At 49.9% G+C, this 278,047-nt stretch overlaps 12 protein-coding genes, 1 long non-coding RNA gene and 1 pseudogene across 26 annotated transcripts in view; 6 read left to right on the top strand and 8 right to left on the bottom strand.

The window, feature by feature from the left end:
* Window positions 1-39,198: 39,198 nt before the first annotated feature.
* On the bottom strand, window positions 39,199-50,917 carry Rhbg (Rh family B glycoprotein). The gene is made up of 10 exons (XM_052178680.1): window positions 50,674-50,917; window positions 44,388-44,574; window positions 43,782-43,932; window positions 43,527-43,674; window positions 41,746-41,912; window positions 41,368-41,505; window positions 41,066-41,199; window positions 40,514-40,635; window positions 39,673-39,746; window positions 39,199-39,522 (listed from the first exon to the last, which is right to left on the bottom strand). The coding sequence occupies exons 1-10, from the start codon at window positions 50,849-50,851 to the stop codon at window positions 39,454-39,456; spliced, it is 1,368 nt and encodes a 455-aa protein (XP_052034640.1). The 5' UTR covers window positions 50,852-50,917; the 3' UTR covers window positions 39,199-39,453.
* Window positions 50,918-86,548: 35,631 nt separating this feature from the next.
* Window positions 86,549-95,918, bottom strand: Tsacc (TSSK6 activating cochaperone). The gene is made up of 3 exons (XM_052178679.1): window positions 95,882-95,918; window positions 89,634-89,753; window positions 86,549-86,778 (listed from the first exon to the last, which is right to left on the bottom strand). The coding sequence occupies exons 1-3, from the start codon at window positions 95,916-95,918 to the stop codon at window positions 86,549-86,551; spliced, it is 387 nt and encodes a 128-aa protein (XP_052034639.1).
* A 1,685-nt stretch (window positions 95,919-97,603) lies between these two features.
* On the top strand, window positions 97,604-122,265 carry Cct3 (chaperonin containing TCP1 subunit 3). The gene is made up of 14 exons (XM_052180148.1): window positions 97,604-97,751; window positions 100,059-100,120; window positions 101,341-101,391; window positions 101,470-101,532; window positions 102,896-102,992; window positions 106,364-106,481; window positions 109,643-109,829; window positions 111,927-112,076; window positions 114,314-114,446; window positions 114,621-114,702; window positions 118,823-119,003; window positions 120,906-121,151; window positions 121,510-121,641; window positions 121,945-122,265. The coding sequence occupies exons 1-14, from the start codon at window positions 97,721-97,723 to the stop codon at window positions 122,047-122,049; spliced, it is 1,638 nt and encodes a 545-aa protein (XP_052036108.1). The 5' UTR covers window positions 97,604-97,720; the 3' UTR covers window positions 122,050-122,265.
* A 2,122-nt stretch (window positions 122,266-124,387) lies between these two features.
* On the top strand, window positions 124,388-125,247 carry LOC127682300 (DNA-directed RNA polymerase II subunit RPB3-like; annotated as a pseudogene).
* A 1,768-nt stretch (window positions 125,248-127,015) lies between these two features.
* On the top strand, window positions 127,016-130,326 carry Glmp (glycosylated lysosomal membrane protein). 2 transcript variants are annotated; one of them, XM_052180145.1, is made up of 6 exons: window positions 127,019-127,186; window positions 127,641-127,895; window positions 128,077-128,274; window positions 128,376-128,594; window positions 129,493-129,749; window positions 129,844-130,326. In XM_052180145.1, exons 1-6 carry the CDS (start codon window positions 127,067-127,069, stop codon window positions 130,007-130,009), a joined length of 1,215 nt encoding a protein of 404 aa, XP_052036105.1. In that variant the 5' UTR covers window positions 127,019-127,066; the 3' UTR covers window positions 130,010-130,326. The 2 variants fall into 2 exon arrangements, with proteins under 2 accessions (XP_052036106.1, XP_052036105.1); XM_052180146.1 differs by lacking the exon at window positions 129,493-129,749 and having other exon boundaries at window positions 127,016-127,186.
* A 407-nt stretch (window positions 130,327-130,733) lies between these two features.
* Window positions 130,734-136,648, bottom strand: Tmem79 (transmembrane protein 79). Its single transcript, XM_052180147.1, has 3 exons — window positions 133,567-136,648; window positions 133,156-133,369; window positions 130,734-131,604 (listed from the first exon to the last, which is right to left on the bottom strand). The coding sequence occupies exons 1-3, from the start codon at window positions 134,315-134,317 to the stop codon at window positions 131,391-131,393; spliced, it is 1,179 nt and encodes a 392-aa protein (XP_052036107.1). The 5' UTR covers window positions 134,318-136,648; the 3' UTR covers window positions 130,734-131,390.
* A 94-nt stretch (window positions 136,649-136,742) lies between these two features.
* Window positions 136,743-163,666, top strand: Smg5 (SMG5 nonsense mediated mRNA decay factor). Of its 2 annotated transcripts, none has more exons than XM_052180144.1 (22): window positions 136,743-136,948; window positions 143,215-143,313; window positions 143,799-143,880; window positions 144,224-144,380; window positions 146,863-146,952; window positions 147,977-148,066; window positions 149,234-149,312; window positions 150,724-150,849; window positions 150,962-151,030; window positions 151,703-151,911; window positions 152,426-152,563; window positions 152,719-153,321; window positions 154,511-154,686; window positions 155,420-155,495; window positions 156,081-156,256; window positions 157,122-157,280; window positions 160,136-160,195; window positions 160,515-160,674; window positions 161,000-161,090; window positions 161,713-161,787; window positions 162,105-162,243; window positions 162,381-163,666. In XM_052180144.1, the coding sequence occupies exons 1-22, from the start codon at window positions 136,875-136,877 to the stop codon at window positions 162,462-162,464; spliced, it is 3,012 nt and encodes a 1,003-aa protein (XP_052036104.1). In that variant the 5' UTR covers window positions 136,743-136,874; the 3' UTR covers window positions 162,465-163,666. The 2 variants fall into 2 exon arrangements, with proteins under 2 accessions (XP_052036104.1, XP_052036103.1); XM_052180143.1 differs by having other exon boundaries at window positions 143,799-143,922.
* A 2,218-nt stretch (window positions 163,667-165,884) lies between these two features.
* Window positions 165,885-169,921, top strand: Paqr6 (progestin and adipoQ receptor family member 6). 3 transcript variants are annotated; one of them, XM_052180131.1, is made up of 8 exons: window positions 165,885-165,936; window positions 166,340-166,415; window positions 166,998-167,125; window positions 167,218-167,420; window positions 167,495-167,621; window positions 168,204-168,300; window positions 168,520-168,670; window positions 168,946-169,921. In XM_052180131.1, the coding sequence occupies exons 2-8, from the start codon at window positions 166,365-166,367 to the stop codon at window positions 169,218-169,220; spliced, it is 1,032 nt and encodes a 343-aa protein (XP_052036091.1). In that variant the 5' UTR covers window positions 165,885-165,936; window positions 166,340-166,364; the 3' UTR covers window positions 169,221-169,921. The 3 variants fall into 3 exon arrangements, with proteins under 3 accessions (XP_052036091.1, XP_052036089.1, XP_052036090.1); XM_052180129.1 differs by having other exon boundaries at window positions 165,897-165,936; window positions 166,300-166,415; XM_052180130.1 differs by lacking the exons at window positions 167,218-167,420; window positions 167,495-167,621 and having other exon boundaries at window positions 165,897-165,936; window positions 166,300-166,415; window positions 168,946-169,906.
* Window positions 169,922-169,953: 32 nt separating this feature from the next.
* Window positions 169,954-173,215, bottom strand: Bglap (bone gamma-carboxyglutamate protein). Its single transcript, XM_052180142.1, has 4 exons — window positions 170,695-173,215; window positions 170,519-170,551; window positions 170,315-170,375; window positions 169,954-170,100 (listed from the first exon to the last, which is right to left on the bottom strand). The coding sequence occupies exons 1-4, from the start codon at window positions 170,756-170,758 to the stop codon at window positions 169,968-169,970; spliced, it is 291 nt and encodes a 96-aa protein (XP_052036102.1). The 5' UTR covers window positions 170,759-173,215; the 3' UTR covers window positions 169,954-169,967.
* Window positions 170,022-178,183, top strand: LOC127683148 (uncharacterized). The gene is made up of 3 exons (XR_007977482.1): window positions 170,022-170,400; window positions 173,446-173,536; window positions 177,911-178,183. It is a non-coding gene; the product is annotated as an uncharacterized LOC127683148 (long non-coding RNA).
* Window positions 178,184-178,477: 294 nt separating this feature from the next.
* Pmf1 (polyamine modulated factor 1) lies at window positions 178,478-198,970 on the bottom strand. 3 transcript variants are annotated; one of them, XM_052180139.1, is made up of 5 exons: window positions 198,748-198,965; window positions 183,880-183,985; window positions 183,318-183,418; window positions 179,602-179,797; window positions 178,788-178,924 (listed from the first exon to the last, which is right to left on the bottom strand). In XM_052180139.1, exons 1-5 carry the CDS (start codon window positions 198,897-198,899, stop codon window positions 178,871-178,873), a joined length of 609 nt encoding a protein of 202 aa, XP_052036099.1. In that variant the 5' UTR covers window positions 198,900-198,965; the 3' UTR covers window positions 178,788-178,870. The 3 variants fall into 3 exon arrangements, with proteins under 3 accessions (XP_052036098.1, XP_052036099.1, XP_052036100.1); XM_052180140.1 differs by having other exon boundaries at window positions 178,803-178,924; window positions 179,602-179,736; window positions 198,748-198,968; XM_052180138.1 differs by lacking the exon at window positions 183,318-183,418 and having other exon boundaries at window positions 178,478-178,924; window positions 198,748-198,970.
* Window positions 198,971-199,085: 115 nt separating this feature from the next.
* On the bottom strand, window positions 199,086-213,575 carry Slc25a44 (solute carrier family 25 member 44). 5 transcript variants are annotated; one of them, XM_052180133.1, is made up of 4 exons: window positions 213,064-213,575; window positions 208,915-209,552; window positions 204,420-204,547; window positions 199,086-201,479 (listed from the first exon to the last, which is right to left on the bottom strand). In XM_052180133.1, the coding sequence occupies exons 1-4, from the start codon at window positions 213,117-213,119 to the stop codon at window positions 201,288-201,290; spliced, it is 1,014 nt and encodes a 337-aa protein (XP_052036093.1). In that variant the 5' UTR covers window positions 213,120-213,575; the 3' UTR covers window positions 199,086-201,287. The 5 variants fall into 5 exon arrangements, with proteins under 5 accessions (XP_052036093.1, XP_052036095.1, XP_052036094.1 ...); XM_052180135.1 differs by having other exon boundaries at window positions 213,182-213,575; XM_052180134.1 differs by having other exon boundaries at window positions 213,321-213,575.
* Window positions 213,576-225,486: 11,911 nt separating this feature from the next.
* Window positions 225,487-246,680, bottom strand: Sema4a (semaphorin 4A). 4 transcript variants are annotated; one of them, XM_052180124.1, is made up of 17 exons: window positions 245,529-246,680; window positions 244,957-245,201; window positions 244,506-244,618; window positions 244,140-244,292; window positions 242,396-242,556; window positions 241,472-241,534; window positions 241,094-241,192; window positions 240,770-240,875; window positions 239,966-240,082; window positions 239,438-239,562; window positions 239,168-239,331; window positions 237,492-237,642; window positions 230,707-230,887; window positions 227,985-228,103; window positions 227,725-227,882; window positions 227,314-227,411; window positions 225,487-226,789 (listed from the first exon to the last, which is right to left on the bottom strand). In XM_052180124.1, exons 4-17 carry the CDS (start codon window positions 244,261-244,263, stop codon window positions 226,197-226,199), a joined length of 2,259 nt encoding a protein of 752 aa, XP_052036084.1. In that variant the 5' UTR covers window positions 244,264-244,292; window positions 244,506-244,618; window positions 244,957-245,201; window positions 245,529-246,680; the 3' UTR covers window positions 225,487-226,196. The 4 variants fall into 4 exon arrangements, with proteins under 4 accessions (XP_052036084.1, XP_052036085.1, XP_052036087.1 ...); XM_052180125.1 differs by lacking the exon at window positions 244,506-244,618; XM_052180127.1 differs by lacking the exons at window positions 244,506-244,618; window positions 244,957-245,201 and having other exon boundaries at window positions 245,262-246,680.
* A 28,907-nt stretch (window positions 246,681-275,587) lies between these two features.
* The window catches only part of Lmna (lamin A/C), a 21,887-nt gene continuing 19,427 nt past the window's right edge, over window positions 275,588-278,047 (bottom strand). Inside the window, exons 10-12 of the mRNA XM_052180123.1 lie at window positions 277,713-277,808; window positions 276,748-277,014; window positions 275,588-276,507 (exon numbers count right to left, since the gene is read on the bottom strand). Coding sequence (XP_052036083.1) covers window positions 276,481-276,507; window positions 276,748-277,014; window positions 277,713-277,808 — 390 coding nt within the window. The 3' untranslated portion in view covers window positions 275,588-276,480. The remainder of the gene's footprint in view (window positions 276,508-276,747; window positions 277,015-277,712; window positions 277,809-278,047) is intronic.

Genomic DNA, 278,047 nt, shown 5'->3' with positions numbered 1-278,047 from the left:
ACTTACTAGGGGGTAGAAGGGGAGAAGCTTTGATGAGGGTCTGCGGTAGGTGTGGGGTGTACCCCTCAGCTCAGCCTAGATCCACAGATCTTCCTCTTCTCCCCAAATCAGGGCTCTCTGGACTTGGTTCCTCACTCCTAGGAACCACTTTGTCTGTCTTTGCCTCCCACTGTCTCTCCCTGGCACCTTACCCCTTTGTTTATTCAGTCTCTACGCTGATCCTCCCCCTACTCTTCCAGAATAAAGTGAGTAAAACCTTCCTGGCTTTCATCATTTTCTGCTCCCCCTCCATCTTCCACACCTCAACCCCCTCCTCCAAGGCTACAGCCCCTCATAATGGCAGACAATTGGTGGTGTGCAGCTACAAGAGGAACTAGAGCTTATACCAGGGAAGGAGAAAGGAAAGAGAATAAATAATAATTTGTCTCCATTCAGTGTATATAGGTTGCCTGATTTGCATATATGCTAATGATGCTACAATTACCCTGCTGTTCTGGCCTAAGCTCAAGTTCTATAAATACATATGATAGCAGAGATAGGCCTGGCAACTCCACCCCCAAATGATCAGGCATACATATGTATTCCTGTGCCTGCGCTCTAGCTAGCCTGGTAGCCCTCTTTGTTATCACAGGCTCTCTTCCGGCTCTCAGCTGTCCCTTCTGGTCCTTTAAGGCAAGTCCAAGCAAGGAAGAAGGAGAAAAGATTCCGGCTTATAGTCCGTTCTTAGTGTCAATGCCAATGCCGTTGTTGATATGATGGCTACTTTCAGGAAAAGCTAAGATTTCTCCACAGGACTAGTTACTCTCTCCCATCTGAAAATCTCCACCTCCCACAGATACACCTTTGAAGTACAGGTTATATCAGGAACAGGAAGGCCTAACACGATTTTCCAGAAAGCGCCATCCGAAGGAGGAAGTGGAATGCCCGTCCTGCGCCTGTCTCCCCGCCTGTCTCCCCCAGCATGAGCCCCACTCCAGCAGGACCGAGGGCCGGGATGCACAGGGGGCCCATTTCTGGGTGATGGGAGAAAAGGGGCGGGGGCTTGGGGCGACATAAAAGCCAGCATCCACAGCTGTCTGCGTTTAATTATAATTATCCCTTTGCTTCCTTTCTGGCTAATGAGGGGGGATTTAAATTTTTCCCCCTTTCTCTTCTTCTTTCCCTGGAATTGAGGGTGGGGTGAGTCCAGGGTCCTCCTCCCCTTCCTTCCCTGTCCCCTGGTTGCTGGGGGAAAGGCAGGCTCCAGAGGATGGCGACAACTATGAAGGGATTGGAGGAACAAAAGGACAGGTTTGGATTGCTGGGCACGTCCTCCTGGGGTTGGAGAGACACCCCCATTCCATTGGCACCCCCTCCTATCAACCCCCCAGCTCCCTAGACAAGGAACTCAATGTCCTCCAGCCGGTGAGAAAGGGGCTAAGGGAGCCCGAGCTAGAGGAAAGGGGAGGGGAGAGGTGGGGGTGCAAAATTAGTCTCAAAGGATCTTTATTTCTGAGCTAGTGAGGCAGATGTAATCAGGGAGAGTGAAATAATCATAATGGGAGGGGGAGGGGCAGTTGGACTGGAACGGGGAGACTGGGTCCAGACAGGGCTGGGAGTTGGGGGATAGGGAACTTGGAAGGGGGGCAGCGTTCTACTCTGGAATGGGGAAGGGTTTCGTCGGAGACTCTGACACTTCAGTCCGCAGACTCCCTCCTTGGGGCTTAGGGAACGCCTGGGCCAGAAGGTGCCTGGGAAGGCTCGAGAAGAAAGCACTCCCCGTTTGAGGAAAGTAGTGAGGAGAAGAGGGACTGAAAGCAGTGGGGGAGGGGGAGAGAGGGGAGCCAGCCAGCAGAGACTCAAGTGGCCTCCAGATCTGTGGGACAAAAGTTGGAGGGAGATTTGTGTGTGAGAGAGAAGGGAAGGGGGCCATGGGGAGGGGGGGCTTTGACAATGAACTTGAGACAAACTTCATTAGCATGCAGGCCTGCTGTCTGTCACTTTGAGCTCAGACAGAGTTCCCATGCAGGCCAGGAAGAGTGGGAGGGAGAGAAGGGGAGGGGCTGTGAGTGGGGGAGAAAGACCAGAGGTCCCCCCCACGCCCCCACTCCCACCATTGTACCACTGCTCACTGCAGCCTCACCTTCCCCCAAATATCAAACCCTAGCCCTGGAAACCAACCTCCAAATCATTCTCTAAGAACAAGATAATTTATCTCCCAGTTTGAGCCTGTGGCCCCACCCCTCCTGTCTAGACATGCAAGAGCTGGTGGCCCCTGTCCCTAGTCCAGGTCTCAGACTTCCTCTCCCGGTGGCTGGCCACTTATTCCTTCACAACCAAGATCGAATTTTGTGATGAATCCAGCGGTTGGGCTAGGTGGCCTGGAGGAGCTTTGGGGAAGGAGGGACTGAACACCTGAACCTCAAATGGCCAAGGGAGTCCTCACAGCCAGCTCCGCTCTCCACACATCCCACACACATTCAGTCACAGCCTCAAGTTCAAAAGTGAATTAAAACTCAAAGAAGCCTGGGGACAGGGACAAGGGTACTTCTGTCATTCATTCTCTTCCCCTGCTTCCTTGGGGACAAGGGTGGCCTGGAGGAACAATAGTGTCCCCTGGCCCCTTCTTCCTGCATTGGGTTAGAAAAGGCAACAGAAAGCAGTGGGGATGACAAAGACACACACACACACACACACACACACACACACACACACGAGGCTTGAGAAGGGAGGAGGAGGAGGCTCTGGCGGGACTGTTATTTTGGTGGTGGGCATGGTCCAGATAGGGGCAGCGTCCCCTTTTCCCCTGGCTTTCCAGAGAGAACAGCAAGAGAAAGAAAGAAGCAAACGAAATTCCTGAATGGATAAGAGATGCTACGTCAGCGGCACTGAAGCCGCATCCTCCACTCCACAAGAAGAGAAGAGCCAGGAGAGACCAGCGGGCGGGCGGGCGGGCGGGCGGGCGGCAGCCGCGGCCAGTGGCCTCTCCGCCAGCCGCACAGAGGCAAGGTAAGTAGGCACCGGAGGCCAGGGAGGGACCTAGCCCTGGCAGGCATCTGGGCTGGGGCTGGACGGTGATACTCTAGAAAAGGAGTCAAGACATTCAAACCTAGCCTTCCTCCTGGCTAATGGAGGCTAGTACCACAGAAAGGAAAGCTGGTAAAGACTGGGGGGAGGGGTGTCAATAAAAAGGAAGCAGGAGCGGAGGAGGCGAGTGTGGGATTGGCCTCTTGCCCACCGGGTTCCACTCCTGCCTCCCGGGCATCCAGGGCATCCATCGGGAGCTGGAAGCAAGGGCTCTGCCCCAGGCCAGAGGCCCCTGATCCCTCTCCCTTACCCAGCCCCTGCCAGCCCAGAGCTCAGTAAATTAGTCAATGAGATTGGGGGTGGGAGGGTGGGGAGGGTCACAGTGCTACTGATCCTATTAATCGCCCCTCCCTTCGCTCCCCCAGACATGGCCAACATCTTAATGCAGCAGAGGGAGGCTGGAGAGAGCGGAGAGCAGACACCGGGGAAGAGGGAAATGGCTCTGGACTCTGGACTCCGGGGCCTCTCCCCTATTCTGCCTTATTCCTCTCTGTCCCAGAGACTGGGTTTTAGGGGAAGAACAAGTCTGGGGGGACTTTGGGGTGAGGGGAAAGATCCCAGGTTTCTAGGAAGGTGGAAACCAGAATTGGGGGGGGGGTGACCATTTTACAGAATTTATATTAATTTCATTCTTCTTCACCCCGTTCCCATGAGTGGTATGGGAGTGAGGGCGGACTCGGGCTGGGGAACTCCGATTCAGCTTTCTTCACATTTACCCTAACATGGTTATTCTGTCCTGGAGTGGATTTTGTTTTTTGTTTTAATTTTTTAAAGAGTACCAGGATGCAAGGGGAAAAAAAAACCATCACTCTCCTTTCCTAAATCCCCACCTACACTGTAATTTTGGCACACAGTCTGGAATTAGGTGGAATTAGGTTCCTAGGAAGGGCTGAAGCAGTCAGCGGCCATGGTCATGCATGTGCACACACATGCCCTGTGTACACTGTGTTGGCTTCTTACAGTTGCCCTGGGCACTGTGAGCCTGGGATATCTGGGCAGCAATAGGGACCCCTGAGTTCTCTTTGAATCAGGTCAAAGAAGTGGGAGGCTCCCACCTGCTATGGCACCTGCCTTCTCTTGGTCGGTGGATGGGAGAGGAGGGCCCTCTTTGATAATAGCTTCCGACTGGGACCTCCCTCACCCACCCCGGGGAATGGGTAGTGTAGTGGGCTGCGCAGCAGAGCTGGGTCAGTGGAGCACCCCTGAGTGTGGGAAGTAGGGAGGAGGTTTGCAGGACACTCACAGAAAGCCAGCATGGGTGCAAGGCTCATTCCTGCTCCTCAGATCCTCTCTCCCCCTTTTTTTCTGCCTTCCCAAAATTCTTCTGCATGTTGGTTCCTTCCTGACTTAAATAATAAAACAATTAATATGGAATTTCATTGGAGTGTGTTTAGGAGTTACCTATGTTGTTCCCCAAACCCTAAATGTAATCTGAATATAAAGAACTAGAAAAACACTGTGAGATGTGCATGGAGCCCTCACTGAACACTAAATAATATGCCGTGCTTTGTATTCACGCCTTTTGTGTACATGAAAAGAACACTGATATCCGTTGCATGTCTTTTTTTGGATCCTGAAAGATACAAGGACTTAAAGACGGGAACGAATGGGCAGGAAAAGGAATGGAGGAAATATGATTGCAGAGATCATATTATCCATCACTATTGATTTGTAAGATGAGGTATTGAAGTTTTTGATCCTCTTGCCTCAGTTTATGGGATGCTGGCATTGCAGGTGTATTCCACCAGGCCTAACCATGACTGAGAATCTGTGATGCACACAGCACTTAACAGTTTATATGGCAGACAGAAATACAGCCCTGTCCCAGGTTCTTCATGCCACCAGATGTATGCCCTGTGATAGCCCAGGAAATCTGTGAGGAGAGGGTGGTAGGCATTAGCTTGCTGTGAGAGAGCTCCTCCAGGTCAGCTAGCCTCAAGCACGGGCCTGGAGGATTGGGTGGAGGTACACAGTGGTGAGGTCCCTACAGTGAGACCAGAGTCGCTGCTGTCCAGAACTGGCTGAGACCTGGCAGGGTATCTGGCCAGTCTTTTGTTGAGCTAGCTGGGCAAACTTGAGACCCGGGGATTGAACTGGGGAGAGAAGGGAGAATTCTGGGAAGACCACTGATGGAGGGAAGAGGACCAAGCCCTAACCTCTGCATTCTCCTCATCCACAGAAGCAGCCAGCCATCCAGAAGCAGCCTCCTTGTTCGGTTTGTTCGGATGTCATCATAGGTGGCCGGCATCTCTGGCTTTTGGGTATTTATTTCCTTCCTTGCTTTAATGGTGGTGGGGGTGGGGGAGGGAAAAAAGGAAGCTAGTTCTGTTTCTCCCCAGCTCTCCACCCTACTCGCTGTCTCTTCTAGTCTCCAGCCTTTGATTTTGGTCCATTTTATAGTTAAGACCTGCATTGTCAAAGCTAAGAAGCAATGCAAACAACATAGCCTGGGGACAAAAGGCCACCCTGTGTCTGGTTCTGTGCAGAGAGGAACGCACCCTCTCTCTTCTTCCACAGCTTCCTGAAGAAGAGCTGGAGGTCTTTGACTCTGGGGAAGCGGTTGGTTTGAGAAAGGGACAGAGATAGCTAAGGAGCTAAGGGGTGACAGGTGAGCTAGGAGAGCAGTATAGATTGGAAAGGATGGGGTTGGGGGCTGAGATCCTTAAGTCGCTGAGTGGGCACCTTTAAGCATTGGGAGATATTACTGCTTGGTTTGTCCATGAAGTCGCCACTGAATTTGTCTGAGTTTATGGGTGAGAGTGTGCATGCCAGTGACCGAGTGTGGGCGTCACACTTAACGCTTTTGACCATAGAGATCTTATGGGAAATATGGGTGACTAAGTTGACCCCCTGCCATCTTAGTCACCGTGTCTCTTTTCCCTGGCACTACAGGACTGGGGTAATAGGCATTCGAGTCTGTGGGGTTCATCTCTGTGAGCAGACCAGGAGTTGCTGGGAAAGCTGTGTTTCCAGAGGTTGGAAATGCTCCCACTCCCAGAAAGGGTGTGTCCTAGGAACCACCTCCTCTAAATCGAGTCTCCAGCCATCCTAACTTCATCAGTGCATTTCTAACTGCTAACTGTTACTTTTATTTGTCCCAATGCCATAGACATTGCAGACATTCAATAACAGAATACTGTTTAATAGTAGCTGCAGTAATTAGCTTCTGTTGCAGAGATAAGTACACCCTCAGATGAAATTCTGATTGTATCTTTAAGGGAAATCCACCTTGCAAACAGGGGGAAACTGTTTTTATTATACTCTCTAAGCATAAGTCCTTTTTGCACTACCTTACTATTTCAAGAAAGTGCTTTACTGCCAAAGTTTAGATAGGGACTCAAAAGGTCTGTCCAGACAGCATAACTGAGCATGTGCTTCTGTTTCTGTAGGCCCTTCAGACGCAGAGACAATAGATGGGCAGCTGTATTGATAGGGGACATGGGCTTCGGTTGTAGCTGCGGCTCAATGCTTGGGTGCTTGCATAGTATGTATTGAATCTTGGGTTTGATCCCAGGGACCCCCAAAGGATGAAGGCTCCTGGAACACCCACAGACTCCTATTAGCACAAAGAGTTGAAATATTCTCTGAAGAAGTAGTCCCAGTGAGACACACAGGCCACCAGAGAGTAGACTGCTTTGTGCTGGAGGAAACAGAGGGGGCTCTGCTCCTTAGGAGTCTGAGGCTGGTGAGCCAGAGCTCTGCAACTATTGCACAGAGCTGTGAGTCCTGCAGACTTGCTGCACCCAGTGCTGTTCTCTGTTGTCTCCTCTGACACAAGTGTGTTTCTCAGAGACTCTGTGTGAACCTTATCTACTTTTTTTTTTTTTTTTTTTTTTGGTTTGTGGATGAAGAATACATCAGGGGAAAAAAAAACATCTTGCCATTGAGGGCTACTTTTGAAGGGTTTCTTGGTTAAAACTGAAAGAAGGTGATTTATACTCAGTCTGATCCCAGTTAAAAGGAGCAGAAGGTCCTCTGCTTCTCTCTGTGCATAGCTCAAAGCAAGGTCCCATTTATGCTGGGGAGAAGGTGCCATTCAATGCACCCCAAAAGGATCAATGGGATGCCAGCTTGTCCTGTGAATCCAGACAAAAATGGCTTCCTCTGCAACTGGGCAAAGGAGGGCAGCCAACGTGCAGGGGGCCATTTCGGGGCTTATCTTCTCTTTAACTTGGATGCTGTTAGGCTGAACTGCCCCTAAAAGCTCAAAGCCCACATAGAAGGTGGCAGGACTTCATGCTGTATCCGCTGTGTGGGGAACATTTTTTAGAACCCAGCAAAGTGTGCTCATTTCTTCCTTAAGGTTAAGACAGAATCTGGCCATTAAGAATAGGGTGGGAGCGGGCGCGGGCACCGGGCAAGGGAACCTCTGTGTACTCTCCCCTTCCCAACTGAAGTACAGCAGTGCCCAAGAGGAAAAGTTTGACTGGTCAGGCGGAGGCAGCCTCCCACTTGAGGCTTGCAGGACTTCAGGGCAGGGGGTCCCTGCAGAGGGCAAGGAAGGGTAAAACTCAGTGAGAAGGAAGGCAAACATCTAACTAGCAGGTAGGGCTCTCTTCTCCAAGGCTGGCCCTGACACCAAACTTTTTGGTGTTGGGATGGGAGGGAGAGGAGAGAAAGGTATTTCAGGGGTCTGAAAGCAGTTTTGTGGGAAGAGCAAACCAATGCTCTTAAGAAGCTAGGCTAGCATGTGGAGAGGAGTTTAGTGTGCTTGTGGCTTGTGTGTCAGGGATTCTGTGAAAGGGCATGAGGTGGCATGCAGAGAAATGTTCACGGTTCACAGGCTTGTGGGCACAGTGGAGAAACCTAGTAAGGGGCTTTACTTGCATAGGTTTAGAGACTGTAGTCAGCACCACACCCAGAGGAAAGGCTACCTAGAGGATATTTGGGGGAAGAGCTTCCTTTTTTCTGCAGGTGTTCTAGAACTCCAGGAGCCCCCAAATCCTGCAGGCACAGGCACACCATTCTGAGCTGTAAGGGGGTGAAGGAAACAGTGTAGGGTGGGCCCTTTCCTCTGCTCTGTCCTTCCAGCCCCACCATCAGACAGGGCTTAGTTCTGGAGAGGCAAAGCATCCAAGATGTCAAAGCTGCTAGACCACCTCTCCCCCAGCTGGGTTTTTGGTGGTGCATACAGACTTGTAATCTCAACACTTGGGAGGCTGAGGCAAGACGATCAAAATTTCAAAGCTGGTTTGTACTAAAGTAAGTTCAAGGCTAGCTGCTTAGGGAGGCTCTGTCACAGAATAAAAAGTAAAGGCGGTCTGGGGGATAGAAGGGTTTGCCTGGCTCCTGAGGAGCCTTGGGCTTCACCTTCAGGACTTAAAGAATTAACGAATCTCTCTCAGAAAAGAGCCTTCAGACAACATAGAGGTTTCACCAAAAAAAAGGGGGGGAAAAGAAAATAAAAAAAAGAAAGAAAAATATTTTAAAAAATCTGGCTAAACCTAGTCCTGAGAACAAAGCTAAAAACATGGCGAGTTTTGACTATTTGTGTCAGTTTGCTGCCATCCTTCTGGTAGGGAAACAGCTTGTGGGTTTTCTCTTATCTCAAGCTGGCCTTGCCCACAGTCATGCAGCCATCATTAATAGCAATGAACATTCGGACAGTCTCCTGTTTGGGGGAGAAGCACTAAGTTAAACCTATTAGCGACCACCTTCCATCTCAGCAAGGCAAGCAGGACACAGGTCTGGCTTTGTCTGGGGTTACTCACGGACTTGCAGATAGACAGACCCCATGGTTAAAATGATGGTCCCCTGACGGGACTGCAGGTGACCCAGTGTTTAAGGGTCCCTGGTTACAGAAACTGGCTGGGTTAATCTGACCCTCGGGCTTTAGGTATCTCAGCCAGTTTTGTCGAAGGGACCTGGCAGAGGGTGAGTAGGAGGATAAAGGGACTGCTCACTGGCCACTGGTGTGCACTGCACACACAGCACCTCCTGGGGCCCATGGCTTGCTCTGAGAACTTCGATGTAGCTAGAATTCGGATGTTGCCCAACAGTAACTGGCCACTCCCCGGTGCTTTTCTGCTTCTGCTTCTTGGGTGGAGAGAAGGACCTCTGACTGGACTAGATTGAGAGCCAGGTGGAGATCGGGGAGGACAGGGACAGAGCTTTGCTGCTTTGCTGGAGAGGTATCTTCCTTGGGGAACCCAGCTCCAGAGCTGGCACTGTGGTGTCTTGCAGCCTGGAGGAACATGGGTAGAGGGAGAGACCTATTAGAGGTCTCCAGGATTTGGCCGAATTCTGAGTCTCAAAAGCAGCTAGGATTCTCAGCTGTGGCTATCTTGGTGCTGCAGATAGGTTCAAGAAACATTCTCCTGAATGCAGAAAAGAATGCTCGCCCCATTGTCTCCTAGCAGGAGACTCAAACTGCACAATCTTCTGTTCAGCGTTTTCAGTTGAAAACGTTGAACAAAAGAGACCCTTGCCTCTCTTAAATATTAGGATCACAGTTTGGGACTCAAAAAGACTCTCCCGGTGGGTGGGAGGGGTCAGGGATAGATAGAGTCTCCAATCCATATCCCTGCCTCGACCTCCCCGTGCTGAGATTACAGATCACTTCTCTTTGAGGGAATTTTGCCCGATTGATTGTCTATCTTTGCGCGCTGGTCCTGGTGCAATGGACCGTAGAGCCCAAATGGAAAATGTAAGATCTGCAAGAAGAGCGAGGGTGGCCATCAGAACCGCAACTGGCAATGGGTTACAGACGTGGCAGGCCTGTGGTAGATGAGGCAGCAAAAGGCTGAGGATTCGCATGAAGACATTGGATCCCATTCTCTGGGGGAGGGGCACCCCAATTACACGCCTTGGACTGGCCTGGGGAGGGAGAGGGACGAGCATGGAAAGGCTGGGGCGGGGGTGGGGTGGGGAGAGAAACGAGGCAGTGACGTCAGACCAGGTATAGCCAATCAGGGGCTGGCCTGAGGAAGGAGTGGAAGGGATGAATGAAAAGTCCGGAGCCTGAGAGCGCCCCCGCCAGAGCAGCGGCCAAGACTGAGGAGGGAGCTGGGACTCGAGACCCTGCTCCACCCTGCCGGCTCCCTCTCGGCCCCATTACCTGGCGAGCCCCGGCAACCTCGACCCACGTCCGTGGCGCTGCCTGGGTAGGAACGATCCTGGAGACCCGCGCAGGACACCACCACTGGGCATCCTGGGCTTGATGTAAGTGGCCTGACCCGCGTGGGGCACGAGGTGGGGAAAGCGCCTCAGAGTCCAGCGCGCGCGTCTGCCACCTGCGACCACGGAGCTCCACACCCTCTGCAAGGTCTCTGGCCCTCCTTCCAGTGGGTTCTGTCCAGATCGCCCCCTTGAGCTACTGAGGGCATCTCTCGTTCAGACCCCTCAGCATTTTCCACATCTCTGGGTGATTTCGCCTGCTTTTTGTACAAACCCGGCTCCCGCGCGGTTCTATAGGTCCAGGGCTTGGCGCACCTGCCTGGCCGCCCTCTGCCCTAACCCGCAGCCCCACGTCCTGACTGCTCGCCCATCTCTCCCTGGGTGGGGTCTTTGCCCTTGGAGGAGTCGCCAGGGATCCCCCTCCACCTCGCCGCCAGCCACAGGCTTCCCTCTGGGCCTCGGGGTTCCCCAGTGCTGGGGTATCCGTCCCGGGCTTCGCGGCCGCTCCCCTGCAGTCGGTAGCTCGCAGCAGCTCTGCGAGCTCGGCTCTGCCGCACCCACACGGTGCTCACACTCGACCTTCCAGAGAAGGGTGTGGACACCGTGGGAGGTTGGGGAGGCCCTGACTTCGGCTCCTGCGGTCTTCCCGGGTGGCACGAACCGCGGAACCCTCTGCCCGGAGGAGGAGGGAGTGGGAAATGGGCGGTCAGGCTTGGGGCTGCTTGGATCCAGCCTAGATTCCCCACCTCAGAACCATCGGCGTAGCATCCTTCCCTCGCCTTTTTGAGGTCTCGTCGTGCTAGTGCGTGAGGTCCAGGATCCCATCTCTTCGCCTCCACACCAAGCGCGTCCCCCATCCGCCGTCGAGCGATTCAGAGACTGCGGAGGTCCAGGCGGCGGCCGGGAGGCTGCGTGGAAGAGGAGGCGGCGGCCAGGAGGCGGGGTTGGTTGTTATCTTTGGTTATCTAGCTGTATGAGTGGTGTGGAGTCTTCATAAAGCTAGATAACCGAAAGTAAAAATAACCCCATACACTGCGCAGAGGGCCTGGAAAGAGGTGGTGGCAAAGCGCTCGCTGCAGGAGGGAGAGCCGCCAGGCGTCCCTCGAGGCTGGGGGGCTGGGGGAGGGGGAGTCGTCGCCTTCGAAGGTTGCTAAGCCCGAGCCACCTCGCGATCCCCACCCGCGACCTGCTCACCTGGGAAGAAATCAAGAAGCTGATTTGGGGTTGCCTCTGGAGGCCTGGTCAAAATGGAGCAGGCCGGACCTTAGTCCGGGGCAGCTGCTCCCGGGAGGGACAGAGCCCTTGGAATCAGGTTGAAGGGTTGGGGGATCGGGCGGGGGGCGTGCAAGCACCCCTCCCCCGGCCTCGACGCGTCCGGGGAGCAGCGGCGGGTCTTCGAAGCGACTAGTGGAGTTCGAGGTTCGTAGGCTGTCTCTAGGAAGCTGGCCTTTGCTTGGGTGGTTTCCCCCAAGCCCTTCAGCTTTACTGGGAGTCAAGATTGTCCAGGTGGGAACAGGTCTAGGAGTGCGGAAGGCTTAAAACTAAACACACACATCGAGAGGGAGTGCCACTGAGGGAAGGCGGCGACGCAGAAACGAAATAACGCTCGCTCGAGGGCAAGGGCCGGAGCGGCCAGAGACCCTTTTACCCCACGGGAATTCTGGGACCCTGGGGCGCAGATTCTTTGCTTTCAGTTCGGCCTCCAGGACCACAGCCGACTCTCCTGGGACTCTCTAACGGACTGCTTTGTCGTTAAAGGCTAAAAGTGTAGAGTCGGAGTGCAGGGGTGGGGGTGGGGGGGCTTTAGAGCATCCCACCTTCCGGTCCTAACCTTACTCTTGGAAATCATGTCCCAAAAGAACAAGCGGCCTCAAGGAGCTCAAACACAAAGGAATGTGTAGCTGTGCTGCCCAGAGAAAGCAAGGAATTAGAGAGATTAATTGGGGCTCCTGTAAAAAGAATCTATTTATCTTGCCTGACCTAAATATTTTGGTGAACGAGGGTTTCTACAGCCAAGAAGATGGTCTAACAAACATGGCCGGGGCGAGGAATCCCCTTCTGCTCTCCTGGCTCTGGGCCGAACTTGACCACCTGGCACTTGGAGACCAGGGCTGTACCGACTAATAAATAAGAGGCAGAAAACCAGGCAAAATGTCATCATCCAGACTCCTGTGGTTCTTATAAATTTAAAATTTCCTCCCAGGACCTGATTTTATAGTTAGAAGATAATGATTCAATTTTGTATTACACGGAGGAAATATTGGAGAATCCGATTTCAAATTCTGGGATGTCGGGGAACCTATTGCCCTTGCCTGTCTCCTTTAGCTGTTGGGGGGAGGGGAGGCAGAGTGGCCTCTTAAAGTCCAGAAGCTGGGAATTTGTTTCGTTTGGTCGGGGGTGGGGTGGGGTGGGGATGGAGCTGGGTCTAGGATGGGATTACTGTTCTTACCCCACAGCCTTTTTCTGTTTTCGTCATCTAACGCTGCCAGAGAGAAGCCATGTTATCCCACGTTACACAGAGACAAGTGAGCAGCTGGTGTTCCTCACTGGCTCGACACCCAAAGCCCCTTCCATTTGCTCTGTCTTGGAGAAAGTGACCCCCACCCCAGCCGCCAAGGGAGCCAACTGGGAAAGTAGGAAGAAGAGAAAGAAGCCTTGCTGTTATTGGGAGGGGTATCAATAAAATAAGCTTCCTTATCATTACCGTCTTTAATGTTTCCTGTACGGTGTTGGAAATGTGTGCTCCAGTCCTAATTGTAAATTCCAGGACAGCCAGGCAATCCTCTACCACAGCCCAGGCTTATAACCTGAGCACAAATAGAAGGATCAGGAAGTCAAGGCCATCCTTATCTATACAGCAAGTTCTTGGGCATCCTAGAGTCTCTCTCTCTCTCTCTCTCTCTCTCTCTCTCTCTCTCTCACACACACACACACACACACACACACACAGCTCATTCCCAGAAACACTTAGAGCCTCAGTTGCTAACTACAATGGTTCATATCATTGTTCCCCATGAGCACATTGGATCACAGACTCTTCGAAAGCGAACAGGCTTTAGTAAAAGGAGGAACAGAGGCTAGAAGGTTAGACTGCTAAGGGTCTGTGTCTTCTTTAGGTGCACACTGGCTGCGTATGTGTGCAGTTCTCAGCAGGGCATCAGGTGCCCTTTGTGAAGTCCATGTGCCTGAGGGTGAGGATAGGCAAACAGCCTGTGTGGATTGGTATGAGGCTGTGTGTGTGGTGTGAGGCTAGGAAACTCAGCTAGGACACTGGGGGTGCTAGGATATGGCTAAGCAAAACCACAGAAAAGCTGGAGTTTATTAAATGCAGACATCATGGTGGGTGATACCAAAGTCTCCTCCTCCTCTCCTTTGTTTTATTTTTTTTATTTTTTTTAATTTTTTTTTATTTAGTGTCTGTAGTCATACATTTGTAGGTCAGAGGACAATTTGTGAGAGCATGGGTTCAGGAGATAGAAATTAAGAGTCAGGTTTGGTGGCAACCACTTTTATCCAGAGATATCTCCGTGGATCTCTCCCCGCCCCCTCCTTTTGAGACAAATTGTACCCCGGGGTTCTGTGGAACTAATGACAATTCTCCTGCCTCAGCCTTCCGAATGCTGAACTTCCCCTCATTATATCACATAGCACCCTCCCTACCCAATTAAACTGTGTAGGAGAATGGATTTGGTCACATTTTACCTCATTGAGAAGCCTCCTTTGTTTAAGAACTGCCCTTTGTATTATTCAGTTTGCTACATCCACCAGACTTACTGGAAATCAAATTCACATCTGGTTTCTTTTCTTTAAAAGTTTTTGAAAAAGATATTTGTCTCTGTGTGTTTTGCCTATGTATGTCTATGCACCACATATGTAATGCCCTCAAAGGCAAGAAGAGGGTGCTGGATAGCCCTGGAACTGAGGTTACAGATGTTTGTGAGTTGTCTTTGTGGATGTTGAGAACTGAAAACTGGGTCAGTGCAGCTAGTGTCCTAACCACTGAGAACCCCAGCCCCTCAGCTGCTTTCCTGACCCACTTTTCTTCAAGCTCTTGCCCTATGTCCTTTTGCAGAGCCCTCAGTCCAGGCAGCTGAAAGCAACTTTCCTATAAATAATTGACTCGAGTTTTGCATGAATCCAACCCAGAGAAAATACCCCCATTCCTTCTAGGCTTCTGAAAGGTCTTATTGAGCCAGGCATGGTGGATTGGTACATGCCTTTAATCCTAGCACTTTTGAGGCAGAGGCAGGTGGCTCTCTGTGAGTTTCAGGACAGCAAGAGCTACACAGTGAGACCCTTTCTAAATGGAGGGTCTCCTAAGAAGGAGAAGGAGAAGGAGAAGAGGAAGAGGAAGAAAAAGAGGAAGAAGAGAGAAAGAAAGAAAGAAAGAAAGAAAGAAAGAAAGAAAGAAAGAAAAGAAAGACAAGGGAAGAAAAAAGAAAAGAAAAATCAAAGAAAAGGAACTTGGTTGGAATCCTGGTCTCAGGTATGTCACTTACATATTACATCCAAGTCTCCCATGTTGTTCTGTGTAGCAGAGGATTCTCTATATTTTATGTGGTAACATCCACAGGCTGTTTCCTTCACTGCAGAGGACTGAAGGCTATAGCTTGGAAAGGTCCCTTTGGGGTGTTCGTAACCAAGGAACTGTAAACCTTTAAAGGAGGGCCGAGGACAGTCCCTTTGGTAAGCCTGCCAGGGGAAGAGCTGGGGTCTGCACGTCACTATTCACAGCCATCCTGCACCCACAACTCTCATCATCAGATTTTTGGGGCACAGTTTCACTTTTAACTCAGATTGGTCTAGAACCCTCAAAGTAGCCAGGGTTGGCCTCTAACTGATAGTGATCCCCCTGCCTTAACTGTTCAGTGCTTGCAGGCATGCCTGGTTTTGTGTTCTTTCTTCTAAGAACATGTGTAGGTGGTTACATGGTGTGTAAGTGACAATTACAACCCTCTGCTATTAAATATCTAGATTCTAGAGTTTCTAAAAGCAGGGGCTGGCTTAGTGGGTCATGCCTATGACCTCAATACTCAGGAGGCTGAGGCAGGAGGGTCCAGAATTCAAGGTCAGCTTGTTCACACTGAGATCTTGCCTAAGAAAATAATTTTTAAAAGACTCCACAAAAGAGGAGATGGGAATATTGTACCAATAGGCAAGATGGGCCAACTCCCCCAGGAGGCGAGCGAATTTAGGTTAACGGTGGTTTCAAATGGCTGCAGGGGAAGAGGAGACAAACGGAGAGAACAGACATTTGGGATTTGAGGAGAAGGGGGAATCGGGTTATGGAAGGAATGATGGGTGTGTTTTTAACCAAAGAGAGAGGTGAGAAAAAAGGGAGTCTCTTTGCCACCCAGGCTTTGCCAAGCCTAGAATGACACCCCTCCTCCTGCCCTAATCCCCCATTAAGGCAGCTCTGAGCTTGTTGTGACAGGGCTGGAGGCGGCTGAATTGCTGTTTGCTGTGTGTACTAATTGGGCTGAAGGGCTGGAGGCTGGACACTGAAAGGGACCATTGTTGCTGTTTACCTTCCACAGCTGCCACCCTGGGACCCTCTGGTTGAGGGAGTCGCAGACCCTCAGGTTGTGGCACCCATTCCCTGTGTCTATGCAAGGGTACCCTGTAGAGACACTGCAGCACATCATTGTCCTGTCTGGCGTGAGTTTCCACAGCCCAGAGGAGGCAGGCCTGATACCCGACTGAGCCTCTTCCCTGTCCTTGCCTTCGTCCTGCAGCTCGGGCACCTCTTCCTAGCCACATCCTTCCGAGCCAGTGCTTCTGGACTTGGTTACACACCAAAGCTGCCCTGCACCCCCAGACAGATGTTTGGGCTTGGCACAGCCCAAAGAAACCTCAGAGAGGAAATGAAGCTTTGTAGTCTGCAACACAGATGCACCCTCCTCTCTGTGGCCAGGACACAATCTCACCTTCCCAAGCCCCTGCTGTATCTATAATGCTCTTGTTTATCTTTATTACTAAATTACTTGAAGAGCCCTTAGTATTTAGGACAGAATTTAAAGGTCCGTCTTTGACCTCAGTCTTGCTCTTCCCTAAAGCCAAAAGCACTGGCTCGGGCTTACAAAGCACTGGCTCTGGCTTACAGGAGCCTGTGGATTTTCCAAATGGATCCAGTGGAGAGCTGAGCTCATCTGAGGCTCCTGAAGACTCTAAGATGAAGGGTGGAAGTGCAGGATTCATAGACTCCAGCACCCTCCGTTCCCTTAGCAGGAGACTTCCTTCAAAATGGTCTTTTCTCTTTCCTTGCTGTATCCAAATGTTTCTGCTTCTCCTCCCTTCAGCTTCTCCCCTGGGCGGGTGGATGCTCTCTGAGCACACGAGGACCATGGTATCCAGCACCACGGACAGCTCTCAGCGGTGAGTGAGCCTCGAGCCTCCTGCTGACCCTTTAGGAAAATGGTGGTTTGTCTATTCCAGGCAGACATCCTGCACTACACTGCAGATCTGATGAGGCATGGCTGTCCCGGGAACACCGAATGGTTGCAGTGGTAGGAGGATCCCATATAAGTCATGTAAGACGTAGAATGTTCAGATCAACTGAAGCTAGAACAAGCCTTTGTCATCATATGTAGCCCAGAGAGGGGAAGAAGTGAGACACGGGTTATCCAGATGGCCAGGAAAGCCTGAAGATTCAGGCTCCTGAATCCGGCCTAGGCTGCTCTGCATCTGATTACCCCGCTATGAAGCTCCTTGCCTAATTCTGGCAGGAGTTTCACATGGGATGTTACACACAAAGGGCAGGATACATGTCTGGGAATGAGAAGTATCTGTGAGAACCAGGGAAAGATAGAACTGACTGTTCTCACTGTCTGAGAAGGCTTTGAAGGGAAAGCCCTGTAGAAGGCATGGGGAAGGCTTACCTAGCAGAAGAGGCAAGGGGGCCACCATCTGCCAGGGTATAGAGGCCAGTGGATGGCCCCCGGGAGTCTCTGGAGGCCAGCAGGAGGCATGCAAACTGGACCAGGGCCTGGGAAAGGCCCTTCTGTGTGCCCACGATTGCTCCCCCAATTCCATGAGCCTAGAGACAAAGGGACCACTCTCTCACATTTGACACTGCCATCTCCGGCTGGCAGTGCCAGGTGGCAGGGGCATCAGGGGGTGTCAATCCATTATCCACTCCCAGCCCCTAAGTCCTCTGGGGCTGAATGTTGGGGAGGTGGGTGTTCTACGCTACGTTGCCATAGTAACCACCCCAACCCCCAACCTCAAAGCACACAAAAAGATAGCTCTCACCCCCACCTCTAGGAGAAACCTGGGTCTGCCTGGGAACCTTCCCTTGAGAATCCGCCTCTCTAATGCACAGCCTTGCCATTCTTGTGCCTGCACCACCCTCGGTGCCCAGAGCCAAAGGCCCATAGGGCAGTGAGGCTGGGCCGTTCAGAATCCAGGCATGTAGAGGGGCCTATACCTTCTACTTAACCCCTCTCCTCAAGCTCTCGTGTCCTTCGCTATAGCCAAAGCCATCCTAGGACTCCCCGACTGAAACAGTGGGCTATGGGCTATGTTGGGACCCTGGCCTTCTGCTTTTCCCCAGAAATAGACACCTGCTACCTTTAGCAAACCTCCAGGCTGTGGGAACTGCAAGGAGGAGGGAGCCATTCCTGACACCCTCCATCTGTACCCTCGCCATTGCTCATTAGGCATTCTGCCCCCTCCTTCCGCTCGTTAAGCCTTATTTGCATATATTTGCATAATACAGTTCATTTGCATTGCAGGAGGCTCTTGGTAGAAGCCAGGAAAAAAAAAAGAGGTGGGGGGGTGGAGAAGAGAAAAAGGGAGAGATTTTGTTTTCATCAAAGTGTGGGGGGAGAGCTGGGGGGGGGGAGGCAGGAAGAGGATAGAAATAAAAACTCATACTACTTTCTTTCTTCCCTTCGCCCTCCCTCCTGAGCTGGACTCAAATGCCAGAGAAAGATGCCAAGGGTCTGCCTTTTCTGTCCTTTTTTTGCCTTGCTTCCTCTGGCCTTGGCTCTTCAGTCAGGGGGGTTCCCCACCTTGTTGAAATCAGGCTTCAGAAAGAAAGCTGGGTAGGATGTGAGGCTGTGAGAATGGAAACATTGGAAGCGAGGAGCCGCCATCTTAGGTAGCTAGCGTTTATAAAATGGCTGCTTCTGAGAGATGTGGGCTGAGTGCCAGCCTGGGTGGTGCGCACGGAGGAGAATGACAGCCTAGGAAGGGTTTCCCGGTTGACCAAGAATGGCCCTGAATAGCACTCAGTGGAGTTAGAAAGGGAGATGGAAGGAGGGAGAGGGGTGCTCCCAGAAGAGTTATGGGATCATCTACGGGCTGGAGGTCTCAGGACTGCGGAGAGCCACTGTGTACTAGCAGTATATTCTCTGGCCCAGCTGGCCACTGCTATCTTCATAACGCCTATAAAACTGTGCCTTTTCTAAGGCCATTCACAGCCTCGCAGCTGGGCCAGCCTCCGTTGCCCTCTGTGCATAACTTCATGCTTATTTGATCTCCCCGACCTCTGCACTGGCCTTGCTTCCTGTGCTCTATCCTAAACACCGTGTTCCTGATGTCATCCACTCAGTCCTCTGGATCAGCCAGCTGACAGAACTCTTGAGGTCCCCTCTTAGTCACTTTTGTAACTCCAGCCTCTGCTAAAGGTAGACACTCACTCTATAGATCAGGCCTTGAGCTCAAGAGATCCACCTACCCCTGCCCTACCACCCTCAGTGCTGGGACCAAAGGTGTGTGCTTCCCCCCACCCCCCACCGCCCAGCTCAGTTTTCCTTTTCTTTTCTTTTTTTTAATTTGGTTTTTCCAGACAGGGTTTCTCTGTGTAGCCCTGGCTGTCCTAGAACTCACTCTGTAGACCAGACTGGCCTTGAACTCAGAAATCCGCCTGCCTCTGCCTCCCAAGTGCTGGGATTACAGGTGTGCGCCACCACAGCCCGGCTCACTTGTTTTCTTTATATTGACCTATTCATAATTAGAGTGACAAAGCAGCAGTGGTGCACAATTTTAATCCCAGAACTCAGGAGGCAGAGGCAGGTGGAGCTCTGTGAGCTCGAGGCCAGCCTGGTCTGAGAAGTGAGTTCCAGGACAGCCAGGGTGACACAGAAAAAACCCTACCTCAAAAAGAAAATCAAACAAAACCCCACAGAGTTATACCTTATCCATTGCCCAATGTCCTGTCGTTGGCTCCCACATCAGAGCCTAGAACCTGAATTAGTGAGATCCTCAGGCTCCATTGCAAAGGACAGTGAGAAGGCGCCTGTCCTTCTGGCCCCTGGGTGGCAAAGCTCAGGAGGGCATCCTTCAGGAACCAAGATGCTCCCTGGTGTGAGCCCTGCGCACTCTGGCTTTCTTTCCTCTAAGCTTATGGGCCTCAGGTTCAAGTTTTTCATTTTTAGGTTTTTTGATTTATGTATATGAGTGCTTTTGTGTGTACATGTGGACCGCATGTATGCCTGGTGCCCGTGGAAATTAGGAGAAGAAAGCATTAAATCCCCTCAACAAGCATTCTTAACCCCCGAGCCATCATCTCTCTAGCCCCAGGTTCAAATCCTGAGCACTGTCTGGATTCTCGTCCTGTATCCAAGTCAGCATCATCAAACCCTGTCCTTCCCTCCTTGTGTCAGCTCATGTACCTAAGCTTTTCCTTACATCTGTATGTTGATGCTTAGCAGGTTCTTTGAATGCTTAGCTCATGTGCATGGCTGGAGGGACTCCCATGGCCTTGCAGAGGGAGTGCACTGGTGGGAAAGCAGACACGACCCGCCCTAGGCCTGTGGCTTCCCGTGGCTTGGCTTTCTGGAGGAAAGCAGTGATTCAAGGTATTCAGGACTTTGGGTGGGGGTAGGTGGTGGGAAATACCAAGGAAGTAAGAAAGAGCATGGTATATGTGGGGACTTGACGGACCTTCAAAGGAAGTGGAGTCATAGATGCTGGAACAGAGAAACTGGCTTTATGGCCTGGGGTTTAAGGAAGTCAGCATGATCTCGGAGATGCCAGGGTATGGCACCTGGCTGGGTGGTGCTGCATAATGTCTAGGAGGGCCACGCGTATGCAACCTACTGGTGTCCGAGCACTCGCATTAAAAGCAAAAAGGTTTGAAGAAGTCAGGTACTGCAAGGCCAACTGGTACTAGAATGGAGACAAGGAGGAAGTTCTACTTACAAAACTTCCTGGGAGAAGGAAGGGAATCATGAGAGGGGGGAGAGGGATCCAGGGCTTAGTCTGAGGGGATTCTGTGAGAGCAACTGAGGTAGGGAGAAGAGGCCTTGCTGCTGGTCCCGAGGCTGCAATATAAGCAGCACGCATGCACGCACACGCCAGGCTTCACACAAAGGCTTCTCTGTACATGGCCTTGGCAGTGACTGTCAGGTGAGGGGACTTAGCTCCTAAGGCCTTCAGGGCACTGGGGGTAGGGCTGGAGGTGGCTTCAGACTTCCAGCAGGTCCACATCAAAAGAAAGAATCTAGGCTTGGCTAGAGCCTCCCACAGAGGCTGTGTAGAGCTGTTCCCAGGCCAGGCTCCTGTCCACTGCCCAGTCAGGCCCCCAGGTCTAGGCCCAGCCTCTGCCCACCTCTTGTTCTTCCACCTGTGCCTCCTGAGCCATCTAGATTCTGCTTTTCCAGCCCACACATGCCCTCCCAGGCTGCGGGTCTGGTCTCACTGGGCCTGCAGGAGTACCACAGGGAACCTTTTACCCTGAGGACTGTATCCGGAAGGAGGGAAACAGCACTGACCAGAGGCCAAAAGGTGTCTGGGGGTGGGGGGAAGGGGTCACTGTTTCAACCACTCCATTCTCCATCTTCTCCAGCACAAGTTCTTGCCCGACCTCACTTCAGGGTCTCTTCCTGCTGATCAGCAGTGGACAGAGACCACCTCCTCATCACCAGGCCCTTGCTGCCTACCTGGTCCTTCCAACTGCGCTTTGGGTTTGGAACGCTTTAAACAGGAGACTGACTGTCGAGGGCTCAGTCTACGAGAAGGACAACAGAAGACAGGTCAGCACTGGACAGACTGGACAGGGTAAGATTCTGGCTCCCCTCACTTGCTAGTTGGAGGAGTGGGGAGGCGAGTTATTAGTGCCTTTGGACCCTGACCTTTATTTACAGCCCTTCGTCGGGTGGTGTGCAAATGTCCAGTGTTCAGTGCTGAATGCTGAGGACCCAGTAAGAGGAGGTGGGTAGAACTGGGGGGACAGTTTCCCAGAAGCCTGGGCTTTGAGATGCCAGCCGGGGAGAGCAAAGCCACTGTAGGCTCTTGTCTAGTGACTGGAGCTGCCTGGGTCTCAGGTCTGAGGTCTGAAGGTGGCATCGAGTTGGTATTGGTGCTGCATTCTGCTGAGGCTCTCCTAGACTGCCTACAGCTGACCCGTTCCTTCCCTCAGCTCTCTCCTTTTTCTTCAGAGCAGCATAAGCCAGGCACCATGGGATGTTCTGTGAAATGCTTGACGACCCACACAGCCTGCCCCACAGTCTTCCCGCCCCCGACTCTCCGGCCTCTGCACGGTCAGCAGTAAGCTACTCTTGGATCTGTTGGGATCCCTGAGCCGGTGGCCCAGGGAGACTGAACAGGGAGGTCTTTTGTCACAACATGGTTGTCCCTTGTTGTGCAAGCAAGAGTCAGGGGAGAAATGACATCGGCTTTAGCCCCCTGCCTGCAGCACCAGAGCCTCCAGGACTGGAGGGAAGGACCAGGCTGGGGCTGGCATATGGAGCGGAGCATGATCGCGCTGGAGTCTCACCTGCTAAGGCTGCCTTCTGTTGGGCTGTCCAGCTGGCACCAGCTGGCATACACGGTCTGCCCTCACAGTCAACCAGACTCCTTCTGCTGTTGCTATGACAACTGGCTGCCATCTTGGTACTCAGGGCACTACCACCAGCTCTCTGACTTTTCCTGTGGGGCCCCTGAAGGACAGAAAACAGATCCTCAAAATGTCATATTAAGCCAGGCAGTGGTGGCACACACCTTTAATCCCAGCATTTAGGAAGCAGAGGCAGGTGGGTCTCTGTGAGTTTGAGGCTAGCCTGGTCTGTAAAGTAAGTTCCAGGACAGCCAGGACTATCTATCTATATCTATCTGTCTATCTATCTATCTATCTATCTATCTACTTATCTATCTATCACCACTGTCTAAAAAAAAAAAAAAATCCAGGCAAGCCAAGCAGGATGACTTGTACCTGGAATCCTAGCACCTGGAAGTCTGGCCAGAAGAGTGGTGAGTTCGAGGCCAGCCTGGGACAGAGAGTAAAGCCCTGGTCTCAAAAACAACCCAAAATTTTGGGTATATTGACCTATTCCTTTATTCCAAGCAAGACATTGAAAGACAGAGGCAGGAGGATCTCTATGAGTTCAATACCAGCCTGGTCCACCTAGCAAGTTTCAGATCAGTTAGAGCTACATATCGAGACCCCATCTCAAACAAAATAAAGCCACATGAATTAATTACCACGGCTAGCTCAGCGGTAGAGTGCTGGTCTCATGTGCACAAGGCCCTGGGTTCCACCCCTAGTACCACACAGACTGGATTTTGTGGCCTGTACTTGTAATCCCATCACTTGGGAGGCTGAGGCAGATGAACCACTACAATTTTGAGACCTGCCTGGCCTATATTATGAGTTCCAGGACAACCTGGGCTCTAACTCCAAGAAACGTGAAATAGCAACTCAGCCAGAATAGGCCACCAGGTGCAGCCCGTGCCGTGCTCCCTCTTCTCTGTGCAGCCGGTGCCGTGCTCCTCTTCTCTGTGCAGTCCGTGCCGTGCTCCCTCTTCTCTGTGCAGCCGGTGCCGTGCTCCTCTTCTTTGTGCAGCCGGTGCCGTGCTCCTCTTCTCTGTGCAGTCCGTGCCGTGCTCCCTCTTCTCTGTGCAGTCCGTGCCGTGCTCCCTCTTCTCTGTGCTCCCTCTTCTCCATGCAGCCTGTGCCATCTAAGACAGAATCAGTGAGATAGAGCTGCAGAAGTTCAGATTCTGTTTCTGGGTTGGCACTGTAGCTCGGGGCTAGGGTGGGGGGATGGGAGAGCTGATCCTGTTTCCTGCTTCTGACAGACTTCTCCTCACTCCTGCTCAGGAAGTCCCACTGTTTCTCTCATTCCTGTCTTGAGAGCCTTCCCCAATCATGTAGTGAAGATGGACGGAGCTGTCACACCAGCTGTCTCTGTGTGGTGGCTGAGGTGAGAGGCTTGGTGAGGAGGGAGTGTCACACAGTTTTAATCATTTTAAAGCAGTTCCTGATCCTAGGAGAAGGGAGATGGACTCCACCGAGACTCAGTTGACTTGGTATGAAGTTTAAATGCCCCTTAAAGACTTGGGGGTTGAGGGCAGTGAGATGGCTCAGTGGGTAGACTCACTTGCCTCTAAGCCTGACAACCTAAGTAATAACCTCCACCCACATATGGAAGGAAAGAATGGATTTCCAAAAGTTGTCCTCTGACCTCCACACATATACCATGGACTGTACACCACCCTAAAAAATGTGATATATATTTTAAAAAGACATGGGGAGCTGGGCAGTGGCGGCTCACACCTTTAATCCCAGCACTTGGGAGGCAGAAGCAGGCTGATTTCTGAGTTCGAGGCCAGCCTGGTCTACAGAGTGCATTCCAGGACAGCCAGGGTTACACAGAGAAACCCTGTCTCGGAAAACTAAAAAAAAAGTACATGGGGACTTCCATTCAATGTCTCCCAGTGTTTTGGGATTTCCATTCCTTCTCCCTATCAGCACCCTAGAGGAGGCAGAGCGAGTCTAACTACAGACAGGCCATTCTCCATTCTCTAGGCTGGCTGGTGGAACCCTAAGGACTCCTGGGAAGGCTCCAACTGGTCCCTGGGAGTTCCAGCTTCTTCTATCACACAACAGAAGGTGGGGAATGGCTGCCGGGGCTGGAAGAGTGCATTGGTGCTAAGGGGCAGCTGGTTGAGAAGCAGGTGGAGAGGGAAAGGAGCCTGCTTAAGAGGGGGCTGTGTGGGAAGGCTGGGTAATTTATGATATCATTGTTCCCGCCCCTCATCCCAGCCCCCTGCCACTTTACTGTTGCTAGGAGATCCTGGCTGGCCCTGTCATCTGGAAAACTCCTCCCCAGCCAGGGTAGGCCTTACCCTGAGTCACATCAGACCCTGACACACACCGGTGTCTCCTGTGGATCCATCCCTTCAGGTTCAGCCAGCCTGGGAGTGGGACTGGGACTGCCTGAAAGAGAAAGTGTGTGTGTGTGTGTGTGTGTGTGTGTGTGTGTGTTGGATATGGAGGGAGCTAGGCAATAGACTTTGGGGGTGGAGGCACACTCTGAGGGCCTGCAGTGGCCCTGGGAACCAAACTCAAGGAACCCAAGTTTGTAAATACAATCCTTATCTTAGAGGAAGGGGGCTTTCAGCAGACAGCTCTAACCCACAGACTTCTTAGTCCACCCCCTCCAGTCAAGGTTAAGGCCTGGCAAAGGTGGGGGAAGGGAAGAGAAACAGGAGAAAAAGGCTGAGGAAAGTCCAGGCACAGGAAGGTGACTGTGAGAAGAGGTCACAGGTCAGAGGAAGGTGACCGTGAGAAGAGCTGGGTTGTACAGGGATGTGGCCTAGATCCATTCTCCTTTCCGGAGTTCTCTTAGACAGTAAAAGAAGAGAAGGTTGGTACAGGAACTCCAAAGGTTTCTCAAGCTGCAGGCCGTGGCCACCTGTGCTTTTAACACTGGCCTTGGCTTGGCTACCACTGGCTTGTATCTCAGTTTATCTGCCCCAGCTGAAACCCAAACGATCCTGTCCCCAGCTCCATAAGAGCAATCAGAGGTCCCCAGAATCCCTGTCTGCTCCCCAGAGTCACAGGCTGCCTGTTCTGGGCTCCACACAGGGCTCCCTCCCTCCCAGTGCTGATTTCCTGTGGACCAGATTCCAGCACAGTGGAAGGCCAGAGCTCAGAGAACAGGCCCAGCAGCACAGGAAGTCTCAAGGGAAGCCCTACCAGTTTCCAGGGGCTAAAGGCTGGACTAGAGGAGGGGCTAACCAGGCTGCAGAAGGCAGACGCTCCCAGACTGCTGTCTAGCACGCACCTGCCTTTGTAAGCAGATTTCCTGGGCTCCAGCCACAGATCTAAGTCTCATCCTGACATCCTGCCCGCTGTGCTCTGGGATGGCCCAGGGGAGATGCTTAGCTTGGCTCCTTGTCTGCTGGTGGAGGGGACAGACACCTTTTCTGGACCACAGGTAGCTTTTCTTCTGTCTACTCCTAACAGGTCTCCATTCAAAGAGTACTTTTATTCATGAGTATGTGTTGAGCCTAAGTGTGTATATGTGTTTGAGTGTGTATCTTGTGAGTGTAAGTATGCATACATGTTTGAGTTTGTATCTGAGAGATCGTGTGTGAGTGTGTGTGTGTGTGTGTGTGTGTGTGTGTGTGTGTGTGTGTGTTGATACAGGGTCCTGTTGTGTGGTTCAGGCTAGCCTTGAACTCAGAGCAATTCTCTTGCATTTGGTTCTCCTATGTTGGGATAACAGGCCTTTTCCCCACTCTTGATAATTTCTTTTTATAGACCAAAAGGAAGACCTGACCTCACCCTGCCACGCAGTGTGTTCCCAGACTGCCATCGGGCTAGCTTCAGCAAGCAGATATGGACAGAGGTGGTGGTTCAGCCTGGCAGCTTCTCCCCAAAGCCATGAAGAGAGAGCCTGACCCCCCTGGTCACTAACAGCAAGTTGTCCAGCCTGAGCCATCTATTTCCCCTGCTGCCTCTCAGCTGGGTCCCTGAGACCTGCCGCATCTCCAATAAAGAACATTGCATACAGAGCATCAGTGTTGTCTATGGGTGTGCTGGGTGGGGGTGGGGCAGGCTGGGCTCTCTGCACCAGAACAATGCCACTTAACAGTATCTCCACACCTGGCAGGGTACCTGAAGCCTGCCTGTGTGGCCAGGATGGTATGAGGACAGTGCGCCTCCCCCCCCACTTTCTGCCAGCCTCCAGCTTCATGGGAACTCCACCAATTGTGGGATTCCAAGATCATCAGAGCAATAGGCTCACCTCATAACCAGGGCTTCCTGGTCTGACAGTCCATTGATGAGGAACACCCCTGTCCTGCAGGCTACACAAGCCCATTCTCAGTGACAGAGAAGGAAAGGAATAGGGCTAGCAAGTCAGACAATAGGCAAGACTTGTCAGCCGTAAGACCTGACACAGAGCTCCAGGGAGCACGGAGGAGCAACAGCAGCACTGTGCTCTTGACCTCATTTGCCCTGTAACAACACCCACATCCAACGAGCTTCGGAAAACATTGTTGGGAGCATGAACAGAGCCCAGACTTCACCCTCTGAGCACTCGTGCCCCTACCCAGAATTCTTCCTGTCTGAACACCTCCTTGAAACTTCAGTTTGAATCTCAGAATTTGTCTTAACACAGAAAATATACTAGCACACATGGCATGATTGTAACAACACAAAAAGCAAAAGGGGGTATCCTCAACCATCGACCCTCCGTCCCGAGAGACAGCCATTAGCTCCAAGCCCTCCAGGGACAATCTGCATGCATCTGTGCATCCACACCCAAAACTGCAGTGCTGCTCCACAGCATTCCTGCACAGACACACACCTGACACGGACCTCCCCTCATCCTGCTTGGGATGAGGATGGGGGAGTGAAGAGTCCGCCTTGCACGCCCTGGCCTTGCATGGTTCAGCAAAACAAAAAGTGCCCTCGTTCTCCAGAGGAACTGAGGCTGTGGAGAGGATGGACTGGCTGCAGGGTCCTCAGAGTCATCAGGGTCATCAGGAAAGCACCATGAGCCTTAGGATTCCCCATAAAGACAGAGCCTGGGGCCTGACCAGGGCTGTGGATGCTGCTGCTTTGTCTAAGGAGCTCGCCAGGCTAGAAGAGTGCTTGTGGGTGGCCTAGTGCTTATTTCAGGGCCTCCCTCCAAGGCCAGCCTTGCCAGCACCCACTGTGGCCCCAAGGGCAGGTCTCTGTGTGAGAAAGTGAAAGCTGCCCTCCCCTCCCCCTACCAGGCTGGAGCAAGAGTCTTCAGGGACATAGGGGTGGGAAGTGGTGGTCAATCCTGAGCCAATCCTGAGCCTGCACTAGCAGCTCCCCAGGAAGCTCATGGGGTCTGTAGAGGCTCTGGTGGGTGTGCTTGCTGGTCTCTGCCCAACCAGCAAAGGGTTCAGCATGGCAGGAAGCAGAGGCAGGAGGTGGACTGACTGCCTTTTAGCGACTGAAAGACCTAGCCAGACCCAGCTGGGGTCAGGAGGGCAAGAGGGTTGGGAGGAGTTCCTCCCTAAACAGGGATTCCACGACTGACTGGCTGCTGTGGGAGGAACCAGGCAGCCGCTCACTTAAGGATGTGCTCTCAGAGTCCCACTGAGCATATGCAGATGAGTCTGTCTGTATGCAGATGAGTCTGTCTATATGCAGATGAGGAGAGGAGGCATTCTCTTCTCAGGGTTACCATAGAGCCTGCCACCCCTCCCTTTCCCCTTGGGGGTCCAGCTGCAGGGTAGCTTGGGAAAAAGGCCAGCCCCTAGAGAGGGGCAACTTACAATAAAAGGTTAGACTTCAGGAAGGACTGACTGAAGAAAAAGACTGTTCAGTCTGGGAAAGAACTAGAGATGGAAGGGAATATAGCGAGGTTCCTGGAAAGGTGAGGCCAAGCCATGCCCCACGGTACAGTGGGAGAACAACCCAGGCTCTAGGTTCACAGACCGGCAGAAAGTTTGTGGACACATAGGCCAGCAGAGAAAGGACCCCAGAGAGCAGCTGTGCTGGCCAGGTGTCACTGTGGTCCTTCACAGGTCATTGGATCCTGATGATGACCTCAGACCCTTCGCAGACAGGCCTGGGGCTCCTGCAGGCCACATAGACCCCAAGTAGCAAGTCACTGGCCACTGATTCGCAACAACTTAGATTGTAGCAGGCAGGGTGGAATGACTGTTCCTGCACAGACCCTAGAACTTCTGTCAGGGGATGGGGCAGAGACACCAAGAAGGGAGAGAACCTCTTGGGGCTGGGGAAACTGAGACCCAGAAACTCTAAGGAAGTTGTCCCTTCTTTCAGAGATCTAAGCCAAGTTGGGCCTGAGCCCAGGCTTCTCCTAGGAGTGTAGAGGCCTTTGGAAAAACCTCACTCTTCCTCGGGTGGCCCGAGTTCCCGTTTCCACCCTCCTCCCATTCAACGGTGTAGCCAAGGCCTTTGTGGCGAGGCCCTGGGGAAGAGAGGGCCCTTGTCATCCATTCATCTTGCAGGAGGCTTGGCCCATGCCAGACCCGCTGGACTCTCCTTCCTGGGAGGTGCCAGGCAACCCCCGCCTCCCCTCATGGCTGCTCCCCAGTTCCATCATTTCCTGGAGCCTCAGGGGTTTGGCTGTGATCCCAGCCAAAAGATGGTGGGGAGTCCCACCTCCCACACTTCCTCATTCACACACTGGCACCAGACCTGTGGGAACGCCGGACAGCAGCTGGGCATTGGTGCCGGGCTCTCCACTCAGTCCACCGACCTTAGACAAGGCGTGAGGAACAGGGCGCTCCCCGGGTGCTGGAAGTCCTCAGCACTGATTGGGAATCTGGGTACAAACAAGGCCTGCTAACTGGATAGTAACAGACCTTTCCCAGGAAACCTTCTGAGAGGCATATATTCTGGGTCACCTTGACCCTCCCCATAATTCTGCTCTGTTCGCAGCTCCAAGGACAAATAAAAACCCTTGAGCTTCTCCTGACCTCTCTGTGGCTGAAGGCCCTAGGGCCCGCACCCCCCTCCCCCAGAACAGGGAATCAACTCAGGGCTACCACTAGGAGTTATCTGTCCAATCAGGGCTCCAGCCTAGGCTTCACTGGGACAGGTCTCGGTGGCTTCTGGCCCAGGCAGTGTGGATGAGAGGGAAGAAAAATAGAAGCCATTATGAAGGGGCCAAGGGAAGAGTTCCGGAGAACTCCAAGAAACTGGGTCAAGAAGAGACAAGGGAAGGAGCGATTGTAGACATCCTAGCCATTGTCCCCGGGCCAGGGGCTCGCGGATGGCAGCTTCCTCTGTGGAAAGACTCCTAGATGGAATAAAATGGTTCCTGGGAGTCACTTCAGGACCAGGGACAGCCCAGCATCTTATTTCTTGTAGGCGGGGAGGCCTTTAGCTGAGATAGGCTCTCTGTGAAAGAGAAGGGCTCCTAATTGGGGGAAGAAAGGGAGAGAAAGAGAGGAGAGGCACTCTGCAAGGCGAAAACCCAGAGCCAGCCTGCCATGGAGGGAGGGAGATTAAGGGATTAGAGTTAAAACAAAGTGGTGAGGCTGGAGCAGGTGGGTTGGGGCCTTGCTCACGATCTAATTGCTGTGCTGCCCCTAGCAGGGTGTGAGCCTGAGCCGGGGGCCTGGTTGTGGATCTCTAATGAGTTGGGGTGTTATTCAAGGGGGGTAAGTGAGAAGGTGCAGAAATGAGGGGCCAGTCAGGAATGTCTTTTTCCTCTCTTGAAGAATTCAAACTCCTGTGCTCAAGTACACAAACTCAAGTTCATGTGCTCTGGCCCTGCCTGTGCCTACCCAGGGCAACCACGGAAGAAGAGAGAGCCCAGTGGAAATCAAGGCTGTACAAGACGATGCCGAGGTCCCCACCACGGAGGCGGGGGAGAGCTCATTCTCCTGCAGCATTAGCTGGGCACACACTCTGTTGCTTAACCTTTATCAGTGTATCAACTCTCCCAAACACACAGTAAAGATAGAGGGAATCCTTGTCCCAAACCAGCCCAGTCCTCGAGCCAAGTGCCAGGGTCCTTCTGATCAGGACTGGCTCCTTTCCTAGGAAGGGACAGTCCTCGAGCCTTCTCAGTAGACAGACTGCGTCCCACAGGCCCGGGCTTGGACAGTCTGCCTGCTTCCTCCTTGTTCTCTTCCAAGAGGATGGCACAGTCCTGGAGACACAGTGTCCCTGCCCCACGCCTGTGCACACAGCGTGCCCTCTCTTTAGACAGTCATTTCTGCCCACTAACAGTCTTGTGACACCCACTCCTGTGAGTCACGGAGAGTCTTCTCTTTGCCTGCTGGGTTCCCCTGAGAGTTGCGTGTCAGTGGCTGCTTCCCACACACTCGTGTCATGTGTCATGGGTGGCCTGGCCACAGGAGACTGTTTACCTGGGAGCAGGAGCCCTGAGCGCCCTATGGGAGGCAGGTGTGGGGCGTCTTCTGGTCCGTGTGAAATGAGTGTTTATTCAGAAATAGTTTTTTCCTCATCCTGGGGATGGAACCCAGTGCCTTATTTATGTGTGTCTAGTGTTCTACCTGTGAGCTACATTTCAGTCCCAGTTTAATTTAAAATATTGTTTTTATTTTATTTATTTGGTTTTTGTGAGACAAGGTTTCTCTGTCTCTCTGTAAACCAGGCTGGCCTCGAACTCACAGAGATCCAGCTTCCTCTGACTTCCGAGTGCTGGGATTGAAAGTGTGTGCCACCACACCCAGTAGATTTTTATTTTTAAAATTAAGGAAGGTGCCCTGGAATTGGTTACACGTGCCTTTAATCCGGGAAGTCAGAAAGCAGAGGCGGGCAGAGCTCTGTGAGTTTGATGTCTGGTTTCCTTAGAGAGGCCCAGGCCAGCAAGGCTGCAGAGTTGAGACCCTGACTCTCAAGATGAGTAAACAAAAATATTAAAAAAAAAAAAAAAAAAAAAAAAAGCAGGGGAAGATAGTGTCTAGCTGTGAAAGTCAGGATATCAGATCTGAAAGGAACCAGAGAGGTCCAGTCAGATGCTCTTTTCTTGGAGGCCTTCCCACGCTCAGTTCCTACTCACTTTTCTTAATACATTTACACTTGTTCAAAAAAAATAAAAAAAGGGAGGAGGAGAGGGGAGGGAGGGGGGAGGAAGGCTCCTTATTGTTCTGGAGGAGGAGGAGGGTGTTTCTAGCCCTTCTTTCCCCCGCCCCTCCCCCTCCTTCATCATCTGCACCTGTCTCACAGGCCTTCCCTGGTCACAGGCCTTCCCATATCATCCTGTGAGCTTTCAGGATCGTCCCCATGACAGCCTCTCTAGTTGGCACTGTGGGAGGGCATCTAGGTTCTCTCTCTAAAGAACCAATCTGTACCTGCTGGAGGGGTAGGCAGTGGGGGTCACTCTGCTGCTACTAGAAGGGTGTGTGAGCCCCTGCCTCGGGAGCCTGCTGCCAGCTACATCCATTCAAGACACACTGCACTCCTCCCTTCCTCTCCCTACACAACTGAGCTGAAGACAGAGGCTCTTGGGAGGCCACCTTACCTTTTTCTCTTCTGAAAAGTAAGAACAGAAACAGTAGCTATTTCTCAGAGCCCCTAGGGAACAGACTGAGCTCATGTCTGTGAACGACTTGGTTCAGTGCAGGATGTGAATTGGGGATTCACAACTGCTGGCTCTTAGGATTGATACTAAACAGGAGCGACCCTGCAGAGTGGGCTGATCTAGGGTAGGAACTCACCTGCCACCATTAGTCTTGCTGGGAATAAAGAGGTCTTGTGGTAACAGCCCTCGCTCCCAGCCGCCCAGCCCCACCCCCGACAGGACAGTGTGGCTGTGGCTGCTTGACAAAGTTAGAAGTGGTGCAGAATGGACACTTAGGGCTTAGCCCAGGCGGAACCACGGGGAAGGACGCTCCAGCCACGGCCCAAGGGCTTACGGAGCCCACAGGCCAAGAATGTGAAAGACAGCCCCTTCCCTGTTCTGAAGTAATTGTACTGGCCCTAATCCCCTGGAGTGGCAGGTAGGGGGCTAGTGGCTGGTCCAGGATTGTGCCACCAGAACCCATGACCTCTGACCTTTGGGGGAGGCTGATGAGGATCAAAATGACATAGGCAGAAAACACCCATGAAAATGGTACAGGGGAGGGGAGGGGAGGGGAAAGGAGGGGAGGGCAGAGAGGGCAGGGGAGGAGAGGGCAGGGGAGGAGAGGGCAGGGAGGGCAGGGGAGCTGCAGTTTAAAGTAAAGTACATAAAGAAAATTGGATTTCACCTAACTTTTTCTTGAGAAAAATTTTGGCGAGACACAAGGAAAACAATATAGTGGGGAGCCTCCATGTACCCACTTTCCCACTGGTTAGCATCCACAGCTGCCAGCCTGGCCGCCTTTGGACCCGTCCTCCTCCCTCTGGTGTTTCTAAGCACATCCTGAGGTCTGTCTCCTTTCCGAGGGGTGTGATGACAGCCAGGCCCAAAGGATCCCAGGACGGGGGACTTTGTAGTCATCTGGAGAAGGGTGAAAGGCACTGTAAATGACTCGCCTGTGTTTGGAGGTTCAGACCCACACAAGGTCTCCTAACTGCTGGGGAGATGGAGCTGGTGCCGTATCCCACAGGGTGGGGGTGGGGCCCACTAAAGCAGAGCAGGTGCCAGAGTCAGGGTCACGCCACTGCCAGGGAGGGCTGAGCCCTGGGGGGCGATGACTGAAGAGGTCAGACAAGGCCCTTCGGTACCCAAGGTAAGGTGGTAGTTGGGAAGGAGGTCTCTCCTCCAAAGAAGGCCACAGTGAAGGGGAGGGGCCTGAGCCCAGATCTTCGCCATGTCTGCTACTTCTGAACCCTAACATGAGGAGACTCTGAATCCTAGACTGCTGGAGACAAGGGCCAAAGCCCTGAATGGCCAACTGTTCTCTAAGGAAGGCTTAAGGACACTCACCACCATCCCCTCCCTCCCAGGGGGATCACAGGGAAGAGAGGACACAAAGCGACCCTCCTCACCACACCAGGGCGATTACCGGGAGAAGGACACAAAAGGCCTCAACTCCCATCCTCGGCCTGGATAACGGGCCATTCACACTGAGAGAACCCCAGTCCCACACCTGGCTCTCTTGGGCAGACCCCAACTGCCTCATTGTCCTAAGACTGCCACTGTGCCTTGTACGCGGGTGTCAGCCATGGGAAGCCTAACCCCCCAGCTGGGGCGGCCCTGGCCCCTCCCCCCTCTTCAGCCACTTGGAGGCTCAGAGCTGATTTGGGGGGGGGGTACCATTCATTCCGCCCTCCTCACTCCAAATTTTTCTCTGCTCAAAAAGTCCTCAGAGAGAAGTCCTCACAGCTATGGGAAAATAGGAGAGAATAATTAGGAAAGCCATTAGCGTCTCAAGGCCCATCTGAGGGATTAAAGGATTAAAGGCCTTCTAACAGGTCTCTCCTCCTCGAAGATTTTTGCTAGAGCTTGTTTTCAAGACTTTTCCCTGGGTTGGGGGAGACAGAGGGACTGAGACCCACGGTGGATCCTCTTTTAAGCTGCAGGGAATCAAGACCCCTCGTTATGTTCAGTTGGCAGAAGAGTGGGGCAAGCAGGTGTGGGCTGGCAGCCCCCTCAGGCTCTCCTGCACTGCCGGGCACCTCCACCCGGGGGGGGGGGCAAGGGGGCAGAGGTCAACGGGTCCCTTGTGGAAGCCCAGACAGGCTCCCTGGGAGCCCGTGCTCTGCACCCCTCCAAAAGACCCCGAGGGCTCAGCCTCTCCCACGCCCTCGCCCTCGGGTTCCAGCTGAGGGCCGGCAGTCTCTCTGCCCCTACTCGAGGGAAACTGAGCCACAGGACTCCACTCTTTCCCAGATAGCCAGAGGTTGTGGGGGGTGTGTGTCAAGGAAGGGCTTCTCAGGAAGAACCACTGTCTGTTGTCACTGAGTGGTGGTCACGGCCTTGCAGAGCACAGTGCAGTGTTCAAGCCACTTCGTGTGACCGTGACCAGGGGGATATGCAAATGCGGATGAGGAGGCACGCAGAGCGGTCAGGCCTCATCCTTTCTCAAGAGAGGAGGGACAGACAGTCCCTTGGAAGAGATGACCAATGGTACATTTCTGAGTCTCCCTACTACACCCCTCTGGCAGACCAGAGGCTTGCTGGTTATCAGGTAACTGTTGCAATCAACTGTGTCACCCAATCCTGTTACAATCTATACTGCTGTCCCACCGACACCTCAGTGCCCTCCCTAGGCCAAGGACTGAAAGCCCACGGTTGACATTCAAGCATGTATCTGCCCGAGGAGAAATGGAGCTGAGGACTCCAGACTGGACACTGGACGGCACAGCGAGTTACAGTTGCTAAGAGCAGAGGGAGACAATAGGACACCCCTCCAAGCCCCAGTCTCCACATACAGCATCTTGACCATGGCCTACGCTAGAGAAGAAAGACCCTAGCTAGCATGAGGCCGCTCACATCCGCACGCAGGCCTCCCTGGATTGGGGTGGGAATGGAGCTTCTGGAAATGCAGCTTGCCCCTTCCACTTCTAAGGCAAGCTCACTAAATGCCTTCCAAGCCTCTGTACCTGTCAACCTTCAGCTAGCGAGTCCGGGAGAGGGCAGCGGTTCTCAAGATGCAGGCACGCACACCCCTTATTCAGTTTGCCAAGGGGCAGGTAACGGGGTGTGTGTGCACTAGCAGTTCGGCACCACCGAGGCCCACGATTTGTGGTTCTGGTTAGCGACTGCCAACGAGGCTCTGCTTGGACTGGTGTGCGCAGGAAGGCAAGGACAGGAGATGGATGGCCTGTAGCCTGGGTCATAACATAGGCAGACATCACCATAGTGCTGGGTGTCTGCATAGAGCTGGGGTCTGGGGGACCCTGCCCCACCCCAGGGTTCCTTGACCCTCCATGATACAGCCTCCTCCTCCTCCGGCGTTGGGGAGAAATAAAGCGTGAGGAATTGTGGGGAGGAGGGGCCTCTGTCTGCGTCTTTAGAACCAAAACCCAGACAGCAGCCATGGGACGGGACGGAGGCCAGTTTGTAAAAGCTCGGGTGAAATGAGCTAGAAGGGGATCGGGAACAAGTCCTGCAGTGTCCTGAGGCACATTCCTTGCTCTGGGGAGACGGAGATGGGTGGTGCCGAGCTGGGAAGGAGGGGTGCTGGGGCGGGGCTGGGAGGGGGCTTCTCCTGCTGAGTGCTCTCCTGCCAAGAGCCGGGTGGGAAAGTGGAGCTCCAGGACCCAGGAAACGGCTGCACAACAAAGGCTGCGTCCCCTCAGCCTCGGAGCCAAGAGGGTCCCCGAGGGTCCGCCCAGAAAGCCCTGGAGATGCAGGCCATAGGGCATTAGAAAGACCCTGGCCCCTGGGGCTGTGCAAGCAAGCAGGGCACCTGTGGGGTAGGGCCCTGGGGGGACCGTGTGCTCTGTGCTTCTGAGCCTCTTCCCGAGGTAGCTGGTGGCTGGCGAGGGCTCCAGAGCAGCCCCTACAAGGGAGGCAACACTGGACATGTTTGAGATGGGTCAGAGATCTGGACAGAGGGACTGGTTTCCACGGTGCTAGAGAAGCGGGTTCTGCCTTCTTCCTTGGCACCAGGAACTGCCACCGCCTCTACCCTGTTCCCCTGGTCAGAACTTCCCACCCATTCTGGAGTGTCTCAGATGCTACCCCAGAAACAGGCAAGACAGGAAGGAACAGCCTAGGCTCCAGTACCGGGGCTGCTTCCCCCTCCAAAGACTTCCTGGGAGACCAGTGCCTTCCCCTGCTTCTCCCCAGCAGCCACAGCCGGTCCACTCACTGCTATGGAAATCCTAGATGCTTTTCTTTTTTATTTGACAGAATCTCCTATCCCAGGTTGTCCTGAAACATGCTTTGTAATCCAGACTGGGCTAGCCTCAACCCGCCAGGTCCTGAGATTACAGGTGTATGCCACATCTTTGTTTCTCTCTTCTTTTCTTTGTTTCTTCTTCTTCTTCTTCTTCTTCTTCTTCTTCTTCTTCTTCTTCTTCTTCTTCTTCTTCTTCTTCTTCTTCTTCTTCTTCTTCTTCGGTTTTTTTTTTTTTTTTCCGAGACAGGGTTTCTCTGTGTAGCCCTGGCTGTCCTGGAGCTGACTCTGTAGACCAGGCTGTCCTCGAACTCAGAAATCTGCCTGCCTCTGCCTCCCAAGTTCTGGGATTACAGGTGTGCGCCACCACACCCGGATCTTTTCTCTTTTTTTTCTTTTTCTTTTCTTTTTTCTTTCTTTTTCCTTTCTTCCTTCCTTCCTTCCTTTCTTCCTCCCCCCCCCTCCTTTCTTTCTTTCTTTTTGAGACAGGTTTCTCTCTGTAGCCCTAGCTGTCTAGCTGTCCTGGAACTCACTATGTGGACTAGGCTAGCCCAGAACTCACAGAGACCCACCTGCCTTTACCTCCTAAAAGCTGGGCTTAACGGTTTGATGCCCCAGCAGCGTCTACCAGGCTCCGCTGGATCGACGTGCTGGGAGGGCCGACGGGCAGGAGGGTGGCGAGCATCTTTTTTCACTTTGTGATTATTCGCATTTTGCCTGAAACTACTAACAAGTCCCACGCTATCAGTGCTGCAGACCCTAAGACTCCCCAAAGTGTCCCTTAGCTGAGTGGCTCTCTGGCCCTGCCTGCATCAGGAATCTTAAAAGCCGGCGCTGGGGACCTGGAGTTAGGGCTGAGCCCCTCCCCTCCCCGCAGCGGCCACTCTGGGACACTCACTGCCACAACCCTATTTGGCCAACGACTGCCTTGATTAGAGGGCCTCAGGCTCCCTTCTCCCACCCCAGTGTCACTGGATTTTATCTGTTTTGCCTTTGCTAATCTTTATTTTAATAAAGATGGCCTGCTAAACAGAAGACCCAACAGGGCATCTTGCCTTGTAACTTGCTCTGTTTTAGGGACACCTTGAGTACTTTGCTCTGTGCTCTGGAAGAGAATCGGCCCCAGAAGCATCTACCAGACTGCCTGGGACCAGTGTGATGTGGGGAAGGGCGGGCAGGAGGGCAGAGCTGCGTCGGGAGCGGGGCTGAGGGGTCAGTGCGTGCCTACTCGGTCTGACCCCAAAGCCGAAGCTCCCCGAAGATGGCGTAGGTCTTCTCGCCATGGACGGCACAGACAATGGTGCTCTATCCCAGGAGCACGGCCGCCCCCTGCCCGGCCGACCCTTTCAGGCTGGAAGCCGGCGGCGGGACGCTGGCCGCCTGGAGCATTTGCATACGGCCCGGGGACAGTAGCCTGCTTTGTTGGCTGCGCACGGGGGCGCCGGGCGGTGGGCGCAGCTCGCCAGACAAAGCGGCCGGGGGAGGGAGGGCGACGGCGGCCACTGGGCCGCACCTCGGATGCCGCGCCGTGTCTAATTCCTCCAAGGAGCGGCCCGCGCCGTGACGCGAATCCCAATGCTCTCGGCCCGTCGAAGGTTCCTCCCAGCCAGGTAGCCTCCCACCCAGACCAAAGATGACAGCTGCCGGCGAGCGCGCATCCTGAGGCCCTGGCCTCCTGCTCGGTGTCCGGGGACACGTACTTTCTGTAGTCCATCCACGGGGCGCCAATCCAGAGTAGGGCACTCCCGAGGGGACTTTCAGCCTCAATCTAGTTTGCAGAAGCAGGCAGGAGGTGAGGATCCATCAGCATTCCCAGGGCTCAGGCACTGGGGCTGACAGAGCTCAAGAGCTCACCACCAGCGAGCAGGCGAGGATGCCCTTGTTCTTCACTGAGAGCGATCGCATGCTGATCAGAGGGGCTGGGCCTGAGAGCAAGAGACCTCATTGTCCTGAGGGATGACATGCCCCTGTCCTTGGCTTCCTCCTGACCTGCTCATTGTCACCCTGTTGACCCAAAATCGTCACTGGAACCCACAATGGATGAAATGGAATACCCTGCTGGGCCCATCATGAGCCCCTGCACTGAAGGCAAATGGGGAAAAGAAAACACACACAGAGCAAAACCAGAGCCAGGGTGCCAGGGCCAGTGGCGGAGTCCTCCATGCCACCGTGCACGTGGGGGTTTTACGGTGGTGGGGAAGCTGAGAATTCACTGGTGACAAGATACACAGGGCACAGGGCACAAACATCCTCACCTTGCCCCTCTTCTCAGGGACCTATTGGCAGGCCAGGCTGGGACCAGCAGCCTTTTGCCCACTTGACGCTGGCTGACTGAGCAATCACCCTATCCGAAAAAGTTCAAGTGCCCCTTCTCCAGGAAGCCTCCCTGGATTGAGATGGCGTCTCCCAGTGTTGGAGAGCCCATTTTTTTTCAGGCCTGAAGAAGAGGCCTGGTAGCAGTTCAGAAGGAACCAGCAGCAGAGAGGGCCAGACTGGAAATCTTGATACCAGGAGTGAAGGAATGTTCACAGATTCCTTCACCAGAACGGCCTGGACAGTCACTGGGGACAGGACAGGACTGTCCACCACCCATCCAGAGCTGGGCCCCAACTCTCCCAACTGCTTCTCCACAGTGACTGGGAGCCTTGTGCTTCAATCCCGGGATCCTCCAGCCTACACAGCCCATGGGGTCAGCAATGGGGGAAGAGGGCTGGGGGAACAAGTGGGTAGCTCCCTAAATTGTCTCTCCATCTCCTCCATCTGCACGGGGGGAACCCTGGAAAATACTGGGCAACTGGAGCCCAGGATGTGTCCTTACTTTTTGGGTTCTTCCCAAAACTGAGGGGCCTTAGTTTGGAGGCAGAGGAGTCTGTAGTTATGGTCAGCTCTTGCCAGGAGGGGCTCCTGCCTGCCAAAGGGATGAAGTCGCCCCGAGTGGGATGAGATAGGAAGTTTCTGGTTATCACCTGACGGGTAGAAGGGGCGGAGCTCAGGAAAGGCTTTGGCTTGGCTGCCTGAGGCAGAGGCGGCTAGGACGGTTAGGAGGCTGCAAGGACCTGGGGGGGGGGGGGGGGGAGGTTGCGAGGTGGCATCGTCTGTTGGTTTAGAGCGCCCTCTGGTGGTCAAATAAGTCAGACCACCAAGCGCCCCCTGCCTTCCTCATCCACAGCCCCAGAACCACAAGGCCCTTCCTATTTTCTGCTTCACATGGTCAGGACCAGGCCATGAACCGGCATCGGGTGATGACTGCCTCCGCCTGCTGAGGTTTTAGGGCAGATCACCGTTTGACGCTCCTCTTGGACTTCTTCCTATTCTGCTCAGCAGTGGAAAGCCAGTTGAGGGTCAGGGCAGCAACAGTTAGGTAAGGACCAGGAAGGATCTGAGGACAGCAGCAAAAAGAGACACAGACATTCTGGGCACTAATGCCTCCCCTGGAGAGGATGGAGCTAGCTGGGATAGATACAGTAGAATCTAGTATCTTGGAGTTCTGTGGACCCAAGAAGGGTTTGTCAACACTAAGGTCTTTGATTGCCACAAGATTTTGGCCTCAGCAATGAACGGGAGAGGCACAAACAGGTGTCAGCGACCTTGGTGGCAGATTGTTTATCACCAAGCTTCCCACCCAGAGTGGACCTGGCTTGGGTGTCTCTGGAACAGGGTAACACTGATCAATGGGGTGGCAGTCACCTAGGGCTGGCCTGGGCCTTTTCTGGCCACAGGTGCAGGCTAAGGGGGATCTGCCTGGGGGTGGCAGGCTTCCTGGCACAACAGTGACAAAGGCAGAGAAGGCTCTCTTGGCGGGAGCCATTGTCTTCCCTGAGGACAGTGGCATGCTGACAGCAATTAGGCCTGGACATCTTGCTCCTCAGCCCGCAGAGGCCTCTGGGTCTCAGCCTCCGGCTCCTCAGGTACCTGCAAAGCAGGGAGGGGTGAAGGAACATTCCAGGGGGCCTTGAGAAGGAGCCCACAAACAAGGAAGGAGGCAAGCGGTAGCCCAAGGTAAGGCAGGGTAGTAGAGAGGGGGCCGTTCGGGGGACAAACGCCAAACAGTGGGTATCTTACCTCCCAGTAAACCTGGTCCTCGAAGCACTGGGAGTCTGGAGGGGCGTCCAGGAAGGGAAGCCTCAGCAGGAGCCCTAGTGGACACAAGGAAGGATGTATAAGGGTCCTCCATCCCTGCCCAGGGGAGAGGCTGCCACCCAGGGCCACAGGTTGGTAAACTTGAAGACAACGTGGTGGACCCAAGCCTGTGCCAAGGGCTGTTGAGTCCACCTTTCTGAGAAGGTACAGCCCTGCAAGGTGGCTCCACTGTCAAATTACCCACAAGGAGACCAGTCGGTAGAACTGAGAGACTTTCTTCATGGCTGCGGCTGGCTGCATCGTGATTCTAGTGTGAAACATAGTGGCTCACCTTTCTGTGGCCTTCCGCATGGGAGGGCCCAGGGGACAGTTATCGCATGAAGCACGACCAGGGGACTAGACCATAGGGAGTTCAGCATGAGGGTGGGTGCCAGTGGGTAGGGATGTGACGCATCAGGTTTTGTTCTTAAGGCCAGATTATCAGGAGGGGATGTCTGGTCCAGGACCAGTGAGCAGACAGCCTCTGTGGAAGGCTTAGAACCAGGGTGAGCTAGGCCCCCTTCCTGCTAGTGGCACAAGAGAGCAACACAAGAAAGTCAGCACACAAGCCAGAGAGGAGCCTTCCTTCCCTCTGGAGGGTGTGGTCTGACACCAGCATCCTCTCACTCAGAGGCCATGCTGCCCCCTCACGTCACAGGCAGGGGTTCTGAGAGGGTCTTGGTGGAAGTGAGCCTACAGGAAGGACAAGCAGCCCTTGCCCTTCCTCCTGGGCACCCCTCCTGGGGGCTCTGACCTGACACCCTGCCCAGCTAAAGCTGCTCACCTCCAAGGCTGCCACCCACAGCGGCAAACACCAGTGTGACAAACATTCCGAAGAGCTGATACACGGCCTGAGACGTGGCACTGCGCTGACCCTTGGCTATGAGCGGAAACACACTCTTCAGGCTGAAGGGAGACCAGACAGGGAAAGATGGATGCGGAACAGGCAGCCAGGGCTGGTCATGTGACACTCATGCCTGCGGGCAGTCAGAGGGTGTCCAGGGACCCCCGGGCCTTTGCCCAGTCAGGCCCACTTCAAGCGCCCTCCTCTCCTAAGCCAGACAACTCCACACACCTCTCAGAACCCAGTCAAGGGTCTCTTTTGCCTGCCCTACTTCTCCCTCACATTGTGAGATGTGGACTCCCAAGGCTATCCTCTCTTCCTGGACCTGACGGGAAGATTGTTTACCTAATGGCCATGCATGGCTCTGACCAGGAGGTCAGGCCAGGCCGGCCCTGGGCTCTCACCGCACTGGTGGGTGGGGCCAAATGGGTGGCTGAGAACAGGCGGGAATCTTTTCCCCCTTGGCTCTCACTTCGGAGAGGAGGAACTCACCCATCTCCATAAGCTTCATGGGTGGCCAGCGCGGCCACCACGACTCCAAGGATGGCTCCCAGAAGCCCTGGCATCCCGTGGAGGTTGTGAACACCGCAGGTGTCTTGCAGTTTAAATCTGGATTCAAGGACAGGCTGGAGGATAGGGGGATAGTCAGGCTTGGATAAACAGGGTGGATAATCAATCTATCTATCAGTATCCAGGACCTGGTGGGGAAGTAGCAGAAGGTCTGGGAATCCTGTGTCACTGATCCAGGTTCCTTCCCTCCCACATTTAGTCCCTGTCCTGAGAAGCAACCATACCGTAAAGAACTTATACCCCAGCGTGGAGACCGTCCCAGCCAGGAAGCCAGCTGCCAGAGCCCCGAAGGGTGTCAACATCATCTCACTTGATGTCCCCACCACAACACCTCCGGCCAGCGCTGCATTCTGGATGTGGACCTTAAAGGACAAAACCGCCAAGGTATCTTAATAGACGGTCATGCCCACACATCGCAGCCGCCCGCCCTCATTACATCTTCCTTCACCTAGATACCACCTCGCCAGCTTTCATATACTCCCCCCACCCCGGATCTAATCCCACTCCCCTGCTTGCAGACGGAGGTTCAATGCTTGCCCCTGGGGACGTCCATGCTTAACTATCTCTTCCCTTTGTCGAGCTGTCCACCCACTTCCCCATACCATGTCCAGTCGTCCATCCCCACTGACAAGGGCCGACAAGGCGAAAGTACTGAGGGTGCTTGCGGTGAGGGAATAGTACGTGTTGACCACGGTCCGGTGCTGCCCATCCCCCAGCGCCGTCGGCGCAGAGTTGAAGCTGGGCCAGAAAACCCACAGGAAGATGGTCCCTAAACAAGCGGGTAGCCACGGTGAGCATCTGGTAGCGAGCGGCCCTGCCACCAGGGGGCGCTGCACTACAGGTCAGTGATTACTAAGCCGCCTGTTTGCGCGCCAGTTCCTGGAACTGATAAAAACACCATCTTCCTAAAGTGAGCGTTGGGAGAGCAAGGCCCCTAAATGTCTGCTTCACGGCCCAGCAGGCCTAACCGCTCAAGAAGGACCTGGTCTGAGCTCAACAGGCCAGCTTGCCTGCCCAGCACATGCCGCACTCTGGCTTCCATCCCCAGCACACCACCTCTCTTAAGAACCAGAAAAGGGTGGGGCAGTGGGAGCACTTAGGAGGCAGAGGCTAGCAGATGGCCAGCCTGGTCTACAGAGTGAGTTCTAGGACAGCCAGGGACACAGGGAAACCAAACCAAACCAAAAGAACCAGAAAAGGAAGGGAAGGAGCCAGGTAGAGGCTGTTAACAGACAGCAGCTGTGGGCACTCATATATAGGGGGATGGGGGATGGGAGTAGGGGGTGGGGGTGAGGGTGGGGGGTGGGGGTGAGGGTGGGGTGGCTGTACCAACTCAGCTACCTTCTAGAGAAGGTGGCCCCTACAGGCTTCAGGGGTCTGGGCCAGGATGCTGGGGGTACCGGCTCGGCACTGGGGCAAAAAGCAGGTCTTGAACAGGCTGCTTCAAGTCTCTCTCTCTCTCTCTCTCTCTCTCTCTCTCTCTCTCTCTGTGTGTGTGTGTGTGTGTGTGTGTGTGTGTGTTTTGTTTTGTTTTCCTTTTCTTTCTTTCTTCCTTGGTTTGTTGTTGTTGATGTTTGTTTTTTGACACAGGATTTCTCTGTGTAGCCCCGGCTGTCCTGGAACTCCCTCTGTAGACCAGGCTGGCCTTGAACGCAGAGATCTGCCTGCCTCTGCCTCCCAAGTGCTGGTAGTTCTCAGGCTTCAGGCGACTTGACCCCTCCATCCCCTCCCCACCCCTTTACCCGGAAGCTTCTCGTGGGAAGGAAGGAAGGGTTGCCCAGAGCAACGCGGGCTCAGCTGTCTCACAGTGCGCCAGAAGAGGGCAAGGAGATCAAGCCAGCCCTGCCTATGCGAGAGCGGGAACCGACGGCCATATTCAACACCCCAAGGAAACATGAGTTCCAGATGGCGGGCTGGGAGGGCAGAGAGGGCAGAGAGGACAGAGGCCGAGGTGGGAACCTGGAGGAAACAGGCCCTACTGTGCCCTGGGGGATCCGGGGCCCCGACTTCCTGCCTGACAGTGCGGGTTTCTGGGGCTGTGAGGAGAAGGGGTTCTTAGAGGAAGCAAACTCAAGCACAGGTGGCCCGGGCTGGCAGGGCCACGGGGGAGGAAGAACTTCGCAGGGGGTTGGGATGGCTCCACACGTGGGCCGCGTAGGCCAGGAAAGTTTCACGCAGGACTGAGGTGGACTTGGGAAGACCCCAGGGCCTGGTATGGACATATGTGTACCCAGTACTGGGTCATAAGTTAGGGGTAGTGATGAGCACAGATCGCAGGCCCCTCGCGAGCCGGTAGGAAGGACCCAAAGCAAGGCAGGGCCGGAAGACCTTCCTAAGGCGAGGTGCTCTGCAGGCCCCGCCCCTTTTCTCAGCAGGGCCTCACCAATCATGGCAAAGAGGTCAGAGTTGTAGACAGAGCTCTGGCGGTGCTTGCTCTTCTCCAGCTGGGATCTGTAGAGGACCCGTGAGAGGAACAGCCCAAAGTAGGCCCCAAAGGTGTGAATGGTCATAGACCCTCCGGCGTCCCTCACCTGGGGAGAAGGGTGGAGGTAGTGAGGCAGCCCCTGCCCTCCATCCACCTCTCCGATCCCAGAGCTGGACGGACACCCAGGTCTCACCCCCTCCTGGCCAGACTTACCCCCAGGAGACTGAGCAGTATGAACTCATTGACGCTAAACAGCACTGCCTCCAGGAGGGCCATTAGCAGCAGCTGGGCTGGCCCGGTCTTGCCCAGAACAGCCCCGAAGGAGATGAGCACAGCGCCCGCACAGAAGTCGGCGTTGATCAAGCTGCAGTCGCGGAGGGTGGAAGGAAAGTGGTTCCAAAGTGGCTCCCGGCCCCATCGGGCAGAGGGGCACGGCGCGGCGCGGGCGTGCAGGGCGCGGCGAGGAGGGTCAGTGCTGGGACGCCTCTCCCTGGGTAGCCCAGGAGGACCACCCACCCTTGGAGAGGAGGGAGAAGCCCTTGTGAAGTGATGGGCTAAGCCCACTCTAGGTTGAAGCAGCAGCAGGTAGGAGGAGCCATGCCTCACTGGCTGCCTGTCCTCCTAGGAGATCCGGTGACAGAGGACTAAAGAGAGGGGTGTGTGAGTGTGTGGGGACACAGGGCAGACAGTGAGGGCAGAATGTGGCCTGGAGAAGGTGGTTCTGGGGGCAGCGCAGGAGTCAGCGAGCAGACCCGAAGGTCAGGGCTCGTCCTTTGGGGAGTGGGGTCTTTGGGGGAGCCAGGGGCTTACTATGCCCACCTCTCGACGCCAATGTGGATGTGGCCACCATGGAAAGAGTGGAGGAAGCCTTGGAGCAGTGTGGCCCACTGCAGGGTGAAGGTGGCCACTAGGAACGTAAAGGCCACGCTGCTGAATCCGTACCGCTGTAGAAAGACCATGAGGAAGCCAAAGCCCACGAAGACCATGACATGCACATCCTGGAAGCCTGGGGGTGGGCAGGGCAGGGGAAGGAGAGGCAGCGGAGGGGGTGTCATGAGGCCTCCTCTGGTCTGGTCACACCCACCAACCAACGGAAGCCATTCCAGTGCCGGGCTCCTGTGGGCAGGACGAATTCCCCAGGCATAACTGCCTCCCCCATGAGCGCCGGAACAAAGCCTTCAGCCCGCGGTGGCAGCGGGGCAGGCTGCCCTTGCTATTCCCTGCTCAGAGAAGGAGCTAGAACATCCTGCTCCAGCAGCCACTCACCTACCTGGCCCCAACAGAGATATGTCAGTTCTCCCTGCTGCTGTGGCCCTGCTGCGGCCATGTCTCCTCTACACACAAGATTCTCCTTCCTCCTTCTGGAAAGTCCCCCTCTCCCTGTGTCCAGGGTGTCGGTTTTCTCATGTGTACAGGTGAGTGCACACAGGTGTGTGTGTGTGTGTGTAGAGGTAGATGCGTTTCCTCTGCCTCATACGCAGGGCTCCTCAGTGAACCTGCAACTCGCCAACACGACCAGAGGAGACAGCCAGCAAGCCCTGGCACCTGCCCCCCTCTGCCCTCTGTGCTGACATCATGAATGAGCCTTGCTATGTCTGACTTGTGTGCCGAGGGAGCTGAACTCAGATCCTAATGCTCGCCCAGCAAGCTCTTCACCTCCTACACACATCTCCCTGGCCCCAAGGAAGTCCTTCGTGATATCTAACTTTCATCTCTCATTTTTCAAAGTCTATACCTCCCTATTTTGAGATTCAAAATAAAAATTATTTAGGAAATGGCTTTGAATTGTTAACAGGGATTGAGAACCCCTCCCCCAAAGGAATCGATGGGGGCAGGGCCACTGTATTGTACAGCTCAGTGTAGTGACCCCCCAGACTCCTGCAATGATCTGTGCGTCATGCAGACATCCTCAGGAGAAGACTGCCTTTTTATTTGTTTCTTTTTTTAAGATTCTTTTTTTAAAGGAATTATTTATTTTATGTATATAAATACATTGCAGCTGTCTTCAGACACAGCAGAAGAGGGCATCATATCCTTTACAGATGGTTGTGAGCCACCATGTGGATGCTGGGATTTGAACTCGGGACCTCTGGAAGAACAGTCAGTGTTCCTAACCGCTGAGCCATCTCTCCAGCCCCCATTTGTTTCTTTCTATATGTTGAACTTTTTATGTTATACATCCCACTTGCTCTGTTGAGACAGGGTCACACCGTGACATCCAGCTGACCTCAGATGCTGGATGTCCTGCCTCAAACTCCTAAGTGTTGAGCTCACAGCCCGGGGACCACACGTGGCCAGTTCTGAGCTGTTGGGCAGTTCAGTGGGGCTTCTGTACAGGAAGATGTGGGGCCTTTTCTGTTTGCTTTCTGCATAAAACACCAGTATGAATAGTACAATTATACTAAAAATAAGATTTATACAGATAATTTGTTGAGCAATTAGTTCTACAGAACCAGCATGAAGGGAGATGAAGATTGAGAGCAGGCAAAGGCTTTATGTGGCAAAGCCTTGGCCACCAAGCCAGTCTGACGATCACAGAACCCACGTGAAAGATGGGATATGGGGCTGGAGAGATGGCTCAGTGGTTAGGAGCACTGATTGCCTTCCAGAGGTCCTGAGTTCAATTCCCAGCAGCCACATGGTGGCTCACAACCATCTGTAATGGGATCTGACACCCTCTCCTGGTATGTCTGAAGACAGCTACAGTGTACTTAGATAAATAAAATAAATCTTTAAAAAATAAAATCATGAACAAGGCCAGGTGTGGTGGTGCACATCTTTTCTAATCCTAGCACTTGGGAGTCAGAAATGGGCTGATCCTTCTCTGAGCTTAAGTCCAGCCTGGTTTACATAGTGGGTCAGTTTCAGGACATGAAACTATGGCTATGTAATGAGGCTGTCTCAAAAAACAAACCCACCAACCAACAAACAGAAATAAGCAAAGACAAAACCCACCAGTAGAACGCCTGTGGGAGGGCCCTTTCTGCAAAAGTCTGGGGACAAGGGGACAGCGCCTTCACACTCCCCAGACGCCCTCCTTTCATTCTCTACCTGAGAATTTCTCTTCTCTGGGGCTGAGAAATGTCACTTGGCTGAGAATGTCTGTTTCCCACCTGCAAGCAACAGATGTGTAGAGCATCTGTGGACAGGGCTCCGGAGTATAGCTGCCACCCAGGAAGTCAGTTCCTGCTCCCGAGGGTGGAGTGACCCTGGAGAATCAGAGCCTCACAGGGGGACTGCTGGCTCTGATGAGAACCTCCCTTCACGTTGACCTTTTTCGTTAGCACTGGGAGCTGGGAGCTGTGGTAGCGCTTCAGCGGCATGCGTGCGTGCGTGCGTGCGTGTGTGCGTGTGTGCATGCACACTCCTGAGACTCCCCCTTCAGATGTCTAGCTTCGTTTCCCTGCTTGTCTTTCCTCGTGCAAGTTCACTATCCAAACTGGTAACCCCAAATGCTCCAAAGTCACAAAGTTTTGAAGCATCAGCATGATGCGGTAGTGGAAAATCCCAAACCCACCCACCCACCCAGGGCCTCATCTAATGGGCTTTACTCAAAGCGCAGGCTCACTTCACAGGCTGCAGGAAATCACCTTCAGGCTATTTGTATATGTGGTGTATGTTGGGTATTGGTGGAATGCTTGTCTAGACATGAGTTCCATCAAGACATTTCATTATGTATACATATACACGCCCCAAAACAAAACACGTCTGGCTCCAAGAATTTTCATAATGAAATTCAGCTTGTATTCGCTGTTATCATGGATGACCCTGAATTTCTCACAGGAAGAGACCGATTGTCAAGCCTGTGTTTTGTGTTATTTGATCTTGAGATACACAGCAAGCTGAAAGCTGCCGCTGAACTTTGGGGTGCAAATAGGAATCCCTGAGAGAAGCTAAAGCTTTTGCTGTTTTGGAGCTGAGAACAGGACCAGAGAATCTAGTGGTGCCTGGCTCATTCCTGCAACCCAGGTCTGCAGCCCCTCGGGCTTCAGCGAGTGTGGTCTGGAGGCCTCTGGCACTCCACAATGGGCGGCCACCCCAGTGCCTGTTCCTCGGGGTCCCCCACATCATATACACAACAGAAAGGAGAAAAACAGCTTTTTTGTTTTTCTTCTTTCTGTGTTTGTTTGTTTGCTTGCTTGCTTTTGTTTTAGACAGGGTCTCACTATGTGGCTCTAGCTGTCCTGGAACTCATCATGTAGACCAGGCTAGCCTAGAACTCAGAGATCCCTAGTACTGAGATTAAAGGTGTGTGCTACCACACGGGGATAGCTTGCACTCTTTTGGGACTCTGTCCTTTTCCTTTGTTCAAACATGGAAGAGAAACTCTTTCTGTTCTTGTCCAAGGACAGGCAGAGACCAAAGGGGGCTGGGCGGCCAGCCTCAGAGACCATTCATGCAGGAACTTCTCTCAACTGCTCTGAGCTTGTTTAAAATGCTTCTGTTTGCACTGAAAACTCAATCCCGGCCAGGCATGGTGGCACACACTTGTATTCTGCCACGCAAACCGGGGGAGGCAGGAGGATGAGAAGGTCAATGCCGGACTGGCCTACATAATGAGTCTGAGGCCAGCCTGCGCTTATGATACCAGGGATACCGGGTCTCGGACGGAACAAATAAAGCCCTCTGGGGCCACCGCTGCACCTCCCTTCTCCAGCTTCCTCCTGACCCCCCAAAACTCTGGCAAAATGCGGGCTGCTATTTCAGCATCTACACACACCTGACCCTGTGACCTTGGACATGTGACCTGAGGTCTCTCTAAGCCTTTAGGGCTTCCTCTGGAAAGGGCAGCTATAAAGCATGAAGAGGAGGAGGCTGGGGGCTGCCACTTCAGAGCCTCTTCTATCCCAGCTTCCAGAAAACAGGCTGAATCCTCCCAGGGCAGGCCACGGCCACAGCCTCCACAGCCACAGCCTCCACAGCCACAGCCTTGCACCATGGCCGCCACGGCTCCTGAGACCTGCTTCTATCCTGGTCAAGCCCCTGCTGTGAGTCAGGCCTCCCCTGAGGGCCTCCTGAGGTGTTCAGAGCCCTTTCTGTGCCGGGCAGTTCTCTGGCTCTTGCCCGGTTTGAATCACTAGCTTTGCAGAGTAAGAGTAGCTTTGTAGAGTAGGCAGGGTACAGTGGGTTCAAGCCCGGATTCTCCAGTACTTGGGAAACTGAGGTAGGAAGATGCTAAGTCTGAAGACTGGCCTGGCTTACATTGTGAGACCCTGCCTAAAAGATAAGGTGAACCGGGGTAACCTGAACATGGCAGGGGCTTCCAGAAAGAGAACCAAGAGGCCTGGCTCTTGTTCCACTCTTTGTGTGATCTTGGGTAGGTGAGTGACCTTCCTGGCTCTCTGTCCACATCTGATCTGAGAGAGGTGGACAGAATCTAAGGGTCCATCCTGTCCTATCTTTTTGGGGGAGACACTGGCCATCTCCTGACAGCCCTTAGGGTAGCCATGCCTGCGGCCTTGGCCAGTCAATACTCGCCAAAGACTCCTTTCATCTTCTGAATCAAAGGGTGGCCTCTACCCGCCCTCTGGCCTTGACCCTTTCCTCTGGACACAGGGACAGGTGAGGACCCGGCTCATCAAAGCCACAGGCTTTAGGAACCTCACATCTCCCTCCTGCCTAGCTTTCCCCAAACAGTGGGCTCAAAGTCCACAGAGATCAACCCTGGGGCAGGAGGCAGCAACTCTGCCATGGTCCTTGCTGCCCTCTTGGGAAGGCAAGCCAGAGCTACCTCCGCTGTGAAAGGCAGGATTCTGCCTTGGGAACAAACAGGGCTGGAGGATCTAAATTCCTGACCCTCTTAGACAACCAGCACTCTCCTCCCCTGGTCTGCCTCATTTCCTCTCAACCCCCAGCATCTGTGGACAGTGAGTGTCCAGCAGTCTAAGGCCAGCTTTTGGGCTTTGGTTTGATCCTAGCTTCTGAGGCCTGAATGTTGCCAATCCCTGCCACAACTAGGAATGAAATGTGGAGGAGGCGGTGCTGTGGTTGGTTGGGGTCTGGTGCTTCCTGCCAGTCCAAAGTCTCCCTCAGCCTTCTATGTTCCTATTGCTGGGACCAGGGCAGGGTGGGGTGGGGACAGCCTGCCACCAGCTCAGCTGTAGAAAGTGGATGCTAATAACTTTGTTTCTTTATTTGCATTTTCCCTTACTCTTTTTTTGGTGTTTGCTTGTTTGTTCAAGGCAGGGTCTTGTTACCTCAATCTGATCTCAGATTCACAGTGTGGCTGAGGCTGGCTTTGAACTCCAGATCCTCCTGCCTCCCCCACGGGAGTGCTGGGATTACAAGCACAAGCCACCACACGAAGCTTCTTCCTGTCACTTGGACGGGGAACTGGAATTAGAGAAAACTGACCTGAGCATTAAAGGGAGGGGCAGTTTGCTTGGTCCCAGATGTCCAGTGCCTCAGTTACATACAACCCTGAAGGAGATGCTCTGTCTCCATCTGGGGGTTAACTCCCCGTCCAGAACCTTATCAGTAAGCAAACGGTCAGCAGTCAAGTTTATGGTGTGTAAGCTCTGTTCTAGCAGTGTGACCCCGTGGTGGGCACACCGTAGCCACCCTAAACTGTGAAATAAGTGAGGTGATAATGCCCTGCCCAGCACTACCCTAGCCCACTTCACGCTGGCCTTGAATCTGGCAAACTGGTCCTGTGTCTTTTCACTCTCAAACCTGGAACGCCTGTCCGAAACCAGTCTTCGACGCCTGTGCGTGTGGGAATCTCACACCTAATTCTTGGTCGTCTCCTCTAGCACCCTACCTGGCCGTCCCACCAAGATTCTCTTTCCTGAGGTCAAGCTGGACTCCATCGACAAAGCCACATTAGCCAGTGGAAGGTGAGACAGTGGATAGCACTGGACCTACTTACAACTGGATCGAAACCCCAGCTCCCCTCACCGTGAGACCCTGACTGAGTCTTACCTTTCCTCAGCCTGAGATAGAGCACGTGCCATCCCCAGCAGTGCCTGGAACAAGAGGGACACTAGAGAAAGGGGACTATTTTAAAGCCCTGGCAGTCATCTGGTGGGAGGAGTACCCACCAACGCCCTTCCCTACACACCCGGGGCTTGGAGGCTCGGTGTCCCACGCCCTTGCCCTCACTCACTTGGGTAGCGAAAGTAAAACTCGTTGTCCGCGTTACTGTGGTTGCCCCAGTGCCACAGGGCAGCGTCGGTTTCGTGGTTGTAGCGGACAAAGATCGCAAAGAGGAGGGCGGTGGCGCCTTGGAAGAGCAGGCACAGCAGCGGCAGGACCAGGCGCCGGTGGCGGGGAACGCGGGCCATGAACGCGGCTGTGCTCTCCCGAGCTCCAGCGCGGCTGTGCTGGCCAAGCGGACTCCTGCCACCGCAAAGGTGAGGCCCCGCCCCTCGGAGGCCGTGCTGCTCCTAGGGGAGCCCCACCCCTCAGCTCGAGGTTGGCGAGGACTAGCCCTGCAGGTCAGGTCCTGTTTCCCATGGCCCTGCTGAGGCACAGGTGAGATGTGAGCTTCCCCAATTCTGCCCCAGCTGCCAGGAAGTTGGTGAGAAAGGAAAAGGTGCTCGCCCCTTCGCCCCTTCACACCTGGTGTGAGAGAGTGGCATCCAAGAAGCTACTAGCCCTTAAAGGTCCTACCGGGTTTCCCTTGGCTAACAGGAAGGAAATCACATTAATATTGGATCTTCCTTTGCCTGTAGAGGTAAACCAGATGGCCCCTCTCAGAAGTCGCTGCCTCTACCATATTTTTTTAAAAAGATTTATTTATTTATTTTATGTAAGTACACTGCCATTCTTTGCAGACACACCAGTAAAGGGCATCAGATCCCATTACAGATGGTTGTAAGCCACCATATGGTTACTGGGATTTGAACTCAGGGCCTCTGGAAAAGCAGTGAGTGCTCTTAACTGCTGAGCCATCTCTCCAGCCCCAGCCTCTGCCACCTTTGGTTGAGCTCCAACAGCCATGGTCCCTGAAGGACTGTAGCAGGCAGAGACACTGGCACTCTGAGTTCTGAAACGCACAGCCCACAGGGGCATTGTCCTTTCTTAGAAATGGGCAGAGACGGTAGGAGAGCTTGCTGCCCTCTGCTCCTTGCCCTTGTGTGGACTTGGGAGGGCACCTGGATTCTAGGTGTCAGTTTCCTGTGCCAAGGGTCCGGCCAGGCACATGAACGACCAGAGATCAGCCTCTGGCGGCCCAGCTTCTGCTGGACCATTCGGGCCCTGTCCAGAAACTCTCCATCACTCCTCAGTCAGTAGAAAGGTGAAGCGAAAAGACTCCGCATCTATGGGACCCCTGGGGGGGGGGGCATCTCCTGTCCCAGGTGCGTCTCCTGAGCCCCCCTTGGGGTCAGCAGCTGTTTGGGTTGTTCCAGAGGGTCTAGACAGGCTCTGGGCGGGAACAGCCTTTTAAGCCTCCAGAACTAGAGAAAGGGGAAGAGCTCTGGTCTGATTGTAACCTCCTATCTCCTGGACGCTTCATCTACCACTCCTCCAGGGCCCGACTTCGCCCTTTCCTCTTCTTCATTCATTCAATAGATACTCGTGGAGTGTCTACCCTGGGCTAGGTCCTAGGGTTGGGATCAGACATTCTAGTACTAGGATGTAACAGCTCAGGCCCTGGAGGCCCCCAGCCCAGCAGATGTTAGCTTTTCAGTCGCTGTGTCAGGGGAGGGCGTCAGAAGTTCTTTGGAAAGGCAGGAGAGCAGGGCCAGCATATGGGACATTCACTCCCTCATAACGCGTAACCTTGAGGTGTTAATACTATGTGACAGACACCAGCCGGCATTCTTTCTGGTCCAATACAGCGAGACCCTAAAAACCTTCTCTAAGGCTCCCCTGCCTGCCTGCTTCCGGGGAAGACTCTCTAACCCACCACCCATCAAGCAATCTTCTTGGCTCTTTTGATGGCCTGCTGAGCGCTGGCCCTTGGTCCCCCCTCCTATGATCCTGTGAAGGAATGGGCTTCAGGCCCCACTCCTTTCTCAACTGCAGGCCTCTGAGGGACATCCGTATCACCAGTCTCCATCGGGGTAGTCTTGAGGTCTGCCCAATCTTTGACTTTACATCTCTGGCTTCCAGTCATGACCAGCCAAGCATTTAAAGCCAAGGGGAGTCGGTGTCTCCTGCTTGCCCTGGCCCGGCCTGTGCAGGTTGTCCCTGGAGAATTGAGTGTCTGAGGTTACTGAGTAACTCAGTTTTGCTCCAGGATGCTCTCCGCCAAGGCCACCTGCTTCCTCTCCTTGCCGCCTTGGTTTGGGGTTCTAGGAGCTGTTGTCCCTGTTAGTCTAACCACGGTAGGTTTAGGGGGCAAACACAGAACCAGCAAAGCTACAACCATACAGACACCCGACATCCCTCCCCCTCCTCTCTCCCCTCCTTCCCTCCTTCTCTTCCTTCCTTCCTCCCTCATATCTATGCTGTATGACCTCAAGCAGATTATTGAGTGTCCTTTGGGCCCCAGTTTCCTTGTCTGTGAGTGAGAATAAAAGCATTTCCCATAAGGACTCCAAATAATTCCTAGAGATGGCTGGCGTTTTGGCGAGCATTCCACAGCTGTGGAGATTACTTTCATCTGATTGGCTGAGCAAGGGCAGGAAATGGGTCACTAGCTTCAACACTCTGAGGCTCAGGAAAAGCAGCAGAAGCCGGGCAGATGCTGACCCCATGCAAAGAGCAGGAGCTGGGAGCCTTGGGGTGGGGGGGTAGGGCAGGCATACCCTCCTGTTCCCATGATTTTTTTCTTTGGGGACAAGGTCTTAAGTAGCTCAGGCTGGCTTTGGATTTAGGATCCACCTGCCTCCTGCTTCCCAAGACTAGGATCCCAGGCATAAGATAGCACATCATTGCATTTGTTTTGTTTTGTTTTGAGACAATCTCACTAGGTAGTCCAAGCTGGCTTCAAACTGAAGGCAATCCTCCTGCCTCAGTCTTCTAAGTGCTGGTATTAAAGGTATGTGGTAACATCCCAGGTACACCCAGTTCTTAAGCAGTGTAGGCAAAGGAAGAACTTTCTTTTGTCCAACAAATGCATATTGAGTACTTACTGTGTGCTAGCCACTGCATTAGACCATGGGGATGTAACAGAACAATGTCTAGGTGGTGCCCTGGGCAGGGTGTATCAGGGGAGGCGAGCAGACAAATCACAGTCCAAAGTGCTTTGATGGAGGCACTCCTGACCTGGGACTCTGGTGAGAGGAAGCGATAGCTGTGGGAAGACCTGAAGGACAGTTCCTTTATACCCCAGCCCTCTCCTGTGAGAACAACGGAAAGGCTATGCCAGAGAGCTCGTCTCTTCCCATGTTCTAGTTAGATGAACCCCAGGCTTCAATCTTGTCCAAACCAAAAGCCACTATGCCACTGTAAACAGAATACTGTCACATGTGTGTATTACATATCAAAGCAAGGCAGGACAAAAATTAAATGCCTATTTCTCTCTAGAGGATTTCCATGTTAGCCTCTGTTTAGTTTACCGTGGGGCTTCAGGGAAATGGCTCAGGCAGTGAAAGTGCTTGTGTAGGTCCCGGGAGAAGCCTGATGTGGGAGGTGGGCAGCTTTAAAGTCAGCATTCTGTAGCAGATGAGGGATGGAGACAGGAAAAGCATCCAGAGACTCACAGACCAGAGATCGTGGACTGTGCGGAAACAGTAAGAGACAGCCAGGCTCCGCAGAGTGGAAGGGGACACTAGACCCGAGTTGTCCCTGGGATCCACGAGCGCTCACCCTCACACAGAAATACAGGCTTTTGAGAAAGTTTGTCAGGTCAGATTACTCACTGTGCTGTGCTTACCTGGAGAAAAAGAACTTTTCGCCCATCTCTTCATTTAATAGTTTTCATATCTTGTTTATTTCTTCTTTCCCTTTCCATTCATTTCTTCATGTAATATAATCCATTTCTATTACTGCCGCATGTTGGGCGTTGGCCTCAGGTCCTGGAGATTGTCTCCACAATCAACGGGATAAACACAACACGTTCGCTGAGTTTTCGGGACGAAGCTGGACAAGAGGAGATGGAGCTTCTGAGGCCCATGGCGGCCCTGATGCTGTGGCTTCAAATGATGGCAAAGGGGTCACCGAGATGGCCCAGGAGGTGAAGGCGTGCTGCGAAGCCTGGCGGATGGCCTGAGTTCAATCCTGTGGAGCCACATGGGGAACGGAGAGAACCGACTCTCCCAACTGTCCCCTGCTATACACAAATGCATTGCGTGTACAATAAGTAAATGTAATTCTTTAATTAAAAAAATAGCCCCAGCCGGGCGGTGGTGGTGCATGCCTGTAATCCCAGCACTCTGGGAGGCAGAGGCAGGCGGATTTCTGAGTTCGAGGCCAGCCTGGTCTACAGAGTGAGTTGCAGGACAGCCAGGACCACACAGAGAAACCCTGTCTCGAAGAAACCAAATCCAAAAAAACAAAAAAACAAAAAAACAAAAAAAAAAAAACAAAAAAACAAAAACCAAAAAAAAAAAAAAAGCCTCAATTAATCCAAAAACTAAAGGTACATTAAACACAAGAGCTTTGTGTTTCTGCTGGGGGTGGTGTGGTTGACCCCTGCGGCTGCCACCAGAACCAGCATAGCCTGAGATGGCAGGGAGAAAGACTGGACCCGGGTCTGAATAAAACACCAGGCACTTTGCTGACTATGGTTTGAGCCTCAGTCTCCTTGTGCTCTCTAAGGACAGACTGACAGGTTCAAGTTCACAGACCTTGTCAATGGGCTGTGACCAAAGCCTGGCCGTGGTCTGGCCATAGCGACGACTACGCATGCTATTGAAGAAAGTCAGATGGCTGATTCGTTTTATTTCTCCTGTTGTTAGCTTGCCGGGACGTGGACAACTGCGCCTCAGTTTGGTTTTGGAGACTGGGTCTTCCTACGCAGCTTCAGCTGGCCTGGAGGTCACTATTTAGATCTGGCTGACCTTGGATTCAGAGACTGCCTGCCTCTGTCTCCCGAATACCAGTTTCATGGGGTTGGTTTTGTTTGTTTGTTTGTTTGTTTGTTTTGCTTTCTGTTTGCTTTATTTTTTCTTTCTTTTCTTTTCTTTCTTTCTTTTTTTCTTTTCTTTTTTTTTTTTTTTTTTTTTGAGACAGCATTTCTCTGGATAGCTCTAGTCATCCTGGAACTCACTCTGTAGACCAGGCTGGCCTCAAACTCCGAGATCTGCCTGCCTTTGCACCTTTCCACGTGCTGGGAATAAAGGCGTGTGTCACCACTGCCCTGCTCTTTTGTCTTTCTTTAAGGGTAGGAAAGAGGGGCTGGGAGCCTTTCTCTATAACTGAATCCTAAAGATTTATATAACTCTTACAAATGCCTGCTATTGTTGGGGCATAGGTTATGTCCAGCCAGCTATTAGTTTTGGACGTCAGCAATAGCTGACCCCAGGTTCTCTGGTTCTTTCAGGGATTAGTTGCCACCAAACCCACGGAATTCTCCCTACTCTGAGCACATGAGGAGAGCAATAGCCCATCTCACCCCTCTCCTCTGCCAGGCACTTTTATACCCGGCATCCTTTGCTCTCTCTCTCCTAGGCCAGCCTTTCCCTAAACTTAAGTAGCAGCAATGCTTTTGGGGTTTTTTGTTTGTTTGTTTTTGTTTTGTTTGTTTGCTTTTGTTTTGAGATTGGGTCTCATACAGCTCAGGCTAGACCATTAGCCATTAGCCTTGAATTCTTTTGCTTTTTAAACTGCCCTTCATGGGCAGGAGAGATGGCTCAGCGCTTAAGAGCACTGACTGCTCATCTGAAGGTCCTGAGTTCAAATCCCAGCAACCACAAGATGGCTCACAACCATCAGTACAGCTACAGTGTACTCATATACATAAAATAAATAAATAGATCTTTAAAAAATAAAGATAGAGTGGCCTTCACTCTTATGTGTTTTCTTTAAATGTGTGAGTGCTCTGTCTGCATGTACACCTGCACACCAGAAGAGGGCATCAGATCCCTTTACAGATGGTTGTGAACCATCTCATTAACCAATGTTCTTAATCCCTGAGCTATTGCACCAGCTAGACCTTGAATTCTGAATCAATTCTGAATACTCAATGCAACAATGGGCAGGCTGGGCGGTGGTGGCGCACGCCTGTAATCCCAGCACTTGGGAAGCAGAGGCAGGCAGATTTCTGAGTTCGAGTTCGAGGCCAGCCTGATCTACAGAGTGAGTTCCAGGACAGCCAGGGCTGTACAGAGAAACCCTGCCTCGAAAAACCAACTAATCAAACCAACCAACCAACCAACCAACCAACCAACCAACAAACAAACAAACAAAACAAAAACAAACAAAAGACCCAAAACAAACAAACAAAAACAATGGGCAGAAGCCTCAAGCTCTGTGAGAGTGGCGGTCTTGTAATGAACACCTCTCTCCTCTGGGAAAGGGAAGATCAAGCAGAAACACCCCTTATATATGGTCTGGAGCAGGAAGATTGTGATGCTCTTTAGTCTCTACTCAAGGCCCACCAAGGGGCGTGGAGGCAGGAGGATGTGTGATGCAGGAGCTGAGGTGTGGCCAGAGCTGCTGGCTCTGAGCAGCTGGTGGCCACCTAGCATGAGAACTGAGCTTGGCCTCTGTGGTACACGTCCAGTGCCACAATGGGACTTTCTTCGGGCAGCCTGGCCCCGCACGGAGGACACCAAGATGCAATGGCCTATGAGATCTGTGTCTCAGTTTCTGTTGTCTGAGACAGCCTGACAGATGACTAGGGAAGTGGGTCCCAGCAGGGGCACAGCACTGCCCCTGAGCTGGATGTGTATATGGATCCACCAGAGTCTCTGAGGTCCGTCTTACAGATCTGCCACCTGGAGGCAGCCACCTCACCATCCTAGGCCTGCAGTTGCAGTTCCACCCACCCAAGGCCAGATAGCATCCAGCCCAAAGGCCAAAGGAGAAGAAAGTGCACCTCCTGTCCTCAGTGGGGCCATGTTTTCTCTGTCTCTAATGTGTTATTTATTTTTATTTTATTTCCATTGGTGTTTTGCTTTGCGTGTGTGTGTGTGTGTGTGTGTGTGTGTGTGTGTGTGTGTGTGTTCCTCTATAACTGGACTTAGATAGTTGTGAGCTGCCATGTGGATGCTGTGAATTGAACCGAGGTCCTCTGGAAGATCTGGCTTTTAACCACTGAGCCATTGCTTCAGCCCCATAGACTATATACTCTTTGTTGTTGTTGTTGTTGTTGTTTTTGTTTTTCTAGACATGGTTTCTCTGTATGGTCCTTGTTGTCCTGCAACTCACTCTGTAGACCAGGCTGGCCTCAAACTCAGAAATCCACCGGCCTCTGGCTCCCAAGGGCTGGGACTAAAGGCGTGCGCCACCACTGCCTGGCCCAACTATATGCTTTTTTTTGGGGGGGGGGGGTGTTCTCTGTATAGCCCTGGCTGTCCTGTAACTCACTCTGTAGACCAGGCTGGCCTCGAACTCAGAAATCTGCCTGCCTCTGCCTCCCCAGAGTGCTGGGATTACAGGCATGCGCCACCACCGCCCGGCCAACTATATACTCTTAGTGACTATTTCATTACCTTCTTTTTCCATTTGTTTGTTTGTTTCAGTTTGAGACAGAATCTCACTCAGCAGTCCAGGCTGGCTGCTTCCATACCTGTATCTCCAGCTCCAGGGAATTGGATGCTCTCTTTTGTCTGGCATACAATGTACACACACACACACACACACAAATAAAACTTAAAGGCCAGGTGTGATTTCAAGACCAGTGTAGTCTACACAGGGAGTTCCATGACATCCAGGACTACATAGAAAGACCCTGTCTCAAAACAAACAAGAAAAGCCCTGTACAGAGCCATATTGGGGCAGTCTTGCACTTGGTCAGAGTTTGACTTTGGTCAAGGTTAACTTCTCCCAGTTAGCCAGGATTCTGCTCCACTTAGGGTGGAGCGCACGTAGTAAAGGTTAAGTTCATTGTTCTTCCTGGTATAGGGATTCCTGAATTAAACAGGTGACCCACCCAGCTGCCGGAGCAGTCAAGACGAAGACCTCCAAGAGAAGCTAGACAACTTCCACCGGAACTCAGCCTGGAGTCTGGGGGGAGGGTTTGCCCAAACTGTTAAAAGGTCCGGCGCCATTAAAGTTTACGGCTTCGATCAGTGAACATTGACCTAGCCGTACTTTCTTTTCGCCGCTCTTCCCTATGACCCCAAAATTCTCTCAACAGGTAACCCAGTTTACATGTAGCTGCTGGCGGCTACATAGTGGCGCTGAACGTGGGAAGACCTGGCACGAGAGAATTTCTTGAGGTAGCCCTATCCAGCGAAGCTTCGTGGAAAAGGTGAAAATTAATAGTGTCCGCACGGTAAGCAACATAGAGGGCAAAACTAGCGCTAGTGAATTCGTGTCTATGGTTGTGAGTGCAGGAATGGATACAGTTTTTCAAGCATACTGCGTGGACCCAGCGCAGAGACTGCTTGGGTTGATAAGATAGGGAAATATGGGGAAGGAATTTGGTAGGCATTTGCCCAAAGCTCGTAAGAGCTGATTTCGGCGAAAAGAAAGGGGTTTTTAAAAATAGGCATATGTCCACAGCTTCTAAGAGCTGTTTAAAGAGGAAAATGGATGCAATTGCTTAACAAGCACGCTTAACTTTCTGTGTATCTTTCCGTGTTTGTCCCGGTGCACCGACTGTCTATGTGTATGTTTATGTCCTCTCTGTGTCTTTGTGTGAATGACTGTTTCATGTTAAAAAGAAAAAATTGGTAAAGATTACATCTGCTGGTAACCTTTTGAGCTAGCCACAGTTTGTGTGGGGATTGATTCAAAGCCACGCTGCAGCAGCGTAGCTCACTCACCCAAGACAGAAACGTGGCTGGGGAAAAAGCCGCTCTTAAAAGCCCAGAAACCTCGAGATTTGGGAAGACTTTGGTTTGGCTTGTGAAATTCATGTAGTCGCTTTATACTTGTTTCTAATTGGTTTTAATGATATAAGGCTTTACATTTCTTGACTAAAGAGTTATAAATTAATTGGTTATTATGTAAAAGGTATAGTGTTATTAAGAAAAGGTTAGTTTAAAACTGGTGATTCAGTGTTAGAGCTATCTTAACTAACTACACGTGGCCTAACGCCACTCATGCTTTGTTCTTGTTTATAATTGGATTTAAAGGTATATTTTGCATGTCTTGACTATAGAGTATTGGCTTAAGTCACTGCACATGATTTAAAAGGTATAATGTTATTAACAAAAGTCAGGTTAAGGCTGGTAGTTTAGGGTAGTCGCCATTTTGAACACGTGGCATGATGGTTAAGGCTGGTAGTTTAGGGTAGTCGCCATTTTGAACACGTGGCATGACGATTAAGGCTGGTAGTTTAGGGTAGTCGCCATTTTGAACACCACATGGCATGACGCAATCCAGGAAATACAGGCCTTTAAGACGCTCCTAAATTGGCATGGTGTTTTGTGTGAATCTTGGCCTGGAGATTGGATTTTAAGATTTAAAATAATGTCTCTTTAATAAGTTACACTGGCAGACAAACCTTGTGCTGTAAAAATGTGTTTGCCATTGATTTTAAAGAAAATAGATTGTTTAAAATTGGGATTTGCTTCCAAAATTGCAATTGTGCTCTAATATTGCAAGAAAACATTGAGTTACAATAAAAATCAGTGTGTCATTGGCTACAGTTTTCAGTTTGCAGGCTCGTAATTGTTAACATTTTGTAATTAAGATAATTTTAAGAGTGATACAGCTGTCTCCAAGATTAAAAAGGAGATCTCAGTGGAAATGTATTTGATATCAAGTAGGTTCCTTTGACCATGGAATTACAGGTTTCTTTTGTTTAATCCTTAAATTGTCCTTGTAGGTTTGGGTCTGGTCTTAGTTAAAAGGCTCAGATTAGAAGATATTTACATTTGAGGAATCTCATACAATGTCCTTGCCAAGGACTCAAGGTGGATCCTAGGGCAGATAAAAAAAATTTACATTTGAGTTAATGCAAAGCTTAGAGCTGCCTCAGGGGAAGCTAGTGAGGAAGTTTTGAGAAATTGTTTCTGCCTTACAGGCCCCACCTAGGGAGTGTTTGGCTTAAAAAAAAAAAAAAAAAAAAAAAAAAAAAGGTTTTTGACTTATCCAGGTGTGGGTTAAAATGCAGTTCAAATCTATGAAAGGTCAAGGAGGCTATAAAAGCATTAACATTTGGCCTGTCTACTCCCTATAAAATTATTGTAAATTTAAAGGGTTGGTTTTTTGCTTTACATTCTGATAATTATAAAAGCATTTGCTTCTAATTTTAAAGAGACAACAAAACAATTTCATTAGAAAGTTTTGCCTCAAGGAATGGCTAACAGCCTTATGTCTTGTGAGAAAAAGTGTTTTGTCTCTGTTTCAATACTAGAAGTTAAGATCTTAAAATTTTCAGTGTATAATGTTCATAGAATGTTTGTTACAGGCCCTTGCTCCTATAGACTTTTAGAATTTTTAGGTAAATGGCTTTCAAAGGTTGTTAAGATATATTAATTGGCTTTATCTTATTTACCTCATTTTAAGCTTGCCACAGAAGGTCTTAAACCTCTGTTTTCAAGGTAGGAAACGTTTGTTCCTTGCTTCAAGCAACAATCAAATTTATTATTAATGGTTGGTCTATTACATGGCAAGCATTTTTAGGCAAAATTAATAATTGTTATCCAAAAGATAATTTGTACTATCAGATCACATGTTTATTCCTTTAAGTTTCTCCCTGCTTCAACACAGATACCTGAATTGGGTGCTATAGCAGCTATTTTTAAGATGTTAAAGGTCAAGCTTTTAATAATAGTAGATATACATAGCTCATGGTTTATAATTGCTTAAAATTGGTCCATTTTTAATACTGCTAATTCTTAATTTCTACAGTTTATACAAATGTGATTCAAATTTCTAAGAACAAAGGATATATTCTCTAAATGACTGTCCTTTAGGTATTTGAAATAATTTTATATTTTGTGCACATCAAATTATAAAGATTTGTTCTTGATGTCCTCAATTTCTACCTCTACCACGTAATGGTGTAAATTCTAGAGGACTTAGTTATTACAGATAAATGATATTCATATTTCTAATTTAGAAGATTAAAAAATATGTACATGTGACTAATGATTCATTTTTAGGCTGTCTAGTTGCAACTGCTCTAACAGAAAAAGCAACTATATTTTATATAATTACATAGTTATTGCCTATGTTATGGTTTATACTTTGTGTTCCAACTTAAATTAATAAAACAATATCTTCTTGGAAGAAAGAAGAGAGGGGAAATCGTGTCCCTGTACATATAATTTAAATTATGCTTACATGTTTTTAAGAAAATTTTAAAATTTTAAAATTTAGATGCCAAGAAACTCCTTGCTAAATGTATATGACATCTTGTAATTAGACATATTGATGTCTAGGTGGAATGAAGAAATTCACTTATTAACATATGCCATGATCCTGATTTAATATTGGGGGAGAAGGCATGTCCTCTGTTTTTTCCACAGAATGCTGCAGAAGATATGCTGACTGTGCTTGCTGAATGCCCAGACCATGGTAACATAAGAGCTATATTGGATATATGTTCTTGACTTACCTCAATTGTTAAATGTCCCAGGTTAGATAAATTGCCTAGCTTCAAGCTTTTAGACTTTGTGGGACAGAACATGGAGACTGTTATGCTAGCTTAGGAAAAATTAATCTAAGAAGAGTTAAAATGACTCTTCTCCTTATTGTGTTCAGCTGACTTAACCATAGACTAGTCTAGAAATAATCCCAATATTGAAGATTCCAATTTTGAAGATGGCTAACAATCTTCAGCCAGCTGTGTTAATTTAACATATAGTCTCCACTTTTCCTGAGAAGTAACAGCTTAATTCTTGATTCACAAGGCTACCTCTCCCACCTCAGAGGCCAAGCCTTGGGTCCTTAAAGTTGTTAATTTACAACTGAATTGGATACTTCTGGGACAAGTTAATCCTATTCCACCTTTAACTCTTGACCTTGTCTGTTAAGCAGACTGGCTGTCTCCACCCAGGCTCACCTGGATGGAGAGATTACATGTCTGTTAAAGACACTTGCAGACCCCCCTGGCTTCAAAACTTACACAAGTGGATCTCCAAAGAGGGAGCCACATAGAACTCAGATCTATGTGTGTTTGTTTATGAACAAACATGGGTACCAGCGAGACGTGCGAGGCAAAGCACTGCATGGGGAGGTGAATTTCTGCTTCTGAGTCCCCAGGAAGTACACCTAATTGCATAGGGGTTAACGTCGAGAGGCTGTCCTTAAAATAATAAGGGAGCCTATTACCCCTCCTCTGAAAAAGACGTTATACAATATTTAAGAGGAATTACGGTCAATGCTTCCCCTCCTGGTTAAGGCCCGCCTTCTTATGAAGGATATTTATCCACTTGTTTTCTACCTCCTCGTGTTCAAATTAATAAAAAAAGGGAGGACATGTACAGAGCCATATTGGGGCAGTCTTGCACTTGGTCAGAGTTTGACTTTGGTCAAGGTTAACTTCTCCCAGTTAGCCAGGATTCTGCTCCACTTAGGGTGGAGCGCACGTAGTAAAGGTTAAGTTCATTGTTCTTCCTGGTATAGGGATTCCTGAATTAAACAGGTGACCCACCCAGCTGCCGGAGCAGTCAAGACGAAGACCTCCAAGAGAAGCTAGACAACTTCCACCGGAACTCAGCCTGGAGTCTGGGGGGAGGGTTTGCCCAAACTGTTAAAAGGTCCGGCGCCATTAAAGTTTACGGCTTCGATCAGTGAACATTGACCTAGCCGTACTTTCTTTTCGCCGCTCTTCCCTATGACCCCAAAATTCTCTCAACAGGTAACCCAGTTTACATGTAGCTGCTGGCGGCTACAAAGCCCCTTATGCAATTTGTCTGTCTTCGCCTCCTGAGAGGGAGAATGTTTGCTGGGACTGCAGTACTGTTCCACTTCACTTTTTCTCCCTCAAAGTTATATGCAGCGTTATCTTTCTCATCCTCAGAAACAGGGAAAAACCCTGCCACTGTGGGGTGGTGCATACCTGTGACCCAACCAATACTTCCAGATTAGGCATTGGAAGCCAGTGTGGGCTACACAGTGAGACACTGTCTCAAAACAAAACAAAACAAAACAAAACACCAAACCCCAGCTTTTCACTAATGTAAACTTTAATCATTAAAACAATAATTATGCTGGGCATGGTGGTCCATGTCCTTAGTTGTAGCACTCGAGAGGCAGAAGCGGGAGCATCTTCTGAGTTCCAAGTAGCCTGGTCTGCATAATGGGTTCCAGGACAGGAAGAACCCACACAGTGAGACCCTGTCTCGAGAAACAAAAGGCAGTTGGAGCTTGGGATGTCGTGCAGTTGGGAGAATGTCTGCCCCAAAGGCTTCACCTGCAGTGACGAATGAAGCCAGTCTCACACCTGCAAAGCCAGCCCTCGGGAAGTAGAACCTGGTGGATCGGGGAGTTCAGGGTCATTTCCAGCCACAAAATGAGGTCAAGGTCAGCATGTGCTACAAGCATTCCTATCTCAGTAAAAACAATTGTACCATTTAAAAATGCAATCACTATTTGAAACTGGTGCTCTGACTTTTTGCAAGACTGACTCCTACCAAGTAGTTTGCAAATGTCAGATGATGGAAAATTCCAGAAGAGCCTGTCCTCAGAAGGGAAAAGACAGGCTGGGCCAAGGAAGAGACAGACAGAAGCCCCTTGGAACTTGCAGAAGAAACTTCCAGAATCCTGAATCTTTCCACTTGTATTAATCAGGGTTCTCTAGAGTCACAGAACTTATGGGTAGTCTCTATATAGTAAGGGAATTGATAACTTATAGTCTGTAGTCCAGCTCCCCAACTATGGTCAGCAGCACCTCTGAATGGAAGTCCAAGGATCTAGCAGTTTCTCAGTCCCACGAGGCAAGCAGGCGAAGAAGAGTGAGTCTTCCTTCTTCGAATGTCCTTGTGTAGGTCTCCAGCAGAAGATGTGGCCCAGATTAAAGGAGTGAGTCACAACACCTGGATCTGGGACTTGCTTTGTTCCAAATGATCTTGAACTCAGAGATCTCTCTGTCTTAATCTTCTGGGATTCATAGCCACTATGCCTCAAGATCTCCATGCCAAGATCCAGGTCAGAAACCTGTATCTCCCAACCACCAGATTAGGATCACAGGTGAGCCTTCCAATTCTGGTTTGTGGTTCATTCCAGATATAGTCATGTTGACAACTAGGAATAGCCACTATAATACCTAATTCCCTTCCAAGCTCTGGATCCAGTTAACCACACATCCGAGATGGCAATGGGTGAGGAGCTAGACTACGGTGTAGACAGCTGGAGAGTATAGAGAAACTGGTGTGGTCAAGTATAGATGGGAGGCCTAGACTGGGAAAGACGCCACTCACTAAGAGCTTGAAGAAAGGTGGTGAGGATCAGACCTGGGCCCTGCTGCGGGAAGAGCCTCCTGGGACAGGCCTGCTGCTGGACCTGTGAGTAAGAGCATCTTGAACAGGGAGGTGTCATGATCACTGCTCTATTGCCGTGTGAAGAGATACCACGATGGAGGCAACTCTTGTAAAGGAAAGCACTTGATTGGGAGCTTGCTTTGCAGTAGAGGGTGAGCTCACCATCATCATGGTAGACAGCAAGGTGGCAGAAAGGCAGAAAGGCAGGCATGGTGTTGGAAAAGTAGCTGAGAGCTATATCTGGATCCATGGGCCACAGGAGAGAGAGAGAGAGAGAGAGAGAGAGAGAGAGAGAGAGAGAGAGAGAGAGAGAGAGAGACTGGGCCTGGCTTGGGCTTTTGAAACTTCAGAGCCCGCTCACTCCCAGTGATTCAGCTCCTCCAAGAGCACAGGCACTTGTGTGCTCATGAGAGCACAAGTATGCAGTGCCCTGTGCAAAGACTAAGGCCACGCCCCTTCATCATTCCCCACAGTCCACCAACTGAGAGACAAGCATGGGTCTACAGGGGCCATTTTCATCCAAACCACCACAAGGATGGAGTCTAGAACTCCTACCCAATGCCAGGACATTGTTGAGATGACCCACAGACGACGGGCACAGCATGGTTCGTGGCACCTGAGTTCCCAAGTGCACCACCCTGACCTGGGGGTTCTGATTGGCACCCTAAACCCGGGTGTACATGAGAACCGCTTGTGCCAGGGGAACTTGGGAAAATGCCAGGTTTGGACCCCATCATGTGAGTTTTCAGCGAGGAGGTTTGAGGGCAGTCCAGGACGACCCCAACAACTTCAGTGTGCAATCAGAGTTACACAGCCTCACTCTGGGCCAGACCCAGAGGTCTGCAGAAGAGTTCTTGCTCCAGTCTCGGTGAATCAAAATCCCTGGTGTCTCTGCCAGCATCAGACCTGGAGGAGGACCACGTTTTCAGGGGAACCCCATCCTGTCTCTCTTGAAGCCCCGGAATCTGTGGGAAACAAAGAGCCAAACTCTTCCAGTCTCTTAAGCAAGAAGCCTGTTTATGCCCTGCCCTCCTACAGGACAAACCAGTCAAACCTGTGAGAACAAGCTTTATCTGTGTTGCCGCCACACATCATAAAAACACAAAACAGCCAGGTGTGAGAGCGCAAGCACTTGAGGTGGAGGCAGAGGGATTGGTGTGAGTTCAAGGCCTTCCCTCCCTTTTAAAAAGTACTTTTTTACATTTATTTATTTGTGTGTGTGTGTGTGTGTGTGTGTGTGTGTGCTCACAGGAGCACAGGCATGCCATGACCTGTATGTGGAGGATACATGGCTCCTTTTAGGAGTTACTTCTCTTTCTACCATGAGGGTCCCAGGGATTAAACTCAGGTCATCCGGCTTGGTCACAAAGTGATGAGTCACTTGCCAGTCCTCCCCTCCTTTTTGGAGACTGGGCATGGATATGTCGTCCAAGTTAGCTTTAAAATCAAGCTTTCTGTTTCCTAAGTGTTGAGAGTGCACGGATGCACTATCACTGTAGAGTAAAATGTCTGAGCTGAATTCTGGGTTTTGGAAACCCACCAATCCCTGAACTCAGGACTTGAAATCCCACCAATCCCCACTCTGAAACTCCTCACTAGAAAGCTCCTCCCTGAAGAAACCCTATAGAAAGCCCGCCTTCCGCTCAGTTTTTGCTGCTTCTTACCTGGGTAGAGGCAGCTACTCCCTTGTGTTTTCCCAGTTAGTCGCTTGTGTGAGGTTTGCAGTGCAGTGTGGCTTTGTGGTATTCCTTGGCTTCTGACTGTCAGGGCACCTTGCCCCTCAGAGCTGTTAGCACTTGTATAGGGGAAACCTTTCCCTCAGAGTTGCAGGACTTACAACCGTGCCTCACTTCTTTTTATTCTGTCATGGAGAACTGCATTTGTGATGCTTTGTTTATGCTTGGCCCAGGGAGTGGCAGGATTAGAGGTGTGGCCTTGTTGGAGTGGGTGTGTCACTGGGTTTGGGTTTAACACCCTCACCTAGTCTTAGGTGCCCGGAAGCCAGTATTCTGCTAGCACTTTCAGATGAAGCTGTAGAACTCTCAGCTCCTCCTGCACCGTGCCTGCCTGGATGCTGCCATGTTCCCGCCTTGATGACAGTGGACTGAACCTCTGAACCTGTCAGCAGCCTCAATTAAATGTTGCCTTGGTCATGGTGTCTCTTCACAACAGTAAAACCCTAAGACAGTTTCAACACAAAGAGAGAAGGACTTGCCCTTGAAGAGAATCAATCCACGTCCTAGCCAGTGTTCTATTGCTGTGAAGAGAAGAGACACCATGACCACAGGAACTCTTATAAAGGAAAGCGTTTAATCAGGGCTGCCTTACACTTCCACAGGATTAGTCCTTTACCATCCTAGCAGGAAGCATGATGGCATGCAGGTAGACATGGTGAGGAGGTAGCTGAGAGTTCTACATCCGGATCTGTAGGCAGCAAGGAGAGGCTTGAGCTGGTCTGAGGCCTTGCAACCTCAAAGCCCACTACCAGTGACACACTTCCTCCAGCAGACCACACCTACCTCAACAAGACCAAACATCCTAGTTCCTGTGAAGCAGCAGGACTCCCTAAAGACCGAGCATTTAAATATATAAGCCTATGGAGACCATTTCTATTCAAACCACCACAACAACTTACCCGGAGAAGAAAATGGCGGTCAAGTGGGCTGAGTTTGGCCTATGCCAGCCATATTGGGATAGAAAAACTCAACCCCCGTGTCAGAAATCCCAGCCAAACATGAGGGCGCCTGCCTGTCGTCGCAGAACTCTGGGTGGCGATGCAGAAGGATTATGGGTGCAAGGTTACCCTGTGTGACATAGGGGACCTTGTCTCTTAAAACCAAGAGCTGGGACTGTTAATCTAGGGGTACAACACTTGGCCTGATATGTGTGTGCAAGGCCCTAGGTCGGCCCAAGCCCCAGCACTAAAACAAAGAAAGAAACCAACCAACCAAAACAACAAAACAAAACAGATTGTAGGCACAGCCAACAGGCAGGACTTTGGGTGGGGGTTGGGGTACGGCAGTAGCTAGGATCAGGGCTCTGGCTGTGAGGACCTCAGCAGGTCCAGGTCCAGCCATCAGTTCCAGGAGACACAGAGCAGGAGACACATAGGCTCCTCTCAGTGTTTCTTTAGGCTTCCTCCTCCTCCTCCTCCTCCTCCTCCTCCTCCTCCTCCTCCTCCTCCTCCTCTTCTTCTTTTCTCCTCCTCCTCCTCCTCCTCTTCCTCCTCCTCCTCCTTCTTCTCCACAGCAATAAAAATCCACCAGAACTAGAAAAGGGGCCAAAACTTGGAGAGGCAGAATGAAGAGACAGGGGAGGGAAGCTCGCAGGACCCAGGAGCTTAAGACATGGACGCGCACAGCGCTCACTCTGGACTCCCAGAGCATCACAGGATTCCCCTCTGTGAGGCGCCAGGATCAGCGAACCTAGGGGAGGAGAGAATCTTCTGGGTCCTGTCTGCACATGACTCGGGGCAGGGAACACCCTGACAGTCTGAAATGTTAAGGACCTAAACCAAGGAACCTCAGAGGATTCTGCCTGGCATGGTGATAATGTCAGTCTTACTCTTTCATCTCACGACACCTTGACCCACATCTGTCTAACTCTGCCAGCCATGCCAAGTGGAGTGTTTTAGTGCTATAGCTGCCCAAGAGTCACCCGTGCTTCTGTACGTAGCCCCACCATATTAATGGATTCACTGTTGCAATTAGGTTACTGTTGCTGTGATAAACATCATGACAAAAGGCCACTCAGAGGAGAGGGGGTGAAGAGAGTCTATGTCGCCTTACTGGGTATACTCCATCATCGTGGGAAGCCAGGGCAGGAGCTCAAGGCAGAAACATGGGCGCAGAACTGAACCAGAGGAATGCTGCCTAATGGCTTGCTCCCTGTGGCTTGTGGAGTTCCCTTTCTTACACAACCCAGGCTGACCTGTCCAGGGACGGCACCACCCACAGGGGCCTGAGCCCTCCTACATCCATCAGCAATCAAGAAAATGTCCATAGCAAGTGCCTCTGAGACATGGGCATGAGGGTGTCACATCAGGAACCATCAGGTAGGTATTTCAAACAATCCCACCCCTCCCACCTCCAGCATCCCAGGGTTCCAAGAAAATGAGCACACAAGCCACCACCGTATTTCAGCAAGGCCTGCAGAGAGTGTTACTTGAGACAGGCAAGCAGGCAGGCACACGCACAAGCGGGGCTCCCGTTTTTTTATTCCTAACCCAAAGGGGTCTGAGAAGGCGGAGCTCGGCTTCACACTCTTACAGGACTGGCTACTTTAAAGGGACGTGGTTGACACGCGGAGTGTGACCTTGAGCACGGCTGAAACCCTGAGCACAGGCTGTGATGTCAGGGGTGCTGACCCTGGAGGAATTCCAATTTCTGCCAAGTGACTTCTTCACAATTTTTTTAAATTGTTTTATCTTATTTTAACCCTTCAATAGGAAAAGACAGGATGTTTCCCACAATTCCATGCTCTTTACATTTTTAACTCTTCAAATTCAATCACCATTGTCTTAATATTTTCTGTTCTGTGGTACTCTGCGGTAATATGTGATTGTAAGATGTAGGGATTTGGCCAGGTGGTGGTGCACGCCTGTAATCCCAGCACTCTGGGAGGCAGAGGCAGGCGGATTTCTGAGTTCGGGGCCAGCCTGGTCTACAGAGTGAGTTCCAAGACAGCTAGGGCTATACAGAGAAACCTTGTGTTGGGGGAAAAAAAAAGATGCAGGGATTTGGGCACTTAACCACTGCAGGGACTGATATTAGCATAAGATACCTCAAGACCAAGTTCTCAGCACAAAGGACATTAATATGTCCTAGAGGGTCAAAGGGCAGGGAATAAGAGACTAAGGCAGGAGACAGAAGACAAGGGAGAAGGGAAAAGAACAAGGGATGGGGAACGGATATTTGTCACTGGACAGAGAGGAGACAGACATGGCCCATATACAAATGACAATTTATAAAGGTTGAGGGAAACCCCCATTAGGATGAGGTGTTTAATTTTGATTGGACATGTTAATTAGGGCAGCCAAGGGGGACTTTTGTTGTTGGACTTTAACTGACAGCTGTGACCTTGGAAGCCAGCCTCAGGAGGAGGAAGTGGCCAAATAAAGGAATAGACCTTGGTGGTTGGCTTTAGGAATGGAACCTAACGGTTTCTTAGCAAGGTAGAGAATGGGGGAGAAGGGCAAGGCCTGCCAGGGCCGAGCTCCCCACACTTCGGCTGGCTAGAGTCCCTTCAGCTGCTGTTTCAATATTACATCAGCTCTGCCTGCACCACCATGAGGGAAGCCAGCGCTGAGGTCATTAGCCTTTTTACTTTCCAAGTCATTCTTTAAGATTAGAAGTAGGCCTGGGGGTGGGGTCTGGAGAGATGGCTCAGTGGTTAAGAGCACTGACTATTTTACCTAGAGGTCCTGAGTTCAATTCCCAGAAACCACATGGTGGCTCACAACCATCTGTAATGGGATGCAATGCCCTCTTCTGGTGAGTCTGAAGACAGCTACAGTGTACTAACATATAATAAATAAATCTTTAAAAACAAATAAAGGAAAAATAAGGATTTTGTGGACATTAAAAAAAAAAAAAAGACAAGTGGGGCTGGGGGGTTGAGGGGTCAGCAGGTAAAAGTACTGACTGCTCTTCTAAAGGACTCTGGGTTCAATTCTCAGTGCTTATATGATTACTCACGAAAGTCTGTAACTCCAGTCCCAAGGGATCCAGAGCCCTCTTCTGGCCTTATTGGGCAACACACACACACACACACAGCGCACAAACGTACATGGAGGGAAACCATCCATACACGTTTTGTAAAAGTTGGAGAAAGAATGTTTAGCTGACTCGTTGGATAAAGCAGTGAGTCACAGAAGAGCCTGTGCAATTGTTCCAACAGGAAATGCATTGTGGGCAATAAAAATGCACCTCCCTCTCCTTGTGCTGCCTGCGTCATTTCAGATGTGATCCTGTCTCCCAAGCCACTCAGCTGCTGGCATCCAGTTGGCATATATTCTTGTTTGTTTTTGTTGTTGTTGTTGATACCAGAGTGTAGTTGATTTGAATCCTGTAGCTATTTGGTTTATAGTCTTAAATTCTTTGGAACACCCTCTGAAGACTCTGTTGTGTATCAGTTTTTCCTGCTACTTTGAAACATCTTGCAAGGAAGCTCTTTAAGACAGAAAGTATACAACCCAAAACAGAATGAGGAAGTCCCCAAAACTGAAAATATTCATTACGCCCCTCCCTGTCAAGAGTAAACAATAAAGATTTCTCAGAGTCATTCCTGGACAAGCCACTGAGAAACCTCTGACCAGCAACCAACAAGCTGCCTGGTAAAGGTTTAGGCCAAAAAAACCACCTGGAAGCCGGGCAGTGGTGGCGCACGCCTGTAAGTCCAGCACTCGAGAGGCAGAGGCAGGGGGATTTCTGAGTTCGAGGCCAGCCTGGTCTACAGAGTGAGTTCCAGGACAGCCAGAGCTATACAGGAAACCCTGTCTCAAAAAAGAAAAAAAAAAAGAACCACCTGGAAAAGACACCCTGCCACCTGCTGAGCTGTTGCACACTGTGCTGGGTCCCCCAGGTTCCCAAGGTTCCCAGTTTTTGTGAGCTGTCACCAATGCTGGGGTGGGCTCTGGGAATGCGCTGTCCTGGAGTCATTTCTGCTCTGATAAGTAACTCCCATAAAACTCATTGGTTTACCAAGCTGGACTTGGGTGGTATCCACTTGTACTGGCTGGTTTTGTGTGTCAACTTGACACAGGCTGGAGTTATCACAGAGAAATGAGTTTTAGTTGGGGAAGTGTCTCCATGAGAGCCAACTGTGGGACATTCAATTAGTGATCAAGGGGGGAGGGCCCCTTGTGGGTAGTGCCATCCCTGTGCTGGTAGTCTTAGGTTCTATAAGAGAGCAGGCTAAGTAAGCCAGGGGAAACAAGCCAGTAAGAAACATCCCTCCATGGCCTCTGCATCAGCTCCTGCTTCCTGACCTGCTTGTGAGTTCCAGTTCTGACTTCCTTTAGTGATGAACAGCAGCATAGAAATGTAAGCTGAATAAACCTTTTTCTCCCCAACTTATTTCTTGGTCGTGATGTATGTGCAGGAATAGAAATCCTGACTAAGACACCACTGTAGGAAAAGAATTGGCTTAAGACTCCCCAAGACCAAGTTCTCAGCACAGAGGAGATTTATTTGCCCCAGAGAGACAAGGGGGCAAGAAGAAACAAAGGCAGGAGATAGAGGTAGAGGGAGAAGGGGAAGGGAACAAAGGAGAGGGGAGAGGAGGAGAAAGGGAGAGGGGGAGGGGTATTTGTCCTTGGAGGAGTGGGGAACAAAGGATTGCCTCTGGATAGAGAGGAGACAAATAGAGAGGCCGTAGGAAAATGGGGGTTTGTAAAGGGGGAAGTCCTGTGATAAATCTTTGATTGTTTTACATTCTTGTTTTTTTTTTTTTTGTGTGGCCAGGTTATGGGATACTGCTGTAACAGACCTGACTACATGTTTGGGGTTTATTTGGAGGGATGTGAAAAACTTGAGATTTTGGAGAGAAAAGCAGTTGAATGCTGTAATCCGAGCTTAACAGGACATCCAAAAAAAGACCTTGGCCTAGTGCTGAGAGCTCGGGAGGGGTCAGAGAGCACGATCAGCAACTGCTCTACAGAATATTCTTATGACATCGTCGTGAAGTACGTGGCTGCTTTCTGCCCACATCCCAAGAGCTTGCTTGAGGCTAAATGAAAAAATAAAAATTAATTTGGTGGAGGAAATTTCCAAACAGCCTAATATTTTACTCTCTTCCATGATTATTGGTGGTTATTCTTATGCAAGTCTACAACAAAGGAGAGAGACCAGGTGGGGACAAAAAGAGATACAAAATGTAAAGTTTCGAGAGAAAAAAGAAGCACTAGGAAATGTAACGCTGAAGTGAAGGCTTGTGCTGAGAGATAAGGGAGTTAGGAGAGGCCTGCCCTGTGCTGGAATAAAGCGCGCCCTTGGGGACAGACACACACACACACACCCGCAGCTGAGCTTCCCACTTGTGCAAGGGATTTTCTACACCTAAAACGCAACAAGTAAAAGCTACTACAAATGTGATTTAAGGGGGCTAGCCAAACTTGGAAGTGTTCTGCACATGGTGCTGCCTTTAGAGTCATGAAACGACTAGTAGATGTTGGTGTAATCATCCTCCATTGTTAAGGAGACTTGCTGGGGCTAGACAAGTGGCAGGGGAGTCCCGGCATGGAGGCCCTGCCTAAAGTGGCCATCACATGAATCTGAGAGCGGAGCCTGGACTGCATTGGAGACTCCAAGATATTGGAGATGCCAGAGCTGGGGATATCAGTCAAGCAGAGTGTGAGTGCTAAAGCTATGGTTTAAGGTTACCGTGCTTAAGAGTCATAAACCCTAGCTGGGCAGTGGTGGCGCATGCCTGTGATCCCAGCACTCTGGGAGGCAGAGGCAGGTGGATTTCTGAGTTCGAGGCCAGCATGGTCTACAGAGTGAACTCCAGGACAGCCAGGGCTACACAGAGAAACCATGTCTCGAAAAAAAAAAAACAAACCCAAAATCCAAAAGAGAGAGAGAGAGAGAGAGAGAGAGAGAGAGAGAGAGAGCCCCTAACCCGTAAGCCCCACTTGTCCGAGGACAGATGACCTCCTGGAATGCTGGGGCTGTTGTTCATGGGAGATAATGAGCCACCACGGGGGTTTTTCACATCTGTAAACAAGACACGGGTGGCCCCAATTGCACCGGATGTGCTTGATCACACGTAGGTGGGAGATACACAGGCAAGAAGTATGTCAGGATGTATGTTTGCTCCTGATTGGACAAAGGTGAAGCCTCGTGGGACTGGCCTTGATAAGCCTCTGACTAATGTCATTTGTGGCCATTTCTCTGGGAACCTCAGGTGTCCATCGTCCTGGCCAATATTTAATAATATTTAATATTTAACAATATTTAATAAAACTTGCTTCAAATTTGGCTCAAAAATTATGGTGATGGTGGTCTTCTCAGCTGGCGGGAGTAACAGGGAGCAGCACACAGAGAGCAGGACCAGCCTGTACTAGCTAGGGTCACCATCGCTACAGTGAAACATCAGGACCAAAAGCAAACTGGGGAAAGAGTTTATTCCACTCCACATCCCTGTCAGGACAGGAACTCGAGCAGGCCAGGAACCTGGAGGCAGGAGCTGACACGGAACCCATGGAGGGCGCTGCTTACCGGCCTGCTCCTCTTGGCTTGCTCAGCTTGTTTTCTTAGAGAACTCAGGGCCACCCGCCCAGAGATGGCACCACCACCAACGGGCTGGGCCCTCCCGAATCATTCGCTAATTAAGTAAATGTCCCATCGGCTTACCTTCAGCCTGACCTTATTGGAGGCATTTTCTCAATTGAGGTTCCCTCCTTTCCAATGACCCTAGCTTGTGTCAGGTTGACATAAAGTTAGCCAGCCCACAGCCTCAGAGAGAAGTATGCTGCAGTCAGCAATGCTGGGAGGGTGGAGCCATCTGAGCCCCCTGTTGCTGACATGGGGTGCGCAGCAACTGGACTCAAGGTTGTCCTGCCGGGATTCAGTGTTGCTTTCGTCCAGTATTTCCACACTGCGCCTCAATCCCTCCTTTTGGAGTGCTGGTGTACATTCTGCACCCTTGTATGTTGGAAGTATGTAATTTTCTTTTTGATTTTACAGGGGGCTCACAGTTGCCTTGAGTCTGAGAGGAGATTTTAAACTTTCCCCTTTTAAGCCAGGGTTGAGACTGAAAGACTCTGGGGACGTTAGGGCAGAGCGTTCATGGAGCTACCACATGGCTCGTTCTGCACCTCTTCTGCTCCCTAATCTCTCACGTCTCATTTCCTCCCTGCACAACTCCTCTGCCCACAAGTTATGCCCTCCACTTCCTGTCCTATTGGTCATCAGACCTTTATTAGAACCAACCAGCAGTGAGACAACGCCTGATACATCTCGAGATTGCCTTTGGGGCAGGTAAGGAAAGAAGGTTTACAAAGTAAACATAGAAATAACATTTACATAGAAATGACAATACCACAATCCTGCCAGCACTTAGCTCTCTGCTAGTGCAGAACAATCAAAAATACAGAGAAGGCACACCTTCACACAAAGTTAAAAAAAAAAAAAAAGGTCACCCTAACAACTTTTGAAGTTGGACTAAATGTATTCTGCACTATGATATTGCTACAGGAATATGGGGGCCAGAGAGTGGAATGAGGTGGCTTGAATGAGAATGCGCTCCCCCCCCCCCATAGGCTCGTAAGTTTGAATGCTTGGTCCCACTTGATGGAACTGTTTGGGAAGGATTAGGAGGTGCGGCCTTGTTAGAGGAGGAGCATTACTTGGAGTGGGCTTGGAGGTTTCAGGAGACTCATGCCATCCCCAGGTAGCTCTCTCTGACTCCTGCTTGTGGTTTGAGATGTGAGCTCTCAGCTGTCCCTACCACCATGCTCACTCTGCCATCATGGACTCTAACCCTCTGGAACAGTAAGCCTGATTAAACACAGCTGCCTTGGTCATGTGTCTGTTTTCCTTTCTTTTATTTTTATTGATTATTTTATGCAGCATATTTTGATCATAATCTTTCCCCTCCTCAGTGATAGTGTTTTAGCAAAGCAACAGAAGAGTGACTAATACAAGTACAAACAATATCACCAACTGCCTCAGCCCCTGCCATTGTGACTCGCTGCTGCATCTTCATACTGTGTGGCAAAACAAATTCCTGTTTTAGAGTTTTATTGCAGTGAAGAGACACCATGACCAAGGCAACTCTTATAAATGACAACATTTAATTGGGACTGGCTTACAGGTTCAGAGATTCAGTCCATTGTCATCATGATGGGAAGAATGGCAGCTTACAGGCAGACATGGTACTGGAGGAGCAGAGGGTTCTATATCTTGATCCATGGCCAGTAGAAGGAGGCTATGTGCCTACAAGAGCATATAGAAGATCTCAAGCTGGAGAGATGGCTCAGTGGTTAAGAGCACTGTCTGCTTTTCCAAAGGTCCTGAGTTCAAGTCCCAGCAACCACATGGTTGCTCACAGTCATCTCTGTACTGGGATCCGATGCCCTCTTCTGGTGCATCTGAAGACAGCTACAGTGTACTTAGATATAACAATAAATAAATCTTTAAGCCAGAGTGAGCGGGGCTGACAGAAGCGAGCAGGTCCTGAATTCAAATTCCCAGCAACCACATGATGGCTCACAACCATCAGTACAGCTACAGTGTACTCATATACATAGAATAAGTAAATAAAAGGACCAAAGGAGCTGAAGGAGCTTGCAACCCCATAGGAGGAACAACAATATGAACCACCTAGTACCCCCAGACCTCCCAGGGACTAAACCACAAACCAAAGAGTACACATGGAGGGACCCATGGCTCCAGCTGCATATGGAGCAGAGGATGACCTTGTTGGACCTCAAGGGAGGAGAGGCCCTTGGTCCTGAGAAGGCTTGATGACCCAGTATAGGGGAGTGCCCAGACAGGGAAGCAGGAGTGGGTGGGTTAGTGAGCAGGGGGAGGGGGGATAGGATAGGATAGGGGGATTTTGGAGGGGAAACCAGGAAAGGGGATAACATTTGAAATGTAAATAAAGAAAATATTTACTAAAAAAAGAAACGTCACATTTTAAAAAAAATAAATCTTTTTTTAAAAAGAGCTCAAAGCCAGCGTCCACAGTGACACACTTCTTCCAACAAAGCCCCGCCCACTCCATCAAGGCCACACTTCTTAATAGTGCCACTCCCTAGGAGCCAAGCAATCAAACACATGAGTCTATGGGGCCATACCTATTCAAACCATCACGTTCCACTCTCTGGCCCCTATAACCATAACATAATGCAAAATGTATTTCCCCATAGTTTGTCACAGTCTCAACAATGTTTAAAAGTCCAAAGTTCAAAGTCTCTTCTGAGATTCATGCAATCTCACTTTAATCCCCTGAAAAATCAAAACAACAGATCACATACTTCCAACATATATCACAGGATATACATTACCCTCCCAAAACATAGGGAGCATAAGACCAAAGTGAAACCCAGCTGGGCAAATTCCAAACTCGGAATCTCCAACCCTTTTCAGCTCTGTTAACTGCAATACAGTCTCTCTCCAGGGCTGGCTCCACTCCGTTAGCAGATTTTCTTGGCAAGTATCCAGTGGCTCCTCTCTGGCGTTTCTCACCTCTCTGACATCTCTCACCTCTCTGGCGTCTCTCACCTCTTGGAGTCTCCAAGGCAACTCAGGCTTCACCTTCACAGCTTCACACTAGGACCTTTCCAGACCTCCATGCAGGGACACCCCTGTCACACATCTGGCCTCGGTGACTTCTCTTAGTCACCCCTTTCTTCTATTCTTGAATCTAAAGCCACAGCCATGTGACCAAAGCTGCCAAGTTCTGCTGCTTGCTGGGGCTGGAACAGTCCACGGCGGGCGCTCCAAGGACAGCTGGCAGTAAGTAGGAGCTGGTTCTCCCCTTCCACCGCATGGCTCCCGGGATCAAACTCAGGTCTTGATGTTTGGTGGCAAGTGCCCTAACATGCTGGCCCATCTTGCTAACCAAACGTAGCAATTTCTTATTTACTGTTAAGGATAACCAGAGGTCCTGAGGGATGACTTATAAGGTCTTTTTAAAAAATATTTATGTAATGTTATCTGAGTACAGTGTAACTGTCTTCAGACACACTAAAAGAGGGCATTGATCCCATTACATTGTGAGCCACCATATGGTTGCTGGGACTTGAACTCAGGACCTCTGGAAGAGCAGTTGGTGCTCTTAACCACAAAGCCATCTCTCCAGCCCTTAGAAGGTCTTAAAAGTGTCCCTCAGCCGTTAGTCTTTCCTCTCCTAGCTTCTGCAGGGACGGGTAAGGTTCTTACTGATGTCCCTTGGAAGCACTGGAGACAATTTCTTGTGCTGACCTTCCTCTTTGCACAAGGCAGACTGGTTAAGATCCAGCCTCTGGGGTCTCCGTGGCCTACCTGACTGAGAGGACAGGTGACTCATGAGATCCACAGGACCCTTTTGTAGGTGTCCTCTTATTCCCTGGTCCTTGGTCCCTGAACTTAGGGCAAGATATCAGATGTCCTTTATATGTCCCTTATCCCCACTATTTTTTGCCTCCGGGTTTGTAAGATTGGTGACACCAGTCTGGCAGAACAGAGTAGTCAGAGGGCGCATCTGGATGCTTTTTTATTTATTATTCTTTTTACACAGTCTCACTGCATAACTCTTGCTGACCTGGAAAACTCTGTAGACCAGGCTAATTTTTTTGGGGGGGGGGCGGGGTATTTTTTCGAGACAGGCTTTCTCTGTGTAGCCCTGGCTGACCTGGAACTCACTCTGTAGACCAGGCTGGCCTCGAACTCAAAAATCTGCCTGCCTCTGCCTCCCAGAGTGCTCGGATTATAGCCCGGCTAGACCAGGCTAATCTTAAACTCACCTATTTCCACCTAGCTGTCTTCCACAAACTGGAATTAAATGTGTGTGCCATCCTGCCTCTCCATCTGCTTGATTTTTGTCTTACAAAGTAGATCTAGCTAGGTGATACTGGAAGTTAAAATGCCAGTTATTGGTGGTTTTATATTTATTTATTCATTTTATTTTATTTTATTTTGTTTTTTTTATTTTTTATTTTTTTGAGACAGGGTTTCTCTGTGTAGTTCAGGCTGTCCTGGAACTCAGAAATCCACCTGCCTCTGCCTCCCAAGTGCTGGGATTAAAGGTGTGTGCCACCACCGCTGTGGTTTTATCTTTTAGGATTTATTTTTATCATTTTACAGTGTATCAGTGAGCTGGTCAGTGTTGGCAGCTTGACACAGGCCTAGACATAAGTGGAAAGAGGGAATTTAAACCGAGAAATTACCTCAATCAAATTGGCCTATGGGGACATTTAGAGGTGCCTTAGTTAGGGTCACTATTGCCATGATGACCAAAGGCAACTTGGGGAGGAAAGGGTTTATTTCATCTCAGTTCCATATAACAAACAGCTCACTACCAAAAGCAGTGAGGGCAGGAATACAAGCAGGACAGGAACCTGGAGGCTGGAGCTGATACAGAGGCTATGGAGGGTGCTGCTTACTGGTTTGTTCCCCATGACTTGCTCAGCCTGCTTTCTTGGCCAGTACCACAAGCCCAGGGATTGCAGCACCCACAACAGGCTAGGCCCTCCCCATCAATACCTAAGAAAATATCCTGCCAGGTAGTGGTGGTGCACACCTGTAATCCCAGCACTTGGGAGGCAGAGGCAGGCAGATTTCTGAGAGGCCAGCCTGGTCTACAAAGTGAGTTCCAGGACAGCCAGAGCTACACAGAGAAACCCTGTCTCAAAAAAAACAAAACAAAGAAAGAAAGAAAGAAAGAAAGAAAGAAAGAAAGAAAGAAAGAAAGAAAGAAAGAAAGAAAGAAAGAAAGAAAGATATCCTATAGGTTGCCACTGCCCAGTCTTGTAGAGACATTCTCTCAACTGAGTTTCCATCCTCTGATGACTCTAGCTTATGTCAAGCTGACAGAACTAGCCAGTACAATGGGGCATTTTCTTTCCTTTCTTTCTTCCTCTTTCACAGCTGATGTTTTATTGGTTAAAGATAAGTACACAGACACTTCCACGCATACATAATTCTTAGCACATGTACTGAACTCAAACACAAGTCCTGTGTTTCATTATTCCAGTGGAGTAGCAGCCTTAGACTTCGGGGCAGGTTTCCCTCAGGTAAACCTCATGTCACATTGTCAAACACTCAGAACCTGTACTTCCGCAGATCCACGACGTTAGCTACATACAGTTACATACTCAATTTCTATCTTTCAGGACACATGATCCAACATGTTAGCAAAAAAGAATCATTATGATGAATCCTGACTGGTCAAGATTGTAGTGGATTTATAGGAAACTAGAAACATGAGACCAAAAGTAATTTAAAATACTCCAGACACAAATGCATGACTGAGACCCCAAACTGTCGTTTAGAATGCTTTGTATTTTCATCAGATATAAAGCAAGGCCCCTCTACGAACGTTTACGGATGGTCACAGCCTCTCCTCATTCAGTATCCTGCTGGTTGTACCAAATATAAACAATCATTTTGCTTTTTTTTTTTTTTCTTTCTCTGAGACAGGGTTTCTCTGTGTAGCCCTGGCTGTCCTGGAACTTGCTCTGTAGACCAGGCTGGCCTTGAACTGAGATCCACTTGCCTCTGCCTCCTGAGTGCTGGGATTAGAGGTCTGTTCCACCACACCTGGCTCATTTCACCCTTAAAAAATTATTTACAGTAAAAGAACAGGGTGGAGGTGAAATGGGATTTTTTTCCCTTTTAAGAATGTTTCTAGAGCTACTGAAACACTTGCATTACAAAACAACTGATAGAAACATTCCTCTGGAGTTCATGGGGCAGGCGCAACATCGGCCGCGGATGGTTAGACGCTAGACGCAGCTTCTCTTCTGCTTCAGAAGATGGTCTCTCATTCTCCGGCTGTTCTTCTCAGCAGATCTTCTCAGCTTCCCTTCAGCCTGTTTTCCTTCCCGCCTCCTCTTCCCTTTTGTTAGCAGTTTTGTGCCATGGCACCTGGGCAGGGGTGGTTATGGGGCGTTTTTGATTGTTAACTGATGTGGTAGGGCCCAGCCTGCTGTGAACAGTACCATCCATCCCTGAGCTGCGGGTCCTGGGCTGTATGAGGGAGGGAAGTGAGCCAGCCAGGAGGAGCAGCCAGCAAGCTGCACTCCCCACAGCCTCTGAGTTATTGCCTTGGCTTTGGTGATAAACTAACCTGTAAGTAAGCCACATAAACCCTTTCTCCCTCCAAGCTGATTATCACCACAGAAAGCAAACTAGAGTAAGTGTTTGTCTGCATGTATGCGTGAGATGGGTGCAGTAATCATGCAGGCCAGAAGACGGCATAAGATCCTCTGAAATGACATTACAGACTGAAGCCAGGTAGGTGCTGGGAAGCAATGTCACGACCTCTGAGAGCAGCCAATGCTCTTAACTGCTAGACCATCTCCTCCATCTTGTTTTGTTGATTTTTAAACATTTTCTTAAAGTAGCTGTGGACCAAATTAACTTTTTTTCTTTCTAAAGCTTAACTTTAAGATTTCATTTGTTCCGCCGGGCGGTGGTGGCTCACGCCTGTAATCCCAGCACTCTGGGAGGCAGAGGCAGGCAGATCTCTGAGTTCAAGGCCAGCCTGGTCTACAGAGTGAGTTCCAGGACAGCCAGGGCTACACAGAGAAACCCTGTCTGGAAAAAAAACAAAAAACAAAAAACAAAAAAAAAAAATCCAAAAAAACAAAAAACAAACAAAAAAAAAACAAAAAAAAAAAAAAAGAAAAAGAGAAAAAAAAAGATTTCATTTGTTCCAATTATGTAAAATACATCTCAGAGGAAAGAAATGTGAATGGAAAGAGGCCCCAGAAGTTGCCTAGGAATCAGCAGTCGCACACACCTTTGAATTCCAGTTACACTGGTTGGTGAGATCAAGACCCCAAATCTTACTGGGAACTGGAATAACATGTTCCCCCAGTTCAGAAGATACATATTTGGCTGGGAACGTTTCCTAGCTAACAAAGGGTCAGGGCTCACAAGTTGCCTTGGCAGGAATCATGTCAGTAGGGAGCTAGACTGACCCACGATTTCCTCAGAGGCTCTGGTCAAAGGACAGAGGGAACTTTAGATCTGTGTCCCTGTCAGGGAACGGGCTTGGCAAGTCTGAGCTGATCTGGAGTCGAGGCTTCCGGGGCCCCAACTCTTCCACCTGGGCAGTGGTTCTCTGTCTGCAGGCGCTGTTTCTAAGGTAGCCTGGCTTCTTTACCAGCAGCATCTGACTCAGCTCTCTGCTGGCCTTGGTCATCTCCCTCCCTGCCATAGAGCACATACGATGCCGTCCTTCTTAATAAAGTGCGTGGCATCGGTCAGCAGCGTGCGCTGACCTCCCAGCCCAGCCGCTGCTTTTGTCCTATTTCTCATTTTCTCTGGTTTTCATCCCCAACGCTCACTCACTCAAACCCTAGCAATGGTGGTTTCAGATCCATGCCTTAACTTTTTTTTTTTTTTTAAAACATATTGTAAAGTGATGATTGTCTTTGGATGCGGCCTTAATTTTTTTTTTCTATAAAAATCTGGAATGGAGCCAGGCATAAGGGCATATGCCTTTTATCACCATACTTAGGTGACAGAGGCAGCCAGGTCTCTGTGAATTTGAGGTCAGCCTAGTCTACATTGTGAGTTCCAAGCCAGCCAGAGCTACATAGAGAAACCCTGTCTCAAAAACAAACAAACAAACAAAAAGCAAAAGAAAAAAATGAATGGGGGCCGATGGCTCAGTGGTTAACACTTGCTGCTCCTCCTAGGAACAAAGACTCCGTTCTCAGCACCTACACTGAACAGCTCACAACCATTTTTAACTCTAGCTCCAGAGGATCTGATATATCTGGCTTCTTGGGCACCTGCACTCACATGGACATGGACACACACACACACACACACACACACACACCTATATATAACTAATAATAATAATAAAGCTTAAGAAAAGAATCTGGAATGGTAAGGAGGAAACCCCAAAAGTCACTTTACTCTGGTGACAATGCTGGAGGCAGGCAGGCACACGAAGGCTTCTGCCGGACCCAACTGGCATGCTCTGTAGAACTGCCTCAGAATCAGAATGTCCCACCATGAGGTCTGGTGTTACCTCCTGCGTCTGATAGAAGGAATGTATTGAGGAGTTAGAGGGAGGCTCAGTGTTAAGAGCGCTGGTGGCTCTGCCAGGGGATCTACCTAGGCTGGGTCCCAATGCCAATATGACAGATTACAGCTGTAACACCGGTCCAGGAGGATCTAGTGCCCTCTTCTGGCCTCCTTGGGCACCAGGCTCAAGTAGACACACGCAGGAAAATCCTGCTACACCTGTATTCTGTATTCCTGACCCACCTCCAGTGTGAGGTGCATTCTTTCACCAGGACAGCAGGAAAGGACAGAGACAGAGGCTCTGGTTAGAGAGGGAATCTGTGGGATTCCAGGTGGTAAGAGGAGTTGAAATTCTTTTGTTGTTGTTACGCTAATAACAACAGTAGGAGTTGTCTGGGAGCAAAGGTGCAGGCCTGTAGTCCCAGCATTCAGGAGGCAGCATTGTTGTGAGTTCAAGGTTATAAACCAAGGTTCTGTCTCAAACCAAAAATAAAAATAGTAACCGTAAATATATTCCTGCATGTATGCATGTATATTACACCATCTATGGTAATTAGAAAAACATTCTCCTGGAAGAGATCCACATTCTAGGTTCCAGAGTATATAACTAGTTCCTGCCAGTTAAAAATTACCTAACAAAGGGGAATTAAGGTTATATTAAGGTGGCTATCTAACTAACTTAATAAAAAGAGATTATGAGAGAGGAGCCACGGTGGAGGCAGACGGACAGGAAGAAGATCCTGATCCCGAGTGGTTTTAAATAGCCATAGGCAGTTATGAATATCATATAGGGATAGAATAATTGGGATAACTTGTCTGATCTAGGTGGGCAACTTGTATCATTATCAATTGGCTCTGATTGTGTGGGCATCTTGTGAATCGAGAATTTATTGATACATAAATCTGACTTGTTAATTATTTAAAAAGAGAGAGAGGTTATGAGAGTGGGCCCAATATCATTACAAGGGTCTTAAAAGCTGAGAAGACTCGGCCAGTAGCGGCGGAATAAGCTTTTACTCGCAGAAGTCAGGAGGGAGAGGCGGGGTCAATTCCAGGCCATCCAGAGCTACACAGTGAGACCTTATCTCAAAACAGACAAACAAACAAAAAGGCAAACGCGCGTGTTTGTTTGTTTTTCAAAACAGGGCTTCTCTGTGTTGCCCCTGGCTGTCCTGAAACTGTAAACCCCTGTATTGAAAAACAAAACTAAACGTTTTAAAAACCAAAGGTTGGTGGGGGCATTGGGGCAGTTCACCCTCTTGGAGCGGGGAAGGAAGTATGGGATGAGAAACAGTCAGAGGGCAGACAGGGAGGGGGATGAAATGAAGTCTGGACTGTAAAAAAAAGATTAAATGATAATAATAATAATAATAATAATAATAATAGCCGGGAGGTGATGGTACACGCCTGTAATCCCAGCACTCTGGGAGGCAGGTGGATTTCTGAGTTCGAGGCCAGCCTGGTCTACAGAGTGAGTTCCAGGACAGCCGGGACTATACAGAGAAACCCTGTCTTGAAAAAACCAAAAATAATAATAATAATAATAATAATAATTCAATCCAATGGAGAAAGGAAAATCTTTTCAACAAATAATTCTGGAGCAACTGGGTATCACAAAGCGGGGTGGTGACCTTAGACCTTGAAAGAGTCATCAACTTAGCAATATCAAAACCTCTACTGCTCTGATACCCAGGAAGCCAGGATCCCTAAGGAAATGATTGTCGCAGGTTTTGGGAAAAATACAAGATGAGTCTGGGGCATCTTCTGTCACTAGACAGAAAGGAGCGGCTGAAGCCCTGGGAGTGCGCCAAGGAACAACTCACCACCGCAGCTCTCGCTACGCCCACGGAGAATGTGGGACTTGATCCCCAGCACCCACATGCTGGCCCACGGCATCTGTAACTCCTGGTCCAGGTCTTCTGTCCCCTGGAGGCCCCAGGCTCACATGTGATACACATAACATACATGCAGGCAAAGCATCCATCCACATGAAATAACTCTGAAAGAAAAAGAAAAAAGATAGTAAGGTTTAGGTGGCACGCACCTGTTGTCTCTGCACTTGGGAGGTGACAGCAGTTCAGGAGACAAGGGCAACTTTGGTTACAGAACAAGTCCGAGGTGAGCCTGGCCTACGTGAGACTATTAAAAAGACAATTAAAACATTTTTAAGTTTAATTTTTTATGTAATTTGGTGTTTTGCCTGCCTGCATATCTGTGTACCACATGCACACCAGCTGCCTGCAGAGTCTGGAAGAGGGCATCGGATCCCTGGAACTGGAGTTAGACAGATGTGAGCCACCATCTGAGAGATAAGATTAGAACCCAGGTCTTCTAGAATAGCAACCAGTGCTTTAACTGATGAGCTATGTTTCCAGATACCCCCCCCAAAAAAAACCTATTATGTCTTCCTTTTTTTGTTGTTTTTGTTTGTTTGTTTGTTTGTTTCGAGACAGGGTTTCCCTGTGTAGCCCTGGCTGTCCTGGAACTCACTCTGTACACCAGGCTGGCCTCGATCTCAGAAATCCGCCTGCCTCTGCCTCCCAAGTGCTAGGATTAAAGGTGTGCGCCACCACCACCCAGCTTCTATTATGTCTTCCTTAATGACTGTATTTCTAATGATATTTGTGTGTGTATAACTGCTCTGCCTCCTGGATCTTGCTCTGTAGACCATGCTGGCCTTGAACTCACAAAGATTTGCCTGCCTCTGCCTCCCAAGTGCTGGGATTAAAGGCGTGAAATACCTCTGCCTGGCCATGATTTAGTTCTTACTTCTATGTTTTTGCCTAGACTATCTGCCAAGGACCTATTTGTCCATGAGGCCCTGTTACTCCTTGTCTTCACACAGCGTCTTAAAATTAGTCTCTCCACTGTGGTCAAGATTTGTCCAGTTGTACCCCTGAACTTTCCAATGTGGCCCTCAAAGTCCATGTTCTCCTCAGAATACCTCAGTTTGCCATCGAGTTATCAGTCTCACCTGTCTTGGTAGAAGACACAAACCTGAGCTGTCTCTTCTGTCTGTGATGGTTGGTTTTAATATCAACCTGGTACAAATTAGAATCACTTGAGTAGGGAGCCCCACCAGAGAATTAGTCCTTATTACCTTAATAGACGTGGAAGTCCCACCCCAAATGTGGATGGTACCTTCTTGTAGCACCCCTGATTAAAAAAGGACACAGCAAGAAGATTGTTCAACCTTTGGTTGCTTCGCCTTTTCTCTTGAAAGGAGTTGATTTCTTTTTGCTGCTGCTGCTGCTGCTGCTGCTGCTGCTGCTGCTGCCTCCGCCACCGCCAATTCTTTCACTGACATTAGTACCAGCATCTCCAGGCTGCCATCACTGAGGACCAGAATCTCCAAGGTGCCATCACTGAGGACCAGAATCTCCAGGCCACTGTAACTAAGGACCAGCATTTCCAGACTGCCATCACAAAGGACCAGCATCTCCCTAAGAACCTTCCAGGTGTCAGACCAGGACAGCCAAGGTACCCAGCCTCAGGGAATGAGCAGCTACAGGGTTTGCAGCCTCTCAGGTGTGAAGTGGCTGATGTCACTATCTCAGTGTAAACTGGCTTAATAAATTATATACATACACATGTATATGTATGTGTATTTATATGTATACATATGTACACCTATTGGTTCTGTTCCTCTTGGCAACAGTAATATACATGGTGTTTATCCCTAAGTGCCTTATGCAATGATGTGCACTCAGTGGGCACCTATTAGAAATGCGTAAACTAATCATGTGTAGAATGTACATGCTTGGGGCTAGGAGTGTTACTCAGCGGCATGGCCTAGGTTTACCACGCAGAGGCCACTGTGTTCAGTGCCTGAGCATACACACACAGAATAGAACGCCAGCAGCTCTTGAAAGGGAGAAAAGAAAGCATACTCAGTTCCACGTCTTTGTTCCACAGCTCATTTATGGAATTGGGGCAGGTGATTTAATAACAGATTGCAACATAAGCCTGGGAGAGAACAGTTCTTGCTCTCCCTCCCAGAACCCAGCTGTGAGAGGGATGCCTGCAAGTTTTCCAAAATAGCCATCTGTCGTTGAGCAAGCTGGGTTTGGAGCTGGAGGTTGGCATACATGCAATCGAGGAGTCCTAGGCATTCCTTGGGCTTCTGACCAGCTCCTGAAGGAAGCGCTGGAGGTACAAAGGGACAAAGGAAAGAGGCTTTGTAACGCAGCGGCAGCGAGTTCGAGTTCAGAGGGACTCCATCAGAGCACTAGTCTCCCAGCTACAGCCTGAGCCAGATGCACATGTGCACAGCACTCACCTTCTCAAAGGCTTGCCTCCCGATTCTCTCTTAATTTGAAACCAGTCTCTGCAACTCGCCCCTCCCTGTCAAGCTTCTCTTGTAGTATTTACAGTCATCCAGCACACTCAGTCAAAGCTCATGTCTAAGTTCCCTGCTCGACTGAGTGTATCCTGCAGGAAGGCACGGACTTTTGTCTCATCTACTTTAGTATCTCTGACACCTAGAGAAGCCCCTGTACATAAGTATTCAAAACACATTTTAAAGAGTGGGCATGGTGGCACATGCCTCCCAGCAGCGGGAGACAGAAGCAGGTGGATCTCTGTGAATTCAAGGCGAGCCTGAGCTACATAACGAAGTAAGTTCCTGGGCCGGCAGAGCTGCACAGTGAAACTGAGTCTTAAAAAGAAAACAAGGGGGCTGGAGAGACGGCTCAGCAGGTAAGAGCACCAACTGCTCTTCCAGAGGTCCTGAGTTCAAATCCCAGCAACCACATGGTGGCTCACAACCACCATGTAATGGGATCTGATGCCCTCTTCTGCTGTGTCTGAAGACAGTTACACTATACTCATATAAATAAATAAATGGGGGAAAAAAGGAAAAAGAAAAAGAAAACAATTATAAACTTCGGGGCTGGAAAAATTCAGTGGATAAAAGCACTGCTGCTCTTGCAGAGATATCCAGGGTTCAGTTCCTAGAACCCAGATGGTGGCTCCCAGCTGCCTGCAGCAACTCCACTTACAGAGGACCTGAGGTTTTCCTCTGGCCTCCACAGACATCACATGCAAGCAGTGTACAACACTCATGTAGTGTGGGCAAAGCACTCATACACATAAAAAATATATTTAAAGCTATTATTAAAAAGAAGACAGAATAGAACCTGGGGATTGGCTATTCCAGGCTGCATCCCTTTTTAAAAATACTTTCTTTCATTTCTTTTCTTTTTTCATTTTATGTGCATTGTGTTTTGCCTGCATGTACATCTGTGTGAGGATATTGGATCCCCTGGAAGTAGAGTTATAGACAGTTGTGAGCTGCCATGTGGGTGCTGGGAATTGAACCCAGGTCCTCTGGAAGAAGAGCCAACACTCTTAACCACTGAGCCATCTCTCCAGCTGCTTTGGGAGTGAGGGTTGAGACAGTCTCAAGTAGTGACATAGCTCAAGCTGGCCTCCAATCTAAATTTTTTTGGGGGGGGGGGTTTCGAGACAGGGTTTCTCTGTGTAGCCTTGGCTGTCCTGGAACTCACTCTGTAGACCAGGCTGGCCTCGAACTCAGAAATCCACCTGCCTCTGTCTCCCAAGTGCTGGGATTATAGGCGTGCACCACCACTACCCAGCTGCGTTTTCTTTTTAAAGAGTTATTTATTTATCTTATTGATGTTTTGCCTACATACATGTCTGTGTACTATGTGCATACGGTACCTCTGGAGGCCAAAAGAGGATGTTAAATCCTCTGGAACTGGAATTACAAAATGGTTGTTGACTGCCACGTAGGGTCTAGGAATTGGACTCCTGCCTTCTCAAGCAGCCAGTGCTCTCCCCACTGAGTGTGCTCTCCATCCCCAGCTCTGAGGACAGTCTCCTCGGGCTACTCCTTCCAAGTGCCAGCCTAACAGGTGTATGTGTGGCACACTGGGCTCCAGGTTTGTTTGAATGTTTTTTTAATGTTTTGTTGTTGATCATGTTTTTATTTGTTTTCTGATTTTTTTTTCATTTTATGTGTTTGAGTGTTTTACCTGCATGTATGTCTGTCTGTATACCGTGTTCATGTCTGATGGCCGAGAAGGTCAGAAGAGGACTTTGACTCTCCTGGCACTGGAGTTACTGATGATTGTGAGCCACCTGTGGGTGCTGGGAACCTAACCCAGGTCCACTGCCAGAGCAATAAATGTTCTCTTGTTGTTTGTTTTTGTTTTCCAAACAGGGTTTCTCTGTCTTGCCCTGTCCATCCTGGACCTTGCTTTGTAGGCCAGGCTGGCCTTGGACTCAGAAATTCATCTGCCTCTGCCTCCTAAATGCTGGGACTAACGGCCTGTGCCACCACCACCCAACACTTGTTTTCCTTTTAAGACAAGGTCTCACTATGTATCTTTGGGTGCCTGGGATTCAGGGAGACCAGGCTGGGCTTGAACTTACAGACATCTACTCAAATCTTTGAAAATTTAGCCGGCATGGTGGTGCACACCTGTAATCCCAGCACTCTGAGAGGCAAAGGTAGGCAGATTTCTGAGTTTGAGGCCAGTCTGCTCTACAGAGTGAGTTCCAGGACAGCCAGGACTATACAGAGAAACCCTGTCTCAAAAAAACCAAATCCAAAAAACAAAAAAAAACAAAACAAAACAAAACAAACAAACAAACAAAACCTTTGAAAATTTGATAGAGCCAGGCATGACGCTGTACATCAGTAATCCTTGTGCTTAGAATGATGAGTCAGAAGGCAAGTCTGAGTTCCTGAGAGAGTTGTAGGCTATAGAATAACTCAAAACAACAACAACCAAATAAGAAAAAAAATGGAGTCAGGGTCTCATATAGCTCATGCTGGCCTTGAGCACTCTACATAGTTGAGGATAACCTTGAACTCTTTCTGATCCTCCTGCCTCCACATCCCAGTGTATGCTACTGAATCCTGTTTGTGCGGCTCTGGCCTTGTGCACATCAGGCAAGCACTGGACCAGCTCAGTAGACTCCCAGCCTGAAAAAAGAGGCCGGGTCTGCTTGGGAAGCCTTCCCCACAGTCTTACCTGAAGGCAGCTTGGTTTGGATGTTCAAGAGAGTAGCTGGCGGGGACTTTGCTTGAAGATTAATGTAACTGGGGGAGGGTTTTGCTCGACAAAGACACACAACGTTATCTTCCTCTTTGGCTGAAAAATCAGGTGACTACATCAAAATTCATTCTCACAAGGGTTAGCCTGCCTTCCCTATTTCTCTTGATCTTTCTCCTCTTTTCATAGTAAGTCAAGAACCCAGGCTGGCCTTGACCCTAAGATCCTTTTGCACCAACCTCTCAAATGTGGGACTGCAGGAGTAAGACTGTCTTTCAAATTAAATCACTGCAACTGGCCTATGAAAGCAGATGCCAGGACCCCACCCAAGTGTCCTATGTGTCAGGAAGATGTACATAGAAAAGATACAGAAGCCGGGCGGTGGTGGTGCATGCCTTTAATCCCAGCACTCTGGGAGGCAGAGGCAGGCGGATCTCTGAGTTCGAGGCCAGCCTGGTCTACAGAGTGAGTTCCAGGATAGCCAGGGCTACACAGAGAAACCCTGTCTCGAAAAAAACTAAATCCAAAAAAAAAAAAAAAAAAAATTACAGAAAACAGAAACCAATGTGAGTCAGAGGAAACCAGGAGGGGCAGAAGTAAAATCTAATATTCTTCCCTAATGTGTACTGCATGTTTACTACTGCACTAGACACTGAGAAATACAGGAGAGACACGTGCAACATAGTTTCTTAACTGCTCATTATCAATTTAGGGAGACAAATGAAGTCTCCTTGGTCAGATGAAACATTATCCTCAGGTACAATGGCAACATCTGTATCCCAGCACTCAGATGCTACAACAAGCCCCAGAGCAGCCTGGGGTTCATGAGACTCTCTGTGGACAACCAAAAGAACCAGGTCAGTCGGAATACCTGGATGAAGTAAGGTTTTTACTGGGTTATGGGCGAGCACACGCAGCTAAGGCCAAGTGTGTGGTAAGTGAAAGAGTGTAAAAGGGGGTAAGGGGTTAAAATGAGCAGAGTTTAGGGGAGATGCTACCATGTGGGAACATTTACCAGACTCTGAAACCCTGGAAGGCAGGAACAGAGTAGGAGAAAGGACAACAGGACAGGAACTCTGGCGACAGGGCAAGAATCAGGCTGCAGGCTGAGGAGCCCTGAGAAACTGCCAGTCAGGAAAGGAGGAGGAAGAGAAAGAGAAAGGGGAGGAGCCCATCGGCCTTGGCCTGAGGTTGGGCCACAGATGCCTGCCTCTCTTTATAACCACAGCTAGGGTTCCTAAGCTTTCTATTAACACTGCGACCTTCCACCTCTAAGGGTCAGGAAGTAGAATTGAGCTGGGATGCCAGGGCATGCCTCTACTCCTAACACCCAGGAGGCAGAGGCTCTTGCACCTCTGTGGACACTCACTCCACAGCACTCAAGCCTTTCTCACCCCTAAGAACTGGCTCATGTCACAGCCTGGTCTGCATAGCGAGTTCTAGGCTGGCCAGAGGCATACCAGGAGACCCTGACTAAAGGGGAATATGAAATATGAACTGGTTGCTAACACTTTGTATTTCAAGAGCTGGAGTCATGCTGACTCACCAGTTAAGAGAGCATGCTGCCCTTGCAGAGGACCAGAGTTTGGTGCCCACCACCTACCCCAGGCAGCTCCCAGCCACGGATAACTCCAGCTCCAGGTGATCCACATGGCAAAGGCCAGGCCAACCAAGGCTACCTAGTGAGACCCTGTCTCAAAAGTGGGGGGGATTAAAATGTCCTTTTCTTTATGTATATTAAATACAATGAGTTGCATATGGGAAAGATTTTGGTTGGGGGGGGGTTGTTCTTTTCTTTTCTTTTTATTTTCTTCTTTTCTTTTCTTAGTACTTTCTGTATAACCCATGGTAACTTTGAAATTATGACAATCCAAATTCCTCTCAAGTTTTGAGATTCTAAGGATGAGTCACGCTTGGCCTTAGAAGAGATTCTAAAATTGGTAACTGTGTTACTTTTGGCAAACAGTCAAAGCAGAAGGAAAAATGGGTTTTGAGAAGGTGGTGAGTCCATCCCAGCCGTCTGTCCTCCTACTGAGTGACTGTCCTCTGGGAGATGATCCTTCCCCAGACCCCAGGTGGACGGCTCGGACGGCACTCAAGCTTCTTAGCACTACAAAGAGGCACGTGTCCCAGCGCAGGCCAATCCTGACATCTCGCCCTCTCTGCAACTGTGCTGGCCAGCTGGGGACGCACATGGACAGTAGGTTGGGCCAGTCAAGTCGCAGGATCAGCAAATGCACAACAATGTGTGTCAAAGCTTTCTTAGCTAAACACGGTAGCATACCCGTCTATAATCCTAACACCTGCAAGTTCCAGGCTAACCTGGGCTGCATATCAAGACTGTCTCAATAAACAAGCAAAGGCAAAAACCACAAAGACAAACTGACTTTCTTTGGTTGGCTGTGCTGGGGTAACATAAAGTTGGGCCCAATGGAAGCTACTGAATTTGGCCAGTATATCATAAAAACTGGGTACAACTGGAGAGATGGCTCAGTGGTTGCTGGAGAGATGGCTCTGTGGTTAAGAGCACTGACTGTTCTTCCAAAGGTCCTGAGTTCAAATCCCAGCAGCCACATGGTGGCTCACAACCATCTGTAATGAGATCTGATGCCCTCTTCTGGGGTGTCTGAAGACAGCTACAGTGTACTTACATGTAATAAATAAATAAATCTTAAAAAACAAAACTGGGTACAAGCAAGACTAGCCACAGGGGACGAGCAGGATGGATAGACAGACAGACAGACTCCAACAGGCAGAATTCCCAGCCCCAACCCAGGTGCTTTGAGTTCTCAGAACCCAGCTGCACAGCCCCGAAGTTCCCATTTGCACTCGAGACAGTTTGAGGTGGGCCTGTGTCATCTAATCAAATGGGAGACAAGAACAAGAAGTGGTCTAAGTTTGGGTGGCAGGTCAAGCTTCTAGCCAGCCTCAGAAAGGGACTAGAAAGCTACAAAAATAAAAGCTGGACAGTGGTGGCGCAAGCCTTTAATCCCAGCACTTGGGAGGCAGAGGCAGGTAGATCTTCCTGAGTTCAAGGCCAGCCTGGTCTACATAGTGAATTCCAGGACAGCCAGGGCTACAGAGATAAATCCTGTCTTGTACACTCTGTCACCATCCCCTATAACCCCCCCCAAAAAGAAAAATGTCAGCTCCCTATAGGAGAGAGAGAGAGAGAAAGAGAGAGAGTTTGGCAGAGTAACTGCTCTAGCACCTGAAGGATGAACAGAAGTGACGGCGCAGACGGCAGAGCAATGAGCGGCAAGCCGGGACCGTGAGACAAGAGAGCCGGAGGGAAGGGCCAGATGCAGCTCACCGGCCATTTGCCCACCATGCACGCCGACATGGGTCTGATCCCCAGAACACAGAGGTAAAGAGGTAGATGCATGCAATCCCAGTGTGCGGGAGGTGGAAGCAGGAGGGTCCCGGGATCCTTGACTCCTTGGCTACATTGTCAGTTCAAGGCTATGAGGCTGTGGAAGGAAGAGGAAGAGACAGAACCTCAGCATGGCCAAGAAAGGGGCCAGCAAAACCATGATACAGGATGAGACCCTCTTTGGAAAGGAACAAGAGGGACTGGCAAGACGGCTCAGAGGGTAAACGCAACTGCAGCCAAGCCCGAGGATGTGAGTTCAATTCCCAAAGACCAAGTAAGGATGGGGCTAGGGGCAGTTCTGTGGTAGAGCATTTATCTAACTCTGTTAAGGCCTTGTGTAAGACCCTGGGTTTGATCCCCAGCACCAATCGGGGAAAGGACAGAAGAATTAATTCATTTCTACAGGTAAAAGATACCCAAGTGCCTATGTGACAATGGAACTGGGGAAAATATCCTAAGGAGTTACCTCAGACAGGGTCAAATGATAAAGAAGAACCTTTTGTTATAAAACAAGGCGGGGGGGGGGGGGCGTGCAGGGAGAGATGGCTCAGAGGTTAAATGGACTGATTGCTCTTCCAGAATTCAATTCCCAGCAACCATGCAGTGGCTCATAACCATCTATAATGAGAGAGATCTGGTGCCCCCTTCTGGCCTGCAGACATACACGCATGCAGAGTCCTGTATGCATAATAAATAAATCTAAAAAGAATAAAATAAAACAAGCCTGGGACAGAGGCGAGACAGGTGTTGCAGGAGTTCCCCGCCCCTACTTGGAGACAGGGTCTCATGTGGCTGGCCTTGTACTCCTTGACCTTCCTGTCTCCACTTCCAAAGTGCTGGAATTACACACCTGCCGAGTAAGATGCCTTGCTGTAGTCTGTTTTCAGAGATTGCAGAGATCGCAGACGACATGGCCTGTAACGTCCATTTCTCACGGGCATGTGAGGCTGGGCACTGTCTATACATCACTGAGCTTCTAAAATGGAGGTCAGTTCTCTGATCTCTGTCAGCTGCTCTTTTTGCTTTTCGAGACAGGGTTTCTCTGTTGTACTCCTGGTGGTCCTAGAACTTACTCTGTAGATGAGCCTGGCCTCACACTCACCTCTGTCTCCCAAGTCCTGGGATTAAAGGTGTGAGGCATCACTGCCTGGGGCTCTTTTTTTTTTAATCAAATCTTTATTTTTAGCCGGGTGGTGGCGCACGCCTGTAATCCCAGCACTCTGGGAGGCAGAGGCAGGTGGATTTCTGAGTTCAAGGCCAGCCTGGTCTACAGAGTGAGTTCTAGGACAGCCAGGGCTATACAGAGAAACCCTGTCTTGAAAAGAAAAAAAACCAAAAAAAAAAATCTTTATTTTTATATTTCTGAGTGTTTTGCCTGCATGTATATATGTGTTCTCCATCACACCTGGTGCCTTTAGAGGCCACAAGAAAGCACTGGATTCCCCTGGAAGTGGAGTTACAGGCCACCTGAGCCGCCATGTGGGTGCTGAGAAATGAACCCCAGTCCTCTGGAAGAGCTGTGGAACCGTCTCTCTGACCCAGGGTCTAGAGAGGCAGTCCTGGCTGGCCTGACCTCACTTGGTATCCCAGGCTGTCTTTGAACCTATGACTATCCTCTTATCTCTGCTTCATAAGTGCTGGTACTACAGGTACATATACACACATACATATTTCTTCTCTGTGTGTCTGTGTATGTGCATGTATGTGGAAGCCAGAGTGATCTACATCAGGTATTTTCCTCAACTGCTCTCCATTTATTTAACTTCATGTGTTTGGTACTCTTGGAGGCCAGATGAGGGTATCAGCATTCAGATCCTCTGAATCTGGAGTTACAGACAGTTGTGAGCTGCCATGTGGGGGCGCTGAGAATTGAACCTGCGTCCTCTGGAAGAGTAGCCAGTTCTCTTAACCATCTCTCCTGCCCCCTCCACTTTATTTTTTTACTTATTTTTGTTTGTTTTATTTGGTGAGTGGTTCGTTCCGGGTTTTCTATGTAGCCCATGATATTCTGGAATTCACCACACCCAGCCTTGCTTTATTTTTTGAGATATGAAGGATCTCTTGACAAACTTGGAACTTATCAATTCAGCTAGACTATCTCACCAATAGCTTCCAGGGATCTACCTGTCTACTCTATGTCCCTGTCTCCATAAGTACTGGACATATGTCACCACATCTGGCTTTTTATATGACTTAGAGGCGCCACACTCAGGTCCTCATGTATGCACAGCAAGGACTTTACCTCTGAGCCAGCTCCGCAGCGCCCTAACATATCTTCTACAATGGTCTTAGGTAGTAGACCAGTATTAGCAGCACTGCACTTGAGGAATCCCATGTTAATAAAATTTGGTTAGGATTCCACAACTGGCACATGGCAATGCTGGAATTAAATAAACCCGGGTCTCTAGACAGCAAAGCTGTGCTCTACTTACTGACACTTTACAAGAACTATAAAAATAACTCATCAAAGCCAGGTGTGGTAGGTAGTACATGCCTGTCAGTCAATTCAGCAGCTGGGAAGGCTGGGGCAGGACTATTTTGAGTTTGAGGCCATGTTGATCTATATAACAACTCTTTTAAAAAGAAGGAAAAAAAGAAGGAAAAAGAAGAGAAGAAAGCTGGACGCAGTAGGTCATACCTATAATCCTTGGGATGTGGCTGCTCTGGCCAGAGGGTTGTCTCACGTTTGAGGCTAGTGAGTTCCATGGCCAGTTAGACCTGTCTCCTTTACCCAAGATATCCCACAAGAATTTTCCAAGTAACCAAGTGGCAGGCAAAGCCAGTCATTTCTGCAAACACTGAGTAAATCTGAAAGGCTGGCTTCCGGGAAAGGGATGCAGGGGCTGTGACACACCTTTTTCCTTAGTAGGGTTACTAGTGTGCTGCTCCATCTCAACAGCAACAGGTATGGTGCCTGGGAAAGAATGAAGGATCACATGGTCAAACAAGTGTTTTCTTTCCTAAGCACTCCCCCAAGCCCTTAGCCGAATTGGCTGGAGCTGCTCTAATTTGGGGAGGCAGAAGTGTAACAGTGTACACTGTCTCATAGAGGTGTCTGTTTTTAAATTTAAAATTCTTAATTTTTAATTATGTGAATATGTACATGTATGAGTAGATCTGCCTCGAGTAAGAGGTGACTTTGAGCTGCCAGACATCAGTTCATGGAACGGAGCTGAAGTTCCCTGCAAGAGCAATGTACCCTCCCTTAACCCTAACCCACTGAACTTTCCCTCCGGGCTGCCTCCCTTATGTGGTCAGCAGAAACTGAAGCCATCCTCCTGACTCAGCCTCTGGAGTTCATTACAGGAGTGTGCTACCACACCAAGTAAACAACTGTTCTAAAATTGTCCATTTTTCTCCAATCCCTTTGTCAGAGTTATTTGTTAATGCCTTTTCACTGAAAAAGACAAAACATACCAAATACAAACTTTATATCGATCACAAACATGTCATGACTGACTCTTCGAGTCTTCTAAGTGTTTAATTACTAGCCTTATTTTGTTTGTTTGGTTTATCTGGCAAGAGGGTTGTCTCCAGTTTGAGACCAGCCTGGACTACACAACGAGATTCAGGCCAGCCTTGGAACTCTGGTAAAGATAATATGGTAATTTAAAAACTCTAGCTCCTTCCTTTTGTCACTAACCAGTGATCGGGCTGTGCAGTGGGGAGAAAAGGCTCAGAACGCTGCAAGAAACACAACTTAGGATATTCGGGGGGGGGGGGGGGGGGAGGGAATGTAAGCGATCCTCCTTTACTAATTATTGCCTTAGATTCAAAGTATTTTTCTAAGAAGTAAAACATTAGGACAGGAGAAATAGCTCCTATCACTTAAGAGCACTAAATGGTCCCGCAGAGACCACAGGTTCACTTCCCAGCACCCACGTGGCAGTTCACAATCAACTCCAGTTTCAGAGGATCAGACTCCCTCTTGATCTCCTCTCACAAGTGGTGCACCTACATACGCATAGGCAAAACAATAAAAAAAAAAAAAAAGGTACATCTAAAAATCAAGTGTTTTCTCTTTTTTTTCTAAAGAAAACCAGCGAATCTAGAGGAGTAAACCACAACTCCCAGCATGCTCGGGGGCGTGGGGCAGCCGTTGCCACCCCGCCCCTTAGGACAACTTCCACTTCTACATTGCCTCAATCTTTCTAGCCACGACTGGTATTTCCGGCTACTCTACTGCTAAAGCTGGAATAAAGAGTGGAGAACTATCATGCCTTTCTTGGCCTTCACAGTCGGACGAGAACCGATGGAAAAAACAGAGCTTCATGATCTCACCTACAGCATTAATCCAAAGCCTCAACCCCAGCACCCACCCTCTAGTGGGCACTCATGCGCTGTAGCGAGCCAGCTAACCGCCCGTGCCTTGGCGCTTGCGCAGACATTCTGTCCGCACGCGGCCGGGAGCGGCCACGCTAGTGCGCAAGCGCTTGCGTTTCCCAGTCCTCCACATCATGCCCTCTCTATCAAACTTGCCTTGCCTTTCTTGCGTAGAGGGCGGGGCTAATACTGACGATTGGTCTATGTTTATGCCAATCAATGAGATGAGTTTAGTGATTGGCGGCACTTCAGAGGTTAGCAGGTTTCTGTGTCAGTCCTAAGGAGGCAGCGTTTTCTTCGCTGCTCTTCTCTCCAGAAGGTTCTGCCGATTCCCCCCGGCTCTGGATACTCGGCTCTGCATCGTGCCGCCATGATGGGCCACCGTCCAGTGCTCGTGCTCAGTGAGTTCAGGGAAGCGATGGCTCCCTCCGCCCCTCTCTCCCCAAGCTGGCCAGTGCTGCCCAGCTCCGTCCCGCCATGACTCGGCCCTCGTGCTTTCCAGTGGTCTTTTCGCCTTGGAAGCGCCTTCTCCACTTTTCTTCTCCTGCCTCTCCTGTCGCCTTCTTTTGACAAAATGACTTTCCATTCTCGGAGTCGCTAGTCTTTACGTGCGCTTCATCCCATTCGTGTTTGGTTCTTTAGTCGCCACCCTCCACGCCCCCGTGTCCTTAGAGCATGATTTCCGTGTAGATAGTAATAATGGTTCTTAACGGTAGGCCTTGCTTCGTATCCTCGGTCCATCCCTTAGTAGAGGCGTGACTCACGGCAGCTCGCCTGATTTATGCTTTAACATCAGTATTTAGCAGACTGTAGTAGTTCTTTAAAGAATTGTTAGTTAAGTTGGTAAGTATAGCTTCCTTGACCGGCAGATCGGAAGTGGCATCTTTTCAGTAGCGGTCATTCAGCAACCCTTGTTCTAAAATGACATTCCTTGCGTTCCTGATCATGGATGTGATCTTTCCCACCATCCAGTTAAGTTCTCCCAGATTCCCCTCCTGGTTTTCTTCTTTCCTCCTTAGGGAACGCCACTCATCTCAGTGAAGAAGTAAAGAGTACCAGTTCCTTGTCAGTTACCTGAGCTATTGAGAATAACTCAGTAAGCCAGGTTCAAAGTTAAACGTAGTAAAGAGGAAAACAGATTAGTATGGCCACACTGGGAGGAGAGACAAAGGAGCTCAGTGACACTACATAGACGGGTCCGTGAGGTTTTAAGCAGCAGGCCAGGGCTGGAGAGATGGCTCAGTGGTTAAGAGCACTGACGGCTCTTCTAGAGGTTCTGAGTTCACATGGTGTGACTCACAACCATCTGTAATGAGATCTGATACCCTCAGCTGGTATGTCTGAAGACAACTACAGTGTACTCATATTCATTTAATTAATTAATTAAATAGAAGTATCAAAAAAAAAAACAGGCCAGAGGTGTAAGAAGTCATTTTCTGCTTTAGTTTTCTGAGACAAGTTTACCTACGGGCTGGCTCTCAGGTTTTAGTCTTTTTCCTATTCTCTGATGAGATTCCTTGGAAGTTATCATCTGGGCCCACTGTGATTGATATTTTTTTGGTTTTGTCAATGTGTGTGGGTGTTTTACCTGAATGTATGTCTGTACACCTATGGAGGCCAGAAGAGGGCATCAACATCCCCTGGAACTGGAGTTAACAGGCAGTTGTGAGCCACCATGGGGGCTGGGAATTGAAGCTGAACCTTCCTTCCAGCCTCACAAGCAGACTTTCTTGGTCACTAATCTTTGAGACTCTGTGGCTCCTCTTCCCAGGGAGGTTGTAAGGAATATGCGCTCTTGAGAAAAATCAGTCCTACTGATGCCCATTCAAGGATCTCAAGATATGAATTGATGGAAATATGTAAGCATGCATACAAGAAAAGTACTGGTCAAGATTATGAGGTTGAAGCATTTTAGGTTCTCTCTTAATGTACCTGGTCTGTGTATTTTGCCTGCCTGTATGTCTGTGCCTGCATCAGATCTGGAACTGTAGTTATAGATTGTGAGCTGCCATGTTGGTGCTGGAAATAGAATCTGTTCTCTGCAAGAGCTTCCAAAGTTTTTTAACTACTGGACCATCTCTCCAGCCCCTAAAAGTACTTTTTGAGACTGGATTTCATTCTGTAGCGCTGGCTGGCCTGGAACTCACTTTATAGACCAAGTTGGTCTTCAGTTCACAGAAATCCATCTGCATCATCAGTGCTTAGATTAAAGGCATATGCTACCCATGCTCAGTCTTAAACAGTTGTAACTGACTTCTGGTTATGCACTGAAAACTTTGTACTTTTATTTTCAAAACTTGATAAATGGGGTTGGTAGTAGGATGGCTCAGCAGGTATAAATAAAAAAAAAACCTGCCACTAAGCCTAATACAGGAGGTCTTTTTGTTGTTGTTTTGTTTTGTATGTTTCATTTGAAGCAGGTTATCTATATAGACCAGGCTGGCTTTCAGGTCACAGAGATCCTCCAGATTCTGCTTTCTAAGTGATGGGGTCAAAGGCATACGCCACCATACCTGACTTGGATAACCAAGTTTAATCCCTGGCACCCATGTGATAGAAAATTAACTCCTGAAAGTTGTTTTCTGACCTCCTTGGTTGTGCCAAGCATTTGTACACCTGATTTATACATAAAAATGTAAACATTTTCAAGTTAGGAAATAAACTGACCGTGTCCACTGGGCTGCTGACATGTGTTTTGTCTCTTTTAGGTCAGAACACAAAGCGTGAGTCTGGAAGAAAAGTTCAATCTGGAAATATCAATGCTGCAAAGGTAGCACTTGTTTTAAGAGATAATAGCAGCTTGTTCTGACTGACTCCCCTAATACTTCTTTATTTGTAATAACAAACGTCTGTGGTTCTATACCTCATACAATTGGGCAAAGGAAAACTTGCTTTTCCAAGGCATTTACCTGATGGTGGTATAGGAAGGGAGTTTTTTGGTTTTAGAGTGTTTTGCCTCCATGCATGCATGTGTGTACCATGTGCATGCCTGGTGTACGAAAAGCCTAGAAGAGGTCAGATCCCCTGAAACTGGAGTTCCAGGACAGGCCGTGGTGGAAGTTACCCTGTGAGGGAAAGGACTTTAATCTAGGTCCATTTGTCTGGGTAGCCTAGAATTTGCTGTGTACACCGGGTCGTCCTTGAACTCAGGGATCTACTTTGCCTTTGTCTCCCAAGTCCTGGGACTAAAATCATGTGTCACCACTCTGAGGTCAGTAAATATATTTTTGAGTGAATGATTAGAAGACTTGATTTCATGTGGCCTAGAGGCCACTGTCAGTAAAAATATTAAAGCTGAACTCTTAGGACACTAAAACTGAATTAGACTCAGTGAACCTTTATTTGTTGTGTCTGAAATAGTTACCATTCTTGTTGTTAGGTGCCATTGTTAAACACTGGCTCTGCCTGGAGAGATGGCTCAACAGTTAACACTTGCTACTCTAATTCACTTGTTTTATGTGAGTACACTGTCACTGGCACTCTTCAGACACACCAGGAGAGGACATCTGATCCCATTACAGATGGTTGTGAGCCACCATGTGGTTGCTGGGAATTGAACTCAGGACCTCTAGAGCAGTAAGTGCTCTTAATTGCTGAGCCACCTCTACAGTACCAAGTACTTGCTACATTTGCAGAAGACATAGATTTGATTCCCTAACCTAGGTGGTAGCTCACAACCTCCTGTAACTCCACTTCCGGGGTCTCCAATGTGCTCTTCAGGCCTCTTTAGTCACCAGGCATGCATCTGGAGCACAAGCATGTATTCAAGCAAAACACTCATATCCATAAAAATGAATCTCTAAAACACTGGCTATGCACTGGGCATGGCAGAGCATGCCTCTAATGCTATCACTGAGAATTAGAAGCAGGGCTCCCCGAGTTCGAGGCCAGTCAGAGTTACCTAGGTAAACCGTTTAAAGCAAAAGTGGTTCTTTGAAACATTCACATTAGTCTTTGACTACTTCCTGTTTTGTGTTTCCTTACCAACAGACAATTGCAGACATCATCCGGACCTGCTTGGGACCTAAATCTATGATGAAGGTTGGACTATGTTTTATTGGAACTCAAACTCCATGTCCTATTTTCTTGTTATCTGTAATATGTTTGCTTTTTTCTTAGATGCTTTTGGACCCAATGGGAGGCATCGTGATGACCAATGATGGCAATGCCATTCTTCGAGAGGTGCGTTTGGTTTTGTTGTTTGGTTTGGTTTTGTGTTCTTACCTCCTTTTCTAACAGTTGTACAAATACCTCGAGCCTTTTCAGACCTTGGCATGGTGTTCAGTATGCCTCTAATCCCGGCACTTTTGGACCAGAGGTAGAAGTAGGATCATGAGTTCAAGATCATCCTGGGCTAAATAAATAACCCTGTCTGACACCCAAGGGTTATCAAGGCCTGGTGACAGTGTGCCTCTAATCTCAGTATTTAGGAGGTAAAGGTAGGAGGGATTTGAGATTAATTTTGCAGGTTCAAGGCCTCTGAGTACTGGGATTGTAGTAGGTTCAGAACATTATACCTGGCTAGTCTGCTTAAAAACAAACTCCAGACAGTGGTATATGCTGAGTGGTATCTCAGCATTAAGGCAGAAGAGTTGAGATTAGCCAGGCATTGGTGTCTCATGCCTTTAATCCCAGCTCTTGGGAGGCAGAGGCAGGCGGATTTCGAGTTCAAGGCCAGCCTGGTCTACAGAGTGAGTTCCAGGACAGCCAGGGCTACACAGAGAAACCCTGTCTTGAAAAACAAACAAACAAATAAATAACAAAAGAGTTGAGATTAGAGAACAGTCTGAGCTGTGTAGCAATAACTTGTCTCACAAAAGGAGGCTAGAAGATATACCTCTGTGGTTTTTTTTGTTTTGTTTTTGTTTTTGTTTTTTTGTTTTTTGGATTTGGTTTTTCTCGAGACAGGGTTTCTCTCCGTCAGAGGTTTTAGGCCTTGAAGTCTGTCTTCAGAGGACATAATTCAATCACTATGGTGTTTGTAGGACTAAACTGAAGAAGCTTTAAAGGTTGAGTTCTCAGTGACAGTTTTCCCCTCAAAAGTGATCTATCTGCTTAAGACACTGGGGGGCAGGGGAAGGCACTATGAGCCAGGATGTACCTTCTAGAGGTACATTTTCTGGTGGTTGTGAGCCCTCCAATAATAATAATAATAGAGCTAGGAACTGAACTTCAGTGGGTCCTCAGAAAGCAACAAGTGCTAATAACCACTGGGACAACTCTCCAGCCCTCGGGGTTTTTTGTTTTTTGAGATGGCTTGGAACTTGCTATGGAGGACCTTGAACTAGAATTTACACAGATCTACCAGCATCTACCTGACTCTTCTGGAAATTAAAAGGCCAGGGACTGGTTTTAATTTTAATTTAATCTGAGAGATATAATAAAACAAAGGGGTTAAGAGAGTACAATAACCACAATTTGTCCTCTGTCCTTAAAGGGCATGTTGTGGCATGTATGTAATCACATACAAACAAAAGACAAGTTTGGGAACTTTTTGTTTTGTTTTTTAAAGTCTTTGAGTACTCTTGATTCATTTTTCTTTCAGATTCAAGTCCAGCATCCTGCAGCAAAGTCCATGATTGAAATTAGCAGGACACAGGATGAAGAGGTTGGAGATGGGACCACATCAGTAATTATTCTTGGTAAGAGCAAAGTGGAAGACTGAAAAAAATAAATTAGGCCGGGCGGTGGTGGAGCATGCCTGTAAATCTCAGCACTCTGGGAGGCAGAGGCAGGAGGATTTCTGAATCCAAGGCCAACCTGGTCTACAGAGTGAGTTCCAGGACAGCCAGGGCTATACAGAGAAAAAAAAACAAATCCAAAATTAATTAATTAATTAATTAGATGCTTGGGAGGCAGAGGCAAGCAGATCTCTGAATTTGAGGCCAACCTGGTGTATAGAATGAGTTCCAGGACAGCCGGGGCTATACAGAGAAATCCTGTCTCCAAAAAAAAAAGATAGATTGATAGATAGATAGATAGATAGATAGATAGATAGATAGATAGATAGATAGATAGATAGATAGATAAGGGAGAAATGTGTTAGCCTGGTTATACAGAGAAACCCTGCCGTGTGGTGGTGGTGGTGCATGCCTTTAATCCCAGCACTTGGGAGGCAGAGACAGGCGTATCACTGAGTCGAGGCCAGCCTGGTCTACAGAGTGAGTTCCAGGAAAGCCAAGGCTACACAGAGAAACCCTGCCTCAAAAAAAACCAACCTCCCCCCCCCCAAAAAAAAAAGGCCAAATAAATAAATAAGAAAGAAAGAGAGAGAGAGAAAGAGAGAAAGAGATAAATATGTTGGTGGCACACCCTTTTATTCCAGCAGTAGACAGAGAAACCCTGTCTCCCAGGGGCGGTGGTGATGCACGCCTTTAATCCCAGCACTTGGGAGGCAGAGACAGGTGGATTTCTGAGTTCGAGGCCAGCCTAGTCTACAGAGTGAGTTCCAGGATAGCCAGAGCTACACCGAGAAACCCTGTCTCAAAAAAACAAAAAAAGAGAGAAGAAAAAAAGAACCCTGTCTCGAAAAAAGCCAAACAAACAAATAAATAAATAAATAAATAAATAAATAAATAAATAAATAAGAGATAAATATGTTAGCCTGGCGTGGTAGCACACACTTTTATTCCCAGCAGTAGGGAGACCAAGGCAGGTGAGTCTCTGAGTTAAGGACCAGCCTGGTCTGCAGTGTGAATTACGGGACAGCCAGGGCTACAACAGAGAAACCCAATCTCAAAACAAAAACAAAAGGTGTGTTCTAGAAATTTAAAATGTTGCCAGGTGGTGGTGGCGCACACCTTTAATTCTAGCATTTGTGAGACAGAGGCAGGCAGATTTAAAGTGTTTTTTGTAATGGGTGATAAGATTCATTCTGTAAATTTATCATAAACAAGTAGTTAATTCCAAGCTATTACTGATAGAGGCAATACAAGGTTAATAAGTTCCTCTGATCTCAACATTTTTATCAACATATATGTTGTTGTATGTGAATTGATTTTTTTTTCCTTTTAGAGTATTTGTTTTTAAGCAAGGCTCTTTTTATATAGAACCCTTAATAGATAAGATGAATTGTTAATAATCTAGTCATCTTAATAGATAAGATGAATTGTTATTTTTATATGCATATGAGGAGTTTATCTTTGGGGTGGTTTAGGTTTTATTCTAAATTTTGTGTGTGTGTGTGTGTGTGTGTGTGTGTGTGTGTGTGTGTGTGTCTATGTGTCTATGATGGTTGTTCTCAGGAATACAAATGCCCACAGAAGTCAGGGAGGGTATTAGGCCTCTTGAAACTGAAATTACACATGATTTTGAGCCACCTAATTTGGTTGCTGGGAGTGAGTTTAGACCCTCTGTAAGAGCAGTTAAGTGCTCTTAACCTCTGAGCCATCTCCAGCCCCATTTTTTGCAGAGAGCCTGGATCTGGTTTCTCAGCACCCACTATTCACTCACTGTGTCTGGTGAGTTTTGGCTACTCCACTTTGTACTCCAGCCACCCTCCTGGCAACTCTTTGGATTTGCAAATGAAAGGCATATACATTAGCTTATTGTTGAAATGCCTTAGCTAACTCAGTGACTGGGCACTCCTAAACATTCTCCTGCTACCCCAAACCCAGTGGCCTATGCAACTCTCCCGTCCCTGTGCACATCCCCCTCCCCCCCCCCCCCCCCCCACATACACAGGGTTTCTCTGTGTAGTCCTGGCTGTTCTAGAAGTCACTCTGTAGACCAGGCTGGCCTCAAACTCAGAAATCCGCCTGCCTCTGCATCCCAAGTGCTGGGATTACAGGTGTGTGCCACCACCACCTAGCTTCCTATGCAACTCTTAAGGGTCCTGCCCCGCCCTGTCTCCCTTTGCTCAGCCATTGGCTGCTGGCATATTTATTGACCTATTAAAAACCAACTGGGTACGTGGACCTTTAGCATGTAAATGCACAGATTCCTGATTGAGTCAAAGCATTAGAACCAGTCTCCCAAGAACAAACATCTGTAACTTGTTCCTGGGGTTCCCATGTCATTATGTCACCTCCCACAGGCATCAGGCATGCACGTGGTACACATACACACATACAGATAATAAAACACACATAAATCTGTATGTGTGTGTGTATTTTAAAAATTATTTCATTTATATGAGTATACTGTAGCTGTCTTCAGGCACCAGAAGAGAGCATCAGATCCCATTACAGATGGTTGTGAGCCACCATGTGGTTGCTGGGAATTGAACTCAGGACCACTGGAAGAGCAGTCAGTGCTCTTAACCACTGAGCCTTCTCTCCAGCCCCACATACATAAATCTAAAAAAAGGAAAAAAAAAAGATATATAGGTTAAATAAAGAGCTGAGTAAGATAAATAAGTTAGTATCTGTTGAGAACCAGCAGCCAAACAGTATCTCCAGGCTGGCCTTGAGTTCCTGTTCCTCCTGCCTCTGCCTCCTAGTGCTGGGGTTAGAGTGAGCTCTTTTCCTCTGTTTTGTTTTTAGTGACAGCAGTTTGGCTGTATCCTAATGTATTGTTTTATTTAATCTGTGTTTCCCCTTCATATTTTTTCTTTCTTGGGGAAATTATTTTCATTTTTCTTGGTTTTTGTTTTGTTTTTCAAGACAGGGTTTCTCTGTGTAGCCCTGGCTGTCCTGGAACTCACTCTGTAGACCAAGCTGGTCTCAAACTTAGAAATCCGCCTGCCTCTGCCTCTCAAGTGCTGGGATTAAAGGCGTCCACCACCACTGCCTGGCTTTCTTGGGAAATTAAAGTAGATGTTTAGTTAGAAAGTTAAAAAGAAAAGGGTATAAACCCTTAAGGTCAATCTTAAAATAGAATGTATCTAGTAAAGATGTTTTCTTTATGAATTGTTTATAGAAGTTGTAAAATGTCAATATTTACAGTCAAATACATGTCTTTAGTGAGATCAGTTTTAGGAAAAGATATTTTTTAGAAGCACAGGGAAATAAAGTTACTTTCATATCCTGGTACTTTGAAATGCATTGCTATAGTGCTTGTATCCTTTCTGCAGCGGGAGAAATGCTGTCTGTGGCTGAGCACTTCCTAGAGCAGCAGATGCACCCAACGGTGGTGATCAGCGCTTACCGCATGGCACTGGATGACATGGTCAGCACGCTGAAGAAAATCAGGTATGGGGCAGGACTGGACATGGGAAATGTGGAGGCTCAGATCGATCAACTGGACTGTTCTGAAGAAAAGAAAGGCAAGGGCATGGGTTGGTAGCCATTAGGGAGATTCCCAGCATCCACCTCTGCGTCCACCACACACCTGTGCACGCACATGCACAAGGTGCTTTCAATTCTGGCTTAATTTAGTGAGGAGAAAAGAGATCCAAGTAGAGGAGAGAGTCAAGACATTCTCATTTTAAAAAATAATTCACTGGGCGGTGGTGGTGCATGCCTGTAATCTCAGCACTTGGGAGGCAGAGGCAGGCGAATTTCTGAGTTCAAGGCCAGCCTGGTCTTACAGAGTGGGTTCCAGGATAGCCAGGGCTACACAGAGAAACCCTGTCTCGGGAAAAAAAAAAACAAAAAATAAAAAATAAATAAATCAATGTATCTAAATGTTAATAGGCATACCAATGACCTGAGTTCAAATACTTGGAACCTATGTAAAGGTAGGACTCCATAAGGTGTCCTCTGACCTTCCATGGGTGCTCTATGCACATACATAGCATACACACATACACTGATGTAGAGGGGGGAAAAGAGAGTCACCAAACATGTGCCTGTGATGTTTGGGAAGGTGGAAGCAGGAGGGTTCCTAGGGCTTGCTGGCTTTCTGTTGGAACTGGCAAACTGTAGGTTCATTGAGAACAAAATCTTTAAACGGTAATGTGGAGATACCCGATGTTGACCTGTGTGTGTCCTTTACTTACACAGCACATGCCCATTCCAAGAAAACTAATTTTGCTTTTGAGCTGTCTGCAAGTTTTCATCTTGGGTACTGCCGTAGAAAATGTATATAAGTGAGATACGTCTGTGTTCTTTGCATGAACGTAAGGTGTGAGATGGAGACAGGCAGTCATGTATGAGTATAGCTAATTCAGTGCTCTGTGCTGTGAGGGGGGGCACCCAGCAGGTTTCCATGCTGCTTGGATGTAGAGAACTGCTGATTCATTTATATTTACCTGGTGCTAATAATGCATAAAAGTGTATAAAAAGAGTATAAAAGTGGCCTTTAATCCCAGCGCTTGAAAGGCAGAGGCAGGCGGATTTCTGAGTTCGAGGCCAGCCTGGTCTTCGGAGTGAGTTCCAGGACAGCCAGGGCTACACAGAGAAACCCTGTCTTGAAAAAACTGGGGGGGGGGGGGGGAATATAAAAGTGCATGCCTTTAATCCCAGCAGTTAGGATGCAAAGAAAGACCCTGCATCAAAAAACAGAAAAGCCGGGTGTGGTGTTGCATGAAAGGCAGAGGCAGGTGGGTCTCTGAGTCTAAAGCCAGACTATGTAGTTCCAGGACAGCCAGAACTGCTTAGTGCAACCATGTCTCAAAACAGCAAAGAACAAATTCCATGGTGGGATTAAAAGCATATGCCACACTATCCCAGACCTACCCTCAAAATAATCACTTAAACTGTTTTTTAAGTTGCCCGTCCCCAGCAGGTCTAGAATAGCTTTATGTAGATTGAACAAAAAAAAAAACATATGCCTCCTGAATGCTAAAATCCTAACTTTTTTTTCCAAATGACCTGATTCCAGTTAGTGTTGCCCATATGGTTGCAGGGCCGGCAGCAGAAATGAACGATCCACCAGTGGTTACAACCCTAAAGAAAGTGACCCACCCTCCTCCTGCAGCAACTCCCAATAGCTCCTCAGCCAAGTGTTGGGTCATGCTGGGATTTTGACAGGCTTGATTTGAGGGAACCACAGCTGCTGTGAGTCATGAGTGCAGTGGCACTGTCTTGTCCACAGACAGCATTTCACATCCACCAGCGATTGCATTCTGACTGCCACCTGTTCTGAGACGTCCACAAGCCTTGGGTGGAGATCGATACAGATGACCAGTCTCTGTCTTGGGATAAAAAGACGCTTCTCTAACCAAGACTGAGCGTTAGACAAGGTCTGGACATAATCCATATCCTGCAATAGGGGTGTGCAGTGTCTTCAGTAATAGGTTATCCAGTTATGATAGACGATCAAGAACAGTGGCCATGGCTTCTGGTTTAGTGTCCTTCGGACTGTCCCTGATCCATAACTCATTGGGAATTACCCTGTGCCTGGTACAGATGTTTTCATATATTGGCTGTGTCAAGCAGCGTTGTTCACCCATGCAGGGTGCCCTCAAAAACACACCTCCCTTTTAAAGACTCTTTTTTTTTTTCTGTGAAGCCCTAACTCTTCTGGGACTTACTCTGTAGACCAGGCTGGCCTCAGAGATCCTCTGAGATCTCAGAGATCCTGCCTCTGCCTCCTGAGAGCTGGAATTAAAGATCTAAAGATGTATGCCACCATGCCCTGACCATCCATGCGTTCTCTTTGTTAGTCCGCCCATCGCTGCCTTCTCTGCCCCTCCCTCAACTCTCATCCACACTGAACTCTTAACTCCCCGTATTATTTCCTTTTACCTCATCCAGGACATTATGCGTGTTAGCCAAGCACTGTGCCACCAGGTTGCACCTCCAGTCCCAGAAGCTGTCCTTTTGAGAATGGGCTCATGCAGTACAGGTTGACCTGGAACTTACTGTGTAGCACTGAAGACAACCTTGAACTTTTTAGCCTCCCAAGAATTAGGCATTTAACACACCTGATGCTTTGGGGTTGAACCTGGGACTATTTTTTTTCCAAAATTGGGATCAGATCCATAATTCTCAGGCTGAAACTCCTGAGTCTCTTGTATCCCTGGCTACTTTTTTTTTTTTTAATCAAGCAGTAACTGCCTATCTAGAACACTTACCTTAAAGATTGATTGATTGATTGATTGATTTTATGTGAGTACATGGCAACTGTCTTCAGAAACACTAGAAGAGGGCATTAGATCCCATTACAGATGTGGTTGCTGGGAATTGGACTCAGGACCTCTGGAAGAGCAGTCAGTGCTCTTAATTGCTGAGCCATCTCTCCAGCCCCCTAGAACATTTTAGATGATGCTTTTGGAAGCTGTTGCCTCTTCCCTAAAATCTGTTTGGCCTTGTAAAGTATTTTAGGAATTTTAGCAGTATTTGAAACTTTAGCAGGATGTCATCTCACTTTAACCACCTCATTCTGCCTCTTGGCATGCTCGGAGGGTTGAATGAGTTATTGTGTCAAAATGTTTAATGTTCACTGCTATCTGGGTTTCTTTTTCCAGTACCCCTGTTGATGTGAACAACCGTGATATGATGTTGAACATCATCAATAGCTCTATTACTACAAAAGTCATCAGTCGGTGGTCCTCTTTGGCATGCAACATTGCACTAGATGCTGTTAAGACTGTGCAGTTTGAAGAGAATGGCAGAAAGGAAATTGACATCAAGAAGTATGCAAGGGTGGAAAAGGTAAGCTAGTCAGTCCGGTGTGTGCTTGAGCGTTAAGTATCTGGCATGGTCATTCCAATTCAGAGCAGGGTGTCCTTACTTAGGTAGAACTAGAAAGAACTGCACTAGAAACAAAAACCTAGGCATTTTTTTTGTTGTTGTTGTTGCCTTTACTACCTTCCATACACAGTGCTTACAAGGGTAAGGAAAGACATTGGTACGTCCATATCTATGCCTGTGGGTGTTAATTAGCCACTGGTGAGGATATTAATTTTACAGGTGCTGAGGTTGATAAAATGGCAGCTAAGAGCACTTACTGTTCATGTAGAGGGCTCAGCACCCACCTGGTGTCTCACAGCCATCCATAACTCCCATTCCAGAAAACCTGATTCCCTCTTGACCACTGAGGTCACCAGGTACACGTGTATTACACATACGTGCAGGCAAACCAGTTTGTTAGGGTTCTCTAGAGATCATAACTGATGAACATTAAAGAGAGGCTTTATTAGAGTGACTACTCCAAAAGTGGCTGTCACCTGCCAGAAAAATAAGATTCAGGTAGGGACTGGAGAGAATCAGGTTTTCTGTAAGAGTGCTGACTGCTCTTCTAGAGGTTCTGAGTTCAATTCCCAGCAACCACATAGTGGCTCACGGCCATCTATAATGGGATCTGATAGATTTTTTTTTTTTTTAAGATTCTGGTAGTCCTTCAGTACTCTAGGGTGGTTGTCTGAGCTGGTCTTCAATCTGCTTGGAATCCCAAAGAAGTAGACTCTGATGCCTCAGCAGCAGACCAGATGAGTTTGCCAGGGAGCAGGCAAGCAGCAAAGATCCTCGCCCTGTGTCCTTCTATGAGGGCTGCCACCAGAAGGTGTGGCCCAAATTTAGAGTGGGTCACTTTCTGACCTCAAATGATCCCATCAAGAAACTTCTTTCACATGTGTGCTATTTGCTTAGGGTTTAGTTAATTCCAGGGGTCAGTTAACAACCAAGATTGGCCATCACATACTCACTATAATAAAATTTGCTTGGGCAGTGATGGCACACCTTTAATTGTCAGGCTGAGGCAGGCGGGGTCTCTCTGAGTTTGATGTCACCCTGGTCTAACAAAGTGAGTTCCAGGACACCCAGGGCTGTACAAAGGCTTTCCTATTTTTACTAAATTAAAGATCAGGGTGTAGTAGTAGCTAGTGTAATATCTTAGAGTCAGCAGATGGAGCCCAACTCTAAAAATCTGTGGGAATAGCCTAATGATGGAAGTCTTTTTTTTAAAAAGACATTTATTATATGTATATGAATACACCATTGTTATCTTCAGACACACCAGTAGAGGGCATCTAGGTTCCATTACAGATGGCTGTGAGCCACCAAGTGATTGCTGGAATTGAACTCAGGACCTTGGGAAGAGCAGCCAGTGCTCTTAACCACTGAGCCATCTCTCTAGTCCCCCAAGTAGATCCTTTCAAATCTTTGTCAAGACAGTGATTTGTTTGTTTTTTTGAGACAGGGTTTTTCTGTGTAGCCCTGGCTGTCCTGGAGCTCACTCTGTAGACCAGGCTGGCCTCGAACTCAGAAATCCACCTGCCTCTGCCTCCCAAGTGCTGGGATTACAGGTGTGTGCAGCCACTGCCCGGCCCCTGGATCTCATCCTTCAGGTTGAGGGTCCTGGCCCAAGATTGGCCTAAGGAGCCAAAGGTTTGCAGCCCAGCTTGATGGTGAACAGCTCCTTTAATCCCAGTGTTTGGTAGATGCTCTTAGGTGGATCTTTGTGAGATGGAGGTTAGCCACAAGTGTGTAGAGAGAGTATGTCCCAGCACAGGAACAACAACATATTTGCAGCCTTCGTTTTGGTTCTCACTGTATTCCTAAAGGACCTGAGCTCACTGATGCTCAGGCTGCCCTAGAACTGATAGACAGCTCGTTACTTGTCTATTTAATTAGTTTGTCTTGAGCTTCGTGGAAGAGAGATACCTTGGACTTCTGGGAAAGAGGTGTATATGGGGACCGCCTTGAGGTGGGTTTGGCTTGTAGGCAGGGGAGCAGCAAGTGCTGTCTGATGGACCATCGGTCACGGTTATTAAGTCTCGGTTATTATTAAAGTATATTTTCCTTGCTCAGATACCTGGGGGCATCATTGAAGACTCATGCGTCTTACGTGGAGTTATGATCAATAAGGACGTGACCCATCCAAGAATGCGCCGCTATATTAAGAATCCTCGAATTGTGCTACTGGATTCTTCTCTGGAGTACAAGAAAGGAGAAAGCCAGGTAAGGTCCCTAGACTGGTTGGTTTTTTTTTTTTTTTCTTTTTCTTTGAGGCAGGTTCTCTTTACATAGCCCTGGCTGTTCTGGAACTAACTCACTATGCAGACTGGATTGGCCTCAGACTTATAACAAAGGTCCACCTGCCTCTGCTTACCAAGTGCTGGGATTGAAACGCATGTGCTGCCACCCCTGGCCTCCCAGCCTTTTTTTTTTTTGAAGTGGACTCTTGACTGCTAATATGAACAAGTGGCAGTAAAGTCACTTGTGTGCTGCCATTTACTGTTCTTTCTTTCTTGAACATAGTTTGATGTTACTTTGTTTTCCAAGTAAGGAGTCTGAAACCCAGGACTGAGGAAAAAGTGACAAAAATGAAGTAAATCTGTCCTGCATCTTTGAGACGTGCATATATAGATGCGTCCTGTCTCTGTGGGTGGATGAACGAGGCAGGAAGACCGGTTGGGTCAGAGCTAATCCAAACAAGGTTAATTCACTTTTTTCAATGTTTGACTTTGTCATATTTCAAACCGAGTTCCTTTGACTTCAGTTTGAAGATCTTATTTTTACAGGTTAGTCTAGGAAAGTTTGGACAGTGTTCCTGTGTAGCCTAGGTGGTCTCCAGCTCAGCTATGTCCAGACTAGCAATCTGCCTGCCTCTGCCTCCTGAGTGCTGGAATTACAGCATGACCACCTTTCTAATGCAGCAGCACCTGCAGTCTCTCAGTTCCTTTAACTTTACTGTTGACAGGACTTTACAGAGTGTAAGGACTTCCATGTTCTAAGCCAATGGATCCTATTAAAAATGTTTGGGAACCAGAATTCAGGTAGAAACGGTTGCTTACACCTGTAATCCCAACACTTATGAGGCTGAAAACGAGATCAGCCTGGGTTGAGTAAGACCCTATCCTAAAAATGCCAAAGTAGAAAGAAATTAAGATCTAAATTACTCATCCACACTAACTAATAAGACAAAAGGTCCAGCTCAGTGTAAAACACGTGAAGTTTTGACATTCAGATTCACATTTTCTGGAGTACACGAGAGGGCTGGGTAGAGGGAGCACAGTAACTGGGTGACATGTGACTCCTCATCAGCCTAGGGTTTTTTTGTTTTGTTTTGTTTTTTTGTTTTTTTCGAGACAGGGATTCTCTGTGTGGCCCTGGCTGTCCTGGAACTCACTCTGTAGACCAGGCTGGCCTCGAACTCAGAAATCAGCCTGCCTCTGCCTCCCAAGTGCTGAGATTAAAGGCATGCGCCACCATTGCCTGGCTTTTATTTTCATTTTTAAGTTAGGTTGTTGAGTGTGTGCCTAGACGTGCATGTGAAGGTCTGTGGGGAACTGCCGTATGTGTCTGTGGGTGCGGGTTAGTTGGATCCCCTGGAGCTGGAATTCCAGGCAGCTGTGAGTGCTGCTCCTGACTGCTGAGCTGCCATGGACCACCCCAGCCGGGGATGGGGGTCCCTGGGATGGGGGTCCTCGAGGTAAGGATTCAGCAGTGACAAACAGAAACAGAGGCAGTTTGAACCTGAGTATATTCTGCAGCTCTCAAGTAGGGGATTTTATGCATAGAGAAACAGGTGTTACAACACTGAAAAGCTGTGTTCCATGAAGCAGTACAGTAGAACGGACATTGCAATAATCATTTGGCACAGCAAAGTACAAAATCATTCAAGTATTACAACTTCAAAAAGATGTATTCAATGAAGCAGCCAGGTAGAATGGATATTATTATGATCATTTGATACATCAAAATACAAAAATCATCTAAAACTAGTGGCAAATTTAAAAAAAATTTTATGATCAGTTACTATTTAACTTCTAGTTCCTGCTCTTCTATAACTCTTCAAAGCATAAATTTATAAACTGTTTTAATTCTTTTATATTTGAGGCCTTCTTAACCAATATACCAAAACCTTCCGGTGGCACACGTGCAGCCATTTATTATTGTTGGGAAAGTGTTACCGATATTATCTTATACATGACTTATAAAGTAAAGCGCTGGTTCTCCTGGAGGTGAAGTCATAAATTAGAAAAGGAATAGGAAACTTAAGACAGATAAGTTGCCAAGAGAACTATGGCTCAATAATTTTTCTCCGGCGAAGAGTTCCATAGCTAGTTCCAGGAGTCCTCCCTCTGTTGAGCTCTATCGCCTCAGTCTGTGGAACTTGTCATACAGATCCGACTGGAGGTGGTGTGGCCATGAGCCATCTCTACAGCTTCAGTCGGCCTTTTCTTCATTTACAGACTGACATTGAGATTACACGAGAGGAGGATTTCACCCGCATCCTGCAAATGGAAGAAGAGTACATCCAACAGTTGTGTGAGGATATTATCCAACTGAAACCTGACGTGGTCATCACAGAAAAGGGAATCTCAGGTAGGGCCCCGTTTGTTTTTCAAGTCTTTGAGGTAGACAAGGGTGAGTGGTGGGGTTTGGTTTGACCCTGGGGTTAGCAAAGACAGCTGTGTGTTTTAAATACTTTGAGGATAGAACCAGTTCAGAGGCCAGTAGTTCGGGTGTCTAGCTGACACGTCTACTCTTGAATTTCAGATTTAGCTCAGCACTACCTCATGCGGGCCAATGTCACAGCCATCCGCAGAGTCCGGAAAACAGACAATAACCGCATTGCTAGGTACGTAAGCCACTTAAAGGTAGTTTTTCATTTTATTTTAGCTTTGCAGTATATTCATTACCTGAAATAGTGCAGAATGCAGTAACTACTTATCAAAAAGTTCTGTTCTCTCAGAACTTTTGATTCGGTGGTAAAAATAATCTGTTTGTTTTCTGGTTTGGTTTGGTTTGTTTTTTTGAGAAAAACTCTTGCTCTGTATCCGTCAGTGACCTGCATCACTGCAGACCAGGCCGACCTGGGTTTGCAGCGGTCCTCCCGCCTCTCCAGTCCTAGGCTTTCAGGTAGTAGAGCACTCAGGGCTGGTGACCTGGACTGACTGGCTCAGCATGTAGCAGAAGCGTGGTGTCTCTGACAGTGGCTCCTCTGTCCATTTCAGTGCGCTGATGTCTACCTTCAGGGCATCTGTTTCTAGTGCTAGTTTATTATGGCCTATAACTCCAACACTAGGGCCATAAAGGTAGGAGAATCAGTTCACAAGGGATCCTTAGAGGCCAGTTGGGCTATGTGAGACCTTGTCTTAAAATTTGTCTATGAGTGCAAGTGACCAAGGCTGCCAAAAGAGGGCATCTGTCTGTTAACAGGTATTTGTGAAACAAATAATGTAGGTGCTGGGAATTAGCTACTGTCCTCCAAAAGAGTACTCTTGACAATTGAGTTATCTTTTCGGTCAGTCCCCCATCTTTTTACAGCTGGCAGAAGTAATTGTACCTTTGGAGGCAAAAATGAGCTATTTGAATTTAAGGGCAGCCTGATCTACATAGTTAGTTCTAGAGCAGAAACTGTCAAAAAATACCAACAAAACTTTTATTAAAACAGAAAAGGCTTGGGGCTGGAGAGGTAGATGGCTAACAACCATCTGTAATGAGATCTGACGCCCTCTTTTGGTGTGTCTAATGATAGCTACAGTGTACTTACATATAATAATAAATAAATCTTTAGGGGAAAGAAAGAGCACTGACTGCTTTTCAGGTGAAGTCCTGAGTTCAATTCCCAGCACATGGTGGCTCATAGCCATTTGTAATGGGATCTGATGTCCTCTTCTGGCCTGCAGGTGTACATACAGACAGCACTTATACATTAAAAAACACACAAGTAAATTTTATTTAAAAAGAAAAATTGACCCTGGATGTGGTGGCATGTACCTTTGATCCCAGCCCTAAGGAGGTAAAGGCAGACTGATTTCTTGAGTTTGAGACCAGCCTAGTCTATAGAGCAAGTTCCAAGATAGCCAGGGCTGTTTAAAAAAAAAAAATCCTGTCTCAAAAACCCAAAAAGTAAAACTTGAGGATGGGAGTAGTTGAAATGTCTCAGGGTATAGAGACATTTGCCTCCAAGCTCAACCACCTAAATTCAATCCCTGGGATTAATGTCAGTAGAGAACCCCCAACTCAACGTGTGTGCCCCACAACTAAACATAATGAGTTACGACTAAATGAGGGACTGTGTTGCACTCACCAGTTTTGCAGAGGCTCAGTGAGAAAGCAGTGTGATGGTGTGCACATAACCTCCTGCCTCGGAGGGCTAAGACAGGAGGGTCTTCGTGAGCTTGAGGACAGCTTCTGTTGTGTAGTAAGCTAAAGGCAGCCTGAAATAAAGGTTAAAACCATGGTGGGCCAGGCAGTCCCAGGGTGACTCCTGTAAAGACAGGCACTGCCAACTTGCCATAAAAGCCTGAGGAACTGAATTTGATCCCCAGATCCTTGTAAAGGTAGAGGGAGAGAACAGAGTCCACAAAACTAGCCTCTGCTTCCCATGTGTGCACCCTGATCGTCGTGTGTGTCTGTAGTGTGTGTGTGTTTCTTTCCTTGAGCTGGCTTAGCAGTGCCCACCTGTCACCCCATCACTGGGTACACCAAAGCAAGAGGCTGTCAAGAGCCGAAGGCCATTTTCAGTTACACAGGGAGTTTCCAGATAGCCTGAGCTACATGGGGCATCCCAAAACAAAACAACCACTCAGGACGCAGTCTTAGCACTGTAGAAGACTAAGGGAAGAGGATTAATTACCTTAAGTAATCTTGAAGTCAACCTTGGCGAATTACTTCCAGGCCATCTTTTAGAACTGAAAGAGACTGTCTCCAAAAAGGGAGGTGGGGAGTCTAATGGTTCTGACACCTGAGTTTGATCCCTGGGACCCGACCCACAAGGTGAATAGAACTGCCTCTCACAAGTTGTCTTCTGTGCACATGCACGCGTGCACACACAAAGTAAATGCAGTTTTAAAAAGCCAACCTTTTGGGTTACTTCTCATCGCTAAACAAATATTTGAAAAAAAAGTTCATTTTGGCTCACAGTTGGGAAAGATTCCAGTCTTTTGTTGGTTGATTTTGATCCTGAAAACCTTTCTATTGGTCCAAAGTCATAAAGACTTTATCACTCCAGTAGAACTGCCAAAGGGAACAAGACATTGGAATGTGGGGCGCTTTGGGAGGTGGTTGATATCCCAGCTCTATCACCTACCAGGCACATAGCTCAGTTCAAGTGAGTTCTGTGTCTGCTTGCTCCAGAATGGTTCTAGGCATGCATATGTATACTTAGTTTTTGTCCTTGTTCCCATAAGTTTACATGAAGGATGACATGATATCCATGTAGGCTGGGCCTAGGGAGTACTAGGGAGACAAAGAAGGGGGACTTTCTTGAGTTTAAGGTCGACCTGCCACACAAAGTGAGTTTCAGAGTAGCCAAGGCTACATAGAAACCCTGTCTCCAAAGACCAAAAAAAAAAAAGAAAAAGAAATGCTATCCTGAGCTAGGTGTAGTGCCTTAGGCCTTTAATTCTAGCACAGACAGGCGGATGGATCTCTGAGCCTAGGGTACCATCTACATAGTAGCTCCAGGATAGCCAAGCCTACATAGAGGGATTCTGTCTCAATAAGCAAGAAATGGAAGGAGGAGGGAATAAAACCTGCTTGGTACTAGTAGACATATGTGATCTTTGCACTTGGAAGGAAGAGTCAACAGGATGAGACGTTAGAAACCAAACTGGAGCTGGGCAGTGGTGGCGCACATCTTTAATCCTAGCACTTGGGAGGCAGAGGCAGGTGGATTTCTGAGGCCAGCTTGGTCTACAGAGTGAGTTCCAGGACAGCCAGAGCTACACAGAAAAACCCTGTCTCCAAAAAAGAAAAAGAAAAAAGGAAAAAGAAAGAAAAAAAACAAACTGGATTGAGACTATCCCAAAAGAAAACTTTTAACATTTGTCATTGGATCATGTTTATAATCTGGACTGTCAGGAATTCAAAGCTGTACTTAAATCCACAATCCTCCTGCCTCGGCCTCCTAAGCTAGAATAGTAGATGTGTACCCCAAGTTTTTCTCAGGCTTCCTTGATTTTGGAATCTTTTAGTATAGTGTTTTTTTTATTACACTTACAAGGGATACATGCATGTGCCACACTGCACACCAGAGGTTAGACGATGACTTTCTGGAGTGTTCTGGTGCCTTTTCTTTGGTTCTGGGTTGTCTGGTTAGGGTTTTATTCCTGTGAAGAGATACCATGACCAAGATAACTTATAAAGGACAACATTTAATTGGGGGTGGCTCAAAATTTTAGAGGTTCTGTTCATTATCACCACGGTGGGAGAATTGCAGTCTTGGCAGACTCGGTGCTCTAGAAGTTGCTGAGGGTTCCGAAGGTAGTGAGCTCACCCCACAGTGACACACTTCTTCCACAGGAATATAGCTATTTTGACAAGGACACACTTCCTAATACTGTCACTCCCTTTGGGCTTAGGATTCAAATATATGAGTATGGGGGCCAGACCTGTTCACTACACTACATGGGTATGGAACTCGGCCTCAGGCTCGTGTGGCAAGCATGGCCCCTGCTGAGCCACCCCATGGCCCTCTTATAATTCTACTTATTGGCATTCAGACTCAATTGAGTTATGTGTGGGAATTCATTGTCCAGATTTTATTATCTAAGAATTACACTTGAATCCAGCTATGATTGGTTGCCGTGTGTATATATAATTTTATTACTAAAGCCAAATTTAAGAAGCTTGGCCTGTATGCATTTAAAGCCTTCCTGCCAGTCAGTTCAGACTTCTGACCACAGAGTGTAGACCACTAGATGGGTAAAAACATCTGAAGTCACAACCTCTCCATCTTCTCCTTCCAATAGAGCCTGTGGGGCACGGATAGTCAGCCGACCCGAGGAACTGAGAGAAGAGGATGTTGGTACAGGGGCAGGCTTACTGGAGATCAAGAAGATTGGAGATGAGTACTTTACATTCATCACTGACTGCAAAGACCCAAAGGCCTGCACCATTCTTCTTAGAGGAGCCAGCAAAGAGATACTCTCGGTGAGTGAGCCTTGGCAGTGTGACCAAGTGTGACGTTACTCCACCCTGGAATTGTCAGCTTTTCAGCACAGTAACAAATTTAATGTGTCGACTTTAAAAGAAAAAGATGTATTTTAGCAGCTTTTCTTTTCAGTCCATGCTACATTGGCCTGTGGCTACATGTCTACATAGATGTCTCCATAGATGTGTGAAGGAGCAGAATCACTCACATGATGGTGAAGAGGATAATGGGAGCACTGAGTGCCGGGTTCTGCCCACATAGGCGTGGCAGTGAATCAGAAAGATGGATTGTTCTGCATACAGAGTCTGGGGCCACACTCAGCTTAAAGGAGAGAGGAATTGAAGATGGGCTCCATGTAGAAATAGCTGTGTGTTGGTAGCCTAGTATGGCAGCTGAGGCAGAAAGGTCATACAAGTTTGAAAGTGTGGAGGTACAGGGGCAGGCTTATTGGAAATCAATAAGCCTGTCTTTAAAAAGTAAAATCACAAGCCGGGCTGTCGTGGTGATGTCTTTGGTCTCAGCACTGGGAGGCGGCAGGGAGTGGGGAAAGCAGAGACAGGCAGACCTCTTTGAGGCCCAGGCCAGCCAGAACTATATAGCAGTATCCTGTCTCAGAACTACCACAAGGGCTGGAGAGATGGCTCAGAGTTTAAGAGCACTGCCTGCTCTTCCAAAGGTTCTGAGTTCACTTCCCAGCAACCACATGGTGGCTCACAACCATCTGTAATGGGGTCTGATGTTCTCTCTGGTGTCTGAAGATAAGAGACAGTGTACTCACATACATAAAATAATATATATTTTATATATAACATAAAATAATAAATACAAAAAATAAATAATTTTTTAAAAAGATTCCAAACATAAAAACAGGCCAGAAAATTGTAGTGAATGCCTCTAATCCCAGCATTCTGGAGACAGAGTCAGGCAGCTCTCTGAATTTAAAGCAAGCCTGCTCTACCAAGAGTTGTGGCCAGCAGAGGATATATCGGGAGACCTTGTCTCAAAACAAAATGGAAACAGTTGGAATGGGAGAGAGAGGCTCAGTGGTGAGATCACTTGTTGATCTTCCAGGGAATCCTGTTCTCCACAGGGACCAAACACACACATGGTTCTCATAAACTCATGGGGACACAAACAAAATAAGTATATCTTTAGAAAATAAGAAGAGAATAAGCAATGACAAAGGCTGTCTGTGGTGTTACTACTCCTTTAATCTCAACACTCAGGAAGTAGAAACAGGTGGATCTTTGTGGATTTGTTCCAGGCCAGCAAGGGTGTGTGTGTGTGTTACAGGATCTCACTTTGGTGGCTCAGTGTGACTTCATATGGGTGGCAGCCCATATGTACTCATTGTGGCTCCCGTTAAACCATAGACCCCAGCATTACTGCTCCTCCCTTTGTCTGTTCTCCCTCTACTATCCGAGTCCTAGGAATTGGTCATAGGTGATCCGGCTTGTTCGCAAGAGCCTTGAACAGCTAAGCCAATGCCGAAGCAGCCCATTTAACTTGAAACTATAACCCTATCCCTACTCCCAATGGGAGTGATTTTTTTTCTTTCCAGGATACGTAGCTGGTAAGCAAAGGACAGTTTGCAATACACCTACAGTCTGGTGGATGGCACTAGGAAGGGAGGGAGAAATGCAGTTTGTTTCTTGATGGTACAGTACATAAAGACCGAACCTCATGGTTGAGTGTAACATCCCCTGACCCTCCTACCGGGCCCCTCCGGTGCTCACATTCCTGGGTTAGAATGTGACTATCACTCTGCCACTCACAGAGGGCTCCCAGGTGCCCTCTTTTTGTGGTTTGCTAAAAGCTTGACAGTCAGAAAATCCTTTGCCTCTGATGTCTCAGCTCTCTGAATCACTGAGCTGACGGTGCCATGTCTCTGTTTCCCCAAGGAAGTTGAACGCAACCTCCAGGATGCCATGCAAGTGTGCCGCAACGTTCTGCTGGACCCTCAGCTGGTGCCTGGTGGTGGCGCCTCTGAGATGGCTGTGGCCCATGCCTTGACAGAAAAATCTAAGGCCATGACTGGTGTGGAACAGTGGCCATATAGAGCTGTGGCCCAGGCCTTAGAAGTCATCCCTCGGACCCTGATCCAGAACTGTGGGGCCAGCACCATTCGTCTGCTGACCTCCCTCCGGGTGAGTTCTTGTCTACGCTCATGCTTTGCCTAGGTAGGGCAAGCTGTTTTTACAAAACCTAAGGTGAAAAAAAATGGTTTTTTGACTGTCCGTGTTCACACTCATAAGTGCACATACACTTATGTTTGTGCACACATTTGCATAGGTGTGGTTGTGTGTGTAGACCAGAAGTCCACCTTCTGTGTCCTTCCTCAGCAGACGTCAGCCTTGACTTTGCCATGAGCTTTTCTTTTAGCTCATTTCTCAGAATCTGTAGTCGTCCTTGTTAGCTATCAGGTTTCAGTGGTTTGGTTTTGTCTGTTCTCTGACAGAGTGTGCTTTATTGTACTCTCCCTACTTGTGTCTATCCTACCTGCAGGCCAAGCACACACAGGAGGGCTGTGAGACCTGGGGTGTGAATGGCGAGACTGGCACCTTGGTGGACATGAAAGAGCTGGGTATTTGGGAGCCATTGGCTGTGAAGCTACAAACATACAAAACAGCCGTGGAGGTAAGACACCATATGTTGTTTCCGTCCAGATAACCAGCCTCGCCTCTGTTCCGTGTCTAAAAGGAAGGGCCACGTATTCCCCAAAGATCTCCCAAGGAATTCCTTTCCCTACTGACATTTAGCTTCCACAGCACAGTGTAACCAGGGACTAGTTATAGTCCTTGCTTAGGTAGAACTTCTTTGTTCCTTTGAGACTCTGAAAAGGAAGATTCCAGATAAAATGGTAATTCTGTGGGAGGAGCTGGGAGAAAGCTAAAAGGAAACAGTGTCTTTCCCTCCTCTGCTGACCTGTTTTTCTCTCAGACTGCAGTTCTGCTTCTGCGGATTGATGACATTGTCTCTGGCCACAAGAAGAAGGGTGATGACCAGAACCGGCAGAGCAGTGCTCCAGATGCTGGCCAGGAGTGAGTGCTGGCAAGGTGACTTCGATGCACAGAACCAGCAGTCTCCCTCTCCTGAGCCAGAGCTCCAGGAGCACTGTGGACATCTTTGTTTGCAAGGGATCAGGTTGAGGGCAGCCCCCAGTCTGTCCCATCTCGGTTTGCAAAACGCACTGACACGTATCTCTTCTATTGTAAGCTTTCCATTTAGTTTGCTTCCAATGATTAAATCTAAGTCATTTGAGACCGTTGTCATGTGTTTTTCAACCTTGGGTCACATCTCTACCTCCTAGCAATGCAAGAGGAGGTGGAAAACCTTACTAGGAACAAAGGAGACAAGTGAAGTTACTATTTGCTCACGCAAGCACACATGCTTTTTTTTTTCTTTCTTTTTTTAAGGCAAGGTCTCACTTGTGTAGACCTGGGTGTGGTTCTGCTGCCTGCCTCTGCCTCCAGGGTGCTCTGAATGCTCCACCACACCTGGCTTGGGCTGGTTTTTTAATCAAGCTAATCCACACACTCCCTCCTGCTTATTCTGTCTACACTAACCGTCACAGCCAGTAGGAGGCTAGCCTGTGCTGCATTTGTCTCAAAGACAAAATATATACAGAGCCGGTGGGGTTGTTCAGTGGGCAGAAGTGCTTGCAATTAAAGCAAAGACATTCATTCAGTCCTCAGTTCCTATAGTGGATGGAAAAGGCAAAGAGGTTCCCAAAAGTTGTCCACATTGACCTCAGTAGCCCCAGTGGGGCATGTGCACCTACGTTCACAGACATCACACTAAAGCCTGGGAGCAAGGGATCCCAGCTTTCAGGAAGCTGAGGTGGGGTTCTCCTGGGTCAAAGGCCAGACTGGACTACAAAGAAGTGTGCTGTCTCAGTGCAGAAGAGCTTTTGCTCTCCCAGACAAGCAAGTTCAATTCCTAGCATCTGCATTTGGTAGCTCATTGTTAACTCCAGCTCCAGGGAATCCATATCCCTCTTTAGCCTTCTTAGTTACCCCACATGTGTCGCATACACACATAAATGCCTGGTCTGTATAGCCTGGTCCAGGCTAGCCACAGCTACTTTTTTTCCCTCCATAGGGACCAGTGATCCCAGTTTGGTAATTGCAAAAGATATGGAAATAATTCTCAAACAGGTGAATATAAATTGATAAATCTTAGAGGTAGATATGGTCTAGCATCTAAGAGCCAGGCATGTGGTGCACACCTTTAATCCCAGCACTTGGCTAAATACAGAGTGAGTTCCAGGGCTACACAAACCCAGTCTCCAAGTGTCTTGTGTGTGTGTGTAGCAGCAGGGTGTTGCAGAGATGACTCAGTGCTCTTCCAAAGGACTCAGATCCAGTTCCCAACACCCAGTAGCTTACAGTTCCGTGGAATCTGTTACCCTCTTCTGCTTTCTTTAGGTACCCAATCATGTGCTCATATCCAGACACATAAACGTTTTCAAAGTTTAATACACATACTGGTTGCTCCTCCCTCGATTCCCACTTACTTGGCTGCTCACAACCTTTTATAATTTGTAATCCCAGCAATTAGGAGGCTGAGTATATAGTAAATTCCTCTTTTTTTTTTTTTCTTTAAGATAGGGTTTCTCTTTGTAGCCCTGGCTGTCCTGGAACTCACTCTGTAGACCAGGCTGGCCTTGAACTCAGAAATCTGCCTGCCTCTGCCTCCCAAGTGCTGGGATTAAAGACCACAGTCGCCAAATCCTATATGGTAAATCCAAAGACAGCCAGAGTCACACATAAAACCTGGTTTCAAAAACTTGCCTAGGTGATGTCATATGCATTTAATCCCAGCATTCATTCCAGGCAGCAGCAGGCAGATCTCTGTTCAAGGACAGCCAGGTCTACTGAAAAAGTTGCAGGATAGTCGGGCTGGACCTTGCAGAGAAACCTGTCTCTAGGTTGGGGGTATAAGCTCTGTCAAAGCACTTCCTTAACAATCTCATGTAAGTAATCCTGATTTTTTTTTTTTTAAAAAAAAAGGTCTTCTATGTGACCCTGGTTAGCTAGGATTAAAGGCTTATGCCAGGACACCTGGTTCAAAGCTGTACTGTGTATTAGTCTAACAAATTTAACTTGGAGCTGGAGAAATGTTCAGTAATTAAGAGTTCTTCCAGAGGACCCAAGGTTTGATTACCATCATCTACACAGTAGCTCACAGCCGTCTGTAACTTCAGCCTCAGAGGATCTGAAATCCTCTTCTTGTCCCTGAGGGCACCAGGCACAGACATACATGCAAACAAGACACCTTAAGGTAAGAATTAAGATTTTTAGGAAAAACTGGCTGGTTGTGGTACTCATGCCTGTAATTCCAGCCCACAGGACGTAGAGGCAGGCAGGTGGATCTTTGGTAGTTCAAGGCCAGTCTGGTATGTATAAAGAGTTCCAGGGGCTGGAGGCCACACTACAGCACACTAACCAGCCAACTGTGCAGATCACGGAACTCACCGAGAGAACACGGACCTAGCGGTAGCCAATTCCATTTGAAGGGTCTTCATTTGCAGTGGTGCCCATAATAGCCATCCACTGGGTTCAGATTGATGCCAGCTGCTCAGTCCTTCATGATGAATTCATGGCACACAGGCTTGGTTTAACCCCTCACTAGTGATGACATTGTGGACAAGCTGCAGTATTCCTGGGACAGCGCATGTGAAGAGCTCTGCCCTGAGTGTCCTGTGGAGTTCACTCTCATGTGAGGTGCAATGAAGATCAGACGTGCCACCTCCCGAGATCTCTGACAACCCCCTGGGTTAACCTGTGACTTCCTGGAACCGGGATAACAACCCTAATGACCACTTGGAGCAGGATATCCTGACTGTCAAGCTGAGGAAGGGGCAGGAGCTGAGACTTTGAGCCTGGGCCAAGAAGGGCTTTGGCAAGGAACCTGCCAAGTGGAACCCCACTGCAGGAGTAGCTCTTGAAATGATCCGGACAACGCACTCAGTAACCCAAGTGTATTCCAGGCCTGAGGAAGGGCCGAAGAGTGAGTATTCCTAGCTAGATGAGGATGAGTTGCAGGCTCCCTGTGACCACCATGGCAACGGTGAACGAGTCCTGTGGCTCCCCATAAAGTAGCCAGAGCTTGCCTGCTGCAAAAGACTAGCTTCAAGGTGCCTGGATTTCAGGCCTTGGGAGCCCTTCTGGCTTCCGGGCTGTGGTCTGCACTTGCTCACTCTGCCTCCTGGAAGGTCATCAGAGAGGTTGCCAGGAGTTCCACTGGTGTTAGACAAGGCGGTTTTTATTAGGCGTTTACCGTCCCTGGCCCTGCTCTAGTGGTTTTCGGGCAGCCTGGGGGGAAGCACACACCAGCACAGAAAAGGAATATTTATTGGTCAACAGTAATTGCCTTTTTAAAAGTTTTTATTTTTGGCAATAAAGAACATAACAGGAAAAAGGGGGGGGGGTGGCTGATGAGATGGCTCAGTGGGTAATAGCACTGACTGCTCTTCCAGAGGTCCAGAGTTCAAATCCCAGCAACCACATAATGGCTCACACTATCTGAAATGAGATTTGACACCCTTTTCAGGTGTGTCTGAAGACAGCTACAGTGTACTCATCATATATGTAAAAATCTTTTTTAAAAAAAAGTTCCAGGACAGCTAGGGTTACATAATGAGACCCTGCCTGCCTACTTGGTAATCCAATAAATGCTACATCATCAAAAAGAACCCCTTGGGGTGTTCTCATTTTGTATGGTTGTATGTGTGTGGCGGGGGTGGGCACACGTGTTCTTTCTTCACCATGTGGGCATGTGGGTCCTTGGGGCTGAGTTCAGGTCAGCAGACCTGCTTGTGAAGTGCATTTACCTGCTGCTCAGCCTCTCACATTCCCAGACCTTGATTTTTTTTTTTTTTTTTTGGATTTGGTTTTTTCCAGATAGGGTTTCTCTGTATAGCCCTGGCTGTCCACCCGGCCAGACCTTGACTTTCTGACCCCCCTGCTCCCATCCTGGCTAGGATCAGGGTGACTTGGCCCCATACCTGGTGTTATATGGTGCCGTGCTGAAGACTGAACTCCAGATGTCATGTATGCTAAGCACGCTCCCCACCAGCTGAGCTACATCTCTAGCCCTTTGGGGTTTTATTTTTTTAAAGGCAGTTTTTCCTTCTAGCTGGAGTTGGATCTGTAATCCAGGTCAGTCTCAAACTCATGGTGTTCCTATTTCCTCCCTTTCAAAAACTGATATTGCAGAAGTAAGCCTCCATTCCTGTTTTCTGAGATCACCATGCCTGAGCACTGATTTTTTGTTTTGTTTTGTTTTGTTTTGAGAAGTTGACTGGTAGCTGGGCGGTGGTGGTGCACGCCTTTAATCCCAGCACTTGGGAGGCAGAGGCAAGTGGATTTCTGAGTTCGAGGCCATCCTGGTCTTCAGAGTGAGTTCCAGGACAGCCAGGGCTACACTGAGAAACCCTGGCTCAAACCCCCACCCCCACCCCCCCAAAAAAAAGAAAAAAAAAAGAAAAGAAAAAAAGAAGTTGACTGGTGTGTGTGTGTGTGTTTAAGATTTTATGTATTTTATATATATGAGTACACTAGCTATCTTCAGACACTCCAGAAGAGGGCATTGAATCTCATTACTGATGGTTGTGAGCCACCATGTGGTTGCTGGGAATTGAACTCAGGACCTCAGGAAGAGTCAGTGCTCTTAACCACTTAACTGTGGAGTCATCTCTCCAGCCCTCTTGGATTTTTTTTTTTTTTTTTTTTTTTTTTTTTTTTGGTTTTTTGGTTTTTTGGTTTTTTGGTTTTTTGGATTTGGTTTTCTCGAGTGGGTGGGACTGGCAGGGTGTCTGAGGAGAGGCAGGAGTATGCTTGCACAGCCAGTCTAGAATGCCTGGCAGACCAACCTGTAATGATAGATAAAATACTTATCCACCTTGAGCTTTGCTGATGCCATTCCAATTGTGCTGAGAGCTGGGTTAATGGAAGCGGTCCCTTTAAGAACTTTGGTGGCCCGCCCTCTAAAGGGATCAGCAGGAAGGGAGTCATGTGATTCTGAGACTCTTCCGCCGAGTTTAACTAGCTGTGGCTGTATGTCCCGCTGTTGGGGTCCTCCCTGGGGCTGGGTCCCCTGTGCCCCAACCTCATGGATCCTTCTGAGTCTGCTCGTGTGGACAGCGCCATTCGGCCTGCAGGGAGAGGAGACTCGCCAGGTAAGGGCTCTGGAACTGAAGCAATAGATGTTTCCGGAAACCCTACCTGTCTAGGATGACCAGAATCTGGGACAACAGAGGGGTGGAAGGTGGATGCAAGGGAGAGGTGACAACCCAGACAGCCCAATGTGGAGCCGTGAGTGATTGGGGCGATTGTGGAGGGGGCCCAGCATGGCTGTTTTCTGCTTTCTGACCATGTCTGAACTGTGTGGCTCAGACATTGAAGCCCAAGAACAGGCAAGTTTGGGGACTTAAAAAGCCTTGTTAGCCCTGAGCCCTCTGAGTAATCCTGGATCCATCCTATCTTCTCAACCCTACATCTGCCCCTGATTCCAAGTTCCCCACAATGTCTGTCTACACTGCCCTCTGGCCTGGGTCTGGCGTCGCCAAGCTGCTGCTTGGCCTGTGAGCGCACCTGATCTCGCTCCTTCCGTCCCACTACCCCATGTTCCAGGTATTTATGGAGGTCATTTCCGGCTGGCCAAATCCCCAGAATCTGCTCCATATCCGGGCAGTGGGCAGCAACTCCACCCTGCACTACGTGTGGAGCAGCCTGGGGCCTCCAGCTGTGGTGCTGGTGGCCACCAACACCACTCAGAGCGTCCTGAGCGTCAACTGGAGTCTCCTGCTGTCCCCCAATCCTGCCGGGGCCCTGATGGTGCTCCCCAAGAACAGCATCCAGTTTTCCTCCGCTCTTGTCTTCACCAGGGTGAGGGTCTGAAGGAGCTCAGAGAGGAGCACAAGAAGGGAGTCCGTCCTACCCCACGGGCGAGGGAAGGGTCTAGCACAGGGTGGGTTACGTGAATGCAGTTTTGAGTGGGGTGACTGGGAGGAATATTCAAGAGAAAGGCAGAAGGAGGCAAGCCTCTTCCACTCTACCCTGTCCCCAGCTGCTGGAGTTTGACAGCACCAAGGCGTCAGAGGGGGCACAGCCCCCAGGAAAACCATACCCTCCCTACTCTTTGGCCAAGTTCTCCTGGAACAATATCACCAAGTCGTTGGATCTTGCCACCCTGAGCACCATTTTTCAAGGCCACCCTGTAGATGACCCTACAGGAGCATTCGCCAATGGCAGCCTGACCTTCAAGGTGCGGATATGGGGAAGGAACTGGAAATTGGAATTGATGAGGATGGGAGTATCTATCCCACGAGCTCCATCCTCCCCACATAGCTTCCTTCTCCTTCCTAGGTCCAGGCCTTTTCTAGATCTGGACGGCCCGCTCAGCCCCCTCGCCTCCTGCACACAGCAGATGTCTGCCAGTTAGAAGTGACCCTGGTTGGAGCGGCTCCTCGGGGAAACCACTCCCTGTTTGGTCTAGAGGTGGCCACCTTGCGACAGGACCCTGACTGCCCCTCGATGAACGAACGGAGCTCCATCGATGATGAGTACGCACCAGCCGTCTTCCAGGTCAGGTCTCCGGTGCGAGGTAGATGGGTGGGGATGTAAAGTGGGATCCCGCTAGCAGCCCAGAAAATCCACCAACCACTAATTATTTTTAAAAAAGACTTGTGTTCGTTTGGGTTTTTGAAGGATTTATTTATTTTTATTTGATGTGCATGTACGTCTGTGAAGGTGCCAGATGCCCTAGAAGTAGAACTACAGTTGGTTGTGAGTTACCATGTGGGTGCTGGGAATTGAACCCAGGTCCTCTGGAAGCACAGCCAGTGCTCATAATTGCTGAGCCATCTCTCCAGCCCCAAAAGATTTGTTTTTTATGTGTGTATATGTGGGTGCATGTGCACATAGGTTCCTATGGAGGCAAGAAGAGGGTGTCAGATACCCTGGATCTGGAATTACAAATGGTTGTAAGCCTCCTGACATGGGTGCTGGGAGCTGAATTTGGGTTGTCTGCAAGCACAGCAAGTTCTCAGCACTGAGACATCTCTAAAGCTGCCCCACCACACCATGTTTTGTTGTTTGCTGAGACAGGCTCTCCCTATGTATCCCTGGCTGGCTCACCTAGAACTCTTGCTATGTAGACCAGGCTGTCCTTGAACTCAGAAAGGTTCATCTGCTTCTGCCTCCTGAGAGCTGGGATTAAGGCCATGTGCCGACGCTTGAGGTCCCGGTTTCTTATTTAACAACACTTTCTCCTTTTAGTGTAGGGTTGCTCTAGTCTATTACCTGCCATCTCTGCTGTCCAAGGAAGCAGACAAAACCAGTGCTTCAGAGATCTTCAGCTGGGATTCTCCTTAACCTGGGGCCCAGAGGGAGCGAGCCCTGAGTGGCTGCAGCTCTGTTCATTTCAGTTCCTCTCTGGAGAGGCTGGTCCACCTCACCCTGCCTCCTTTGCTTGTCTCTCCAGCTGAACCATTTGCTGTGGGGCTCTTCACCGTCTGGCTTCATGCAGTGGCGACCAGTGGCTTTCTCTGCGGAGGAGCGGGCCCGAGAGTCTGCCCTCCCCTGCCAGGCTTCCCCTCTTTGTCACACCGCGGCATATTCTCTCCCTCATTCTCCAATCGTTCAAGCCTTCTTTGGGTCCCAGAACAACTTCTGTGCCTTCAATCTGACCTTTGGGGCTCCCACAGGCCCTGGCTACTGGGACCAATACTACCTTAGCTGGTAAGAACCGAGGCTTTGGTCAAAGCGGAGGAAGGCTGAGCCGCTCCGCCTGCCCTCCTAAGCTCGCTTACCTTTCTTTTTAAACCATCTCTAGGTCAATGCTTCTGGGCGTGGGCTTCCCTCCCGTGGATGCTTTCTCTCCACTAGTCCTCGGGATCATGGCAGTGGCCCTGGGAGCTCCAGGACTCATGTTCCTGGGGGGAGGCCTATTTCTGCTACTGCGCCACAAGCAGCATTCCGAGTACCAGTCCATAAATTGAAACCCACTCTCCAGAGGGAAGGACAGAACCACATCTGCCTTGCTGTGCCTCAGACTGTCGGAGGGAGGAGGGTCAGTCTGCAGAACCTCAGAAGCCGCCCTCAACCTACTGGGGGACTCCCAGGAAGTCGTCCTTGCAAACCCACGGAGAGGGCTTCGATCACTGGTCCCCACACGCCCTCCCGCTTCCTGTGGATGAAACTTGAAGGCCTACAAGAGTGACTGTTGGCCGCCCTAAGGGGCCTGGAATAGACCTTTCCTGTCACACAAGATTCCAGCCTCTCTTATTTTTAAATTAGATGAATGTATTTTGTTATATACTTGGGAGTCATTTGTTGGTATGGATGTGTAGTGTGGGGTTGAAGAGGTGCCTGCAGAGGTCAGGAGGGGGCGCCAGATCCCATGGAACTGGAAACCACGTGGGTACCGGGAATTGAACCAGAGTCCTTCGCAAGAGCAGCGAGTGCTCGTACTGGCTGAGCCATCTCTCTCTAGCCTAGATCTCTTACTGTGTGAGTGCTGTTGGGCTTGTCTGGACCGGTTTCAACAAATGGGAAGACGGAGAGAGAGGTTTGGAAGGAGGTTAGTTAGTTTCTCTTTGAGGGCCCGTTTTCTCCCCAGTCCGCGTGGCCTCCCCGCCCCCAGGCTCCTGTCAGCCACCCTGCACCCCTTGATGCTAGGAGTTGACTTGTACCTGGGGGTGGGGGAGAAAGAAGAGCCGCTCGCAGGAGTCTGGCAGTGATTTATTACATGTTCTCTGAAATACGCTGGGCTGGCAGCCCTCTGCCTTCCTCACCCCCATGGAGTTCATACACGGTTGGTTCTGTTGTAGGTTTTATCTCTATGCCCTTCCCCCTGACAGGGGGACTTCTCGGAAGTTTGAAAAATAGAAGGTTACAGGGACCCATGTAAAGGGAGCGGGAAGACAACAGCTATATAGAACAGTCCTGGCTGAGGCCAAAGAGTCCTGAGGCCAGTGGTAGCGGGTCCTGAACCCAGGCCCCCAGAAAGGTTTTCCCCAACTCCTGGTAAGACATCAGCTTCCCCCCCTGGGCGTTGGCAGGTTTTCCTTCTCCTAGACTCTCACCTAGACCGCTGGCACAGGCGGTTCGGGTTGGGCTGTGGCTCTGCGCCCCTGACTCACCCACCGGAAGCTAGGGAGGGAGAGAACCATGCAGCTGTCGCTCCTGGGCTACGGTGGGAAGCTGCCCAAGAAGGAAGTGTGCTTCTCCAGTCTCTCCCTCCGGCCCACGGGCTCTGGGGTAGAGCAGCATCTAGGAGAAACAGGGGTACGGGACCCCAATGGGGAAGTAGCAAGGTTCCTCGCATCAAAGGTCCATTGCCCCGGCAAAAGCCAGGCATGTGACTGCTGCGCAGCTAGCTCAGCCCCACGAGCGGGGCCTGTAGTCGGAAACAGACCGGACATGGTCAGGGTAGTCCAAGCGGCTCTCGGAGGCAGTGAGCATGCGCTCTGGCTCCACCACGAACATGTAATAGAGGTTCCACATCAGCATGGCCAAGAGTGGCAGGAAAGTCAGGCCGTAGCCAAAGCCTCGGAAGGAGCGGCCCACAGCAAAGGTCAACCAGTAAATCAGCCTGTGGAAACAGAATGAGGGCCCAGCCGATTTGTCAAGAGTGGACGGTGGGAGACCAGAGGGGAGGGGTCGCCAGGGCCGATACTACTTCAGACCGCTCGTGCTGTCTATGCTAGGCGTGGATGGGCTCTAGTAACTGAGCAACTTACCTAACCCCGTGTCTCCCCTTGCTCCCAATTGTTTGCTTGTTGCTCTTTGGTTAGTATTAGAGTCAGGATCTCATTATGTCGCCCTGTATGGCCTCACTGTGTGCCGGTTCTCCTGCCTGAGCACAGTACTACCTGGGACCACAGGCCGCACACCAGGCCCGCACACCAGGCCCGCACACCAGGCCCCACTCTCATCTGTAGCCCCAGTGTGTTCTATATTTACCCTTTGCAGATAAAGAAACCAAGAACCTGCTGGGTGTGGTGGTGCAAACTTTCAATCCTAGCACTCAGGAGTGAAAGGCAGGCAAATCTGTGAGTGAGACCGGCCTGGTCTACACGGTGCATTCCGGTATAGCCACAAAAATAAAAACAAAAACTCAATTTCAATATTCAGCCTGATTTACATATTTTCAGGCCGGTGTGGGTTACATATTGAGATCCTGCCTCAATGAAATAAAATAAAATCCACTGATGACTCCAAATCAAAGGGAAAAGACCTCCAGGCGGATGAACTGGCCTCTGGGTGAAGAGGTCGGTGCTCTAAACCAAGGCTCTGCTCACTGACTAGCAGGTTGCCACCCAGACAGCAAAGGGATCAGAGCCATTCAACCACTAGAGGGCGCTGTTTAAGTGCAGGAACTGGTCGGTGTAATGCGTGTCTACACTTGTTTCTTCTTTTGAGACAAGGTCATGGTTGTGTAGTGCTGGCTGGCCTGGGGCTCACTGCAGCACAGGCTGACATGAACTCTTGGCAGCCTCCCTGCCTCAGCTTCCCAAATGCTGGGATCACAGGCCTGAGCAAGGCACTCCACCAGCTTTAGGGCAGTTTCTAGCACTAAGGAAGAACTTCCTAGCCATTAGGATTCTTAAACTGGAAAGGGGTGTAGTGGGGATCCCAGCACTTGAGAGGCTGAGGCAGGAGGATTGCCAAGAGTTTGTGTCCAGGCTATATGAGATGGTGACTATCTCAAACAAAGTAAAACAGAAGATGCTCCACATTTTGTGTTCAGCTAAAGGCTAATTCTTAAAGCTATTTTGATGGAGAGTTAGCCTGGAGTAGCTTCAGTGGACACACTAAATGACAAACGAGGTTAGAGTATGCAGGGCTGTACTTAGCTGCACAAGGCAATGGAGTCAACACTGTACTAAAATACCTAAGTCAAAAGCTCCCCACTGGCAAGGCTCTGAGACCACTTCTAAAAGGGAGGGAGGAGCTGAGCGGGAGGAGCTGAGCGCCAGCTCTCAGCAGAGCTCAACAGACAGCAGGCTCAACACTGCACGGCACACATCCAGAAACACCGCACCCGACTCCCATCCCCGACCTCAGGTCTGCAGACCTTCAGCCTCCTGGAGGATCTAGGATCGTGACTCCCTCATGCCGTCCCACCCCAGCCTCCACTCACCGAGATATGGCAAACAGACCGGTGAGCAGGGGAAGCAGCTTGAGTGTGTCCTGGGGCAGATAGGTGGACAGCACAGCCAGGTTGAAGAAGTAGAGAATGAAGAGCTGGACGGACTGGGCCACGTACTGCCGGTGGATCTCCACTTCCCGCCTCGGCTCGCCGAAGGGCCGCAGGGCCGAAAAGCACAATAGGCTCAGCCCGTACACAAGGAGCCCTGGCAAGAGAGGGAGGCCTGGGGGTCAGGAAAGGCAGGAGGGCTGGGACACAGAGTGCACACAAGAGCTCCCGGAGGAGAGGGGACAGAGAGTGGCAGGTTCGGGATGTCCTGGGTGGTTCCAGGTAGCGAGAAACCCCCAACCCAAACCCCCAAGCCCACTTCCCAGGTCGCCCTTCTCCACGGCCCGGACTCACCGAGCACGATGGGGAAGGTGGCAAAGACCCCACAGCGGAGGGTGTAGACCAAGCGGGAGCTCATGGTGGGCAGCCTCGGAGCGTCGAAAGGCAGGAAGGCGTACGCTCCGTACAGCAGGCAGGGGAAGAAGATGAGGGCAGCCACCACCGAGGCCACAGCTCTCAGGGCCTCACGGCCTCCGCAGCTTCCACAACCCCCGCAGGACCGGCCAGGGGGTCTCACGACGGCCTCGGCCCACTTGCGCTCCGGGGGCTCCGGGTGGCAGAGTCGGGGCGGCAGGAAATTCCTGAGCTCGCCTGGTGCAGCCTCCCGATGATGTACGATGCGCTCCTCCTGCGGCTTCCGCTCGATGCACTGTAGGTCAATGGGCACGAAGGCCCTAACTGTCTTCTCGGGGAGCAGGCTGGCATCCTCTTTGAGGGGTTCCTCCGACTTAGCAGGTGCCTCAGCCTCTAGGGGCTCTGGTTCGATATCTCGCCAGCCCGGGGGATCCGGAAGTGCGGCGCTGAGATGGGGGTCAGTTCCCCAGGGTAAAGTGGCAGCCTCACTTATTGTGCTGTCTGGAACATCCTCAGGCCCCTCTCTCACCATGGGAGACCCTACTGAAGACGCCACTCTGAGGGACTCAGCTCCAGGGGACTCAGTCCCACCTTCTTCCTCTGGCTGCTGTCCTAACGCCTGCAGTGGGCTCTTGTCTGGAGTCTCGGTTTCCTTCAGGTCCAGCAGGGCCAGTGTCTCCGGTTCTGTCATTGTGAGGCTTCAGAGCTGAGGTCTACCACAAGGCAGTGTCATCCCATAGGGAGTGGGAGAAGTTTGAACACCTCGTCTTCTGGCCCCAGACAGTTTCTCAGACCTAGAACTTCCCAGAGCAGCCGGCCTCATGGGACTGTGGGGAGAAGGTGTTGAAACAGAGAGGCGGGCAGAAGAGGAGTGAAATGGTGGATCGGATCGCTTTCAAAATAAATGCCGTCCGGCAGGACAAGGGTGGGTCAGGGGACACAAGCAGAGGCAGCTGTGGCCTGTCTCTACCCACACCTGCTTTCTACCCTCTCCACCAAAACTCCTGGGTTCGTGGCCACCCTACCTTTGGAACGGGAGGCTGAGGTGTCTAGGACTGGGCTGAGTTTCTTTACAACCAAGGATCATCCTATAGAAAGAGAAACTGGCCCTCCGTCCTTCCTTCCACCTGCCCTTTGCCCTGTAGATCCTCCTGGAACTCCTGGCAACGACGCCAGTTGCCAGATCCTCAGTTCCTTAGTCCCTATTCCAAGAGCACAGTCATTTCCCAACCTCTCCCCTTGCCAGTCTCACCCGATTCAGCCGGGCTGGGCTCCACTCAGAGTCAGGCTCTAGTGTGGCTGGTCCCAAGTCTTCCTCTCCTGCCACCCTCCAGCTCACTGCTTCTGGACAGGGATCTCTTCATTCACCTCTAGGGCCCCTCCTACCCCTGCCCTTTGGACCCGTGATACCCTCTTACTTTACATCTGCAGAGAGGCGGAGGATCTCCCGGAAAGGAACTGCTCAGCTCCTGGCTGGCTCTGCAAGTATTTCCCAGGCTGCCTCCCTTGCCTGTGTCTCCAAACCTGTCTGACCAGAGCAGGTGGGGCCCGGATTAAAGGCGCAGGCCCTGCCCTACAGACTCTGCCTACTGCAAGGGCTCTACCGGAGGACGTCATCCCTTTTGAAAGCAAGGGTGCAGCTGGGCACAGAGGTGTGGACTCGAGGTATCCTGAGATGTGTAAGAGCTCCCAGCTCAGGGAAGCATCAGGGTATAAAAGTGGCTTTGTGCATCAGAGGGTGCTTAGAGTAAATCGGGGAAAAGATAACACTGCCCGTTTGTTCATCCAGTAAATGTTTATTGAGTACTTATTATTAATAATGCACTGTTTCTGTGGTGGTACAAGCCTTTAATCCCAGCACATGGGGCAGAGGCAAGCAGATCTCTGTGAGTCTGAAACCAGGCTGGTTCAGTAGCCAGAGTTATGTAGAAAGACTCTGTCTCAAACAAACAAACAAACAAACAAACACACAAACACACAGGACCCCAAAGATCCCTCTAACTTACTTAGGTTTATGGGTTAAGAAAGCAGCACTAGGGCTGACAGACAAGACGGCTCATCAAGCCTGACTGAGTCTGATCCCTCAGAGAACCACACTTCAGAAGAAAACTGACTCTCCCAAGTTCTCTGTCCACATGCATGTTGTAGAACACATGCACCCACAAACAAATGTTGCGTCATCTGGAGAGGAATTCCTTTAAAAAACAACAAGCAAAAACTGCCTCTGCCCCAGCAGCCACCAGCTTGCAGGGTCAGCCAGGGGTTGGGAGCCTTTATGAGCCTCCCCGATGCGCGCTGGGATTTTGGCTGCTGACATGACCTCGTGCATGGCATCACAGGTCACATCCTGTGTGTGACAGCACTGTGTCTGCCAAGTACTGTTTCGATGTAGATCTCCACTACCTCCGGATCTAAGATCTTTTCGCTGCCCCTCTCCCAACGGTTTCTGACTCGATGATAGCCGGCCCACTCATTTTATTATTATGCACGTCTGTATGAGGGGTTCGGATCCCCTGGAGCTGGAGTCACACGTGGCTGTGAGCTGCCACGTGGGTAGTCACCTCCCCAGCCCCTAGCTGTCCCACGTAGGGCTTTGCACTCTGCGGTCTCTTTTCTTCTCCCCTGGAAACTAGTCTTTTTAAAAATTCACTTTATTTCCGGGGCAGCGAGCGTGCCACGGAGCTCGCGTGTGCAGTTCAGGACAACTTGCAGGAGTCGTTTCACCTCACACCGTGTGGGATCCGGGGGTCGAGCTCAGGTGGCGGCAAGCGCCTTCATCCGCTGAGTCACCTCGCCAGCGCGCTTTTTTAAACGCACTGCTTGAGACAGGGTCTCTGTCAAGTGGCCGGGCTGGGAACTCGCTGCAGGCTGCGCGGCTTCTGAAGAGCCAGGAGGACAAGCCTGCGCCACAAAGCCCGGCGTCTCTACATCTTTGACAATAGAGCTTTCCGCAAGGACCCAAGCCCAGCAGAAGCCGGGCCACCCTGCGCGGTTCCGGTAACTTCCCGGAGAGAGGACAATTTTTCGCGAGACTTGGTGGGTGGGTCGCTGGTCCGCGGCTCGGCGGCAGCTATCGCGAGATTTGATGGGTGGAGGAGGAGCCATCTCAGGCAGCCGCCTCACAGCGATGGCGGCCGAGCAGGGCCGGCGGCAGTGGCGGCTGCGGGTACAGCTGGAGACGGCAGTGGAGGCGCCAGTGGTGGGTGGCGGGGGCCTGTGACCAGGAGGTGCCCCCGGGCCCAGGCACCATGAGCCAAGGCCCTCCTCCAGTGGAGAGCAGCGAACCCGAAGCAAAGGTCCTCCACACCAAGCGGCTTTACCGGTGAGAGGGCCGGGGTGTGTGTGCAGCCGCGGCGGGGAAGCGGGGCCGGCGAGGGGCGGGGCCTGCGGCGGGCGGGCCGGGCGAGGGCGGGGGTGCAGGGGGGTGCAGCGGGGTGCGGGCGGGCGGCCGTACCGGGAGGAGCTGGGAGAATTGGCTGGGTAGGGGGTCGGAAGCGTGCGCGAAAACCCTTGCCTCCGTGAGCGTGGCGTGCCGCGGGGCTTTGCGGAATTGGAGAGATCGGGTGGGAATGGGAGGCTGGAAGGGTTGGGGAGGTGAAGACGGGGGTCACAGGTGGAAAAACCCCGAAAGGAACTAGTGCTCAGAACCCCGCAGAGCCAGGGGTTTACTGGAAACAGCCTTGGCCGGAATCCACCCAAACTGGTTCAGGTCCTTGATTTGCCCCTTTCGCTATGTGACCTTGAGCCTCAGTTTCTTCTTCCTTAAAAGGAAGGATTTGCCGGGCGGTGTTGGTGCCGCACGCCTTTAATCCCAGCACTTGGGAGGCAGAGGCAGGCGGATCTCTAAGTTCTAGGACAGCCAGGACTACACAGGAAACCCTGTTTCCAAAAAACAAACCAAAAAAAAAAAAAAAAAAAAAAAAAAAAAGAAGAAGAAGAAGAGAGAAAGAAAGAAAGGAAGGATTTGAGGCTGGAGTGATAGCTTAACCCTGGCTGCTTTTCCAGAGGTTCCTGGTTCAATTCCCAGCACCCACATGGCAGCTCATTAACTGTAACTCTATGAGATCTGACACTCGAACAGACATACATGCAGGCAAAACACCAGAGCACAAACATTAAAAATAAATCTTTTTTTAAAAGAAATCTCAACTTATATTTTTAAAAAGGTTTGATTTGAATACACTGTGAAATTCGTTATGACTTACATTTTTTTGTGGGCCCTGAGTGCAAATAAAGGCTAGAAAAGGCTAGTTATGTTGGCCTGGAAGGAGGATTTTGGGTCCATAGTTCCAGGCACCCGGTGACTCAGTTCCTCCTTATAATCTTATGTCCACAGTCTCTTGTGTAGGTAGAACATAGATCCCAGAGCTGAGTCACAGTAAGAGGAAGATGGAGACCAAGCTGAGTTTTCTCAGCTTCCCATTTACCTCAGGCCTCAGGTACTTTTCACTGCCCCTGAAAAAGCCAAGAGCTGCTTAATTCATGTGCCATGCCTCTTCTGGCCTTGTAAGCTAGAATGTGAAAGGGGGTGCAGGCTCACTGGGAAATAGGAAGGTGATGCCCTGGCTTTCTACCAAGGGGCCCCAAGCAGTAGTCCCTAGGCTGAGGAGTTCTCTGGAGATGGCTTGTGTAACTAGTAATGCTGCTAAGTGCTGAGCTGCCTGTCAGACAGCGTGGGCAGAGTGCGATATTCCTTACTTGTCTCCAGCCTGGGGGATGGCTCTGGGCAATCTGATTGTGTCAGGCCAGCTTTCTCAGTTTCTCAAGCTTTTCTTTCACAGGACCTACAGGTTGAGCTGGTGTGTTTGCTTGCGGTATATGGCTTGTATGTATTTGTGTGTATTGGTTATCTGTGATTGTGTTGGTTTTGAGGAGGGTAACTGATTGAGGCTGCCAGTTTTGTTAGGTTTTGTTTGGGGTGTGTGTGTGTGTGTGTGTGTGTGTGTGTGTGTATGTGTGTCTGTGTGTGTCTAAGGTACTGGTGATGACACTCAGGCTTTTTTAAGATTTATTTATTATTTGTAGGTACAGTGTAGCTGTCTTCAGACACACCAGAAGAGGGCATCAGATTTCATTACAGATGGTTGTGAGGCATCCTGTGGTTGCTGGGATTTGAACTCAGGACCTTTGGAAGAGCATTTCAGTGCTCTTAACCCCTAAGCCATCTCACCAGCCCCAACATTCTGACTTCTAATAAATATGTTAGACTGTGGAGCTGTCATTGAGCTTCAGAAAATTGGAAAAACTCCTGAAGCTACTTATCTACAAATAGAGCATTTTGATTTCTTTTAAGGCTATCTGAAGAAAAAAAGGAAGAAAGGGGTTGCTGGGGAATCTAAACACCAATTAATTTATTAGGTTAATTAACTCTACTTGTTTTAGAAATATTTGTACAACATTGATTTGAGTCAAGACTAATTTTTGTGGTTTTTCAAAGGGAGATTATAGATTTGTTTGTTTGTTTCTTGAGCCCTGGAGGTCTCTCTATAGACCAGACTGGGCTCGAACTAACTCAAAGATAAGCCTGCTTCTGCTTCCTGAGTGCTGAGACTAAAGGCGTGTGCCCTGGTGAGATTATAGTTTCTAGAATTCCCAGATTCTCTTTGGAGCTTTCTAGAATACTAGGCATTTTTCTTTTCTTTCTTTCTTTTTCTTTTTCTTTTTTTAAGAGACAGGGTTTCTCTCTGTGTAGCCCTGGCTGTCCTGGAACTCACTCTGTAGACCAGGCTGGCCTCCACCTGCCTCTGCCTCACAAGTGCTGAGATTAAAGGTGTGCACCACCACTGCCCGGCCAGACCTATACTCTTATTAAATCTGCCTGTGGCACTGAAGCCCCCTTTGGGCTCAGGATATGTAGACAGGACAACCACTTGAATTTGAACTCAAGAGTCTGAAAACAGCAAGATCCTGTCCCCAACAAATAAACTCACCCTTGCCAAGGGACTAAGCTGCTGCCTCTGGCATTGAGGTCCAGCTTGGCGGAAGGGCTTGGCTCTCACTTGTAGGTAGCCTGAAAGGTGACTGAATTCCAGAATACTGAGTTCTCAAGCTTGTCTGCCAGAATGCTTGGATTTCCAGCCTACCAGTCAGCTGGGTGCTGTCAGTCATTTGGCCCTGTGTAGGGTAGCTTTTAGTAGTGTGCTTGCTGCTGGGTCATACAGAGCCCAAGCCTGCTGTGGTCCACTTTCTCTGGCCTAAGAGCACATCTTGGTTTGTTCCGGTGCCATCAGTCTGTGTTTGGATGGCCTTTGTGTTCACAGCAGAGCTTAATTTGCCTGCTTCCATAGCTACTACCTGCCAGCCTCTTGTGTTTACCCTTCTAGTGAAGAGCCTGCTTTGGGGATCTCTGGGCATCTTATTGTACAGTTTCTGTGGCTGTCTTTGCTGTGGTGGCTCACTTGCCTCTTATCTTTGGAATCAAACACCTCAAAATAAATAGAGATGAAATTAGAACCCATGAAGTCTAATTCCAAGCCTACAACCTTTTTGGATGTTGTTGGGGTGTTTGCTTGCTTAGGTTTGGTTTTGGATTTTTCAGGGGAGGGGGTTTCTCCATGTAGCCTTGGTTGTTCTGAAAATTGCTCTCTAGACCAGGCTGGCTTTGGGACTCAAAGATATGCCTGCCTCCACCTCCAGAGTGCTAGGATTGAAGGCATGCACAACCACCCACCTGTGTGTGTTTGTTTGTTTTTTAGACTTAAAGATTTATTTATTTATTTATTTCATGTATGTGAGAACACTGTTGCTGTCTTCAGACACACCAGAAGAGGGCATCAGATCTCATTACAGATGGTTGTGAGCCACCATGTGGTTGGCTGGGAATTGAACTCAGGACCTCTAGAAGAGCAGTTGGTGCTCTTAACCACTGAACCATCTCTCCAGCCCGCCTGTGTTTGTTTTGACACAGGGTCTCACTATTCCCTGGCTGGCCTGGAATTTAATATGTAGACATGGCCCTGATACAGCTCCCCCACCTCCTTCCTGCATGCTGGGATTGAGGGTGTTATCACTGTGACTGGCCAAGCCGGAAGTCTTTGACATGTGGTCTTGCTATATAGCTTGGTTTGGCCCAGAACTTGCTGTATAGCTCAGGCTGCTCTGGAATTGAGAGAATACAGTTGTAGTGCTGGGGTCCCAGGTGCCACACTCATTCTGAAGCACTCTTTTGTCTTTTTAGTCAGGGTTTCTCTGTGTAGCCCTGGCTGTCCTGGAACTCACTCTGTAGACCAGGCTGGCCTTGAACTCAGAAATCCACCTGTCGCCGCCTCCCAAGTGCTGGGATTAAAGGCGTGTGCTACCATTGCCCAGCTTGAAGTGTTTTTTTAAAATGTTCTGTTCATCCATTTTGTATGTCCATATGTGTGTGGGTGGGCATGCTTGTGCCATTAAGGGCAGAGCCTGTGTGGTGGTTAGAGGACAACTTCTGGGAGTCAGTTTCCCTCCCTCTACTGTGTAGGTCTCAGGGATAGAATTGAGGTCATCAGACCTTATCCAAATGACTTAACCCTTAATTGAGCCACATTTATTTATTTGTGTATATGCACACACAGCATACTTCACATTGAATTTGTATATCACTCAAAAAAATCTCAGGACAGAATTCAAACTTAAAAAACACCCTTATATTTCATAAGTTACATGTACTCCGTCTTTCCTCATCCCTTTATATTTAGCTCTTATTCTCTTTTATACTATACCCATGGCACATTTGTTTATGTGTACACACAGCCACATACATACGTGTATATACACGAGATTTTGAATATGAGAAATGTGTTTTTTTTCCTGAGGCCTCTGATTCTTTGTGATAATGAGTAAAGATTAATAAGTGCGCGCGCACGCGAGCGCGCGCGCGTGTGTGCGTGTGTGTGTGTGTGTGTGTGTGTGTGTGTGTGTGTGTGTGTGTGTCTTTGCTTCCAGAAGATCTGGATTCCAGAGTTGAATCTTAAAACCAGTCGTTCACAATAACCTCTCACTCTAACCCCAGAGAATATGTCACCCTCTTCTGGCCTCCGTGTGGGTATATGTGTGTGCGCACCTCCAGCCATGACACTCACCTGGAGTCCCAACAACTTGTGGGAGTTGTTCTCTCTTTTCACTGTGTGGGCTCCAGAGTCAGACACAGGTAGGTTATCAGGCTTGATGGCAAGTGTTGCTGGCCATGGTGCCTGGGTTTGTGAAGGATGTTTACAAAGTATAGACATTGACATGTGGGGGTTGTGCCTGTGTGAGTCGGTCACAGCCATGTCCACTTTATTTGCGTGCTTACATTCAGACTCAGATCCTCACATTTGCACAGTAATTGTTCTCACCATTGAGCCATCCTCCCAGCCCAAGAACACCTTTCTTTTATGTCAGAGGTAATAAATGCTTATATAAGAATCCACTCTTCTGTATTGAATGTTTACTCAATGCTAAAGCTGTAAGTGGATCATTACATTTAAATCTTATAATACCAGCCGGACAGTGGTGGCTGGCGCATGCCTTTAATTCCAGCATTTGGGAGGCAGAAGCAGGCGGATTTCTGAGTTCGAGGCCAGCCTGGTCTACAGAGTGAGTTCCAGGACAGCCAGGGCTATACAGAGAAACCCTGTCTTGAACACCCCCCCCCCAAAAAAAAATCTTATAATACCTGTATTACCTGTATTATGTGACTTTATTTTATTTGGAATTTGGTTTTTTGAGACAGGGTTTCTCTGTATAGCCCTGGCTGTCCTGGAACTCACTCTGTATACCAGGCTGGCTTTGAACTCAGAAATCTGCCTACCTTTACCTCCCAGAGTGCTGGGATTACAGGCATGTGCCATCACCGCCCGACTGTGACTCATTTTGTTAAAAACCTTTAAGAGGCTAGGTAATTTGCCAGGGTTAGAGCCTTAGATCTTCTGTGTCTGGAAGTCTGTACTCTTTGAATTGTGAGAGTTTTGCACCTTAATACTGTTGACATCATGAGTAGGGTAATTTTCTTAAACTGGGCCTTGCTACATTGCCCAGGCTGTTTTTGAAGTCGTCATTGTAAATAATTTTGCCTTAGCCATTGAAGTTATGGTTACAGATATATACCACCATGACTCCCAGAGGGTAGTAGAGGTAATTGTGGTAGGCTCTTCTGTGTATCAGAAAATTTTTAGCAGAATCCGAACTAAATGCTAATAGCACCTCCCTCAGGCAGGAAGACAGATAGTGTCCTTTTTATTTTTTTATTTATTTTTATTTTTTATTTTTTTTTTTGGTTTTTTGGATTTGGTGTTTTCAAGACAGGGTTTTCTGTATAGTCCTGGCTGTCCTGGAACTCACTCTGTAGACCAGGCTGGCCTCGAACTCAGAAATCCGCCTGCCTCTGCCTTCCAGAGTGCTGGGATTACAGGCGTGCGCCACCACTGCCCCGCTCAGATAGTGTCTTCTTTATTGCCACATCCCTTGAGTGGGGCTGCTGTATCAGATTGAAGCCTGCCTCTTCATTTCCCTAACCCTCAGTCTTCCCTTCCATTTTTCTCCCTTCCCTCTCCTCCCCATTTCTTTAGAATCTGTACTCTGGCACCCAAAGTGAACTGTGCATAAGACTCAAGGGCTCTTTGTTCCCCACAGGGCTGTGGTGGAGGCTGTGCATCGGCTAGACCTCATCCTTTGCAACAAAGCTGCGTATCAGGAAGTGTTCAAACCAGAGAACGTTAGCCTGAGGAACAAGTAAGCTGGAGACTGGGGCTGTAGCGTGTGACTGCTTCCCTGCCTGTCTCTGAGTAACTCTGCTGGATATAAATTAATGTACATTACCTTTAACATCCTGACCTCATAGTACACTAATGAACCATGAACTCTGGCTTCCCTGAGAGAACAGATGAGAATCCTTCATTCTGTCTGCAGCTTGTACATCCACTAGGCTGGGGCCATAAAAATGGCATTTGAATTGCAGGGGATCGGTCGTCATGTGAAGGGAAAAAGGAAATTAGACCAAGAAGAGACTGGAGAATGAAGAGTGTTGAACTTCTTACTATTTCCTGTTTCCATTGCTGTCTCTTGGAGACTCCTTGCCTTCCTAGGCAAGAGTCATTACACTAACATCTCTTGGGAGGCCGAGATCTGTTGGTGTTAGTAATAGCCATGCCTTGCCCTGGCCTCTGTGGGTTCTTCATCAAGGGATGACAGTGCCACATGCTCCCTTATCCCCCCAGGCTGCGTGAGCTCTGTGTGAAGCTTATGTTCCTGCATCCAGTAGACTACGGGAGGAAGGCCGAGGAGCTGCTGTGGAGAAAGGTATACTATGAAGTTATCCAACTTATCAAGACTAACAAAAAGGTAAGGGCCTAGGGTGCGGGTGAAGCTTGTTTAAATGGTGAAGCTGAAGAGGTGGAGAGCTAGGAAAGTGGGGCAGTGCATGCTTGGAGGGGTCACACAAAACCAAAACTGGAGAAAGAAGGGATCTTGTAACGTGAGAGGTCCAGTAACGCAGCTCTAAGGCTGTGGGGTAACTTGTGTGGGAAGAGAGGTGTGCTTGAGATTTTAGAGCCAAGAAGGAAAGAGAGATTTCCTCAGATGAACAGGTTGCAGCAGAGGGAGTGGCACTCTGAGCTTATTTCTTTACTTTCCTGGTCCCCAGCACATCCACAGTCGGAGCACCTTGGAATGTGCCTACAGGACTCATCTGGTCGCTGGCATTGGCTTCTACCAGCATCTCCTTCTCTACATCCAGTCCCACTACCAGCTGGAGCTGCAGTGCTGCATTGACTGGACCCATGTCACTGATCCTCTCATAGGTCAGTGACATGCTGAGGAGTGGACTCTTGTCCTGCATTGTCCTCGGGGTTTGACTAACTAGTAACCAGCGAGGCAAGTGGGGCACCGTCAGATATAGGAGTAGATTTCTGTAAGAGTAGATTTCTCCAAAAGGGCATGAGTTATTTACAGTGACTCTCTTAAAGAGCAGAGGCCCGGGGCTATGAACTGATGTGGAGGCAGAAGGGGGATCAGTGTCTAGTGTAGCTCTGCCAGTGTAGTTCTGCCAGTGCTGTAGCTTTTTATTTATTTATTTATTTTTGTTTTTCCGAGACAGGGTTTCTCTGTAGCCCTGGTTGTCCTGGAACTCACTCTAAAGACCAAGCTGGCCTCGAACTCAGAAATACGCCTGCCTCTGCCTCCCAAGTGCGGGGATTAAAGGTGTGCGCCACCACCACTCAGCCCCGCTATAGCTTTTAACTTTGGGGGTTGTTTTGAATATTTTGTTGAAGTTTTGGAATCTTTAGAAATGTTGGGAAAATGCTGACAGTCTTTGCAGAAGAGCAGCTGCTGAGATCCTAGCAGCTGTGCCTTACTTTCTTTGTCGTTCTTGTCCTCCCTTTAGCTCAGTTACCCTTAGAGGCCGGCCCTTCCTCCATCTCTCCTTGGTCTCTTCCCTCCCTCCTCCAGAGTCTTGACCCACCTTTCATTAAGAGGTAGACTTTTACCTACTATCTGACAATGTTCTCGTCAGAAGCACAGCATCTGTGCTTTGTTTACTTAAAATATAATTTAAAAACAGAGGAGCTGAGTAAAGTGCTTGCTGCAGAAGCTCACAGACCTGAAATGGGGTCCCCAGCACCCATATGAAAACCCAGGTTGGAGGTTGCAGGTTTGTAATCACAGCTCTAGGAAGGCAGAGACAGGAAGACCCCTAAGGTTTGCCTGCAGCCAGTCTAGCTGACTTGGTAAATGGGCTAGTGTGAGGGCTTAGTGAGTTGAGACATTTGCTGCCAAACCTGCTCTCCTGAGTTCCTTCCTACATGACAGAAGGAAAGAATCAGTTCCCAGAGGTGGTCCTCTGGTTTCCACATGTCGTATGCCATGCGTGCCTCCACTCGCATATCATACACACGTAAGGTATGTAAATAATAAACAATAGTAAGGGAAGGTGGGGCACACATGAGGAAGGCACTCAGCCTCTGCATCTGCCCCTCTACATGCCGTTCTCACAGACATGCATGTGTACACACAGGGCTGAGGGACTGCAACTCAGTGCTACAGTGCTTTTCTGACCATGGGAGGCCCTAGATTACAGCCCTCATACCACAAAACCACCACAAGATTAATGTGCAGTTAGTATATATGTGCTTAACCAGAAAGCCAAAGGGTTCACAGCCTCAGAATTTACTTGAGATGGTCAGGTCCCAGAACACTGCCTATTTCTTTTTGGTGTTTTCTTCATTCAGCCAAGTAGAGAGTCCACAGGAACATCAGGAAAAGTTTTTCAGAGTGGGTCTTTGCAGGGGACTTGCAGAGTCACAGGGCTTGAAGGTCTGGTTTCCAGAGCCAGGCTGCTCTTCAAATCATCTTTGTTTTGTTTTGAGTCAGGGTCTCATTATTTATCTCTGGCTGTCGTGAACCTCATTCTGTGGACCAAGCTAATCTCAAACTCCAGAGATACACCTGCTTCTGCCTTTCAAGTGCTAAAATTAAAGGCGTGCACCACTCTACCTAACTATGTGTCAGACAGAGGACCCCTGAGTGAAGAAACCCTCAATCTACCATGTCTCTTTGAATCTTTTTGTTAATTTGTTTTAAGACAGAGTTTTTCTGTGTAGCCCTGGCTGTCTGGAATTCACTCTGTAGACCACCCTGATGTCCACTTGCCTCTGCCTCAAAGTCTTGGGATTAAAGGTGTACACCTCCATTGCCCTGCTCTATCTTTGACTCTTAGAGCACACGGCACACGTTCTACCTTGACATAGGTAGCTTTTTTTTTTTTTTTTTAGATTTATTTATTTATGTCTTCAGACACCCCAGAAGAGGGCATCAGATCTCATTTCGGCTGGTTGTGAGCCACCATGTCGTTGCTGGGATTTGAACTCAGGACCTTTGGAAGAGCAGTCAGTGCTCTTAACCACTGAGCCATCTCACCAGCCTGACATAGGTAGCTTTGACACAGCTCTTCCCTTGCCTCTGTCACTAGAGCCTCACCTCTTCTTTCTGGTAGACATCCTAGGTTGACTTTTCAGAGGACCTTCCTCTTTGAGGGACTTCTTTCCTTTGTGCCTCTGAGTGTCTACCTGCCTCCTGAATATGTGTACTCAGTTCTGTAAGACAGTTCCAAGGCTGGACCTCCTGAATATGTGTACTCAGTTCTGTAAGACAGTTCCAAGGCTGGACCAGCATCTCCTCCTCTTTTCTTCTCTTAAATGACATTTCCCCTAGGTGTGTGTGAGGGGGCTGGAGGAATGGGCTCATAAATTAATATCTGTCTATCCCCCCACGCTCCTCTTTCAGGATCCAAGAAGCCAGTGTCTGCTTCAGGAAAGGAGATGGATTGGGCACAGATGGCATGCCACCGATGTCTGGTGTACCTAGGGGATCTGTGTAAGAATCTTTACCTTTCATTTTTTTCTGCTTTGGGCTATAGCAAAAGTCCAGGCTGCTTCAGTTGATGGTATCATCTTTAAATATATATATATTTTAAAGATTTAGAATAGATATATATTCTAAAGATATTTAAGATTTATTTTATGTATGTGAGTACACTATTGCTGTTTTCAGACACCAGAAGAGGGCATTAGATCCCATTACAGATTGTTGTTAGCCACCATGTGGTTGCTGGGAATTGAACTCAGGACCTCTGGAAGAGCAGTCAGTGCTCTTAACCGCTGAGCCATCTCTCCAGCCCGATCTTTTATATATTAAATATCTGAGGAAACAGTTGGTAACAGTGTTCTATCTTTCACTGCCTGCCAGTCAGTTCTCTGTGGAGAGCTAGGAATGGGGAAATAACTTTGATATTTGAAGTAGTCATTATTACTATTTCAGTAGGTCAGGAAAATTGTAACTTGGGTCCTTCCCCTCTTTGGAGGCTTTCTGTTATGTCTCTGGTCCCTAGGTGAGTTAGAAATTGAGCATCAAGAAGCTCAGAGAGCACTCACTGCATGCTACTGAGACTGGAAAGGTGCTCTCTTGCTTTATAGCCCTGAGTTTCTAGTCTTTGTAGACATCCATTCCTTATTGAGCTGCAGTTGTGGACTTGCTGGGAACATTATATGTCACTGACCTGAAGCACCCTTGGCTCTTCCCTGCCACACTCCTGGTCTGTTCACGGTCACTAGTGTGCACAGAGTCTACTGTTTCACATTAGGTGGACCAGAATCTTCTTGTAGAATTAACCAGTTACATTCCAGAACCAAATACCAGAGATCTTTGCAAGCAATTATACTTTGAATCTATCAGTAAGGAAGAGTCAAGCCAGACTTGGACTATGTCAAAGATCCTACAGCCTGGGTCTTAGTTTTTATCTCTCTTCCCCAGGCTCCTTATAGCTTTTAGGGTAGACTCTGATGTGGGAGAGGGCTTTCTACAAACACAGTGCTTTTCTCTTCCTTTCTCTCTCATGTAGCGCGCTATCAGAATGAATTGGCTGGTGTGGACACCGAGCTGCTAGCTGAGAGATTCTACTATCAAGCCCTGTCAGTAGCTCCCCAGATCGGTGAGTCTCCTTTTCCAATGTACTAACCAGAGCATCGTGAAGAGGTGGGCAGTTCTCTTGGTCAGAGAGGCATTGTGCTCGTTTCTCCAGGTCCTTGATTCTCCTGCTTTTATATCTCATGGGTGTAAGTCTTCCCCTGTGTGACACACAGAAGATGGAGGAAAGGGAAGAGAAAGGGATAAGTTTTAGAGAAGAAGGGGGTAATGGCTCCTGTCTATGAGTTCTGTAGAAAGAAGAAATCAAGTATCAGCTTGCCCCATGGAAGGTGTAGTAAGACAAGGGATAGGATTCTACACAGGGCCTGGGGCTGTAGCGGAGTTGGGAGAGTGCTTGCCAGGCATGCACAAAGGCCCTGTGAGTGATCTCTGGCACTGCAGAGGCCAGGCCCAGGAAATAGCAATGCTTGAGAGGTATGATTTGGAAGATCATAAGTTTAAGGTTTTACTTGACTGTATACCAAGTTTGAGATCAGCCTGAGGTATGAGATCCTATCTTTCTCTATTTTAAAGATACCATTATAGACAGAAATGGGGATTCACATGTAGGGTGTAGTTAGGAGCTCAGACATTAAACTGAGCTAGAAGAAAGGAGAGGGCTCTGTTGTGGATAGCCCTGGGCTTGTATTTTGATGCCAATTCCACTCCTCAGAGGGGCTGCAGATGAGGAGTTGCCTTGTGAACCCTCTCCCTACCTTAACTTTTCAATAAAGTTAATGATTGAGTCAATGATTGGGCAGGAGGAAGTGGGAGGGGCTGAGAGTCTAGGGGAGGAGCTACTGGAGATCAGCTGGGGGCCTGGAGAAACCCTCAAGTTATATGGGATGATAATAGATGGAAATAGAGTAGTGTAGTGGGAGATGTGCCCAATCTAGGCTTGTAGCTTGTTTGTTAACTGTTTGAGTTGAGCTTTCTTTTACTGGGGAATTGGGTTGGAAACAAAGTAGCAACAGGGCTCTATTAAAGAGCTGCAGTGTTACTGAATGGGTACAGCCCAGGGTTCAGGTAGTCCTGGAAACCAAAATGGAATGATAGCAAGAAAGGCTAGTGACCTCTTAGAGGAGCGAGACTGGTGCTGGCCATCTGATGTTCCAGCTCTGCTGGCGCTGGCCCGAATTTTACTGCTGGAATCTCTGACAACCTTGACTGATTGAATTTTCTTTGTTTCCAGGAATGCCCTTCAACCAGCTGGGCACCCTCGCAGGCAGCAAGTATTACAACGTGGAAGCCATGTATTGCTACTTGCGCTGGTAAGTGTTTTCTGGCTCTTCCCCAAGCCCTGCAGTCCTGTGTCCGTCTCTGCTTTCTCACATCTCTATTTCTGTTTCTCCATCTTTCTCACCAGTGTCTGGCTATAGTAGGGCCATGCTAGATTGAGGGTCTCTTCATTCAAGGGAACCCTGACATAGCCCTCAAGCGTTTTACAGAGCCACATGGATTTATGGGCCCTTGAGATGTTAAGATAAGACTCTTGTGGTAAATATAAAGTTTTTCTTTTGTTGTTCCCATGTTGGTTGGTTTGTGAGGTAGGATCTTGCTGTGTACCTGAGGCTGTCTTAGATTTCACTGTGTAGTCAAAGCTGACCTCACACTGGCAGTGATCTCCCTCCTTCCCTCCATCTCCAGAATGCTGGGGTTTAACTATGTCTACCATAGTAGCCAGGACTGCTGACTTTCTGTAGAAGGAAATTTGCCTTGTTTTCTTTTTTAAATCATTTAAATTTGGTTTTGTTTAATTTTCCATACTTTATATGTACAAGTATTTTACCTATATGTATGTATGTTTTTACCTTTCAATTATACCTGGTGTCCAAGGAGATCAGAAGAGGGCATCAGATCCCTGAAACTCGAGTGGGAAATGGTTGTAAGCAACCTTGTGAGTGCTAGGAATCGGAAGTACAAGGATCAGGAGTTTGAGGCTAACCTTAGCTACGAGGGACCCTTTTTTTTGTTTTGTTTTGTTTTGTTTTTTTGGTTTGGTTTTTGGTTTTTTGGATTTGGTTTTTTCGAGACAGGGTTTCTCTGTATAGCCCTGGCTGTCCTGGAACTCACTCTGTAGACCAGGCTGGCCTCGAACTCAGAAATTCACCTGCCTCTGCCTCCCAGAGTGCTGGGATTACAGGCGTGGGCCACCACCGCCCGGCCAAGAGACCCTTTCTTAAGAAAACACTACCAAGACAAATATGTCACATAGTGCCAAAGTCATTGGTTTTGTAATGAGATAGGTTTTCATTGAGGATTCAGTACTACTGTGTGCCAGCTGTATAACCTTGGATGGTTTGTTCTTGCAGGCTCTTTTTAAAGAAATCTTTATCTGTAGATAGTGTTAGGGTGCATTGTGCACCCTGCCCAGGCTAAGTGTTGAAGCACTAACAAATTCTGCAGGTGAATACACTAGCCTGCTGCTAAACTGAGAGAGTAGGAATGTTACCATTTTTACTTGAATCAGTCTCTCTCTCTCTCTCTGGCTGTCTATCTGTCTTTATGTGTGTGTATCCGTCCATCCCTGTCTCCTCAGGAAAGATGACTGAGTTTGCATAAAGAAATCTGAAATGCCCTTTATTTGCTGGTAATGGTTTCTTAAAGCCCCAACAGGTGACCTTTCCCATTTCCTCCTATCCCCTGTCCAGATGCAGTAGCTTACCCCTGTTTCTCCTTCAGCATCCAGTCAGAAGTGTCCTTTGAGGGAGCCTATGGGAATCTCAAGAGACTATATGACAAGGCAGCCAAAATGTACCACCAGTTGAAGAAGTCTGAGACCAGGAAGCTCTCCCCTAGCAAAAAGCGGTAAGTGGGGCCTATGGGGAGGAGGAGAGGGGGCTCTTTTTGCAGTGGCTGTGGTGGGACTGCAGGGACTCTGCAAACCTTCCACATGTGCCCTGGCTTCCTCTCATTTCAGATGCAAAGACATTAAGAGGTTGTTGGTGAACTTCATGTACCTACAAAGCCTGTTACAGCCCAAAAGTAGGTGAGTGGAAGTGAGCGTGAACGGGAATGGCATCACCGCTCCTAACCACGATCAGGAAGGAACATTTGTGACTGTGCTTCCTGTGGGAACGGCTCAGCCTTGGTGCTCTTTGGCCATCTGGCTTACTAGATGCTAGGGGAGTGACCAAGTGACTGAATCGACACCCATATTCATTTGCATTTTAAGGGCTGTGCTCATACTAGGAAACATCAATTTCGTCTTCTTTTAACATCAGCTCCCCCAGACCCCCAATCCCCACAGTGTCTACTCCAGTCAGTCTTACATGTGACCCTTGGTGGCCTGAAACTTGCTATGTAGCTATGTGGATCAGGCTAGCCTTGAATTCACAGAGATCTGCCTGCCTCTTCCCCACAAGTGCTGGGATTAAAGGCATGTGCCAGGGAGGCAGAGGCAGGTGGATTTCTGAGTTCGAAGCCAGCCTGGTCTACAAAGTGAGTTCCAGTGATCGATCCTTCGATTCATTGACTGGTTCGCTGGCTGGCTGGCTGGCTGGCTGGCTGGCTGGCTGGCTGGCTGGTTGATTTGATGTACTGGAGATTGAACCATGGCTGTATGCATGCGTGGCTAACACTTTACCCTTGAACTACATTTGAAGTTCTTTACCAGCCCCACCTATCACTGACATCCCTTGTTCCTCCTGCTGTTCCATAGCTCCGTGGACTCAGAACTGACCTCACTTTGCCAGTCAGTCCTAGAGGATTTCAACCTCTGCCTCTTCTACCTGCCCTCCTCACCCAGCCTTGGTCTGACCAACGAGGATGAGGAGGAGTGTGAAAGCGGATATGCGTTCCTCCCCGACCTGCTCATCTTTCAGATGGCCATCATCTGCCTCATGGGTGTGCACAGTTTAAAGAGAGCAGGTACCCCTTACCATGTCCCTTTGCTTGCCACTGTCCTGTTGGCAGTGTAGTCACAAGACTTCCTTCTTGCCTGGTGTGTGGAGTCAGGGCCAGGGAAGCCTATTGATAGGACCTGCTATGAAGGAACAGGCAGCTCCACTCCCCTAAACCCCTCCATAGTCAGGCCTAGTCTTCAGGGTCCAGGCCTTGTTACTGGAGCACTTAGACAGTCCAGAACCCTTTTTGGCAGAGGTAGTAGGAGAGGCAGCGCTAGTAACCCAAGGTTCTTGTTCTTGTGGGAACAGTCCTAAGGCCAAGGGAGAAGAGCTAGATAAGAGAGAGGGTGCACCTACATGAAAGGTGTGCATGAGCTGGGACGTGCTGCATTGTGGGAAGGTGGATGCTGTTCCAGAGACTTGAGAAACCTTGTTTACTGTAGAACCAGCTTTGAAGAGTAGCTGGGTCATTGGTTGAGTTGACAGCAGGCAGGACAGGTTGGAATTGATGGTGTTTACTCCTGCTCTCCTGGTTTTAGGATCCAAACATTATAGTGCAGCCATTGCATTCACCCTGGCCCTCTTCTCCCACCTCATTAATCATGTCAACATACGGCTGCAAGCGGAGCTGGAAGAGGGCGAGAACCCCGTCTCAGCTTTTCAGAGTGATGGCACAGGTTCGAGGCTGGGGAAGCGGTGCCTGGGAAGTTTACCTGGGACTTGGGGGAGTCAGGAGGGAACTGCATACTCAGTGGGGGGCGGGGAGAGAGGGAAGCATGTTCCAGCTTAGGTTGTTTTCTGTTCCTCTCCCCTGATTTTCCTCTTTACACAGATGAACCAGAGGTAAAAGAAGCTCTAGAAAAAGAGGAGCCAGAGCCTGAGCCTCCCACCGCGGTGCCCCAAGCTGATGAGGGTAGAAAGAGCCGTAAGCACTCCCGACTCTCTTGTCTTCGTCGTCGCCGCCGCCACCATCCTCCTAAAGCTGGTGATGACAGTGACCTGAGTGAGGGTTTCGAATCAGACTCTAGCCATGACTCTGCCCAGGCCAGTGATGGCTCAGACAGTGGCTCTGACAAGAGCCTGGAAGGCAGGGGCACTGCTTTTGATGCAGAGACAGACTCAGAAATGAACAGCCAGGAGTCCCGGTCAGACCTGGAAGATATGGAGGATGAAGAGGGGACACGGTCTCCAGCCCAGGATCCCCCTCAGGCCAGATCAGAGGTTCCAGATTCCCTCAATGGCCCCCTGGGCCCCAGTGAGGCAAGCATTGCCAGCAACTTACAAGCCATGTCCACCCAGATGTTCCAGACCAAGCGCTGTTTCCGGCTGGCTCCCACCTTCAGCAACCTGCTCCTGCAGCCCACCACGGAACCGAACAGTGTAGCCAGTCACAGGCCTTGTGTCAACGGGGATGTGGACAAGCCTTTAGAACCAGGTGCCTGGGTCTGTCTGTCTCCTGCTTGAGGCCTTGTCTTGAACTCACCCTTGGGCTTTGCTGTCACTCAGGAGTCCTTGTCCTGTGCACAGACTCATTTCCAGCCTCCTACACGTTTGCTGTCTTGCTGCCTTCCACTGCAGATTGCTCTGTGGCTTTCCTCTCTTCTCTCCTCATCCCGGAGATTGTGCTTCCCTCCCTCACGGCATCCAGCTCCCTCCAGGCTCCCAGACGCTGGACATAATGTTCCTTTCACAGTAGTATATTTGAGTGACACTAGGTGTTACCATTGTGTAGCCTATCTCTGTGGGGCACTAGGCTCGGCTGCTTTGGAGTGCTGTCTTCTTTTCTTTGCTCCTGCCCGGGAAGCCGCCCTAGAAACGCATGCATGCCGGCCGGTGTTACACCACTGAGCTGCTCTCCAGTGGCCAGGGTGCTGTCTTGCCTGCAGTTTAGCAATCTGTAGTGGAAGAGCTGCCATCCCTGTTCTCAATGCTGTCTTTGTTTAGGATGCCTCCTTTGTCTGCGGCATGTTAGAACATGTTCCTTCTTGTCTTTTTTATTTGTTTTATTTGCTTTTTTATTTGTTTGTTTGGTTTTGTTTTGTATTTTGAGACAAGTCCAGACAAGTCGGGACTGTGTATCCCTGGCTGTCCTGGAACTCACCTGTAAACTGGGCCTCAAACTCAGAGATCTGCCTGCCTCTGCCTCCTATGTGCTGGGATTAAATGCATGCACCACCTTGCTTGGCCACATAAATCTTTAGAAAGAATAATGAGTGCGCGTGGGATTGGCTTGAGGCCAATGAGGTCTGCTCCTTGTAGGTTACCTTTGCCGTCTGTCCCGCTGCAGCCACCACTGCTGCTGTCCGCTGCGACCTTACTGCGTACCTGTCTTGAGACTAGACTGAACTTTAGGAGAGCTAACTGACACATCTTCTGTTTGTATTCCTAGTGCCTGATATGGGGGTGGAACTTTTGAGATTTAAGAAATTTTAAGTGAAGTCAGATATCATGCTACATGCTTTTAGTCCCAGCAGGAAGCTCTTGGTTTAAATGTTAGTGGGCCTGGAGTAATGGGGCACGGATTTGACCATGACTGGCTGTAATGTGAGGGTAATGTTCTCTGAAATGTTGGAACCTGTTGCCAAATGCTGTTACCCTGTTTTTTTCTCCTTTGCCCAACCCAGCCTCTGAGGATGGCTCGGAGTCAGAGGGGAGCGAGTCCAGCAGCCGCTCCTGTCGCAATGAGCGCAGCCTTCAGGAGAAACTGCAGGCCCTGATGGCAGAGGGCCTCCTTCCTGCTGTGAAGGTCTTCCTGGACTGGCTGCGGACCAACCCTGACCTCATCATCGTGTGTGCGCAGGTGTTTCCCCCTCATCCTAATCTTAGGTCCTGAAAGGTTGGCAGGGTGATGAGATAGGAGGGGTCTAGGCAGCTGTGGTGATCTGCTAAGAACCTGACTGGCCCGGCAACAGTAGGCATGATCATGTCCCTCACAGAGTATGGCCAGGGGACAGAGAGGAAGCCACTCATTCTGCTTTATTCTCCCAGAGCTGGCATAATAACTGGCATTGTGGGTAATTCGGGGGACCAGACTCAGTGACCATGAAAGAATACAGAGGAAAGAGAGATAGTAAAGCAGAAGGCAGCAACAGAGATGGGAACTTGGAGCAGATTTGCGGCTTTCCAGCAAAGATGGAGACTTAAGAGATCAACTCTTAGGACAGTGCTGTCAGGCCTGCTGCCATAGGGGCCGCCTGGGGCCCGCGCCACCTTGGGACCAGAGGCTCGGCCGTGAGCTTCTTGTTTCGGGCTTGTGCTCAATAGTAGAGTCTAGTTCTATAAAGGTCCTGCTCCCTTCCCGTGAGCTTCCATTAGGTCGAAGCTAGCTCCTGGCTCTCACTTTCACAGTCCAGAAAGCAGCTCCTGGGGCAGCCCTACGGTCCCATTTCCCAGTCATCCACGAACTCTTGTGTTGGTAACCTGCCTGTCAAGTCCCTGTGGGCCTAGTAACACAAGGCCTCGGGCATGATGCATGCCCTCTTACTGCTGTTCTGCATTGTCAGTGGCTGCAGAGTCCTCCTTTTCCTCCCCAGAGCTCTCAAAGTTTGTGGAATCGCCTGTCTGTGTTGTTGAATCTGTTGCCAGCATCTGGTGAACTCCAGGATTCTGGTGAGTGGGGCCCTAAGAGTATTCTTCCCTCTCACTGGCCCCATCCAAGCTGGTGGGGCCCCATCCTGTAACTTAGCTTTAGGGATAAGTGCCTCCCTCTCACATAGCAGTCAGCATGTGGTCCAGGCCTCTCCAGTTTCCACACCACTGCTCCTAGTGAGCTGGTGGTCTCGTGTGTGAAGAAGTGTGCCTGGGGAAGGCGTGGAATGGGTAAGAACAGAGAGGAGTCTGGGAGCCAGGGTTGTCACAGTCCTCTCCGTGCTGCGTGCAGGCATTGAGGAGTGCCATCAGAGTTAATGAGGTCATCCCTTTCCTGCTCCCCAGTAGAACTGTGACTGGCCCGAGCCTGCTGCTCTTCTGGAGCCCTTCTCTCCTTCCCATCAAGGGTCTCCTGGGCTGGCTGTCCTTGTTCACCTGTCCTACTTTCTCCTCCATCTTTCCAGCTTTGATGTCTGTCCTTCCCCTTCCAACCATCTGTCTGTCCTAGGGCCTGTCCTGTCTCAACCTGGTAATTCCTGCAGGAGGTTTGTACCTCCTGTGTGGTCATTCCCCAGGGCACTGCTCTGATGCTCTCCTTCTGCCTAGGCCTGGCTCTGTGTTCTGAAGTCCAAGGTCTCCTTGAAGGCTGCGAACTGCCTGACCTCCCTGCTAGCCTGCTGCTCCCAGAGGACATGGCACTGCGTAACCTCCCTCCTCTGCGGGCTGCTCACAGACGCTTTAACTTCGATGCAGACCGGCCCCTGCTCAGTGCTTTAGAGGAGGTAAGGGACTTGCTTCATGCCACAAGACCCGGGCTTTTGTCACACAGGGCAGCACAGCAGGATTGTCAAGGCGACAGGTTTATCTTGACAGGTGTCTCTTTTCCATTCTCCTCCTTCTACTGAGGGCAAAGCAAGTTAATCAGGACTTGGAATCTTCAGCCTCTCTTGGCCAGCCCAGAACTGGGCCTCAGTCTGACCAGCAGAACCAGAAAGAACATCCTTTGGTCAGCAGCTTTTTCCCTGGAGTCTCTTACCGCACAGGCCATCTGGGGGCAGCAAAGGGAAGGCCAGCCAGCCAGGCAGGCAGGCTACTGAGTTTTCTTGGCCCCCTCCTGGCTGCTTCTTCCACAGCCAGAGAAGCCTGGCTGTACTTGGTTTTATATTTTAGGATTCTGGGTCAGATTCATATCTTGCAGGGAGGAGGCAGAGTTTTACTGACCAAAAAAATTGAGAAGTGTGATCCTAGTTAGTAAGTTTCTCTTGCTTACATTTGCGAAGCTAAGAGCCTGAGGAGAGGTGACATTAGAACCCAAGTCCTGAGACCTCACTCCTTGACCAGTCTTTTTTTTTTTTTTTTTTTGGTCGTTGGTTTGCTGTACTGGGTATCCAATGGCTCCACACCTGCCGGGCACATGCTGGGCTGCTCAGCCCTCTTCGGAGACTCTGGGCCCTGCTAGCCTCTTCCTTTGCTGCAGATAGTAGTTAGTGGTCTGCCTTCCCCACTCTCCAGACCACCTGCCTTTCCAAGGAGCCCTTCTGCTGGGAGGGTGACAGGGTGGCAGGCAAGTGAGAGCAAAGGTTGTGGCAGGGGCTGCTGAGAGCCTGCTCAGATCTCAGACGGGCTGGGTCTCCCTTCTCCCCACAGTCGGTGGTGCGCATTTGCTATATCCGCAGCTTCGGGCACTTTGTTGCTCGCCTACAAGGCAGCATCCTGCAGTTCAATCCAGAGGTCGGCATCTTCGTCAGCATTGCTCAGTCTGAGCAGGAGAGCCTGCTGCAGCAGGCCCAGGCCCAGTTTCGTATGGTAAGTCAGCCTTCCCTTCCCTGGAAATTCTTTCCATTGGGTTTCCTGAAGAACCAGAGTAAGGGGCTGAGCCACACTGGTGAGTCTCATTTGAAGGAGGCCACTTTGGAGGCCCAGCAAGGCCTAAGAAGTGTGGCTCCTGACCTCTCTTCAGTAAGTCTTGAGGCCATGTCTGTCACCACTGAGTCTGTGAAATAGACAAGTCAATGAAACTTGCTTAACTAGCTTCCTATCACGCACAAGTGCAGGAATACCTAGACTGAGCTCTGGGTGGGGAGGATGGGATGACGGTGCTTGCTCGCGCTGTCCTGGGCGAGGTCCGGTCAGCAGTGTTCCCATGCTCTTTCAGCAGAGGTTAACACTGGGGAATGGGACAGAATGTGGGGCTCAGATATGCTCTCATCCAAAGAGCGCCCTGCGTTGCCTGGCACAAGCCCTGAGCATTCACTCTTTCATGCTGGTCAGCGTTTGACGCAGGGCTTCGGGAATAAATGTGGCAGTCTCTTCACGTGTCCATGTACACCCTCGCGACCCTGGCAGTGCTGTCCTTCCTGAGCCCATTAGCACTAGTTCTTTGGTAGTGTTGGTGTCTGGCATGGGAATTATGTCCCTCGTGTGTCAGCCAGCCTTGGGGCGCTTCGCCAGGAGCCAGGAGCTTCAAGATCTCTTGTCTCATTGCAAAAGACATCTTGACAGCATGTCAAGGGGACGAGTTCTCCAGAAGCTCCCTTCCTTGCTTTAAGAACAAGCACATTTTTTACAAACAAAGCTTTTGTGTTAAGGCTTTTATTGGTGTCCTGAACAGGAAGTCGCGAGGGTGGAGCTACTGAAATAGTGGTGGGGAAGTTACACAGCTGCAAAGAAAACTTGGAGGATTTTTGCAGGCATTTTATTTAATAGCTCCCAAAGAGGTAGGGACAGTCAGTGTACCCTCTCACGTGGAGCTGGACGCTGTAGGCCGCACTCCTTCTTGCTCTGCCTAGGTCACAGACTTACCCCGAGGAGCTCGCCTCCTCCAGCCATCTCCCGCCATGCACCGAGCACTCTGCAGGCGCCCTGTCTTTTCACCCACGGCCTCCCCGTGTCAGGGTGCCTGGGTCCTCATTTTATGTCTGAGAAAACAAAGGAAAGGTCCAAGGCACCAAGTGCAGCTGGGTATAGGGCTCTGATGTCGTGGGCAGAGCCATAGTTCTTTGATTTGCCTCAGTTTTAGTCTCTTTTAACCATATTAGGGTTTTGGTCGTTATACCACCGTGCCTGGCACCAAACCTGACCACTCATCCTGACTGTTCCATGCTTAATTTCTGTGTGGTCCGTGTGCTTACCAGGATCTGTTGTCCCACTACTAAGTGTCTCTGGGCTTAGGAAATCTCTTGCAGGCCCTTCTGGAAAAGGCTTTCTCTTTCTGAGGCCAGGAGACCCACACTTGTCTGAGCTGCTGGCCTAGTGGCACCCTAAACTTCAGTTGATATGGCTCTTCCCTTCCTGCATTCAGGTGGATTCACGTACTTGCTCCGATTTCTGAGAGGATTACTCAGAGGCCTTGATTCCCTTTCCAGATCTTGGAATGCCACAGTGACAATTTAGCATAAAAAGTCAGGGGCTTGGGCTCCATTTCTGCATTAAAGAGGAGGGGACTTAGCTGGGCAATGGTTAATCCCAACACTTGGGAGGCAGAGGCAGGCGGATTTCTGAGTTCGAGGCCAGGATGGTCTACAGAGTGAGTTCCAGGTCAGCCAGGGCTACACAGAGAAACCCTGTCTCGACAAAACCAAAAAAAAAAAAAAAAAAAAAGAGGAGGAGGAGGAGGGGACTTTGTCCTTTTTGTACTCTCTGTTTCTGTGTCCTGGCCACCCTGTAAGGGTTTGGCCTCCATCAACTCTGCCTTCCTGGTCTTTCCTCTACCAGAGCTCTCCAGGGGCGTGGTTGGCTTTCAAGGCAGGGCAGTTCTTAACTGCAGGAGTCTGCAGTGTTGGAGTGGGTCTCACATAACCCTGGGATTATTATTAAGCCAAGCAACTGGGTTTGTAGAGTTGTCTGGTTTGGACTCATTAAAATGACATCTGAGGAACTTGGCTCACCTGAGAGCCACCAGGGTGCCAGTTACCTCCCAGGACAAGTGCGAAGGGTGCGGAACTTCATTTCTAAACTGAAAGAATTCCAGATAAGGTGATAATAATGGTCATTGGACATTTAGGGAAACTTGTGGCAGTGCTTAGAGAAACAGGGATGAATTGGGACCAGGGCGGAATGGCTTAGAGCATCCTAAAAGGGTTGTTCTTGGGCTGAGCCTCCCTGCTGGGAAAGGGGAGGATGTTGGTGTGCTGGGCAGAGGGGTCACTTGACAAGGCTGGCCTGCTGACAGCGTGTGTGCTAAGAGGGGAGACAAAACCTCTGAGCATTCTGCCTTCAGCAGTTCACTTACCAAAGAAGGAAGGCTGGGAGAAGGAAGGAGTGGGTGGGGCTGCTGGGCAGGCAGGAGCACAGCTGCAGGAAGGGGCACGGCTGCATGGTGGGCAGGTCTCTACTTGGGAAAACACTGGCAGGTCAGGAGCAGGCCAGGGTGCATGTGCTTGGTATCTCCTGAGGGGGACTGGCTAGGAAGAACAGAGGTCAGGGTCCATAACAACAGGTCGTGTCTTACATGCTAAAAATGTCCAGCCGTCTCCTCTACCAGGACTGACCTACCATGGGTCAGTCACAGGGGTTGTAGAGTGAATCAGAAAAGTTTCATTTTCCATGCCTCCCTTCCCTCCTGTAGGAGAGTCAAGGGACCTGACACGAACCAAGCCTAGTCCTCTGAGTGCAGAGGACGGACCATAGCCCTGCTTCTCCTAACTGTAGTTTCCTTGTAGGCAGAGGAGGAGGCTCGGCGGAACAGGCTCATGAGAGACATGGCTCAGCTACGCTTACAGGTGGGCAGTGTGCACGTCCTCCTGTCTTTGGTCTGGCTTTTGCTTCAGCCCATCCACAGATTTCCCTGCTGTGGCTCTGGCCCACTCCTCAGAGCTCCTTCCTGACCTGCAGACTGTTCTTCAGCCTCCTGCTCCTCGCCCGCTCTCTCTACCCCAAGCTCTGTGTCATGCACTTCCCCAAGGTCACTGTTGAAGAGACTCCTGTCTGCACAGCGGTAGATAGCAGGAGCTCTGTAAGCGCTTCCATGGTGCTGGCTGCCTAGTGTGTTCTCGACGCAGACCACTGGGCAGCTTCAACCACTCTGCCTTTTCTTACCAGCTCGAGGTCTCCCAGCTGGAAGGGAGCCTGCAGCAGCCCAAAGCCCAGTCAGCCATGTCTCCCTACCTCATCCCTGATACCCAGGCTCTCTGCCACCACCTCCCTCTTATCCGCCAGCTCGCCACCAGCGGCCGCTTCATCATCATCATTCCAAGGACAGGTGAGCTTACAGGGAGGCTGGCTGCAGACAGAAACCAAATAGGGACTGAGAGCCCCTCATGTCATGTGCTATGGTCACACCCGACCACTTGTGGAGTGCAGCCTCGGCATCTGTGTAAGCACTGCCGCAGAAGGCATAGGGATGGGCAAGGATGGAAATAGAAGTTGCTCAGCACATTGCTGGTCACTCTTTCAAAGAGCTCCTGGGACCCTGTGGTCATCACAGTCCCGCACATCTCCCCTCCCATACTGTGAGATTTCCTTCAGAGTGGTCTGCAGTGTGAGCTTACTGTCCTCTCCTTACCCACTCCTGCTCTGCCCACCAGTGATTGATGGCCTGGATTTGCTGAAGAAAGAACAGCCAGGGGCCAGGGATGGGATCCGGTACCTGGAGGCAGAGTTTAAAAAGGGAAACAGGTGAGGGGGAGTTCCCGTGTAGCTGGGGCCTTGGGCAGCCTGCTTCCATCATCTCTGCCCCACGCCTTGCTCCATGACTCGCATGCCGCTTTGGGAGGTCTCAGAATAGAGCCCTAGGGAGCCTGAGCCGCTGCCCTGTGTTTCTGAGGCAGACTCTGGACAGCACCTGCTGCGAGAAGTAACAGTTAGGGCCTGCTCCTGGCCCCGGTGCCTTTGAAGGCAGAGACACAGGGAAAAGCAGGAGCTCAGCCTAGGCCCCACCCTTCTTAGCTTTGGGACCGAGGGAGCAAGAGCAGAGAGCGCTCTCCTCCACCCTGTGCCTGGCCAGGAAACTGTACAAGGCCTGCTTGTTTGGAGGTCACCTCCAGGAGCTCTGGTTTGAAAGCATCCACTTCTGCTGCTTTCTGGCCCCTCCCCTGGGAAAAATCAGAAACTTGATGTTATCAGTAGAGAAAGCCAGCCCAGAGTCCAGAAAGCCACTTTAAAATGGCTCAAACAGCCTGTTGGGAGGGACACAGCTGCCCTGTCTCCCTGAGCTGACAGGCCCTGCCCAGCTACAATGGCCTGCTTTGTGTGAGGCGCCCTCTCTATCCCTGCCCTACCTTTGTGATCTCCTTTGCAGATACATTCGTTGCCAGAAGGAGGTGGGAAAGAGCTTTGAGCGGCATAAACTGAAGCGGCAGGACGCTGATGCCTGGTAACGTGTCAGCCCTTCTCCTTAGAACCTGTCAGGAGCTGCCTTGCTAGCCCCTCTCAACTCCCCTACCCTTGGAGTGGAATAGGTCAGAGCCTCATGGTTGCAAAGTTGCTTTAGCTCAGAACCCTTCCCTCTTGAGCAGAGATCCTTAGCTACACCGGCTAGCACGAACACCAAGCCAGCTCCTGTGACCCACCGCCACCTGTTCTCTCTTCTCTCTTAGCACTCTCCCAGTCTCTAGCTTGCTCTGTCTCCTGGAGAGTCAGGTTCAAATTATGGCAATGCCTGACCTTGTTCCCTTTACCCCACATTCCCAGGACTCTCTATAAGATCCTGGACAGCTGCAGACAGCTAACTCTGGCCCAGGGGGCAGGGGAGGAGGACCCAAGTGGCATGGTGACCATCATCACAGGCCTTCATTTGGATAACCCCAGTGCACTCTCTGGGCCCATGCAGGTGAGTCACGCGGGGGCTTGGGGGCTTGGTCATCTTCAGACCCTCCAGACAAACTGTCCTTTTTCTGCCATTTCCCTCTCCTGGCCCACTATTTAGTTCAGGTTAGCCCTCATAGTTCTTCCTCTGCCATTCCACAGGCTGCCCTGCAAGCTGCTGCACATGCCAGTGTGGACGTCAGAAATGTTCTAGACTTCTACAGGCAGTGGAAGGAGATTGGTTGAGACTGGCCTCCAGGCCCTGCCGTGGGGCTGACTCCAGATTTCTCCTGTTCTCCCTGGCGACCAGGACCACCACCTGTAGTCACCCCACCACATGCAGACTCAAGCAGGCAAACAGGAAGGAAGGCCAGCTGCACTGAGGCTGCAGGGAGGGCCCAGGAGCCAGCGGGGAGGATGGGGGCCCTGTTGCCAAGGCGAGATCAGGAAAGTGAGGGGAGTGCTTGGAGGAGGAGTGGCGGTGGACCCCTGGCCAGCCTTCCACCTTCTCCCTGCAGGCCCCAGGGCAGGGCAGGGCAGGCATGGGTGTCTGCATTTCATTGGAGTAGTTCCTGGACTTCTGAGAGGGAAGGACGACCTAAGGGCCCTGTCCTCACCCAAGATATAGGGTGGGTGGGGCTGGGAGTTTTGACCCCCTAGCTCTCAGGGAAGAGTTGGGAGATACTGAGTGTCTGCATGGTTCTCTGCAGACCCCACCCATCCTCAAGGACCCCTCATCCCTTGTCTCTCATGGGGAACAGGGCAGCTCTGGCGCCAGCTGTGGGGGCTCTGAGGGAAGCAGGGCCTGCACACTTGGAGGCCCCACTTCTCTGCTGCTGCCCAGCTTCCAGGCGCACTTAGGGTGCGGGCTGCACGCCAGCAGTCATCCCTTCCCTCCAGCTCAGTCACTGTGCTTTGTGCTGGGATGAGGGGTGCCAATGAGGGAGTGGAGGCCAAGGCCACCCCTGTCACCATTCGGGGAGGGCCGGAGGGAGGGTGGCCGAGGCGAGATCCCTGGAAGCCGGGTAGTCGGGACCTCCTCCATCCTGGACTGCCCTCTGTTTGCTCGTCCCCAGGACCAGAGCCCTGGAAGGCTAAGCGCAGGCTGGCTTTTGGCGTGTCAAATGACACAGGTGCAGAGATCATGAATAGCTCAGGGGCAGAATAGCACCCTGAGAGCAGAGCTGTAGGGGAGGCTCTGGCCAGGGCCACCCCAGTTCTACCCCTTAGGCTGGAAGCAGAGCATAGCTGGGGCTGGGTTCTTTTTTGCCTCCCCCGCCTTGTCCCAACTGGCCTAGCTGCTTTGGCTGTGCTTAGAGGAGCTGGCTTCCTGCCTTCCATAAGAAAGAAGGTCTGGGAAAACCAGGGAACAGTTGGGGTTACCACATTTCCAATTCTGGCAGACTTGAGACTCAAGCATCACTTAATAAAGACCCCCTTCCCAAGTCCATGCTGCCTACTGTGTCTTCTGTACAGGAGCTTTGCTGGGGCTGGATTTGATGTGCTAGGCAAGTGCTACACTGTTTGAGAAATAATACACCTCCTTAGTGAAATTCACTCTTCATACTTAGAAAAGAGAGCGGGCCAACTGAGGCCAAGGCCCAAACAAGAGTCAGCCTTGATGGGGCTGGAGAGATGACTTAGTGGTGGAAAGCACCTAAGCTCTTGCAGAGGACAGATTTTAATTCCTAGCGCCTACATGGTGGCTCACAGTCCCATGTCTAGGGAATCTGCTGCCATGTCCCACTTCCATTTGCACCAGACATACATGGTCAGGATTTATCCAGGCAAAACACAAGCACAGGTTGACCTTGAACTGAAGATTTTACTAACATTTTGTTTATGCATGCCACATTGTTGTCCTTAAGTTCCTTTCAGGTCCTGACCCCAGGTTACACTTAAACAGAAACAGACTGTGACCATTTAGGCAGAAGGGGAATTTACACATCAAAAATAATACAGATTGCCAGGATTGCACCCAAGTTTTTGATTTGGTTTGGTTTTTGTTTTGTCTGGGTTTGTTTTGGGTTTTTTGTTTTTTCCAGACATAGCTGTCCTGGAATTCACTCTAGACCCCAAACTAAGAGATCTGCCTATATCTGACTCTTGAGTGTTGAGACTAAAGGCATGTGCGCTGCCGGTGATATATTTTTGAATATTACCCAGGGTCTTGCCTAATGATGCTTGTGACCCTACATTGCCCCCTCTGAGATGCCTGTAAGAGGTTTGCCTTTGATTGGCAGTGAGTCACTGTCTCCTTTGTCATGAGAATCAGAGCCTTGCCCATGTTGCTGAGTAAACGTTTACATCCTCGCCTCCACTCACACAGTCCTGGCTGGGATTCTGCCGACCTCTGGGGTGTTTTGGAAGCAGTGCTCCCCTAGCTAAATTCCACTAGTGTGATCTATTAGTCCTTTATAATCGGCTCTATCATTTGAGTTCCACATCACTACCACTGAACTGTATCACCAGCACACACAGTTGAGTTCCAGGAAACTCAAGGAGGCTTCCAAAGTGCTCTATAGCCAACCCAGTCTTGGACTTCAGTGGTTCCTTCCATCTCTCCAAGGTTGAGATTACAGGAAGCACCGCACATTTTGCCGAAGTGTTTGGTGAATATACTGCCTGGAACTGGTTTGGTGTTCCCAGCTGGGTGATGTCCTCCAGAAGGAATAAGGGGTGAGGCTCGAAATCAAGGTTCTTTATTCCTACCATCCTGGGTGGGCAACTCAGATCGTGGCAAGGTAAATTAGATCGGTGCATCCTTCCTTGCTTCCTAGGTGGGCCAACATTCCCCAAGGGCAAAACCGGGATTGCTTTTGAGATGCAGCTGCAATTAGTTTTGGAGCTTCCTGCCTTGCAACCTCAGATCCTGGGAGATACAGGCCAGGTGTCCTGGTCAGAGATTGGATCCCAGCTTGGGCTCCTAGCCGGATCTAGACAGCACAGTGGGTCCAGACACACCCTGAAGGGCTGGCTGTGTGCAGGAGGCCAAGTGAGCTGCCTGCTAATGGGGCTGGGCCACCCCGTGCTGCCCCATGACGGGCAGACAAGGCTAAGATTGTTCCCCAGCTTCGCCCTGTCTCCATTCTGCCAGGCCTGGCCCACATCCTCAGCCACTATTTTTTTTCCCTGTCAGTCTGAGTGGCAGGAACCAGACTCTGCCTGTGGAGTCCAGTCAGCCTTGCTGGGATCGTGGTCAGTCTCTAGGGTAATGCAGCTCACATCTGAGGAAATGGAGGTGAAGCTCCTGCCCAGCCTCGCACTCCTCACTGCAGCAGAGATGTCCAGACCCTATCGCTGAGGGCAAAGGGACCTCTCCCGGTTCATCTCAGCCTTTCCCGGGGCAGCTGGGCGGAGCACTCAGCACAGGCATCTCCCCTACACGTCCTCTTCACTTGGGATGAAGGGTCTGGGGACCAGGTTTGTGTTGTTGAGCTGGGGAAGATCCTTAACACAGATCTCAAGAGGACAAACTGAAGCCCCCTAGATCCCAGAAAGACTCCAGAATGGGCGGGGCTAGAGGCAGGAAGAGAGGGTGGAGTTGCTGGGAAGTTTTAGTCTGAGACAGGGGAAAGGGTCCTATCGGTCCTGATCAGTGGCCCCGCCCACTTCATTCGCCCCGCCCCTCCGCCGGTGCCAAGGAATGTGCTGGTCCAGGCGGCAGAGAGGCGGGCGGGGCAGGCGGAGCCGAGGCCACCCTGGACGCGGCAAACAGGTCTGGGCTGAGGGGCAAGGGACCCAGGAGGGGCAGGGGCTCCGAGTACCCCCAAGGGCACAGTGGTATCCTTCTAGAAGAGGGGGACACGCCCTAATTCCTTGCCCTTCTTAAGCAGTTTCCTCGAGGGCACCAATTTTGTGTGTGGAGGTCTTGGTCTCTACGTGGGGCCTCCTGGAGTCAGGATTCTGGCCGAGGCGCAAATGGGGTTACTAACAGAAGGCAGCCTCGCTGCTGCGGAGCCCTTCGCTGCAGATCCGCAGAGACTGAGGACCTCTGAAGCAGGACTGGATGCCCCAGGCTAGGGCCAGGAGGGGAAAGGGGCCACCCTCGTGGCTGACTCTAGTCTGAATCTGGTCATAGGAAGCTGGATGGGTGCCAATCCCTGACCTCCTGTCTCCAGGTCAACGTGGAGGTATCCGGCCACCATGCTCAGTCTCAAGCTGCCTCAGCTCCTTCGAGTCCATCAGGTCCCCCGGGTGAGGGGCCCCAACCCATCAACCTTGCCGTCCTCAGAGGACTCACTGGGGCAGAGATTTTTCTCATATTCGCTATTAGGGAGTTCCTCTGGCTAACTTCCTTACCTTTACATTTCAGTATAGAACCTGTTACCTATATCACTGCGCTTACCATCCCTCCCCCTAGAATCCCCTTCTGCAGAACACTGTGTGTGTGTGTGTGTGTGTGTGTGTGTGTGTGTGTGTTCCCCCACCGCACCCCCACCCCCACCCCTGTCCTATCTGATCCCATTCCGGTTCTGTTGTTTGCCCTGTGAGTTTGGAAGGCTGGTAAGAAAGGGGTTGGGTTGTGCTTGGCTTGGGACCACTGCGATCTCTAGTGCATCTTCTATCGTGTTTCCAGACACTTATTTTGGTTGGTTGGTTGGTTGGTTGGTTTGTTTGTTTCTTGAGACAGGGTTTCTCTGTGTAGCCCTGGCTGTCCTCGAACTCACAGGGATCCACCTGCCTATGTCTCCCAAGTGCTGGGATTAAAAGCTACCAGACACTGTTGGGGAGGGGGGGAGGCCGGCATATGGTGGCTCATCTGCTCCCCGCCCCCAGGTGTTTAGGGAAGAAGGCATCTTGTCTGGCTACCGATGCCCCACAAGCTCTGCCTTAGACTGTGTCCTCAGCTCCTTCCAGATGACCAATGAGACGGTCAACATCTGGACTCACTTCCTGCCCACCTGGTGAGCGAAGGCTTGGCCTTAGGTTCAGACGGGTGCCAGGTGGGCGGGTGCGCTGCGCTGCGCCCCAGAGCCTGAGCAGGTGCCTGGCGCAGGTACTTCCTGTGGCGCCTCCTGGCGCTGGGCAGCCCGGGCTTCCGCGCGGAGCCGTACCACCTGCCGCTGCTGGTCTTCCTGCTGCCCGCCTGCCTCTATCCCTTCGCATCCTGCTGCGCGCACACCTTTAGCTCCATGTCGCCCCGTGCTCGTCATATCTGCTACTTCCTGGACTACGGGGCGCTCAGCCTCTACAGCCTGGGTGAGCTGAGGGCAGTGGGGTGGGGGTGGGTGCAGAGAGTGAGCCCGCAAGCCTCAGCTCGCACCTCGCCACAGGCTGCGCCTTCCCCTATGCCGCCTACTCCATGCCGGCCTCCTGGCTGCACAGCCGCCTACACCAGCTCTTCGTGCCCGCTGCTGCGCTCAACTCCTTCCTGTGCACCGGCCTTTCCTGCTACTCGCGGTGGGTTCTGGGCATCCCCATTGTTGGAAAGGGTAGGCAGGGCTCACCCCACTGTTATTGAGTCACCCCAGTACCATATCCAGTACGAGGGAGGCCTTGCTGCTGGCCAGTATGCTATCCCTTATGGCCAACTTATGCTATGTCTTTATGGGCACTTAACAGATGTGACGTTTACATGGGGCAGGGATCCTGCATACTGAGGGCCTTCTCTTATTTTATCCTTTTTAATACATGTAAACATATATGTATTGTGTAGGTACCATACCTGATGAGCTATCCCATCAGCCCGTATCCCTTCTTCTTTTTTTTTTTTTTCTGAGTTCTCTGTGTAGCCCTGTAGACCAGGCTGGCCTCAGACTCAGAGTCGGCCGGCCTCTGCATCCAAAGTGCTGGAACTAAAGGAGGGCTGAGACGGAGCCCTGAGCCTGATCTTCCTGTCTCTACCTCGCAGTGGGGTCACAGGCATGCCTCAACACACCTGCCTTCTGAATGCGGCCCTTCGCCCTTTTTGGCCCCAGATACCCTCTTCTTGACCTATACTCACCCCGGAGTGGAGACCGACCTGCTTTTCTTGCCCCTCAGGTTCCCAGAGCTGGAAAAGCCCGGATTCAGCAAGGCTGTCCGCACAGCCGCCTTTGCCTGCCCCTTCTTGTTTGACAACCTCCCACTGTTCTACAGGGTAAGGGTCCCCGGGCTCTCCTCAGATCCTGCTCTACCTACCACCTTGACGTCAGGGTGGCCCTCGGACTCTAACCTCAGCTCTCTGCCTGCCCTCCAGGCACAGGCGCCTGAAGCCCGCCCCCTCAGCATCCCTTTCCCCACCGGATCCTAGATGTAGCCCTTGTTCCTTCTCCCAAGGCCACTGCCCGACAGACAGACAGCTCTTTTCTTTTCCCAGCTGTGGCTGTGTTGGGGCGGGGCCCACAGCTGTGGGCGGGACGCACTGAGCTCCAGCCACGCCTACCACCTCCTCTGCGCGCTGCTCGCCGGCTTCCTCTTTGCAGCCCGGCTACCGGAGCGCCTGGCACCTGGGCGCTTCGACTATATTGGTGAGCACTGGTCTGGGAGAGAAGGGAGACTGCTTCCCGACGTGCAGAGTGAGCTGGGAACATGGGGTATCCTAGCCAGAGGGTGGATGATAAGCCAAAGGGATGTCCCAGCCCCTCCCCTGGCTCAGCAAAGAGAATTTATGCAGCCCGGTCCAGTTCCTCTTCCAGAACCTCTAGGAGGGGCCGGGTTTTCTCCTTCTCAAGCCCAAGGGACACGAGTGAATCTCTTCGAAGGTGGGCTGGGTCTTTACCTAACCAGCCTATCTGCCCTTCAGGCCACAGCCACCAGCTGTTCCACATCTGTGCAGTGCTGGGCACCCACTTCCAGCTGGAGGCAGTGCTGGCTGATATGGGAGCCCGCAGAGCCTGGCTGGCCACGCAGGAACCCACGCTGGGTCTGGAGGCCACCGTAGCCACCTTGAGCCTGGCAGTGATCGGGAACCTGCTCATCATCGCCGCTTTCACGGCCTCCTTGCTGCGGACCCCCGGAACCTGCCCCCGGCTGCAGGGTAGCCTGCTCCAAGGGGGACTCCAAGCTAAACAACAGTGAGGCCCATTGGCATGAAGGGAGGCCAGGCCTCATCGCTGTGGAGGAGCCCTGACATGGGTCTGAGAAGGTGGTTGCCACTCTGATCCTGAAAGGGGTAGCTGAGGAGAAGAGTCTCTCTAGGGACGGGTAGGAGGACGGAGGACCCAAGAGGCAGGTGGTGGAGGCCTGTGAGCGGGCACAGGAACCAGGCGGGAGCAGAGTGGACACTGGGAGGCCTCTCACGGGGCTTCCGCCCTGCTACCCTGGACCCTGCTCACCTCAGGTCACCCTGAGAGCTTGTTCCATCGGGGCCACATACCCACCCTGTCCCAGGGCCAGACTGTGCTACCTGTCAGCCGCTCTGTATCTACATAGGAGCTGCCTGTCCTGCTCACCACTGTGGCCAGGCCTTTGCTGATTTGTATGTTTGGATGTGTCCCGGGTGAGGTCATGGTTGTGGAGGGGGCTGCTGTGGGGAGGCGGGCTGCGGGACTTGAGGAGGCCACCTCGGGCGCTATCCATCCCAGAGCAGTATAATAAAGAAGCAAACCAGCTGGACTGCAGCTCTCTGGGCTGGGCGCGAAGCCTTCCCCGACCCCTACCACCACCACAATGGACAGACTCAAGGCCAATGGTTCCTCAGCTGGACTTTATTTTGGGGCAGCTGTGCCGTCCATACTTGCAGGGCAGAGAGAGGAGACGGGGAGGTGGAGGGCTGGAGAGTAGCCAGGGCCGGGGCTGCCGTTTGCCTTTAGGGCGACACACACCCTAAATAGTGGTCCCGTACATTTGCTTGTAGGCGTTCTGGAGGCCAATTTGGTCCGCTAGCTCGTCACAAGAGGGGTCGAGCTCACACACCTCCCTGCTGGGCTCCAGGGGATCTGGGTAGGGGGCTGGGGCTCTGAGAAGCATCAACCGACACAGTGGGATTAACCAACACGGGGTATATACAGCCTCTTCCCACTGTACGAGAGGCTCCAGGACCCTGGGCATGGGGATTGACCTGCACTGTAGAGCGAGCCCTCAGCAGTTCAGAGAGACTGTCCCAGGACAACTCCTCCCTACCAACACAAGGCAAAGGGCACTGGCCAGCGCCTCACCTCCTCCCCACTTACCCAAGCGCATAGCGCCGGACTCTGTTCACTACCTCACTGCCCTCCTGCTTGGACACGAAAGCTGTGGAGCAGAGGCACAAGATCAGGTAATTCTGGATTTGGGAGGAAAAGTGGGGACACCCAGGCAGAAGGCAAGGGGACCTGGGGGCTTAGGGGACAGGGTGAGGGCCAAGGCTGAGGCCCTGCCAGGCTCTCCGCCAGTACCTTTGTCAGACTCAGAGCTGCTGGGCTTTGCATCTGTAAAGAAAACACTACAGTTAGTTGTGTTCCCTCCCTGCTGTCCCATGGTGTGTTGTCCCTTTCCCTCCGCTATCCCAAAGCAGATCCTGAGACCTTCAGGAGGATAGTTACCCAAAGAAATGAGCCAGGAGAACACATACCTGCCAGGTCGGAGAGACAGAACGCAGCCAGGGCCAGCACAGTGAGCAGAGAGAGGGTCCTCATGATGTCTGCTAGGTCTGCACCGACTTGCTGTGTGGGACTTGTCTGTTCTTCACCCTTCAGCCCTCAGTACCATTTATATCCGCTGTCTGAGCCCTGGTGTAAGCAGGAGGGGCGGGGCATGCTGCCAGGACTAATTGGGGGTCCTGTGCTCAGTAGGTCAAACCCAAAGGATGCTGTGGTTGGTGATTGTGGCTGACTGGGCAAGGCCCTGGCAGTGGGGGATCGGCCACAATCAGAGACTGCCAGGCTCTGACATGGTCCAGGACCTCTTCCCTGAGGGGCTGCTCCACCACCCCTACTGTGGGCTATCTCTCTCAGCCTCAGCAGGAACACTGGCTAGCCCCTAGAGACAGTACCCTAGAGCATACCCTAGAGATGGTGCAGAGATAGAAAATCGGTTTGGGACAAACTGGGATCCAAATCTCATAGCCTGTGATTTTCAGTGTCTGCTCTGAGAGCAGGAGCCAAACCTCAGGGAGGGAGCGGTCAGTAATGGCCTCATTTCCCCGCTCATCCAGCGGGGAGACGGGTGGGGAAGTGTCCTGGTCAGCTTTATGTCAACTTGAAAGGAGAAAGCCTCAATTGAGAAAACGCCTCCATAAGATCCGGTGAGAGGGCACTTCTTATTTAGTGGTTGATGGGGGAGGGCCCAGCCCATGGTGGGTGCTGCCATCCCTGGGCCTTGGTCTTGGGTTCTATAAGATGGCAGGCGGAGCCAGCCATGATGAGCAAGCCAGTCCGCAGCACCCCTCCATGGCTTCAGTATCAGCTTCTGAGACACCCCCCCCCCACGTTAAGCTCAAGATGCCTGGGACCCCTGATGACAAGGAAGAAAACCTGCCAGGGGCACCATGTACTCTGAAAACCTTCAGAGCCCGAGGCCATGGCCTCCTCTGGGCCCCCAGGATGAGCACCAAGAGGCCCAAGGCCTGCTGCTTTGGCACAAGCACCCCCTGGTGTCATTCCTGCAGTTATCCTTACTACTTATCATTCTTTTATCTATTTACTGTTCCTTTTCTTTCTTCTTTCCTTGATTAAACCGGTATTTGGTGATCTGGAAATTTCTAGTAGGAGCCTGCTTGATATCCAGAAATGAGATATTACCAATAATAATAAAGTGAAGGCTAAGTCGGGCAGTGGTGGCGCACGCCTGTCATCCCAGCACTTGGGAGGCAGAGGCAGGAGGATTTCTGAGTTCGAGGCCAGCCTGGTTTACAGAGTGAGTTCCAGGACAGCCAGGGCTACACAGACAAACCCTGTCTTGAGAAAACCAAATCCAAACCAACCAAACAAACAAACAAACAAAAAAGTGAAGACTGATTGTGACTTCGATAGAAATGTAGTCACTCACTCTAGATAGAAAGGAATGCAGCCTAGAGTCGCAGGTGGAGATGAGTGATTCACAGCTGTTCCCCCAGGTGGAGACAGTGATTCTACAGCTGTTCCCCCAGGTGCAGACAGTGATTCTACAGCTGCTCCCCCAGGTGGAGACAGTGATTCTACAGCTGTTCCCCCAGGTGGAGACAGTGATTCTACAGCTGTTCCCCCAGGTGGAGACAGTGATTCTACAGCTGTTCCCCCAGGTGGAGATGAGTGATTCTACAGCTGTTCCCCCAGGTGGAGACAGTGATTCTACAGCTGCTCCCCCAGGTGGAGATGAGTGATTCACAGCTGTTCCCCCAGGTGGAGACAGTGATTCTACAGCTGTTCCCCCAGGTGCAGACAGTGATTCTACAGCTGCTCCCCCAGGTGGAGACAGTGATTCTACAGCTGTTCCCCCAGGTGGAGACAGTGATTCTACAGCTGTTCCCCCAGGTGGAGATGAGTGATTCTACAGCTGTTCCCCCAGGTGGAGATGAGTGATTCTACAGCTGTTCCCCCAGGTGGAGACAGTGATTCTACAGCTGCTCCCCCAGGTGGAGACAGTGATTCTACAGCTGTTCCCCCAGGTGGAGACAGTGATTCTACAGCTGCTCCCCCAGGCTTGGTCTCAATTCTGTATAATAAAAATGGGTTATTCTTATCGAAACATTGAGGATGGAATAATATACAGATATCTCCTAGAAAGTTAGCAATGGGTTCCTTGGGTTCAGGGACAATGGTGGTGGCCTCCTGGGAATTCTCCATATAGGTCAGGTGAGGATGTTTTTGTAGACAGATAGTGTCCAAAAATTATAAAGACCGCAGGGTCAGCAGTATCACTTCATTTTGCCCTTTTACGAAATCATATTGTCTCACAATATGTCACATATTGTTTCTTTTTTTTTTTTTTTTGGTTCTAAACCTGTATTACTCTGTGTCACAAGAAAATATTGGCACAGGAAAATAGAGAAGTATTTACCTACTCCCCTACCATGAATTTTGTAACCCAACGTCCTATTATGATTTCAATAAAATATTGGGGCTGAGTCAACTCTAGGTGAGCATCCTGACGGCCAAGTTCAACGACAACAACAAAGCCTGTCAGTATTCTCTTCCTCTCTTCCTCTCTCTCCTTCCCTCTCCCTCCCTCCCTCCCTCCCCCACCTTTCTCTCTCATGGTTTTCTGAGACAGGGTTTCTCTGTGTAGCCCTGGCTGTCCTAGAACTCACTCTGTAGACCAGGCTGGCCTTGAACTCAGAGATCCGCCTGCATGCGCCCAGCTCAGTACTGTATCTCAATTGTGTGTTTTCTTATTTGCCTACAAGGTATCCCTAGTCCTTGGCGACCCCCCAACTCTTGTTGAGGCTGGATCCTGGCATAAATGGTGCCCACATGTAGGACTCTTGGACCTTTAGGGTAAGTAGAAGGTTTGATTCAACCTGGTAAGGACTCACTCGGGGAGTCCCATGGACCCCCAGTCAAAGATTAAGGCTGAGAAGGAAGGAGTGTGTAGTGTTTCCTTTTCCCTGACTCATAATGGGCCAGAGCAAATCTCCCTAGAGAGCGATGGATGTATAAAAAGATATTAAAGAAATTATCATTTAAAAGGGTATTCATTTTGAGCAACAACATTTAAAGGAATTCATGCAGTTTGTTAAAAAGACTAGTCCTTGGCTTCCCGAGAAAGGCATATTATGTGAGGAACCTGGAGAAAGGTAGAGGAAGACATTAACCAATGGGTTCCTGGACGTCCAGATGTCCCAGAAAATGTGGCTAGCTATTGGTTTGTGGTTAAGCAGGCTTTTGATCGTGCATAGGTCGCATGCATAAGTCACTGAATTACCGAACTCACCTTCTGGTTCCATGCTGGAGTGCGGCGGGAGAATGTACACCTTTAATTTCAAAACCTAAGAAACGTCAGTCTAGTCCCTCTCCTGTAAAAAATTACGTGGTGGGATTGGTGGGTACTTCCTCCTTTCAGGAGGCCGATTTCTGTTGTGGAAATTTAGATATGACAATGAAATTAGAGAGCTTCTGTAGTCTACAGGGATGAAACCCCAAGAATAGGATAAAGGCTTCCCTCTTTATGCAGGTCTGGGAAAATGGGCCACGTTGGACGCTCAAATTGGCTGTTCTTTTGGGGGGGGGCGTGTTTTTGGGAGGTTTTGTTTTGTTTTGTTTGAGACAGGGTTTCTCTGTATAGCCCTGGCTGTCCTGGAACTCACTGTGTAGACCAGGCTGGCCTCAAACTCAGAAATCTCCTGCCTCTGCCTCCCAGAGTGCCAGGATTACAGGTGTGCGCAACCACCGCCCAGGCTTATACCAGCTGTTCTTAAAGAAATCCCTGCTAGTGATGTCTGAGATTGTTCCCAGGGCTGAGGCTAAACAAGGGAGATGAGGAACCTTATGCAGATTTTGTGGCTGGATTAATGGAAGTGGTAGAAAAGACTATCCCTGAGGGACCTGCAACTGATGTAGTAATTAAACAATTGGCCCACGAAAATGCTAATAAAAATTGTCAGGCTTTACCAAAAGGCAAAAGAAAAGGATCCACTCTTAGAGATTTTGTTCACTATTGTGCTGAATTTTCCCCTGCTGTGGTACAAGGTATGGCAAAGCCAGGAATGGGCCCAGGACAGCACCTGTTCAATAAACAAAAAAGGGGAAGTCCTGGTTCTAGGGCATGTTTTTCTTGTGGTCAGCAGGGGCATTTTAGATGAGACTGTCCTCTGAAAAGCAGAAGTCAGTTTCCTGCTCCTGCAAAGTTGGTTTCAGGGCCTTCAGGAACGTTTCTGTTATTCTTTGTTCTCGTTGCCAAAAAGGATTTCATTGGCAACACAAGTGCAGGTTGCGTTTTCACAGAGATGGGCAGCCCCTCAGCAGGGAAACCAATGGCTGCCAGTCCCGGGCCCCTCAAACAATAGGGACCTCCTGCTTCAACAATCCGGACAGGTGAACAATTGACACCTTGTTCCGTGCCACCCCAGGGAGTGCAGTATTGTACTTCAGTGCCACATCTGATTACATATTAACTGAAGACTCTCCCCTCCCCACCCCGCCACCCGATTAATATCTAGGGAGCCTATGGACCCTTGTCACATGACTCTATGGGTCTTGTTTTGGGTCTGAGTTTCACATCTCTTCAGGGAACCCATGTGATTCCTGGGGTTATTGATGCTGACTGGCTGACTGTACTGGTGAAATTCAGGTTATGGTAGCGTCCCTGTCCCCTGTCACAATCTACAAATTCCTTTGGGACAAAGAGTTGCTCAATTGCTTCTCCTCCCGTTGATTAGGAAAGGAAATCCTATTACTGCTCTAGACCTCTAGAAGGAGGAGATGCTGCCTTTGGGTCTAGTACCGTGGTATTTTGGGTATAAGAAATTACTAAGACAAGACCACTTAAAACTTCATTGGTTCAGGGAGCACCGATGAAAGGATTGCTAGCCGCAGAAGCTGATGTTTATGTATTTCAGGAAAGGATTGCCCAGTGCCTGGCCAACTCAGATAACTGCATCCAGTTTAGCTAGAGTCCGCATGGTCTCTAATGTGGCTCCCAGCTCAGAGATCCTTCACCGGAAGGATGGTGAACATGCAGGGGCCTCCCAGCCTCTTACCATTCCCCAGTTGCCCTTTACACTCCGGGGAAGAGATGTGTTGGGTCAGATGGGTACCTTTTTGATTTCCTCCAAGGGTCAGTGTTGTTGCAAATGCAAAAATGGGTTTTGAACCTGGAAAGGGTCTAGGAAAAAAATTTTAGGGACAGGTTCAGCCAGTACTGCCCAGACAGAAACAGAATAGACGTGGCTTGGGGTACTCTTTTTTTAGGGGTTGCTGATGTTACAGCTGATAAAATTTCTTGGCTTTCTGATCGGCCGGTCTGAGTTGATCAGTGGCCCCTTTACGGAGAAAAGATTCAGGCGGCCTCTGCATTAGTGGAACAACAGTCACAGCAGGGACATAGAGGACTCAACTAGGCCATGGAATACTCCTAGTTCTGTAATTGAAATCAGGAAAATGAGCCGGGTGGTGGCGCACGCCTTTAATCCCAGCACTCTGGGAGACAGAGGCAGGTGGATTTCTGAGTTCGAGGCCAGCCTGGTCTACAGAGTGAGTTCCAGGACAGGCAAGGCTATACAGAAAAATCCTGTCTTGCAAGAGCGGTTTTTGTTGTTGTTGTTGCTTGTTTTTTTGTTTTTTATGTTTTTTTTTTAATACTATTCCTCTTTATCCTGATGATAGGAAGCAGTCAATGCTCTAAACCACTGAGCCATCTCTCCAGCCCAAAATGTGTAGTTCAGGCTGACCTCGAAGTCATGATCCTCCTGCCTCTGCCTCCTTCAGCAAATCCTACAGGCGTGCACCACCACAGCCAGGGTTGTCAAAAGTTTAACATAGGACATTTTACTGGAATTTCTCCCCAGGGTCAGGCTATTATTGAAAGGTCAGGGCTAGAGAGATGGCTCAGCAGTTAAGAGCACTGATTGCTCTTCCAGAGGTCCTGAGTTCAAATCCCAGTAACTACATGGTGGCTCACAGCCATCAACCATCTGTGCTGAGATCTGACGCCCTCTTCTGGAGTGTCTGAAGACAGCTACAGTGTACTTATATATAATAAATAAATAAATCTTTTTTAAAAAAAGAAAGGTCAAATCAGGTCCTTAAGCTGCAAATTACTAAAGCTGCAGCAAGGAGATTATAAATACCTATCTCATTAGATTTTTGTCTCATTGACTTTTTGTATTAAATTATTTAAATAAAATAAAAATAATAAGGGTCATTCATGAACCCAAAGAAACTGGAACTCTTGTTCGTCCTGTATATCCCTTGGTAAAATGGAAGGCCATGTTGACCTCCACATGGAAAGGTCCAGGTGTACTTTTGTCATCCGGCAGAGGCTATGCTTGTATCTTCCCATAGGATGCAGACCCTAATTTGGATCCCAGACAGGCTTATCAGACCCTATTCGCCTCCCGATAACAAGGGGAAGAACTCCGCCCAGACAAGGAAGACTGCGCATAAGCACGATGAGACCTTCCTGCCCCTCCAGCTGAGAGGGATTGTGCTTTTGCTAGGCCGGCCCTGGGGGGCAAAGCCACTACTGCTGAACAGGAGGTTCGTCCCCAACTGTGGCTCAACTCCTTCTCCTTTCCTCTCAAGCCATTCAGTGGTACAGGAAGCCAGAGTGATTTTACCCCTGGTAATCTTCCTGCCGTGCTTCCGGTTGACGCTGCAGGCAATGTTCATCCATTTTTGTTATGCTGATAATTTTTATTGGACTTATTTGCCTGATCCGCCACATTTTCATCCTACTACATGGATCCATGGCCCTGTCAAAGTTATTATTACTAATACTAATATTTGAGAAGAGAGTAATTCATATTATTTTAAAGAAAAGTGTGTTGCTAATTTTAATTATTCAGGTATTGTGTGATTCTATGCCAATGTTTATGGTTGTTTTATGGTTAATAAGGATATTTTGGGATGTTTTCCATTGGATAGGAGAGAATTTATATCTGACTCCCCAAGTCCTGCCACTCATATCGGGGTGGTAATGCAGAAGGAAAAAAAGGACATTTGGATGCCGGGCGTGGTGGCGCACGCCTGTAATCCCAGCACTTGGGAGGCAGAGGCAGGCGGTTTTTGAGGCCAGCCTGGTCTACTGAGTTCAGGACAGCCAGGGCTACACAGAGAAACCCTGTCTGGGGGGGGGGGGGGGGAAGGACATTTGGTTTTTGAATTTCCTTGTGCCAAGGCGATCAGAATTTGATTATACCCTTGTTTTCCCAGCCGACCCCGACCTGTCTTTGGTAACACACCCACCAACCTGAATTCAAATGACACTGGCCAAGCAGGCAGGAGGCAGAGCACCCAGAGGATGAACCCTGGAGCTTTCCAAGAGCAGCGGGAAGACGGCCCAGGCTGTGTGCGGAGACTGGCAGGGGACAGACCACTGTGGTGTTTTTTCTGTCCTTAGGGTCTCGCAGACAGAGCTAACGGAGCGGCCCCTGGTTAAGGTAAGGCTTCAGGCAGGAGAGGGGAGTGTCTGTCCCACCCTAGGAAGGACTGGGCCCCCACTGGTGGGGGGAGGGGGAGAGAATGGGGTGGGAGAGACTAGGTTAGTCCTCGAGCTCATCTACCCTGCAGGCCTCATGCTTTCTGTGCCCAAGAGAGCAGCACAGGGCAGCGCTCGCTCTGGTGACAGCTCACCCTGACCTCGGGGAGCCCTGGGTCCTGGCGCGGGGTGACATCAGAACAAGCCACTTTGGGCTGCAGGCTTCCAGAGCCCTCAGACAGAGTTCAGATGCCCAGAAGTGGTCTTGACCCCAGACGCCTGGCAAGGAAGCACCTCACAGATTACAGTGTGGAGGAAGTTTATTTACGGATGCGGGCAGGACATGGCAGGGCCCCTGGGCTAGCCAGCAAGGCAGCAATCAGTAGGGAGAGCATGGCAGGGGCCGAGAGCTGGTCAGCACGGCGGCAGTCAGTGAACACTGAGACACTACCCAGATCCCATCCACGGAGGGATCAGGAGGGCACGGGGCAGAGCTGCAACTCCAGAAGACCAAGCCCAGTGTCTGACGCTAGGGTGGGAGCCCCAGTCTTGCAGGCAGAAGATGGCGGCAGGAATCTGCAGGTAGTGTGGTGTGACCCCACCAGAACCTAAGCGGGGGAGGAGGCCGCCATACCTCCAGTGTGGAACTGGCTCCCCACACTCCACAGGGCTGGGCTCCGGGGCCCAGTGGCCGCTCACTCCGGCGCACTCAGCACCGACAGCAGCTCCTTCTGCTCTCTGTGTAGAGCCTGGAACCAAGGAAGAGGACAGCCGTGTGGGGCCAGACAAGCACACCCCGTGTGGTGTGCCAAGCCCCGCTCCAGCCCAGGAACCTCTAGGACCTGGTAGTAACCCTGTCACTCAGGCCCTTCTGAGACCCTTGGAACTGCATCTGGAGCCACTAGGAAGTCCCCTCACCACCCCAGTCAACCCGCCACCTGCACCATCAGCTCCACTGCCTTAAAAGTCCCTTGAGACCAGCTTCAGAAGTCGGCTTTACCCCAAGGGACACGTGCTTGCTGCCACCTGGCTCCACGTGCCAGAGGCCACCGAAGATGACCGATCCCTTGGAACCGGAGTTGGGACCGTTGTGAGCCACCGTGCGAGGGCTAGGGATGCACGCTGTTTACAGACTCTGGCAGTGCCCGCACGCAGCAGGCTGCACCCGCACGGAGGGTGGGCTCCACGTGGACAGAGGTCCAGGCTCTTGTCCGTTCTGCCCACACCCACAGCTGACGGGAACATGTGCCCTGACGGGACTTCAGCACAGGCACTGAGGAGCCAACCTCACAGGTCCCCGCAAAGGTGCTGCGTGACCGCTGCTGTGGGCACAGCCCACCCCCAGTGGGATCCCATAGGCTGGGAGAGAGGAAGCCACCAACCCAGGGAGGCCGAGACAAGAGAAACCCACTGAGCAAACACTCGCCTGCCACGTTTGCTGGCGGGCCCGAACCTGCTGCTGCAGCTCCTCCACCTGCCTGCGCCCGGCCAGGACAGTGGCCGCCAACTCCCGGTTCTTGGCTTCCTGTTTCTGCACTTGACGGCACAGGGTCTCCTGTTGCTTCAGGAAGTAGGGTGCCATGACGCTGCACAGGTCTTTCTCTGGGATTCCACTGGGTCGCCTGAGGGGCAGAGCACATGGGTCCCAGGAGACAGGGAGGAAGCTAAGCATACAGGCGGCTTCTCTCTAAACGTCATCGACGGTCCTGCTTTGAGTCTTGTGCTAGGCTAGGACTCTTCTGGGGTCCCTTTACCTCCCAAGCCTGCTCCTGATGGAAACTCGGCTCCCTGCCCCTCGGCCTCCCTCCCTAAAGGCAGTCTGCTCCCACACACTCGCCCATCCCCAGCACTCCAGAACTCTCCAGACTGCTTCTGTCCTTATGACCATGTGTCCAGGCCGGTACGTCAGCCCAACAGACTAGATGAGACAGGGAGATCAGGGTGGAGGCAGAGTGACCTTTCCCAGATGGGCGGCTCCTCAAGAGATACCCAACCTCTCAGAGACCCTGTAAGAGCTAGTAGGTGTAGTGAGAATTTTCTTTTCTTTTCTGCTTTTTTTCGAGACAGGGTTTCTCTGTATAGCCCTGGCTGTCCTGGAACTCACTCTGTAGACCAGGCTGGCCTCGAACTCAGAAATCCGCCTGCCTCTGCCTCCCAAGTGCTGGGATTACAGGCGTGCGCCACCACCACCTGACCACCTGGCTTTCTTTCTTTCTTTCTTTCTTTCTTTCTTTCTTTCTTTCTTTCTTTCTTTCTTTCTTTCTTTCTCTCTCTCTCTCTCTCTCTCTCTCTCTCTCTCTCTCTCTCTCTCTCTCTCTCTCTCTCTCTTTCTTTCTTTCTTTAGAACAGAAGTATTATAAAAATGTTTTTGCTTTAATACCAGGTGTGGGACATAGGGCTGCTTCACAGCAAATGACTAGGATTTGCCTCATGCTCTAGCAGGGTTGTGGCCTTGCCAGCTGGTAGATCTGCAAGTTTCTGTGAGAGTATGACTTTTAGAATTCTGCAGGCTTTTCAGAGGATATATGAACGAACGCTAGAGCCCCAAGAGCAAACACGGCTCTATGTTCTATAAATTCCTTTTCAGTTGTAAAACTTCAGCTCCCCTCTGACCCTACACATGTTCTCTGGGACACACCCAAGAATTGCATCGAGGATCCTGAGCTTGGGGCTGTTGTTCTGGCTACTTGAGGGTCTCTGGATGAGTGAGCCAAAGGACCTCACACAAGCAGAGAGCTACCTATGTGGATAGTGGCCCCTCTGCTGATAGCGTCACAGGGAGGAGAGCCGTGGGCACTCTAGTCCCAGGTCACCTGCTGGTCCCAGCCTCCACTGTCCACTCGCCTGTAAGCTGCAGCCTGTGGGGTCCAGCCTGAGTCATGCCATTATCATTTTTTTTTTTAGTTTTTTTTTTCTCTGTATAGCCCTGGATATCTAGAACTTACTATGTAGGCTAGGATGCCCTCAAACTCAAAAAGATCTGCCTGCCTCTGCCTCCTGAGTACTCGAATTAAAGGTATATGCAGAGACAAGAATTAAAAAGATCTCCAGGCTGGGTCCTGTGGTCCCCAGTAATCCACAGTACCTGAGAGGCGATGGCAGAAGGGTCAAGGTTCACAGCCTACAGATCAGGCCTACTGGTGCCCACTTTGACCCCAGGTAAACCTTTGCGATTTCTCATCTACACAGCAAGTTCCAGGCTAGCCAGGGCTACATAATAAGGCCCTGCCTAAAAAAGTCCAAACCAGCAACAATAAAAAAACTTCATAGGTTATGGCTGGAGAGATGGCTCAGAGATTAAGAGCCCTGGCTATTCTTCCAGAGGCCCTGAGTTTGATTCTCAGCAACCACAGGGAGGTTCACAACTGTTGGTAACTCCAGTTCCAACTCTGCTGCCCTCTCCTGATACTCCAAGCAACAGTGTAGGGAAAACATTCATATTTGAAAAAGAGATCAGTCTTTAAAAAAAAAAAAAGCAAAGCCGGGCAGTGGTGGTGGACGCCTATAATCCCAGCACTCTGGGAGGCAGAGGCAGGTGGATTTCTGAGTTCGAGGCCAGCCTAGTTTACAGAGTGAGTTCCAGGACAGCCAGGATACACAGAGAAACCCTATCTTGACACCTCCTGCCCCTGCGCTCAAAAAGAAATAAGAATAATTTTTATTAGCCAGGAGGTGGTGGTCCATACCTTTAGACTTGAGAGACAGAGACAATGGCAGGAGAATCTCCCTGAGCTGGAGGCCAGGCTTGTCTACAGAATATGAGTTCCTTTTTTTTTTAAGTATCTTTTTTTTTTTTTTTTTTTTTGGATTTGGTTTTTTTCAAGACAGGGTTTCTCTGTATAGCCCTGGCTGTCCTGGAACTCACTCTGTAGACCAGGCTGGCCTCGAACTCAGAAATCCGCCTGCCTCTACCTCCCAGAGTGCTGGGATTACAGGCGTGCGCCACCACCGCCCGGCTCTTTTTTTTTTTTTTTTTTAATTTTAAAACACCTTTTTAAAAAAAAAAGATTTATTTATTTATTATTGTATGTAAGTATGCTACAGCTGTTTTCAGACACACCAGAAGAGGGTGTCAGATCTCATTACAGATGGTTGTGAGCCACCATGTGGTTGCTGGGATTTAAACTCAGGACCTTCAGAAGAGCAGTCAGTGCCCTTAGCCACTGAGCCATCTCTCCAGCCCCAGAATGAGTTCTGAGACAGCCAGGGATACACAAAAAAAATCCTATCTCAAAATTAATTAATTAATTAATTTAATTAAATAAATTTTATTTTATGTGCATAGTGTTTTGCCTGCATGTGTGTATGTGTACCACATGAATATCTGGTGCTGGTGGAACCAGAAGAGGGCTTTGGATTCCCTAAATTGGAATCAAGAATGGTTATAAACAGCTACATGGGTGCTAGGAACCAAATTCTGGTTTGTAAGAATAACAGGCAATATTCTTGCCCACTGAGCCAGCTCTACAGGTCCCAGCAGAGGGAACTAGGTGAGACCAGTACCGTAATCCAACGTAGAAAGAGGGCTAAGGATCCAGCCTAGCAGGAGAACCCTGCCCCAGCATGCCCTATGCTCGGTGCTGGTCCTACAGAGAGAAAAAGGCATATGGAACTCCAGCCTGGGAGCTGTCAGGATGGGCCGGAAGACGGCTCCTGGAGGCCCCCTGCCCACCACGCCTCACCCTGGTCACCTCTCTTTCCTGCACAAGGCACACCAGATGGCCAAGTGCAGACAGCAGCTACAGAGGGCAGCCTGTCCATTACTGATCTCTGGCCTCTTCAACCACACTGAGCGGACAGTACATACTTCCTAATCATTTCTTGAATAAACAATCAGAGCCATGTGTCTGGTCATCTAATCTGTCCATGGAACCAAACCTCACCATCGGCCCTGGCCCCCGGCCCCAGCCTCGGCCCCCAGCACCCCCCCATCCCCCGGCGCCTAGCTCCAGCCCCCGGCCCCCAGCTCCAGCCCCTGGCCCCCAACCCGGCCTTCTGCTTGCTCCTAAGGCCCCAAGGTCCCAGGAAAGCCTCAAACAGTCCTCTTTCGGAGGCCAGGCGTCCAGGAACTCAGATATGGGTGAGAGTTAGTCTCCTCCCAGACACTGAGGCCGCCTGTGACAAACCTCACCCTGTTCTCACCAGGCTGGCTCTCCGTGGTCTTTGCCTTCTTCTACGATCTTATCCAGTGAGTTGAGCACAGCTTCTAGGTTCCCCTCCTCTTTGATTTCTGAGATCTCCTCCTGAGCAGAGAGGAAGACAGACCTCATGCATGCCCTCAGTGGAAGCATGATAAACTGCTAACTGCACTTAGAAGATTTACGTTAATTTTGATCAACCTCCTGAATAGTCCAATTTCTCTACAATGTGTGGTTTTTAGAACTAAGAACAAAATCTAAAATAGCAAAATGTGTTAAACTAGCTTACTATTATTCCTAGTTTACTCCTCAGGTTGTTAAAGGTCTCTTGAGAAGCTGGGGTGCCTGGTTGAGCACACGCTGCCTCGGCTGGCAGTGAGAACAGGGGCATTTAGGGTCCACGTTGTTTGGAGGACCTTACCAACGTGGGTTGTTACCTGGAGTTACCTGGAGCTACAGCCGCTACACTGGATGGCAGTTCTAGGAGCTGAGCAGACACAGACAGCTCATCGGCTGCCATCTTTAAGGACCGAATGAAAACAGGCCTTCTGGCCACTGCCACTCACCCGGATGGATGTCTGCAACTGAGCCACAAACTTGTCATAGATCCACTGCGTCATCTCAGGGTTCAGCTGGTGGAAGGGTTTGTAACAGGTGGTGAATCTCTCGTAGCTGGCAGGAAGGAGACAGGCAAAGTCAGGGTTATCAGCACTCAGTCAGTCACCTCTGTGTTTTAACACAAGAATCAGTTTTGTACTGGGGGGGTAATGGTCATGGATGCAGATCTGTCCTCAAGTCATGGGTAGGCCACCTCTACTCCCAACTAAGGCACTAGCAATTTTTACAAGTAGGTTATGGGGCTGGAGATGTAGAGTGCTTGCAGATAACATGCATGAAGCTGCTGTTTGATTCCCTGCTGGTTGGGATCAGGAGTTCAAGCTAAACAGTTAAGTTCAAGCCCAGCCTATGTTACAGGAGACCCTGTTGAAATAAACACAATAAAAATAAGAACAGGTCATTGTGGTGGCTTGAATGATGTCTTTGTTAGTGTTTTATTGTTGTGAAGAGACACCATGACCAAGGCAAGTCTTATAAAAGGATTTAATTTGGTGATCCTGGTTCCAGTGGGTGGTATAGAGTCTATGACCATCACTGTGGGAAGCAGATGGGCATAGCACTGGGACAGTAGCTGACTCAAAGGCAAGGGGCGGGGGGGGGGGGGGGGACCTGGTGTGGGCTTTTGAAATCTCAAAGCCGAGCTGGAGAGATGGCTCAGTGGTTAAGAGCACTGACTCTTCTTCTGGAGGTCATGAGTTCAAATCCCAGCAACCACATGGTGGCTCACAACCATCTATAATGGGTTCTGACACCCTTTTCTGGTGTGTCTGAAGACAGCTGCAATGTGCTTACATATAACAATAAATAAATCTTAAAAAAAAAAAAAAGAAAGAAATCTCAAAGCCCACGCCCAGTGACACACCTTCCCCATCCAGGCCACACCTCCTAATCCTTCCCAAATAGTTCCACTAACTGGGCCCAAACATTTAAACACAGGAGCCCATGGGGGCCGTTCTCACTCAAACCTCCACAAATGAACATGGCCCCACAGGCTCCTATGTTTGGATACTTGGTCCCTAGTTTGTTCAACTGTTTGAGAAGGATTAGGAGGCCGGGCCTTGTGGTAGAAGGTCACTGAGGGTGGGCTCCGAGGTTTTAGAAGCTATCCCATCCTCAGTGTCTCCTCCTTGTTTCTTGTTTGCGGGTTAGAATGTAAGCTACAGTTACGGCCACATGCCTAATTGCTTGCATGGTCATGGACTCTAACTAGCCCTCTTGAACATGAGCCCCAAAGTAAGCTCTTTATCAGTTCTTTGGCCATGATGCTTTGTCACAGCAACAGCAAAGTCACTAAAATATCATTCAAATCACAATGACCTGCTTTTATTAGTTTTATTGTGTTTATTGATTTTTTTTCTTTTCTTTTCTCTTTTTTTCCTTTTGGTTTTTTGAGACAGGGTTTTTCCGTGCAGCCTTGGCTGTCCTGGAACTCACTCTGTAGACCAGGCTGGCCTCGAACTCAGAAATATACCTGTCTCTGCCTCCCAAGTGCTAGGATTAAAGGCGTGCGCCATCACCACCCGGCGTGTTTGTTGATTTCAACAGGATCTGTGTAGCTTTGGCTGGTCTTCCCCTGCCCACATAAGATGACTCTCTGGGTCTGGATTCCCTTACTCAGCACATTTTTGGGGTGGGGGTAGGGCGCAAATCCTCCAGGCCAGATCCCATGGCTGAACTGTTTCTTTACATGGAGTTGTAACTAAGCACCTGCCTTCGGCTCTGAGAAGCCTGGTGACTGATTGTCGTAGGCCCCTGCAGCAGTAGAGGCTGTTTGGGGAGGTTTCTCCTGTGAGGCAGGGACTTGGTACTTCAGAGGTCCATAGGGCAATCTGGGTGGTACAGATGCTGCTGTCCCACTTGACAGGAAACTGAGGCTGGTAAGAATAAAGTGGTCGCCATGAAGGCGGGACTCGGACCCAGGCAGTGACTTTACAAGCCAGCATACTTTCTCAGTACAGAGCTGGCTGATCTTCCTGAAGACAGAAGGGCCTTGGGGGGCTGGGGTGGGAAGACTCTGCACCACCCCCCAACCCCCCCAACCCACCCCCGGCAGACCTGAGGACCACAGTGGGAGGGGCAGCTAGGAGGGGAGCAGGGGAGCAGGGGAGCGGGCCTGCAGCCAGGCGGCCGGGCCATACCGCATCCTAGCTGCCTGCTTGCTTCCACACTGCTTTGTTCCCAGTACTGCTGTGGGACATCTAGGTTCCAGCATCTCTTTCCACAAGGATATTACATTGTTTATAAGAAAGTATAATTTTATGTCTGGCCAACACATGACCATGGGCGCTTCCTAAAACATCACTTTCCTTCCCTGAGTGTGGTTTTCAAGAAATCCACAAGACATCCGAGCCATCCCACCCTGGCACCAGCTGACTAAAATGCCCACCATGCGACTCTGCAGAAAGTGTCCCTTCCTGTGACATGTCCATGTGTCTGGGACCCTTCTTCACACTGTAGGATTCTCAATATAAGACCCCAGAAGAGTTCTCAAGGGGCGCCTGTGGGCGTTGTCTGCTCCCCCCTGCTGTGGGCCTGTCCACTCCTGGAGCAAGGACAGATGTGCCCGGCCTGACCCGGAGGCCTGAGGGGGCTGTGAAGGCGAACAGGATCCCTGATGTTAAAACCACAAATACCCATTTCAGTCCCAGCCCACAGGGGCAGGCATCACGTGTCCCTCCATGGCCCTCTTCAGAACCACAGACTCAGTGGCTAGGAAGAAAACAAGATGCCTTGAGCCCTGCTGTGGGCTGTGGACTGGAAGGCTTCCCAGCATCTGCCCTCTGAATTGTCCTTTTGATATCTGAGCACAGCCACCCAAGGATACAAAGGCAAAGATGTCTGCCCTCAGGTGGTGGGAGTCTGTGAGGCTGCTCAGTGCCACCTTCAAGTGAGCACCCGTGTCAGCTGCTTCCCCTCTCCCCACGGCAGCTGGAGGAGGCAGGAGGTATAACTCACAGCAAACACCAGTGAATACATACAGCTTGGAGAAAAAAAATGGCCTGAGACAGAGAGAGAAACAGAGACAGAGAGACAGAGAGAGGAAAACAGAGAAATCTGTGGATGTCGCTCAGCAGGAGACTGTGCTTAACACGCATGATTAAGGCCTTGCATGGAAAGGAAAAATAAAAAAAAAAGAAGAAGAAGAGAAAAAGAAAAATATCAAAAATATCTAGGGGAAGCAGGGTAGGGAAGAGAGGTAAGAGTTCTCTTGCCCAAGAAGCCATTGGGCACACACTGTGATCCTCTCTCTCTCTCTCTCTCTCTCTCTCTCTCTCTCTCTCTCTCTCTCTCTCTCTCTCTCTGGTATTAGGTGTCCTCTATCACTGTGTCCCCCCTTTCCCCTCTTTTTTTGAAATTTTTCTTTTCTCAAGCCTAGTATGGGTGTTTTGCCTGCATGTCTGTCTGTGTACCATGTCCGTGTCTGCTGGACAAAGCGGCCAGAAGAGGACATGGGACCCTTTGGGACTGGGGTTCAGATGGCTGGGAACTGCCGTATGGATGCTGGGGACTGGACTTGGGCTCTTTGCAAGAGCAACAAGCCATTTCTCCTGCCCTGGTTTGTTTGTTTTTTAGAGTCTCACTCTGTATCCCATTCTGGTCTCAAATGTCTGGGCTCCCGTGATCCTCTGGCCCAGCAAGAGGAGCTGGGATTCCCGGCGATGCTAAACTGGTGATTACCTGGCAAGCAGAAAGCCCAGGGTTCAGCCCCAGAACTACAGAGACCAGCTCTGGTGGTACCGGCGTGAAATCCCAGCAAGCAGGAGTTCAGGATGAGGAATCAGCCTCAGCCACAGAGGAGTTTGAGGCCAATCTGGGATAATGCCATCTGAGACACACACACACACAGAGAGAGAGAGAGAGAGAGAGAGAGAGACAGAGACAGAGACAGAGACAGAGACAGAGAAAGAAAGAAAGAAACAAATAAGCCGGGCGGTGGTGGCACATGCCTGTAATCCCAGCACTTGGGAGGCAGAGGCAGGCGGATTTCTGAGTTCGAGGCCAGCCTGGTCTACAGAGTGAGTTCCAGGACAGCCAGGGCTACACAGAGAAACCCTGTCTCGAAAAACCAAAAAAAAAAAAAAAAAAAACCACAAAAAAACAAATAGAAAAAGAGACAACGAACCAGGCATGATAGCACCCTTAAAAAGAAAAAAAAGCTAGGTGGTGCACATCTTTAATCTCAGCAAGTTGGAGGCAGACGCAGGTGGATTTCTGCACATTCAAGGCCAGCCTGGTCTTAATGAGTTCCAGGGTAGCCAGGACTGTATAGAGAGACCCTGTCTCAAAACCAAAACTAAACAAGAAAAATCTAAAACCACACACTAGGGCCAGGGCTATCTCAGTTGGGAGAGTGCTTACTGAGCACACACAGTTGGAGAGTGCTTACTGAGCACACACAGTTGGAGAGTGCTTACTGAGCACACACAGTTGGAGAGTGCTTACTGAGCACACACAGTTGGAGAGTGCTTACTGAGCACACACAGTTGGAGAGTGCTTACTGAGCACACACAGTTGGAGAGTGCTTACTGAGCACACACAGTTGGAGAGTGCTTACTGAGCACACACAAAGCCCTGTGTTTGCCCCCCCACCCCATACCACATAAAACAAAGCATGACAGCGCTTTGGCACCACCTCAGGAGGCAGAGGCAGGAAGACCATCCAGATGAGCCTGGGCTGTATGATATCCCTTCTTCAATTAAAACAGGATCATGAGTTCAAGGCCAGCCCAGGCCACAAAATGCCTCAAACACAAGACCAACAAAGAAATCCACAAACTAAGTTTTAAAACCGAGATGAGTTTCTAGGTGAGCAGGGAATGCAGGGAATGCAGGGAATGCAGGGAATGCAGGGAATGCAGGGAATGCGGAGATGGAGCCTGATGCTTCAGGGCTTCCGCAGATACTGAGCAGGGTCCTCAGTACACAATAGCTTTCTCAACTCCACTGTGGTAGATTCAGTTTTTCTATGAAAATTTCTAAATAAAAGTATCTATGGGGCTAGAGAGATGGCTCAGTGGTTAAGAGCACCGACTGCTCTTCCAAAGGTCCTGAGTTCAAATTCCAGCAACCACATGGTGGCTCATAACCATCTGTAATGAGATCTGATGCCCTCTTCTGGAGTGTCTGAAGACAGCTACAGTGTACTTACATATAATAAATAAATTAATTAATTAAAAAAAAGTATCTATGTGGGGCTGGAGAGATGGCTCAGTGGTTAATAGCACTGGCTTTTCTTCCAGAGGTCCTGGGTTCAGTTCCCAGCAATCACATGGTAGATCACAAACATCTGTAATGGGATCTGATGCCTTCTTCTGGCATGCAGGTATACATGCATGTACATAAAATAAATAAATAAATAAATCTTTTTTAAAAAGTATCTATACACAGTTCACATAGGAGGATCTGCTGAGGCTGGGAATTTGAGGGCAATACAAGCAAAACCTTTCTCTCTCTCTCTCTCTCTCTCTCTCTCTCTCTCTCTCTCTCTCTCTCTCTCTTTTTGTTGTTGGATTTGGTTTTTTTGAGACAGGGTTTCTCTGTGTAGCCCTGGCTGTCCTGGAACTCACTCTGTAGACCAGGCTGGCCTCGAACTCAGAAATCTGCTTGCCTCTGCCTCCCAGAGTACTGGGATTACAGGCGTGCGCCACCACCGCCCGGCTCAAAACCTTTCTCTTAATTTTGCTTTTTGCATGGCTGGGGGTTAAACTCCGGCCCATGTGAATGCTAAGCAAGTGCTCTTCCCTTGGGCTGTAGGTCCAGCCCCCAAAACCCTGTCTCTTAAGAGAAAGCATTTCTAGTCAATACACACAATCCCAGCACCAGACAGCTGAAGCCAGAAGATCAAGGGCTCACAGCTTCAGCTATGTAAGGAACGTGAAGGCAGCCTGTGTTACACAGAAACATACTGTTTCCACAACCAAAACAGAATTAAAAACAAGTAAATAAAAGGCTGTTTGCAGTGTATACGCCTTTAATCCCAGCATAGGCGGGCAGATCTCTGAGTTCCAGTCCAGCCAGGGCTACACAGTGAGACCCTGTCTCAATAAACAAACAAACAAAAACAAAAAGACACACACAGAAATTCCTGAGGCCAGGGCTGGAGAGATGGCTCAGTGGTTAAGAGCACTGACTGCTCTTCTGAAGGTCCTGAGTTCAAATCCCAGCAAGCCCCACATGGTGACTCATGACCATCTGTAGTGGGATCTGATACCCTCTGAAGACAGCTACAGTGTACTCACATGTAATAAATAAATAAATTTTTAAAAAAAGAAGGAAGACAGGAAGGAAAGAAGGAAGGAAGGAAAGAAAAATATCTCTGAAGTGAACACAGTGGCTGATGTCAACCCAGCATATGTTCTCAATCCGTATGTGCCATCTGACCTCACTGAAGCAGCGTCATTTTCTGCACTGCACATGCAGGAAGGACGTGTGTCACTCAGAGGTGGCACACACGCATGCAGTAGCCCCGAGAGTGACAACAAGGACTCGCCAGCCATGAGGGAGCTAAAGGCTCACTTTATAGAATTCTAACTTCCAAGGCTGGGGAGGCAGCTCGGCTGCTAACACACCTGGCATGCGCACAGAAGCGTGTTTGTTACCCAGTGCTCACGGACAAGCCAGGGCTACAGAGCTAGGCATGGTGGCAGATGCCCAGAACCCCAGCACTTCAAAAGGCAGAAGAGGCCTCTACAATTCAAGGCCAGTCTACTCCTGAGTGAGCTCCAGCCTACCCTGGGTGATATATAAAGACTGTATTTATAAAGGGCAAGAATGGGTGGGCGGGTGGGATGGCTGGCAGCAGATCTGGACTCTAGCGCGCACCCACTGTACGGAACAGAGAAAACTAGCCATCAGTCAACTGGGTTTTCATTTGTTTGGCTGTTTTGGGTTTTGTTGTTGTTGTTGTTTTGGGACAAGGTCAATGTGATCTTAGCTGTCCTTGAGCTCTCCATGTAGTCGCCCCACTACAACCTATTGTTTTACACATCCACCGTGAAAAGGTAAAAAACGGCCCAGACAACAGACAGGTAACACTCTTGGGCAGTGTCACAAGGGCAAACGTCGTGTGTGGTGGTGCACTCCTGTATCAGAATGCAGAGGCAGGGGAAATACCGTGAGTTCTAGGCCAGCACCAAGACAAATGAGAGATGTCTCAAAACCCCAAAACTTTTGCACAAAAAGCCAGGCTTGCTTTCTGCTACCATGCACAGCGGGCTTCTTGATTCAGCAGTTCTGCAGTTTGCTCACCAGAGGGCAGCAGTGACTGACGCAAATGGAGCTGGGTACAAAACACCCAGGCTGTCATTGGCACTTGCAGTTATAGCCGCCCTGATCCTTAGAAGGGACTCTCCAGCTGAAGATGTAGAGAAATTGCCTAGAATGCACCAAGCCATGGGTTGAATCCTCGGAACTGAATAAATCCAGGCACAGTGGCACATACAAGACTGTAATAATACCAGCATCTGGAAGGTGGAAGATGTGATGTAGCCAGCCTGAGCGACATAAGGCCATGTCTCAAAAACAAACAGTAGCCAACCAAACACCAACAACTTACTGAGCTCTGGCAGCATGACTCCAACTGAGGGAGAAGGTGGGAGCTGGGGAGGTGGCTCAGTCAGTACAGCATTTGCCACCTAAACATGAGCACTGAGCTTGGTACCCAGCACCCATGTAAAATCTCCAGGGCTCAGGAGACAGAGCTGGGTGGATTCTTGGGAACTGGCGACTGCCAGCCTAACCTAATAGTCAAGTCTCAGCCTAGTGAGTGACCTCGTTCAAAAGGGCTGCATGGGGAAAGGTAACTGCTGCTAAGCCTGACGACCTAAGTTTGATTCACATGGAAGAAAGATGACAGAGTTGTGAAAGTTATCCTCCGTCCTCCAGACACACATAGGGAGATATAGACCAGACTTCAAGAAAATGAGCTTGGAATGTTAAGGAGAGGAGGTGGCTGCAGACTGGGCGGGGATCCATGAGCAGCACAGGTGTACTGAGGCTCAGGTGTGACCCAAGGGCTGTGTATTGTGTACACATGTGCAAAGATGCGGTTGTCGTGGGAACAGTCGGAAGACTGGTAAACCTGGCCCTGTTCTAAGCAGGTGGATTAGCTTACCAAGTCCTTATAGGGTCCTTGTGATGACCGTCCATTACCATCATCTCCAATACTCAGATGACCAAGAACTGGTAGACAGAATCTTGTCCAAGGTCGCTCAGCTGGGATGTGATGGAGCCAGCTACAAGATCCGCTCCACCATGCAGAGAAGAAAGAGGCCTGAACCCAAGAATCTGAACTGATTCATGACAGAGGAACTATAGACGGGCCAAGGGACTGAAGCAGAGACTGAGATCTGCACAGGCTGACTCAAAAGGATGGATCTGGGAGGTATGACTAAGATGACGTAGCCTGACAAAGGCAGAAACAGTGAAGACAGAGTAAGGGAGGTCTGGACAGGCAGATCTGCACTCAGAAGTGAATTCCCACGACCAGGTCATCTGAACCTGCAGAGTGGATGGGGAGCTTCTATGGCTCATGAACAAACCCTTCGCACTATGTATGTTTTTCTTCTGGACTTCCAGGGCTGGAGGCGGAACCCCAGGCCCCTCAGCAGCTCTATCACTGAGCCCCGCCCACCACCAAGCCCCGTCCCTCACCTCCTTGCCTTTAGTTTAAAATGCTAGAAACTGAGGCACAATTGCAGCTTGCTCTTTCCTTGGGCTTAACTATATAAATCACACCATGCCCAGGACATCGCAGGCCACAACGCTGGCAGGATATCCAGCCCCTCAGCTTCGCACCACCTACCCCTCTGGGACAAGCTGCTGGCTGCACTGTGTACTTGGTGGGAGATCTGGCTTTTCTAGGAATAGTACTAACTGGCCTTCAGCCTGGCTCCACTAATAACACCAACCCAGCCACTTCCGGCAGGTTCAAATGTCACAACACAGAGAAGGAATCCCTTGCTTGCTGCAGCTAAAGAGAGACTGTTTCAGAAGGTCCAGGAGACTGGCAGGATCAAAAAACCAAAAAAAAAAAAAAAAACACAAAACAAAAACAAAACAAAACCAAAAAAAACCCAATTCACTTTTGGAGAACAAGGCAGGGGAGTGCAGCTAGCAGGGCCATGTGTGACTACATTTTTATACTGTGGAGCCTGAGATGGGCACTTCTGGCAGTTGGGCCTCAGCCAGGCCAACAGGACAAAAATCTGAGGTCCACTGCAGCCAGCATGTCCATTCTTCTTCCTCTAGTCACCGTGGGCCTCCTGCACACCCGTTCTGCTCAACCTGATAGTTTTATTAAAAATATGAGCCGGGCGGTGGTGGTGCACGCCTTTAATCCCAGCACTTGGGAGGTAGAGTCAGGCGGATTTCTGAGTTTGAGGCCAGCCTGGTCTACCGAGTGAGTTCCAGGACAGCCAGGGTTACACAGAGGAAACCCTGTCTCTAAAAACCAAATCCAAAAAACCAAAAATAAGTAAATAAATAAATAAGTAAACAAAAAAAAAAACAAAAAACAAAAAATGTGTACACGATGGGCTGGAGAGATGGCTCAGTGTTAATAAGAGCTCGCAGGACCAGCTTGACCACACGAAAGCCAGGCACAATCCACACAAACCTGCAAACCAGCAGGAGAGAGGGCTGTGGGGCCTGCTGCCTGCCAGCCAGGCTGAGAACCTGCTCAGAACCAGGGTTGAGTTATAGAGGAAGGCATGGGAGAACACCCAGAGCCCTCTGGTACCCGGGTATGCACAGACACCCATGTACACATATACCTCACACACACTTTTTTTTTTTTTTTTGGTTTTTTGGATTTGTTTTTTTCAAGACAGGGTTTCTCTGTGTAGCCCTGGCTGTCCTGGAACTCACTCTGTAGACCAGGCTGGCCTCAAACTCAGAAATCCACCTGCCTCTGCATCCCAAGTGCTGGGATTAAAGGCGTGCACCACCACCACCCAGCATTTTAATCTTTTTTAAGGAATTATTTATTTTATGTGTATGAATATATTGCAGTTGTCTTCAGACACACCAGAAGAGGGTATCAGATCCCATTACAGATGGCTGTGAGCCACCATGTGCTTGTTGGGAATTGAACTCAGGACCTCTGGAAGAGCAGCCTGTGCTCTTCACCACTGAGCCATCTCTCCAGCCTCAACAAGTAGCATTCATATTTATTTATGGGTTTTCGAGACAGGGTTTCTCTATATAGCCCTGGCTGTCCTGGAACTTACTCTGTAGACTAGGCTGGCCTCGAGCTCAGAAATCCTCCTGCCTCTGCCTCCCAAGTGCTGGGATTAAAGGCATGCGCCACCACTGCCTGGCATGAGTAGCATTTGTTAAGTCCTTTCTCTATAGAGACCAACTGAAGTGCATATTTAACCAAGGATGGGGAAAATGTTCTAGTGAGAAGAAACAGGGGGAAAGTGTCAGGTATGAGGACATCATATTTGCATGCAAGGTGTAAGCTTTGCACCCAGGCTCAGGCAAAGCAGGAGTGAGGCAACCCTAAGCCGCCAACAGAACACGCTGAGTGGAAGGATGTGACGCAACCCTGTGGCCTGGAGAGTAGAGACAAGACTGATGCTGCATCGGAAGCTAACACTGGTGGCAAGGCTGGAAGTCAGAGTAGAAAAAAGATGCAGGCAGGGCCAGTGTGAACTCCCAAACAGGGAGGTTAGACAGCGCCGGATTGTAAGGTGGTTAGGTAGCAGCTGCTCCCAACCTGGGTCCCAAAAAGGACCCAGGAGAGAAGAGAGTAACACTCGGAACCTGATTGCCCTGTGGGACACCAAATGGAGATTTCTAGTACTAAGTGTTGAAACAGGTCCGACATTCAGGAGATGACCTGGGACTCATTTATTCCAGAACCATTCCTTGAGTATCCAAATGTGTTGGCTGATGCTGTGAGCACCAGGAATGGCCACTGTAAGCCAGACCCATATACCTCTCAGAGCCCTACTGTATGTGAGGAAGGTGGACTGTCTAGTTTGCACAGCAAATGACTTCTAAAGGTCCATCCTCAAGTATGGTCTAGCCTTTGCTACTCGAAGGTGGTGGAACCTTCCTCCTCTGGGGGAAGCCTAGTGGAAGGAAGTCAGCTCACTGGGACTGGAGGCTGAGTGATCTCAGGACTCCTCTCCTCTTCCTCCTGCTGGCTGGGAAGAGCTGAGCCGCTTCCACGCTTGATACAAGCCAAAGAGACTGCGGACTGAACCCTCTAGACCAAGAGCAAGAAGAAGCCCTCCCTATTCATCCGTCTCAGGAATTTATTAGTCAGAAAGCTAACACAATCACAGCATGCGTGGAGTAACAAGACGCTGAGTCCAGGCTGCTGTGGTCCCAGGCTTCCGCGCTCTTCATGTAGGACTTTCCGACAACACACTGGTAGGCACCAGGCACCGTCTTCTTTAGAGATTCAGAAGCTTTCAGACTCGGCTAGCTCCTTTAGGCCCCCGCTGCTGAGGCACAATAGCAGCTCAGTCCATGAATCTCTTTTACAATAGCCAAGGTGAGAACACTCTGCCAACAGACTAGCACTTCTCTCCAGTTCTCCTTGGTCTATAACAGAAATGGCAGATTCAACAGCAGGTACACTCTGCTCTGGGGTCAAAGACACTTCGCTTCATGGGAAAGCCTTGTTTGTCATTCCTACCAACTGAGACCACATCACACATATGTGCGTGTATGCACACACACACCCCACATCACAGACACACCCCACATTACACATACACCCCAAATCGCACGCACGCATGCACGCACGCACACTGCCTCTGGTCCCTAAATTGCTGGGATTACAAGTGTATACCACCCTGCCAGGCTTTGCCTACTGCCCCAGTAATGATACGTAGGTCACCAACACCTTGGGGGCTGCAGTCAACAAGCAAAGACCAGAGTTTCGGATACTGGTTGGAAAGAGTGAGTGTATGACAACTTATACATAAAATGTTTACAATTATGCTTTCAAACTGCAACGGAGCTGGAGCTGGGGCAGGGGCAGCTGGGGCTGAAAGGATGGCTCAGCTGTCAAGAACACTGCTTGCTCTTGCAGAGGACCCAGGTTTGGTTCTCAGAACCACCATGGTGGGTGGTGGCTTACAATCATCTGTAACTGTAACTCCAGTTCCAGGAGATCGGAGACCCTCTTCTGGACTCTGAGGGCACCAGGCACGCACGCACGCACGCACGCGGCCAAACCACTCACATCTGTGAAAAACAAGTCTTTAAAAAATGATCAATGCAAACCTGGGCTCTAACTGAGGAAATCAGCCTCTCCTGATTCACTCTTCCTCTGAGCGCTATACTCTAGCCAAGGATACATCTACCACAAAGATCTGACCACCCCCGGCCTGCACACATATAGTTTTGTTTTTTGTTTTGTAAAAAGCTAGTTCCTTCCCATCTTTGAAATTGTAGCCTAACTGTCATCATAGAGAAGCTCCTTCCATCCACACTAGTATTCTGTACCGCATCACCTGCCCATTAACTTGGTTGGTTGTTTTTCTTTTGTTTTTTTTTGTTTGTTTGTTTTTTTAAGAATTACTTATTTTAGCCGGGCAGTAGTGGCGCACGCCTGTAATCCCAGCACTCTGGGAGGCAAAGGCAGGTGGATTTCTGAGTTCGAGGCCAGCCTGGTCTACAGAGTGAGTTCCAGGACAGCCAGGGCTACACAGAGAAACCCTGTCTGGAAAAAACAAAATCAAAAAAACCAAAATAAATAAATAAATAAATAAAAAGAATTACTTATTTTAGGCACAGAGTAAGGGGGTAGGGAGAAAGAGGGAGAAAGAGAAGGCAGGGAAAAAGACTTTAAAAAAATTATTTTATTTACAAGAACATACTGTAGCTGTCTTCAGACACTCCAGAAGAGGGCATCAGATCCTATTACACATAGTTGTGAGCCACCATGTGGTTGCTGGGATTTGAACTCAGGACCTTCAGAAGAACAGCCAGTGCTCTTAATCCCTGAGCCATCTCTCCAGCCCTTTAATTCATTTTCTTATCTGTGTTAATTATGCTACCACGCCCTCTGGTTATCTTGTTTATTATATGCTACCCACTGAATAGTCACTTGGCTACTTTATATATCCATAGCACCAAACACCGAGAAGGCAGGAAGGCCTGTGTTAGGAGGTAAGTGAGGAGCAGATCACAAGTCCATGCAGAAGGAAACACTGCAGCTGTGATGTGGGCCTGTCACCAGCCACTGGAGAAGCCGAGACACGGTTGTCAGCCTCAGGCAAGCCTACTGACAGCTTAGTGACACTCTGCCTCAAAATAAAAAGTTCAAGCCGGGCGGTGTTGGCGCACGCCAGTAATCCCAGCACTCTGGGAGGCAGAGGCAGGTGGATTTCCGAGTTCGAGGCCAGCCTGGTTTAAAGAGTTCAAAAAAACTTTTGCTGTTTTTCTTTTCTTTTCTTTCCCTTTCATTTCCTTTTCCTTTTCCCTTCCCCTTTCCTTTCTTTCTTTCTTTCTTTCTTTCTTTCTTTCTTTCTTTCTTTCTTTCTTTCTTTCTTTCTTTCTTTTCGGTTTAAAGAGTTCAAAAAAACTTTTGCTGTTTTTCTTTTCTTTCCCTTTCATTTCCTTTTCCTTTTCCCTTCCCCTTTCCTTTCTTCTTTCTTTCTTTCTTTCTTTCTTTCTTTCTTTCTTTCTTTCTTTCTTTCTTTCTTTCTTTCTTTCTTTCTTTCTTTCTTTTCTTTCCCCACTGAAAATAAAGCAAGCTTTAAAAGGAGATGCAGCTCAGTGGAGCTGTTGAGCACATAGGTGCTGGCGGCTCAATGCCCGGGAGAGAAACACCCACAACTGGAAACCAAGCTGCCCAGACTGCAAAAGGAAGGGTCTCTGTGGCATTTCACTGTTATCCAGGGTCCCTCAGCTTCTGGGGGCTGTCCTTACAGGTGGTGTCAGGCCTCGAAACCAGGAGTGTTCAGGGCTCAGTGGTAAGAGCACTTGTTGGTCTTGCAGTGCACCTGCGTGGTGGTGGTTCACACCCATCTGTAGCTCTACTTCCAGGGGATCTGACACTCTATTTTGACTCCGTGGGCATTAAGCATGTATTGGGTGCAAATACGTACATGCAGGAAAAATACCCAGGCATAAACATGACCAAATCCCGTTAACATATTAAAAAAGGAAATGTTTTTTCCTCAAATCTCTCCCCTAACCACCAGATTGAAGAATGAACCAGACTACTGCGCTGTACCCCAACCCCTTTTTAAATTCTGAGATAGGGTCTGGTTGGACAGACTGTTCTCAAACTGACGATCCTCCTGCCTCGACCTCCCGAGGAAGGGGGATTGTAATAGTGGGGCATCCGAGCCTGATGACAGACGGAAAGAGCCGAGGCCAAAGAATAGAAATCGTGGAAGACCGGTGGGGATGCAAGGATGTTTCAATATCACAGGCGCTGGCCGGGTGGGATCAGAGGCAAAACTCTCTTTAAAACTGTCCTACAGCGAAAGAGCAAAAAGCTTCTCCTAATGACTACAGATTTAGTGCTCGCAACCTCCCGCGCCTGTGCGCTCCAGCCGACAGCGCTGTGCTCACACCGACGCGTTAGGCCCTGGTAAACAGACGACCTCCAGGACAGGAGCTGCCCTAAGGCTGCCGAGGGCCCAGGCTGTCGCCTAGCGGCACGGTGGAGAAGAGAGCTGACTCCGCGCCTTTCCTCTCGTCCTCTGCTACTCGAGCGGACGGAGGACGCGGCGAAAGGCGCCCGCCGGGTCGCCGGCCCACGTGACCGAGCCAGGGGCTCTCGCGGGATTTGCGATCCCGGAGACAAACCCTGCCGCCGCCCCTTCCCATTGGTCCCCACCTACCTCCTGTCGGCGACTAGTTTCTGGAGGAAAGTGTCTACTATGGTGTCGAGGAGCTTCACCCTGGAGATGGTCGGGTCACCTGGCACAGCTTCCGGAGATGAACCCTCGGCTCCCTTTTCCGCAGCCTCATTAGCCTGGCTCACCTCAGCCATGTTGAAATTGAACCGCCAGAATGAACTGGTCCTGCGGCTCCTCCCAGCAGGACCTCCGATTGGAGGCGAGGGCACGCCCGTCACCGAGCCGGATGGGGCGGGGCAGCCGCCGGAGACCAGGAGCGCCCCGGACAGTCGGGTCCCAGCTCCCGGGAAAAACAAGACAAAACCCAAAAACCGGTGTAGGGGCTCAATAAAAACTTTTAATTACATTTCAAAGATTTCATACAGTGCAACAGTGAATATTCGCAGCTATTATCCACGAGTCCATTTCTATCCAATGCTGAATGTGCATATTCTTTCCTATGTGCCTCCATCCAGCCTTCCTGTCTTGCCGAGTTTCGAATTTGTGTTATGGACCAACGGGTCAAAATTTCTAGCTGTTTTGGTCTCCGGTTTTGGAAAAATGGCCGCCCACTGGCCCATCTTCACCAAGGGCAGTCCTAGTCCTTGGGAAAGTAGGGGTCCCAATGGGGAGGCCTTTACCTTTACATCCACAGACCTTTCAAACAGAAGGGGAGAAAAGGAAAGGGAAAAGGACAAGAAAGGGAGAGGCTTAAACACCGGACAAGAAAATCACGTCGGGAAGAAGTAACCTAAGGCATGGAAGGCAGGAACCTATGCCCACACTCTGCCCTGATAAGCGAAGACCAAAGAAGAGCGAGAGACATCCACTCACAAAGGACTTGACAGGAAAAGGAGCGGGGCCCTGGCTCCACTGTACTGACGGCTCGTATACGCTGGAGGTGAGGAGCAGAAGGATTTAAAATGATCTGTGGGCTCCACGCTTCAGATGACTATTGGGAAGATTGAAGGGCTCTCTCAATAAAGTGCAGGAAGTGGGGCGTGGCGCCATCCTGTAAACCTGGAACTCAGGAGGTGGAGCAAGATCAAGAGTTCAAGGCTATCCTCTGCTACATAGTGAATTCAAACCCAGCCTGGGATAACCACCAAAATGCTGAGACAAATAAAAGTAGAAGGCTCAGAAGGAAACAGACAGACCACCACGAGGAGTAGAAGAGGTAAGTCCGGAGGCTGGGTCGCGTCAGGATGGAAGAAAGTGGAGCAGCCGTGAGAAACCTGAAGGCTTCAGTTAGCTAGCACCTTCCAGTTTGGCACCATGGCACTTCCCAAGGCATGGCCACTGATTGGTTGAAAGCAACACCCAGGCCGAACAGCAAGCTTTGCCTGCTTTCTTTTCATTCCTCACGCTGTGCCTCTCTGCCACCAACACAGGCTCAGTGGAGGCAGGGAAGAGGCACGCTCCTGAGGAGAGCATCAACGATTTTGGCAGTAAGAGGCTGGTAACCAGGTGGACCTGGCCTTGGGCGCCTTCCTGACTGGACTTTCTTTTCTGTTGCCAGCACGGGGTACCATGACGGGGATGACATTTCACCCCCAAGGACAAGAAGAACAAGAATAGTTCATATTCTAAAGTCCTACTGTGAGACACCTGTTGCTATGTTGAGTGACAGGTATGCCTGTGACATTGCTGCCTGCCTAGGGCTCAGAACCTCCATGGCCCCTCCTGGGCGTGGCTCAGCTGGCCCGAGGAACGCACATCTTCTCTATACCAGCTCTCTCAACCTAGCCTGGGGCAATGTTCCAAGTCCAGTGTTCTCCAGTACATCTGATCCTCTTACAACGGTGCCCTCCACTGTAGTCACCTGGGCCAATGAAGGCCAACAGCTCATTCTATCTGCAGGTTCCCAGGCCTGAAGGGACAAGGAAGGGATAAAGCACTGGGACTTGTGTCACAGTTTTCCACTTCTCCAAGGAGTGGGGTCTGACGGCAAACTGAGCTATCGGGATTAGTCGGCTCACTCACAGATGTGCAGCTGCACATGAAGCCTTAGCAGGGCTCCCTCCTAGTAACTCCCAAAGATGATCGCCCTGCAGAGTGTGTGCTGCTCTGATTTGTTCCCCAAAAGCCAGAACAAAGCAGAGTAGTCCAGTGAACACATCAAGTCCCAAATTTAAAATAAGCAATCATAAAAATAAAATCACGGGCACGGGCAGCTACTTAGAGCCTTGGCCTAAAGACTCATGGGGAAGAAGCAGGGACAAGCTCTTCCCAGGCCTGAGGGAAGGACAGAGGGGCACAGTGAGGGGCTAACGGGGCCCTCCCTGTGACGGTTGATCTTCAGGTCATGACTGAGTGACCAAGTGAGGGGCCCAGATCTGCAGGAAAAATAAAATTATGGGGATCAGGGAAGGCAGGCACAGAACCTCTGCAGAACGAGCAGTCCAAAGCCTCCTCTTATCCCTGACGGGCCACCTGGAGCAGGATGGGTGTGTGGCGGTGGCATTCACAGGGGTAGTTATCCGCCCTGCTCTGCGCTGGCCCAGAGTAATGTGTGAAACCACGGCCTCTCCATCCGCTGCTCGCTACCAGTGTCTCGAGTCCACCAGCTCGGGTCGCAGGCTGAGTTTCTTGAGGCTCTCGTAGCCCACCACGATGACGATGGTGGAGGGTGTAGCCGAGATGATTCGGGCTGAGAGGCCCTTCATGAGGCCCCATGGCCCCTCTTCCGCCATCAGCTGTCTGAAGGTCAGGATGATGGAGCTCTTGCCTTCAACCTGAAAAAGTCACCACAGTGAAGAGCCACCAACTGTCTGCTGTCACCACTGCACAGCATATCCTCAAGAGCACTTCAGGCTCATAGGAAGGACTCCAAGGGGTAGCCTCTGCTCCCCGAGGGAGGCAGCACAGTGACTTCCTCCAAGCTCTGGTGACAGACTACCCGGTGGACTTAACCCTTCCTACCCCAGTTTTCTAAAATAGAAAATGGTGATAGTTCCTATGCCTGGGCTGGAGAGATGGCTTGGAGGTTAAAAGCACTGACTGCTCTTCCAGGTCCTGAGTTCAATTCCCAGCAACCACATGGTGGCTCACAACCATCTGAATGCCTTCTTCTGGTGTGTCTGAAGACAGTTACAGTGTACTCATTCATATACATTAAAAAGAGAGAGTCCCTGTGCCACAAGGTTGTTACAGTGCCAACAACAGAGCTGGGCATGGAGTGGCACATCTTTGATCCCAGCACTAGAGAGGCAGAGGCAGGTAGATCTCTATAAATTCCAGGCCAGACAGAGGTTCAAGCTGAAACCCTGTCTCAAACAATAGAGTGCCAAGCGCTCTCTGCCCAGCAAGCCGATGCTCACTAAGTGCCAGCTGCCACTGCCCTTGGGCAAGCTCTCCAGCTGTAGGTCTTTGGACCAGGTGCTTCTCTGTCTCCAGGAGGCTGCAGTCATCCCCCAGTGAGGCCCTTACGGAGCTCCACACAGCCATGGCTGGTTCCTGGTCATCTCAGGCTCACCAGGCTCAGGGTAGAAGCCCCTTGTTTTTGTTGTTGGTCTCACACACAGTAGCCAGGACAGGGTCTCTTCCCTTTTCCTCACAGTCCTACCTCCTTCCCCTACTCCCAGATCACACCGACAGAGCTCACATCGGAACACTTGTGCCAAGGCAAGGCAAAGGACTCTTCTTCAGACCCTCCTCCACACCTCTTCTTCCCCTCTGACACCTCTTCTGACCACTCTGTTTCTACACCTCCCTTAGTCCTGGCTAGGGCATGCTCAGCTTAGCCCAAGCCTCTGGCCTAGAAGCTCCTTAAAGTAGAGACTCCCAAGGGTCAGCTCCTGAGACACCCAGGGAGGGGTAAGGAAAGAATGAGGCCAACTCTGGTTCTCCATGGTAAAGACACTGGAGGGCCCAACCAGGTGCCAGAACATTGATTTTCAAATGTTGGAAAAAGCACTTTTTCCTAGGAACAAAAATACTTCTCTCTGTTGTCCCCCTCTGGATACTCTAGTGGCCCCAAACATCAACTTTACCTCAACCTGTTAAGGTTCCTTTTCTTCCTTCCTGTCTTCACCATACCCAGGAACCTTCTCTCCTCTCTCTCTCTCTCTCTTTCTCTCTCTCTCTCTCTCTCTCTCTCTCATCCATCTTTCTTCCTAAGTTACACATTAAGAGCCCCCCTTGCTGTACACCTAAGACTGCATACAGCAAAATCTACCCTTTGCATATCATGTACCATATTTAGATCCTATTTCTTGGTGCTAACTCTCTTCAGAGCTGACTTCAGATAGGACTACGATTTCTGGGCTGCACTAAGAGTTGTCAGGGTTTTGAATGAGTCTACAGAGTACAACCTGTGAAACGTATTTAGAAAGAAACTGTCAGGCCAGCTACTAGCTCAGTGTTTACCGTCAAGCCTGATAACCTGAGTTCAATGCCCTGGAACCCATACGGAAGACAGAGAGAAAGCAACTACTGCAAGTTAACCTCTGACCTCCACATGCACACTGCAGTGTACACACACAAAGACACCAACTAACACAACAGAAACAAACAAAACCCATGCAAGTTTCTTAGCTGGCATAGTGATGTGCACCTTTAACCAGTCTGAGGGTGGAGGCGGGAGAATCAAGAGTCCAAGGTCACCCTCAGCTACAAAGGAGTTTGAGGACCGCCTTGCAGAACTGAGTCTTTGTCTCAAAAACAAAAGACCAAACACCAAGCATAGTCCTGTGATTCCAGAACTCAGGAAGATCAGGAATTCCAGGCCAACATCAGCTACAACAGCAGCTTTGAGGCCAGACTGGACTACAAGACTCCCTGTCTCAAAAACAAACAAACAAAACAAACAAACAAAATCTTGGGAGCTCAGTTGGTTCAGTATTTGCTGAAAATGAACAGTTCAGTGCCTCTAAAAGCAGGCATGACCATGCATAATTCTAACCCATTTCTCTAGAGGGACGGGAGAATCAGGAGGTCAAGGCCCCCCCTCGAAGCTACTTACAAGTATTCAGCCTGGGATACATGAGAACCTGTCTTTAAGGATTGAAAAAAGCAAACAAAAGGACCAGCAAACCTAAGCCTGGTTCCCAGAGCCCACACAGTACAAGAACTCACCCACTGGCCCAAGCTTTCTCCTAGCTTCTGTTCATACCATGTCTGTCTCACGCACACAGTAAAGAAATGGAATAAAACCATGGAAAAGACATCTGTGGCTCTCTCCTTTCCCATTGTCCTCGACTGTCCCTCCTCTTCCTCCCTACTCCCAGATCAGCTCTTTAGTGACCACCTCTCAGTTCAGTCTCTCAGTCCCTATGGATTCATGGCCTGGTGGAAAAATCAAAGACTCCTGAAATTACTATGCAATCACCACAAGTGTAGTCACCACAAGCCTGCACAGTGAGGACAGGGTGGCTTAGGACCCAGGCTAACAGAGTATGGAACAGATCCCAGCTGAAGGCCAGAAGAAAGCAGCGAGAGCTGGGTATGCATGGGTGGATATGCAAGGGACAGTCAGAGCAAGAAAAACCAAGCTAGATACTTTCAAGCCCTCAGCTGGCATCTGCAGAGATAAAGACAGGGAGGGGCTTGGATGATCACTAGGCTGGCTAAACACCAGGGTCATGGCACACTGAGGTCACAGGGACACTGGAGGCCTACGGGTCTTGCTTCTGATGGCTTCTCTGAGTCAAGGGCAGGGAGGAGGCTGGTATTACCTGCACACGGGTTCTGATGACATCCATGGGATTGGTGAGGATGGAGGCAGTGGCTGCAGCCAGGGGCCCAGAGATGGCTTGAAAGACAATGTGAGGGCACTCCTGAGGACACAGGCGCGACAGCTGCTCTGCAATCCAGGGAAAGACAACGCCTCAAGATACGAGGTACCACCCATCTGCCCTCGCGGTGCCTGTACAGCCGAGACAAGCCCTCTGCCCCTTTGGACCTTCATACCTGTAACTTTCTCTTTCTGCTTCTACCTGCATCCACTAGAGATGCACGTTATATATCTCTGAAGTCATTCTTGCTATAGCCACTTATCAGGACACAGAGGTCTCTCTAGAAGGGACTGGCTGGCAGCCATGGGCAGGAAAGCTGGTGGCTGCACTCTGCAAACCTTCTCAAAGTTCTGTACTTCTAGGGGCTCGGGGGAAGACAAGGTGTCATGTAGCCCAGGCTGGCCTGGAACTCAGTATGTAGCCAAAGATGAGCCCTGACCCTCTTGTTGTCCTCAGAGTGCAGGGATCACAGACTTGTGGCACCACAGCTGGACTACACACAGCTGGACTACACACTGCTGAAGATGGCTCCCAGGGCCTCGCGTGCAGCAAGCAGGCCTCTACCAACCCGGCCGCATTCTTAGCTCTTCAAAATTCACTTGGAATTTTGGACTATGTGCATATTTTTATTTTTGTTTTAAAGATTTATTTATTATATGTAAGTACACTGTAGCTGTCTTGAGACACACCAGAAGAGGGTGTCAGATCTCAGTATGGATGGTTGTGAGCCACCATGTGGGTGCTGGGGTTTGAACTCAGGACCTTCGGAAGAACAGTCAGTGCTCTTAACTGCTGAGCCATCTCTCCAGCCCCAATATTTTTATAAATAAAAGCAACTTATATTAAAGTAGGAAGTCTTATTTTATAATGATCAAATTGTACCAAGAAAGAAAAATGGCTGGGCATGATGAAGCCTGGATTTAATTCCAGGGATGGGCGGATCCCTGGGGTCTCGGGCGAGTTCCAGGACAGCCAGGGCTACACAGAGAAACCCTGTCTCAAAAACCAAGACAAGCAAGCAATGCAGTCAGGCATGGTGAAGGGGATGGTGATGCACTTGAAAGGTGAAGGTAGGGTGGGAGTCTAAGGTCTTCAGCTACAGAGTGACTTCCAGGCCAACCTAGACTACATGAGACTCTGTCTCAAGAAAATAAAGGGGTTCAGTTAGCAAGGTGCTTAGCATACACTGGGCCCAGAAGGCATGGACAAAAAAGTCTAATATAGAAGCGCTGGGGGTACAGCTTAGTGACACGGCACCTGCTCAGTCACTAGGACAAGAGAAGACTTGGATCTCAAAGTGCCAATGACTGTGGAATTCCAAGCACCAAGGCCTGTTTTCTTACAGTGCCACTGGGCAGTGTGCACTAGGGACAGATTCTCCGCTATGCAGACACTCTGCTGTCTCCCTGCTGGCCATGTGTGGCCCTGTGGGCCCTCCCTGGGCACTAGAGAAAGAAGCTGCACAGCTGGCCCTGATTACCAGCACTAGGCTCCTTTACAGATCATGCCACGTCTCCTCCTGACGAAAGAGACAAGAGTTCATTCATGTAGGCAGCAAAGCTTCAGTGAGCCCTGGGTCCTGAGGGCCGGACAATGAATGCCGAGAGCGTGCCTCAGATCCCTGCCCTCAGGAAGCGCACATTCTAGTGAGAGAAGGGACAATAAGCAGGCACCACCGTGTCAAAGGCGCACTGGAGTGTCGGTGAAATGGGAAAGGAAGGAGGCCAGGGACACCACCAGGAGAGGGGACGCCAGCTGTGACTTTCAACAAAGCAGTCGTGGTGCTTCCTAGAAAGTGAAGTTCAGAAATGACCTGAGGGTGAACCACGTGTGCCCGGGCAAGGAGCTTCCCAAGCACAGAATAACATTTATCAAAAGCGCTGAGGCAGAAGCATGCCTGCGGGGTGCGGGGGCAGGAAGAACAGTGACTTAGAACAGAGCGGCTGGAAGGAACAGTGGGCGAAATCGGAGGTGAGTGACCGAGCGCCTGGAGGACACTACACAAACTCAGACTGCCCCCTAAGACAGGAGCAGGTCACACAGACTCATCCCTCAAAGATCTCCTCTCGTTTCCTAGTCAGTCACTGTCCTTATGAATTCTTTCTCATGTGCTTAGTTTTGGTAGTTTGAGGCTAGACAAGATGTAGGAAGAAGGTTGGCAGGGCAGAGGTCACAGACTCAAAGTCCCAGCTGACATGGAGAATTCTGTAAGCTGGAGCCACCTCTTCCCCAGTTCCTGTGTTCCTCCCCAGAGTTAAGCATGCCAACAGAAACGGGGTGCCCTGGCGTTCGCCTCGTGGGTACCCTTTTTCTCCTGAAGGAGGCATTTTGCAGTCATTAGGCTGCAGCATTGGTACCTGCACTGCCTGTTTCCTGGCCCCACTCCTGCAAGCTGCCACTTTCCTGGGGCAAAAAGGTTGATTGGTTTAGTAAAGAGCTGATTGGTAAGTAGCTGGACAGACGAGAGGAGGGCGGGACTTCCGCTCACAATGAGGGGGCCCCAGAGAGAGGGAGAAGGACCAGGAGAAGAAGGTACAGGAGACCACGTGGAGGCACCAAGACATTCGACATGAAGTCACAATGGGAGAGCAGCCATGAGGACACACCTGGACCAGAGCAAGCCAGGGCAAGACCAGAATGGCAAGGAATGGGGCATCTGTCTGGGCACTGGCAGCCTAGATGGGTTAGAAAAACTCAGAACCCGCCCAGCTTGTTAATAAAAGTGCCAGGTGTCTTTGTCTTCATTCCGAGGTTGCAATGAGCACAGAAACTTCCATCCCATAGAATGGAGAACAAAGTGGCACAGAAAACCAGGAATTACTCCACACACACGTAAACGGGGCTCTTGGGCAACAGAAGCAGGTGGATCGCAAACTGAGGGCCTGCGTGAACTACAGAACAAGTTCAAGTCCAACCTAGTAGCTTAGTGAGATGTCTCCAAAGTATAAACGGGGCCTAAGGATGGGGCTCAGTTGGCTTACCTAGCAGATCAAACTCTGGATCTGATCCCTAGCGCTGCACAAAGCAGACATGGTGCAAGTCTTTAATCACAGCGCTCGGGGGCAGAGGAGGGAGGATTAGAAATCCAACGTCAAGCAGCCTGGCCCACATATCAGGCAAGTTAGGGCTACACAATGAGTCCCTCCCTATACGAGAGAGAGAGAGAGAGAGAGAGAGAGAGAGAGAGAGAGAGAGAGAGAGAGAGAGAGGAGGGGAGATGGGGGGCACATCTTCAAGTACACAGTGAGTTGGAGGCCCAAATGGGATACACTGTGACAGACCCTGTGTCACAACAAGCTGGCCATTCTGACACATGCCTGTCACCCCAGCACTTGGAGGGAAGGAAGAGGTAGGAGATCTCTTGTCTACAGAGCAAGCTTAGGGCCAGGCTGGATCATATGAATCCTGACTCAGATAAAAATGCCCTGGGTGGTGGACGCATGGCCGTACCCCAGCACCAGGTGGGCAGAGGCAGCAGGATCAGTACTTTAGGGCCAGCCTGGGTCACCTGAGTCCCGATCTCAGAGTGTGGTAGTGTGAGGAGACAGAGGCTAGGCACCCACACTTGGAGCCTAGTACTTGAGAGGCTGAAGCAAACTGCTCAGAGTTTAAATAAGGTCAGCCTGAGCTGCAAACTGAGTTTCAGGTTAGCGAGGGCTGTAGAATAAGACCCTATTTTAAAAACAAAACCAACACAATTTTGAAACGGCTGGTGACACAGTTCAATGCTGAACAGCTGCCTATGTACACGGGTGGGTGTGTGAGGCCTTGTGCGCCATCCCTAGTGGGACGGATTGGGCCTTCTGGGACACAGAGGCCCGCAGTCAGATTGTAGGCCGAGACCTCTAGACAGGTTTGGCTAGCAACACTGCAGAATGTAGGCATAAGGGAAACTTAACTCTTTTAAGTATTCATGAGATCAAGTGAGGGCAGAGGTCAAAGGCAGTCACTTTAGTCTTCCTCAGGGTGGCTTTTCTGCAGGGCTGGGATTAACCCTCCGGCCTTGTGCATGCTGGTCAAGCTCTCCTCGACTGAGCTACACCCCCAGCCTTCCGACAAAGTGCTTGCTGAGGTAATCCCAGCGTTTATGGGGCAGGAGCATTACTGTTAGTTCTAGGTTACACTGGACTACAGTGAGTTCAAAGCCAGTCTAGGTTAAACGGAGATCTCGTTCCACAAAACCACAAGAACAAAAAAGATTCCCAAAGGGTCAGAGTGACAGTACAGGGCTTGGTTTTACCACGAAGTCGATATGAAATACTGTGCTAAGTAGAAGAAACAGGGCTAGCAAAACTAGGGTCCAGCCAGGCTTGTGGGGGTGTGCACCTGTGACCCAGTGGGGTCCCCTCTCTGTATTCATCTCCACTCTAAAATGGCCAGAAGCATTGTATCCCCGCCCCATCAGCAAGTGCCCTCCTTCCCAGTCCCTGCTTACCTGCGTAGAAGTGGTAAAAGGGCCACCACACGGCGCTGTTTGGGATATACGTTAGCAGCGAGGCCACATAGCCTCGGTAGAAGCCTCGAAGACCATCAGCCCGCAGGATCTGCCTGATGATGTCCTTAGTTTGGCCAAAGGCGATCAGCCCTTGTCCCTCTAGGTTCCCGCGCACTTGGAAGCGTCCCATTTTCTCACCCTTGCGCTGCATCATCAGGTGCTGGGAGACGACGTCGATGGGCACCGTGATGCTCTGGGCTACGAGGGAGGCTGAGCCGCCGGCTACCAGTGATTTGACCGTGTTACTCTGGCTGTAGTCAGCTACAAACTTCCGGGTAAGCTCGTAAGTGGTGACGTAGCACTGGCCAGAGATGAGTGTGAAGGTGTTGACCAGGAACCCCCGGTAGAGGCCCGCCACGCCATCGGCCCGCAGGATCTTGACGAAGGCATCGAAGGTCCCATGGTAGAGGCTCTTGCCCTTCTGGACTTGCAGGCGGGTGCGGATGAGGGTGAACGGGTACACGCTGACCCTGATCATCATCGTCATAGCTACACCAAACACGTAGAACTTCCGCTTGTCCAGGTGCTCCCACTCGATGATCGGGATGTTCCGCTTGTCCTCCATTGCGCCCAAAGACCTGGGATTCGGGCAGGCGGGAGACGTGAGGAAGGTCACAAGTTCCTTTCTTTCCTCTCCTGCCTAGACGTCGAAGTCCACCTCTCAGGCTGCCTCAGGACACTCACCTCAGCAAAGCCTTCACACTGCCTGCCTAGCTCGGTGGGCCCCCAGCCCAGAGCACTGCCGCCGCACTTCCGTCTTTGACAAGCCCTCTTGAAATCATTCCTCACCACACAGCAGTGCTGACCACCCCGCACTCCAGCCCCTACTCAGGGTGTTGGACTAACCGTTCTAAATGTTGTCTCCTCCTGGGTCTTGGCATCACCGTCCTGAATAGGGACCAGTCTCTGTCTTACTGCCTGGGCATGCTTAGAATGCTGGGGACAATTCGTCCACCCAGCATGATTCAAGGCCTATATGGACAACAGGATGTCACTATGTGCCATGGAGGAGTTCCTGGAGGCCGGAACGCTCCGGGGTCCTCTGAAGAAGCAGCCACCTTTGTCGTTCATGCTCAATGGGGGGGGGGGTTGCCTTAATAACATTTGCTACCTGCTTACTTCACTGCTGTCCCCCATGACGGCTGCTCTGACAATCCCTGAACCCCCCACAATAATTTATATTTTCTCCAGTCTACGTTAGAAGAAAGTGTCAGGACAAGTGCAGAGAGGGATTTTGTACCCATGGGGCAACCTCCCTCCCTCCCCACTCTCTAGGGAAAGGAGTCTAAAAGTCAGGAACAGGCTAAAGGTCAAAGTCCCCCTTGGCCATTAGCTAGTCCCAGAGAGAGAGAGCAGAGCCACCTGAGCGGGTTTCTCTGAAGAACCTAGAAAGCTATAGGATCTGCTCACATCTGGGCTAACCCTAGGAGTACAAACCACAAAACAACAACAAAGTACTTCTGGGAAAGGAGCAAATTGAGGACTCTAAGGGTCAGGCATAACCAGCCCCGGGCCATGCGGTCACTCAGCAGCGAAGGCAACGCTACTCCGCTTGCCTTCTGTGCCAAGTGAGCCAAACATCTCGGGGCTGTTCTCTCTGCTTAAATTAAAACTAAGTCCTCCCATGGGAGGCCGTGAAACACCCTTGAGACTGCCAGTTCTCTCAGCCTTATTCCAGAAGCTAAGACCGCCTTCCCTTTCTTAGTATTCCTGTGGAGTAACAGCTTATTGGCTGAGCAAACCTGGTGTCACCACAAGACACAAGACAAACACAGCAGGGCCCAAGCAGGGCCTCCTGCTGGGCATGCACACACTGCATGCTAGGCAGGGCAGAAGGGCAGGGCAATGGGGTACTCTGTTCTAAGACCTGGTTTCCTGGGTACCTTCTCAACCTGTCAGGATGAATCACCCACTATCCTGGGTGTAATACTGAGTCACCCACTACAGGTGCCTCTACTGAGCGATCCTGAGGTGGAACCCACTGCTCCATTTCCCCTTTCTCCATCTCTCATGTGTATCAACCTACCATAAATCCCTGGAAGGAAGCCAGGATTTCCCAAGGCCTGTAATCCTACAATGTCAGAGTAACAGGAGGAGCCACTGAAGGTCACGACCCAATCAATCAGGCACCATATTAGAAGGCTAAGAGGGCACTAGACCCTTGGAATAAGCGAAGTTTCTCCCTAAAAGTGGGGTCTCAGCTTGCTCCAGTGTTCTATATCCTCCAGACATCCTGCTGAAATATCAGTTTTTGTTTCATCTGCTGGAAAATCCTCTTTGTAGAAATACAAATACAAGCATTCCTCAGCCTTCTTTTCTCCTGGTTCAGCCAAGCCGACATCCTTGTGGCCCTTTGTCTGACCTTATCTGTGGTCCTTGACTCCAATTCTAGATTTTCTGGCATGGCATTTTAAAACCGTTCACGGGACTGGGATTGTATGCTCAGTTGACAGAGTGACTGCCTAGCATGTACTCAGCCCTAAATTTAATCCCCAGAATGGCATTAAAAAAAAAATGGTGACCCATGCTTATAGTCCTAGCATTTGAGAGGCAGATCACAAGTCTATTGTCATCTTTGACTATGCCAAGTTCAAGGCCATCCAGAGTTACAAGAAATCCTGCCTTAAAAAACAACAACAGCCAGGCAGTGGTGGCGCACGCCTGTAATCCCAGCACTTGGGAGGCAGAGGCAGGCGAATTTCTGAGTTCAAGGCCAGCCTGGTCTACAGAGTGAGTTCCAGGATAGCCAGGGCTACACAGAGAACTCCTGTCTCAAAAAAACCAAAAACAACAACAATTTAAAAAAAAACAAAAAACAAAACAACAACAATAAAAGCATTGTTTGTGAGTCGTTAAGTGCCTTCTGTGCATCCCAACAGATCACCCAGACTAGGGAGTATTTTATGCTTGAAGTTATCAAATGAAATGGAAAACAAGACTAGCCCAAATATGCCCTTGTTCTCCTTCTCACATAAACAAAACTCACAACTACTCTCTTGCTTTTCTTTGCTGTTTTGTTGTACTTTTGATGTGAGTTTCACGTGACCCAAGTTGTCCTGAACTTCCGAGGCCTCTTACTACAATCCCTAAATGCAGAGATAATAGATGTGAGCCCCGATAACTCTTGCTAGGTTTATAGCCCTGGGATGAAGCCTAGGGCTTCCTACATGCTATGCGCATCGTAACAACTGAGCTAGAACATTGGCCCTTGGAGTTAATAACTGTCAAGTATTTTGTTAAGAGTAAAGTATTTCTCTTACTGCACAAGGTTCTACTGAGCAGGAATGCTCTAAGTCCTCACCAGCCAGAGTGGTTCACAGAAGGCATAGACATTATAGTTAGTTGCCTGTACAAGAGCAGAGCCAGGTGTGGTAGCACATGTCTGTCACCCTATCACAAGGAGGCTGAGGCAAAAGAATCGGGAGTTTAAGGTCAGCCTGGTTTACAAGGTAAAACCCTGTAAACCAGGGTCAGAGGGGATTTCAGGCCATACTGTAAACCTGCTGATTGAGAAATAACACTCTAACATTTCTTGATGGTTTATATGGATTGTCAACATGTGGGAAGCATTGCTTTACTTATTCAAACTTGTCAGTTTTATAAGAATTGTACCTATTCTCAGAGTCTAACATCATTAGGGCCAGGTTAAGTAAGAGCCCTTGATTCCATCCTCGGACACGGACACAATGAGGACTAACTAACTGGTCCATTCCAATCGGCCACTCCCACCACATCCGATCACCGTGCACATTCAACTCCTGAGGGGCTGCAATTCTCAGACAGAACCAATACTTACCAGCACCCTCCTTCTTTCTGCTCTCTGACACTTCAGGCTCTGCATTCTGGAAGCTGTCACCCTCATAAACATGAAGGAAGCTGTATGATAGAACACCTGTCCTGCTAACTATTCATTGCCCTTCACTAGGTCCTGACTAGTGATCCCAATCTAAGACTGCCTCCTCCCTCCGGCTTGGTGAGGTTCCCACCTAGTCTTCATTGGTCTTCAATAGATTTCCACGTGATCCCTCATCACACACACCACATGACAATCCCCTCCACATACTCCACGTGACACCCTCCTTTATGCACCTTCTGTCTGGCTCTTGCACGGCCAATTCAGGGTCCTCGGGCATGCCCCTCGCCATGCTTCTCTAGCTGTCAGTCTCTCATGCTCCTCTGCCAGGACGAGATGCCTCGGGGGACTTGCCTTTCGTTGCCAAAAGTGCAGAGCGGCTTCCCATGGCGATGCAGCCCCGCAGAGCAGACTGACAGCCGCTGCCTCCTCGACAAGTCGATCCTTGAGTACCTCTGATCCTTCAAGGCACCCAAGCACCGTGGTCGCTTACCTTCTCAGACCCCGGCGGTTTAGCCGCGTCTGAGACTGGAACTCCTAGACCGCAGCCCCCGCATTACCCTCCAGTCCCAGAGACAGCCAGAATCGGTTCGCATCTTCCTCCATCTCGACTGGGATCCCGGTACTGCCGGAACCGGAAACTGGGATGCAGTCATTCCCTCCCACTGTAAGCAGCCGTAATTCCACCAATGGCATTATCAGCCTTTGCGCCTCCCTCTAGAAGCGCCTCTTCGGCCATCTTGGAAGAGGGAACTAGCCCCGCCTCCTTGAGCTTCTATATGCCCTCAATCCAAGCACGCATGCGTGTCGTGCTAGCGGACTTCGTAATTGGCTGACGCATAAACAGGGGAGGCAGAGGACGCTGCTCCCTCTCTCCCTTCCTTCCTCCCCTTTTCTGTCCCCTATACTTCTCTCTTTTTTTTTCGTTTTACTTTCGTTTCTTTCTGGCAAAAGTCTTGCTACGAAGCCCTGGAGGCGTTCTACTCATTAATTCCCCTGCCTCAGATTTCCAAAGTACTAAGATTGCAGACTGCTCCTCCATTCCTAGTTTCTGGGACTCTTCTTGACAATAGAGTTAAATCACCTTTTGCTTAAAGATGTGGTAGAGATGGGTAGTGGTGGCGCACGCCTTTAATCTCAGCACTTGGGAGGAAGAGGCAGGCAGATTTCTGAGTTTGAGGCCAGCCTGGTCTACAGAGTGAATTCCAGGAGAAACCCTGTCTCGAAAAACAAGACAAAACAAATAAAGTTGTAGTGGAATCTTTAATCCTAGATTTTAAGAGTTTGATTTTCTGTAGAGAGGAGGGAGAATCTAATCTTTAGTTTTACCATAGCTTTTCTCGTTTTTTGGAGGCCAAACAATAAAGATAAAGGAAGGTAAGATAAGGTAGCTAATTTTCAGGTATAGGAACTCAAATCAGAAAAACAGCGGTGACACCAGCTCTGGGGCTGGTTTTATACATATATAGATTTTTAAAAGTTGTTCGTTTATTCTATACTTTCAGTCTATGCTGGGTAGACTTCGTTGGTGGTGGTGGTGGTGATAGTGGTCGTTTGTTTGTTTGTCAGCTTGATGCTGGCTAGATTCCTCTGGGAAGAGGGAATGTAAATTGAGTAATTGCTTTCAGTGGATTGGTTTGTAAGGCAGTTTGTTAGTATTTTATTGGTTAATGACTTAATGTGGAGAGGCCCAGCCCAGTGTGGGCTGTGCTAGCCTGGCGCAAGCTGAGGGTAAGGCCAAGGAGAAAGCACTGTGTACTCTGTGTCTCTGTGTCTCTGGTCAGTCCTGCCTCAGGGCTCCTGCCTAGAACTCCTGCCCTGCCTTCCCTTTATTGTGAACTGAAGGCTAAAAGATTATGTTAATCCAGGTTGGTTGTGATTGTACAAGCCTGTAGTTCCAGAACATAGGAGGCTAGTCAGAAGGATCTCTGTGAGTTCAAAGCCAGTGTGGTCTATAGCGTGAGTTCCAGGACTGAGTGAATATATAAAGAGACTGTTTCAAAAAAGCAAAAAAGATCAAAGAAAAGATGAAATAAATCCTTTGCCAAGTTCTTGGTCGTGATGTTTACCACAACAATGCAAAGCAAACTAGGACCAGACTTTCATTTTTATTGTACTTTCTCAATTTTACTGATACATAAATTGAATGTACTAACTAATGGGTACCAGATGACTTTGTTCTGTTCTGAGACAAGGTCTCTCACATTGTAGCCCAAGCTATGTTGAAACTTACCATGGACCTAGGGTGACCTCAGATTTATACACAGTTCTACCTCATTGTGGAATAGTCTGGGATTCCAGGCTTGAGACATCGTGATGGCCTCTCAACATTCATTTCTTTCTAGGGGTTTGGGGAAAAACTCAGACTCCCTTCTAGCTTTGAGGAATGTGGAAAGCATTTGGGGTTGCCTTCTAGAAATTTGACAGGAATTTGACATTGGGCTAGGACAAGGAGATAAGCTCCAAATCTTAATCACCTGATAAGTCCCTGAACCCCACCAGACTTTGCGTATTGCTTTGTTTGATTCTTGATCTAGAATTGACCTTATTCTTTACTTGTACTTAAAATAGTATAAAACGCCGGGCAGTGGTGACCCATGCCTTTAATCCCAGCTCTTAGGAGGCAGAGGCAGGTGGATTTCTGAGTTTGAGGCCAGCCTGGTCTACAGAGTGAGCTACAGGACAGCCAAGGCTACACAGAGAAACCCTGTCTCAAAAAAACCAAAAAAAAAAAAAATATATATATATATATATATATAAAACCAGACTAGAGAAAAATAAACCCTTCAGCCTTAGCACTGGCTGGAGTCATGTTATAATATTGTCTAATTGTCTTCTTTTTCTTTTCAATCCCCCATCACTCCCTGGAGACCCTGTTGACTGACTGAGCTGGCTTGGTCAGAGGAATATACAGCATATCACTGCTATCTGTGATGACCTTCTGTACACAAATTTCTTACTCCTCACTGTAGCATTCTCTCATTAACCACACACACACACACACACACACACACACACACACACACACCTCTTTACAGTCTCCTGTAACTGTGATTCTTTTCTCAACTTTCAACTTTGCTTCCAAGCCCCCTGCATTAGTTTGGGTTCTCTAGAGTCACAGAACATATGGGCAGTCTCTATATAGTTAGGGAATTAGTCGATGACTTACAGCCTGTAGTCCAACTCCCCAACAATGGTCAGCAGCAGCTGTGGATGGACGTCTAAGGATCTAGCAGTTACCCAGTCCCACGAGGCAAGCAGGCAAGGAAAAGTGAGTGAGTCTTCCTTCTTTTTTTTTTTTTTTAAAGATTTATTTATTTATTATATGTAAGTACACTGTAGCTGTCTTCAGACACACCAGAAGAGGGCGTCAGATCTCATTGTGGGTGGTTGTGAGCCACCATGTGGTTGATGGGATTTGAACTCAGGACCTCTGGAAGAGCAGTCGGTGCTCTTACCCGCTGAGCCATCTCTCCAGCCCCGAGTCTTCCTTCTTATAATATCCTTATATAGATCTCCAGCAGAGGGTGTGGCCCAGATTAAAGGTGTGTGTCTCCATGCCTTTAATCCCAGATGATCTTCAACTCGGAGATCTCCTTGTCTTAATCTTCTGGAATTCATAGCCACTGTGCTTCAAAATCTCCATGCCAAGATCCAGGTCAGAAACTTATATCTCTGAGCCTCCAGATTAGGATCATGGTGGAGCCTTCCAATTCTAGATTGTAGTTCATTCCAGATATAGTCAAGCATCTGCCACTCCCTTGGGCCTACCCTGGAAATCCTGTTCAGCGGTGAAGCAAAGATGAACAGACAGCTGGCTTTAAAGAACTAGAGGTGAGGCTCCTTCCGGTTTGCAGTGTCACCCACTTCAGCCATTGTTCTCCACAGGCTGTCCTTCTAGCATCCCACAGCCTCCTGACACAGTGCTGCTGGGTGAGCCCGGAGCTCTGCCATCTTAGATCCATTCACTTAGTCACTGGGATCTACTGTGCAATATAACATGGCCAGCATTGTCACGTGCTGAGAACATGTCATGTGCTGAGAACATACTATTCTTGCCTCTGTGGAGCATGAAAGACAGAGAGTACACAAACAAAACAGTATCCAGTTCAGTTGGGTACGAGGACACCTCCTGCTTGAGTCCCTGAGTGACAAACATGACTTTCTCTCCTTGACACAACCATCTGAGTCACTCTCACCACCTCTGCCAATCACAAGCACCCAGCTGATTAAAATAAGACCCAGGCCCAGTACTGTTGTCAATGTGCTCATGGACTCTGTTGCCCACAGTGGTTAGAAGAGGATATCAGATGCCTCGAGCTGGGGCTACAGGGAGCTGGGAGCCAACTGATATGGGGGTGCAGTGTCAAGAGGCTGTGGGATGCTAGAAGGACAGCCTGTGGAGAACAATGGTTGAAGTGGGTGACACTGCAAACCGGAAGGACCCTCACCTCTAGTTCTTTCAAGCCAGCCAGCTGTCTGTTCATCTTTGCTTCACCACTGAACAGGATTTTCAGGGTAGGCCCAAGGGCGTAGCAGATGCTTGATGCTCTCACGGCTCAGTGGCAACAGGGCTGGAAGCGACAGCCACAGTTCCTAAGGCTCTTTTCATTGTACTCTGAATTTGATAAGAAGCTGCTTGGGCTCTGAGGCAGAATCGTGTTTAGAAAGCTCCTCTAATTCTGGCATAGATGGGAGGTGCTGTCCAGGCCCACCCCTTACCACCCCTTACTGTGGGGCTATTGGCAGTTGATAGTGAAAGAGGGGAAATCCTATGCATATTCTCTCTCTCTCTCTCTCTCTCTCTCTCTCTCTCTCTCTCTCTCTCCCTCCCTCCCTCCTCCCCTATTTAAAGCATATGTGGCCACTGGTTGACTTCATAGGCTCCAGTAGATGATCACGCAACCACAGACAGCCAGGCATGTCTAACTGGACTTATTGGGTCATCACAAAAAGGACATGAGGTTCAGAGTGGGCTGTGTTGGAAGTAATTTGGTAAAAATAGAAAAAGAATGGTTATAGATATAATTATCTTGTATGAAATTCTCAAGAATAAAGAAAAATTAACAAAAAAAGAAACCTTGCTCTGTGGTTGGTTTGAACACATTGATTAAAAGCAAAATGAAACAGAAATGCTACAATTTAAATACAGCTAAAGAAACTCCTTTCCTGCTAGGGATCCATTTTGGTGTTCACTACCCATTTGTCTCTGACTCTGGTCCCTGTAGGATGAGTTTCCAGTCACCCTGACTAAATGAGCTGCATCCCAAAATGTAGCTGGGACTATCTACTTGTTATGAGTGCTTTTTTGCTTCTGTGATTTTCTTACACAGATACCCAAAGATTGTTTCGAGCTGCCTTAAGCTCTTAACTTGGCAGAACAGACCAGTTATTGCTGTTTTCACAGATACTGAAGGTCTTTCTTGTGGTTTTCCTTCAATTCCCTTCTCGCAACAATCTTGAATTCTGCTCGGAGACTGTTCATCGGTCCACTGGCAGCTCGTCAATAACTCTTCCAATGGTAATTGGATTGAGTCTATGCCATTGACTGTATGGTCTTTTCCCAGGGGTCACAAACCCCATAATACTGCCTCTTGGTGTCTTTAATGAAGAGCAAGCCCAGATTTGTGTTCTCCACTTGTATTCCCTGTGGCTTTCATCTTTCTGTCTGTCCATTGTTCGAGTCTGTGCCTGCCTGAAAGCTGTCTTGTGAATTTGTGTCTAAGTCTGTATGAATATGTCTGTGTGTTTCTGTCCCCAGCAAAGGGCTTTGCTCTGTCTTCATGGAACATCACAAAAAGCATCCATGGGGAAGGAATGGGGCACGTTACAGAAACCTCTACCAGAGCGCTATAAGAGATTAAGTCACAGACTCCAACTGACCCAGATAACAAACTGTACTATAAACATCACTGTTTATCAGGCATTACCCAAATATTGTGTACAACATTTATGGTGAATATTCATTTTACAAGATTGCTTCCCATCTCTATTTTTGCTGTATTCTGCAAATGATTATTAGGAAACACAGACATGTTACTCTGAGTCAGGGATGTGGATGAGGACATAATTTAAGGTTACAGTTACGCATTGCCTCAGAATTTAAATCTCCATCACATAGACATCCAAGGCTAGTAAGGTTGGCTGTTACACTGTTCTCTCACAAGCAGGTCAAGTCTGCAGGTCAAGCACACAGCAGGATAGCTATGTTAAGTACTAAGTGACTCCAAGCCATGTCATTAACGCTGGTTGTGAGGTCCAGAGAAAACTCCAGTCTCTTAGAAGGTAAGGCAATTCTATCACCACATAGCTCCTCTTTCCAGGGGTAATGGTACAAATTTATAATCTTGGCTACTTGAAAGGATGAAGCAGGAGGATTACAAGTTCAAGGCCTACTTGGGCTACACAGTGATCTCAGGGACAGATTAGGCTTTTTTTTTAATCTCAAAAGTATAAAAATTGGCTGATGACATAGTTCAGAGAGAGGGCACTAGATGAATAGATTGAAAGAGAGAGACTTTGTTTTTTTTTGGTTTTTTGTTTTTGTTTTTTGTTTTTGTTTTTGTTTTTGAGACAGGGTTTCTCTGTGTAGCCCTGGCTGTCCTGGAACTTACTCTGTAGACCAGGCTGGCCTCTAAACTCAGAAATCCACCTGCCTCTGCCTCCCAAGTGCTAGGATTACAGGCATGCGCCACCACCACCCGGCAAGAGAGAGACTCTTAATAAGCACGGTAGTTCACATATGTAATCCCAGCACCTGGGACACTAATGTAATTGTCATGGTTTTGGGGACAGCCTAGGTTGCATGAGACTAAAAAATATAACAAGGCAGAAGTTTGTTACTGGTGGTTGGGGTTGGGATGTCTTTTTTTTTTTTTTTTAAGATTTATTTATTTTATTTATTTGAGTGAACAGTTGCTGTCTTCAGACACACCAGAAGAGGGCATCAGATCCCATTACAGATGGTTGTGAGCCACCAAGTGGTTGCTGGGAATTGAACTCAGGACCTCTGGAAGAGCAGCCAGGGCTATTATCTCTGAGCCAGCTCTCCAGCCCCGGTTAGAATGTCTTAGTTAGGGTTTCCTTCGCTGTGAAGAGACACCATGACCAAGGCAACTCTTATCAAGGACAGCTTTTAATTGGGGCTGGCTTCCAGGTCCAGAGGGTCAGTCCATTGTCACCATGACAGGGAAGCATGGCAGTGTCCAGGCAGCGTGGGGCTGGAGTTGTTCTACATCTTGTTCTAAAGGCAACCAGGAAAAGAATGGCTTCCAGGAAGGTAGGAGGAAGCCTCTTCTGTATTAGGCAGAGCCTGAGGCTAGGACCTCAAAGCCCACTCTCACAATGACTTTTTTTTTTTTTTTTTGAGACAGGGTTTCTCTGTGTAGCCCTGGCTGTCCTGGAACTCTCTCTGTAGACCAGGCTGGCCTCAAACTCAGAAATCCGCCTGTCTCTGCCTCCCAGAGTGCTGGGATTACAAGCTATCACTGCCCAGCGTATTTTTTGTTTAAGTTTTTACACAGTATTCTGCCTGCATATATGCCTCCATGCCAGAAGAGGGCACCAGATCTCACTACAGATGATTGTGAGCCACCATGTGGTTGCTAGGAATTGAACTCAGGACCTCTGGTAGAGCAGTCTGAGCCATCTCTCCAGTCCCACTGTCTGCTCTTTCAGAGGTTCTGAGTTCAGTTCCAGGCAACCACATGGTGACTCACAACCATCTGTAATAGGATCTGATGCCCTCTTCTGTGTGTCTGAAGACAGCGACATCGTACTCATATACTTAAAATAAATAAAGAAGGAAAAAAAAACAAGTGTTGGAAAAAAAGAATGTGACGATCTCGGAGCCTTGTTTCTTTGGAAACACTTTTGGTTTCTTTGGAAAGTCAATGATGTTAAATGACGCTTTGCTTGAGCACACAGGTGAGAGGATATTTTGCTGTAGCAGACATGTGAAAGGACCTGTGAAAGGAATATAAATATGACCCCGCAGACAGTGGGAGCTGGAGCATTGGTTCACTTTGCTCTGCCTCGCTAGCCTCTACTGACGACATGCATGTTGCAGTGGTTACACTGAGTTCCTGAGCTTCTCCTGTGGTGACTTCGTAGAGAGAAGCTGGCCAAAGAGCTTGTCGTGAGGGTCCGGAAGCTTTTGCGGACTCAGGCTGGTTGGTGAGCCGAGGTTTCTTCTGGATTGAACTGCCTTGCTGATTTGTGCATGATGTCTGCCAAGTGGACTGGGCTGCAGCACTGGTTCACGTTTGGTGTTTGCTAGTGGACTGGACTGCAGCACTGGTTCACGTTTGGTGTTTGCTAGTGGACTGGGCTGCAGCACTGGTTCACGTTTGGTGTTTGCTAGTGGACTGGGCTGCAGCACTGGTTCACGTTTGGTGTTTGCTAGTGGACTGGGCTGCAGCACTGGTTCACGTTTGGTGTTTGCTAGTGGACTGGGCTGCAGCACTGGTTCACGTTTGGTGTTTGCTAGTGGACTGGGCTGCAGCACTGGTTCATGTTTGGTGTTTGCTAGTGGACTGGGCTGCAGCACTGGTTCATGTTTGGTGTTTGCTAGTGGACTGGGCTGAAAGTAGTGAAGACTGGAGTCACCCCAATCACAATAGTGTGAGTCTTGTGACACCACAGTGCCATACAATAGTGAGTACTGCCACACAATAGTGTGTGCACTGTCACACAATAGCGTCACACAATAGTGTGAGTGAGTCTACTCAAGGCCATTGAATCTGTTGTGGGTTTTTTTTGTTTGTTTGTTTTTTGTTTTTCTTTTCTTTTTTTTTTTGTTTTTTTGTTTTTGTTTTTGTTTTTTTTCAAGACAGGGTTTCTCTGTGTAGCCCTGTCTGTCCTGGAGCTCACTCTGTAGACCAGGCTGGCCTCGAACACAGAAATCCATCTGCCTCTGCCTCCCAGAGTGCTGGGATTAAAGGCCTGTGCCACCACCGTCTGGCAAGACCATTGAATCTTATCCTAAGAACTATTTCTAAACAGGTCCGCTACTTCCCTCATATCCTAATATCTTTCTTTTCTACTACCTCTGGTGGGTGGACGGCTAGAAGGAAGGTTGAAAAAAATCTATGCCTACAATAGGTAGAGAGTATCAAGTGGTGAGGAGCCTAGGGCAGTCCTCCTGAAGAATTGCCACAGTATGACCCATTAGCTTTGTTTCTGGGTATGATCAAAAGAATTGGGAGCATTTATATTTCTGCGTTCATAGCAACAGTAGCCAGAATGTGGGAACAGGCTCAGCATCCACAGGCACTGAAGAGGAAAGCAAAGTGTATGCAGGCATCGCCATGCAGGGATAAAGGGGTGTAACAGATATGGCTCTACACAGAGGAAAAAGGGATGGATGGATGGATACATAGATGGATAGATACATACGTACATACTTACATATATACATACATACATATATACATACATACATATATACATACATATATACATACATATATATATACATACATACATACATACATTACTAGAGAAACTGGATCACATGATTATGGAAGCCGAGGAGTCCCATGACAAGTCACTTACAAGCTGGAGCCCAGGATGCAGGATTCAGTACAAGTCTGGAAACCTCAGGACCAAGTGTGGCTCTCCTCTTGAGACTAAGAAGCTGGGACATGGGTGTTAAATCCTGGAGTCTGGAAGGTTACCAGATAGTGCCGGCCATATCGAGGGTGGCTCTTACCAGCCAGCTTGCCATCTGTCCACTCTAGAAACAGCCTCACAGCGTCTCAGGAGTTTTGTGCAGCCAGCTTCCTGGGCATTCCCCAGCTTGGCCTAGTTGGCCCCTGGAATTATCTACCACAGGGAATGAGTGGTTCAAGAAGCCTCTGGGTAGGGCGCATGCAGATGACCGGAAGTGTGAGGGGCAGCTGGAGCAGGGGAGGGAGCTGGGCTCTGGGGCAGTGAGGGGGATCCGTGGTGCTGGAAAGCACGCACAGCAGGATTCTTGCTCGTCCCTTCAACCAACATCTGGAGAAATTGGTGGTCAAGCAGGAAAGGCTGCAGAAGGTCCCAAACAGCCCAGGAAGGCCCCTGGGGCCCAGGCTCAGTCCCGGCCCTCCCCAGCCTTCATGTGAGGAGCCCCGTGTTCTAAAGGTCTTCAGAGCAGCAAGACTGGGGGCGGGGGGGCGGAAAGGCCAGGGTGGAGAAGGCAGGGCCTTTTGCTCAGTGCCTTTCAGGGTGGGAGGATAAAAGGAGTCCATAGGGAGAAAAGAAAGAAAAGAAGATTTCTTCAATAAGAAATAAAAACAGCCAGTGGTGGTGGTGGTGGTGGTGGTGGCGGCGGTGGCGGTGACGGCGGTGGTAGTGATGGTGATTGTGGTGGTGATGGTGATTGTGGTGGTGGTGGTGTTGGGAACAGAGCTTTAATCCCAGCACTCTGAAAGTAGAGGCAGGAGGATCTCTGTGAATTTGAGGCCAGCTTGGTCTATAGAATAAGTTCCAGGACTATTAGGGCTACACAGACAAACAAAATAAAAACCAGCCTGGCAGTGGTGGCACACGGGCACACCCAACACCTTGCTGCACACATAAAAAAAAATTAATTGAAAATTGGAAATGGAGCTGGTAAGATGGCTCAGTGGTTAAGAGCACACTGGCTGGTCTTTTGGAGGTCCTAAGTTCAATTCCCAGCAACCACATGGTGGCTCATAATCATCTGTAAGGGGATCTGGTGCCCTCTTCTGGCCTGAGGACATATATGCAGCAGAGTCCTCATACATTAAATAAATAAAATATAAAATAGAAAGTAAGAAAAAAAAGAAAATTGGCCCGGCGGTGGTGGCGCACGCCTGTAATCCTAGCACTCTGGAGGCAGAGGCAAGTGGATTTCTGAGTTCGAGGTCAGCCTGGTCTACAGAGTGAGTTCCAGGACAGCCAGGGCTACACAGAGAAACCCTGTCTTGAAAAATCCAAAAATCCAAAAAACAAAACAAGAAAGAAAGAAAGGAAGGAAGGAAGGAAGGAAGGAAGGAAGGAAGGAAGAAAGAAAGAAAGAAAGAAAGAAAGAAAGAAAGAAAGAAAGAAAGAAAGAAAGAAAGAAAGAAAGAAAGAAAGAAAATTGGAAATGAAAAATCAGCAGCAGAGAAGTAAATGCCAAGGAAAGGGGAGTGCGAACAGCTGCCGGTTCCTGAACGTAGAGTTTCTGAGACGGAAAGGCCACAGAGCCATCGCACAACAGTGGGAGTACTGTCGCACAACAGTGTCACACAGCAGTCTGAACATTGCCACACAACAGTGTGAGCACTGTCGCACAGTAGTGTGAGTACTGTCACACAACAGTGTCTCACAATAGTGTGAGCAAGGCTTGTCAAGGCCATTGAATCTTATCCTAAAAGTGGCTGAGGGTATATTTTGTGGCATGTGGACCTCACCACAATTTAAAACAAACAAGCAAATAGACTCATCTCTATTTTGTGTGTATGTATGTTTTGCCTACATGTATGTACCTTTGGTGACTGCAGAGGCCAGAAGAGGGCTTCAGAGCCCCTAGAGCTGGAGTTACTGACTGTTGTGAATCACCATGTGGTTGCCGGGAACCCAGGTCCTCTGCAAGAGCAGGCAGTGCTCTTAATTGCTGAGCCATCTCTCCAGTTCCCATTTATGTGTGTGTGTGTGTGTAGGTACAACATCATATGTGTAGAGCTCAGATTTCAGTCCACTGTGTGGGCCCCAGGGGTTGAACTCAGGTCAAGCAGGCTTGGTGGAAGACGCCTTTGCTTGTTCAGCCATCTCACTAGCTCTAAGAACTTTTTAAAAGCTCTGTCGTAGAAGGTTGGTGAGGAAGAGGCAGCTATGATGTGGCTGAGCAGAGGTCACAGTTAAGCTGTTGTTAAAGACTTAAGGTCAATCTTAGAGAGGTCACAGAGCAGAAAGTGGGGAGAGAGACACCACAGGGGCTGAGAGAGGCCAGGGAGGGGAAAACAGGCAGCCATCGTGGACTCTGGTGTTGTTCAGTGGTAACAGGAAAGAGGAAGCACGTTTGAACTAAATAGGTATCATTATGGGGAAGTTATTGGCTTTTCGGTTTTGATGCTTTGAGACATTCTGGTAGCCCAGGTTAGCCTGTGTCTTAGTATTTGGCTGAGGCTAGTCTTCAGCTCTGGGTTCTCTTACCTCTGCCTCCTGAGCGCTGGGGTCACACATAGACGCCCGAAATCCCTGTGTTCAGTTTTACGTGGCCCTGACACCTGTAGTCAGGAGGAGGGAGCCAGCTACGTGAAGTGGGGCCCTGCTGGGAATTACGCTAGAAGACAGGCGGGCAGGCTGCCTTGTCTGGCAGAGAGAGGAAAAGGCAGCGTGGGGAAGTGTGGAGACAGACGGGCGGGCCACGGTGGGGGTGGTTGTGGAGCTCCTCCAGAAACTGCGGCTGGGGACAGAGCTGAGCTGGAGTCACGATGCGAGAGATCACGATGGGAGAGCTAGGGACAGCAGGTGTGGCCGCCAGAGCGGCTCGCAGGCACTGCCAAGGAGGTGGGAGGCGGGTCCATACAGTTCGAGCTCTGCCTGGCGCCCAGGGGAGGGCTGGCTGGGGCAGGCAGTCGCTGCAGTGTCACCCACAGACCTGATCCTCCACACAGCTATCCTGGTGGGAACTTGGCCACAAGAAAAACAGCACACCGTGCGTGAGCTTTGTTTAAAGCTTAGATCTTTTTTTAATAAAAAATAAATTGTCTGTGACAAGCAGTTTTCTGAATCACAAAACAAAGGGAGGAGGAAGGAAGAGGTCAAGGGTCAGCCACACGAGACAAGTGAACAAGGCTCAGATTATGCCCACCATTCTAGCCAGGGCAGAGACAATAACAATCTGTCCAAACTGAAGCAAGAAGGAAGGTGGTTAGACTTCAGAGATGACTTCCCAAACAGCACGGCATGATTGGTAAGAGAAAACACAAGGGGCCAACTCAGAAGAGAATCTTGGAGACCCCGGGAGGAGGGTGGACTGGTGTTCAAAGCAGCAGCTGTTTCCAGAGTGGCAGCTTTCAGAATGGAGTTTGCAGGAATAGCCCCAGTTCACTCTGATGCTTCGGTTTGTCACCACAGAACCCTAGACAGCCACACCTTTGATGGTCTCCGGGAGCAAGCTTGTTACAGGAGGGCTCTTGGGGTCGATCAAAATCAAAGAATCTCCTGTCTGTCTCTCTCTTCCTGTCGCGGCACAGGTACGGGTATGGAGACAGCCCAATGTGCTTGCAGAGGAGAGTACCACAGGGGAGGCCCTCCTGGGTGCTGTCGGTGGCACCCATTATCAGGAGAGCCTCCTACCCTGGTCAGAGTGGCGCTGTGCCTGGTCATCATGGCCGGCGGCTTGCTCTGCTCAGCTCCCGATCTGTGTCTCAGTTTAAGCCACTTCAGGGCCCAGGTGGTTGTTGTCGGCATCCACGTCACTGGCAGAGGTCCTGTGGTCCTTGGAGGGCTGGAGGTGCTGGTCCCTGCTCAGTGGGGCCTTTTCCCTGGGGGGCAGCATCCCACAGCCCTGAACCTTACCCCGAGCACGCAGTGCTCCCAGTGGGGAGGCGAGGAGGAGAATGAGCACTGCGAGGAGCACAATTGCCAGGAGGACCGTGACGATGAGGAAATGGGGCCAGTAGGACCGCTGGGCAGCCATGGAAGCCCCGCCGCCGACCCTGGTCAGCGGGACCTGCACGCGCTCCCGAGGAACCCCCGCCAGCTCAGGATCCAGCGCCAGGGGCTGGTCCTGGCTGTCCACCCAGTAGGAGACCACGGGGTATGAGTAGCCGTTCTCAGTGGCCACACACTGGTACAGGCCACCAACACCCTCCTGCGGCAGCAGCAAGAGGGAGCCGTTGTAGATCGTAGAAGAGGCTTCTGGGATTTTGGCTCTGCCGTGACTCCAGTGGTAAGAGGCCAGTGCGGACAGGTGGGGGCAGGGCAGCTCCAGGATGGAGTTGGGGACTGTCAGGACTTCTTTAACTGGAGAAGAGCACAGAGGTGACATGTTCAGTGGGGAGGGAGGAAGGAAGGTGAGGGAGCCAGTCTTATGTACATCTCACTCTGTAGCCCAGGCTGGCCTTGAACTCTCAGCAATCCAGGTGTCTGGGATTCCTGCTATGGACCACCATGCCCGTCTGTCTGTCTTCTGATTCCATTCCCACGCTAACCCCCAAACTAGCCCCGGTCCTTTCTGCATCTAACTTCTAGCCAGATCAACCCTTAGCTTCTGAAATCAGCCAAGACTGGGCCTGTTCAGAGGGTGTGGCTGTAGACAGTCCCCAGTGTTACTAATTCCAACTCAAACACCAAGCCACATCGACCTCAACCTGAACCCTAGAGTGGCCTCCAGCTCAGCGTGCCTCTCCTGTCTACAGTCCAATCACATCCTCACGACGGAACTTAGGTCTCAGCCTAGGCAGGTGCTGCAGAAGCCCTGGGACAGAAAAGCCAGCCCTGCCTGAAACTCTTCAAGCGCCTGGTCACCGCCTCCAGTCCACACTCACTGAGTTGAGGGGGGCTCTGACGCCGGGGGCTCCTGGCCATGGGCCCACGGGCGCATGCCCACTCCGGGTTGCCGCGTTCCATGTCCTGCTTCCAAGTCCTGAGAAGACAAGGCATGCAAACTCAGCTCTTAAAACAGATGGAAGGAGGAGCGGGCAGAGTAAGGGGAAGGAGGGAGGAAGGTCAGTCAGCAAGAAGAAAGCCAGGGCAGCTTCAAAGCTGACCCACGGAGGTCACCTGTGAGAACTGGACCCAGAGGGCGGGAATCTGGGAGGGAGAGTGTTGGTGCCCCTTTGAGGCAGGGTGGGGTGGAATGGGGAGTTGGGGGGCAGGAGAGACAGTAACAGAAGCTGGAAAAGGAAAGTCCAGGCAGATTGTCTTTAGCTGCCGTGCAGTGCAGGACCAGCACTCACAGGGTAAAGCCAGACAGAAGGCTGCAGACTCTTGCTTCCGGGTCCCAGGCGCAGTGAGGGTCCCTGGCAAGAACACAGTCCACACAGCTCTCGTAGACGCTGCAATTGGCCCTGGGAACTCTCCAGACGCCTCCGGAGAAGCCTGCAAACACTGCACCCTGGGAAAGAGATGGAGGGTGTCGGGAACCCTAGCACCCTGGCCCCGGGCTCCCCAGGCGCTCCCCACAGGACGACCCTGTTCGGTTCAGGTCCCTTCTCACCTGGGCCGGGGCCAGCTGCAGGTTTCGAACCGGCTCCGAGTCAGGGCTCAGCTGGATCTCCTCCACGAGATAAGCGCTGCTGTTCGGAGGCGCCACGGCCTTGTGCAGGGACCCCGTGGCTGCAGAGACGGAGACAAGGTGTAACTTCCTCCTGTCACTGCCCTCACACACCTCCTCAGCAAGACGGCCACAGGGCATGCAGGCCACCCAGTCCCTCCACGGCCCAGGGGTGGAGGGCTCTCATGGTAATCTTTCTTTCCTGGCTGTACTGTTACATACCGGTCAGGCGTGTGCGCACACGTGCTTGTGGAGGATGTAAGTCAAAGCGCGTGTTGTGTTTTACTCGGTCACTCCCCACTGACTTGGCTGAGACAAGATCACTCACTAAACTTGGAACTCCCTGGGCATCTCGACTGGCCACCTAGTCAACTGGCGCCAGAGACTCCGTCTGCCCTGCCTTCTGCCACCGCTGCTGCGTTTAGGTGGCCAGTGTGGCACCCAGCTTTTACATGGGTTCTAAGCATCTGAATTCTGGTCCCTACAACGGAGTCATCTCCCTTTTGAGACAGGGTCTTTGAAGGCCAGGCTGGACTAACATGCACTCCCTCTGACTCAGCCTCCCAAGTCACTAGGATCTCAGTTTTGCCACATCAAACCCTGCTACTGACCACCCTTTTAACAGTCGCGACTTCCCAGAAATCAGAAATCTGAGGTAGAAAGTTATGCATAGACGCCACCATGCCTCAAGCCTGGTTTTGTGTGGTGCTGGGGATGGAACTCAGGGCTTTACGCACTGCAGACAAGCACTCTGGCTGCGGGGTGTGTCCTCAGCCCTGCTATTTCTGAATAAACAGAAAAGACTAAAGATCCAGAGGGCAGGGCACTGCGAAGATGGCAAGGCAGGAGACCCTTGGCAGATGAAGCTGAGAAGGAAACAGGGGCTGGGCCGGGAGAGCCAGGGAGCTCCTAGCCCCATGCTCACTCATCCTCTAGGAAGCAGGACTGGGGGCATTAGCCAAGAAAGGGTGGGCTCTCATTAGCCAAGGGAGAGGGACAGATCTAACAGTCGCTCTGGAAAGAGGGACAGCTGGCTGGGGAGGGGTTCGATTGCCGAGCCGACCAAGGGCATGTGCTTTACTGGGAAGAAGGCACTGGGCCCATTCACATTTCTAGGGCGTGCTAAGAGATCTGTCTCTGCTGTGCCTGAGCTGAGCATACAGTAGGAAAAACAGAGACAGAAATTCCCAGGCTTGGGGAGTGGGTGGAGGCAGTCCAACACTGTTCTGAATGAGAAAACTGCATAGCGCACTGATTGCAAATTAGAAAGTCAAGTGAAGTAGAGTGAGGGTATCCTGCCCCGGGGCAGGGTGGTAGGGATGGTGGTGGGGTGGGGTGTGAGGGGATGGGGGTGGGTGTGAGGGGTGATGGTGGGGGGGTGGGGGGTTGGGGGGGATGGTGGTGATGGTGGTGGTGATGATGGTGGTGGTGGTGGTGGTGATGGTGGTTGATGGTGCTGGTTCTGGTGGTGGTGGTGGTGGTTCTGGTGATGGTGGTGGTGGTGGTTGGTGGTAGTCGTCTGCCTTTCTTAGTGACAGAGTCTTGTTCTGCTACTCAGGCTAGCTGCCAACTTTGTAAATTCTTTTATTTTTGAGTCAGGTCTCACTATGTAGCCCTTGGCTGGCCCGACACACACTAAGTAGACTAAGCTGGCCCAGTACTTACAAAAATCTGTCTGCCTCTGCCTCCCATGTGCTGGAACTAAAAACATGTACCACCATAACACGTTCCTTTATCTTATCTTTTCTTTCCTTTTCTTTTCTCTTTTTTCAAGACAGGGTCTTATTCTATAGTCCAAACACTTGGGAGTTAGAAACAGGTGGATCAGAAGCTCCGGGTCGGTGTAGCTACATGGTAAGTTGGACAGCAGCATGGGCTGCGTGAGACTGGGGGCAGGGGAGGCCTGGCTCCTACCCTTCTCCAGGTCACCCTTGGTGACACCTTCAGTCACACTTCCCTCCCCACCCACTCCTCCTGTCTCTGATTCGGCTCCTCCCAGAAGGCAGGCAGCGCTTTCTGAGACTGGAATTTAGACTGGGGTCTATATTCCCCAGCTGACTGAAAACTCAGAAAGGCTAGAGAATGGGTTCTCTTGCTATGACTGAGCCTCCTGAGTCCAGCAGGGGGCTCACACACTAAACATTTGTTAAATTATGAACTGAAGACCGGGATGGACTCAAAGGCTTCCTGCCTCAGCCTGAGTTTGTGTTCCTGCTCTGGTCATGCCAGGTATATTCTGGAAACCCATATGTGTGGATAGCCCTGGACTTGTATTTTGATGCTAATTCCGCTCTCAGAGGGGCTGCCAATGAGGAATTGCCTTGTGAACCGTCTCCCTTAACTTCACAAATAAAGGCTTGAGCCAATGATTGGGCAGGAAGAAGGGGGAGGAGCTACGAGTTTGGGGGAGGAGAAAAGGAGCGCCAGGAAGGGGGAGGAGCTACGAGGGGGAGGAGCTACGAGGTATCAGAAAGAGGCTGCAGAGAGAGAAGCTCCTGGCCTGGAGAAACCACAAGTTATATAGGATAATATAGGATGGGAATAGAGTAGTGTAGTGGGAGATCTGCCCAATCTAGGCTTGTAGCTTGTTTTGTTACTGATTGAGTTGAGACTTCTATTTACCAGGTAATTGGGTTGGAAACAAAGTAGCAACACCCATACTCACAGGTACCCAGGTACATGACCACGTGGCTGCTCCCATCAAGGCCCTGAGCTGGTTCCACAGCAAGCTGCGTGTACTCCACGCCAGACTTCACCAGCAGGGGTGTTCCTACCACGTGCTCATCCATCAGAAAATGGTCCTTCATGAAGGTCAAGGCTTTGTCGGAGGAGGGGCCCATGGAGCACTGGAGGAGGGAGAAACAGAGTATGTCAGCTCCTGAGTGGGTGCACCCTCCCTCTCCTACCCTCCTTTGCCCTCTTTCCTCAGGTGGTGGGTAAAGCTCAGATCCAGAGCTCCTAGGCTCTCTGTGAGGTTGAAATGGCCTAATACACGAAAAATAGTGGGCGTGGGGCGGGGCCAGCGCGGGGAGGGGCGGGGCCGGCACGCCCTGTGGCCTGGGTCAGCTGTTTCCACTGCCCTGCTCTACCGCAGGAAGCATGCTGAAAGCTCCTTCAGGCAAGCACCCGGCTTTACTATGTCTGTGGTCCCTGGCGAGGCAGCCGGTGGTGACAGAATGGAGGTGTGACAGAAACGGGCGGTGTTGCTGTTTTGCGTGAACATGCTGCGTGACTTGGGGGAGTTCCTCCTCCATTCTGATCCCTCTTTCTCTCACTCATACCCGAGGGTGTTAGACCAGCTGTTCCTTCCAGGCCCTGACAACTGGAGAGAGTCTTTGCTCAAGATTTAATTAACTGTCCTTTCTTTCCAAGGGCATCATCCTGAGGCCAGTCCCAACAGTCACCTATAAGCTGTGTGATGCAGTTACTGTAAGGTGTAGTAACACAAGTTACTTCATCTCTTTGAGTCACAAATACCTGTACAGCGAGGGGATATCTATAATCCTATTTTTTGTGCCTGCAAAGAATGCATGCACCTTTTTTTTTGCCTCCTCCTACAGAGACTTTTAAAAATAATTTAAAAATATTTCATTTTATTACGTTTGCTTTGTGTATATGTGTGAATGAGTGCACATCTGTGTGTGCAGGTACCTGTGGAGGCCAGAGGTATCACATCCCTTGGAGCTGCCTGACAGGGAAGCTGGGAACTGACTTCAGGTCCTTTGCAAAAACCAGTAAGCACTCTTAACCACTAAGCCACCTCTCCAGCCTCTCAAACACTTAAAAATTCCAGACATGGCCGTGGCGTATAGCCCAGGCCAGCCTTGAGCTCTCAGTCTGCCTCAGTCTCCCGAGTACTGGAACTACAGGTGTGAGCCACCACATTCTGTGTGGGTAAGCACACAGACAAGGAACACTAGATTCGTGAGTAAAACTGCAAACAAGACAAGCTGAACCACTCAGAAAGAAAAGAAACACAGACCCAAGAAGAAGCCAGGTGCGGTGGCACACGCCTTTGATCCCACGACTAGGAAGACAGACGGAGTTTGAGGCCAGCCTGGTCTACAGAACAAGTTCCAGGACAGCCAGAGCTATATAACAGAGAGGCCCATCTCCACACTCCCCTCCCCCCCCACTTTTTCTTTAAATTTAACTTTATGTATATGGGTGCTTTTCCTATATATAATGGCCTGTGTACTATGTGCATGCCTGTGCCTAGGAAGGCCAGAAGAGGGTGTTGGATCCCTTGGAACGGAGACACCTTTCCAGGCCCAGGTTTATTTATTTGTTTGTTTGTTTATAACTAGAAAGAGAGAAAAAAGAGGGGTGGGAAGAGGGAAGAAGAAGAAAAATTAAAACAAATAAACAAACAAACCCACCAAAGAGGAAACAAAAACTATTCAAAGAGAAGAAAACGTTAGAGAAAATCTTATCCTTTTCCCGAGAGGGAGAGGGAGCTAACCTGTTTGTGAACTAAGAGGAGTCCTTACATGAAGAGAACAGGCGGGAACCACACATCCCATGGGCGGAGTAGCCGACCTCAGTAAAGCAGCCAGCTCACCTTCAAGTCCAACCCGACTCTGAGCAAGTCTCTAATCTAACAAGTGTGCTTTTACGAGAATACCGACCTGGCCATGGTGACTCAAGCCTGTAAACCCAGCACTTAGGAAGCACAAGCAAGAGGATCACAAATTCAAGGTCGTCCTTAGCTGAGAGTCCCAAAACAGTGTGGGCTACATGAGACTCTGTACACACACACACACACACACACACATACACACAGAGACACACACACAAACAGAGACACACACACTCAGGCACAGACACACAGACATACAGACATAGACACACAGACACACAAACGCGCATACAAAGATACACTCACAGACACATACACAGAGACGGACAAGCACACACAGAGATACACACACTGAGACACAGACACTCACACACAGACATATAGAAACATACACACAGAAGCACACACTCAGACACATACACACAGACATACACACACCGAGACACACACACAAACACAAAGACACACAGACACACACACAAAGATACACATGCACAGACACACAGAAACACACAGATGCACAAAGATACATACACACTCACAGACATACGCCCTCTCTAGGTAAACTCCACCACAGAAACAGCACTAGAATCTACACCGAGCAACTCCGTAGGACAAGGAAGTGAATGAAAAACAAAGAGTGGTAGGGCAGGGTGGGGCTCGTTAACTGAGAACGATTTCTGGTTCTCCAGAACCAGAGCTTGGCTCCAGCACCAACTGTATGGCTTTACGGTAACTCCAGCTCCAGGGGACCCGCACCCTCTCTGGCCTCTGCAGGCTCCTTCACACTTGTGGCACACCCAGAAACACCCACATATGCACACACATAAACAAGAATAAAGAGCCTGGCTATAAAAGTAAATCTTTAAAAAAATATAGACATTACAAGAGACTTCCTAGAACACTCTATCACAATCCGAAGATCTTATTTGGATCTTGACTCAAGTAATTGAATCATATTTTTAAAATTTGGGGTCTGGGTAGCTAGATGGCCACAGCACACACTTTAATCTCAGCACTTGGTAGGCAGAGGCAGGCAGATCACTGAGTTCCAGGCCAGCCTGGTCTACAGAGTGAGTCCAGGACAGCCAGGGCTACACAGGGAAACCCTGTCTCAGGGGGAAAAAGAGGTGGGGAGGCTGGGAATGTATACACGTAAGGACCTGAGTTGGGTCACCAGCAGCCCCATAAAAGTAGGGTGCACGAGTGCCTGCACCCCCAGTGCTGGGAGGGGAGAGGACAGGCTCTCTAGGGCTTGCTGGCCAGCTGGTCTAGCCAATCGACAAACTCCAGGCTCAGTGAGAGATCGCTCTCAAAAGTAAGATGGGCGTTGTGGGTTTAGCAGTGGGAGGCAGAGGCAGGCAGATCTCTATGAAGTGAAGGTCAACCTGATCTAAATAATGAGTTCTGGGCCAGCCAGGGCAATGGAGTAAAAAGAAAGAGAGTAAAGATGGGGAAACACATGAGGAAGAAACAGAACATCAACCTCAGGCCTGTAACATGCATGTACACACGCATGCACACACATGTATACATACATACACATATGTACACACAACACACATGTATACACACATATACACACAAATATGTATATATGTACACACAGCAAACAAACCCTTTAGGACAGTGGTTCTTATCCTCCCTATTGCTGTGACTCTTTAATACAGTTCCTCATGTTGTGGTGACCCCCAACCATAAAATTATTCACTGCTATTTAATAACTGTAGTTTTGCTACTGTTATGAATCATAAAGTAGGTGTTTCCCAATCACTTTAGCTGACCCCTGTGAAAGAATCATTCAACCTCTCCCCCACAACGGGGTTGTGACCCCTAAGTCAAGAGATACTGCTTTACAGTATCTTAGGTGTTTTGAGCCGTGATTGGGGGCACAGGTCTGTCTTCACAGCACTTGAAAGGACGGATGACTCAGCACTGAAGAGTACTTAGCTGATCTTGCAGTGGACCTGCGTTTAGTGCCCAGCACCCACATGGTGGCTCACAGTATCTACAACTGCAGACCCAGGTGATCCAATGCCCATTCTGACCTCTTCCAGCAACAAGCACACACGTGCTACACGTACACACATGCAGGCAAAACACTCATATGAGATAAAAGTAAGTCAGTCTTCTCTAAGAGTAAGTTCCAGAACGGGGAAGCGTGTGTTCTGACTGACCACGCCTGCATCCTACAGACTACCACAGTAGCACATGCAAAATAAATATTTGTCAAATGAAAAGGAAACAAGGAGAAACAGCTTGAGAAACTTTTCCATTCTGAAGTTTTGGGGATGAACCCAAGGCTAGGCGGGTGCTCTACCACCAAGCTCAAAGGGGCGTGGCTCCCACAGACTTCTAGGTTTGAATGCTTGGCTCCGCCTGCCCCACACTGGTGAACTGCTTAGGACTAGGAGGTGTGACTTGACGGAGGAGGTGTGTCTCTTCCACGCCAGCCCAGCGGCTCTTTACCTCCTGCCTACAGATCAGATAGAAAGCTCTCACCTCCTGAGCCGCACTGTGCCTGCCTGCTGCCACACTTCCACCCGCGATGCGCGTGAACTCACCCTCTGAAGCTGTAGCCAGCTCCCAATTAAATGCTTTCTTTAATAAGCTGCCTTGGCCATGGTGTCTCCTCACAGCGATAGAACAGTGACTAAGACACGGAGCACAGGAAAAGTTCTTAACAATGAAAAAAGTAAATTTCCAGGCTAAAGTGGTCCACTGGGCACCCAATTCAGCACAGCGACCCTGCAAACTCAGTGGGGGATAGGTGAGCCGGGAGGACTGGCCGGGTGGTTCAGCAGGCACAGGGGTTTGCTGGCACTCTCCCCCTAATGGAAAGAGAAGTGACTCCTGTAGGCTGTTCTCTGAGCCCCTCACACAAAACAATCAAAGAAACCCGTAATTTAAACATTAAAATAGTCCAATGAAGGAAAACAAGCTATATCCAAAAGGTTAGGTGTCCAAACAGCTTAGGAAAAAAATCAGGTAACAGAGTGAACCCTGCAAAGTTTGCAGGAAATGGTTTCAGCTCTTTAACTACATATTCCCAGGCAAACCATCAACAGTAAGAGTGGGATAAAGGTGGTTTCTGCATTCAGCATCTCCAAAATGTGACCTGCCCACGTCTTTTATATCCGGACTCTATAGAGGACAGCCTCTGCTATCATGGGGTAGTTTAAGGTGAGGTAGAGTGCTGGGAACAGCTCTGTTAGCAAAATGTCTGCCCCGAGTGCAGGAGGCAAGCATAGACCCTCAGTGCATGGGCACTAGGCCTGATGGTGCATGCCTATACTTCCGGCACTCAGGACGGAGGCAGGAGGATCAGAAATTTGAGGTTACCTTCAACTCTATAGAGTTCAGGGCCACCATGTGCTACAGGAGTCCTGACTCAAGAGAGAAGGAAGGAAGGAAGGAAGGAAGGAAGGAAGGAAGGAAGGAAGGAAGGAAGGAAGGAAGGAAGGAAGATGGAAAAGGAAAGAAAGATAAAGCCAGAGAGTGTGCCAGAAACAGAAACTATGTCATTGGAGAGTGGCCAAGGGACACTCCAAGAGGAGGAGAAAGGGAAGCTGCGGACGGATGGACGACGCAGAGGTCTGCCATCTAGGCTGCAGCCTCTCTGAGGCGTTCTTGGAAAGTGAAACTGTTTAAGGAGTCAATGTTCTAACTCCAGGAGATCCAGGAAGACACGGAAAGGACTGTAAGAGCTTAGAAAAAGCAAGCAAAAAAAAAAAAAAAAAAAAAAAAAAAGATCAGACTAACAATTCACCCCAGGTAAACAAAAGGCCTATAAAAAGGAAAGGTAATCATGGTTTACTACCTGGCTCAGCTGTGAGTGAGTCATCTATATTAATCCTGCCAAAATTAGAGTGACAGGGGCTGGTGAAATGATTCTAGAGGTAATCGGACGATGGTAGAAGGGAGCCAACTCCCCAGAATTGTCTGCTCACCTTTACCTGTGCAACCACACACATTCACAGACAGTAAACAAATAATTATATCTGGAAAATTCCTAGGGGTGGGGACTGTGGCTCAGTGTCAGAGCACTTGGCTGGGCAGATGTAAGGTCCTGAGTTTGATTCCCAGAGCTCAGGAAAAAAAAAGCTACCTCTTTATGCTCACACGGAGGTTAAGTAAGCCGATTCACAGAATTTGCTAGTTTCCCAGATGCACGCTGCCTTTGAAAAGGACTCCTCTCTAAGTGTTGTGACAGTGAGCGTGAGTTTGGAGAGATGTGCCAGAGAGAGTTAGGAGAGGCGGTGCACACCTGTGATCCCACCCTTGGGACAGAGGCAGGAGGTGAGTTTGAGGCCAGCCTTGGATGGGGGTGGGGCTTCAGCGCCAGTCCTGTAGGGGACTCTGATCCTGAACTTGCCTTGAATGTGCACTGATTCCCTGTCCCTGCGTCCTCCTGAGTGCTGCGATTACGGACGGGAATCATGGAGTTCAGCCTGTTTGACTCATTTCAATTATGTGCACAGATAATTTAGATTTTTAAAAAAGTTACTGGAAAATGCACATGTGAAAAGCTGGGCATGGTGGCACATGCCTAGTGTCCAAGCATTTGGGAGGGGGAGGCAGGGTGACCAGGAGTTCAAGGCCAGCCTGGGTTCCGGGAGGTCCTGCCTGAAAAGAACGGAAATGGTGGTGAAGCTGCCCAAGGCTGTGCTTGGCACCCAGCCCGTGCTCTCCTCATTCTTTGGTGATAAAGCAAGGTATTTGGTGCTCAGTCAGCACTGGGAAAGAGGTGGCCCTGGCAACCGCTGTGGATGTAGGGTGGTATCGGACATCTGTGGCGTATGAGCGACCTGGCCGGGTGTGTGGGCATTTACCCTGCCGTGGCAGTGCTGGGAGGAGCGCGTGGTACTCACACTGCCTGGCCTCGGGTTGACCTCTGAGCCCCTGTACGTGGTCCAGCGGGAGGTTTCCTTGTTCAGCTCCTTGTACTTTCCTTTAAAGACTCGCTCAATGTCCGTGAGAGAGAAGGCGCAGACTGCCGAGCTCCTGGTCCCACCAACCTGCCTGAAGACAGCCAGGGAAGGCATTCACTGTGGTTCCCTTGGCTTCACAGCCACTGCCTCTCCAGCCCCGGCAGAGCTCGGTGGAATCCCGGCAGGCCTGGAGGGTAGGAGGCAGGCCAACCTCTGGAGGCTTCTCTTTTTCTTGTTTATGGTGATAAGGACCTGAGAGCCCCATAGAGTTCCCTGACCTAAGGCCTGGCTTGAAGCCCATCGCAGAATCTGGAATATGATTGCTCCTAATGAGGATTAATTGGGGCATAGGCCCTGGGGTGGCCCCTGCCTATCCTGCCCAGGCTGGGCTGTGCTCACAGGAGGAGTGGTAGAACAGGCTTCGTGGTCCTCAGAGAATGCGCCTCAGTTTTGTCCCTCCTGCTGGTCTGTGTTTAACCAATACATCTCCTCCTCATCACAATCTCCTTCACACACTGACTGGATTCTCAGTTCTTCATCTCACTGATGACAGACCCTGCACACCAGAAACCTTTGCTTCCTGATACATTGTTGGCAGATGTCTAAACACTGTGATGCTAGACTGTGGCTATGGGACCTTTGGACTTTTCTTAGTCTCTGAGTCTCTTAGTCTTTTTTCTCAATCATAGCAATATCCTATGGCCATTAGGAAGCTGGTGATAATTTGTGTCTAGTTTTACTTTTTTTTCTTTTCTTTTTTTAATTATTTATTTTATGCATATGAGTACACTGTAGCTGTCCTCAGACACCAGAAGAGGGCTTCAGAGTCCACTATAGATGGTTGTGAGCCACTATGTGGGTGTTGGGATTTGAACTCAGGACCTCTGGAAGAGTAGTCGGTGCTCTAACTGCTGAGCCATCTCACCAGCCCTGTGTCTAGTTTTACAATAGCATTTGATCGCTACAAACCCTCTCCCTACCTTTCTGGTAACTCTCTTTTACTTCCATTTCCTAACCTAGTTGATGAGTCTTGTTTGTTTGTCTTAAAACAGTCTCCAGTAGCCGAGGCTATCCTCAGAATGGAGCTGACAATGGCCTCCTGTCTTTTTTTCTCATGTGCCACGGTCCCTGACTTGGGAGGCACTGTGCCGGACATCAAACCCAGGGCTCTGTCCATGCCAGGCAGGTGCTCGACCACCTGAGCTGCAGCCCCAGCCCTGGTTTGTTCTTGAGACGACGTTACTCCTTGAAATCCTGCTCTTCCTTCCTCATCACCCGGTCAAGCTTTGTTTTATTGATGTTTTGTTTGAGACAAGCTCTCTGTGTGTAGCCCAGGCTGGCCTGCTATTCCTTAGCCTCTTGCCTCCACCTTCCACGTACTGAGAGCACAGGCCTGCACCACGATGCTAGGTATTTTGCTGATTTTTAGTGTCTGCCTTCTGTAAGCTTCCTTCCAGGCAGAATGAAGCTAGTCTCAGAGCTGTGTTTCTTCCCTATGCTTGAGAGACAGAGGCTTCCCGGGGTCTGGCGATGCTCACCTGCCTTCCTATGTAAAGTAGGCTCTACTGCTCCGCCTCCCTGGATACCGCCCTCCTCTTCCCTGCCGTGCTGCTCACCACTGGGAGGTGAAGACTGCATAGATGCGAGGAGACTCGGCGGGCAGCAGGACCGCGTGGCGGATGATGTTGAACGGCAGCTGTCCCGGCTGAGCGCAGAGCAGCTGGGCTTTCAGGAAGGTGGTCCATTTCTTCTGCAGCAGCTTCTCGCCGCCTACGTCGTTCTGGGGGAACCGGCGGCGTCAGGGCCCAACCCACCTCTTGCCTATTCCCATTGGCTCCCAAGCAGCCAGCCCTCCTCCAGACCCGGGGCTGGGGGCTGGGTCAGACCTTGCAGACTCTAGCCACCCTGGATGTGTACAGCTCTTCAAAGAAGTCAAACTCGCTGGCTGTCTCCTCAAAGAAGAAATAGACGACCTGGGTGGATGGGATGGCTGCCACGAAGGAGGCGTCGGCTGCGGGAGGCAGACAGACAGACAGGCTTAGGGACTGAGCATCGGGATACTCAGGGTTCCCTTGGTGACACTGTAGGGTGGATTCTGAGGACAAGGGCAGAGGTTGTCTCCCATCCCGTGGCCTGTTGAGACATATATGTACTCTTTTCCTTTCTGAGACAGGATCTTATTATAGCTCCGACTAGCCTGAAACTCACTGTGTAAACCAGACTAGCCTCCCTTTACAAAGACCCACCTGATGCTGCCTCTGCCTCCCGGATGCTGGGAGATGTGACCCACCCCAGCCAGCCAGAGTACTTTAATTCGTTTTCTTCAGAAGAGAGATGAATGAATGACAACAAAGCCCAAACCTAGGGTCAGGAAAGGGGCCCGAACTTGTGTTGACTGGGAGTCAGGGACTTACGGTGCAGCCAGCGTAGGAAGATGTCGGTCTTGAGAACAGGCTGGGATCCCAGGGTCCGCATCAGGATGGGCTCGCTGCCCAGGAAGTTGTTCATGGTGCCAGAATAAAGCATCCCATCTAAGACCGGGGAGAGGGAGGAGAAGCACGTGTCAGGGGAAGGCTGCCCGCACTCCTCCTCAGGCCGTGCAGAACCCCAAAGCAGAGCTCGAATTGTCCCCCACCACCCACCCGCCTACCTGGCACCCTTCTTAGATCCCTCTGCCCACAGGCAGCGGCCTATGTCGTCTTCCATATCAAGCCCTTCCCAGCCCTTCTCTGGTCCTTCCTCAAACACCAGTCCCAGAGAAAAGACTGTCTTGTGCTCTCACACCCTGGGCCCCTGCTTATCTTTTAAGTCTGCTCAAAAGGCAATAGGAAACCAGGGTGGGAGGTCTGTGACGGCTGGTGTCCAGGCAGAGGCACAGGACTTCTTTGTTGTAGTTGCCTCAGTCCCCAGCTCTGTGTGTAGGCCACACAGCTCTGTGTGTCACACAACCCCCCCCCCCATGCAGAGTGGTTAAACAAGTGGCTCACCTGGTGCCTTACTAGGCCATTGGGCCTTGGACCATGCACGTGGATTTCCTTGTAGCCCTTGGGGACAGTGTCAGAAGGGGTAGTGGCTGGGCTGCCTGGTTCTCCCTCTGATCCTGTCCCTGGGAGGCTCCTGCTTTGCTCTGTGTCTTCCTTAGGAAAACTATCCTATCTCGCTTTCCCCAGAGTTGCTAGGAAGGGCAAGTTTGATGGTCTGGGGAGCCGGACACTCACCGACCAAGACAGCTGTGTGCTTGTGAACAGGATCGAAGGGGCTTTGGCCCTTCCCGTCCATGACCTTGCTTGTCAAGATGGGCAACAGGAAGGAATCTTGGAGTTCCTAGAGGGGGGAAGAGGCTGGGAGCCCAGAATGCCAGGGTCGCACGTCTGGGAGAAGAACATGAGGAAGTGAAAGGGACAGAGAGGGAGACGGACCTGGGGCTAGGAATCCCACGAGGGCCCTTGGGCCAGAGATTCCCAAAGCTGCGGAGGACAGGCTGGGATGGGTGTGAAGAGAGGTGTCAGGGCCAGTGAACAAGCGGGTGTCAGACAACTCACAATGAAGGTACAGGCGGGGCTGAAGGCGAAGGTCCCACAGGCATAGAGGTGAGTGGCATTGTAAGAGACCAGGACCCGGATGAAGTTGAAACACTGTGTCTAGGGAGAAGCAGAGAAATCAGGCTGTCAGGCCAATTGCCAGCCTCCTGGGGTCTTAGAGGATGCTCCCCCACCCTCACCCCCATCCCCATCCCCATATCCCCCAGCCCCAGTGGAGATGGGGGTTGAGATCAAGAAACTTGACAGAACATGATCCACTGGATAATTCCAGGAACGGGTCCTCCTGTGCCCGCCCCTGCAGTCACCAGGGATGGACTCTGTACACAGGGTTCTGTCACCGCCCCACCTGCCTGCCTTCTGCCCCCCACCTCCGTTTACCTCACTGCTCTTCTTCTTAAAGGCACATTCGGTCTTTTTCCTCTCGCTGGCTGGCCAGGGTATCTAAAGCAGAGAGTTTAAAGGGGTAGATGAAAGGGAAGGAGCTCTTTGGTCTTTTTGTAAGCCACCACCACCACCTGTCTCCCACACACCCCAGCTCTGATGTAAAGCCTCCAGGAAGTGCTTGGTGACGGTCTGGTAGGCGGTCATAACGCCAATTTGATCAGGACTATAACTTCCATAGTATTAGGATTCATCAGGACATGGCTCTGTGGTACAACCAGAAATTTAGGCTTGGCCACCAACTGACTGTACACGCTGGCTCCATTTCACAGCCTGTTGGTGGTTACAGCCAGAAAGCATGTGTAAGGTGTAAGTGCCAGGAGTACACAGCAGTGGTTATAAACCACACATGTCCTGGGGAAGCCTGTCAGCCCCTTACAGAAGCTGCAGAGGAGGGGCGCAGACATCGGGCTTAGGCTCCCCGGCACCCTAGATGAAATACTCTGCTACTGAACGACGCTCCCGGTCCAAGACTCTGGAATTTTACCTACACCCTGCATGTGCATGCGCATGCGCAGGAGGTCAAGCGACCACACAGTGAGGAGCCAAGTGATGTGCATCCTTCCTCCCCCACCCCCTTCCCTCACATCGCTGTCATTGGGGCGACGATGGCACAAGAATCGGGGATCTCTCTCTCTCTCTCTCTCTCTCTCTCTCGTAGGTGCACATCAAATTATTTGAGTCACTGATTTGAGTCAATGTTTTAAATCTCCTATGCCAGCGATTTCCATATCAGCCATTTGAGGCCACAGCAGCAAGTCCCTTCTGTCACTGCTGACTCAGTGGCAGGTGGCTGCTCATACAAAGCAGAGCGGGTCCAGGGAAGCTGCTGTCCTGGGCCCTCGTCCCTGGCGTCCTCACCATGTTCCTCAGCCTCGGGATCCCTGGGTTCTGGATATTCAAGGCCAGGATGGCCTCTCGAGCCCCCACGTACAGAGTGCTGCCATCGTGACTCAGAAGCAACGTGTCGAAGTCTCGGAGGCCCTTCTGTTGGAAGAAGCTGAGGGCCCTGTGCCTGTCTCCTGTTGGGAGGCAGTGATAAGGAGAGGAGGAGGACTGTGAGCAGCGACTGATCCCTGAAGCAAGGGTGGGGAAGGGGTGGCGGGCCTCAGCAGCTGCCCCCCCTTCACTGGTAGCCCCCTGCACCCCCAATAGCAGGGCATCTGAACTTAGTGTGTGGAGTCCCCAGAAGTGGAAAGTGCCAAAGACAGGGCAGTGATAGTTTGGGTTCTGTTGGGATTGTGGGAAGAGCCTGCTCAAGGCACGACAGGAAACAAGGTTAGAAGATGAATTCTCAGGCCTGGTGGGGGTGTAGATGCAGTGAGGCAGGATGGGAGAGGGGAGAGCTGACAGGTAGACACAGAAAGGGGTTCTCAACCACAAGCAGCAGACATAGCTGTCATCGGCCTCAAGATTTGTCAGTTACGGATTCCTGCCACCCCCCATTTCCTCTGTTTCCTCCCCCAAACCCCACCCCAATCTGTTATAGGAATTGCCCATCACTAGCAATGCTGTGGTAGAAAAGGCTGCTTTTTCTCTGTTTCTGAGCCCCATCAGTGTGGGCATGCCTGGGTGCCACCTGGACAGGCTGAATATGTCGGTTAGTAGGGCATGTTCGCTACCTAGCATGGTGTGTGTGCGCTTACACACACGTGAATGTGTGGACTCCTGCCGCACTGGCACATCAGCAAGGAGGAAGGAACACTTCAGATCCTCTCTCCTGAGCACATTTGGACTTTTACTTTAGTCAGAGGACAACCTGGTTGCTACTGTTTTGGCCTCAGGAAATCTGGGGACCAAGAGGCATCCAAAGAGAAAAATGGAAAAGATACTGCATAGGTTGGCGCACCCTGAACTCTGAAGAGGGCTCACTGTACCTCCCCTGAGACCCAGGCTTGCTTGTGCCTGCGCTCTGTCCCACCCAGAGACGCTGCTCTTCCCACTGACTGGTACGTCTCCTTTACCATTTTGCCTCAGAAGGATACTAAGCTACATCCCTGAACAGAGCTGCCTTACTTCTGCGTGTGTGTGTGTGTGTGTGTGTGTGTGTGTGTGAGTGTGTGAGTGTGTGAGTGTGTGTGTGTGTGTGTGTGTGTGTGTGTGTGTGTGTGTGTGTGACTTCCCCTGGGGCATTTCCTGGAACTAAAGGTGTCAGGGGCCCAACAGCCTCATCAGGAAACCACTGAGTCTGAGTGAGCTGTTGGATCCCTTCTCTTGGTGCCCATTCTCCTGACCAGGCTCTGGCCTGATGTGACCTCTGCAGGTAGCCTGGGCCCTCTAGCTCCTCAGACAATCTAGCATGTGCTTTGGCTGTTAGGGCCCCTGGGGCTGTAAAAGCTGTCGGAATTCAAGGTTCCTTGCTTGGTGAAGGTGACACTCGAGGGAAAGAAAAATCACTGACTTGGCAGAGAAGGACAACAGTGACCCTTCCTTCCCTTCCAGATCAACTTGTACCACAAGTGGCCTCCCCTTCCCCCAGGCCCTCCGGAGGCTCCCTGGCATCTGTTTCCCCATGCTGTCTCATCCCCTCTGGCATCCCCTTCTTCCTCAGACCCTTCATCTCTACAGTGCCAGCCACCACGCCTCCCAGCTCCCAGACACTTACCTGCATGGTATTTGACTCTGGGCATAGGCCCCTGCCCACCAATCCCGGAAGCAGGAGGCAGTGATGGCAGTAGGAACAATTGGATGAAAAGAACACCCAGGAGACGCCAGGGATCCTGGCCCATGGTCAGCTGGAGATGATCACCAGATGGTTCTGCGGGAACAGGCATTTTCTGGGTTAGCCATGCTTACCACACCCTTCCTGAGGACCAATAGTAGAGCCCCAGGGAGCAGAAGTTCCTCTCTGGAAGGGCCCTCAGACTCTCACTTCCATCCATTCCCAGCCTCCCTCTGCCCTCTGCACCGGGTGCTGCTGCGACCCATGCTATGCCTCCTACTATTAAAAATCTACCTTGCAATTTCTCACCTGGCTCACGGGGAAATTCCTTTCCACTTTTGCCCCTTAGAATCTCCTGGCCCCGCGCTCCAGAGCTCTGATCACCTCTGGCCCTGGGCAAAGGGCTTCTAGGGAACTAGTTCCTGTACACAAAAGGTGGATTACCCAGGCTGGCCTATCACTCAGCCTTGCTGTGACATCTTGTGCCCGTTCACCCCAAGCCAGGCAGACAGCCTATCCTCTCCCCCAGCCTCCAGGGGCTCTGACTCTTGCTTAATTTGACCCATCTAGCTGTCTTCTTAGGGGTAGGGGCGCTGCCAGTTTATCTGTGGGCCAGCCTTCTGTATTTCCTGGGAGTGGCCTAGGCAGGAGACACTGGCTGACTCTCAACTTCTCCAGCCCCCTGTCTCTGTCTCCCGGGCCTCTGCATCAGCCTCCCCCATGTCCACGGAATGCAGGTCCCCTCCTCCATCTCACATACCCTTGAGCCAGCCACACTGAGAAGTCCTGTGTTCAAACCCTGAATCAGGGTGCCATCCAAGGTAAAGAAGGGGGTCCGGGTAAGACAAGCAGGCTCAGCCTGGCTGGAACGGGCGCGCGGCCCTCCAGGCACCCATCCTGCCAGAGCCAGTGTGGGTTTCAGGCCAGGGAAACCAGAATTTCTACCTCGAGTTGTGACAGATCCTGGTTGGCTTGGGCGGAAGCTGGTGGATCAGGGCGGGGAGACTGGTGGAGGAGGGAGTGGGGGTGAGGCTCGCAGGCCTTGCAGAAGACACACCTACCCACCTCCTTAGTCTATCCAGAAATTTAGAGTTCCTTCTCGGCCAGGCCAGTGATGTCCTTGTCCCTGCAGCACATCACTTCCAGTCTAACCAGCCTGAGCTGCAGACTCTTCTTGCTCAAGAGAGCTCAGTGTGACTTTGCCTCTCCTAGTCCTTTTCTCTCTGACCCCATAGTGGGGTTCCCCCACTTCCACATCCTGAGACCTCCCAACCTCCCACACCCACATTCTTGAAAGATAACACATTTAAAGCTGGGCTTGGTGGCGCATACCTTTAATCCCAGCCCTCGGAAGGCAGAGGCAGTCAGGTCTCTGAGTTCAAGGCCAGCCTGGTCTACAGAGTGAGCTCCAGGTCATCCAGGGCTACACAGAGAAACCCTGTCTCAAAACAAACAAGATAAAAAAAATCCCCTACATTTGTATTCGGATTTTTTCTAAGACTTTGCTGAGGAAGCCCTAGTAATTTAATGTCTCGGTGGGAAATCCGAGAAATTTCCCGTTTGAGCTCGTGCTTTATGGGATATACTTTGGAGCTGAGGCACCCAGCTGCAATAGTGCGTAGTTCCTCCTCCCCAAAGGTTCCAGGAAGACCTCTCGTAACGCAGAGTTAATGAGTAACCAAGGGCTCCTAGGCCAATAAAGAGTGGTTGGGCCGCTGCCCACTCACTCAGCTCAGCCTACTTCAGGTTAAAGAGCACAGCGACCCACGGCTGGCCCACCTCCAGGACATACCCTGTCTTCACCGTAAACACAAGTCTCACTGCCAGGACGGTCCCCTCTGTAGGATATCCTCCACCCTTCCAGCTACAGCTCCTGGACTGGAAGCTCTCCTCGGCAGAGCCTGCTTGGCCTTCCCTTCGTGTTTTCCCATTCTCCTCCAATGTGGCCCCCGGGAGCTGGGCTCACACGGACCCTCCTGGTGGCTATGCTACATCTGTCAAAGCTTGCTGAGACACCCCCAAACTCTCATGCTCACTGTGAGGATTCTGCCAATCTGTGTTCTGACACAGTCTTCCGAGTCTCCTTGACCTCTAGCTCAGGCTTGGGAAGCCAGCACCCCAGGGCCTCTCTTTGGAGACAGATTGGCCTATCTGGGTCACAGGGAGGAGCTGTGACAGGGAAACCAGAGGGGCAGCTCCAGTGCCATCCTCTCTACTCTCTTCCTGTCCCTGGGCCTCCTCAAGGCCAAGTGCTCTCCCAGGCCCTCCAACAATGTGAGGAGCTCACACAGGGCTTCAGGCTGCCCAGCTTTAGCAGGCAGGCTCCACTACCGTCTCCTCACAGAGAGGGGAAGTACGGACAGGAAGGCCGACAGTCTGACACCCGTCTACTGCAGACCTGTCTGAGTCAGAACTCTCCCTACACGGCTGGCTCCTTCAGTCCCATCTCCTGCCCTAGTGGATTAACTCAGCTCAGAACTGCTCAACAGAGGGCTCTCTCTCCCCTAGCCAGCAACCAATCGCTCTGGATGATCCCTGACTCAGAAAGAACAGAAATCTCCCCCAAGAGAGGATGTCAACTGATGTCAACTTCGGCCCAGGTGCTTCCGGCCCCTGGGTGCCACCTGCTCTCTCACAGTGCCTTCAGGTCAAGCTCAGAAGAGAGAAGGGGGGACAGGGAGGAAGGTACGGCCCCACCCCCTGGCCCTCACCTGTCACTCACACAGGCTCTGCCTTCAGCAGAGGCCATGCTGGGCATTCCCTCCTGTTGTTGCCTTAATGGATTTTTTTTAAAAGAGGACTACATTTTCATTCACACTGGGCCCCACAAATGGTGTAGTAGGTTCTGTTTCCAGGACACTCAGAGCCAGCAAACCATACACCCTCCCTCACCACACAAATGAGGAAACCAAGACCAGTGACCGGAAGCATCTGAGGCATGATTGGCGGCAGGCAGTAAGCAGTCTATAGCACAGCACTTCTCACCCTGGGGGATGCGATCCCCTTTATAGGGTGTGGGTAGATGGGTGGGGAATGGTTCAAATGACCCTTTCAGAGGGGTCACCTAAGACTATCAGAAAACACACATGTTTACATTATGAAGCATAACACTAGCAAAACCACAGGTATGGAATAGGAATAAAATAATTTCATGGTTGGGGTCACCACCACGTGAGGAACTGTATCAGAGGGTCATAGTGTTAGGAAGGTTGGGAATCACTGCTATAGAGAAGGAAAAAAATGCCATCTTCCCTGCCCCTGCCCTCCCAAGCCAATTCTCCTCAAGCCCTGGAGCTCAGCCTGGGGAAACCCCAGGACCATGTTAGCTTCAGGAAACCACAGCATTAAACGTAAGCTCCTCTGTCAGATTCCAGTCCACCCAAGCTCTCTCCTCAGCCCCTAGACCACAGAGGAGAGCAGCCCCTTCCTGTGGGACTTGATCACCAAGAGTAGAGGTGGGGAGGGGGTGAGGAGGGATGGGTTGTGGAGAGTCAGCTTCTCGTCCTACCCCTTCCCCCTGGCTCGCACAGACTCTTCACTGAGGAAGAATATGCCAGCACAGAAGCCACCCTGGCTTCATCGGTGACTTGGCATGTCCAGGGGTCCCAGCCTCCTTCTCTTCCTGGCCTTAGGGGCAGCCCTTAGGAGACCAGGGTGTTGGGAAACAACCTTTTCCAGTTCCCCTTTCAACCCATGGCTCTGCCCCCTTTTTAATGATTGTAGCCAGTCAAATCACCGTACATGGATTTGAATGTCTACTATGTGTGTGTGTGGGTCACTAAGGATGCCCCCAGTCTGTGTCCCTAGCACCCCCCACACATACCTCTTCCTGTCCCTGCAGGTCTCCAGCATTCTCATCACCATATGTATTCTCTCTCTCTCTCTCTCTCTCTCTCTCTCTCTCTCTCTCTCTCTCTCTCCATCAACCTAACCCCTTACCTAGTGCCTCCTGGGCTCCCTCTCCCAGTCTGGCTAGTGCTGGAAGCTGCGTTGAGCATTACACACAATGGTCTGACTTCTCTGTCTGCCCCTCCTCGGGGCAGAGTCAGCGCCAGACAATGGCCCGCCCCTCTGTTCCTCCGTCTGTCGGCTCCCCTGCCTCTTACCTGGAGCTCGGGATTCCGCTGTGCTTCCCTCCCCCTGGAATGCCAGGCGCCTGGCTTTCCGGTCTCGGAGTGCCTCCTTCCCGCCACCCTCCCACCCCCATCCTCAACCCCATCCCACCTCACTGGTCCTTAGTCACCATGGCGACTGCATCTCTAAGTGGGAGGGACTAGAATCTCCCCATATTCTTCCTCCTCCTCTCCTGTCCCACTGTGCCCCACTTCTGTGGCTCCTGAATTCTCATTTGTGGAGGCAGGACCCCAGATGTGGCAAGGGGCGGGGGATTCTCTACCCCCTGGGTGCCTACTCTGCTCCTCGCCCACCCTCAGGCAAGCACCAGTGTGCAGATATCAGGTTTAGCAGACCAGTGAGGCAAGCCCCTTTATGGCCAGTTCCTCTTATCTCTGGCTTTTCTAAGTACTGCAAATGCACAAGGAAGCTGTACCTGGATGCTAGCCAACCACCTACAACGGGAGTTTACCAATGAGGATGGATACAAACATAAATACATGTATGCAGGGGTTGCCACCAAGGTGCTTAGGAAACCATCTTCATTAATATCCTGACCCCTGGGGGAGGGGCTGCTCTTCTCAGGTTCAGGTCCTGTGTCCCCTTCCTAAGCCACCTTACCAAGAAAGTGCTATCTCCAGAAACCCTCGACAATAACCCCATACCAACTAGAAGGAAAAAAAAAATCTGTGATGTAAGAGGCAGACAGGAGGCAGACTTCAGAAAGAACTTCCCAAAAGTCTAACAGTAAATAGGAAGAGGAATTAGAAACAACCGTGACCTGGATTCTTGCTTGTTTGAGAAACAACAGAGGTAAGCAGAGGTTTGGGGAAGCTTTAGATGCCGTCTGCTCTTGACTTCTCCTGACATCAGAAGTCCTTCTGTCTCCACAGGGCCTTTCTTTAAGAAAGAGAGGAACTAGCCGGGCAGTGGTGGCACACACCTTTAATGCCAGCACTCTGGGAGACAGGCAGATTTCTGAGTTCGAGGCCAGCCTGTTCTACAGAGTGAGTTCCAGGACAGCCAGGGCTACACAGAGAAACCCTGTCTCAAAAAAACCAAAAAAGAAGAAAGAAAGAAAGAAAGAAAGAAAGAAAGAAAGAAAGAAAGAAAGAAAGAAAGAAAGAAAGAAAGAAAGAAAGAAAGAAAGAAAGAGGAACTAAGAGAGACCAACTTTAAGGGCTGGCTTTCTAGGGGTGCAGGGTTACCCACTGGGCACCTCGGGCCTAAGAAACAGGGTCTCTGGGTGCTGACCTGGTGATCTACAGCTTGCTGCATGACCCCAGGCTGGACCCTTGGTGATCTACAGCTTGCTGCGTGACCCCAGGCTGGACCCTTGGTGATCTACAGCTTGCTGTGTGACCCCAGGCTGGATCCTTGCCCTCTCTGACTCCCATAAGTAAAAGAAGGGCTCCTCAGGCCATGGCAAGCAGCCTGGCTCCTCTGCAGATTTCATGGTATTTTTAGGAAAAAGGAAGTGAGTGACCTGGAGGGGCCAGGCAGGGCAGCAGGCGCCGTAGGCCAACCCTGGTTCCCTTTTGAGCCTAGGCTGAGATGGGGCAAGCGTTTCCTTCCAGGGCGGGATGACAGGGCATGCTCTGTGCTGGCACTTTCTAGTAGAAGCCGATTCAGCAGAGCCACCTGCGAGCTCCTATTTCTGGACCTCCACTGTCACTGTCCGCGCATGCGAGGCATGGGGCTGCTCCCTCCTTGTTCTGGGTGTTCTCTCAAGCACTTGAGGAGACAGCAAGGTTGGTGCATCCCCATCCCCACCGAGGGCCATGACTCCGAAACACTATCACCCTCACTCCCACGGTAGGAGAGCCCGGTCTGTGGAGGCTTGGAAGGGACTGTCTAGCACACTGAGTCAAAGAAAGGGCCTATGTACGGCTCTCTTTGGCTCTGCGGTGTCCGGGTTCTCCCAGCTTCACCCTGGAGCTGAGTTATCCAAACAGGAGAACAGGGCTTTTAGTTCTTGAGTGACTGTGGTTGGAAGGGGACTGGTTGAGTAGCCTGACACCCAGCTCTCTTGTTCCCAACTCTCCCAGGGAGAGAAAAGAGCCATTGCCTCTGCTGCGATGAATGCTCTGGTTGCCTAGCCTCAGTTTCCCCAGCTGTGAGGAGGTGGGATAGGCAGTGCTGTTGATTGTGGGAAGGGCAGTGAGCGGCTGATGGAGTTTAGCAAATGAAGGTCTCTGGGGGAAATGAGACTGGGAGGGAGGTGAGGAGATCCAAGCAAACTGACAGAAGAATCATTCCTGGGGGGGGGGGAATGCCCTGCCCCCAGCCCCCAGCAGAGGCCACAGAGACACCCCCACCCCACCACATCATGATGTCCTGAAGCAGACACACACATACTCCATGTCCTGAAGAAGGCACACATCTCACTCACTCCCTTGCCACCCCCAGGGATAATGGGTCCCTCACCCACCATGTTCACACCTTACCCCCAGCAGCACAGACCCTAACCCAGGCGTCCGAGACTTCCAGCAGAGTCTGTACCCGGCAGGGGAGGGGCGGAGCGAGGGCAGGCATGGTAGGGGAGAGGGCCTGCCAGCCCCCTCCAGTGCCCCAGTTCCCAGGCAGCTCTTAAAGAGACCAGGGAGAATTAGCCAGGGGCAGCTTAAGAGGTGAATGTTGAGGGGAGCCACGGTGTGAGAGTTTGACCCCACCCACCTCCCCCAAAGTCCCCAGACTCCGCCTGTCCTGTCCTCACTCCATGAGGACTGCCCTGTGGTGGCCACCCAGCTCTGGCCACCCACTCCCACGTCCTGGCCTTGTTCCCCTTGGGCTCTTGGCCACTACCTCTCCTCCCCCTCCCCTCCCCCCCCCTACTCATGCGACCTCAGTCTCCAGGGAGGGGTGCCAGCTGGCACTGACTGGAACGAGGTATGGAGAACAAGCCCAAGACGTGAAAAGACCCGAGACTGAACTGTGTGTGTTGGGGGCAGGGGCATCCCCCATATTCAGACTGGACAGGCAGAGGGAATCTTCTTGGTGATTCCCCCGAGACTTCTTTGTCATCCGACTCTGGAGAGGCACAGAGAGAGAGAGAGAGAGAGAGAGAGAGAGAGAGCCCCGGACACCCTCCCTTCCTACTTCTGATGCTCATCCATGTTGTGACAAGGAAGGGAAATGTAATCCCAGCTTGGGATGTGGAGTCCAAAAGATTAGAAGGCCAAGGCAATAAGGTTAGCGTGTGATGGCCCAAACCTTCAGTTCCAGTGGACACTGGCAGATCTTTGTGTGTTCAAGGCTAGCCTGGTCTACATAGTGAGTTCCAGGCCAGCCAGAGTTGTCTGGTAAGGCCCTGTCTCAAAAGGAATACACACACAAAAAAAATACACAACAAATAAAAAAAGGATGTTCAAGGCCATCCTTGGGCTACGGGAGACCTTATCTCCAGAAGAAAACTCTGGAAGCTGGCTCAGTCGGGAAAGCAGTTGCCACACAAGCTCAAGGACCTGAGTTTGAGTCCCAAGCAGCCATGTGAAAAAATCAGGCGCAGCAATGAGCCCCATAATCCCAGTAAGGAGGAGGAGGGGAGGAGGGGGAGGAGGAGAAGGGAGAGGAGGAGGAGGAGGAGGAGGAGGAAACAGAAGATCCCTGGGTCTTGCTGGCTAGCCAATCTAGCCCAGTTGGTGAGCTCTGGGTTTAGTGAGGCATCCTATCTAGAAAAACAAGGTGGGTGATGGGGCTGGAGGTGTCCAGAGGTTAAGGGAGAGAGAGAGAGAGAGAGAGAGAGAGAGAGAGAGAGAGAGAAGGGGAGGAGGAGAAGAAGAGAGGAGAGGAGAGAAGAGAAAAGAAAGAAAAGAAACCTGGACGATGGTGACACAGGCCGTTAATCCCAGTCTCAGGGAATCTGACACTTTCTTCTGGCCTCCATGGGAACCACATATGGTACACAGACATACATGCAGGCAAAAACCTATACACCCAAAAAGGAAAATTTAATAATAAATCTAAAAGAAGGAGGAGGAGGAGGAAAGGGGAAAATAAAATAAGGAAGGAAGGAAAAAATCCTTAGTAGAATGCTTTCTTAGAATTCCTGAACCCTGGCTTTAGGATCTAGAGTGGATGATAGCTCAGTCAGTGAAGCGTCTGCCTCATAAACACTAGGGCCTGCCTTATATCCCCACAATCAACATAAACATTATAGGTGCACTGGTGCATTCTGGGAATCCCTGCATGGGAGGCAGAGACAGGAAGGCCTTTGGGCTCACTAGCCAGCAGTCTAGACTAACTGCTGAGTTCTCGGCCAATGGCGGACCTTGTCCTAAAGGAGGTGAACTGGCTTCCTAAAGATGATGCTGGGTAAGAGCACCAGCTGCTCTTCCAGAGGTCCTGAGTTCGATTCCCAGAAAAAACCACATGGTGGCTCACAACCATCTATAATGGGATGCAATGCCCTCTTCTGGTGAGTGTGAAGACAGTTACAGTGTACTCATACAGAGAACAAAACCAAGAACAACTACATACTGCTCCTATGTAGAGAGAACCCACATTTGGACCCCAGAGCCTACAACTGGTGACTCACAGCACATGTCTCTCCAGCCCCAGGCATCTGATGCCCTCTTCTGGTTTTCACAGGAACCTACACATATGTATGCATATATAGGTGCAGATATGTACACATAAATAAAAATAAAATAAATATCTCTAAATATAGATTGGTCTTTCCAATGCACTGAGGTGGGAGAGGAGACAGCAGAATCCAGGATGCCTCCGGGATTCTTTTTGTTTTTTTTTTCTTTTTCCTAAGACAGGGTTTCTCTGCATAGCCCTGGCTGTCCTGGAACTCACTCTGTAGACCAGGCTGGCCTCGAACTCAGAAATCCGCCTGCCTCTGCCTCCCAGAGTGCTGGGATTACAGGCATGCACCACCACCGCCCGGCTGCCTCCGGGATTCTGAGCCTGGGAAACCGGACAAAAGGTGCCACGGGGCCGATGGGAAAGGCTGCAAGAACATTTGAAAGTTGAGCATCAGACTTGCTATGTAGCCAAAGATGACTTGAAACTCCTGCTCCCTGGCCTTCATCTCTGAGTACTGGGGTCACTGGAGGGAGCCCCCCACGCTTGCCCCCTCTCTTTGACTTTAGATGCCCTTAGAGAAGGTCTCCAGGGACCCCTAAAGTGAAGGAATGACCTGTGGGTTACTGCTGTGTGCGCAGTATTCAAAGCCCGAGGCTTGGAGGAAGCCTCTTAGATTTGAGTGCAGACAGGAAACTGGGCCCTAGGCACCCCATGGCCCAGTGACCAGGGAGAAAGGGGAGAGTCAGGGGGGGGAGGAGAGTCATGGGGGGGAGAGTCACGGGGGGAGAGTCACAGGGGGGGAAGAGTTACGGGGGGGGGGGGGGCGGGCAAGCAAGGTCAAGTAAAGTGAAGACTGAGATGTGGTCATTGGGCTAACAGAGTGCATTATGGGGCTCTGGAGACCTTGGTAAGAGCAGCCTGTGGTGGAGCACAGGAAACAGCCACAGCTCTGAGTGAGGGAGTCGAGTCTGAAGAGAGGGTCCAGGGGTGTGGACACCTGAGCTCGTGACCACAGTCCCAAGAGACTAGTCATGAATTTAAAAAATCAGTCAGCAGCTGGGCATGGTGGTGCACGCCTGTAATCCCAGCACTCTGGGAGGCAGAGGCAGGTGGATTTCTGAGTTCGAGGCCAGCCTGGTCTACAGAGTGAGTTCTAGGACAGCCAGGGCTACACAGAGAAACCCTGTCTCAAAAAACAAAAAAACAAACAAACAAACAAAAAATCAGTCAGCTAACCGCTGGGCATGGTGGCACACACCTTTAGTGCTAACACTTGAGAGGCAGAACCAGGTGGGTCTCTGTGAATTCAAGATCAGTTGAGCCCCCACAGGGAGCTTCAGGCCAGCCAGAGGAGGGAAAAAGTCAGGATTCTGTCCCACAAAATTCCTGATGGGGTGTGGACATCCCCCCCCCCTCTGAGTGTGTGTGTGTGTGTGTGTGTGTGTGAAATAAGGTCTCAACATTTGCATTTAAATCTGCGTAGATTCCTGCTGCTGTAAAGCCTTAGTTGGTCATAGAGGGAAAAACTTTCCTTTTGTAATGAGAACTGTTCTGCCCTCACATCCGGACTCCTGGCTGTCAGCTCTCCTGAGACACAGCTGACCGCTGTGTAACACTCTGGGGAGATGTGAAAAATGCCTACTCACCCCACAGAGGGAATCAAAGACAGACCAAAGTATGCATACCACCGGTGTCCAACTCGGGAACAAACGAGCTTTATTAGAGGTTTCAGGGTTGCTTACAGGAGCAAACAGCCTACCCCAGCATGAGTGACAGCTCAAAATCTGGGAGCCCAAGGCACACTCACAACCTGCATGTAGCGCCCTGTCTTAGAGAGTCCTTTCTACATACCTCAGTTGCCCTGGGCCTCTTCCTGGCAGTTGCACTGGGCTCAGCTTCTAGGAAACTCAGCCTGTCGAAGAACATCCTTTGGGGATGAAGGCTCTATCAAGTCTGGTCAGTCAGGGACTACCTGAGCAGATGTTAACTCAAAGGTGGCTTTGTTGTGTAGCAATATCTTCCAAACAGAAACGTGTTCACCCTGGAGAGAGGACAACCAAAACTCAGGAAATCCCTGAAACTTAACAGATTCATCAGGTCCCTCCGTCCCAGAGATTCTGTAACAGGCAGGTTATTGCAGAGAGCTTCCAGGACGCAACTATCATGAATCTACCACCAGACTGTGTTGGGCCTTTCCCAGCCCAGCAAGAGAAGCCATGAAAGTTGCACCCCCAGATCTCTCGGAGCAATTCTTAGGCAGCTAGGGCAGTCTGCCAGACTCCTCTACCCAGGTACTGCTACATCTTCTATCACCTTGGGAGGGGGCATTGTCAATCTTGTACGTTTCTGGTGCTTCCTAGGACTTGTAAGTCTGTTCGACTTCCTGGGTTTTAATGAACTTTCCTCCTAAGTAAGTAGCTGCCAACGCACCACTCCCTGCTCCATCTCTTCCGTTCTCTATGCCGCTTTTTCATAATGTTCTCTGAGCCTTAGAAAGGGGATGTTTCCTTCCACCTGTGGCTGAGCACTGGGCCGCTAGCCACAGTAGCAACCACTTAGTCTCAGGAGCTTGACAAGTTAGGAGTGTGTGTAAGATACCTCTCATTCAAAAAAAATTAAGTTTCCCTCCGGCTGGAGAGCCGGCTCAGTGAGTAAGAGCACCTGCTGCTCTTCCAGAGGACCCGAACTAGATTCCTACCATCCATTCGGCAGCTCACGTCTCTAACTCCAAGGATCCATCAGGATCTTCTGATTTCTGAGGGTACCTGGCACATAGAGAACACAGACATACATTTAAGCAAAACACTCATACACATGAAACAAAAAAAAATTAAAACAAAACAGATCGTAGTGGGGCACACCTTTAATCCCAGCACTCAGAAAGCAGAGGCAGGCAGATCTCTGAGTCTGAGGCCCACCTGGTCTACAGAGTGAGTTCTAAGACAGCCAGGGCTGCACAGAGAACCCAAAAAACCAAACGAGCAAAAGGAGCAGTTTTGGCTGTAGCTTGGATGGTGCACCTTACCTCCAGAACCCATGGACGTTTTCCCCACAATCCACCTGGCTTTGCCATCCCGTCGTGAGGATACTTCACATCTCCCCCCCTGGATGGCCTCCTCAGGGCCAGCATGCACTGCTCAGCTCACTCAGCTCAGGCCACAGGTCTAATCAGCCCTGCGGGAGGCCCCAGTTCTGACCGGCTCAGGCGCTCGCTCTGTAGCTCTTTCCTTTCCAACAGCGACACCTGGCGGTTGAAAGGGTCTTAGTCGCGCAGACAGTCTCCATCCCCAGCATATGCTCCTTTCCAAACACTCTCTCCTCTACCTCATTTTCTCGGTTTTATTTAATTTTTTATGGGTACAAATATTTCGTTATGTGTGTTTGAACTCACTGTATGTATCTTGTGCCCACGGAGGCCTTCGGATCCTTTGAAGCTATAGTTTTCCAGATCGCTGTGAGGCACTGAACCTGGGTTCTCAGGAAGAGAACAGTACCTACTCTTAACCACTAAGCCCTCTCTTCGGGGGCGCTTCCCTACCCATGCCGCTCTGGCTGTCCTGGAACTTGCTCTGTAGACCAGGCTAGCCTCAAACCCAGAGTTTTGCCTGTCTCTCCTTCTTAAAGTAAGCACCACCATGCCTGGTCCATACACTTTCATGCAGGGAAGAAAACATTACACTGCATACACTGGGGTGAGAGTGGTCCAGTCAGAACTCAAGCTAATTTTTTTTTGTTTGTTTTTTGATCAAGCTAAGTTTTTTACATTCATTTTATTTTAAATTCTCTCTCTCTCTCTCTCTCTCTCTCTCTCTCTCTCTGTGTGTGTGTGTGTGTGTGTGTGTGTGATGCGTATGTGGGGCACATGCATACCACAGTGCCTATGTGGAGATCAGATGATGCTCTGTGGTGCGGTTCCTTCCTCCACCTTTATGTGGTCCGAGTGAAGGACCGCGAGTTGTCAGGCTTGTGCAGGGAGTGCTTTGCACACGGAGCCACCCTGACGGCCTAAGCTTGATCTTCCTTACCTGTACTGCTTTATTTCGTGATGTGTTTATTCTATTTTGTGTGTAGAGTCTTTTGCCTGTATGTATGTCACACGTCAGATGCATGTGACTGGCACGCTCAGAGGTTTGAAGAGGGCGTCAGATGCCAGGTAATAGAGGTATGACAGGCTGTGGGCTACCACGTGAGTTCTGGAAACCAAGCCCGGGTCCTCTGTAAGAACAGGAAGAGCTCTAGCTGGTGAGCAGCTCCCCATTTTACCTTATTTGTCCGTGAACTACTGTGAAAGTTCTGGAGCCATCTAAAACCCACAGCATCTGAGTTTTCCTTAACCTCCTGCACCGCCTGTAGGAACACCAGTGTGACACAGACCTTGCCACACTCTTTCTAGGTGACCCAGACAGCTCCCTTGTCTGCGTGGTCCTTCTCTAATCCCTCTGATTGCTTTAACATTATTTTTCCGTTTTGAAAGGCAAGGTGACACACACCTTCAATCCCAGCATTCAGAGGCAGAGGCAAGTGGAACTCAGTGAGTTCCAGGCCAGCCAGAGCCACTGCCACACAGTAAAACCCCATATCAAAAAAGAAAGACGGGGCTGGAGACATGACTCAGCGGGTAAGAGCACCAACTGTTCTTCCGAAGGTCATGAGTTCAAATCCCAGCACCCATATGGTGGCTCACAACCATCCGAAAAGAGATCTGACACCCTCTTCCTGTGTCAGAAGACAGCTACAGTATACTTACTTACATATAATAGATAAATCTTTAAAAAGAAAGAAGAAAGAAAAGGAGTTATTGAGGCTGGTGATGTGGCTCGGGGTACAGCAGGACCTCTAAGCCTCGTTGTCTTCCAGTTTCTGCTGTGTAGGAACTCAGTAGCAATGGCTTTCTCGGTGGCTCACGTGAGCCAATCCGTTAGACACTTGGCCCTTGTCCATTCTGTTCAGGTTGCCCTTGTCGTTACAGATGGGCAGCTACTGAACTTCCTGAGCTGAAGTCGTTTACGTTCCCTGCCACTTGCATCCTGCATGCAGCACCTCGTATTACCCTCTCTGTCCCCATGTGACTGTCCTGCCACATCCCAGGCTAATACAACGGACAGCAGTCATGGCAGCCACATGTCTCTTCCCTATTGTAAGCACTCCCGTATGCCAGGAAACGCTAATGTCTTCACCTGGGAATACAGATGGCATTTTCTTTTTCTCTTTGCCTTTCTTTTTCTCTTTTCATATTTCTCTGTCTCTCTCTCTCTCTGTGTGTGTGTGATGGTCCACATACATGCAGGAATCTGCAGATGTCAGAAGAGGGTATCAGATCCCCTGGAACTTAAGCTATAGGTAACTGGGTTTTTGTTTTTGTTTTTGCTTTTTGGTGTTTTGAGACAGGGTTTCAGGTTTCTCTGTGTAGCCCTGGCTGTCCTGGAACTCACTCTGTAGATCAGGCTGGCCTCAAACTCAGAAATCCTCCTGCCTCTGCCTTCCAAGTGCTGGGATTACAGGCGTGCGCCACCACTGCCTGGCTTTATAGGTAATTGTTATCCACCATCTGGGTGCTAGGAACTGAACCCAGGTCTTCTGGTTAAAGTACTTTTAACCACTGAGCCATCTATCCAGCCCTGAATCTATTTTTGTTGTTGTTATTGTTTGTTTTTAAGATTTATTTATGTTATGTTTATGAGTACACTGCAGCTGTCTTGAGACACACCAGAAGAGGGCATCAGATCCCATTTCAGATGGTTGTGAGCCACCATGTGGTTGCTGGGAATTGAACTCAGGACCTCTGGAAGAGCAGTCAGTGCTCTTAACCACTGAGCCATCTCTCCAACCCTCCTGTTTCAGTTTATTTTTAAGTGTGTGTGAGTGTGTGTGTGTATGCATGTGCATCAAACCACCTGTGATGATTAGAATAGAAATGGCCCCCTGGAGACTGGTTACAGGATATTGGATCACCCTTGGGTTCATGGGCCTCAAAGCCTCCAGCCCCGGGAGCACCCGCCAGCCCTGGGAGCACCCGCCAGCCCCGGGAGCACCTGCCAGCCCCGGGATTGTGTTATTTACTGAAGAAACCTGTTTCTAGTTGTGGTGTGGATCAGCCCTTAGCATACACCTTTAATCCCTCTGGCTGGAATATGGACATATCCTTAGTATATGCCTTTAATCCTAAACAATGAAGGTAAAGTTGGTTTGTGGAAGGAAGCAGCCACGTTTGAATGTGATGTCTAATTAAGTGGCAGACAAAATGACAAGTCAGAGAAAGAGTTGACAGAATAGGATATGCCCAACTCTCACGAGAAGAGAGAGAAGAAGAGAGAGAGAGAAAGGGAAGCTACTTAGAGAACAGTGAAGAGAAAAAGGAGGAGGCAGTTTTGTATTTACTTGTAATCATTTTATTTTGAATATTTAAGTTATAAAAGTTTTCTTACTTTGTAGTGATGCAAAGAAAGAAATGTACACAGGGTGGCAGTGCTGAGCTGTTTGCAGGAAGGGACGCCATCTTTAAGTGCCTTAGATTAAATGCAAAGAACATGCTAGTTATACCACAAAACCTGAACATGGACAAGCGATAACTAAAGTTAAGTACAAAAGAGTAAAGTTATGTGGTACACAGTGCAAAGAAGCTTCTGAAAGACAGTTTGTCTTAGAGATGACCATCCTGAAAGGGAACATGGCAACAAGGCCACTGAAACACTGATTTAAAAAATCCAAAAATTCTTTAGACTTTACCCACCATTCGTTATAAGAACACAATCCCCTGGTACTGCGCACAGAGAAACTGACAACATTAATCTGAATATAAAAAACATAAGCACCCGGGCTGTGGTGGCGCACGCCTGTAATCCCAGCACTCTGGGAGGCAGAGGCAGGTGGATTTCTGAGTTCGAGGCCAACCTGGTCTACAGAGTGAGTTCCAGGACAGCCAACGCTACACAGAGAAACCCTGTCTCAAAAAAATAAAATTAAAAAAACCATAAGCATACAAAATTTAACAGTTAACTCAGTTAAAGGCTGTAACTTTAAACAGAACTCCAGAGAGAGTTCTTGACTAAACTTGACAATAATCAGCACCAGCTTCCCTTCAGTGCCTCCTATCTGTCTCCTAGGCCACACCCGGAGAAGGGCCTCTAATCCACCTCCTTGATGGTGGACCCTGACCCAGGGCCTCCCTTGGGCTCCTGGGCCTCGAAACCCCCAGCCCCGGGAGCACCCGCACCCTGGTACAGCCCGCTGATGATGGGGTTGCACACTCGATCCAGCCCCTCCTGCTTGTGCACGAACTCTTCTTTCTCAGCCAGTGTGTTGGAGTCCAGCCAGATGATCACGGGTATCTGACAAATGTCAGCACCTTCTTCCTGTCAGCCTCGCTGATCTTGCCCTTGAGACCCTCGCCCTCCACTGCACTCTTCATGTTTGAAGGCGTGGGACTCGAACGCGTTGCGTTCTTGGAAGCCACCCTCTGGCGCTGCACCTCGGCCTCAGCCTTGTACCGCTCAGCCTCCTGCACCATGCGCTCGACCTCCACCGTGCTCAAGCGGCCCTTGTCTTGGTGATGGTGATCTTGTTGGCCTTGTGAGTGCTCAGGTCGGCGGCCGTGATGTTGTGATGTTTGGGATGCCATTGGCACCGGCGTGGAAGGTCACCTTGATCTGGGGGCACGCCCCTGGGTGCCAAGCGCCCCAGCAGATTGTTGTCATAGCCCTCCCGCCCTTACACACCCGGATCTGCACCCCAGGCTGGTGTCTGAGTAGGTGGTGAAGGTCTGCGCCTGCTTGGTGGGAATGGTGGAGTTGGGTTTGTTCTCACGCCTCCCGCTATCAGAAGGAGGCAGTTTTACTGGGAGAATTTTACAGAGACAGGTTAAAGAGAGACCGAGGCAGACATAGATTAAGACAGAAAAAGCCAGAGAATGGGAAGAAGCCAGAAGATTAGAACAGATTGCCAGAAGCAATTCAAGAGAGGCCAAGAGAGAAGCCAGTTTGAGTCAGTCATCTTGGAAAGAAGTTGGAGCCAAAACAACTGAGTTGAACCAGCCAGCCAGAGATCAGAAAGGACAAGAAAGGGCGAGCTTATTCAGTAGCGAGTTTCGGAGGTCAAAAACATCTAGGCCTAGATGAGATTGTACAGAGGCTAGAAGCAGACAGAGGCAGCAAGCCTCAGAAACAACTACGGCTCAGGAAACTCCTCAGTGTTTGTTTGCTTGGCTGTAGGGAACGGGATTATTAGGAGGTATATATAACCATATTGGAGGTGGGTGAGCCTTGAGGTCTCCCATGCTCAAGCTAAGTGCAATGTGACACGCAGTCTCTCCTTGCTGCCTATGGATCAAGATGTAGAATTCTCAGCTCCATCTCCAGCACCATAATGGTCTGTGCACTGCCAGGTTTTCTGCCATGATAACCACGGGCTAAACCTCTGAAACTAAGCTCATTTTAATGTCATCCTGTATAAGAGCTACTGTGGTCATGGTGTCTCTTCGCAACAGTGAAACTCTAACACAGATGCCCTAGAAGCTGAAGTTACAGGCTGTTGTGAACACACACTGTGGGGTGTGGGGAACGTGTTCTAGTTTGCTCTCTGTCTTAATTAGGGTTCTATTGCTATGAAGAGACACCACAATCACAGCGACTCTGATGAAGAAAAGCATTTAATTGGGGTTGGCTTACAGGTCAGAGAGTTAGTCCATTTTTATCATGGGGAAGCACGGTAGCATGCAGGCAGGCACAGTGCCGGGCAGGTGACTAAGAGTTAGTTCTATTTCAGGACTGGAGAACTGCAGGAAGGGAAAGAGACAATGGGCTTGGCTGGAGACTCAAAGCCCACTCCCAGTGACACACTTCCTCCAACAAGGCCACACCCACTCCAACAAGGCCACACCCACTCCAACAAGGCCACACCCACTCCAACAAGGCCACACCTCCTAATACTGCCACTCGGGTTTGAGCCTAAGAATTGCGTTTTCATTCAAACCACCACACTTTCTATTACTGTGATAAGGATCAAGAGCAAAAGCAACTTGGAGAGGAAGGGTTTATTTGGCCTATAAATATAGTCCGTTACCAGCAGAAACCAAGGCAGGAAGTCAAGCAGGAACCTGAAGGCAGGAACTGAATAGAGACCTTGGGAGAACACTGATGCTGGCTGAGACATCACAGCTTGCTCAGCCGTCTTTCTTATACCACTTAAGACCACCTATCCATGGTTAGCATCTCCTACACGGAGATGGGCTCTCCCATGTCAATCAGCAATCAAGAAAATGTCCCTGGGCCGGGCGGTGGTGGCACACACCTGTAATCCCAACACTCTGGGAGGCAGAGGCAGGCAGATTTCTGAGTTCAAGGCCAGCATGGTCTACAGAGTGAGTTCCAGGACAGCCAGGGCTACACAGAGAAACCCTGTCTCAAAAAACCCAAATCCAAAAAACGCCCCTAAAAAAAAAAAAAAAACTTAAAAAATAAGAACTGTGTTACTTGGAATGGATTTTAGAATCCCATACATTCTAGGCAACTGCTCTACCACTGAGCTCCACCGTGGGTCTCTTAAAATGCATTTCTTATAGCTTAGCTAGGCTGCAGGGAATGTCTCTGAAGCTTCTGCCCAGTGGCACCAGCCCTAAACTCAGCACCCAGTAGGAGTCAGCAATGGGTGAGAGTGGGGTAAAGAACTGGCTGTCAGAACAACAGTGAAGAGCTTCCCAAGGAGCCCTCACCCTCGGGAACCACTGATTTGGTTCTGCACACTATCACTGTCCAGGGCACTAGGAAATGGGCATGCTTCTTTAGCCCTTTCCCCTAACAACCTTTCCCCGTTCTGTGACACTCCATCTTTACAGATCTTTGTCCAAGCATCACTCTGTCCTAGGCCCTTCGCAATTGCTGTTGTCAGAAATACTTGCAGCGTCTGATGGATGGTGGTGTACACCTTTAATCCCAGAACTTGGGAGGCAGAGGCTAGCAGATTTCAGAGTTCAAAGCTAGCCTGATTCTATAGAGTGAGTTCCAGGTCAGCCAGGGCTATACAGAGAAATTCTGTCTCGAAAAAAAACCAAATCCAAAAAAGGAAAGAAAGAAAGAAAGAAAGAAAGAAAGAAAGAAAGAAAGAAAGAAAGAAAGAAAGAAAATGTCCCTGGGCTGGAGAGTGGGCTCAGCGTTTAAGAGCACTGACTGCTCTTTGAAGGTCTGGAGTTCAAATCCCCGCAACACATGGTGGCTCATAACCATCTGTAATGAGATCTGATGCCCTCTTCTGGTGTGTCTGAAGATAGCTACAGTGTACTTATATATTATAAATTAATAAATCTTTGAAAAAAAAGAAAGAAAGAAAATGTCCCCCAGGCTCACCTGCAGGCCAGTGTAATAGAAGCAGTTTCTCAGTTTGCTGACTACAGCAAATAGACATACCACCTGTCTTAGGGCTTTTCTTATTACTAGTTATTATTGTGAAAGCACATCTTAAAGGTTTATTTATTATATGTAAGTACACTGTAGCTGTCTTCAGACACTCCAGAAGAGGGCATCAGATCTCATTACAGATGGTTGTGAGCCATGTGGTTCACATGGATGGATGTGGTTGCTGGGATTTGAACTCAGTACTTTCGGAAGAGCAGTCAGTGCTTCAGCCCGACCATGGAAACTCTTATAAAGGAAAGCATTTACTTTGGGCTGGCTTACAGTTCAGAGGTTTAGTCCATTGTCTTCATGGCGGGAAGCATGGTGGCACATAGGCAGACATGGTCCGGGAGGGGTCGCTGAGAGCGCGACATCTTGATCTACAGGCAGCAGAAGGGGACTGTCTACCACACTGGGCACAGCTTGAGCACAGATAAGACCTCAAAGTCCACCTCCACAGTGACACACTTCCTCCAACAAAACCACACCTCCTAATAGTGCCTGAAATAGAATCTATAAGGGCCATTCCTATTCAAACCACCACCCCGCCCCACCCCATAGCACCTGAGGAAATGGAGCATGTGCAGAGCATCCCAAGGATGTCCCTCCTCACACGGCTCAGCCTCTGCTTCCTGTAGGATGCACCGAGGTCTGTGTGCTCACAGGGAAGCACTAGAGGGATCTGGAAGGTTAAACACACACACACACACACACACACACACACACAGCCCTTTCCTTAGGGAAGAAATGCATAACGTTCTCTGCCCAGAAAGCTGGTGACCTTTCTCTGTGTGGCCAGAGATGCTTCCAGCACCACATGCTCCCCCAGACCCTTATCGTTAATTCATTTTCCTCAGTCTTCAGAACTTATGTTCATAGACCTTTCAAAGAGTCCGATGTAGTCATGTCTGGTTTGTAGTTAGCTTGTTTTGTTCCTCAAAGATATTTAGGTAAGCTTTGATGTGAACTCAGGATTGAGTTACTGATTACCAGAAAAAGGTTTTTGCTGTGCTTAAGTATGCCTAAAATAAACTACTTGGGGTCAGACTCCAGAAGTTTGAACCAACATCCGCTATTTAGTCCTGTTGCACCTGACTACCCCCTTGCCTCTGTTGGCTGTGGGCTTCAAAGAGACCCCTGTGGCTTCCTGTCTCCGCACTCACCGAGAAGACTTTGCAACTGCTCCCCACAATTCATCAAGTGCTAATTGTGTGGTGTGGCCTTTCCTGCAGAGGCACAAATGAATGACATAAACAAGACATAGCAACAAGGACAGACCAAGAAATTGCCAAGCACAATGGCCTATCCCTATAATTAGAATCCTGATAATTGGGAGACAGAGGCAGTTAGATCTCTGTGAGCTCAAGGCTAGCCTGGGCTATATAACAAGTTCAGGTCAACGTGGGCAGCAAAGTGAGACCGTGTTTAAAAAAACAAACAAACAAAAAAAAAAACAAAACAAAAAACAAGAGAAAGAAGTTATTCTGCCCAAGTCTCCTGAGGGAGTGTTTTAGTCAGGGTTTCTACTCCTGCATAAACATCATGACCAAGAAGCTAGTTGGGGAGGAAAGGGTTTATTCAGCTTACACTTCCACACAGCTGTTCATCACCAAAGGAAGTCAGGACTGGAACTCAAGCAGGTCAGGAAGCAGGAGCTGATTCAGAGGCCATGGAGGGATGTTTCTTACTGGCTTGCTTCCCCTGGCTTGCTCAGCCGCTCTCTTATAGAACCCAAGACTACCAGCCCAGGGATGGCACCACCCACAAGGGGCTCTGCTCCCTTGATCACTAATTGAGAAAATGCCCCACAGCTGGATCTCATGGAAGCACTTCCCAACTGAAGCTCCTTTCTCTGTAATAACTCCAGCCTGTGTCAAGTTGATACAAAAAACCCAGCCAGTATACAGGGAGCCAATGAGTTTATTGACATTACTTACAAGAGTGTGGAGGAGGACTGGAGAGAAGGCTCAGAGGTTAGGAGCACTGACTGCTCTTCCAGAGGTCCTGAGTTCAATTCCCAGAAACCACATGGTGACTCACAACCATCTGTAATAGGATCTGATGTGATGCCCTCTTCTGGTGTGTCTCAAGACAGCTGCAGTATACTCAGGCACATTAAATAAATAAATAGATAGATAGATAAATAAATAAATAAATCTTAAAAAAAAAAAAGAGTGTGGAGGAGAGTTCCTCATAAAGAGTGACTCAAAGGCTTGGCAGCTGCACAAGCTAACAGTCACTCTCACAACAGCGACCCCCAGGCTGTGGAAGGACTGAGGACCGTTCTTTCCTGACTGTTGCATACTTAGAGGTCTGTGCACAGCATGGAGGGTCTGCAAATCTCTTCTGCCCAGCTGCTCTTACTCGGTCTGTTGCCTTGTGCATCCTCTCGGTTTCAGGAGCTTCCTGAGACCTGCAAGCTTGTTTACTGCCTGAGCCGTACTTCATCTACTTCCCCAGTAGTAAGGAGCCTCCCTTCAGTTTTGAAAAGTAGCTGCCCACAGTTAATTAGCTTGATAATTGTTCTACAATTTATCTTACAATGAGAGAGAGAGAGAGAAAGAGAGAGAGTGTGTCAATTATGCCTCTATAAAGTTTAGGGCACTTCTATAACAAGCATCTTTTATTAAATGTTTACATATGGGTAGCTAGAGATAGATAAACTTCAGAAAAGAAAACTCTATTTATTTATTTGTTTGTTTGTTTGTTTGTTTAATGTGTATGAGCACACTGTATCTGTCTTCAAACACACCAGAAGAGAGTATCAGATCACCTGGGTAATGGTGGCGCACGCCTGTAATCCCAGCACTCTGGGAGGCAGAGGCAGGCAGATTTCTAAGGTCAAGGCCATCCTAGTCTACAGAGTGAGCTCCAGGACAGCCAGGGCTACACAGAGAAACCCTGTGTGTGTGTGTGTGGGGGGGGGAACAAATCCAAAAAACCAAGAGAGCATCAGATCCCATTACAGATGGTTGTGAGCCACCATGTGGTTGCTGGGATTTGAACTCAGGACCTCTGGAAGAGCAGTCAGTGCTCCAGCCCCAGAGAAAACTCTCTTTTAATCTGAAAAACAAATATGCTTATTATGGTGGCTCATGCTGGAAATCCCCAAACTCAGGAGGCTGAGGCAGGAGGATCTCCATGAGTTCTACGCCAGCCTAAACTACAGAACCAACTGCATTATAGTTACTTATCGTGTGGATTTGACAAGACACCTGGTAAAAACAATATAAGACACAGTGGTGCATGCCTTTATCCCAGCAGTAGGGAGGAAGACGCAGGTGGATTTTTGGTGAGTTCAAAGCCAGCCTTGTCTACACAGCAAACTCCAGGACAGCCAGGGATACACAGAGAAACCCTGTCTAAAAAGCAAAACAAAACACACAACAACAAAGAAAAAATACCCCAACAACTTAAAGAAGAGTTTGTTTCAGTTTGGGGCTTGGCAGGGACTGTAGAATGACAGTTGGGGAGGAGGGGTACCTGATAGGAAACTCATCTGATGCCAGACTTTCTTACTGGTGGAACTAAATTCCCTCCGGGCAGAAAGCTGGCTGCTGACAGCTGTCAAAACTGCAGCCGACTTAGAGAAAACAAAAGACCCAGTCACACAAAACCCCTGCGGAACAGAACTGGCAGTCAGAGCCCAAGGCACGGAAACCAACAGAAGCTAGCAGAAGCCTGCACAGACCGACAGCAACTGCGCATGGCTGGAAAGTTTGAGGGCTCTCCCTGGTTGGTGCTAAGTTTCACCTTATTCGCACACCCCACTCCGCCAATCGAGACCCAGGTGGTTTCTCAATAAATTCAGACATATCTTGGGCTTCAAGACATTTTCTCTCCTGCGCTTTATAGTGAAAGGCACAGGAGGTTTCAGAGCCCAGCCCTCACACATACCCTTCTTTCAAGACTCACCAAAGCAGACCAAAGTCCAGGACTTAACCTTTAAGAGCTGCTGCGGGCAGGATAACTCATTCCATTCCTGCTCAGCCACCAGAGACCTAAGACTCCAGCTTTCAAGATCCGTTAGAGCAGAGAAGCCTGCTCCTGTTGCTTCCTCCGTCTGCAAACACGATCTGAGAGGGGCTGTCTCGGCTGGCACCCCAAAGCCCTTGGAGAAGTTCTGAACTGTAGCAATCCCTCAGTTGGCACGTGTCACCTCCTGGCTGGCACAGCAGCAGTCTGCTGATCTAAGGAGCTGGCCAGCCCCGCCCCTTCCGCTGGTCTCAGGTCTCGTTTGCCCACTGATTTTGCTCCTGTTGATTTTGGGTTGGTGTGTGTGTGTGTGTGTGTGTGTGTACTCGATTTTGTTGTTGTTGTTGACAGGCTCTTGCTACTTAGTCCAGGCTAGCCTGGAAGTCTTGGAGATTCTTCTGCTTCTGTTCTGCCTCCCATGTGCTGGGATTAAACTGTAATGACATTATGTTTGTTTGTATTTTCTTTTGTTTGTTTGTTTCTTTCTTTTTTTGTTTTTTGTTTTTTTGTTTTTGTGGGACAGGGTTTCTCTGTGTAGCCCTGGCTGTCCTAGGACTCACTCTGTAGACCAGGCTGGCCTCGAACTCAGAAATCTACCTGCCTCTGCCTCCCAAGTGCTGGGATTAAAAGCATGCACCATCGACGACTTCTTTTCTTTTTAAGATGGGGTCTCACTATGTCTCTCTGGTGGCCTGAATAAGGTTGATCACTACATAAAGTTGGCCTTAAACTCATAGACCTGCCTCTGCCTCCCAAGTGCTGGAACTAAAAGTGTGTGCGACCACACCCAGTGTGATGAACTCTTGTCCACCTGCCTTGGTTGGAGCGACCTGAAGCACACCTCTGATATGTCTGGGGTGGGGCAGTTCTAGAGATGTTCAACTAAGGCAGATTTATTCCCTTTAATCTCTAAAGGGAATAGAAAGGAAAGAGCAAAGGGGCTGAGGCCAAAGCGCCTGTCCAGCATCTACAAAGCCTGGGCTCCAAGCCTTAGCACTGTGTAACTCAGCCAACCAGCCGCGCTGCTGTGACCCCTGACTGGAGTCCTAGCACTCAGGGAACAGAGCTAGGTTCAAGGTCACCCTCAACTCCATAGTGAGGTCTCAAGGCTAGCCAGAGATATACAACGAGCCTCTAAGAAAAAATAATGGAGAAGCAGACAAGTGTCAAGCATAGCCTCTTTCTGCTCTCTGACCCAATGTGACCCACTGTCTCACCCTCTCCTGTCATATCTTTCTGCAGAGACGGACCGGCTCAGAACTCAGTCAAGACAGAGGTAGATGGCTTGAAGAAAAGCGCACTTGTCACTAAGCCTGCCACCTGCGTTTGATTCCCAGAACCTGCCCAGTAGAAAGAGGGAATTGATTCCCGACGGTGATTCTCTGACATCCACATTTGTGATGATGGATGGATGGATGGATGATAGATGGATGGATGGATGGATGGACGGACGGACGGATGGATGGATGGATGGATGATGGATGGATGATGGATGGATGATGGATGGATGGACGATGGATGGATGATGGATGGATGATGGATGGATGGATGATGGATGGATGATAGATGATGATGGATGGATGGATGGATGATGGATGATGGATGGATGGATGATGGATGGATGGACGATGGATGGATGATGGATGGATGATGATGGATGGATGGATGGATGATGGATGATGGATGGATGGATGATGGATGATGGATGATGGATGGATGATGGATGGATGGATGATGGATGATGGATGGATGGATGATGGATGGATGGATGGATGGATGATGGATGATGGATGGATGGATGATGGATGATGGATGATGGATGATGGATGGATGGACGATGGATGGATGGATGGATGGATGGATGATGATGGATGGATGGATGATGGATGATGGATGGATGATGGATGATGGATGATGGATGGATGGATGATGGATGGATGGATGATGGATGATGGATGGATGGACGATGGATGGATGGATGGATGGATGGATGGATGATGATGGATGGATGGATGATGGATGGATGGATGATGGATGGATGGATGATGGATGATGGATGGATGGATGGATGGATGATGATGGATGGATGGATGATGGATGATGGATGGATGGATGATGGATGGATGGATGATGGATGATGGATGGATGGACGATGGATGGATGGATGGATGGATGATGATGGATGGATGGATGATGGATGATGGATGGATGGATGATGGATGGATGGACGATGGATGGGTGGATGGATGGATGGATGATGATGGATGGATGGATGATGGATGATGGATGGATGGATGATGGATGATGGATGATGGATGGATGGATGATGGATGATGGATGATGGATGGATGGATGATGGATGGATGGATGATGGATGGATGGATGATGGATGGATGGACGATGGATGGATGGACGATGGATGGATGATGATGGATGGATGGATGGATGATGGATGATGGATGATGGATGATGGATGGATGGACGATGGATGGATGGATGGATGAATGGATGATGATGGATGGATGGATGATGGATGATGGATGGATGGATGATGGATGATGGATGATGGATGGATGGATGATGGATGGATGGATGATGGATGATGGATGGATGGACGATGGATGGATGGATGGATGGATGGATGATGATGGATGGATGGATGATGGATGGATGGATGATGGATGGATGGATGATGGATGATGGATGGATGGATGGATGGATGGATGGATGATGATGGATGGATGGATGATGGATGGATGGATGATGGATGATGGATGATGGATGGATGGATGATGGATGGATGGATGATGGATGATGGATGGATGGACGATGGATGGATGGATGGATGGATGGATGATGATGGATGGATGGATGATGGATGATGGATGGATGATGGATGGATGGATGGATGATGATGGATGGATGGATGATGGATGATGGATGGATGGATGATGGATGATGGATGATGGATGATGGATGGATGGATGATGGATGATGGATGGATGGATGATGGATGGATGGATGATGGATGGATGGATGATGGATGGATGATGATGGATGGATGGATGGATGATGGATGATGGATGGATGGATGATGGATGGATGGATGGATGGATGATGGATGGATGGATGATGGATGGATGATGGATGGACGGATGGATGATGGATGGATGGACAAATGAACGAATGGATGGATGGATGATGGATCGATGGATGATGGATGGATGGATGATGGATGGATAAATGTTAAAGATAAACAAACCTGGGAGGGGCTGGAGAGATGGCTCAGGAGTTAGGAGCACTGGCTGCTCTCCCAGGTTTGACTCCCAGCACCCACATAGCAGCTCGGAATTGTGTGCAACTCAGTTCCAGAGGATCCAGTTCCCTCTTCTGATCTCTAAGGGCACCAGATACGCAAGTGGGGACTGACATACATGCAGGCAAAACACTCATACCTAAGTCTTAAATTTATTTATTTATTTATTTATTTATTTATTTAATGTATGCAAATACACTCATTCTCCTCTGGTGAGAGAAGAGGGCATTGGATCCCATTACAGATGGTTGTGAGCCACCATGTGTTGCTGGGAATTGAACTCAGGACCTCTGGAAGACTAATCTCAACCACTGAGCCATCTCTCCAGCCCTGTTGCTCCGACTTAGTTTTGGTTGCTAAGGCAGGGTCTTCTCTGGTTGCCAGGCCAGCATCAGACTGCTCTCTGTGAAGCCGGGGATGCCCTTGAAGTCCTGCTTCCTCCTCCCCAGCACTGATTTTACAGGAATGTACCATTCTGTATACCCAGCCCTCAACCCTCGGCTTTTCAGGTAAGGAGTTAATATAGAACTCAAGGCCAGGAACCTCTCAACTGGGCCCTGTCCAGCAGGAAGTCAGGAACTTAGGTAGTGTGTATGTGTACTTGAAAATTTTAAAGTAAATATTCTTTCATTTTATATTCTCTATCATGGCCAAGTACTACATGGACAAAAAATAATAATAATGAATGCCACTATCACTTTTTTTTTTCCTGAGACAGGGTTTCTCTGTGTAGCCCTGGTTGTCCTGGAACTCACTCTGTAGACCAGGTTGACCTCGAACTCACAAATCTGCCTGCCTCTGCCTCTCAAGTGCTGGGATTAAAGGTGTGCACCAACAGCGCCTGGCTACATTCTTTAACAAAAATTTAGACAAAGTATTCCTTGGAGGCCCAAATGCTAAATTGTGTCTATCTCCTAGGGCTGAGGATCTATCCTCAAAGCCAGTTTACCGAGGTATTTTAGCACCATGCCCTAATGGCCTTCAGCCCTTGACCAGAGCTGGCTTTGAGACAGGTGGATGCAGGGGAAGTTAAGGTCTCAGGCTTTCTCCATTCTCAGGTTCCCCCTCTGCACTGAGCCCTGCCCTCCCCTCCCCTGCACAGGCACTTCCGCCTGGGGGAAGGGGCGTGGTGGGACTCTTGGCGCCCCCAGGAGCCCTGACTGGAAAGTGCATGTATGTAAGTCCACAGGCCAGCACAGTGGACTGCGAACTGTTCCCCTGCCCTTGCTGCCCCTGCGCAGGGCTGGCAGGCTGGCAGGCGATGATGAACACCCAGGCTGGATTCTCACCAACCTCTGCCTCTTCCTGTCCCTTTCCCTGAGACTGTGGGGATGCCAAGGACTTTCAGCGTGACTCCAGAGCCCTTTCTCCTTTCATGAATGTATTAATTTCTTCCTCTCTCCCAGCCTGCCCCTAAATTTATTTATTTTGGGGTTGTTTTTTGTTGGTTTGTTTGTTTGTTTGTTTTGAAACAGGGTCTCAAACACATGCCAATCCTCCTACTCCAGTCTCCTGAAGGCTGGGATTACAGAGATTAGGACCACATCCTGATGTCTTTTTCTTTCTTTTTTCCATGCTGGGGATGGACCAGGGCAGCCAGGATATTAGAAAAGTGCTCCTGCCTGCAAGTGGCACGGTGGCCCTCTCAAAGGATTAAAGTGACTTTTATAATTACATCTGTTTGCTGTGGACGGGGCATTGTGGAGCAGTTTCCTTTGAGAGTACAACCTTCTATCTTGGCGTCGGAGAAATGGCAGAAGACCCGAGTATGATTCTCCATGTCACGCTGCCTGTTAAATACAACCTAGGGATCTAGCATCCTCTTCTGGCCTCTATGGAGACATGCACTCAAATGCACGTGTGTGCACACGTGTAGGCATGCAAGCACGCACACAGAACTTCGAAATAAAAAGGATTTTTTTTCTTTTTTTTTGCCGGGCAGTGGTGGCACACACCTTTTTTTTTTTTTAGATTTATTTATTTATTTTATGTAAGTACACTGTAGCTGTCTTCAGACACTGCAGAAGAGGGAGTCAGATCTCGTTACAGATGGTTGTGAGCCACCATGTGGTTGCTGGGATTTGAACTCAGGACCTTCGGAAGAACAGTCAGTGCTCTTAACCGCTGAGCCATCTCACCAGCCCCAGCACACACCTTTAATCCCAGCACTTGGGAGACAGATTTCTGATTTCGAGGTCAGAACTGGTCTAGAGAGTGAGTTCCGGGACAGCCAGGGCTACACAGAGAAACCCTATGTTGGGGGAGGGGGGAATGTAATACTGGCATTCATTAATTTTCTGAGGCCAGCCTGGTCTATAGCGTGAGTTCCAGGACAGCCAGGGCTATACAGAAAAACCCTGTCTTGAAAAACCAAAAAAAGCTGGGCGGTGGTGGCGCACGCCTGTAATCCCAGCACTCTGGGAGGCAGAGGCAGGTGGATTTCTGAGTTTGAGGCCAGCCTGGTCTACAGAGTAAGTTCCAGGACAGCCAGGGCTACACAGAGAAACCCTGTCTCCAAAAAAACCAAAAACCAAAAAACAAACAAACAAAAAACAAAAAAACAAAAAACAAAAAAACAAACAAACAAAAAAAACCCCACCTTTTATCTTGGAAGGAAGTTTATTAAGATGCAGAATGTTAGGACAAGGCATGGTGACTCTCCACATCTGATTACAGCACAAGGGAGGTAGAGACAATAGATCTCTGGGAGAACAAGGGCGTCTGCTTTGGGATGTCCAGGACAGAAGGCGACAAACAGCAGGCGATACGCAGTGAGATAGTGTCTCGGAAGGGGTAGGGCTGAAACAGGAAGAGCTTGTCCGACAGCTCAGAAAGTAAATAACTTAATAGCTTCAGGAAGTCCCTGAAACCCACCAGGGAGGTGCCCTGTCCTCAAGATACATAAGCATAAGGACTGCTCAGAAATAGTCAAACTAAGCTACTTGGAGGCAAAGACTAGTTAATCTGTCTGGAAGCTGAGTCATTTGGAAAGGACATTCTCCAAACTTTTGTGCTGTGTGACCTGTTGTGCTGTGTGACCTGTTGTGTTGTGTGCTGTGTTCCAGGTTTCCAGCTCTTTTTTTTAAAAGAGCTATTTATTTATTTATTATATGTAAGTACACTGTAGCTGTCTTCAGATGCTACAGAAGAGGGTGTCAGATCTTGTTACAGATGTGAGCCACCATGCTGTTGCTGGGATTTGAACTCAGGACCTCTGGAGAAGCAGTCGGTGCTCTTAATCACTGAGCCATCTCTCCAGCCCCCAGTTTTCCAACTCTTATGAGCTGTCATCCATGCTGGGTGACTTTTGGTGAGGCAGCCATCTTTGGGCTTTGGCGGTCCCTTACTTTGATCTATTGTCATTTTTCTGAGATCAGTAATCATTGTTGTGTCATACTGAGAACCCAAGACTGTAAACTGGAAAAACCTGTTTCTTGTTTTGGTGTGGCTCAGCCCTAGCACATATCTTTAATTCAAGAGCTTTTGTTTACTATAAACACGATTAATGAAGTCAACCATAGGTCAAGAGGTGGGGCAAACAACCAGTTGACAGGGAGTGAACATAGAGGAAAAAAACATAGAGAGTGAGAAGAAGTCAGGAGGACAGATAGAGACACACACAGGAAGTAGAAGGGAGGGACATTCAGTTTGGAAGGTTTTTAAAACATGGTGGAGGAGAACCAGGCTATTTTTTCCCTCTGGGATGTCAGTTGAGGAGGGTCAGCTGGGAGCTTTCTCTCTGAGCTAGCAGGCTTTCACACAACGTTTGTCTCAAGACTACATTTGGTAAAATCAAATGTTTGGGATTTTGTTTTTAAAACAAGTAATTTGTTCAGTCTCCCCGAGAATGATATCACACTACAGATGGGAACATGGAGGTCAGAAGATAATGTGCAAGAATTAGCTCTCTCCTTCCACCACATGGGTCTCAGGGGTGGGATTTAAGTTTAGCAAGTGTCTTTACCAATGAAGACATCTCTTGGACTCCATCACTTTGGGTTTTGTTTCTTGTTTTCTTTTTGAGACGGGGTCTCTTCCATACAACCCTGGTTGCTGGAACGTGTTATGTATAACAGGCAGGCCTTGAACTCAGAGATGCTTCCACCTCCGGAGTGCTGGGACTAAAGGCATGCAATAGCACGCCTGGCTCAATGATTTTAAAAGGTTTAATTGGGGGAGGGGAGTTACGGGGAGGGGGGGGCTGGCGGAATGTGCACATGTGAAGTGAATATACTTGGAGTGCTAGAGACATGTTGGATGTCCTAGAGCTGGAGTCACAGGCAGTCAGGAGGGCTGGGAACCACACTCAGTCCTCTCTGTAAGACACTCCATGCTCCTAACTTCTGAGTCCTCTGTTCAGCCTCCGATCACTTTTGACTGAACGCCCAGCTCTTCTCGCAGGAAAGACATATATTTTGTTTTCGATTTTTGTTTTTCGAGACAGAGTTTCTCTGTGTAGCCTTGGCTGTCCTGGAACTCACTCTGTAGACCAGGCTGGCCTCGAACTCAGAACTCCACCTGCCTCTGCCTCCTAAGTGCTGGGATTAAAGGTGTGTGCCACCATTGCCCGGCTATATTTTGTTTTTGAAACAGGGTCTTGTGATTACCAGACTAGCCTCAAACTCACCACATCCCAGCTTTCCTTTCCTTTTCCTTTTCCTTTTCCTTTTCCTTTTCCTTTCCTTTCCTTTCCTTCCCTTCCCTTTCCTGAGAGTATCTCAGCCTACCAAGGCAATCACAGCACCCAGAGTGCCGGACTACAGGTGCAACAAGGGTCGCCCCACTACTCCCAGCCCCCTACTCCACCCTCCATCTGTCTGTGTTCCATGTCTGATGCCCATGTGGCTTGCTGGCCCCATTTAGAAGGTGCTGGATCGGTGCTGGGTGGATGAGGGTTAGGAAGGACACGCCCCTTTCACCCCACATGTGCTGACCTTTATAGAAGCCCCCCCTCAGTACCCAATACACATCTTCATAGCATTGAATATGTAGTGAATGTGTGGCACCTGTGTGTGCATGTGTCTGCCCCTGAAAACACACGTGACACCCAACAAAGAGACACCACAGCATCCGAGATGGAAACAACTAGTGTATTGATTTGTCGGAGAGCAGAGGTGCGGATGGGAAATGGGGTGAAGGGTTCCTTAGTGTTTGTGGTAGCCACCAATCACCACGCCCTCTAGTCTTCTCACTGGACCCAGCAGGCTCCTCATCTCCAGGAGCCTGCATCCCTCTCGTCCCTGTCTCCCACCTGACACTGCCCTCCATCACTGGGACAGAGCTTAGCAGGCTCGTAAGCTGGGAAAAGGTAGGCTCAAGCTGATCTTCCCTTCTCCTCCCCGCCATTCCCATCTCTTGTCTAAATAAAATATAGAAAAAGCAAGCATGGCAGATTTGCCCCTGGGAACCCACTCGCCCCAGGCTAGGGAAGGGCAGGAAGAGGGTAGGGCAGGCAGAGAGCCTCCGGGTGTAGTGACCTTCTCGGCCATCCTCTCTGCACCCCACTTCTCTGCAGCTGGCGTGGCAGCGGGCCAGCTGTGGGAGGAGGCTGGTGAAGAGAACTCCATGCCTGCCTCTCAGGCACCATGTGTCAGGGTCCTGGGGTGAGTGCAAAGCCAAGGCCAAGGCAGCAGGACAAATCTAGACTCTATAAAAGCAGTCCTTTCCCTGGGCTCCTAGGGAAGCCCTTTGGTTTTAAGGCAGACACAGGGAAAGAAAGGGAAAGGACTTAGGATTGAGATAAAGACTTTTTTTTTTTTTTGCTTGTGTTTTTCCTTCAGTATAAAACCACTGTAGAAAATAACTTCTCTTAGAAAAAAATAGAAGGAAAAAAAAACCCAAAGGCAGGGAATAAATTTTTCTTTGGCTTCAGGCCTGTTCTCCTAAGGAACAGAGCAGGAGGTGGCGTGTGGCGAGGGGAGCAGGTGGCCTCTGCCCCCACCCCTGCCTGGCAGGTCCCAGATTACATGATGCTGCAGTTCTGGGAGCTCTAAGAGAGAAGAGAAGGCAGAGGTGTGAGCGGCAGTGGCTGACCCTTCCTCTCCCTCCCTGACCCCGAAGGGGGGGGGTTCCCCAACCCTCACACTCTGGGCCTTGCCCTCGAGTCTGGGGTTCAGACAGGAGGGGCAGAGTGCAAGAGGGGCTGCAAGGAGGGGGACCCCACTCCCGTGAGCGGCCCTGCCCTGCCGCTCAGTGGACAGTATCCTGCGGTAGGGTGGAGAGGACTCACCTGGGTCCTGGGACTGGAGTTGCCCAGGAGGTAGGAGCGGGTGACAATGTTGTCCCCGAAGCTGCCACCCCCACTGCCCCCCACACTGCGGAAGCTTCGAGTGACCGTGACACTGGAGGCAGAAGAGCCAGAGGAGATGGATCCGCCCACCTGGGCTCCTGAGCCACTGGCGGCCTTCTCAGCAGGCTGCCCACAAGTCCCGCACAGCACGGTGCGTGAGCGCAGGTTGTACTCGGCGGGGTCCCCCGAGCTGCTGCAGTGGGCACCCTGGGAAGGGAGACAAGGCTCAGGAGGGACAGTGAGTTTGGGACTGACTTCTTAGGACCAGCACCTAGGCTCTGGGCTCCCGGAGCTTCCTAGCCATTGGGCAGAAGGTGACCTCTGTCTGTACCCAGACAACCAGAGTGAAGGGGACCTGGGAGGCCTGTGGCTGGGAGGAAAGGCGCGACAGGAGGAGACAGCCAGGAAGCCTTCGAAATAAAGAGCTGCGGCTTTAACCCTCTCCTGAATCCGAGACACTTATGGAGTAATCAAGAGGAAGACTGAAGATGGAGAAACTTAATTTGTGAGGGGACAGGAATGAGAGAACCATCGTTGCTGGGAAATCTGAGGAGACGCATGCAATAGGGCAGAAGAGACAAGAGAGAAGGTGCATGCAGGGGAGTGAGGAGGAGAGGCGGGGCTGGGGCCAGCTCTGTCCTCCCATCCCCTTCCCAGGATACAAATCCAGATCCCTGGCCACTGCCACCGTGAAGTCCATGGCACCAGAAAGTCCCCACTCCCTTCCTTACTGGACACCTGGGTTCCCTGCTCGAGGTAGAGGAGGAGAGGGAAGAAAGGCCAGGCAGCAAGTGGCATTCCAAAACATTCTTTAATGAAAAGACTTTGGCATGGAGGAGGGAGAGGTGCCCTAGGCTGGCAGGGCTACCCTTGTGGGCGGGGCCTCAGCGGCGGCTGCCACTCACACGGTGGTGATGGAGGAGCTCATCTCCATCCTCTTCATCATCCTCATTGTCCTCAACCATGGTCAGTGAGCGCACCAGCTTGCGCATGGCCACTTCCTATGGGGACATAAGCCCAGGCCAAGAGTCAGGGGGTGAGGGCTGTGCAGCCTATCTACCCATAGTAACCACCTAGAACCTTCCGGACCCTTATAGCCTTGCTCCAACCTCTGATGTTGGGGCTAAGGACGGACACACGCGTGCGCAGAGAGGACACGGCTGACAGTTCAGTGCTCATTAAGCTGGAGTCTGCTGTTAACACTCACTGGCTGACTTCCGCTCATTATTCTACTGGGGAA

The sequence above is a fragment of the Apodemus sylvaticus genome, chromosome 4 (assembly GCF_947179515.1).
Source record: "Apodemus sylvaticus chromosome 4, mApoSyl1.1, whole genome shotgun sequence".
Classification (NCBI taxonomy): Eukaryota; Metazoa; Chordata; class Mammalia; order Rodentia; family Muridae; genus Apodemus; species Apodemus sylvaticus.
This window is presented reverse-complemented; position numbering and strand designations above follow the sequence as displayed.

Coding starts and splice junctions, on each gene's coding strand:
- Tsacc (XM_052178679.1), bottom strand. CDS start 95,918: ATGGAGCAGCACACTAGTAACCCTACTAAGGAAAAAG. Junction 89,754..95,881: donor TAACCCTACTAAGGAAAAAG/GTGTGTCACAGC, acceptor CTGATTTTTCAG/CCAAAGAGGAAGATAACGTT. Junction 86,779..89,633: donor CCAAACCAAGCTGCCTTCAG/GTAAGACTGTGG, acceptor TTGTACCTCCAG/CGCTTCCTTCAGGAGCTGGT.
- Slc25a44 (XM_052180133.1), bottom strand. CDS start 213,119: ATGGCGAGGGGCATGCCCGAGGACCCTGAATTGGCCGTGCAAGAGCCA. Junction 204,548..208,914: donor CTTTTACCACTTCTACGCAG/GTAAGCAGGGAC, acceptor CCTGGATTGCAG/AGCAGCTGTCGCGCCTGTGT. Junction 201,480..204,419: donor TCATCAGAACCCGTGTGCAG/GTAATACCAGCC, acceptor TGACTTTTTCAG/GTTGAAGGCAAGAGCTCCAT.
- Smg5 (XM_052180143.1), top strand. CDS start 136,875: ATGAGCCAAGGCCCTCCTCCAGTGGAGAGCAGCGAACCCGAAGCAAAG. Junction 154,687..155,419: donor TCATCATCGTGTGTGCGCAG/GTGTTTCCCCCT, acceptor TTTCCTCCCCAG/AGCTCTCAAAGTTTGTGGAA. Junction 160,196..160,514: donor TGGCTCAGCTACGCTTACAG/GTGGGCAGTGTG, acceptor TTTTCTTACCAG/CTCGAGGTCTCCCAGCTGGA.
- Pmf1 (XM_052180138.1), bottom strand. CDS start 198,899: ATGGCTGAGGTGAGCCAGGCTAATGAGGCTGCGGAAAAGGGAGCCGAG. Junction 183,986..198,747: donor AAACTAGTCGCCGACAGGAG/GTAGGTGGGGAC, acceptor CCTTCCTGCCAG/CTACGAGAGATTCACCACCT. Junction 178,925..179,601: donor CCCGCCAGCAAACGTGGCAG/GCGAGTGTTTGC, acceptor CCTTGGTTCCAG/GCTCTACACAGAGAGCAGAA.
- Cct3 (XM_052180148.1), top strand. CDS start 97,721: ATGATGGGCCACCGTCCAGTGCTCGTGCTCA. Junction 102,993..106,363: donor CACATCAGTAATTATTCTTG/GTAAGAGCAAAG, acceptor TCCTTTCTGCAG/CGGGAGAAATGCTGTCTGTG. Junction 119,004..120,905: donor CCAGCAAAGAGATACTCTCG/GTGAGTGAGCCT, acceptor TGTTTCCCCAAG/GAAGTTGAACGCAACCTCCA.
- Paqr6 (XM_052180131.1), top strand. CDS start 166,365: ATGCTCAGTCTCAAGCTGCCTCAGCTCCTTCGAGTCCATCAGGTCCCC. Junction 166,416..166,997: donor GAGTCCATCAGGTCCCCCGG/GTGAGGGGCCCC, acceptor CCCCGCCCCCAG/GTGTTTAGGGAAGAAGGCAT. Junction 168,671..168,945: donor TGGGCGCTTCGACTATATTG/GTGAGCACTGGT, acceptor TCTGCCCTTCAG/GCCACAGCCACCAGCTGTTC.
- Glmp (XM_052180145.1), top strand. CDS start 127,067: ATGTCCCGCTGTTGGGGTCCTCCCTGGGGCTGGGTCCCCTGTGCCCCA. Junction 128,275..128,375: donor ATGGCAGCCTGACCTTCAAG/GTGCGGATATGG, acceptor TCTCCTTCCTAG/GTCCAGGCCTTTTCTAGATC. Junction 128,595..129,492: donor ACGCACCAGCCGTCTTCCAG/GTCAGGTCTCCG, acceptor TTGTCTCTCCAG/CTGAACCATTTGCTGTGGGG.
- Rhbg (XM_052178680.1), bottom strand. CDS start 50,851: ATGGCCCGCGTTCCCCGCCACCGGCGCCTGGTCCTGCCGCTGCTGTGC. Junction 44,575..50,673: donor GTTTTACTTTCGCTACCCAA/GTGAGTGAGGGC, acceptor GCCCACCCCCAG/GCTTCCAGGATGTGCATGTC. Junction 39,747..40,513: donor TGTGGGTGGCAGCCTTGGAG/GTGAGCAGCTTT, acceptor TGTGTCCACTAG/GGCTCCTGCTGAGGCTTCCC.
- Tmem79 (XM_052180147.1), bottom strand. CDS start 134,317: ATGACAGAACCGGAGACACTGGCCCTGCTGGACCTGAAGGAAACCGAG. Junction 133,370..133,566: donor CACCTTCCCCATCGTGCTCG/GTGAGTCCGGGC, acceptor CTCTCTTGCCAG/GGCTCCTTGTGTACGGGCTG. Junction 131,605..133,155: donor GGTCTGTTTGCCATATCTCG/GTGAGTGGAGGC, acceptor CTGTTTCCACAG/GCTGATTTACTGGTTGACCT.
- Sema4a (XM_052180127.1), bottom strand. CDS start 244,263: ATGGGCCAGGATCCCTGGCGTCTCCTGGGTGTTCTTTTCATCCAATTG. Junction 239,332..239,437: donor GGGTGGCTAGAGTCTGCAAG/GTCTGACCCAGC, acceptor CGGTTCCCCCAG/AACGACGTAGGCGGCGAGAA. Junction 237,643..239,167: donor GCAGTCTTCACCTCCCAGTG/GTGAGCAGCACG, acceptor GGCTGTCTTCAG/GCAGGTTGGTGGGACCAGGA.
- Bglap (XM_052180142.1), bottom strand. CDS start 170,758: ATGAGGACCCTCTCTCTGCTCACTGTGCTGGCCCTGGCTGCGTTCTGT. Junction 170,552..170,694: donor CTGTCTCTCCGACCTGGCAG/GTATGTGTTCTC, acceptor TTTTCTTTACAG/ATGCAAAGCCCAGCAGCTCT. Junction 170,376..170,518: donor CAGCTCTGAGTCTGACAAAG/GTACTGGCGGAG, acceptor TCTGCTCCACAG/CTTTCGTGTCCAAGCAGGAG.